The sequence below is a fragment of the Botryllus schlosseri genome, chromosome 11 (assembly GCF_051294905.1).
Source record: "Botryllus schlosseri isolate E-star chromosome 11, Bs_hap1, whole genome shotgun sequence".
In the NCBI taxonomy this organism is placed as follows: domain Eukaryota; kingdom Metazoa; phylum Chordata; class Ascidiacea; order Stolidobranchia; family Styelidae; genus Botryllus; species Botryllus schlosseri.
Window position 1 is genome coordinate 19,824,433 of NC_137246.1, and position 244,350 is coordinate 20,068,782.

Consider the following 244,350-nt stretch of genomic DNA (forward strand, 5'->3'; position numbering starts at 1 on the left):
CGATGACCGTTTCGAAATGTCGCCGGACGAGCTAGACCCTTACGAAAGTGTGTTTTATGATTGCGTGTGAAATCACGAGGTAGTGTTCTATTGTGGTGTACGATTGCAGTCTTCATTCCACAGAAACATACCTTATTGGATCACAATATCAGTCCGACATTTGCACGATATTTATCTGGAGTCGTTATGTGGGAGTAGCGACATCCATTGATCGTGACTGAAAGACTGATCGCAATCATTTCGAGCACCGTACTTCGATAGTTCACCTAGATCAAACGCTGTAGTCTCAGCAGAAAACTTCGGTGTCGACAACACGACGGATATTGACCGATGTATCCAATTGGTCTGGGTGATCTGTCCGGAGATAGGGCCATGACTATCTTGTAATGTTACAACACGATAACACCATCGAGTAAATCAGTGAACGGTGTCGAAATATCGATGTCATAGCGCGGACTCAGAGTCATTGCAATGTGGCTTATTGGTATACCGTTGTTATCGAGTGACATTCGATCTACATCAAAATTACCGGCTATGATAATGTCTGTGGATCGATGTTTGTATACCAACACATTGCATGCAATGTCACACACCTCCATTTACGCGTATACTGGTGTGGGCAAACAAGCGCGACGTATGTCTGGATGGTATTTTGTCGTGGAAACACAGGGTGTAACATGTTTACTTTGAATATTGTTCATTGGTTTATCGATTCACAGTTGATATCCGGATCCGGTTACGTACTTTATCAGGGTTTCCGATTTCAAACTGAATGTCGAGACATACATTGACCAATAAAGACACAATATAGTAAACATGTGGGAGGAAAACTCGACCTGGAGTTGTTATCGCGATGGGCGACATAAATCCAACCGTTTTCCGAACACCGTTATCCACATACCAACCATCGTCAAGGAGGTGTTTTATTCAGACATTTTGACTCTGGAAAATCCAAAGCACGAACCCGGACATCACGGACATATCAGAAACCCCTTTATTCGCCAATTCCGAAAACATACATGTCGATGTACAACAGCACATTGTTATTGTATGTGAGTAACCAATGATTTTGATGGGATGCATCAGAGCAAGTGAATATTTGATTACACAAATGTATCGGAGTCGTTGTTGGTGTATATTTTGTCACTGTCTGCTGTAACAATATACAAAAAATATCAAATTGACCGGTGTAGTTGTCAGTTTTCAAAACGAAAATGGTATTGGTACTCAGGTAAATGATAGTTTTCCAAACGAAAAGGGTTTGTTGCCTGGGGAGAAAAGGGTTTGTTGCTCAGGGAAAATGGTTTGTTGCTCGGGGAAAAAATATATTCCCAAGTGAAAAAGGTTTGTTACCCAGAGAAAAAATATATTTCCAAGTGAAAAAGGTTTGTTACCAAGAGAAAAAATATATTTCCAAGTGAAAAAGGTTTGTTATCCAGGACAAAAATATATTTCCAAGTGAAAAGGGGTTTGTTACCCAGGGAAAAAATATATTTCCAAGTGAAAAAGGATTGTTGTTGAGGGAAAACATATATTTCCAAGTGAAAATGGTTTTGTTACACTGGGGTAAACGATAAATCTCCAAAGGGAAATGGTAATTGTACACAAGTAACGGCTGACCTCCTGGTGAAAATGATATTTTTACTTGGGTAGGTATCGTATGTTCAGTGTCAGTGATGTTGTTAAACGTTGTTGCTTGACGTCGGTATCCCGTTAGTGTATTGTTATGAGTGTGAAAAGGATTTACACATCTTGTGTAGAGTATCAGAGTGTTGCGACAGTAAAGATATTTTTCGCGTGACGAACCAAGATCGTTGTTTAAATGTTAATGCATTTCGATTACCGAGTTGCTGTACAATAGAGATGAATCTACATTAGACCGTGCTGTGTACTTCGATTAAAACCACATGTAAATCTATTCGCACAACTCGATGATGTTGATGTAGTGTTACTAAAATAACTTATTACCTATTTACACAACATAAAAATAACAATTCATGTCGTAGTAAGTAAGCTTCTTGAACTCGTGCTTGATGAAAACGATTGGCGACAAGTATGCTTTTGTGTTTGAGTGAAAAATAATTATTTAGAGTAGTGACAGTTTGTGACCAACGAATGCAAATCGATCATGGTATTACAATATACGCTTTCGTCAACATAACGACTTGGTGCAGGAGAAACACTTTAACGTTTTTCAATAACCAGAATCTTGAAACATGTTGCTTGTGTGATTTACAGCTGGTGCACAAAGGTTAGCGACGTTTTTTAATATAGTTCCACTTTCTAGTTGTTTTGATGTGAGGCTCGGTGCTTCTCGTTAGTAAAGTAAATTGTTTTGTGCGTTAGATTTGTGGTAAGTAAGTCGAATACATACTCTTTTGTGGAAGTAACTGTAATACTGCAATTTCATTGGTAGGTCTCTGAAGCAGTCACCGTGGTTTTAATTTTGAAAGATGTCGCGATGTCGGTATAATGTTTTCTAAAAGTCAAACTCGGACGGATATCATGGCTATGTAGGACTTACGATAAACATTATACTTAGACAACTTTGTTACAAGAACTATGATATTTCTGTAAGTGCTATAGTCGTGTGTTGGATTATTTGAATATTTAGATACGTATCCATTCGTATGAAAAAGTTCTTGTGACATCAGAACAGTTTGTAGAGTCAAACCATAACCATTCAGTTTCGTAGTGTGAGGATATCGAGTAAAGTCGATTACTTTGTGTGATGTAAATATCCTTCGTACTTTTGTAAGAGTTGTGAGGATGATCATTCGTATCCTACGAAGTAGCTAGTTGATACTACAAAATATTGAATGATCGCTAACACACTGAGTTCATAACCCAAGATAGTGAAAATTGTGTACTCTTAGACTAACATAATTCGTATCCAGCAAAACGATAGACACCAAAGGTTCGATGGAGTTTAAATCTAGTTTGTATTAAGCGAAGTGATGAGTATCTCCAGTAATAAAGTCGAAACGACCAAAACAAATTTCTGTGTCTTGTAAATAACTATTTGGTATGATATTACTTGAGTGTGTGACAATTCGTATCCGTCGAGGTTGAATGTTTAGCCATATCGAAATGAATCCAGATCACATGAAGTATACATTAATCACAATAGAATCGACGAGAATGTTAACCACGTAGAGTGTGTTTGTTTAAAAGTTATCTCCAATACGGTTACTTCGATCGGTATTGATTCCATGTCATAAAAAAGCATGTAACCTTTGTACAGTTTCGTAGTACGGGAATATCGAGTGAAGTTGATTATTTTTGTGTGACGAAAATATCTTGTATTGATATTGGACACTGGTTTCGTTACCCAAGTGAGTGAAAATTGTTCTTGGCTGGACAGATATGATTAGTATTTAGAAATAACGACTCACACCGATTAAGCGACGCTGTTTCCTATCCAATGACTGAGTGAAATTTCTCAGGGGTTTGATTTACCGAGTTAATTGTCGGCGATTCAATCACATACAAGTATATGGTCTTTTAGTGACTGATTATTGTGACGACATTTACTTTGACGAATGGCAATGGAAAAATGTCCAATTTCTCTGATCGTGTGCGCTGCACAAATAGTTCTAGTATGTAATCAGTGAACGTCATGTAAATTGACAACGACTCTCAGTAGTTTGGTTAGATGATGGAGGTTCAAATCGATATCGCTACTACGAACAGCAATACAAACACATTTTGTAGATTTCAGTGTAGCGCACATTTCGATTTTATTAATGCTGAGAGGTTTCTGTATTACTCAAGTATAGTTGAATAGGTGGTGCCTAGCAAACATATTCCAATTTACTTTTGTAATGATCAAAGTGAGTGTGAAATGATGCGAACGGATTAAGCATTAATCAAATGGTGGTATGTCAATTCACCTAGTGTGATATCTTGACACCAGGTAATGCGCGAAAGTGTTTCAATTCTCACCGACAATAAAGTATTGCCCCGGTTATTGTTCAACAAAGGAAATTGTTGTTTCATCTTTAGTCTTGTTTAATGCAGACATTTGTAAAATATTTCCTGATATCCACAATACTCTGCGTGGTTTGTACCAAGGCTGAATAATTTTCCAATCGAGAACATTTTAGACACACATAGTTTACAACTCAATATGTTAATAACAATGGTACTGAAAAGTTTGTTGCTGTCACAATAATCTTTACCACAACGCCGGGTCTAATTAACGCAAATAATTTAATAGTCAAGTCATGATCAACTATTACATATGTCAAATCAATGTGTCAATCCTTATGTTTACATCATGATAATTTTCAATATAACACCTGCGTTCGATTGTGAGAAATGAATTCTCAACATGTTGGGCAGACTTTCAAATCTCGCATACTCAAACATATTATGTTAATCTCAAGTCGCGGGCACCGAGAAGTAATTACTTTTATCTTACAAAATATACTGCATAGTAATTACTTTGTCTTACAGAATAGTAACGACTTTTCAAGTTGAATAAAAAAGACATGTAGGGATATGAATACAACCAGGCTTGTTATGGATTTTAGGTTTTAGTGCTTGTATGGATTCGTGTATGTTTGGCTGTTTTTCATATTGATACTGTTGAGTTGGTCGGTTAACGGATTTACTTGACAATGTTTTCGTGGTTGATTCTTTTAATATGGTAAGATGGTCAGATGTCGAGACGTAATACTATTTCCGTGAACTCAATTACAACAAAACATAACCAGCATTCAAATAATCCGTAAGCTACAAGTGGATTTAAAACTTGATGCTGTTTTGTGGTTAACTCAAGTCAGTGGTCATATTTGTGTTGATTTCAGGAATGATCATGACGAGTTGGTCGGGTAAATTAGTGGTAGTAACTATGACCGTACAGAGTTGCTGACATTCAAACATCTTTTACGCTGTAATATACGGATTTTATTGTGATAAATTATTTCTCAGTTATTGTTCAGACATTCAAATCTCGTATACTCAAAATATAATATGTTTATGTCAAGTCATTTATGTGTCGATTAGTAAATAGCTTACTTTGTCTTCAGAATAGTAACGACCTTTACAATTGAATAAAAAAGACCGATCATACGAATACAACCAGGATGAATTAATTCAAATTTGTGGGTTGCAGCGATATAATCAAGTAAGTGAAAACTAGATTTTGAACACTTGTTAATGTTGTAAATAATTCTTTTGAGTATGGTAAGATGTTAAAATGTCGCTTTGACAAACGAAAAGTCGGATCGCGAATAGAGTTGCAATGTTCCATTACTTGTTTCAAATCAATGTGCGTATAATATCAATATGGGACTGTGGGAAAGTTGATAGTCATGTTTGTCAATCCTATTTCAATTCACACTACACCAAAGTCAAAATATTTCGTTTCGGATTATCTCAATTTACCTATAGAACATCTCGCGAATGGATTCCGACACCGTACTATAATTAGATCGCTATGTCTGATGCATTATCGCGTCACCGACGTAGGATTTTACAATTATTTCACACCTTTTCGAATAAGCGTCAACTTCGCAAAGGATTAGGGTGGGATCAGAAATAAGTGAGAATTTGTCGGTATTCGAATCATAGTCTGTGACGGCTCTGTTATTCGTTACTTATTAAATCTTACGAGTGAAATCAAGCTCTGTCCCAAACTGCTTACGAAAATTTCACCGCGTGAGTGATCGATATGCCTGTAACATCAAGTCGCGTATGTCTGAGACATTATCTTGTCAGCGATCGCAGGGTTTGCAAACTATTTCACACCTATTTGGAGTGTTAATATGTGAACGCGGCTATTGTTGGTATTGGAATCGCCGTCTACGCCGGCTCCGTGGTAAACTAATTACCAAGCGACTGATTCCTAGATTTAGCAAACTATTTCACACCCTTTTTGGTGAAAGTACGACATACCGCTAGCATTCTATCAACGAAAGTACGAATCATCGCCGCGCCCATAAGAATAACGATATATCGAAGTCGCATTCACCGCAAACGTTGGGATTAACTCGAATCGGTCATATTTAATAATTTGTAATATACACATTAACTAAGAATCCATCACGTGACTATTTACTATTCCTGATACTTCTTCAACACAGCGCGAGAGTTGACTATACCCGAAAGGGCGAATCACGGCCGCACCCATAAGAACACATGGCGAATCACCAGAGAACACGTAAGAATGCATGACAGGCGAATCACCGCCACAGCCTATATCCACAACGTTAGTTCACTACCAAACAATCCATGGCAGGTCATCGCCGCGGCGTATACCCGAAAGGGTGGTGTCACCAGAGATCCCTATACCCGTAACGTTATCAGACAGGTCATCGACACAACGTATACCTGAAAGAGTGGTATCACCAACGATACGACAGGTCATCAGCGATAGGGACTCGAAAAGGGTGGAGTCACCAACACGAGTTTTCACGGCAGGTCATGAGCGAGCCCTATACCCGAAAGGGTGGGGTCACCAGAGATCCCATAAGAACACATGGCAGGTCACCAGCGGAAGGGGGGGGTCAAAAGGGTGGGGTCACCAACACGAGTTTCGCGGCAGGTCACCAGCGGGCCCATAAGAACCCCATAGCCCGTCACGACCGATCTACTATACTACTGTGGCTGGAACCCTTGAAATCGTCGTTTTGGCTCGACTGTTATCTTATATAGGTATATAGATAGGCTAATTGGAATGAAATGTGGGTACTTTGATGATGACCGCCGACCGTAAAATTCTGCAAAGCGATGTAGTCCTGGTTAAAGATATTTTTAGACTGTTTATGACAGTGGTTGGAAGCCATTTTCGTCGAAAGAAGCCATATTTACGCTATATTTTCAATAGTTAATGTCAGTCCATTGTGACGTCACAATTAAAGATTCGTGATACCGTAGCTAGATAAAACTAAAAAACAACATGAATAAAAATATGTTTAAACAAGGGCCATGTTTTGAACAGGTTTGTTTTAAATAGATTTTTGTTTCAAATACAACCTATTCCTATGCATGCCGATTGTTTTTCTCAGATGCCCCAGGTAAATTCCGCACGAGAAAATGTATCGTTCAGAAGCCAAACGATTAGAAAAGACTGTCGAAGTGAGAGCGTATACTCGCCCGTGGCCATGACTTGCTCTGTTCCGCTTCTAACTTATAATGCGTATGATACTGCAACTCGCAACAAAGTTTAACAATTTCAACTTTCTCGGCGAGTTGCGCACCTCCGTGAACGAACTGTGTTGTGAGGTCTCACGACTCGTATATCATGGTTGCTAACTGCGAAAGGTTATTTGTGCCGAATTTTCGTAAAATAGTGCCAAATTGACTTGAATATATTTCTAGATTATCTTTAATATTCGAAATTTCCTTCTGTGAAAAGAGTTTGAACAATCCAATCAAGCTTAAATTAGGCTGCAGAAGGAATATCGTGTGTGTAATCTTGGTGGAGCTCATCTTTCTCTGAGCAGATGTGGTAACGACGAAGTACTCAAGTCGTTTTCCTCTACTTGCAGGCGTTGCAGCACTTACCTAAGTAAATCTAATTTTTGCAACTTCTACTTCGCAATCTTTTGTGATTGACTTACTTACTTTTCGAAATAGTCATACAGTTTGTCAAGTAAAAGTATTATATTCTTCCAACCGAAATACATAACAAACAGACGGCAATGATTGTGGTACAAACAATACGCATGCACACTGCACAGTAATCGTTATCAGATAGGAATCATCGATACGACCTTGGAGTTCAACAAGTCTGATGAGCTCACCAGCTCAGGGGCTGTTTTCAGGGACCACACACATTTCAATTCAATTTAATTTTCACAAAAGTTAAGTCAAGTCTAGCATTTTCGTCGTGCTTCGCGCTAACAGATGCGCCAAAACAGATGAGAAACAATCATTGTGGCTTAGATTAAGTATCATATCAATTTACAACGTTTGTAAAGGGCAGAGATGAGAGGATATGAAATTTCTATGTCCTAATCCAATCCAAATCCTAAGCTCCAATTCCTAATCCTAAACCTAATCCATAAATTTTGTGTATTTTGATCCTAATCCTGATCCTAATCCGATTCAGAGAGAGAGAGAGAGAGAGAGAGATGATATTCTTTTTTTCCTGCACCATCGAGATGCTTTGACGACGGAGTTGTGATACGGCCGAGAGGTCATCTAGTCTGCGCCCTCGTTTTTTTCTCCTCCATGCTATCCTTGATCGCTGAGCGCCTAGCAGGATAGCTGCGGATACCAATTTTCGAGTCTTTGGTATGACCCGGTCGGGGATCGAACCCACGACCTACCGATCGAGAAGCCGTACGCATAGCCATTACACTCTCTCGCTCGCTCAAACCTGGAATATCACTTAGAAAGCGTCTACATCTGATGCATATAATTCAGTAAAAAGAAATGAAACGCTTAATGAGTGTCAAAATACATGAAGTAACTTTGGTAGGTCGAGAAACGTTGTCGACATTCGCCACAGGACATCAATCTTCCGAAAATCGATCTCCAATCCTTATCCTAATCCATTAATATAAAAATCTCAAATCCTAATCCAATCCAAATCCACAAAAAATTCACAAATCCGGTTTTTCCAAATCCTAATCCATCCTCTTTTCTGGTGGGTAAAGGCCACGATAGTATCTTAGGGTTACCACATTTTGGATATCTGAAAACGGACACTTTTTCAAAATTTTCGGACTTACAAAAAATGGGAAATTGTCTCCGAGTTTTGGGTGGTTGACTAAAAAATAAGTCCTTTTCTGGCTCAAAAGTCTCGAAAAAGCCGACGGACCGTTATTCGAGCATGATTTTCTATATCTCAGTACAATTTCCACGTAGGCTACATTCAACCTACACTTTCAAAAAAGTGGACAAATTCTCGAAAAAGAGGACGTATGGTAACCCTATAGCTTATATTAAGAAAAAACTCTAGTAGCCTATGATATCTTGAATCGAAAAAAATATGTTGATGAAATAAGTACGTATTATATACAATTTGGCAGCGATTGATTCTTGGTTCTTGGTTTTCTTGATCTAAGGCTCATCGGTATTCTTCTTGCGTTGTCCTTCATTATTTTAGTCTGTCGATAGCGTCGGTCTCGTCGGTTACGTCGCTTGTGTCGCCGTCACAATCGGCATTCCGCACACGTCGTTCACGTTGTTAACACAGTCTTCGTCGATACCTTAGTCCAGTGCTTTTCAACCTGTGTGACGGTTCGCACTGGTGCGAATGAAAAAAATTGCAGTGCGAATGACGAAGGTGGTGCGAATAGTGCGAATGAAAATCCTGGTCAAGTGCGAATAACGAAGGTGGTGCGAATGGAGCGAATGAAAATTCGGATCAATTGCGAATGAAAATCGTGATTAATTGTTAACTTTTCTGACGAGGAATAATTCAAATAAACTTAATATGAAATTTAGAATCAGTGTAACTTTTGTAGTTGCGACGCAATTGTAAAAACTTAACACGACGCACCACTAATCGTAACTCTTACAAGCCGTAGTGAATTAATATTCCCACACTATAATTATTACGTCACCAAAAGTCTGGTTTGGAAGCTGGTGTAGTGGCAGTGTAGAGATCTCTACAATTTCTATAGTGGCAGAAATACAGTATATCAGCCAGTCCGACCCTGCGGCAGGCTCGAAAAATGATGTCAAATTGACTTTCTGCATTCTTTCGCTAAATAATCATCATATTTTCGTAATAACTGTTCGATTAGCGCGAGGTACGAGGATGGTAGTAAATACCATCATTACAGCGACTCACATTTGCAAGTTTACTGTAACGTAAATTTGTACCCCTTCATGGTTATTAAAGTATAGGGACCGAAAAGGGTATAATTTTAGGTCGACACGGTGCCAGAGTTATCTGTTAATATGGATGTAATATTTATTGAATTGATTGCCAAAAAATCCTGCGATCGTTTCTACATATCCAAGGTCACTGTGTTGGGTACTGTAGCCAATAAGCGAGACTCGCAGCAAATATGGCATATGGCATGGATTTGGCAGATTTGTCCTTTTTTTTCTTTCTGGAAATCATGGTCGAAGACCGTTGGGATGAACTAGTGTATGGGAGTGCAACGAGCGAGTTCAGGCCTATCAGACTCATTCATTTCGAGGTCAAACCCTTCTGCGTCGGGGCACATGAAGACGTAAAGTTTTGGCGAATAAACCGCTGATAAAATGCGGTGCCAAAAACATGAGCGGCGACAAAACCTCGGTAAAAAAATGACCGATGCTGGATTGCCAAACCTTTCGAGATGGATTGGATATGCTCCATTGTCGGCACGGAATTGTCGCGTTCTTGCAATCTGAGTAGACAGTATAGTACAACTGTGATACGCAGAGGAATTTAATTCGCCCTAATTTGAAATCGCGTACGTTGGACATGTGTTGTGGAGCTGTGTTGGTTAGAATTGTGATGTGCGCGTTCTGTCTGTCATACATGCCCGTAACATCGGGGCATGCAACTGTAATATTAGATATAAATTCCTCTTCATGGGTGAGGCTCGGGTCGCGAGATGCCACAAATACTCAGATTTTGATGGTAGTCTAAAAGTTGGTTTACTGTTATTAAACTGTTATGAATTCTCAAGTCAGATTGAGGTGAAGAGTAGAACACGCAGTACCATGAGTTATTTGGTCTTCTATTAAACTTGCGAGACAGAACTTGAAGCAACGTATCATAAGGTAACGAGCTCTAATGTGCCTACTCTCCTTGATCGTTATGCACCTTATGTTCCAAGACATAAGGCAAAAGCCTCAACACAAACATGTGGGTTTTCACACCTTTTCGACAAACTGGAGCCTACGGGACCTTTGCGTCAGCTCTCAACAACGATTTCCGCCCTCAAGCATTTTTCACTCGCGACAAATACGCTGTATTTTGGATAGGAGTGCAGAACAGATTTTAAGACTTGGCCATCCAAGGACTAGTTCTTGTACAAAAACCAAGAACTTGTTTTGCCGAGAAGGGTTTTACTGAAATAGTTGAAATCAAAACTAGCGAAAAAGTTGCCCTTTTAATGATACATTTAATAGATTAAGCTACATAGTAGCCAATTTGTTGCACATCTCAATAAAATGTTGATAAGTATCTTCAACTTCTTTTTGTATAACAATTTTCAATTAGTTTGTGCGAATGAAATTTATTTTACAAAAAAAGTGCGAATGGAGCTCAAAAAGGTTGAAAAGCACTGCCTTAGTCCTTTATGCATGCCGTTAGGATTGTGTTGTTTTACGCAGCAATTGGTCTGGTACTGGTACTCTGGTTGCCCGTTCCTGTTTCTTGCCTAGGCTAGGAGTCCTAGGACTGCAGCCACGAAATGTCCAGTCAACAAGAATCGAATTGGCCGTCATGGAAAATCGCCCTTGCTGTCGGTGTTCCAATAGCAGTAGGAGGTGTTGGGTATTACCTTTATAAAAAGTCCAACCGCCCGATACAGGACTCCAGTAACGGCGAGCCACTGACTGCACGAAAGGAGCCAGAAGGCAGGCCTTCTACTGGAAGATCTCAAGATGAAACCCAGGTAATATAATGCATTCACTAATGTTTCACTTATTAATGATACTGTCTGCATAGGACCCCTTTACAGCTGCCACCAAGAAAAAGAATGAAGGGAACGCTGCATTTAAAAAGGGAAAATACACTGAAGCAATTGAGAAATACGCAGAAGCAATTTCCTTATGTCCGGTTGATTATAAGCAAGAGCTTTCAACATTCCACCAGAACAAGGCTGCTGCGTATGAAAAGCTGGTATGATGCATTCAAGTTTTTTAATTTATTTTAATGGTGTAGACTGCCAGAGCTGTAACTTCAGTTTGGGTTGTTACCGTATACTATTTTATTGTTGTCTTCCGGTAAATGTATATACTGGTCTCAATATTTTGTTTATTGATGTGCTTGTTGAGTCATCGCTATGTGTTACATTAAGATTACGGGCTATATATAAGCCATATTTCATTGACAAATGACAGTGAAGATATTGGTGCATTGAGTGTGATGTGGCCTTCTTTCTTATGTTGCAGCCTGTGTTATCAATTTTTTCAAACTGAATATAACATTTGTGTTTTCTATTTATTCGATTATCAATGACTTATTGTTAGATTGCCTGATAAAACTCTGCACACAGAGTTTGATTCCATCTCACTTTGCCATGACCGAAATTAATTATGTTTCAGTCATTCTTGAACAGAGAGAGGGCGGTTTTATTCGTGTGTTTTCAACCCACAAGCTTTGTTCTGATTCCGTAAAATCAACATCGATATGACAAAATGATACTTTCAAATTTATTGACTTCTTATATAGCCTATCACTTCGGAAATATATTTTCCTGTATTTTACATGCTTGTCAGCTAGTTTCCTCTTCGTGGCGTCCGGTTTCAATGTGCTAATTATTTTATGTGAGAAATATCACCGTTATTGTGGTCTAGATATCTCAATTAAGTTGACCAGTTTCAGCATCATAAACAGCAGCAGCAGCGATACAGTTGAATCTGCTGGATTCCTTGGCCCAGAATTGGTTAGTTATACATTTTTACTGGTTTTCTACCATAACTGTAGCGCAGAATATTGGTTTTGAAGGTTTTTTTGCCATGCGGCACCACGTAGGGACAAGAAAATTTCAAGTCTCATCGTCTTTTGAACTAGTGGAAATTTTGCAAAATTTTTTATTTTCATTTTTTTCAGACGACCTAACAATTTAGTAACTAGTCCGTGAAATTTAGAAAAAAAAATTCAAGCAATATTATTCTACATAAATGCACCCGCCCGGCGCCCATGATTTATCCATTGAATTTAGGGTAATAATGAAGCTGTGATTGAAGAATGTTCAAAAGCCATCGAATACAATCCAAAGTACGTGAAAGCATTGTTTCGAAGGTCTCGAGCATTGGAAATTATGGGAAGAAAGAGCGAATGTCTTGAAGGTGACAATTTTCTCCTCAGTAATGAGATGGAGGCGTATGCAGTAAATCTGGTATGGATTGAATTCTCTTACAGACATGACCGCCGTGTGTATAATGGAACAGTTCCAAAACGCAACTAGCATGGTGTTTGCTGACAGAGTGTTGAAGGAAATGGGCAAAGAAATGGCTGCCGAACGATACAAGGTATGCTTTTCTTGAGTCTTTGCGCGAGTTATGCAACCTAAAATATCTCACTGCAAAAGGAAAATACATGGCTAAAGTTTTCTTAATAGTACACCGCCTAGATCAGGGGTCGCCAACTCAAAATGGGTCGCGGGCCACTTTTCCAAATTCCTAGAGGCCACGGGCCGCATGACATCAATATCGAGATAAAAGTAGGCAACGCAGTTCAACAACCACGTATGATAACTCTACGTTATTACAACGCTGTGCTTTCTAACATGGGCGACGGTTGTAGTCACCACAAAAGGAATAATATTTTATTGAACAAACACAAATACAACACAAAGTATCATGATCATCTATTTGATTATATTTTGAACTATGAGCTGTACACGATACCTGACAGCAGGGGCGTAGACAGGGGGGTAGAATTGAAGAACGTTCTACCCCCTTCCAGGCTCGATTCTATCCCGAAAATCCCAAGTCAACGCTATTGCTATAACAACATTTCTTCACGTTATCGCCTAATTTCAATTTGCTACGCGCGACGCCGATCGCCGACGCTGATTACATGCCTTTTTCTCGTCGATCTCTCGTCTATGGAAGCGCGTCTATGCAAGCGTGAAACGGGCATTGTTAGATTTTTCTCTTGGCGAGGGTTAGCGATCAGCTTAATCCCTTTATTCTGAATGCAGTCGTCGCGCAATAATAACATTTGTCTCGTCGTTCACGCGTTGTTTTCTCATCAACAGTTCATTGTAAACGATAACGAACATTAATAACATGAAAATAACAACTTATAGCTGAATGAAATCATGTTTTAAAGCAATCGCATCTGATTCGTGCTTTGCCGAACTCAAGCCTGTTCCCCAACACAGCGTGAAGACACAATACATTCCCTTCGCATTTTATATTTGACGCCATTGTTGCGCATTTTCTTGACCTCAATGACCATGTATACGTCATACTAGACCATGCCTTTCGTGATCGGTATCCCACCAGGACGCATTCACCCTTCAATAATCGCGCCGAAACTTGTTTGAGATTCCCTCGCTTTGCGAATAAGTCGTTATTCACACGCTGGTACAATTAGTATATGCGCCATGTTCGAAATGAATGGAATTGAAACGCCGAGAAGACGTTACTCTTACACGCGAATTGAATCATGTCAAAATTCATGAAGATATAACAGATAGATTGTTCGTCGTGAAATGTTGTTCTGGTATTGTTTCAAGGTCGATTACTTATTTGAATACAAATAAGATCTCCTGCACTGTCACGGGATGAGCGCCTTGTGCGCATGGTAACATGATCCCCGTTCAAGTTGTTGATTGCTAACACGATCCCCGTGCAAGCTGTTGATTGCTAACTCGCTTTCAGTAATTAGATCCGCCAATTAGTTACGCTTTCAAAAGTGTACGGAATACAGAAGTCGCTATCGTTAAGGTATGACGCATAGAGGCTCATTCTGCCCCCTTTATTCAGTTCTACCCCCTTTTTATCTCGGCTGGCTACGCCCCTGCCTGACAGCACTCTGTAGCCGCTAAAACAGGGGTGGCCAACATTTTTGCTATTCACGGCCGCGTTTCGACTACTCATGTAGCCTGCGGCCGCATAGCGGTGGTTAGTCGTGGTAAACCAGCTGGGGCCAAATACCCACGTTAAAATGTCCATGTCCATTGCCGGTACACTCCGAACTAATCTATATACGCATATCGGCTTACTATGCGCACCGAAGTCGTCAGTAGTTATGTTGCAAAGAGCCACATGAAACCGTTCTGCAGTCGCGCGAAGCCCGAAAAAATTTTCATGTTCATGAGTGAATTTCGTCAATAAATATTAGTATAGTTTCACATATTAGTATAAAATATTTATCCTTTCTCGGCCAATGTGATCAGATTCACCGATACAGCTGATGCAGGGGGTATCTTCGAAAACTTAGGGTAGTTATTAAAAGTGTCGACAGCCGCATAATTTCCCTTCTACTGCCGCAGATTGGCCAGCCTTGGATTGAAGAATCAATATTGGGGTTAGCTAGACACGGTAGGCCTACTTGCTAGACAACTATCTCCTCGTAAAGCATGGTCTTTTGGAGAGCCCGAAGTCGTTTTTCAAGCGTCTCGGTCTTGGCAGTGGTGGGCCATTGCACGTCAAGGCAATATGCCCATTCATACCAGCAAATTCTTCATCCATGGCATGACATTACCATGCCGAAGCCGTATCAACTAGTGAGTAATAGTGATATTGGGCACATAGAATGGCTTACTTTGAAAAACAACAACATTATGTTTCAACTGAAATCAATTTCAGCGTTTCAACATGATTTACTAAGTGTTTTTCTGAATTTTTTTCAAATCAGGTCACGGGCCCCAAAATGGGACCTCGCGGGCCGTGTGTTGGTGACCCCTGGCCTAGATCCTTTTAATTCCTATTCCTCTGATGGCAATACTCTTGCTCTTATCTTTCGTATGATACCTTACTTAATCAATTCCAAGTATAGCTTTTTTCAATATAGAGCATTGAAAATTTTGCTACGCTTGACTGATTTTACTCATGCCTGACATCTGAATCCCTAGTTTACCCCTGACCTCTAGGTTTTTGACAGCTTTAAAATATGCATCACACTATATACTTTCTAAAAATGCACTTCAGATATAGCTAAAAGCTAAGACTAATTTACAATAAGGTTCTAAAATTCTTGCTCTGTAAAATCATCATTTTCAAAAGCCACAAGAAGTGCACTTTTTCAAACTCCAATATATCTCAAACCTGTGAATCGATTTTCATGAAATAAAGTTTGTTTGGTTTGAAGTTGACCAACAATGATTGTCAACTACAAATTATGGACATTCTAAACATATGGTTAACCGCCTTGGGGCTTGGTTGATTTGGCATGGAATGACCCCTATCTGAAACATTTGTGTTCTCTGAAAATTATACATTTGTTACACTCTTGTCGCATCTACATAGACTACATTGGTGCAGTACTGTTCACGACACGACATGGGCCTTCTCACTGACTATGAAACTAATGCATCGAATATAATGTTATAGCTGGGGATTAAATACAAAATGCCAAGAGTTGCTACTAAATAAATATTAGCCTATCTCAGCCAAAGCTTACTTACTGGGATCTCTCACTCGCGTGTTATTTCGGCGAGTGCGTCTCTGAAACAAGTCGCATACATCTATCAGACGCTATCCATATTTCTGTATGTGATTCGAACAGTTTTTTTTCTAGTCTTTTTTTCTCCGACTAATTTTGTCTGAAAAAATTTGAAATTCTGTACAACTCTGATATAATGTCGGTGTGCTTGTTTCTATTACAGAATAGAGGACCAATAATGCCTTCAGTCCTATTTGTCAATCAATACTTTGCCAGTTTCACCGAGGACATCGTTTCTCGGCCGCTAACGGACGTGGAAAGGGCGAATACCGAAAGGTGATTTGGTTTTGATTATAGTGACATTCCCGGTGCAATTCCTGAACATTGTCCTTGGATTTTAGCGGGTACATCTGCGGAAGGCTAGCTCTCGAAAGCGGTGATCTTGAACGGGTCATTCCTGAATGCACACGAGAAATAGAAGCGGCTACCAGCTCGGAGCAATGTCAAACTCGTGAGTTAGCACGATGCTTGCATGTCTGTGTACGAAAACACGGCTAAGATTCTTCTACTGTATCATGCGCTTCCATCGTTCGAGAATCCTCGGACTACTGCTGATTTTTGGAATTGAAAGAGTACTTTGCAATTTCTTTCAACTGTCATTCCCCGTGTTGAGAGTGCAATAGTTAATTGGTACTCGGGTTTATGGCAGCATTCCGTAGATGCCTTCATGTCGTTCAGATCTATTGCGACTGATGTCATTGATTTTTTTTCATCAAAATAATACAGGTAATGTGGTCTGCTAAATTCGGGGTCAGTCGATGATGCCAAAGTAACTGATTTCATACCTTGTGGGTGACAATGGGCCAAAAAATCGAAGAGGGTAATGTGGGGGAATCAAGCTTAGTGGTAATAGGGGTTGGAAAGCCTTCAGGCTTTTATTTTCAGTTTCTTGCAAAGTTGCGATCAAGATATATCATCATTGGTTAGGGGGCGGTGAGTCGGGTTAAAGAACCACTGTGCCATCATACGATATGTTGTTGAATATTTTCGGGGGATTGGCAACCAGCCACGGAATAACACGAGCCCGTCTCGCATGTTTAATTACACGGAACTACCCCCACCGCTTGTAACGGTTTCATTGTTGCGAGTTTTTTTGCAGAAAAAACGGAAACCGTCGCATCACCTATCAGCGACGTACCGCCAAACTATCTCTCCGCCGCGTATCTTCTCAGAGGCAGCCTGCATCTCCTCCAGGGCAAAGCCGCGTCGGCTCGACCGGATCTCGACAAGGTCATTGAAATGGACATTGCCGACGTAAAGGTGAATTACCGACCGTGTAGACCAGGCGTGTTTTCACTGCAGTCACCATTATGAACAAGCGATTCCAAAAGGCAAAACAGATATGCGCACTCAGTTTCATAGGCGCCGACTTACGAGGTTATTGCGGAGTTATTGCCGTCGAAAAATTTGGATTTGAATAAAATAGTATTTACGGTGAGCAGAACTATAATAAATAAACAAAGAATCGGTCACCGTAAATACTATTTTATTCAAATCCAAATTTTTCGACGGCAATAACTCCGCTTCCACTGGTTGGAATTGAACCAAATTTGGTGAGCATCGTTTCTATAGACACCCTAACACTTTCATGGGGTAAACAGAAAATTTTCAAATTTTTCATTATTTATTTTTATATAATAAATAGAAACTTTCTTCTCCTGTAGCAAAGCGGTTACTGGCTGGAATTTAACCAAATTTTGTGTGTAGGCTTAAATTAGGTAACCTAACAATTTTATCAAGTAGCCAGTACGATTTGAGAAAAAAAGTCATTTTTGAAGAGCCCTAATGTGTTGGCGGCCCGTCGACATGCAGATTGAATTTACGAATTGACCGATGTACTCCCGAAATGCTACGCGAATTTAAATCGGGGAAAATGCACCAATGTTTTAATCATCAAACAATTGCCGCGATGCGAGTTGGTCAACGTGAAGCAAGAAACCGCAAGAGACAATGACTGATTGGCTGCGCGATTTCGCGTTTGTAATCATCATTATTGTATCATTGCATCATTATTGTAGGGGAGAGTGGGTAGGTATGGGCCACTAAATCTTACAAAGCTATAACTTGGCCAAACTTTGTCTAATATTCCTAAATTTCGGTATAGACGATCATTAGTTATCTGGCTAACTATTACTGGTAGAATTAAGCTAAAATACCCATGTATTTGGAAGTGACATCAAATTTTGTAACAATACATCATTTTTGTACATAAAAAATACGCTCCGAGGTATGGGCCGGGGGGTAGTGAGGTATGGGCCGCTGTCTGTATTGAATCAATAAATGCCATTCATATCCTGCAAACCTCAACTCTTGTCACAGTTACCAACAGTTTGTATATACTGATATAAAGCTGGGCTGGAAGTGGACAATTCATATATTTCAATTGCCGGATTGATTGAAAGCCATAACGAATAACGAAACAAGATAACTAAAGATATGTAACATGAAAATCACTATCAAATCATGCTTCTTTCGCCCCAACTACCCCATCAAATCCAAATGTCACAGCTCTATCTCTTATTTAAGTGGAAGTGACAAACCATGATACGTATTTGAGCATATGATGACATACTGTGCCAACAAACTTTTCTCCGCGTCATTAAAGACAGTATTGTAAAACGATTTTGGAATCTTTTTCATGCGAGACTCATCCCCTGGTTTTCCATATACCTGTTTAATGTAGCTCTACCAATTTTGTACTGACGGCATTCTTCTCTCCCTCCCATGCTTAAACGTTTCATATTGCCAAGCTCAGATCTGATTCTGAAAACTGGCTTTTTATGGGTTTCATGATTTACTTTCAAGTGATTGTATATGGGAGGGATAAGACCAACACCTTCTGTATTCTAGAGATAAATATATTTAATAGGATCATTCAAATATTGATTTCAGGTATATGTTATGCTGTCCCATACCCAAGCCTATTGAGGTATGGGCCGGCCCATATCCCAACCTGCTAAAAGGCCCATACCTCAAACACTCCATCTTGGGGATTCTTACCATAATTTCAAGATCCGAGAGATTGACAAAGCAATAAAACTATACTCTATAGACAGCATATCTCTATAGCTTTCACACTATATACAAGTCTTATCCAAACATGCACATATGTGAACTCAAACCCAAATTCCCTATTTTCAAATAAATTTACTTTATGCCGAAAAAATTATATATCTCTAGCTGAGTCAAAAACTCCGCTGGCCTCATGGCTGTGAGTAACATGGGTGAGTCTGGAGCCTTTTACTAACAATCACAGAGCTTGGCAACCATATGCGACGTCACAGTCACCAGATATGGCAGTGGCCCACACCTCAACAGTGGCCCATACCTACCCACTCTCCCCTATATAAGTATTCGAGAGCTGTCGTCTGGTACTTGCAAGGCCAGTGCGTAGTGTTATTTCGTTAGTCACACTGGGCATTTCGCGTGAATAACATTGATGCAACTGCAGATTCCGTCGAACGGACTGGTAGCGCAGGCTGCAGTTACACTTCAAATGATCGTACCGTTTTAAGATACCATTTAATAAACTCGACGGCATGGTTTTATATTAATGAGTGCAAGGCCGATAATAAAACGTCACGCGAATGGTTTAACTCTGCACCTACACCAGCGGCATGCAGTAAAGTGCGTTTTCGTGCGACGATGACGTCTTCGATATGGAACAATTATGACGTCACAAGACTTCGCCACCTCGTAAAAAAATAAAAGTCGGCGCCTATGCTCAGTTTAGAATTTTCTGTGTCAATGGATCATAGCTACTCACAACAGAGGCTTAAACGCCAGTGTGAAACCGTTGTGTGTAAGTTGAATGGAGAATATAATAGTTACACAAAGAATATAATTAAAATATCTGTGGTCGCACCCGTACCGCTGTAAACTTGTGAGTCGAAAGGTCACTGACCTCCAGAGAAATCCGAACATTGTTTTTATAATAACGAACCAATTTCCAACATTCGTGTTTTTCGATAAATCAAACACCCGATAAATCAGGGCCAAAGCCGCATCACAACCAAAACAATGGGGCATAGAAATTTGCCATCTTATACCATCGTTAGAACCACCGTTTTAAGCGGTTTATAACTATCCTCAATCGGCCAGTCATCGTAGTTTGGGCAAATATGTTGATTCTGAATAAATGCGTTGCAAATTTGAGCCCACGTGATTCGCATTATAATGCATAAGACTATTATATATAGTCTTGACGATATAGTGTTGTCAAGAACAGTGTCCCTCTAAGCTGTGTGCGTACTTTTACTGCTTACTCAGTTGGATTTTGTAGTAGTCTAGGTATGGCAACTGGGAGGAAGATCCCATGGAAACCGATTACATTTTCGGAATACTGGTAGTGACGTCGGTCATTTTCCGTTAGTCACGAGTAGGCACCTGCAACAGGGTTGTAACCAAGTCACAAGGTTCCGAGTCACAAGTCAATCTAACTTTTATAGTTTTTACTCGAGGCTCGCATTCTTAATATCGTAATTTTCCTCAGTCCTAACAGTTTCTGGCCCTATTTTCCAAGTATCAGTACTGTAGACGAAATACCAATAATGTGGTGACTTTACTTATCTTCAAAGTTACAATGAAATGTCTGTCTGGGCCATACTAGTCTCGAGTCATATGACTTAGTTCGAGTCATGCGAGGCAATACACAAATTGACTCGAGTCATTTTATGAGTTTGAACAAAGACTCGAGTCCAGTCGAGTCACCAAAAAATCATGACTCGAGTCATCACAACCCCGACTATCAAACTAACTGATAAAAGAATGTGACTCGTCGACCAAATCTACTTTTTAAACATACTTGCGTGAGTACTTTTCTACTTCCTCTTGAAGTAGGTTTGACATGTTTTCGAGATTGCTACTTCTACCTGTAATTGAGAAGAAATTTATAGCGTCGCTTCTTATTTTACTCCAGTAGCAAAGCTGACTAGTGTGACCACCTCTGCTGGTACTCTCCAGACGGATTATATATATTGATATTGTTTGCGTTTCAGTTGCGCGTTAACGCTTTGATCAAGAGAGGCAGTCTACACATGCAAGAGCAGCGCGCCGACGAGGCGCAGGCAGACTTTGACTACGCGGTTAAGTTAGACCCTCAAAACACCGACGTCCTTCACCACCGCGGTCAAGTGAGATTCTGCCTTGCCGGAAACGGGTGCAGACAGATTTTCTTACGTCGCGTATTTACAGCTGTACATTCTGTTGGACAAGACCGACGACGCCTTGAAAGACTTCAAGGAATGTATGAGGATCAAACCAGATTTCGCCCTGGCGCATGCGCAATATTGTTATTCGGTTTACAGGTGAGAGATCGCTAGACCTGCGTTGGCTTCATAGTACCTGTTTTGCTCCTATCGTGGCCACCTAAAAAAGGGATCGAATATCTCGAACGTAAACAGGTCCGCCAGCACAGGCAAACATTAAAATCCGAAAGATTCAAATTGGTTTGATCAGTGCTCTACAATGCTACCACTCGGCAGGCATACTTAGTAACAGTGTTGGGATCAAGTCACTACCTTCGAGTCACGAGTCATTTCGAGTCATTGCACATTTTGACTCGAGTCAAGTCAAGTCAATCGATTTTCGAAGGTGACTCGAGTCAAGTCAAGTCACTCGATTTTTGGAGGTGACTCGAGTCAAGTCGAGTCAAGTCAAGTCAAGTCACGAGTCAAGTCACAATTCAAGTCAAATTGCCTTTTCGAGGTATGAGGCGTGATTACGTCATTGTATTTTGCTAGCTGTCTAAAATAGAGACTGAGTGATTTTGAACTGCACGCACGGAAGTAACACGCAAGTAAGGCGCTGGATCGCTCACATAAAAGTAGAACTAATAAACTACGTATAAGTGATGGCACAGCCTCAGTTTATAGTTACCAGCAAAAATAGAGATAAGGTGCAATACATTAACCTTTTGCAAATTGATATGATACAATTCGAGACTGCACCAATGCTTGAGAACTATATAAACTATTTTCGAATTCTATTTCAATAAAACAAGAGGTTTGGTTAAATTAAGAACACAGAACAGAAATGTATATTTTGCTACTATACTATATTGTGCGACAACGTAGGCTGTAAGCTTCGATCACTTCGTTTGCGATCAATATATTTGTGAGAGAACATTGGAGGCTCTGTAGAACGCACGATCATTGAATGATTGGTCGCTCTCACCGGTTACACCAGCCTTGCGCGAGCAATCCGAACATATGCAAGATACAGTGATTTTTATCGACACCGATTACTTGATGACTTGAAATTGACTCGTGAATTTTGCTCCGAGTCACGAGTCAAACCACATTTCTGATACGCCGAGTCAAGTCAAGTCAAGTCATTTTAGCAAAGTGACTCGAGTCAAGTCAAGTCATACGAAAAAGTGACTCAAGTCTGACTCGAGTCAAGTCATGACTCGAGTCATCCCAACACTGCTTAGTAATGTTTGTTGAAATCTATATTCAACAAGTTTTCTTAGATTTTGTTAATAGTATTGATAATGTATTTAGTAGAAAGATCTGAATTGCTTCAATCTGTGACTCGAGGTTGATGGGATAGCGTAAATGTTACTCTAGTAGAGTGGATGATTTATGACAAAAAGTAATCTTGACATCAAAGCGTCATATTTGGCGCTAAGTCTCTAGTCATCGCTTGAAGTATTGTGGATCTCCAAATTCAAATCTTCAATCTCAAATGTGTTATGTTACTTTACTATACTCTCTCACTTCCAATCACTTTAATTTTCATCGACAGACAAGCTTTCAGTAGACGCGATGCTATAGAAACAAGACGCGCTATGGCGAAGTTTGAGGAGCTCATCAAGGAAACTCCCAACTGTTCGGAGAGCTTCGGACTATACGCTCAGGTACCTGATATATTAGCCGCCATATTTTCCAATGATTGTTCCCACATTTTACCCGCTACTGTTTTCAGGCTCTGAGCGATCAGGGTGACTTTGACAGAGCGGACGAAATGTTTCAGAATGCCATTGAAGTCGAGCCTGACAACGCAACACAATACGTCCACAGGGGGTAAAATTTAGTGTGCTAAAAAGTGAGGTACGGTGCTTATATTGCTCAATATTCCAGGCTTTTGTGTTTGCAAGCGAAGCAAGATATCGAAGAAAGCGTGAAATTGGTTCGGAAAGCAATTGAAATCGATGCGAAATGTGATTTTGCTCATGAGACAATGGGGACCATCGAAGTTCAGAGGTTTGTACACCAACATTTTGCTAGATTGCTCGGTTTTGTATCGCCCATATGCCCATATGTCGTGTACAATGAGTTCCCCGGCGTAACGAATTTTGGAACTGGATATGCTAGGCATGTGGGGGGTGCTTTTTATTTATAGAGTTTGTCGAGTAGAAAGTGCAGCTGGGCAATTTAGTATAAGACTATTATTTATAAAATAGCACCTATTTGTATTAGTTATGTTACATTTGTCACAAATATGTGTCTTCAATTTTGAAATCTGATCGACTAACACTGCGACGCTTCAGCTCAAACTACTTACCAAGGCCATTGTCTTACTACCACTATTTTTCCTTCTATTTGTGTAGTTTTCGGGTGCAAATTTAATTTATGACGAAACTTCGAAATAGCATCAAAGGCTACTCAGACCATGCATGTACTTGCTCGTATAATTATTTTCGTTGCCCTTAGCGGGCTCACGCTCAATGCTAATTCCTGGGAAACCGGAATTATGCAATCAACTTTGATCAGTTCCTTCACAGTTCACACCGCTTTTCACGAAAAGCATCATTTGAAAACCAACTTTTTGCAATTGAAATTCAACCGTACGTTTCCGCTTAGGGGCAATTTGGTCAAGGCAACAGAACATTTTGAGATTGCCATTAATCTCGCCAAGTCTGAAATGGAAATGGCTCACCTATTCTCGCTGAAAGTCGCCGCCATCGCCCAAGCCAATCTAGTGAAGAAATACGGAATTACAACGCCTACCTTTGGCCCCGCGTCATGAGTGGAGAATTTTTGTTGCTACCGACACATTTTCAAGTCGCAGACGTGGACACCCGGGAGTAGCATCGTTTTGATACAATTGTTATTACAATTATTTTCACTTGATGATGAATTATAGACAGGAAATGCCTTGTTTTCGTTCTGAACGACTTGAGTCTATTTGTTTACGTTTGTTGCTCGACGAGTCAGGACTTCGGATGGTTCGTCCTGCGAAGTTATGTCTTTTTATGGTATGTTTGCCTTCGTGTGCAAGCATGGGCATTTAAAGTATTGTTCGCTGTGACTCTACTAGCTACGTAGCTAGATGTTGTCGTAATCAGGATCCATTCTGAATTGTACGTCGTGTCAGAGTGACAAGAATTGCTGCCAGGTAGTAGCACCCTGCGACGTCGATAGCGAATAGGCCATATTAGTAAAGTCAGTGAAGGCCGTTATGAGAGAGGGTTGGGAAAGGAGTAAAACCTCATAGGCTTATATTTGTTTCGACAGTACTCGAAGTCGACAGATGGTTAATGTGTTTACTTGCAGCCGATACATACCTGAACGTTGCCGCACCCAAACACGTAATATTGCATATTCGGTTTAGTAAAAGTATATCCACGGATACTTGAGCGGGCATTGTTCAGTGGGAACGCAGCAGGGGCCCATGCGATATACGGAGGCTTATTGAAAATGTATAGTTATGGTAAAGGGCAATCGCGGCGCTTTCTTTATGATCAAGATTTAATCACGTTATCAACAATGTTATGATTACCAGTGTTGGGATCAAGTCACTACCTTCGAGTCACGAGTCATTTCGAGTCATTGCACATTTTGACTCGAGTCAAGTGAAGTCAATTGATTTTCAAAGGTGACTCGAGTCAAGTCAAGTCACTCGATTTTTGGAGGTGACTCGAGTCAAGTCAAGTCAAGTCACAATTCAAGTCAAGTTGCCTTTTCGAAGTATGAGGCATGATTACGTCATTGCATTTTGCTATCTGTCTGAAATACATATGGAGTGGTCATTGATTATGAACCGCTAAACGAATATAGAGTTGAATATACACGCAAGAAGGCGCTGTGTCGCTCACATATATGTAGAAATGGTAAACTACGTAAATAATTATATAGCCTCAGTTGATAGTTACCAGCCAAAATAGAGAATATAGAATTGATTGAGAACGAATTGATAAGACGCAATACATTACCCATTTACAAATTGATATGATACAATTCGAGCTTGGTTAGGGACTATATAAACTATATTCTAATTCAATTTCAATAAAACAAGAGGTTTGGTTAACAGGAGAACAGAAATAGACATTTTGCCATTCAATTACTTTACAACTAGTTTACGACAACCTAAGTCATAAGCTTCGATCCCTTCGTTTGCGGTCAATTTATTTGTGAGAGAACAATTGAGGCTCAGTAAAACGCACGATCAATAAATCATTGGTCGCTCGCATGGGTTACGCCAGCGTTTCTCGAAAATCCAAACATACGCAAGTTACATATTTTTATCGACACCGATTACTTAATGACTTGAAATTGACTCGTGAAATTTTGCTCCGAGTCACGAGTCAATCCACATTTTTGATACGCCGAGTCAAGTCAAGTCAAGTCATTTTAGCAAAGTGACTCGAGTCAAGTCAAGTCATACGAAAAAGGTGACTCGAGTCTGACTCGAGTCAAGTCATGACTCGAGTCATCCCAACACTGCCTAACAGTAGGGTTACTATGCGTCCACGCGGGAGTCAGATCCGAAAATGACTTTTTTTTTAGACGACACCAGACAAGTATTTGTTTTTAGTCAACACAGCAAGATTTCCAGTAAATATTTCAAAATCAGCTGTAAACTAACTTCTACATATCTACTATCTACATGTCGCTAGATGTCCCGACAAATTACCCGACGTAAGGTTACGCATTCGTGCGTCACAGACGACGCAAATTTGTCGGGCAAAATTGTCTCGCGAGATTATCCGATAAAACAGCAGGGGAAATCGCGTATATCGGGTAACGGAAACGTTCGTCCTGAGATTTTAGTTTGGTTTAGGTATTTCCATGGCTGTATAATTGATTTTAAGTCAGTTTTATAACATTATAAGTGACTTTAAGCACCTGTGGGTATAATTATATCGTCGAATGGCGATATGTCTAAAGTACCGTACGAAACGAATCTGATATGGAAGAGCCAATTTAGCTTCCGATACAAAACAACCTGCTTTGCCAAACATATTATAATTTAGGCTGTAAAAATGTTTGTTGTAGCATATTTGTGAACTTCAAGTGTTCACTAAGGTTATTCACGTTGAGAACCGGTCCTATTCGGAATATACATGGCACATCAATAGGCTGCCTAAAGTTTCACAGTTCCAGTTCCAGTTCCAAACAACTCCTTTTGCAGTGATATGCGTTCTTATTTGCCTCTGACAACTATGCAATGGAAAACATCACATGGATGAATATTAATAAACTAATTATAAACTATCGAATGTAATGCTATGTGTAGTTTCGATAGATAAACCTGTGACATGTAAAACGGCGAATCTGTCGGGTTAGCTGTCGCCATTCGGCGAGTCCCCCTACGTAATAATCACTGTCGGGTAAATATAATGGACATGTAGATAGCTAAGAAGTGTACGTCCTTTCCCGATTCCAACATATGGTAACCCTACCTAACATAGCATATGAATATTCGAACCAAAAGTATTCTTCATAAATAGAGTTTCATTATCGAATACAAACGATTCATTTATTTCTAAAGCAATGATATATCATTGCTATTGATTCAGCCATGGTTGCCAGAATTTTATCCTCATGATTTTATGTTTCCCCCTAGTGGTATCTATAGTAAACTTCTCGGTTACGCTCCACTGTTTACGAAACCAGTAGAAAATTCTAATTTGTTATGAAGCTTGAAATTCCTGTTAACTTTGATGATGCTATTTTAGCTAGTCAATGTATCTAAGCCAGTGGACGTATCGTAGAAGCTTTGCGTGTTACCACTAAATAACGTTAAGGTCTTAGTTTTGCTTCCAACTATCGTATTCACGTATGTTGTCATTGGGCAGGAAATGGAGGTAATTCGTAGATTCTTACCATTTTTGATATTTTTCCAATCAATAATTCCGAGGACACATTGTCAAGTTGGTGAGTTGTTGTAGGACTGTCCAATCGCTGTCTTGAATCCTCGTGATTTTTTACGTTTCACAGCTGTTACATGCTCGTGTGATTTGACGGGAAATGCGTGCGATGCGAACTGCTGCTGTGATCCAGACTGCTCCCAAGCTTCAATCGCTATATTCGAGTGTTCGACTGCCACATACAAGTACTACTTTTCAGTTCCATATATTATTTTAATGATGATTTCCATGCTGTCTATTTCAGTGAGGACTCTAAACTGTGCGTTAATGAACTTGTATATGTAAACAACGCCCCTTCATCAGTGCAGCAATCTACAACCGGAGTATTTTGCATAACTACGCAAAGAGGTTGGACCAAGTATATTTGAAGCATTATAAGAAACTTGAGTGAAGCTGCTATACTAGCAGATTATATATTGTTTTATAATACCTAAAATAATTTGCCATTTAGATTTGTTGAAGTTATGCCAGTGTAATGTTCATTATTGCCAAGTGATATAGTTCATTTATAACAGGTTTACCCACTGTGCTGTCTAAATACGTTGTAAAATAATTTCTCAATACACTCATCAACTCGTGATTTTTATTAAAATTGTCTCCTCCAAACCATATACAACCGGTAGCCGACATATTTTAATTTAGACACTTCGTGGAACTTCTACATTGACCCTCAATACACCATAACCACCAGTGCAGCCTTCGATAGTTTACAACAAGAATATGGATCATACAGTTATGATGTGGCATATGCTACAACTACAACTTCAACCACTTATCAGGTAGATGCATTTTGATACAGCATTTAAATTCTGACTGGCCGTTACAGTCTCTGCACTATTATACTTGTTCTGTGTCCAATGGACGGTTACATTCATATTGTAATGTATTTCAGAGTGGTGACACAATTGATATTCGGTACACATCAAACAATTTAACGAGCACACTTAGTTTACCTGCTGCGGGTCCTACTGGAAATTGCTTGGATTACAATCCTGCTTCATATTTAACCGATCGGACTTCTTCATGCGCAAGACGCATCTCAGATTTGTCGACTGCTTGTGCCACTGGCTCGGTACTGGACCCTGATACCTACTTCAATATCTTTGAAGTTGCTACAGTGAGTAGGTCTACACAGTTTTTGTCGCTCCACCTTACACTATTTGTTACAATTTCAGTCTCCAGTGAATACATCTGATTCTACTGCTAGCACATGTAAGTTGAATCCTCGCATTACTATCCTGTTACTGCCATTGTTGAATTTGGTAACATTCTTTCTAATTTGTCAATATATACAGAAAATTAAGCTGTTGAAATGTATATTATTAATAAATGGAGAAGTTCTTCACCTCTGTGCTTTGCTCATCTGATCAGGCATACCGATGTTTCTGTATGCGTCTTACTTATGCAACCTTGTCAAATTTATTATGTAGGCTGAATTTAACAGCCCATGATCTACTGGAAAACTATCACAGTCAAGTAATATTCCTATTGTCTGATTTATGTTGATGTAATGAACAATTTGATATAACCTAATTATATGACTTGAGTGTATTTAATTTGATTTCTGTTCTCTATTGCAGACATCACTGTGACTACATGTGACGGTAAGTTGTTGTAGTAGTAGTAGTAGTAGTAGAATTCCAATTGCTGGCCAGCTATCACTTATGTGACTTGAAAAAATAGCTTATACCTTCCGCATGAAATCTAGGTTGTACAAAATGTTGATATTATATACCAGGGGGAGTTTTAAATATACACTTATTGGATATTGATTACCATGACTTTCTCTTATTTTTCCGCCATGTCCTATTTGCCTTTTTGTTACAGGATCAACCCCAGCAGCGATAGCTTATGTAAGTACCACTTGCCAAAATGTCCCTACCAGCATTTCTTACACTGTGCGATATGATGGAAATGGAATAACGTCAGGTGGGTGAAGATTTTATATGCAAAATTCTGACATGAAATGCTTGGTTTCTGTTTGGCCCACTTTTAAAAATTATACGAACCTCGCTTTGTATCGGCAATGCTGACTTCCTAGTCTCATGGTCCTATTCCTCTCTACAGTTCAATAATCCTGCTGTTTCATTATTTCCTTAAAACCCATCATCTCTGTGTGATCTTTGCAAATTTTTAAAAAAGAGCTATCTTTTCGCTGTAAGTGCCCAGACGGTGTCGATGGAATATAACTATAACCTCGCTCTATTTCATGAATACATAGTTCTAAAATTAACAGATTTTAGCTATAAATTGATCATCAATAACTCATAATTTCAGGATGTGTATCATTTCTCACGGTCAGTGACATTACCGGACCTTCAGCGGAACTGCTCCAAACATTTTCGATAGTTTTTATTGAATCTACAACCGTTGTCAATTCAACCGAGGCAAGAAGTGGTAACCCAGGCTATGTAACCGGATACCCGTTAAGAAGTGGAATCATGTAAGTTAAGAAAAGTATGAAGGATATAGAATATAGTCTATTATAATTCAATTCCAATTAATAATCGCACACTGTGCAGTGCACACTGACTTCAACAGCATTGACCTTGTCATCAATTTTTCGACCTGATTTGAAAGTACAAAGGATATATCTCATAAATGGCGATTGATCCTGCATGGATAAATATATATTTCCATTCTGTACAGGGGCACAGATGCTATAACTTTGGATAGCAGTCTCTTCACGTTGTTGTCATCCAACACCGATGGCTCCTGTCCGACCGCAGTTAGTACAAGCCAGATTAAATTTAAGGAAGACTCCAGAACTGGTTGTACCATTTCGTAAGATTTGCCATTCGCAATTGCTCCGCGACGGTTTCATGCTTTATGATACCATCTCAGGTTCAACAGCAGCCAGGATTGTACTGAACTGGACACCACCGTAAGAAGCATTCTAAATATTCCGAGTGCGACTGCGAGAGTCGCAAGTTACGGGAACACCAATACGACTGATTCATCTTGGGTGCAAGTGGTGGTTAACAGCAACACGAATGTACGTAATATGACTTTTGCTATTCGTTTGAGCTCATGATTTCTGTTGCATTACAGGCAGTGTCTGGGAATAGCACTAGCTCACCGTGTCAGAACGTAGTCGTAGGCATTGATTACGCGGTTTTGTATGCGAACACCGGTAGCCTGTCGAATCCGCAGCCTCAGGTGGTGTCCATCCAATACTCGCTGGTTACAAAGTCGGTGCAGTTTGAGGTAAGGATTTCTCCTGCGTTTGCTCATTGATTATACATACATATTGTCACGTCTCATGTTTGGTGACCTATTCACCATTGACCCAAAAAGTTTTCATTTTTAGAATATAGTTTCAACTACACCAACAGGAAATTCTACTTGTAAAATGTGATATTGGCAGCTGATTCAATCTGTAAAATCCATTTGTTCCAAGCCGTCTAAAATTCGGCTTGGAACCAACTAGACATGAAACCACTCTGGCATTCTCCCAAGTGAAATCAAGGAAACTACCCATTTCTTAATTTAAACCAATGATAAATTTTATAACGGCACTTTCTTATGGCACTATCAGTGCTGGGATCAAGTCAAGTCCCTTGGGCACAATTCAATTCGAGTCACTGCAAATTTTGACTTTAATCAACTTAAATCATGTCAAATCATCTGATTTGAAGTCAATGTCAAGTCATCAAATATCTTCAGTTTGTGTCGTTTTATTTTTTATGTTCAACCGCACGCATATATATATAGGATACACCAGTGGTTCCAATCTCATTCTCAAGGTGACCCATTCAAAAGAATATTTCATATCGGTAGAATCTTGCAACCCAAACAAATACTCGTACTATTTCTACTGATCAAAGTGTTACGCGAAATGAGTTTAAGCATTGAGTAAGCCGTGGTGCATATATTTTCTAGTTTTGTGATCTCTTAACATCTTCAATTATATTTATTGTTATTTTGGGCGACAATTGACAACCCATGCGTTGGGAACCACTGGGCTAGACCTCGCCGAACTTCTCAGATTCGGTACCATACCCTTTCTAAACTAGGTACTAAAGTCACCGCTGTAATACATGTTGTATATTGATAAGAATGCTTCTTTGTCTGTGATGTCACTGCTGATGGAACTAACCATATTGAAAACAATCATGGATGTGGAATCCAGTATATTAATATTTATCAAATGGCTTTGCGAACTAGAATATTTGATGATCTGAAAATTTACTCAAAATTTGTCTCCTAGTCACGAGTTATTCCATATTCCTCATTTGCCGAGTTCAGTCTAGTTAATGAAACAAATCATTCCAAGTTCCAACACTTGGTAGTTGGTACTATTAACTGTTGTCAATAAGTTACCTTACAGAGATGATTAGATGCAAGTACAAAGTCTGGAATACTAAACCTGATTAGTGCCTTCGTATCATAGATATTCTCCCCATATACCAAATAGTTCTAGCCTGCCTTAAAGGTAAGGTTACCATGTTTTGGAAATGTGAAATTATGACACTTTTTAAAAGAATTTTCCGACCCACAATTCTGGAGTAAAATCCGTAAAAAATGGTAAATTTTCCTCGATTTTGTGGTTAGTTGACTAAAAAATAGCCTCCGGAGCGTTAGTTCAGTGCTGGTTTACTGTATCTCACTCAAATTTTACCCTATATTTCAACAAAATTCTCAAAAAAGAGGACATTTGGGCGTCCTCTGAGGACACCTTCAAAAAAGTGGATAAATCCTCATAAAAGGGGATGTATGAATACTTCTACGAGTGACCTCTTTCACCGATAGCAACTTGGTCTTGAACAGGTAACTTAAATGTGTGCGTATTTTTCAGTGCATTGGGAATGACTGTTCTACTGCTGGAGCTACACAATCTTTGGAGATATCCTCATCCGTGACTTTCACTGATGTTTCGTCTCTGCCTGAACCAGTACTACGAGTGCGACCTACCATTGATGCTAGATTGGCAGCAGACTTCTTTTATCCTTTTACTGTGGTTTGAACTCCTCATAATAAGCTGTTGTAGGAAACTATATATGCAATTGAGTATCGCCTACCAAATTTTGTCATAGTGGATGGACAACTTGACAGTTGAGCACATCGGGATTTGGTTTGATGCACATGTGATCGGCGCTGGCGGCATCATCTACAAATGGTCCAATAAAGTCATCTTCGCTCATACAGCGCTGAGTTCACAGAGTCAATCCTGATGCTTAGAGCTATGGGGCTAATCACTGTTATAAAGCATGGTCTGCAGTTTTGGATGTGAAATGCTATGATACCTACTTTATTTCATGAGAAAAATATCGTATTTTCCTTGCACAAATTTCAATGTGTTTTATGTTTTCTAGAAAGAGTAAATGATTAAATTTGTAAGGGCCTGGTTTGATGATAGTATTTTATCAGAAGTGAGATTCACACTATAGATTACTAACCTACCGTGGTTAGTAATCTTATTCATACTGGAAGTTTCTACTGTAGTTTCGTTTGAACTAGAGGCGCTAAAGCGATGAGAATAGTGCGCGGTTGAGTGAGCGGGAAGCGCGAGGTTTATGGTCAGCTGATGTTTTGTTTTTGCCGAAATTAGCTCATATTTCGACATTGGTCACAACTCGCAAGTGTATTGTGTTTATGCGCTTTACGGCGTTACATTCCGGAGTGAAAAGGTTGTCAAATGTACATGAACAGATACGTTAACTTCGCTATTTATAGGTTAATTATATCTTCCATGTTTATAGTTTGTAGACGCCATCTCCACTAAGGAAGTTATCTACAATCTGCTGCCTCATAACGGCATCTAACATTGACATTGATAACATTGAAAAAGGCTGACGGTTTTAATCTATTACTTATTGAAGCGATTTGGGGCATAGTTGGAGCTGCAATTTGAAGTTACAAGGAGTTTTGAGTATGTGATGGAAATCACAATTTTTTAATTTTAAGAGTCGCGACTGCATACTTCCGCATAGAAATTTGTGTGACTCTACAGTCCCGGCCCTAGTCGTTTGATTTTAGACTGAAATTCTATGCTATACAAGTTCCAAATAATTTCTGTAGGCTGCAGCTATATATTGCCTATTGTTAAACTCAAATGTTGTTTCTCCATCGGTATATCTATACAGTAATCAATATTATAGCAACAATGGAAAACGTGACTGACATTGACAGCATTGTTGGTCATATCAAGAAAAATGCGCGTAAAGGCGACCCAGAGAGTGTTTTAAAAGTCGCAGATGACTTTTGCAGCAAGAATGCAAGACAATCGATGCACATTGGTCCTGAAAAAGGATCGATTGTGGATGATATCTTTCGTGAACACAAGCCCAAAATTGCGTTAGAACTTGGAGCATACTGGGGATACAGCGCCGTACGGTATGGAAGGTTGATGGAACCTGGCACCAAATACTTCTCAATCGAGTTCAGCCCTCGTTTTCTGCAAGTCGCCAAAGACCTTGTTGAGTTTGCTGGATTAAGTGATGTAGTTACTTTCATCGAAGGGTCATCGGAAGATGTAATACCACGGTTGAAGAAGGATTACAATATTGACAGTGTTGATCTTGTCTTTATTGATCATGACAAAACCTTGTACAAGCCAGATGTTATCAGACTGGATGAATGTGGATTGCTGAAAAAGGGCTCTGTTATGGCAGCTGATAATGTTCTGTGTCCGGGTGCTCCTGACTATCTTGAATATGTGCGCAGCTCTCCAAAGTTTATCTCTACTTTTTATGAGTCGAGTTTGAATTACCGTCCAGAAATTAAAGATGGGATCGAAAAATCGGTCTATCTTTAGATGATGCCCTATATCATGATGTAATGTAGATCGTTCCAAGCATAATCAAGACGTATTTGCTCCTCAATTCCTCTTTCCAGATTACGAAGCTGTTAGTTTTTTGCAATATAAGGCCTACATAAATTTATAGAAATGAGTTACGTTTATGTACACTGGGATGCAATACATGAGATCCATCATGTTATAATATCCTATTCATTCTCTGGAGAGTTTTTAAGATGGGTCTAATTAGGCTTCAATGTTAAAGCACTAAATTTTTGTTGGTTGAATCCCTCATGTCCCCCTGTGTTATTTATAGAGAACTTTTGTCTCAAATCCAATTATCTAAAATAGGCCAGTAAATTTATCGTTTCCGATCCCTTTGGAAACAAAGCTGAAACTAATGTGTTAGATAATGTGAATATTCATGTAACTTGTCACACTGCATTTTCTTTTGACCTAAGACCATCTTACATTACTAAATAATTACCAAAGTGTTGAATCTGGCAAATTGCTCAAAGTTTCAACATTTTGATAATGATTTCCTTCCAATCGATTTCAAATTTCTTGACAGTTCATATTTCTTCATTTTCTGATAGTGATATCCAGCTCTGTATTTAAGCCGACTGTAATCTTTTGCTGATATGACAAGTACCTGTAGATGTTGAACATAGTGAATATAATCACCTAATCAGTAATACCACATTGAAATTTGAATGCTCTAACCTGTTCGTCAGTCATGAATGTATGACTCAATAGGCCTAACTGTTTTCATTGTTGATATTTACATGTTTACAAACATGCATATATGTGTGCAGTGTGCATACTGTATTTTCCATGATTTCGTATACGCAATAATCAGGCAAGATAGCTTTATTTATAATTCCTATTTGATCAGCTATCGAATATACTTCATCTCGTTATTCAGTCATTATGGTAGTTGCAAACGGTAGCAGACGGGATGATTTGCTGCATAGTGTGGAAGGATTCGTGGAATGCTCGGAATACTTGAGAAAATTGAAATCTGATTGCGGTTGGAGTAATCAGCACATTGATTCTGGTCCAGGGAAGAGTGCTGTTGCAAACGTATGCGAAATCATCCAGGTACGTCTTTCATGCGTCGTTATATGTCTTGTTGCAGTATTCCAACAGGCTCATAAATTGTCATTGGCGGCGGAATTCTTGATTTCTTTTGCCAAGAAGGAATATGCTTTCCAAAATTGAAAAACATAGTATCGGTATGTGGAATCCAATCGGTAAGAGAGCCTATATATGATTAAGGTGAACATATCAGATCAAATATTATGATATCTTAGTCAATCACGATTTCGAAAATTAAAAGATTCGGCTTATAGCAAATTTTTTCTCGCCTTGATAAACGAGAATTATTTTTCAGCTTAATTCCACTGGGCTGCAGAATTAAATTTCACTCCTACCTTACCTTTTAACATTGAGATTTCTCTCCAGGAATTGGACACTCCGCAGTTGAACAAGCTATGGAACAATTCGTTTCAGTGTTGTCTGCTAGCTTTGCAGAAGGTATCAGAATGTTTAGCAAACGGACAAGAAAAAGCTATGTCGAATCAGGTTAGATCGATTTGTTACAATGTGTTTATCTGGACATATCAATCAATGTTAATGCACAGGTCGAATCCAATGAATCATATGCATATCAGACACTGGAACTTGTGTCAATATTGCTGCTCGGTTCGCTCCAAATGAAGAGTCCATTGGTTGTTGACGGAATGATGCAATGTGCCGAAGTGCTTCACGGTTGGTGTCGCCACGATATCCGTTTGATATTTGAGGCAATCTCGATGTCTTTTGCAGGTTCTCTGCTTGATATTCATGCAGTCAGGCCATTTTTAGGAGGTGTGATCACAAAACTTTGTGTGAAGTGGTATAAACAGAAATTGATAAACCATGAAAAGATATGTTTGAATGCAATCACTATACTGCTGAGAATGGCTTCTGCAAATCAAAAGGTGATTATTTGAGGCCTATTCACCTTTGTGCCATATGGCACTCATCTCTTTCTATAAATTCCACAGCTCTGTATAACGGATATAGATGACTTGTGAATACTTTTTCTCCATTCCACCAATTCTAATTAGCTGGCATTGCAGAAATCAAAATTGTGTACTTTCTCTTCATTTTCAATTGCGATGTGTAATTGGGATCAATTTAGAAAACGATTCTCGCCGATATATGTAGCATGCAGGAATGCATCTCGCTCTTTGACTTCAAAAGACCATCTGCGCCGATTTCAGACCAAGCTGACAAGCCACAACTTGAGGAGAATTTATACGCCGCGGAAACTATTCAGGTAACAACATACCTATTATGTCAATTTATTGGTCGCTCTAATCTCGGTGTTTCTTTGTTCAAACAAGTCCGTACAAACCTAATACCGTTATTTCGATTTTCAATTGAGTTTGTAATGCTTGTCGATATCCAAGCAGCAAATGACGCTTCAGTAATAGAATGGTTGCTCTTGTATACAGCTACGTCATTAACTAGCTTATAATCAATAATCAATGCTAACAAACATGTTCTATCGTGTTGATCGTTGACTGCTTTGTGAATGCCTATAATCCTACGTAATATGCTAGGAGCTGCGAACTTTGATCCTGGAAAGCTTTCATCGATTGCAGCTACTCGATAAGGCCATCGGGAGAAAGTTCTTGTGTCATGCAATGTTGCTGCAAGAGGTAGAAAGGTTGTTTCTTGTTTGATTCATTTCTTACGAAATACGGTTCGGCAATTATTAAGAAATGATGCTGTGAAATTATAATTTTACCTCGGTATCAAAAGAGCATAAGTACAACACACGCGCGTCCACCAACTATCATCTGGTCAACTTGAAAGATCATCTCTCTATCAAATATGGTGGAAGTGTGGAACAGTATATCGCCGGCATGTGGAGTTGTAGACATTCAAGTCGAAATACAATTAATTTCTACTGTATCAATGCTAGTCGCCACTCAAGTTTATCGGACCACGATATGACATATCGATCTCGCCTTCCGTCACATGCCACCTCATTTTGTCGCTTACAAGTCCTTTTATATTATCTTTTATTTTTCATTCAGTGTATATGCCTCCTCTTTACACCGCCTAGGCCCAGGTTGGTGTCTGATTTCAAAGACTACTAGTCGTTAGGGTGGACTGAAAAACAGAAAATTTTTAATTTCAGAATCCCAATTATAAACATCAAGGCCAAATCATTTCATCAAATTGTCAACTTGAATCTAAAAGATATGGAACAGCCACCAGCAATCAAAAACTTGTCAGATCTCGAGTTGAAAAATCATTCCAAGGTCATCACTATTAAGGCTCCTTGCCACAACCAGGCAGTGGAAAAACGCGTTGAAGTGGTGACCGAAGCATCTTCCCATGTGTCGGGATTTAAACGTAGAGATGGTCTCATCAGACAAAAACTGAAGTATCAAATGCGAATGAAATCTTGAATGCGAAACAAGATTTAAAAGTCTGTGCAGACCAATACTGTGGTAGGGAAACCATCTTCGAAATATTTTTTCAATAGAGAATTGATGTTTTTGTGTTTTAAATATGGATTTGCAAGTTATGTGCTTTCAATATGGAGTTGAACAGCTTCTTGGAGGTACAGAAATCTTCAATATACAATTGAATAGTATATTCATATTGAAATGAACCCGAATATTTTCGGCTGACACTCGTCAGGGGTAATCGTCAGCAACTAGTAAAGAATTCAAAAGAACATCGTACATCAACAATCGTTGTAACTCATAAGATCAATCACTACACGCTTTTGACATCGTAACCACTGTTTCAGTGCCTAATTTTATCCAAAAACGGTATAAAAATCAATAATTTGCTTGTAACTATTTTCTGTTTATTTTCAAGACAAAGTTCTGTGGAAGAGAGATAGAAACTTGTTGCTTCTGCATCTTTTAAGCCCAAAATCAGCTTTCTAGTGTAAGCTGTTATCAATATATAGCGAGATTAGCTATTTTTGGCTCGTTCGGTGAAATTGCATGACCACTAGAGGGTGCACGAGCCCAAAACTATTATAAAATTTTTTTTTTTCATATTTGGCACCACATATCAAGTGTCCGTTTTGTAATTCAAAATTTTTCGTTTTTCACTCCACCACCCTACTAGTCGTTTCGACACCTTCCTATCTTTTCATTGTATCGCAGTCTTGTGGTGTTTTGAAATGGTGAAATTATTGATAAACTGACACTGATAATTCAGTACAAGTAAAAATAGCTTTCTGAGATAGCCTAAAGAGTTAAGAAAAGGACTATCGGGATGATGTGATATGGAACTGTGTTTGTGAATTGCCCTTGACAACTTTCAAAATCGTAATCGCTCAAGAATGCTAATCACAAGTATGCTGATTCTCTCTCTGTTTGACAAGCAGAACATTGTCAATATTCTCGTATTCGATTCTAAGCTATTGTTTAGGACTTCATGAAAGAGATCCATCTTGACATCATGAGCAGGATATGCCACAAATATTCTCACGTGAAAGCAGAGGCGGTCGGCCATCTGTATTATCAGTGCTGGAGGTCTTATGCCGAAAATATGAAGGAACCTTTCGAAGAATCATGTGTGCAAGATTTGATGTTCAGGTGGGTGGATATACTTTGAAAATCCCAGTGGAGGAAACCCGACTGAGCAGACTTTGTCACAATGCACAAACAACATTGAAAGTAGCACACGAATTTGGGTCAGAGGCTGTTTAATGAAACTCCACGGAATGTGATTAGTCACCATGATTCACTCAACAGTATCAGTTTGTTTTTGAAGGCTATTCTTCTCTGTTTGCTTTGTGCATGTCGCTAGGTACTAGTTTAAAATCGGTGAATTGTCGTTTTTATTTGCTGACCAATTGTTTAAACATAGCGATGACATCAGAAATGCGCTTTTCTCTTGATCGTCAGGACCGTGCACGCTCCATGTAACGCAAACCAAGATTTGTTCACCCCGTCGCGTACCATTCTCCGGGCTTTCTCGACACACAAAGGCAGTGCGGAAGTCCGGCACTTGTTATCAAGACTTTACGGGCCGATAATGTGGCGTTCGCTCAAGGTAACGGTGTTATGCTGAGGTTTTTATCTAAAAAGGTCTTCTCGAATTGGCTGTGATGAATGCTCTTTCTACCAATATATAACCTGATGCACTCGTAGAGCATTGATGTAGTCTGTAAAAACACGGTCTGAACCGATCCAGCAGAAATTTCCCGTTGCACAAGTAATGGTTAACTTCATGATTGGAACGTAATATTGTAGCAAAATGTATGAAATCACTGGTACTAAGTAATTAACGGACAGAAACAGACAATGTATATTCGAATTTTCGGTTCAAAGTGGGTTGATTAAAAAATGCACTCAACTAGAATCTCATATCTCATCCATATGGTCACAGTGCTTTGTGACAATACTGGTCATAGAGATGTTTTCTCCATGAACATTTGAACTTGCATCTTTGTGCTAGAAGTTTTGGATGTTACGGTAGCACCGATTAAGGTTTGAAGGATTCCACTGTGGGAATAATGTGTCGAAATGCATTTTTAAAGACCTTCTTGGAGGTACAGAACTTCAATATACAATTGAATAGTGTATTAATATTGAAATGAACCCGAATATTCTCGGTTGACACTCGTCAGGGGTGTCAGCCGACGAGTGTCAGCCAAAAATATTTGGGTTCATTTCAATACGAATATACTATTCAAATGCATTTTTGTTGACAAAATAACTTTTAAAGACATGAAGCCTATAATTTCATACTCGAATGTCATCTCTCACCACTTGACTCAGGTCATTACAATTTATACCCGTTTCGGATATGAATACTCGAATTGTACTTATTACTGATATCTGTGACCCTTTTATACATGCTGTCAAACAAGTGTTATCAGCAGTGTAGCTCGATTAGCAGTGAACCTTGTGGCTGTGGTCCCGGCTTAATAACCGCTGCGATTAGTGCCGATAGAAAATATCTTCTTCCAGGCGACAAACTCGATGGTGCGCGCCAACGCTGCACGGCTGTTATTAGACGCCTTTCCGATGGAAGAAATAACGATGAACCGGTCGAAAGCCGCCGAGGGGGAGAGATTCTTAGGACAACAATACGAGGCTTTGTATAATCTCTTGCTGGATGATTGTTCGAAAATCCGGGCCATGGGTGAGATTGCTTTTAAGGAATTCTAGTACTTTCTTGGATTGCTCTATTTCATGTGTCGTAGGGTTGTTGAAAAATAACAAATTTGACGCAATTCCAACCAGTAAAAGCGAAGTTCATTAAGTTTTTCATTAATAATTCTGGGATTACCCACCGTCAATGCTATTTTTGCAAATCCAAAACTTTCAAAAATTTTTATGCATCGTTCTTTTAGGCAACTTAACAATTTCGTGGGGTCGACAGTAAAATTTGAAAAATAGTTCGGATTTTTTTTATGAAATTCAAAAATTTCAAGTGGCTCTGTGTCGGCTTCTACTGGCTGGAATTGAGCCAAATTTGGTGTACAACACTTCTTTAGGCAACCTAATAATTCAATCGGTGAATCCCCGGAAGCCGGAAAAAAGTTATTTTGGAGCAACCATGTACATTTGGGTTGTTCAAAAATAACATTTTTTCTTGTTCGTTAAGGCCGAAATTTTTGGTGTATCGATTGCACTATTTTCTAGTATTGCTATGTTAGGGGTTGGGATGATAGTCTTGTCTGATAGATATAACGCACAGATTAGTATACGTCTTAAGGTATTAACGCATGAATATTGAGATGCAGATTGGCCTGGTTTTATAATAGTCTTCTAATTATTTTATTTTCCGCAAAACTTCACGTGGAAGAGTCAGTTACTAGGGCCAAATATGGACCCCGATAATATTCTGACCTAGTCCTAGATCAAGTAAAAGTCTCTGAGTTTGTAAAGATGAGCACAGATATGAAATAACACATATGATTTTCTTGCACTCGGTCAGGTTGCATGATCGTGGCGGAAGTGTTGCATTCGTACTGGGAGGCGTTACCGGCACATATAATCAACACGATGCTCCAGACCATGTACAACGACCTCGCTTTTGATTGTGTCGTCGAAGTGCGGCAAGCCGTCTTCAAGGTTACTCGAAATTTAAGTTTTCTGTTGTTTGTTCTTTCTCATTGATTCATCGAAAAATTAAATTCCTCAGTAATATGAAATTCAACAATGAGACTACAATATTCAGGTCGAGATCTGATTGTCAGCTTCAAATACATAATTACTAATGCACGGTGCTATGTGTTTACTTAACATGAAATATCTAGTACTTAATACCGTCAGTCTTGACCGAGACTTGGTTATTACAAGAGCTGTGAAGTCGAAGTTTCAGTAAATTTTGAACCGCCCTTCGAAGTAGGACTTGGGTAAACACATGATGGCTGGAGTCGGTGTCTGTCAAAATGCTCTGTTTCCAACCCCCTAAAAATTGAACCCAATTTTCTGCTTTGAATATTACAGCATTGCACAGCTACGGCTTTTGCCATAAGCATGCTTTGTCATTTTTGCCTTAAGCTTCGTTCCTTTGTTCACAAAATAAGGTACTGGTGAAGAGAACCTTTACGACGCGACTGTCTGCACCGCCATATCTGTGTTGGTTGTGTTCTTAATACAAGATGAAGTGTGCATTGTTTATTGGTAGGCAACGATCATTCTTTTGGACACGAGCTTTGCGCATCCCTTGCTCGCCCAACTTCTTCCGCCTACCATGAGCAAGTCTTTGAACGACATCAACGAGAAAGTTCGAATCTCTGTAGCTGACGCTTTGCTTTCAGTCATGAACACCAATACGATTTCGGTAAAGTTCAATTTGTGTCGTCACGAGTATTTGCCGTGCCAGCATGAATTTTTTACAGTTCTACAACGTGTGCGCCGTCGACAGCATTATGGCTCGACTCGAAGTCGATTCGGCGACGATATGCCGTCGACTCGTCAAATTGCTTTCTCCTTCGTTTCTTCCCAAAGATAAACCCATGCAAGTTAGTCATAATCTCATATTTCCTGCCCGAACTATGTTGTGTTATAAGCGAGTGAGCGACTTGATAGGTGGAGTTTGTGTAGACTTATTAACACTCGTGATTTCGTGTTAATCGGCACCCGTGTATCTGCGCTATAAAATGTCGCTGTGGAACCAGAGTAGCTTATGTCCATATCTTGATGATGGTTATGTTCGTCACATTGTATTTACATAGCCATCGCCAGCGTATGGCCGTCCTAGCTTACCAAACAGTTGTTTTTCGCATTACGTCCGTATACCCGCGATTAGGGCTGGGCAAAATCGAGTACCTGAGTGATTCGATTCTGAATCACGTAATATGCTTCGAGTCGAGTCGAGTAGTCGAGTATCACTCGATATGACGTCATAAAAGAATGTAATACGTCAAAGTTCAAATATGTACCGTTTATGCCCCCACAAAGAATATAATGCCTTTTATCCATCTCATAAATGATACTTTGGTATTTTTTCGGCCATACCGATTTCATTCCACTTGGTGACAATGTTGTGGGATAATCATGACTTCGGAAATGTGCTACGTCCAGTAACAATCGTAGCTTGGTACCATATTTTTCGTATGCTACGATACCTCCAATCATGGTTTCAAGGCTTCAGCAGTGAAAATTAGTAACGAAACTATAATTCTCGTTGATAAATTAACTTTCAGTGGCGAGAAGCGTATAATTTCAGTACTCTAAAAATCGTATTTTAGTACTCGACTCGAATCATTAAAATTAATACTCGATTCAGATTCGAGTACTCGAATCATTGTGCCCAGCCCTACCCGCGATATTGTTATCTGAAGCATCAGAGTCCGATATTACAACCTATCGCAACTGCAATGCCATTTTGATTAGGCAATATCACTAAAACAGTGCATGATGATTTATGACTATCTCACGGACATTTTCCCGCTATTTGTATGCCGTTTCAGGGGTGTGTAAAATCCTGTCTTTCCCAAGATGATAAAAATGGCCACTGGCCACTCTGATTCCACTGCAACGAAATGCGGTCTCAAGTCAAAGATGACAGTGTGGAAAACATTTTGGCAACTTCCATTAGCCTTGGAAAGCCGCCGTATTCGAATTGCACCAAAATATTCCGCTCCAAATATGATGAGGTCTAAAATTAAAGATGATGGTCTGAAAAACATTTTGGCAGGGGTCATTAGCATTGGAAAGCCACCATGTTCGAACTGCGGCTAAAAGATTTTCACAAAAAGTACCGTGAAAATATTTTGGCTGCAGCTTGCTGAGGTTAATGGCTAATGCCAAATGTTTTTCACGCTTTCAACTTTAACAAATTGACATCCTGCAGTGACCTCAGTACCCCAATGACTTGAAAGGCAGTGTTCCTATTACACTGGCCAACACATAGTTTTAGGCAGACAAAGTGAGAGTGGTTTTAGGGGTTCTGAAGGGCGCTGATTCCGAATATGACCTTAATTTTTTCAAATTGGCTCTTGTTGTGGAGATAACCCATGGGGCTATTTTGACCAAAATCTCTCATTTTCGCGGCAATGACTTAATATAAAATCGGCTCAGTCATACTATAAAGTTTAGAAATTCAATCTACTTGTTATTTTTACACACAGAAGACTGTTTTAAATCAAAATACAGCGACAGCACTATATTTAGGAGTAGTAGATTTATCATAGTTGCATACTTTCACGGATATCGTATACATAAATAAACTCCAGTCATGTACCAGTGTTGGGATCAAGTCACTACCTTCGAGTCACGAGTCATCTCGAGTCATTGCACATTTTGACTCGAGTCAAGTCAAGTCAATCGATTTTCAAAGGTGACTCGAGTCAAGTCAAGTCACTTGTTTTTTGGAGGTGACTCGAGTCAAGTCGAGTCAAGTCAAGTCAAGTCACGAGTCAAGTCAGAATTCAAGTCAGATTGAATTTTCCCAGCATGAGTAATGATGCAAAGTCATTACATTTTGCTAACAGGGTGAAGGACAGAATAATTGGCCATTTATCTTTAATCAAATAACGAATATAAAGTTAAATATATATGTAAAAAGGTGTTGTATCGCTCACGCAAACGAAGAACTGCTAATAGAATACGTGAGTACCTGTAAAGCTACATACTACAGTCTGTTATTATCAGCCAATATAACGGATCGAATACGAAGCCTCGAGGAGTTGAACAAATTGATATGGTACAATACAATATCATGGTACCCATCTACACATCCGTGAGAATAGAAACGCATAAACTATATATATTCGTTTGATTTAAATCATACAAGAGTGTAGGTAAAGGTGAGCACTGCACAATGTAAGCAATGAGCCGTCTAATAAACAACGATACGTTTCTATTTGATTAATCTATTGCTACTACGACAACGTAAGCTGTGATCGTTTTGTCTGCGGTCAATTTATTTGTGATGTAACAATGAAGGATCAGTGAAACATGCAATCAGTGAATGACTGGTTGCTCTCACAAGTGAAGTGACACCGACATGGCGAAAATACATAAGATAGGGTGATTTAATCGACACCGTTTATTTAATGACTTGAAATTGACTCGTAAATTTTGCTCCGAGTCACGAGTCAATCCACATTTTTGAAGCACCGAGTCAAGTCAAGTCAAGTCATTTTTGCAAAGTGACTCGAGTCAAGTCAAGTCATACGAAAAAGTTGACTCGAGTCAAGTCATGACTCGAGTCATCCCAACACTGTCATGTACATAAGTATTTACCTAGATACTCAAATAACATGGTATTAATTCAATCAGTTTTAAGTCAATCACCTATTGTAAATTTGAAATAATCAGTTGGAATATAATATTAATTTATTTTGAAGCACAATTGTTTTTTGTACGATTTTTGCCTGTAACCTAATTAGTGCAGTTTCTCAAAAGGTTCCGGCAATGGTCTGCCATAATAATATGTTCAATTGTTCATGTCATCTGCCCTGATATCTGTCATTTGTTGTTCTGATGTCTTGGTAGAGCCTCTCCCTTTGCTAATCAACAAGATGATCAGGAAATATATCAATATGACGGAACAAAAAGTGAACTTTTATGCGCATGTTTGTGCTCAAGTTTTCAATATGCAGATATGAATTTTCGGACCAACTGTTTGTAGTGGGTGCTTTTTAATCATCTAAAAAGTTTTATTTACTACATCTTAGGAGAAATTACATGTAGTGAACTCCTTCCTAATGTGAAAATTGGAATCTTTCATCAGTATTCGAATATACCAGATACCAGATTTAAGCTTCTCGTTTGATAGGGTTACTATAGGTATCCCCACTTTGTTGACTCAGCGGAAAATTACACTGGTCAACAAAATGAAACAAATTTTTTTAGGCAGAATATCTGAGAGCCGTTTCTGGGGTTTTTGAGGTTGCTGATTACGAATAATACATTAGTTTTGTCAGATCGGCTCTCTGTCAGAAGATATTTATACCCCTAAAGAAGCCCAAAATTACTGTATTTACCCTTGACTATTTCACTCTGTAGTAAGAAAATCGTCGTTTTTTCTAGTTTTATACTGCGCATTAATAGCTACTTGACTATGAATAACCCTAATGTCATTCTCAGTCATTCTATCAATATTAACATGGCATGATGCGAGATATTTGTTTGTCAAAAAAGCAGTCGGTCAAGCCTAAAAATTGTACTTTTGCGCAACGGAAATTCATATTCTCCTGTATCAATTAGTCATTATACGAAGATTAGAGAGGAGTATAAAACTATAAAATTTGTCCTTGAAAGGCTTTACTACAATACTCATATGTGTCTCATTTCTTTTGACTGGTAAATGGATAATTTTCCACTGAGTCAACAAAGTGGGTATACCTAGTGGGTATACGAGAAGCTTAAATCTGGTATCTGGTATATTCGAATACCGATGAAAGATTCCAATTTCACATTAGGAAGAGTTCACAGCATGTCATTTCTCCTAAGATGTAGTAAATAAAACTTTTTAGATGATCACAAAGCACCCAACTACGAATAGTTGGCCCGAAAATCCGTATATGCATATCGAAAACTTGGAACAAACATGAACATAAAAGCTCACTTCCTGTTCAGTCATCTTTATATATTTCCCGATCATCTTGTTGATTTGCAAGGGGAGAGGTTCTACCAATACATCAGAACAACAAAAGAAATATACCAGGGCAGATGAGATGAACCATTGAACATATTATGTCAGACCGTTGCCGAAACCTTTCTAGAAACTACACTAAATAGCTGATAGGCGAAATTCGGACAAAAAACAATTTCGATTTAAAATATATCAATAATATTGTGTTCCAACTGATTGAATTAACGCCACGTTATTTGAGTATCCAGGTAAATACTGATATCTATGACTGGAGTTTATTTATGTACATGATATCCGTGAAAGTCTGTAACTATGATAAATCTATTACCCATAAATATAGTGCTGTTGCTGTATTTTTATAAGATAGTCTTCTGTGTGTACAAATAACAAGTAGATTGAATTTCTAAACTTTATAGTACGACTAAGCCGATTTTATATCTAGTCATTACTGCGAAAATGAGAGATTTTGGTCAAAATATCCCCAGGGGTTACCTCCACAACAAGAGCCAATTTGAAAAAACCAAGGTCATATTCGGAACCAGTGCCCTTCAGAACCCCTAAAACCACTCTTACTTTGTCTGCCGAAAAATATGTGTTGACCAGTGTTATCCATTTACCTGTCAAAAGAAATGAGACGCATACGAGTATTGTAGATAAGCTTTTCAAGGACATATTTTATAGCTTATACTCCTCTTAAATCTTGGTATAAAATTAGAAAAAACTACGATTTCCCTCCTACCAAGTGAAATATTTAAGGGTAAATACAGTAATTTTGGGATTTTTTAGGGGTATACATATCTTCCGACAAAGAGCCAATCTGACAAAACTAATGTGATATTCGTGATCAGCAACCTCAAAAACATCAGAAACGGCTCTCAGATGTTCTGCCAAAAAATTTTTTTCATTTTACATGTTATCACTTTTTCACAAAATATTGCACCTCCACTGTGTGACGGTTGAAGATTACGCGACGCGTATATAATATAATACGCGTTCCATGTCTCTTGTAGACTTGGGTCGAACGCTGCGTTAAGTTCTTCGAAAAGAACAGCCGGGCTGCTAGGAAGTTTTACGCGCTGATCAGCAGTAGCATGACAGAACAAGATATCGGTGAGTGATGGGTTTTGGTGTGTTCGTGCATTCGAGTATATTTAACTGATATTCACGGACGCAGGCGATTTCCTTTCTATGATCGGCAAGTTCACTTTGAATTGTGCGTCCTGCAGAGCTCGCAGAAACGGTGCTGCAAACTTGGACGATTCGGAACACCTTCCGCTTAACGATGTCAACAATGAGTCTACCGAGGTAAGTTACCGGTAAACAGTGTTACATTCAGTAGGACCCAGAAGTAGCAATTTAAATCGAGGCGTGATTATTCATTTCTTGACAATGTACAATCCCACAAGAACGTTACGTTCTTAGTCGAAGAAACTATGTCAGTGCAAAGAGTGTTGCATGCTCGTATGTCCATTGTCCACTAACCGTTTTGGCCGCGATTCTCTTTGCCAGGTACCTGACCATGCTGTCGACAACGGGGTACTATACGCCGTCCTGGACGTGTCCTGTATACTGTGGCGAGAATTTGAGGGCAGTAAAAACCGGGAGCTGATGAAAAACATGATGATCACCTTCTCGAGGTTGATTCACGTCTGCTTCAAAATCGCGGAAGACGAGAGAATGCTGAACGCCCTCATCTTGCTCTCTTCCTACCTTCCGCCGGCTAGTATTCCTGTATTCAGGTTTGTGTTCTGTTTTTGGGGAGCATTTTACGATACGAATTGCTACCTTCACTTTGTAAGTAAAGGTGGTATTTTACAGCGCTCGAGATTACGACCTGAAATATCGATCTCATCTCCCGACACATGCCACCTCATTTTTGTCGCTCACCCTTTTTATGTTATCTCCTAATACTTTTCATTCATTGTGCATGCCTCTTCTTTACATCGCCTAGGCCAGGGGGTCTCAAACACGCGCCCCGCTAGTAGCTTTTGTATGGCCCGTGATGAAATTTTGGATTTTCAAGAATTTGACAATATTGAAGTGCCACATATCTTTTAGATTTGAAAACTTGAAATTCACTCTAAAATTGCTCCAAAAACCTTAATGCAAATCATCAAACTTCAGTATCACATCTCTTTCAAACGCTACAGTGCTTGGGAACATCCGCTATTACGTGAGTACCCATATTATGCTGCAGCCTGCGGCGTCATCAAAAACTAGGAAATTGGCCTGTGGGCCCATTTGACTTTGAGACCCCCGTGAGCTAGGCCAAGGTGGCTGTCTGATTTCAGAGACTACTCCAAGTCGTTTTGACACCTTCCTATCTTTTCCCCGTATCGCAATCTTATGGTGTATTGATGAGACAATTCCTAATAATAAACTGAACGGTAGTACCGCTGTCAATTTCAACTGTATAACAAATGGAAGTTGCGATTCACAGGACATGTCAACACCATTTGACCCCTTGACTAAATATGCCCTTTGAGACTACTTACTTGACTTGATGCTTCTCATACCTTCATTTTCAACCGCTACTAAAGCTCGAGAAATTTTGACCACGGCGGTTCACCCGTGGAGCCGGTGAAGATTTGAATTCAGATATGAAATTTTCAGTAGGCAGAATTGATTCAGATGGTATATTCCTCAATGACAGGATATTTATCGCAGACCTTTCTTTCAGCAAAAGCGTCATTCCGAAACTGCGTTCGCTGCCTGATAACTCGCTTGACTCATACTGCGAGATTCTGATCAAGTGCGTTTGCCGTTGGGGATGGAAAACTCAGTTTTTGAACATGCTGAACGAGTGGGTGACGGACGCCGTGTCTGCGTTTACGGACCCCCACGTCAACGAAGCCGCTAGCAAAGCGCAGAAGGTGAGCGGGCACCGTACAAGACCTGTCTGTAGTCAGGGACTGTGGAAAAAGTAGTCATCGTTGGTTGTCAAGTAGAAGTAGCGATTTAAGTAAAAATATGAATATTCTTGCCTAGAAAACTAAAAACAGTGAAAAAGTAGTCTAAAATATAACTACTTGGGTATGTAGTTCAAGTATGCGAAATCTAAATGTAGTAGAAGTACTTTGTTACTGACCACCTGTCAGTCGTATCATTCACGAGCTTCCGTCCCCAGAAAAACAACCCGGCGGTCGGCCCGCGTCGTTCCATGCGGCAATCGGCGAGCAAAGAAAACCAGACCGTAACGTTGGAAACCAAGAGCAAAAAGAAGAGAAAGGCCGTGACGTTCACAGAAACGGTCGAGCTGCGGCCCGGAAAGTCTTTGAAGTACCTGGCGATGTTCCTGCGCGTGGAGAGCGAATGTTTCTTGAAGACCGATGGCAAGCAGTATCTGAACAAGATTTTGGTGTCGATAGCCAAGAATTTGGAACGCTGTCAGGTGTGGTAGAGGTTGTCGGTGACAAACAGGGTTGTAACCAAGTCACGAGTCAATCTCACTTTTATAGTTTTGACTAGAGTCAAGTCGAGTCATTTTGCATTCACCACCAAGTCAAGTCCGAGTCAGCGAGCAGAAGGTCGAGTCCGAGTCATGGTATTATGACTCGAGTCCGAGTCCAAGTCATTGTGTTGACTGCTCGGTTCCCAATTGAAGTCTTGTTAATCCCCACTTCTTATAACTCTGTTTGGTGATATCGAATGGTTCGCATCTAATTTCCTTACTTTTAGCAGCTTCTTGTCGCGTTTTCAAGCACCAGTACCAATAGACAAAATCCCGATAGTGTGGTTACTTTACTATTTTTCGAAATTACAATGAAATGTCGGTCTTGGCCGTCTGAGTCTCGAGTCATATGACTTGGTTCGAGTCATGCGCAATGACTCGAGTCCAAGGTGAGTCAATACACAAATTGACTTGAGTCGAGTCATTTCCGTATTTTGATAAAATTACTCGAGTCAAGTCGAGTCATCAGAAAATCGTGACTTGAGTCTGACTGCAACACTTGCAACACTGGTGACAAATCACCTTTGCTACTCACTCGTGTTTTTATGCTTGTAGAATACTTCCACTTTTATTATTACTCTGAGTTTATCATTCACCAAGTACCTCTACTGTTATGGGGTACTCGTGGGGAAAAGTTGAATATGATGGTACCGGCAATTCTTTATTTGCTTTCATAACCGCTGTCGAGTAAACGTTGCTTGATTTCGTAGGAAGAAGTATCGAGAAGACTCGCACGAAAACGCAAGCAAGCAAGCGACGTGTGGACGGATGAACTTCTCGTCAAGGCTATCTCTATACGCTGTCAGATCATGGTGATCCTACACCACATAGCGAAAAATTGTGACAAAGGTAAAGGACCTTTTTCCGTGGCATAGTGCACTAGTGCAGTTGTCGGCAACCTTTCGTATGCAACGTGCCAAATGTCAAGATGCCGACAACTCTCGTGCCAAACGTTTTTATATATTTGGTCTTGCACCGGCCACTGTGTTTGCAGACTTGCTGTAAAACGCATCGTTAAAATGATCTTCATAAATATGTTGTACCATAATATTTTTTCAACCTTACTGGTCGATCTGATTGTCATCAACAGACAGCCAGGTAAAGTGACATTTTGTCGATTCCTCCATTCCTATCTCATCTGTCAAGTTTTTTGGGAGAAATATATATTGAAAACAGTTTTTAATGCTAGCATGCACTGTTTTGAAATAGAAGTAAAATATTTGCATGTGGACTGTATTTGTCTAATTTTTCCTATTCAGATACTGACTCGGGTGATATCGTCGACATATCGGAATTCAAATCCGTCATATCCTGGATGTCTGATCTTGTACAGGGACAGAGTTCAACAAATAAGGTAGCACCGGTTTTACCGTTTGCTGCCTTATAGCAAGTCTATTTTTTCCATCGGATTGATATTGCATCCGCAATTAGCGTTGGAAATATCAGATAATGTCTCGCGTTCATTTGCAAGTTTAGAGATGACATTGATCTCAAGCGGTAAACAATGAATTTGACCTCTTTCGCAATTTCTCAACCTCTCCCTTGAGTAAAGTATTCTGCTGGCTGTGTTATGTTGTAAGTCAATGGTTCTCAAAGTGGGCAATTTCACACATCGGAACGATTTCACGATATGGGGTGAAAAGGCCCACTCATTGCCCTTGTATGTTCAGTTCGGTTTCTTGTGAAGTTGAATTTTCGATCGATGGCCAATTGACATTGATGCTGAAGCGATAGGCTGCAGTGCATTTTCACCAGAGCAAATTTGGTCTTCACATCGTGGTGTTTCAACAAGATAGTGTTTCTTAAACTCTTTAGAGCTCATACCCCTTGGGCTGTCCATAAAATTTTTTTCGGTACATTTCTGGTAATACCTATATTAAAATAAAAAAGACCATTGCCATGAAATCGTGCGGAGAAGATTTTTTGAGTTGAGTAAATTGGGCCAGGAAATATTCCACTTTTTGTTCATCTACAAATTTATTTTGGGCTCAAGATAGCGTGTCGGCTACGCCTAATTCCACAATTCATCTCATGCCCCTGATTTGGTGCTTCTTACCCAAAGGGCTCCATCGGCCTCTGGTCAAGAACTCCTCGTGTCATATAAACTACCTAGGCCTGGGCCAATCTACGATTCATTCTTTCTTAAAAGTGATTCATGTGTGCCCAAAAACTACGGTTCACTTGATAAAATTGAATGTGTCAAAGTCAGTATTCTTCCATCAAAACTGATGAAGTTGGAGTATGCAAAGAAAACTATCTGAGTAAGTGTTACAAGTAGATTAAAACTACTTGAGTACTCTGGCCTCTGGGTCTTTAGGTGAGCGACACGTACAGATCTCCTCTACGCTGCAATTTTGTCATACATCTTTTTTCATTCTTTATGTGACGAATAAAATCCATGATGAGTCAAAAACGTTCGAGAACCACTGTTCTAGAGGTGAGTTATATTGATTGGCGAAGAATTATCACAAGCATTCATGGACGGTGTTCCACAACATCGCAATTAGGATTAACTTCACATCATAATATCAAATTCTTTCAGTGTCTTCGAGATTTGAACACGTCTGTCGTGTCCGACGAGGCAGCGTCGACAAACTTACTTTCGCGTCTGTCTCTGTATCGTCAAGTCTTTTCTACATGTCTCGGGTCTATGCTGGAATTGCTGTCTTGCGGCGTGGAAGTGTTTGACGAAGTCGAAGACGCTGTCGCTCGCTTTTGTCAATCGGGTAAGCGTAATGACTCGAGTCACAATTTGTGTATTGACTCGAATTGTACTTGAGTCATCGCGGCTGGCTCGACCAAGTCCTATGACTCGAAAGATTCGAGATCACTTGATTTAAGTCTCGTGTATCAAGACCGATACTGGGAAAAGAGACTTGTAAACTGTCTTTTATATGTTTGAATACACGTATTACGTGTTTGATATCACCCTCGAGTTTCACAAAAAGTTAGTTCAACCTGACTTGAAAACTCGGTGACTTGGACTCATACTCGGATTTTTGTCGGTGGTGAATTGAAAATGACTCAACTTGACTGAGTCAAAATTATCAAAGTAAAATTAACTTGTGACTTAGTTACAACTTGAGCGAAACATACCACGAAATCGGTAAACTCTGGCTAAAAAATAGTCTACACTATTGCTCAGCCCTATAGTAGGCTGCTTGTCGCCTATTTGGTAAGCTGACGTCCTAATCGCAGCCTCATTGCTGCAAATAAGCACAATATTGCAACCCCTGCATTATAGGTCTTCAGTCAGATTTCATTTGAATTTGTCAGACACTTGGGGTCAGCAGACAACTCTGCTAAGTGATGACCAACTATCAACCTAGTCTACTGGTTGCAGCCATTCTTGGCCTTTTTTTTCTCTTGCACGTAGGAAGAGGCATAGATTGAGTGGGGCGCTACGTCGTGTAAGGACAGAAAATGCTCCAAGGAACACAGTTAATTTGCTCGATTGCGTCGGTGGATCGTTTTGACTTGTTCGTATCGTATGTTGCTGGCATGCTACAAGTTGTGAGCACAGCATATCCTAAACCAGAGGTCGCCAGCTCAAAATGGGCTGCGGGCCACTTTAAATTTCATAGTCCACCGGCCGCAAGAATTCAATAGAGCGATCACGTTTTGAAACTTTACGTTAGTACAACGCTGTGTACTCTAGCATGGGCGACGGGCATATTTACCACAAAGAAAACACTATTTTATCGATGAAATACAAATATCATGATCAAAAACTTCATTTTACTTTTGAACTATGAGTTGCGGACGATACCTGACAACGCTTTTCAACGACAAAGGAATCGATACTGCTACTAGCGACACATGGTACTAGCTTCAAGGCTATCTCCTCGTAAAGCTTGGTCTTGTGGGGAAGCCCTAAGCCGTTTACTAAGCCTGTTGGTCTTGTCAGTGTCTGGGCCATTGCACGTCAAGGCAATATTGACCAATTGCCTATTCATATCAGCTGATTCTACATCGATGGAATGCTGTTGCCATTGCCGAAGCCGTTTCATCCAGTGAGGAATAGTGATGTTGGGCACAGGCGTATGCCTTATTGTGAAACAACAACAATATTTTGAAACTCAAATCCGATCGCGGGGCGCAAAGTTTGACGTCGCGGGCTGGTAACCCCCTGCCCTGGACACTCTGGAATCGAATTACAGTATGAAACAGAAACAATCGTCCAGCTAAATGAAATTTTCGAAAGCGTATCAGTTGCATTGGTTCGGCGTGTAGGTCATGTCTTTTTATCAGAACAGAAGGTTTCATGAAAAAGTGTGTCGTGTATGGCTGGTATTAAACTCTCCGATTTGGATGACTAATACTGTCCAATTGGTTAAAAACCACCGATAGTGGCACCTATATTTTGTATTAAAGGGATTTTAGTGATCTGAAATCATTGTAAATTCAAGTAGTGAATAACGCAAAAAATTTCCAGTGTGGCCAACAGAAATATAGGCACTGATCCACCTATACATTCTCTGCTGATAACAATATTAAGTCACTCATACTCCCTTTGCTTGCAGACATGAATCTGGCTGATTACTCTGGCGCTCTGATGCAGATCATACTTCAACTTCAAGAACACGCCGCCTTTGAATTATACAACTCTCGATTAAACGAAGCGAGCAACAGCTCTTGTAAGTTTGTTTTCATTTCCTGCCGTTATCGAATGGTGTGAGATTTTTCTGTTTAGCCGCCGAGGTAAAACCGATGTTGAAGCTCGTCGATATCATCGATTGCTGGATATGCACGTTGCTGCAACGTTCCAGGCAGGAGCCGGAGTGTTTTGTTCAGGTATTTTGGAGACCTGTGTTCGGTACTAATCGTCAATAGTCATATTGAGTTCGTCTATTGGTCTTGGCCTTCGACGGAGTCATGTGAGATACGTTGAGCCTATTGCATTAGCCAGTATAGATAATTAAGATCTTGATAGCTTGTCATAGAAGTCCAGTCTTGTGTGCTGTAATCAATCCATTTATTTGCGATGAGACGTGGTTGTAATTGGTCACCGTAAATACTATTATTTCAAAAATGACCGAAATTTCAATTTGACTGACCTCATCATCTACGGGTTGGATTTGAGTCAAATTTGGTGTGCAACGATTTTTCAGGTAACCTGACGATTTGACAACTAAGCCAATGAAATTTGAAAAAAAAGTTTTTTTTAACATCTCTTCCGCTCTAGTCTCGAGTCTTATGACTTGGTTCGAGTCATGCACAATGACTCGAGTACAAGTCAAGTCGAGTCATTACAACCCAGCGATGATACAATAAATTCTTTGCGGAATACTGATCTTTGCTTTCCATCATTCCATCTATATATATATCAGTTGACATCTTTTCTTTCGCTTGAGATGTTGCATACTCGCCAAGTCATATTTCGTGTTTTCGATGTGTGATTGGTTTACAGTGCTACTGCACCCGTCTCTCTCTCGTGGATTCAGTAATGGCCGATTTACATTGGGACCACGAACACTGTTTAGTCGCAGATGGCTCATGATTTAGATTTTGTATCATCAGACTGATGTTTGCGCTATGGTTGTAACGTTTCCGTTGCAGTTATATCGTCGAGATTTGCGCTCACACCTAAAGAAGCTTCTAAAAGACCAGCGTCTCGTCTTGGCCGCCTTTCCCGACATGAACCTGTACGACGTCGTGGTCGAAAAGCTGCTGTCTGCTGTACTCGCAGACTTGACCAACGAAATCAAGTAATGCATTTTGTCTCGCAAGTAGAGCTATTATCCACCATGAAAGGCGGTAGAGTGTAGACTATGATTGGTTGTATAGTAGCATACGAAACATCTAGTACAAAGTTAATGCATCTAAGTGGAAGTGACATACTTGGGAAGTCGTCATCAACCCCCCCCCTCCATCATTGCCACAAAGCAACGTGAAATAGGTATGGCTGGAAAAATACCATATAATCTGGAATGTGATGTAGAGCTGTGAGTAGAGATTTTACGATCGCATAAAAGCTACATATTTAAACTTTTCATGGGATTTATACGGTCGTGACGTGATAATAAGTGATACTCGACACTTTTTAAAACTTGATTCTTAATTCATAATCAAATCACTCAATTGAAAAGTATATTTATATTGAAATACCCCGGATATTTTCGGCTGACACTTGTTAGGGGTAATCGTCAGCAATTAGTATGTTTAAGTTCTGTACCTCCATGAAGCTCTTCAAATCACTCGATTATGTCCATCCCAGCGCACATGGCAGATGTAAAACGACATACGCTTGATTAATTATTATCCATTTGCAGGTCGCGTCAGCATTTTTGGGTGGCGAATCGTATTTCAGAGCTCCCCGCTTTTTCCTCGTCCGTAGTACCGACGGTATTCTCCACACCGGTGGAATCGGTGTATGTCTGCGAAAGCGTCGTGCCACGTCTCGTAAGAAAAGTGATGGCAGACAACGAAGAGGCGGAGGCATCTCGCGCGGTCGCCGTGCTATTTCGTGCCATCAAAGGTATCGTTCGGTCGTTCTATGGTGCTCATGGCGTGTGGCATTATTTCTGTTTTTTTTCTGATTTGCAGATGGAAAAAGCAAATCCGACCTGGAATCGTGCTACTCTACGTTGTCCAAAGTATGTTCAAAAGTTGTTTTTCCTGAAAACTGGCTACTGAACCTTGTCGCCTGGGTTTTAATGACTCGAGTCGCGATTTTTGGTGACTCGTCCTGACTCGAGTTATTTTCGTTAAGTACGTAAAACGACTCCCAAGTTATTTTCTTGAAATACGGAAAATGACTCGACTTCAGTAAATTTGTGTATTGACTCGACTTGACTTGAGACTCGGACGGCGAAGACAGTCTTTTCATGTAACATCGCAGAATAGTAAAGTTACCAAATTATTCGTATTTTGTCTATCGGTACTGGTACTTGTACAAACTGTTAAAATTGATGAAATCAGTATATTATGAATGCGAGGCATTTGATGTCACCAAAGCAGAGTTGTAAAAAAGTGTATTGAACATGACATGAACTCGAAACTGAACGGCAAACATAATGATTTCCCCTCAGGTCTCAATACTATAACTCGGACTAGGCCCTCTGTGTTCCCGACTTGGACTCTTCTTGACTCGGTGGTGAAGTGAAAATGACTTTACTTGACTCGAGTCAAACCGATAACGATCGAATTGACTTGAGACTCGGAACCTTGTGACAACCCTGTTTTTTTTTTGAAAACTGTCGCCTAGACCTTGTGGCCGACTGGTTACAGAGCAGGTGACTGAAATGCAGATAAACCAGTGGTCGGATTCAGCTGGTTCGCAGAAGTCACGTAGAACTGTCTCACGAAATTTTATGAGATCGGTGAACTTGCTAGCATTACTGGTTAGTATCAATCACTTTTTGTAATAGAACTGACTGAAAAATTTGACTTTTGAGATAAGAATCTCCAGCACTAAAAATTGAACTTAACACCACTGAACTTAATTGCTCGTTTGGCGGTTGTAATTGAAGCTAATTCGCTTCTGGACTTCTGCTTTCGCTTGACCAGCATCATAAACAGTAACTGCTCGTATATTATGAGTGTCGGCGAATTTCAAGCTCCAGATAATATTTCCCATGCACCTAGCAGTGGCACATTGACACTATTATAGATGATATGAAAACTTTGACGATTTGCATCTGACTTCATTGCCCGCCTCTGCAATATATTCGGTATGTCTATACCTTGCAGACGAATAATTTTTTTCTCGATTTCCAGGACTTCCCCTCGTTGATTAGTGCCATGAACGATCTTGAGGCAGACGACAGATCCTGCCTAGTTAAAGGCGAAACCGTGGCAGACGTGCAGGAAAAGGGTGCCGCTGAAGATATAGTGGTTTTGGAAAACCCGGATGCGCCGAATGTGTTCGAAGATGACGATGATCTCTTCTTGTGAACATGGCAGTTTAAGCTGATCTACTATCACTGCCAACAGTAGTTGAGCTTTTTGCAACAATGCACATTTTTTCGTGTTTGGTTTATGCGACTTTGTGATCGGTAAACTATTTGCAATGGATTTTGAAGTTCAAGCGTTTAAACAAGTTTGGGTATTGGTAACAACACAAAGACGGCGAGTCCCAGATCATGGCACATTGGAGATGAGTCTTGAACCACTGTTCAGACGCTGCTCAAATTTGATACGCCTCGGTGCATGCATCTCTATAAATATATATAAAGCACTGCCAATACCATAGTAAATATGGCACAGCATGCCAATATTCGAACATTACTTTCATCAAAGTTACCAATCACTTCTTTTCCGGTTCTGATTACAACAGCATCTTGGAAATTGTTCTGAATTGTTACTCATGCCGGGAATAGTAGCACAGTAATTTTCGGTTAAGATTCCTCATATTGAATAATTGCTTCATGGTTCTCGCGGCATGATAACGAGTATTGTTGACTGCTGTCCAGATTGTAACCAAATGACAACGCTCAACCTTGATGTAGAAAAAGGCTGTAGCAAAACACACCTTGTGGGGAAGCCTCAATATTGACAGAGGTGGTAAAAGTAGTCAAGAAATCTGCTCAAGTACGAGTAGAAGTACTTCTCGCATAAGGAACCTAAAACTACTTGAAGTAGAATTGACTGACTTGAAATCTACTAAAGTAAGTAGTTATTTCATGTCTTTTGTGCAGAAAGTTTCAACGGTGGTTTGCTAAAACGCGTCTAACGTTAAAAAAGTCCACTTTTCCAGATTAGGACACGTCATGGGCTGCTAGGTATAATAGGTAATTGTTAGATTGCGAAACGGTAGTTTCAAACGTTATGACGGCCATAATTACTGTGATGAAATATTTGGTATAGGCGACAATGCGGTGTGAACGGAACAACGCAATCCGGTATCTAAATTATATTCAGCGATACTTTCGTTAAAACATATTTGCCACTCCATATCTACTATGCGCGAAGCGCAACGAAAACTCTGGGTATTACATTACTACGTCAAAACAGCCCCAAAATTCCTTCGGCTATCTTTCTTATTGGGGGATCAAACTACTTCTACTTGGCAAACTGGAAATAGCGAAAAGGAAGTATGTAGTTCACAAAATATTACGAAGTAGAAGTAGCGAAAAAATATCTACTTGGGTAAGTACCGGAAGTGGAGGATCTCTACTTGAGTACTTCGTTACTGACGACTCTGACATAGTTAAGGTATTAAACATTGTTGTTCCTTACGCCAATATCGTGGGATTCTGCCCGAAAATCCTATCTGCACTGATAAAACACGAAGTTGAATATTTGTCATTGCGTCGACTGGCGGCATCAAACTTTTAGGTAGAAAGTTTGTCGTATCGAAAAGGATTGTGGAACTAGAACTACATGCAGTATAAATTGTTGCTTCAAAGGAAGTGCATTTTATTGGTTTGAGTCAGGATAGAGATCGAAAGATATAGATTCATAATATGTCGTCTGTATAATGACGCGAGTCTAGCGTGGCAGTGTGCAGGCTTATGCAGCGTGACGGTGTAGGTTTTCACAAATCCAGTCCGGTCGTTTCCCTGATCCAATTCCGGTAGAGCGCAACGTTTGCGTATACTCCCGGCGCTTTGGGCCTGGCGCAGCCATTTCCCCAACTCACGATACCCCATACGTAGTAGCGATCTGAATTTTGAAAAGCTGAGTTAGAAATTTATACTCTCAAGGCAAAGGTATCACTGGACCGAATCGTGATGGGAAAATTGAAAAAGTTGATGGTCACAGATCAGCTGGGGTCAATATGACTCTGTAAACTATACCTTCACGTAGAACTGGATCCAACCACGGGGAAGTCAGGATAAAAATTTGGGAGGGTAATTTCTCTAAATACCAATGATGTAGTGAACAAGGATGAAGTTATAAGACGCAAGCCGCATAGAGTGAGTGAGTCTTAAATTTCATCCAACCGGAATAAATAAGCATCCAGCAAAAATGATGATACAGAAGAAAAAAAGCAACACCGTATTCGGTATCGGATGGGAATGATCGATACGACCTTAAAGGACACCTAGTTTAATCGCACCCGCATAAGTAAGCCTATTCCTTCTCTGAAATATCTGGCTGTAAAATTTCAATCAAACAAATTTGATGTTAGTAGCAGACATCATTCTCAAATACAAATCCTGAATTCAGCGAAATCATATCTTCAAAGCCAAAATTAGAGTTGGAACACACTGGAAATAGATGTAAAAAGTCCTGATTCTTCGAAGATATGCGTATTGCATGAGCCTGTCAAGTCAGTCGGTATAGCCCTATATTATAATCTAAATTTCAAATGATTTATTGATCATGCCCACTGGAAATCATATTTAGCTGCTGGTTCTGTTTCCCGAACAAATGCGAGATTACCACATATGGGTGCTGAAAACGCTCCGCCATCATGTAGGCTAAGATAAGGCTATTACACGCTACACTACAGCTATTAGGCTATTTATTTACGGTCTTCGTCGTCTTGGCAAGCTAACGGTCCACCGGAGTCGCCTTGACAGCTGTCTATTCCACCGTTCAGGTAACCCGCGCAGAACATCGACGGTTTGATTTCACCGTATTCGCTTTGCTTGCCACATTTTTTCGACGGAATCAGGGGAACTGTAGCTTCTTGCAGTATGTAATTGTATTCGAGTTCAGCTAAACGAAAATAATGAGGACCACGTAAGAAGGAGCTCAGCTCTGTGTTCAAGATACTTGCATGATGATGAGAGCTTTCCCCAGCCGGTTATGGTGCAGTTTTTCGGAGCTTTGAATTGCTTTTTGGTTCTTGGTATGCACACTGGTTTTATTGCATCGGTTAGCGTCGCGCATTCTCCGCTTTCTGACACAATCTTTGGCGAATAGCGAAATAAGGGTACATTTGTTAATTAAGGCAATTCATTGTATTGTGGTGTAAATCCCATTTACATCGCATTGTGCCTAGTATATCGCATTGTGTTGGATGTGTGTGTCTTGGGCAAATGAAAATAAAATCTGAGGATTATTAAGAAAAAAATCGAAATGTATGATACAGTGGGAATTATGTTTATCAGTTTATGTATAAATGTATTTTAATCCACGCGGTGCTATAGCAAATAAATTGCAATGTCGATACCGGAAACTAATTGCTACCGAATTCTCAGTGCGCCCCGAACCCTGATTGTTAGTGTACAGGACATATCTCCCGCAGATGTATGTATTTCCAGAGGTGGTCAGTAACGAAGTACTTCTACTTTTTCGAAGTACTCAAGTAGTTTTCCGCTACTTGCGGTACTTACTCATGAAAATCTGATTTCCGCTACTTCTACCTCTACTTCGGAAAATTTTGTTATCTAATTACTTACATCTCGCTATTTTCGGTTTTTCAAGTAGAAGTAGTGTAATCCTCCAATCAGAAAGATAGCCTGACGAATTTAGGGGCTGTTCCCGCAGAGTAACAACATTTAATTCTCATAGAAAATAAGTAAAGAGCAGAATTTTCGTCGCGCTTCGCGCACAGTACATATATGGTGTGACAAAATATGTTTTCACGAAAGTATCGGTGAATATACTTAAGGTAGTGGGTCGTGTTGTTCCATTCACGCCACATTGTCGCCAATATGAAATATTTCATCACAGTAAATATTACCCATACGTTTGAAACTACCGTTTCGCAATCTAGCAATTACCTATCATATCATAATCTAGCAGCCCATGGCGTATGTCCTAATATGGATATAATCTATTTTTATTAACGTATATTAATTGCTCAAAGTATTAACACCGTATTCGATACATCATCATCATCATCATCATCATTGGTTTATTAGCAATTTTATCAGTTCAATACACCACAAAAATGCGATACAATGACGAGAAAGGAAGATGTCGAAGCGACTAGGAGTTGTCTATGGAATCGGACACCCACCTTGGCCTAGGCGATGTAAAGAGGAGGCATGCACACTGAATGAAAGTAAAGAAGATAGTATAGAAAAAGAAAGCGACAAGAAATAGGGCGGCATATCATGGGAAGCGAGATCGATAGGTCAGTCGTGGTCCGGTAATCTTGAGGATGGACTGTATTTATTTAGTAGTAATTGCTTGTATTTCGACTTGAATGTGGACATGCTCGTCGACTGTCGGATGGCCGGCGGGATACTGTTCCACACATCAGGTCCGGCATATTTGATAGAGCGATGATCTTTTCGGTCGATCATATGATATTTGGACGACGTGGACGCGCGTGTGTTGTACTTGTGCGCTTTTGATTCAGAGGTAAAGAAGTCATTGAAATATTCGGGGCAACGACCGCAGTGAAACTGATACATAAACTTGGCGATTTCCAGTTTCCGCATATCTTCTATGTTTAGGACGCCGAATCTCTTCAGCAGCGACTTATTGGATGGGCAGCCAGGCCCCTTTGGGGCCCTAGCTATGATTCGGAGTACTTTATGCTGTAGTTTCTGCAGTGGCTTGAGTGCAGTTTTACTGGCAGCCCCCCAACAGAGGATGCCATAATGTAACTTCGATTGGATTAAGGATTTAAAGAGTATCAGAAGAACCCATGCTGGCATGAAGCGCCCAACTTCTCCGTAATGCTCTTCGACTAAACTACGGGACTTATAATATGGCGGAGGGCGTCATGCCATGATATGTTCGGATAAAAAATGGGTTATAGTATCGCATTTCCATATCAACACTATCATTCGCATCACATGATGCGGAAGAATGGATATGCTGTCAAAAATTGATACCTCCTGGGATGCTTCAATATGAATCAAGCTCTCTACAGTCAACACCTTCCGCATTGCTCAATTTGCAGCTTTTGACAGTCCATGCGAACGAATTACTACCGTTTTCACAACTACTTACTTACTTTAGTAGATTTAAAGTCAGTCAATTCTACTTCTACTTCAAGTAGTTTTAGGTTGCCTTTAAAATAAGTACTTCTATTCGTACTTGCGTTGATTTTTGCATCACTACTTCTACTTCCACTTGAATAGCTTTATTGACTACTTTGACCACCTCTGTGTATTTCTGTCGCCTACTTGATCCGAATGGAATGGAAATTAACAGGGAGAAGAAATGGAAGTCACAGACACGCTGTTATTACATACATGCGTTGCGTATATGTTGCGTTCTTTGCTATTGACTCGCACCCGTACCTGTATAAGCGCTATATCATTCTCCTTGCTAGTTGCGTTGTAGTCGTGTTTTATCAGACGCGCAATTTTCATTTCTTGTTCAGTATTTTCCTGGTGCTCCGTCAAGTGGTCACCCAAGCGTATTGTGTAATCGGACATGGGATATCGCCGCCTGCATAAAGGCATATATATTACGTCATTGACGTAATCGTCGTGAAGTACAGACGCTTGCATTATTATAACTTGAATGTCTTACATGAAGCAGTGTGCGGCAGTCAATACCCAACACGGGTGAATGAGTGAACCTCCACACCAATATGTCCAGGGCAGCCAAATGCCGACCTGCAGGAAATACATGAAAATATGGCACATTGATGAACTTTATACTTCGTCGGACCGATGTGGGGGAAGTGTCGCAAAGATACATCTTGCAATATTGTAGGTATAGGCATTAGACATAGATAGTTGTCGACGATTGGCTAACAAAAGTCTGCGAAGGCTTGTCTCAATATAATTCACTTAATAATTATACTGGTATGAATGGTTGTATTTAAAATAAAACTCGATTTAAAACAAACACGTTTCAAACACGCATTTTTTAGCAATGAAGTCACGTATTTCCAATTGTGACAGCCCAGTGGATTGACATTGGTATATATGAAAATATAGGGTCAATATGTATCCTTTGGCGAAAAAGGCTTCCAACTCGTCTTAAGCTGGCCAAAAATATCTTTGACCAGAACTGCGTCCTCATGCAGCATTTTTACGGTCGACCTTTATCATCATCAGAACACCCTTTCCCTTTGTTGAAACGACGACGATTCAAAGGTTCGAACATTTCCATGTCGTATGCGTCGACTATATCTAGTGTAAGTCGCCCAAAGTCTCATTCTACATGTTTTTTTTAAGAATTTGCACACTTATTATACAGAATTATACAAATTTTGAAAAATATATTTCTTTAAGATGATATTAGTTTAAAATATGTAGCTTTAAAACACTTCTTGTTTTAAATACAATCCTACTTGTATGTGAATACCAACAATGATTACTCGAGATATCTTAGTGGAAGTACACATAAACCTATTTGAGTACTTCGAATAAGTAGTACTTCGTTACTGACCACACCTGCTTGCCAGCAACTATACTCGCATATACATTCATGCTTGACGTTTAGACAATAAAAGAACGGAGGTTTATAGTATGCTTCGTAAATCCACCAGTTCCAAAATCTACAAGTTTAATCCGTACTTGCCAAGGCCATTCATTCGGCTCCACCCCTCTCCCTCCCACTATTCTTGCCATCGGGCCTATCGGTAAAACGGCTGGTTTAACTCCACACTGAAAGTCGGCTGGTGCACTAGTGGATGGTGATCTCGTAGTTCGAGCAGGTGTGGTGGTCGCTCTTGTAGTCGTCGTGGGAGATGACTCAGCCGTCACCACTTCTGCGAATGCATTACCCAAAAGTTAACTTATCGATAATGCATACACTCACCCGGCATACCGTCGTTTATGCAAACTACTCCGACTTCACTATCAATTTTGCAGTTCGTATTCATCCATCCGTCATGACTGCAATCTTCCAGGTTAGACTCGTCTCCGCGACACCGTACGTTATCCAAAACGTATTTCCTACTGCTGCGCTGGAAAGCACCTCCCTTCAGCGCTTGAATGGCTCCCCTTGAAACGAATTAGATTTCCAGATTATAAAATATTTGTTCTGACGAGTAGGCTACCTCACAGTATGTGAGGTTGGCAGTCGTCTCAGATTTCCGTCTGTACCTCGAATAATTCAACTGGCGACAAACGACGTTCGCTTCTTGCAGCGTCCAGTGAGTGTCGCAAATTTGTCCGTATTTTGTTCCTTTGGCGGCTTCAACTCTGCCCTCGTGAGGCCCGGAACCTCCTCGAAGTCTCAGTTTCAGTGGTTCTAAGTAAACAGAATTACTCACTGATACACCTCGTTCTTGCATAATGAGGTCAAGTGTGCATCTAATTCGAGCCAAGATTTATTGCACAAGCATAGCCGAATTCCGAATTCATATTATTTTTGGTTCAAACAAAATGTGCAAATATGTTGTAGCCCAATCCGGATAAAATAAGCCACAATACATGACAGTAAAATCTATACTCGATGCAGTTTTATAAAGAACCTAAGTATACTGTTTTTCTACTTCAGGTTTTTGATTCCACGATTCCATTGTGACGTTATACGCGTGACAACATCGCAAGGTTAACAGTTGGTCCCACCATGGTGTCCTATAAGGTGTGGACACCAGCAAATCTCACGGCTCAGTGAAATTGGTCAACGTCACACTTGCCATTTGGCTAAAGGCAATTTGACGGTAATTTTTGCCGAGCTTGCCGAGCGTGAAATATGATAAAACGGGTATCAATCGAAAGCCTGTGACGCAGCGATGCCGTCTGAGCAGCTCAGCAGGAACAAGTGCGCACGAGAGTGAGAGCGTGAATGCCCAATCGGTTGTGCAACAATAGCCAATACGCTTGCGGTTTGTGCTTATTCTCACCTGCTCCCAGACGGCATCGTTCCCCCGTCACAATACCAAACTCCGTTACAATGCGACATTCGAGGCTGATTTTTGGGGGTTCCGGGACCACGAGCACAATAAAATTTATATTTCAGCAATCAGTAACACGGTAGCTTTCGATTGATACCCGTTTTATCAAATTTCGCGCTCGGCAAGCCGGTCAAAAATTACCGTCAAATTGCCTCTAGCCAAATGGAAAGTGTGACCCAAACTAATTGCACCGAACCGTGAGATTTGCCTGTTTCCACATCACATAGGACACTATGGTGACACATTCAAACTCATATCTAGACCGGAAAGAATGAACTTACCACATTCCTTTTCATCTTCCCCGTTAGGACAATCATCTCTGAAATTGCAAACTTGTTGTTTTCGTATGCAGCTACCATCATCACACCGATGCTTGTTCATAGCGATACAGTCTTTATGAAATGCGTGCAGATCAGTTTCACGACCGTTACTGTTACACGAATATCTCATTTCAAACATTCACCTTCGACACCTTGTCTTTCATAGTAATCCCAATTCTTCGATTTTCGCAACCGGCTTGGTGACTTCGGCGAATATAATCGGCAGCGTTGAAATTTCTATGTGATTTTAAATTCTCGGTTAGTGCAGGCTACGAAACCAAAACCGACATTATACACGTCATGGAGTATGGAGAAGGGCGACAGTGACTATATAACTCAATAGCCTACGCTCCTACACATTACCATTTCCAGTTATTCAGATGAGCTCATGTGGCCGAAATTTTGAATATCAGGTGTATTTCAATTCTAAACGTTGAAACGATCAAAATTGATGATGGAATTCGTCTCCCAGGTTACTGTTTTAGGACTTTTAGCACATTGATTCCCATATTTCTATATCATTCTAGTGCGTTGTGTGGCAGATAATGCTGTCCTGTGTCTGTCAATGCTACGTGATAGATAAGTTTAGTGGTGCCATTCCACTCTTTATACTTGCATCATCCCTATAGATAAACTGTCACAACTCTATTGTCCCGTGAATATTATATCATCGCATTACTAAATGATGGTCACACCAGTGTTGGGATGACCCGAGTCAGACTCGTGTCACTTTTTTCGTATGACTTGACTTGACTCGAGTCACTTGGCCAAAATGACTTGACTTGACTCGGCGTATCAAAAATGTGGATTGACTCGTGACTCGAAGCAAAATTCACGCGTCAATTTCAAGTCGTCAAGTAATTGGTGTCGATAAAAATCACTGTATCTTGCATATGGTCGGATTGTTCGCGAAACGCTGGTGTAACCCGTGATTCAGTGATCGTGCGTTTTACTGAGCCTCCATTGTTCTGTCACAAATAAATTGACCGATATACGATGTGATTGAAGCTTATAGCTGGCGTCGTAACTCGTAAGCTAGTAGTAAAGTAATTTAGAAGCAAAATGTCTATTTCTGTTCCCCGTTCTTAGCTTTAACCAAACCTCATGTTTTATTGGAATTGAATTCGAATAGTGTATTATATACTCCTCAACCATTGGCGCAGGCTCGAATTATATCATATCAATTTGTAAATGGGTAATGTATTGCATCTTATCAATTCGTTTGTCGATTCTCTGTTCTCTGCTTTGGCTGGTAACTATAAACTGAGGCTATGCAATTACTTACGCAGTTTAACAGTTCCACGCATATGCTATGCGAGCGATACAGCGCCTTCTTGCGTGTATACTCAACTATATATTCCTTCGGAATCAATGACCACTTAATCTGTATTCCATACAGCTCGCAAGATGGAATGACGTAATCATACCTCTTACTTCGAAAAGGCAACTTTACTCGAATTGTGACTTGACTCGAGACTTGACTTGACTTGACTCGACTTCACTCGAGTCACCTTCAAAAATCGAGTGACTTGACTTGACTCGAGTCAAAATGTTGAATGACTCGAAATGACTCGTGACTCGAAGGTAGTGACTTGATCCCAACACTGGGTCACACTCAATGAATATGTGAGCGATAATGTTTTGAGGGTAGGGTTGCATTTAAAACAAATGGTTGTTTTAAACAGTATTTTAAACAAAGGCCGTTTATAAAAACCAGAGTTTATTTTCAAGTTGTAGAGTTATGCCATAATTGTGTAAATACTTTCCAAATAACATGTGCTATGAACCTACGGACGATTAACACCCGATATATAGCAAGTGTATACGATGTGGGATGGCCAGAACCCACGAAAATGGTTCAAAAGCTATAGTATACGTAGATATAGATGAATGAATGTTCTGATGATGATGACCGCCGACCGTAGAAATGCTGCATGACGATGTAGCTCTGGTTAAAGAGATTTTTGGTCCGTATATGACAGGGGCTGGAAGCCTATTTCGTCAAAGGCGCTATATTTACCCTATATTTTCAATTGTCAATCCGCTATGACTTCACAATTGAATGCTCGTGATGTCATTGCTTAAAAAATAATACTATAATAAACATGTTTTAAACCAGGGCATTGTTTTAGACATGTTTGTTTTAAATTGGTTTTTGTTTTAAATGCAACACTAGATCAGGGATCGTGTTTCGAACCCGCCGTTACTCGATAAACGGCGTAAGGGACGCAATGAGATTGTTATTTCATTTACCCGAAAATAATCAAATGCTGTGCAAACGAACGCCGTTTCGTCCTTGCATTTCTGAGCGCATAAATAAGGAGTAACTGGCTCCCACTGAAGTTCGTATCGCTTTGTCTTTCTTCTAAATCCAGTCGATTTTTCGAAAAGATTTAGACACTGCTCTGGAGAAAAATAAAATTAATATTTCTCAGTCTTACGCATCTTTACACATACGCGCTCCCTGGCGTCACGTCGCTGCCTCATCGTAGCAGTGCAGTTATATTCACCTCGATTCGCAGGCATAATTTACAAGTCATGTTGTCACTGATGTATTCCCAATTATACACACCGATGCTAAAATTGCTAATAAATCAATGATGATGATTGAGCTTTTGACCACGTTATTTTCGTCGCCGCCATCACTGTCAGTAGTCGATGGACGGATAATGTCACAAATGACAATCTAGTTTTGCTCTAAATTAAGACTACGCGAAGTGGCGTGCTGACTACTAGAGCGGGACGAGGACCTAATCCGGATTGGATATCTGAACGGAACAGATAATTCATCGATCCAGCCCGCATGACAATACGCGAAAGCTGAGCAGTGATCACAAAACAATTGATCGGATGGATCGAATATGTAGTAGAAGGCACCGGGAATGTTGGTTGTACTCAAGTGTCGCAGGTAGCAATATCAATACCGTATAAATGTGTTTCTGCACTTTATAACGTTCATAGCGGACGGATATCTGTGTCGCAGCAATGACAACATCGTATCTGCGGCAAGCATCGGGTCTGCAGCCAAAGGTTTATTCACATGCATGATGTACGCCTAATACCCACGGTGCGCACATAACGACTTCTGCAGATCAGACTAAGTCTACATTTTGGTGTGTCCAACTTCAAGCGCGCAATAAACTAATTTCGATGCGTGCACAAAGTTTAGTCGTAGTGTTAGGATGTTGGACTAATGCAGGGGTGGCCACGGCCGACTTGCGGCCGTGGACACGTAATTCAATTAGTTTGTGTTGGCGGCCGTCGACAACGTGCAATTTGAATTTACGAATTGACTCCCGATTTCTTGATTGATTTTAACAAATCTTAAAATTTTCTTCGCGATGCGCACGATTCAATGTGGCTTCATTTTTCGATTTTAATATAGTAAGGCCCTTTGCAATTAGAGCCCCACATTACAGATTCGAACTGCAGAGGAAAATGATGCGCCCCATATAGAATTACCAACTCAGAATCGTGTACTCCTCACTGTACCGACAATCCTGATGGGAGGCAAAAATAACAGCATGCAAAAAAGTTACTAATAACAATTGACCCTTCCGAAGATGCATCATCATTTATAACTTGCCTTAAATTTTCGAAAACACCCCCTCCATCAATTTTACTGATAAATCTGATCACATCCATGGGCTGAGAAAGATAAATGTTTCATAGTAATATGGAAAACTACTAATATTAATCACGAAATTCATTAGTCAATCTGAATTTTTTTTTAACAATCCAGACCCAGAACATGACCAGACCACTCGGGATTTTGGTGCGTTTAGCGTGCCAATATGATTAAATAGATTAGTTCGGAGTTCACCAGAAATGAATAAATATAGGCATGCTCTAACATAGGCATTTGGCGTCCAGTTAGTTTATTACGACTATGCCCTGGAATGCAGCCGTAGACTACATGAGTAGTCGAAATGCGGCCGAGAATGGCAAAAAGGTTGGCCACCCTTGGACTAATGAGTAGGCTATCTTTGAGGGCAATTATTGGTTATAGCAAATACGCGCATCATTTTACCACAATCTCTCTCGTCGTTTCCGTCAATACAGTCTTTTTCGCCGTCACAAAGATACTCGTTCGAAATGCATCCTCCCCCTTTCGGACCGCACCAATACTCGCTGTTTTTGCAATTGGCTAAAATCCAAGCACACATATAAGTTATAGTGTTCACACGACAATCGGTACTATAACTACTTCGAGTAGGCTACTATTTGGAAGAATTGTGACCAATATTCCCTCTCTCGGGCTCAATAGAAATCAACTGGAACATGAATACCTCCTGTGCATCCAATTTCATCTGTACCCCAAGGACAGTCTGCCATGCCGTCGCAGATGTACTCCGGATCAACGCATCTATCCCCATCTTTGCATTGAGTTTCGGATTTCTGACATGACCTACCACTCTCCAGTAGAGAACCTGAATGCAGAGGGCAGCAATCTGTTGAAGAAGTTTACGCTTGGGGCTAAAGTGCCTGGTATAGTCGTGAGCCACCATTTCGTTCAGACGGGGATCGTGGATACTATAAGTGTTAGGAGTATTGCTAACAAAATCATCGTTATTTGCGAAATCGTAACTCGGGCTGGTCAAACTTGCACCAGATGACTTGAACAGTTCATATGCAGGTCTGCCTGCCATGCGACCACGAAGTACACAACACCAGTTGAATCAAATTTAGGCCTACTATTTGTTTCCTCAAATACGAGATGGCGCTCTGATGAGGTAATATCTCATGTCGGTCAGTACAAGTTTCACGTATCTTTTCCGTGAGCGTGAGTATAGTGCACTATATGTCTTGAAGTATGATACGGCAAACGAGCTCTCAAGACTCCCGACATGGGGTAGAAAATATCAAAACGATAATTATCCACTATTACAATATTTATATATGATTTGCATTTAAGATCATTATTAGTTCAAGTTCAACTATCCTCGCAGGGAGTATTAGATTGCTGTCAGAACTGATGGAAAAAATGCAATAACCCACCAGTACATTTGACACCAGCCAGTTTGTCTGTTCTGCATGTATAGTTTGTCTTTAGTGCGTCTCCAGTGCAATCAGTCAGCGTCCATTCGCCGCCGTTGCAATCGACATTTTTTAGAAAAGTGGACAGGCTGCTTATGGCTGGCGGCTGTTTCCCTGGACCTATTCTGAGTGCTTTTCCTGTCCTGTGAATAAATAACCTTGAGTTGATGGAAAGGCCGGCGGTTACTTTCTGGTATACCATGAACGTGACATCCGTAATTATTGTAATTAATGGTTAGCCCTCAAAATTACCGGACCACGATCTGACCTATCGACATCGCCTACTGACACATTCATTTCCAGCCACATATTAATAGGAATAGGAATATGTATCTCCTTTACATTTTTAATTTTGCACTTAGCTAGCATCGTATATCAATTAATTTCCATGACGACAGCAATCATTTCTTGTGGTAGGTGAGACAAATCTCTGTAAGACTAAGGCAGTGGTGAATCCATGGGCATTTAGGAGCTCAGAACACATTTTTTTACTGTCCCAAAATTTATTTCTAATATTTGGCGCTGATAAATAATTGTTTACACATCAGTGCAATATATAGTAGTTCTTTTTCTAGAATAGGGCAAATTCGCTACCTGTTCATTTTCAAGACTGAATATATATATGGCGCTTACGACGAATCCTATGTAGTGAGCTTCGATTTCGTGTCACCGAAACGTCACGAATCGTCAATTGTGATACTGCAATCAATTGTCTACGTTGTATATATCGTTATGAATTAAAATGGATAGTCTGCGGTCAATATGACAATTTTTACAAAAAAGGTTCCCGACCCCAAGGGCGTCTAGGCCAAAGACGATGTCTGATAAGAAGAACACTCCAAGTTGTTTAAACACCTTCCTATATTTTTACTATATAGTAATCACGTGGTTTTTGCATCTGATAAGAATTTCAATAAATGACTTTGACTGACTTATGGTGACCGTGGTTACACATCACCGACGTGACTTGTGTTCCTGTTCGTACTCACCATAAACGCTAATATATTTTAGATATACACTCTTGAAGAAATTTTCCATAGTCTTATACTTACCTGACGCGGCGGTAAACCGAGATCACGAAGTCGGATTCGCCCGGGCGAGGCCCTGCCATCGCACATGGGCAAGGTTGACCTCGGCGATTACCCCAAATGGGGGTAACTCGATCGTGTAATTTCTGTCAGTGGGGTCTGCGTTCGCGCTAACCCCTTTCTGTGCTAATTGATCTTTCTTGAGTAAATTGGGCGACGCGATGTTGTCGTAATACAACCTGCTGGGATTCATTGTGGTTTAAGCAAAAGCCGCTTCTTGTGATATATGGCCTACCGTGCGAAATCGCCGAAATCCACTAAGAGACCCCAACTATTCGAGAACTATCCAAGCATTGGTCACTATGTGAGTGGAGTGCATTCAGAGGATTAAGATAATAAGGGAACGAAATTTTCTAACGACACGCCGCCTCGTACTCACTATGGAACCAATTACATGACGTTATGCCGTAAAAAAGATATTGATGAATGTATAAGCTACGTCTCCCAAGCAACTGACGGAGCCATTACCTGAATATTATTTGTGGAAACGAGATGCTATGTTAGAATCTCCTAGGTTTTCGGACTTAATCTTTATAATTAAAAAAATAGGTTTGGAGGCGATGATTGCACAACATGCTTTATAAACAAATGAGTGCTTTCCTCATTTATACGCAAATTCCAACTATTTCACAGCACATTATTGCTATCAACAAATTTTTCTCACCGAAAACCGAGAAAATTGCAGACTACTTCTGCATCTCCAGCGTGCCAGTTATCTCCGCATATAGTGCCCCACTGTTCCAGTTCTCTGTGGTACACCAGTACAATACCAACCGAACATGCCCTGTCTGCTCGGTTTTGAAGACAATGGAGTTTCAAATCACCCTGAAATACGTGCTTGTTACGTAAAGTATAAATTATTGATATTTCGCGTCCGTGTGCGGTCAAGTCGAACTTCAAATCAAGATTTTGATGCAAAATGTGAATAGCAAAAAGCTATAAATAGCCTATATATGAATTGTTTTGATACTATCGGCCTCTCAGTGTTATAAAAACGCGCGGTGTACCGTCCAACAGGGTTGAGAACTATATGACATATCGACTCCGTCTATACCGTCACATATGTCACTTCATTTTTAATGTTATATTCTCTTACTTTTCATTCTGTGTGCATGCCTCGTATTTAAATGTTCCGGGCCAATTGGATGCCCGACAGACTTACACACGAAGTTGCTTCTACACATTTCTAACTCTTCATTTAATCTCATTTTTGCGGTGTTTGGATTTGATGAAAATACAAACAAAACGGACCGGAAACCATGTTGTTGTTGTTTGTGGTATTCATGGTGTTTGTCGACTACTATGGTCATTTACACCAGGTCGATATTCCTTATTTTTGATTCCGTATCTGCCGACTTCTAGCACGGCCCACTTCTAGGCTTTTTGTCAGACACCGCTTCCGCGGATAATATGGCGAGGAGGAGACTAGATAAACCTCCCCGACTTGGGCAGGAATTCTGCCGGAAACCATGTCTTCCAAGGCCTAAACCACTCGCTGTTCCTACACGACTTAAATCCAACCCGATCTGTAGCGTGTTGAATTTCCACAAACTCTGACATTAAAGTTCTCTATGCACGAGATCGGTAACGTGCTTTCACTGTTCGCCAAGGAATGCAAATACGAGAAGGTGCCAAGGTGGTTTATAAAACACAAACGATACACAGGCTGCCAATGGTCAAATATCCCATTTTGAAAAATGAAACCTAATATCATATTTATCAAGTACGCCTATAGGCCTGCGTCCAGAATATACAACGTGACCAAGCCGCTTATTTCGACATGCTGCGAGTTTCAGAAATCATCATTAATTTACCGTGAAGCTGCCCTCTCCCTTCCAAGGACGGGTATCACTTCCATTATTCAAAGAAGCCTCCACGACTGTAACATGATATTCATCCTCGTCACTCTGAGAATGCCAACCGAATTCTCGCGACCACACCATGTCGTTGTGACTCGTCAGAATTTGAAGGTATGGATTGAAGTGACCTGAAAGTATAGTCACCAAGGAACATGTCATTTGTACTAAATATCGCTGATGCAATCAAACATAATGTCAGTTGAAGAATACTTTTTGAAGGGAAGCCGCCATCCTATATTTCCAGACATGTCTCTTTTCTTGCGCGTGACAAGTCATTCAGCTTAGTTGAGGATTTGGAGCCTAATGCGTTGCAAAATGCGTCATACCTTTGCCGCGGTGTCCTTCCAGTCCTGAATTCCACCATGCCTTCAGATGGGCGTTGAATAAAGATTTGGTTGTGTGTGGAAATCCGTGAAGTCTACGAGATTGTACTTTCCCGCGACCTGGCCTGAATCGATTGCTTTCGTGTGTGTGATGAGATCCTGACTTTCGACTCGGAGCATGTCCGCGTCGTCTCCCTGATCGACGACTAGCAACTAATGCAGGCGGTGTTATAAATCCCAGTATCAGAAATGTTAATATCCATTTATACCGCATTGTATGTGGAGTATTATTTGTCGTAGTAGGCCGCCAAATCTGATTCGAAAACGATAGAGCAGGTTATGATATGATCTATGATGCCGTGATGAACAGACTTCGTATTCTCAAATCCAAATCCACTTCCGCATGTCTACTTCCAACTCCGATTTCGATATGTGACTACATAAGTCCATTGAAAGTAGTGTGACAGCCATTAATATTCCCGATCTCATGTCTGAATCCAAATACGCCCTATATCACAAAAACCACAAATCCTATTCAATGGGAAAATCTGTTTCACGTTCTGATCAAATGCATCTCAGCCATTTATCGCATAGACGCAACCTGCTTATTTCTTTGACATTTTGCTTTTAGATTTATTCGAAATCGGAAGTGACTTTTCAGAATATAATTCCTGAACTGTCACACAAATATACTCTATATAGTTCGCACAACAGCTTCGGGTTTATACCCTTGAAACCTTATTTAAACCTACCCGAACGAAATGATATCGTGCGAAAGAATTGTTGATATTTTCTGCTACGGTTTAGTGCTCTTTGAACCCAAAGAGGAGTTAAATACGAAGGTTTTGCTTTGCTTCAATGAGCGTCACGACCCAGAGCATTTATGCACATGTCATGATTGACCCATGACCCTGTTGTTGTATAGTATTATTACGAAATCGCAACAAGTGGGATTATGTCCGCCTCACATTTTGCGAAGACGGAAACCTTGATTTCTCAGATTGCCATTTCTCCAAACAATTCTAAACTATACGCTAAATGACCAACTGATTGTATGTTCCTTTGCTCAGCTGTATCCTACCTTTGGAAAGACCATTCAGCCTATCTCTGCGTAACTGTATTTTCAACTCCATTTCTTCAAATACTAACGCACGTACTCGCTCTGCGTACAAGTATGCTTACCAATCGCAGGAAAACTGTTCACTGTTCATTACTGACACGCGGTATTCAAACTTGACGAAAATGAACTCATTCAACACGTTCAGGACGAATGAATGCAGATTCAGACACAGGAAGTATATTCCCCTTTCTATACAATCGGCAATACTGATTAACACGTACTGGGTGGCAGTATCAATCTAAGCACTCGGCAAAAAGTCATAATTTCTTATCTTCCTGATATCGAACGATTCCACGATTCTCGTGATCCTTCTAGTTCACTGACACAAATTGATCACAGAGACAACATATAGAAGTTCCTCTGATTGAGGAACCAATTTATCGAGTTTATTTCGCTCTATAATCTGAAGATTAGATTTAATCGAATTTATTTCACGAAGCTACAAAAAAGATAAAGCAGACTGCGTAAGGTTGAGGCCTGGCAAAATTCACAATAATTTCGTAGTTCGCGTTCATAATAGAACTTCACTCCGGCTCTTAAACGAACATTTCAACCTTGAATCTAACTTTCGGTGAATTTTGCGACTTGGTGAAACATGCGGTATACGAAGACTACAGACATAATCGTTTAAGGCAGGGATGTCAAACTCAAATTGCGTCGCGGGTCGGATTCAAACCTTCAAATCGCTCACAGGACTGACCAATCAACTGATTCCAAAATATTATCTCACGTCCTTGCTTTTCACTCGAATACATTATTATTTTATAAAGATAATATTAAATTACATTGTGCCACGAATCATAGGTTTTTTTACTCTATCAGCTCCTATCAAGGCCTATATTCGCGAACGATGAAATTGGTCAGAATGCGACCATTGGCAGGTCGAATTCAGTCATGAACGGCTAAAATAATGGCGCCAATTATGGAGTTATCCTTGGATTTCAGCTCTACCACGATCGATGACAGCAAAGGAAATTCAACACAACTAACAGGAACCTTGTGTGTCGGGTTGGTTTTACTTTGTGACGTAATAAATTACATTGTGTATAGAGAATGTTACTTCACATATCACACTATTTTAGTAGTTAATATTAACTGGACTCGCTTCCGTCATTGCTGCGGGCTTGGCCTATAGGCCTATATATTATCGTGTAGTGGCAGATTAATCTATAGCCTATGCCCGATGAGATGGAAATCGTACATATGGTATATTGAAACTATCGTGGTGACGTCACATTGCGCCATAAGTTCGTGTTCGTATTTGATGTTCATATTCACACGAACTACAACCTCTCTCAGGTGCTCGCACCATTCCTATAGTTGGGTTCTTTGTGGTACATAATTTGAATATTGCAACGAAAAACATATTCATATTCTCAATTTATTCACACTAAGCTTTTCAACTGACACTCATCAGTAAATACGGAGATTGCAATTCGAAATATAAAGATGGAATAGATAGTGTGACGTAAGAATGGTATAAAACAAGAATGAGAGAATTCGCAAAACAAGAGCGTTAAGCAAAAATGCAATTAGCGCAATACGAAATGCCAGAAACACAACAGTAATGAAATAAACGAAGAGAATAAAGCCGGTCCTTTTGTCGACAAAGAATCAGTTGCTCGAGTTTAATTATGGTCGATTCGAGAACCTTTAAATCAGAGTATTCAGAGCAAATTAACATTCCACAAAACATGTCGAATCCCGAAATTGTTGGTTGCGCTACGCAACGATGTTTGCTGCATATGGTTTCATAAATGTAGTGGAATATTATAATTCATGTAAAACGAATTGCGCGTACTTTTAGATCGTCAATTTCCCGTTAAAACAATGCCGTCACGCTTGCTAGGGATATTTTCAACAAAATGTTTCGAAGTAGGTATTATATCCCGCAGCTTACAGCGTGCGAACATCGAAGAAGGAGGCACTGTCTATCACTGTTGAGAGTGAGAACCCCTTGTACATAAAATAAGTTTTGAAGCTTTTTTGTGTATGAAATGAATAACTAAATATACTTGTATTTGAGAGTTATAAAATTAAATCGTCAAAATATTTCTTCATTGTATCATAAAGGATGATACTATCTAGTGTTATGGTTCACAACCTCACATAAACGCTATGCAATATGAGTTGCTTTGTTTGGAATACATTCATGGTAAAATTAATAACTGGGTACAGTACTAAATTCAATGTGAGCAGATATATGCATCCCATTCTCAGTTGACTTACTTATAGCTATACACAAAGCACTAAGACAAAATCCAATACCATTAATTTCCCCGTATTGCCAATCGCAGGTGTGCATTCGGGATGGTTCGAACCACAGGGTATGGGACCGTACCCGATTGTTGTCATAACAACCTTGATTTGACCCTGATTATACCACACACAATTATTATATGGTTTATTATAGTCGAATGGTCCTCGAGCGCGATTAAAGCGCGAAATATATAAATGTAAATGTATATATACTGGACATTTACTTGGTCCAATGAATTTGTTTGCTCTAAAACAGACCTGGGCAAAGTGCGGCCCGCGGGCCAAATGCGGCCCGCGAAGCTATTCTGTGCGGCCCGCGAAAGTTTTCTTCGAATTCAAAACATAAAACTTGCTTTTTGAATGACGAAAACCGTAGGCTGTATCAAATGAACAGGAAATTCGTTTACTTTGAAGCCTGTTCATTAATATGCCACGATTACGCTGCCTACGTACCTGGCATGCGTAATCCAGATTAAAAATAAAGGCAATGTGGCAAACTATGAGTAGCAATTGAAGTCATAAAAAATTACTATTTCCATATAGTTTAGTTCAAACCTTCCTCGTTGCCATTGTCACATTACGGGTTATACGGTATGTGTTTCAATTTGTTACGAATTCTCGTAAGACAAGTCGATCAATGCTCGCGGTTACTATGACTCTGTCATATCTATCACACATAAAAGATTAACGGGCATGCCAAAAAAGAAAGCCGAAAACTGAAGGTTTAGAATTTAAAGCACTAAATATTCGCATACTGGAGTCAGCGGTAAACGCATCATTTCCGTTTTTGCCGAGCATGTCGCCGAGATTAGGAATTTTAATTAAAGTCGTTCTTATGATGACAAAACACGAAACAGTCGGTCAAGAGAGGGCGAAGTTCAAAAAAACTGCAAGCTTTCTCTCAACATAAAAGCTATTTAAGCTGCACACTGGTCGGATGGCAGCGACCAAGAAAATATAAGCTTTGTACTATTACATATTCATTTCATCAGTGCAGTGGTTCTCGAACGGGGAGACGTGGAAGCATCAGAAGGGTGGCGCGAAGCCCAATTTAATCGAATTTTTTTTCCCGCTCCGCGCGATATACTAGATCTTATAGCTGTTGCGCTGTGTATTGTCCGATTTTGATATTTCATAATTCGCTCATCAATAGCCATAATATACAATGCCATCAAACTATCCGTTGGGATTGCTAGCATTCTGGTTGCATTTTGTGATATCGTGATAAGGGGGCTCAAAATTGTTCACTATCATAAAGGGAGACGTGCCTAAAAAGGTTTGAGAACCACTGCTTTAGAGTCTTAATAGAAGAACGTGAATAGGGGTTGAAAGAGAGCTAAAATGTATCATGTTTAACATTGTTTCGAATCATGACAGCAAATAGATATTTTTTAATTAACCGTCACTTTCTCATTCCCTAGTATCAACACATTCAAGGATCAGCATTTATTACCAATGTGATTTAGGAATAAAATTAAAATACGCTGGAGAATATAGCTAAAAATTTTCACTCGGCCCGCCAACGTATGTATTTTTCTCATTTGGCCCGCGGAGGAAAATAATTGCCCACCCCTGCTCTAAAATCATCAAGTATTTTTTGTCCATGGTGGACTTCACAATGTAATCTGGATATCCGTTGAGCTGAAAGATTTTCCGTAAGCAATATAATTCAGATTCAAGCTCGGACTTATTGCAAATCATGAGAGCCCTGTGAACAAGCGTTCTTATCAGATTAGTTTGCGCTTAGTCGGACAAACTGATTTCCAACCGATATATTGGCCAGTGAAAGTGGCTTTCCGAAAGACTGACGTTAAAAACTTCTTCCAACCGATATCAGGATTACATTGTGAAGTCCACCATGGACAAAAGATTAAATGATTTCAGAGCAAACAAATTCATTGGACCAAGTAAATGTCCAGTATGTTTACATTTACCATGGATTGGTAAAGTCTCTGGTGGATTTGAGAAGGAAATCGTGTCGTGTATTGGTCAATACTTCATGTGGGTACAACCTAGGGTACTTTGCAACACAGAAGGATGCACTACCTGTCACAACTTCTAGCGGAACTTCGAGCTATATCTCCGGACAGAATAGGGGAAGAAGAAAATCAATCTTTGATCGCAGGGTGGCGCGCTTGGGTTCGAATAACGCACGAACTCTTGCAATCGTGAGTTCGCATCATCAAACCCAGAGTTTTTGAGTCAGTACCTGTAAATTCCAATAGTGACTGGATATAGACATCCTTGATTAATTCAAATAGGTAAATCCGCTCGCACGCACTTGCTGATCGGCCAAAATTGCATAATTCTCAGTCTCTGCTCCGGGACACAAATAGTTCCACGAAGAAATAATGTTTGGATCTTCCAATCAAGAAGTGAAAATACATTCGTAAGCAAGTTACTACGAGAATAGAAAAGCATGCGCATTTGTGTAATGAAAATCCGTCGTCACGTCACAATTAGGCACCTTTTGACGAAATCCTGCATCTGCACATGACATGAGTTCACCAAACCTATTATATCATTTATCACACATTTGCCTACGGGGTCATGCGACTGTAAGACTGTTTTCGGCTTACTCTACTCTACACGCAATTGGCAACAATTGGACATCGTAATATTGACCAATACCGAGAATTTTGCTGCTACTTCAAACTTTGTTCGTAGTGACTTTATATGCGGATGCAGAAATAGGTCGCATATATCAAATTTACTAAGTAACCATTGAATGTTTATGCTTTTGCACAAGTATAGTAAAACAAGGCTACGTTAAGCTACGCAATTAATAACACCTTTCTCAGATAACTAGGAATATTCAGATGAACGATAGCAAGTTAGCAGTCGGGTCTCCAGACGGATGGGATGCCTGGTATAATTTACGTAACAAAAATTGTCGCATAAAAATCATATGTACCTTTGAAAGAGCGAGATGGACGCGTGTATGTGCACGCAATACAGCAGGCAACGTCACACGGATCACATATGCATTGCGCATGCATGTCACGTGGTTTTATGGCGACATGGCACGGCCCAATGCGATTGCGTTTCGTTGTGTTACAATACTGACAAAATGGCGTCTCTTAAATTCATCGGTGTCCTGGGAAGTGATAAAATTACATTTTTTTTTATCTGAGCGCAGTCAGGAAATTTTGCTTAGCCGATCAACCCTGCTAGCGGGTATAAGTAATTTGAATGCACAAATACTCAGAATGGCGGTTGTTTATAGTATTAATGTTGGCCGTGAATAATTGGAGAACATATTGTTCGAATACGAATCGAGGGAGGACACTTATTATAGTTCAATCAGCAGCTCAATATTTCAGAGAAGAAACCATCCCAGCATAGTACCCAGAGAGAAGTTGCAGAATTTAGCTTCGATTCGGAAACAGTAGGAGAATGAAGTGCCTTCGGCAATCGACTACGACACATTTGATTCAGAACAGCATCGAAAAGTACAAATTCGGACGAGCGATAACAGTGGTTGACCGGCCATGTCTTGAATGTTGGTTAGGCTTCTGGGAAATTTCGGGATGCGTCACGCGCGTTCGTCCAAGCTAACTTGAATATGCTGTGGATTTGCGTTACTTCCGCGATGCATCTCCCCGCTAGGTCATCTACATCATTTCCAATGATACTGCGTATAGGAAGACATCGGGTATCCGTATTGGTTGCTTCATTGTCGCTCAGCTGTTAAATGTAGCCTATGAAGGAATCACCGGTTTTCAAAAGCTTGCATCACGTTTTTTCGGGCCCAAACAAAACACTTTCATGATCAATTGATCATGCACCATTTTCCCAGGACGGCTTGCACCACTTCACAGCAGCTCCGGCCCTCTTTAGTTATTCGAATCCTGACATAATATTGGTAATCGGAGAAACTTCGGAAAATGTGACTTTTAACTATCTAATTTATTTAATATTTCAACCAGCAGGCCTACTAGTCAAATAAATGTGATTGGGGTAAGCCTAATTGAAATAAAATATTTCGCTTTGGGAATTGCCGGCATCTTTTTCATATGTAGAGACTCATTGCTTCTATAAGCAGCACTCTTGATTTCTGACAATTCGCAAATCAAAATTATTCCTGGTTGTGTAACGATCAGCTAATAACGTACCATACAACTATTCATATATTGTGATCTCAGACGTGCAAAAGCTTAGCCTATGTTACCGCGGTAACTCTAGAATTAGGTTCACACTGCACACGTGCGCAGTTTATCGATCTGTTCAATATTCCGACAGCAATGAATTCATGCTACATTTGCAACTACCATGATAGTAGCTGCAGAATTTCGTAAAATTGAGACTGAAATATTTTGTGAGTAGCGTTCACTAATGTACACTGTATACAGTCGTTTACAATGACGTCTGTGTATTTTTTATTATCATATATAAAAGTTATTAACCTACTGTAACATGCTGTATCTTGAGCCACGCCGGGTGTGAGAGGGATTATTATGCGAGGCACCGTGTTCCATGGATTAAAGAGAGGCAGATGCTGTCTGTAGCGATGCTATAGCACAGGCACACACAGTAGAAAAAAGGAAATCGAGAAGCACCACCATAAATCCTCATCCACCCGTTGTTAAATTAATATACACGGATAAAGTAGTGGTAGCGGAAGACAATTTCAGCTGTGGATAGTATGTTTTGATTTGAAGGAAGTTGCGTTCTCTTAGATTCCTGTTTTGTTGTAGCAGAATTTGAATTGAGTATTTTAGGCAATACCGGAAAATTCTATGTTTCCTTCTAGTCAATGAATGCGGAAAGTAGTCGTCTAGACTAGAAAGCAACTCACTTTGCATCTCCAACTGGATTCAACTCATCTTCGGACCGTTCATCACATATTTCACTCAGCAAAGATACCAAAAAAGGTGAGATTAACTGCACAAATATATCACCTGTCATTACTATGTCTCCAGCAAGATGATAGGAGCGAAGCAAGAAGACGTGGGTTGAACCGAGGGTCGTCAAAATATTTCTGTAATACATAATTCACTGTATTATCCTAACGGTGTACTCGGTTAAAATGTCGCTTTCATTCAAATTATTTAGGGATTGAGCAAGAGCGAGTGTTACCCCTGCTTCCTGCAGTCACGTTTACAGCAGCCTATATGGTAAAGCGGCAAGGATTTACCATAAAAACATTTAATTTGCTCATGATTGTGGTTGTTTTAGTATTCATGATGTTTCGACTACGTTGGTTTATTGTATATGAGCGTTAAATTTAATCGTTCAGGAAAAGTACTTTTAGATAAATGATATCTTCGACCATCAACGCTTCATATAATTGGTTGGGTTAATAGTTATCCTGCATATGCCCTGGGTAATATATATAATATATATAAAACAGCCGTGTGGAATATTTTAAATAACGATGTGACGTCATTAATATAAATTAGGACGTTGTGAAAACGAATGACGTCACGATGTAAATGCAGAGAGATTAAAGCGGACATTGGTTTCTTTGGTAGGCTCGCTGCACCCCCGCATGAGTGGCAAAGTAAAGTCTTGTTCACTGCTGGAGTTCGTGACAGTCAATGTGATGATTTCATTATAAATCCATCTTTTTGACTTGATTAATAGAGATGGAAACGGCAGGGAAATGGAGAGCAATTTCCTGTGGCACATGAGTGTAATTTCATGTTTAAAATATTATAGAACTCAGTCAGCGACAATTCGTTGAATCAAAATCATATCTCGGCGTCAAACATCAAGCTTCGGATGCGTAGGCATTAGGCATTCTGAATTGTGCAAGCACTATATATGCTCAGAATAGATCGCGTCTCCACGCGCAGTTCTGGAGTTGAACTTCCTTCCCTTGTCCGTATTAGTGAAAAGCTGAGAGCGATGATTTACTTGGTGCAATGTGTGGTTAATCCTTCTTCTTGGTAAGCATTTCTTAACATGGAGTCACTCTTCAGTCGAAAGAGAGCTATAAGTATTTTCAATCGTCAGTGCCGCATTTGAATATTACGGTGCTGCCGTATTAGTAAACACCTTTCGCATTGTATCTTGCAAACACTGAGTAATGTTGCGTGTTCTGCTACTACTTACATATGTTCTGCTATGCCGAACAATCCAATGTCGTTACCAGTGGTGGATATCCAAGAAAATGGCTGACAACATGTATGGAAATCGAACCCCTCTTTTACCAACTCACTCTTGCTCAAATCCGTAGCTGTAATAAGGATGCTTTCCTACAGTTTGAACGTAACATTTGAAAATATTGTAAATTGCAAATATATACTTTTAATTAGCCAGTACACCGCAAAAGGAGCAGAATCCGCAAATTGTGTTTGTGGCCTTTGAAAAATATTGCATATAATATATGGGATTAACTGTCCGATGACACGCATGAGTAGCGTGGGTTTTTGCAGCCATTTTCCAGTATTACGTCACAATTTTAAATAATAGTAAATACTCCTATTATCAGCAGACATGACCTGCAGACACAGAAGTATCTTGTTTGAGTTGGCGGGAAGGGGCTCGTGGGTATTTGTAAGTTAGCTTCTAGCCTCAACGCGTTGTTCTCGGGGATCCCGGTGTCATTAAGATGTTTTGTCATGGTTGCTTAAGATAGTACCATATCATATTATTGGGGTAGATGAAATAACAGTGTTGGATTATGGAAATCAAACTGCCATAAGCGCCAAAATGGAGATACAGAATTATACAATGCGAAATTGTTCAATCCAGTAGAATGTAAAAATATCAGAAATCTTGATTGAAATGCATCAATGACAACTTATAATCACACGATAGAGGGATAAATCGTAACGCTTCCAATGACTGCATCAATAGCTGATGAATTGTGAATAGGGCGAGTTGTCCATATGGTTGGTTTTGTGCATTCACAATTTTAGTGAAAACAAGTGAACGTCTACAGCTGATGTCGACATTTCCATTTAACTTGATTGTTTATGAGATCGTCTTGGGCTGGTATAGTTATTTAGCTTCATTTTCATAACAAAATACATTCTTATGGCAGCGACAGCTATATACAATATTGACGGGAAATTAGTAGTATAATGAACTATTGTACGGCACTACTTTATGGATCTTTGAGTGGTCATTTTTGGATTATACACCCCATATTTCTGGTTTAATTTTGTTGCAAATGACACATCGAAACCAAGCAAAATATCACAAGTCGTAGAGTTTGGTTGTGAGCACGTTATGTCGTCGGTGACGTGCGCTGCGGCGTGTGAGAACGGGGATCTCGAATCCAGTGCATGAAGCCTGTACCGATAACAATGGATAATGTCAGGATTCAGGAAGTTCCGCGTTGAAAGGTACACCGTATACTCGAGCCTTCCTGAGCGCTTCGTGCTGTGCATCGTTAAAGGGCATCTATGGTCATGTTTTACTTATTTTCAATAGTCAGGTATTGCACTTCCTCTCAATTGTCTTTCAGCTCTTCAGCTGTAGTAACTCGGCCAGGAAGCGCCGTCATCAGTAATCTATACCGGAATGCACAGGATTGCCTGTTTAATTTCGCCTTCCACAATGCATTTGTTAAAGAAAATACGCTCACACTGCGCAGTGTGGCAATGGTTAAACTTATATCTCGTGTAGAAAATTGTGATGTTGTTTTACTCCAAATAGTTCCAAATAGTACCGTTATGAGGAAGAGTTATCCGGTCTAAAGTACTGCAGGGTATATTTGCCACTGGCGGGGCCATCTGTAAAAACAGACTAACTGTTTCACGGTTTTATCACGCGAACACTACATTGGTTGGCTGAAGTGCATGCATATTGTACAAACTGCATACTGTGCGTACAACGCGCGAGTTGAAGAAGGCCATCGCTGCCGAGCTGTAGTAATCCGCCGATGCAGGAAACCGCGTCATATCCTGAATCGGTAACGAACAATCCAGCTTCTAGCTGTCGGGTGCGCTGGCAAGCTATGATTTTTTACTCGGTATTTTACTGTGCATCGACCTATACGAAAACACTGAACTGTGCGATGCTATTCATAAATAGGTGATTGGCCTACACCGTATGGTCGATGACGCATAATGCTAAATTCAAAGAGTGGATTGCGTACAAAACAACAAGACATATTTTTCGCAATCAAACCGAAACCTACGCTTTACATTGCGCTGAAGTCGTGACTTATATGAAATCGGGACGTCCCTGCACCCATCATTCCATCGTTATTTATCGATATTGAGATCAGCCTGATCGATATAATTTGTACCAGGAACAAAATGGCGTATTAGCGAATAGGACTGAGTCAACGGAAAGCGTCGTCGCGTTCTTGGGTCAAGGAATATGGAGCATATTGCACTGGAAAACCCTACAATAAACGACTATATAATTTATGCGTGGTATTTCAACGGCATTTTCTATTTCAGCGCTCAAAATTTAAACCAAAGAAGCGCGGAGCCGGTCGAAAGTCTTCCCAGCACAACAAGCGCAATATAGGAATAAATATGTTGAGGTGAGCATAGAAGTTTTGCATTCTGTAATATTCAATGGGAGTTGCCACGCTTCAGTCATAATCAAGGTTACACCGAGTACTGCGAACCAATCACCTGCGAAAATACCACGAAGAATGATTGCTGATTACGGCACGAAAATCATAATTCGATTAACATCCACGGAACGAATAGGATAAATCAATGATGCCGCTGTGCGTAGAAGCATTTGATACCCGCGATTTTAGGAGACGGAATCAAGTCCTGCTATTCGACAGGATTTTCCTACTGTGCTTGAACTAAATCTGAATATCTGCGCCACGTCTGTCGATCAGCTTTGCATGACATTGAAATCAGCCGAACATTTTGAGTCCATCATATTTTTTGGTGAGACGTATTGCATTTCATAGTTCTCTGCGTTCTATATTGCGCCATCAGCCAGCGACATCAAACGTCGAGTTATTTCTTCTTGATTGACACTGCAGACTATTTGCTAGATGTTTGGTGTATGGGGAAATGGGAATGGCTTCCCCATAAGCTAACTTTCAGATCTGAAGGAAATCAGCTGCTCAGCTGAGAGGCTACAAATTGCTAAAGCAAATCAAGTCGAAATCTAGCGAAAATCAAATAGTATAGCGTTCGAATAAAACTATCGCAATCTTCCTACACGGGTTAAAGAAACGTCAATAGCCCAAGCTCAAGATACAGTCAGGAATATCAGAAGAACACGACGTTGCATTTTGTCAAACATAAAAAACTAAACTGCAAGAAGGCGCCAACATTCTTGTCCAAATGTCCATGAATGAGAGTGATGTTGATGCATAAGTATCTACGTGGCGTCTGCGTGGCGGCATATTAACAATAGGTTTGAGGTTGACATGAAGGTTTCAGTATATACTGTCCTTCCAGTTTCAGTGCAGGATACCCGTTCTTGAGTCGTTATACTATTATAAGTTGGAAATGTAAGTAATGTGCAGTACAATTGCTACTGCTTGTAAGCAGTAGCTAATGACTTCATATTCAAACTCATATTTGATGTCGGACATGCCTATCGCAACACAACACACACTGACGATGCTTATAATTAGGTATTTTATAAAATAGCGAATCTCTTTAGTTGATGTAATTGATTTCATAAATACTCAGTCCTGTCTTGATAGTCAAGCTGTAGGTCAAGTAAGTTATTGCTCTGCAAAAATGTGATGGAAAATGTATTATGCTGTTCCTTTTCAGATATGACCCAGCGAATCGTCAGAGATGGTCCTTTGGTCAAAGTAGTCAGCGTTGGTACTCAAGTGGAAGTAACATCATACATTTCTACTTAATTACTAGTAGAAGTAACCATTTGCAAAACACGTCAAACCTACTTCAAGTAGAGGTAGAAAATGAAAGGTCTGGTATGTGCTAATGTAAGTAATTCCGAAAAGTAGATTTGGGCGAGGGCTCGCCTGCCTTTAGCAGTGCATCTGACGTGGGTACTTTTCGAAATAGCAATACGCATTTTCGTGACTGACTCAAAGCGACTACACTGATGCTACAAATAGGCGAAATGAATTATTCCTTAATACATATGATACAGGGGCCATTTCAAACTGTTTTATGAAAGTTCGACTCAAAAAAGTGATAAAAAAATCTACATTCCACTTTCCAAAATTTAAAGTGTAAAAACGTTGTAGTATTGCCCAACTAACTGATCAAGAAAAAGAAGGTAATCTGCAAATATGACCAATTGAGTAAGCAGTGCAAGTATGCATAATATAGATGAGTAGGCTACTCCGAAAAAGTACAAACATTTCGTCGTACTTGCCTTCTGCGAATAACCAACTCCGCTTCACTCTATTCAGCATGAGCACAATTCCTGAAGACTTTTCCGTAAAGTCAAGGAGAAACAACGAACTGCCGACCAACCTCGTGGCGCCAGCGCCCGGGCGCAAAACCGACCCTAACTTGTGCGTCCCGGAAACCTACGACCTCCCCAGCAACCACTCCCCGGAGGAAGCAACCGATTTACGATTCAGCGCGTTTAGTCACACAGAAAACAAGCGCGCCCACACCCCGCAAAAGTACCGCACCACCGACCCTTTTCTCGGCAACAGCCACAAGCCAGACGCATTCGCCGGCAGCAACAACAACAATCACCACAACAGCAACGGTGCCAGCGGTAAGAAGTCTCCGGTCGTTCAAAGAGATTTCGGACTGCGTCAGGATAAGTATACTGCCAACAGCGCAGACGGGCAAGGCCTAGGTCAACATTCGTTCATCAATCAATCGGTGATAGGCGGCGACGCACCCAGAGCGGGTTCCGCCAACAAAGCACCCAGCCCGTCTTTTTCATCATTCCTCAACGACCAGGAGAGTCACATCGGAATTCCCTTGTCTAACGGTATGTCATCAGCTAGCGCAGCTTCTGACACAGAAAACCACGCTTCTTCGTTGTACGGAGACCAAGTTTACATCAAGGAAGAAAGCAGAAATCCGCTCAGTCCCGAAAGTCTAGACATGGGCGCTTCAAACCAACCAGCAGGTACTGCAGCTAGTCGCCCGACTAGTATCACAACGATGTCAACTTATCAGTCACCATCGTCACTGTCTCCGACTTCTTTGGACTACACAAATTCGTCTTCCGCGTTCCGTCCGGCCCAGACTTCATCATCATACAACTACTATCAAAATCAGATAGGCGGGTCTCTATACGCGGGCTCCCCAAGCGCGTACAAGCGGATGAATTCCACGTCTTCTAGAGGCGAACCCATGCCCTCCCCTGATGGTACTTCGAGAAGTGATTCAAGAGGTGGCGCTACGATACCTCCGTCTTTGCCTATCACCGACGCTTTGGCAGCGGCTGCTAGCGGTATCGCATCCCCCACCTTTATAGCCTCTCAAATCCCATCGCCGTATTACCACGGGGCGCAAAGATCGAATACTGATAGAAGCACGCCATCCGGGGCGATGGTGCCTTATCATCCGCCTTACCAAGGAGACGCGGGATCAAATTCGTCGGCAAAGTCAGGGGGTAATACCAACTCCTTGCAAGGTTACGGGCAAGGAGGGTACGCGGACGGCCCGCCTCCATTAGTGCAAACTCCCGATGGATCGCACCACCCGCCGCCCAGAGGAAACTCTAATGATGTGGAGCCGTTGAAAAGGGTGATAGTACCGGCAGGTCAGTATATACGCGAAATTCGTAGCAATGTGTAACAATGGTGGAAGATTGAACGATATATTCATATTTATATTCATATAAACCCAAATATTAACGGCTGACAATAGTTAGGGGTTATCGTCAGCAACTAGCGGAGGTTTCAAAAAAGCTATTGTATATCAACAGTTCCATCCCCGAAATATGACGTCACGGGCATAAATAATCCAATAATATTCGAGGCGAACGGCTGGCTAAGGCTCCTCCTGATATTACAGAATATAGAAGATACGACAGTTGTTTTCTGAGAGACTTTATTGTCTACCTCACACTTTTAGTTGCAAAGATAGACAGAGGTGGCCAGTAACGAAGTACTCCTGCTTTTTCGAAGTGCCCTCATGTACCTTTTCCAGTATGACCTTCATGTGAGACTATACTCCCACTTCCATTTAATAGTTTCCAAGTTTTTTGGGCAAATTAGACTTTTTACACTTACTTTTTACGGGAGGTGGGAGATGAAGTCATCGTTGACCCTCATGTAGGAGTAGAAGTAATAAAGAAAAATTGTACTCAAGTAAAAATAGAAGTAGCGATCTGCAAGTATAAGTGAAAAAATAAGTATTATGGGCATAGTGTTGCCAAAAAGATTGAAAACTGTTTAGCAGAAGTGCAAACAGTTCAAATCATATTCACTTGAGAAAGTATTTCAATTAGGGCAAGTATAGGGAGAACCTACTTGAGTACTTCAGAAAGTAGCAGTACTTCTTTACTGACCAGATCTACCTTTTTTTGCTACTTGGAAATATCTTCTTCTTGTACATCAGTAGAAATTTACGAAGTTACTTCTATAGTTCTGCTTGAGCACAACCTGGTGCTGGGCGGATCGACAAATTCTCTGTTCCTAATCTGATCCTGTTTTTTAAAGCTCTGGTTCGACTCCGGTCCGACTCCTAGGCCGGATTTTAGACATGACCGTGATCCGGTCCGTAAAACTCCGATAATAATTATTTACTCACAGGATAGTATTGAATATTGATTGAAACAATGCAAACAGGAATTTAAAAACCCAAAGATCAAACCCAACCCTTACCTGAAGTAATTAACCCAGCTTGGGCTAGGCATGTGGTTTATTTCCGTGAACGTTTCACTTTAACTATATTGATTCTAGGGTGGAAGAGGGTAAGGATGTCCTATTCTCAGTGACAAGTATACTGATCCGGCTCCGAATAGGCTCCGGCCAAAAGTGAGAAACTCCGGCCGGATATCCAATCCGGCTCCGGTCCATGCCCAACTCTACTAGAAAACTTGATGACTTTGTCGACCTCTGTCGATAGGAAGGGACACGCGTTGTCTTGTGCCCACCAACTGTCCATTCACCGCACAGCAAAGTACACTTGATGGTCGTAAGAAAATAAATATAAATGCACATATAATGTGTGGGTTGTCACTTGTCACATTATGATGTTCAACAATGTAATATTTTCCTATGTGTGTATTCAGATCCAATGGTTTGGACGCGAGAACACGTACAAGAATGGCTCGGCTGGGCGATCACGGAGTATAACCTGCAAGGAGTGAATACCGACGCGTTCGCTTCGTTCGATGGACGTTGCCTTTGTCAGCTGACCAAGGAGCAATTTTACAATCTTACCAGACCAAACAACGCCGACGTGTTGCTGGGGCATTTAAACTATTTACGAAGTAAGGCTCGAGGTATACACTATTAGTTGTGCCGTATCTTGTAAATATTCGCCAGTTGGCCGGAATATGTACGAATTGAGTCACGTGACCAGTTTTGTAAGGAGATAATGTTTGAGCTTCCACATGGAAAGATACTCTCAACCAATGTTGCCTCTAAGCTGCGCACGTGCGCAAATGCGCAGTGCTAACACGGTCTCTGCGCACAGAAAATCTAAGCTGTGCACAAAAAATCTGAAGTGATGACCATTTTTTAGTCGTCACGCACTGTTGTCCACGGGTCTGCGCAGTGAGTTGTTGAGTGTCCGCAGACTCGTCAAAAATTAGTGGGAACATTGCTCTCAACTACATACCAGTAACTATAAGCTGTTGATTTCGCGTAAATATTTATATCCAGAGGTGGTTGGCATGGAAGTACTTCTATTTTATCAATAGTTCAAGTCGGTTTGGTCCACTTACACTCCTTCCTCAAATGGTTATAGTTTAAAACTGCTGTCACTTCCACTTGAACAGTTTTGTTAGGTAAAACCACTTACTTTTAGCACTTTCGATTGTGAAGTGTAGAAAACAGCTTTGTGGAAATTATTTTCCTCGCTTTTTATGAGTTAAATCGAGATGAAAACCGCTTGTAATAGTCATCGAAGTAACTTCTGATTATATTGTCGAAGATTGTTCCCATTCATCAGTAGTCTTAAGTTGGCCACAAAGTTGCATCTTGCAATTTCGAAAGAGGCCACAGCCGATTGATTGACAAATCTGTGCGACGCCTTGACTAAATCTGCTTTTAGACACTAGGCGTTTACTTGAATACTATCAGATCCTTCAATTTCTACTTTCAATTGAAGTAGTTTTCACACACGTTTGAAATCTTAACCTTTTGTTTTAATTCAGTAGAAATATAGATGAGTTAATTTTACTTCTAATAGAGTATAGCAACACTGACATACCTTGGTGACATCTGTTTATATCCGTAAAATGTAGGAAGGCAAAACATGAAATCGAATACACCACGACATTTAGGGCCAAACCTGCCAAATCTCAGTTCTGATGACGTAGAAGATGTGATTCACGGAGGGGGTGCATTCCGTTATCCAGGCTCGTCGAGGAGTTCTTCGTTTGATTACGAGGCCGGCATGGGACCATCCAGGTCCCCGCGCTATACCATCACAGGAGAAAAAGGTAATATATAGGCTATTCTGCCTGTTTTGTTGATGTTAAACATCTGATACAAATACTCCTAACGCATTACAGTGGATCCGTACCAGTTATTTGGACCTACCAGCGCCAGGCTATCCAACCCCGGGAGTGGTCAGATACAGCTTTGGCAGTTTCTCTTGGAGCTCCTCAGCGACCCGGCCAATTCGACCTGTATCACTTGGGAAGGGACAAACGGGGAGTTTAAGATGGTCGACCCCGACGAGGTAGCGAGAAGGTGGGGCGAAAGGAAAAGCAAGCCAAACATGAACTACGACAAGCTTAGTAGAGCTTTAAGGTGGGGTTTGATTTAATATCGGTAACAGGATAAATAATGCGGCTAATCTGAATAGTTGTGGGCAGGTATAAATTTGTGTTACAAAAAGGTTGCTGTCCGTATTTAACGGTACGTAATCAGAGCTGGTCGCAGCACTCAAGTAGAAGTTGAAATAACGTATTTTCTAGTTAACTACGAGTAGAAGTAGCCGTTGCTATGAAATTCCAAAACTATCGCAAGTTGAAGTCAAGTATGGTCTAAAAACACAACCACTATAGAGTAAATAAAGCAATTCGAAATATCTATTTGATAACTCCTAAAAAATAGAACTATACCCCTATTCGTAATGCGTAGGTAGACACTTCTATCTCGGAATATTTCATTTCTTTAAATCTTCGATGTGTTGATCGAACTTATGTAGGGTTACCATACGTCCTCTTTTAAGAGGATTTATCCTCTTTTTTCAATAAATTGAAAGTGTCTTCGGAGGACGAATTTGTCCTCTTTTTGCTAGAAAAAGTCATAAAATGCGCCAAAAAACGCGACACCGACGCAGCGAACGCCATAGTTTCGTAAAAAGAACGTGTAAATCGGGATCGGAGTCAAAGTGCTGACCTTTTGTTAGTCAGCACAACACATGATCGTAAAAAAGTGGGTAATTCGGGAGTCACGCCGAAGTGATGACATTTTTTTAGTCAACACAGTACTAACGGTCAAATTTTTTTCAAATTCCCAGTTTTCTTGTCCGGTGCTGGAGCTTTCAAAATTTCTGAAAACTGTCCACTTTTTCGGTTCACAAAATATGGTAACCCCAACTTATGGCACGAACACTATTTCCGCAATGAAGCCATGCAACAAACACGATTGAGACGTGGCTACAAGCGTGCTTTAATCTTCTTGGCTATACCAGTGCTGCACTGCAGTCATCTGGTGTGCTATAGTATCTTCAAGTGTCAGGTCATTTATATCGTACGCCTGAAATAATAGGTTTCATTTTCGGCAAGTTCGGCATCGGGTCATACAATGTGTGTATTATTTGCCGGCTGTCTCGCGGGAGCGTTACAAAAAACCTTGACTTACGGTGGCGCATATGCTTCAGAGAAAAAGCAGGAAACGCATTAATCGCGTCAGTCGCGAACACGCTCTGGTAAGCCGCAATACTGCGCAATTTAGCGCGGCGAGAGCGAGTGGCAATAATAGAGCCGCATCCGCTAGAAACATACATGTCAGGCTCATTTACGCGCGGCTGTTCTGATGACTTGTACGCGTCCTTTGTTGGTCATTATGAGAATATCACGAAATAATGAATCCACGTAATGGACGGAGTACGACCAGTGATTACAGTGTACAGCGTAGCAGTGTTGGGATGACTCGAGTCATGACTTGACTCGAGTCAGACTCGAGTCACATTTTCGTATGACTTGACTTGACTCGAGTCACTTTGCTAAAATGACTTGACTTGACTTGACTCGGCGTATCAAAAATGTGGATTGACTCGTGACTCGGAGCAAAATTCACGAGTCAATTTCAAGTCATCAAGTAATCGCTGTCGATAAAAATCACTTTATCTTGCATATGTTCGGATTGTTCGCGAAACGCTGATGTAACCCGTGAGAGCGAACGACCAATAATTCAATGACCGTACGTTTTACTGATCCTCCATTGCTCTCTCACAAATAAATTGACCGCCAACGAACTGATCAAAGCTTACAGCTAATGCTATTGCTAACTAGTAAAGTAAAGTAATTTATAGCAAAATGTCTATTTCTGTTCTATGTTCTTACCAAACAAAACCTCTTATTTTATTGAAATTGAATTAGAATATAGTTTATATAGTCGATCTTCAACCATTGGCGCAGGCTCGAATTGTATCATGTAAATGGGTAATGTATTGCATCTTATCAATTCCTTTCTCTATTATCTATTTTGGCTGGTAACTATAAACTGAGACTACGCAATTACTTACTTACTTGGCAGTGAACAATACAGCGTCTTCTTCCGTACAACTCTATATTCGTTGATCGCTTCAAAATCAATTACCACTTAATCTGTATTTCAGACAGCTAGCAAAATGCAATGACTTAATCATGCCTCATACTTCGAAAAGACTACTTGACTTGAATTGTGACTTGACTCGTGACTCGACTTGACTTGACTCGACTTGACTCGAGTCACCTCCAAAAATCGAGTGACTTGACTTGACTCGAGTCACCTTCGAAAATCGATTGACTTGACTTGACTCGAGTCAAAATGTGCAATGACTCGAAATGACTCGTGACTCGAAGGTAGTGACTTGATCCCAACACTGCAGCGTAGACTACGGCTGTTACTGCGGCACGAAGAATCTGAAGCGTTGTGAACTATACAGCAGCGTGGCGAGGTAGCGCAGTGGTATAGTCCGCGGCTGCAACACCATTGAGTGCGGGTTCGAGTCCGACCGAGGTCGACTTCAGAATATCTATACTAAAGTGTTGGAGGTTTATGTAGGCTCCTCCACGTCAACTCGTCCGCGTAAGCGGTGTCCTACTAAAGCCTAGAAGTGGGCCGTGCTATATTTCGGCAGTTACGGGAACAAATGAAGAATATCGGCCTGGTGTAATGACCATAGTAGTCGACAAACACCATGAATACCACAAAACAACAACAACTAAAGGGGTGGACAACCTGCGGCTGTAAAATGAACTTTGTGCTGCCGTCGACGACACGTAACTCAATTGGTATATGTTGGCGGCCGTCGACATTGACTCTAGAATGTCGGAGAGATTTTAATTGATATTGAAATTTCCTTTGAACCGGGCGCGATTCAATGTGACTACCTACATCTTTCAATTTTGAATCTTTCAATTTTGATATAGTATAGTGCCCTTTGCAATCGGAGCAGTACACAGTACAGATGTGAACAGCAGAAGAAAATGATGCGCTTCATATAGAAATACCATTTTTGAATCGTGCGCTCCTCACGAAAGAAATTTGTTATCTGGTAGGTTTGGGAGATTCCAATATCTTTCCACTATACCGAAAATCCTGACAGGAGGTCAAGAAATAACAGCATGCATCAAAGTGACTAAAAACAATTGTCCCGCCCGAAGATCTATCATTAATAACTTGCACTAAATTTTCGAAAACATATCCTCTATATCAACTCCACCGGTGAATCTGATCGCATGGACTGAGACAGGATATATGTTTGACAGTAATATGTGAAACTTCCTAAGATTATTAACGAAATTCTTTCGTGAATCTGGCGAAATTTTCGCACTTCGTGCGGCCATAACGAGTCCCGAAAACTGCTCATAACATGACCAGTCGCGATTTCCGTGCGTATAGTAAGCTAATATGAATGAATAGATTAGTCTGGAGTTTACCGGAAATGGGGTTCAGTTAGTTCATTACGAATATATGCCCTGGAATGTGGCCCGCAGGCTACATGAGTAATCGGAATGCGGTCGTGAATAGCAAAAAGGTTGGCCCTGAACTAGAGTGAATTGGTTGGAACATTAATCGCATACGAGACCATCGCTCTGAAAGCATTTGTGTGCAGTAATGAATAATAAGCATACACAGGCTACGCGAAATTGACCGTTAGGCTTGTACAAACTACTGGATTTTCAAAATGCGCGACCATAACCAGAACTATATACTCACTCAAGAAAACTCGAAACTACAATTAGAACTAGAACTAACGCCTTTTCAAAATCCGAAGATTAGATTAGATTAGATTAGATGGAGCAAAACTATAGATTCAATTCCGAAGCAACTCATAATTTTTTGTTTTCGGAATCGGATTGCCTTTCCACATGAACTTCAGTACAAGTTCGAAATAGGATGAATGTTGAGCCCCCTCCCAACCCATCCCCTGTCAAAGCCACTGTTACACGACGATACGTGTCTTCTAGTTGTTTGCCTACTAACTTTTTTAATACGCAACTAGAACTAAAACTAAAACTATACTCAAGAATTGAGTGTAGTTAGTTAGTTGTCCGTCAATTAACTAGATTGCTAGTTTGTGCAAGTCTGCTGACCGTTCTTCAATTCGTTGATATACTTTATCTCTCAAGGCCTCACAGTTGAAATATAATGGAAATACCGAGCTATAATGAAACCTCCACCCTTGACCGCAAACGCAGTTTCAGTTTTTCAATGTGCTCTTATTTCAGGTACTACTACGATAAAAATATCATGACAAAAGTACACGGAAAAAGGTACGCGTACAAGTTCGACTTTCAAGGACTCGCAGCCTCCCTGCAACCTCAGCCCGATCACGCCCCGTTCACGTATCCCAGAGATATGCACTACATGGGCGCCGCCGGGTACGCTTTCCACCCCTTGCCGCCGCCCATTCACCCGTCCCGCGGCCTTTCAAACAAAGCGTATCGCCCACACCCGCCCGGCGCACTGGCCTATGCACCACACGCGCACGGGTTAGGCTCTGACCCACAGCACTACCCGGGATGGCCTTCAGCCACAGGACACTCGATGGGGTACACAAGTGGACCAGTCAATCCTCATTCGAACCAGCCACTACCGCAGACTTCGTACTACAACTAGGCCTGATGCGATTGTATACGATGGCGGATTCCGTGCCTGGTTATCGAATGACTCTCATCCGGCCATAGATTTCTTTGTTGTTTACAGCAACATTGGTGCTGCTTCTGTCTATTGCTGAGTCGAATTTGGCGACAGCGATATTTGTCGGTACTCGTGCCTAGGCGCGAACAGGCCGATCGTGTTAGCGCGCTGGCCTGCCCCAGCTCTCTCCAAAAAGGTGGATATGATTCATGATGGTGCATTACTTTGTTTTTATTGTATTATTTGCTACGCAACGTGCACAAGTCTTTCCAGCTCTCTCTATATTAGATACATCGTTTTAAAACTGAATGGTTCCGTCGATTCTGATTGCTTACGAAGCAGACACTGGTTACGAGTAGCCTTAGGCTTTGTCCTCTACTGGTATACTGTATTGGGGCCAAACGCATTTTTTATATTCTTGACACACCGCGACAGCCAGCGAGTTCGTCGTGTCGCGGTTGTGCGAGGAATTTATGCAAGGTCTCGTGAGTTAGGGACACATTCCTGTTTTGTTGTTGGTGCCTTGTTTTATAATCAGTTTTCGAGGTGGTCTTATTATAGTTTTCTTTCTCTCTTTTCGGCGAAAAACCATACTGCCTGTGTGCTGTCGTTGTGCGTGAGGAACTATAGGGAATGGCGTCTACGCCGCCTGTACTGACCTGACAGTTTTGACTCGGGTTCGGGTGTGTTTCAAACTGTTGTCCGCTTGACTTTGCATTTTTCCAATTCAACATCATCGTGCTAAGTGCTAACATTTTGACACCACTTGAGTTGTCGCACAATTTATACGGTGTATTTGCGTGTTTAAAGTTTTTTAATACTTTTGCCATTTGACCTGTCTTGCCCCCGATATTTGGCTTCAATTTCTCTCTCTCTTCACCCTCAGTTTCCCCCGACCCGTATTTCAGCCTTGCTATCGCCCTCTCGAAATTTACAGATGGGTTCGAGCTTGCGGGTATTTACAAGATGTTTATATCTTTGATTGCTATCCGAACCCTGAATCAGAGAATATTATACGTTCGTTTTGAATGCCTATTACACAAGAATGTTGTTTATACGATAATACGTTGCTATGATTGTGGGTCGCTTGGATGCTTTTTTCTATCAGCGAGCACGCGCATCGCGATGCTTGTATAATTGTCATAACACTGTAGAGACCTTCCACGGTATATCAGTGCGACCGTATAATTCACTCGATTCGTAACTTTCAAATTGGGCACTGTGTGTTGGCGACAGCTTGTATAAAATGATTCACGAACCAAAATTATAGGGCCTTGACCGAAAGGAGTGATCATAGACGTACTATCATTGCTATTTACGTTTCACTTTTTGTTTTACGCCAAAGAGAATAAAAGAATAAAAATTTTCCAACAAGAAACTGTGGGCTTTTTGTATACCTGTGAATTATGGGTTGACGTAGATTAGTAGATTGTTTCGCCGTCTATTGCATTATATCATGGCCAAGCACCAATAATATGCTAGCATGGATAGATGGATACCTCCGCACATAAGGAAATTTCAAAATATGAAGAAGCACAATCATTACGTGATATATGCATAATGTATATGTAGCCTAAGTGTCTACGCTACGCCCGTAGCATTGTCGTTGACAAAATTCGCAAAATGCTTACATCACAACAATTACCTTTTGGAGCCTCGTTGCTTTGTATTTTCTGGTATTCGATTGCACAGTGAGTTGCCTTTTCAATATATTACTCCTAAAGAATTGACCAAAACACTGACGGATAGAAGTTGCCTCGTATCGTGAAAGGCGGAACATGCAAAAAACAGGCTTATGCAGTGCATGTGCATATAGTCTATAGTAGGGTTACCATATTTTGGATATCTGTAAAGAGGACACTTTTTCAAAATTTTCAGACTTGCAATACCGAAGGAAAGTCCTAAAAATATGGTAAATTTTTTGCACTTCGTGGTCGGTTGACTAAATTCAACTTTCTGGTCAGCTTCCAAAATACAGTTTTTCTTTATCATTATTATCATACCTTATCAGTTAATTGACTAAAAAAAGAATTACTTTAGAGCTGATTTACTGTATCTCAGTCGAATTTTGCCCTATATTTAACCAAATTCTCAAAAAAGAGTACAAAATCTCAAAAACGAGGACATTTGGGCGTCCTCCTAGGACCTAGGACATTTTTAAAAAAGTCGAAAAAGAGGACAAGTCCTCTAAAAAGAGGACGCATGGTAACCCTGGTCTATAGGACTCACTTACGTGGTGTCTTACAAAGTCTGTGAAAGTCGACAGCTCTGGAATCGCAATAAGGAATATAGGTCTAGTGTAAATTGACCTGACCATAGATGCGGAAGTAGGCTACCATGAATGCCAGACAACAGCCACCATCGATAGGAATATTCACGAAAAAATTAGACCATGTGATGACTATTTAATAGTATCACATTTAGTCGTTGCCGGACGTGTTTTGACCGAACAGCACAAAAGGCATTGTGCAACCTTTTGCAACTACAGGCAGTGGGGCACATTGCATTATCAGCTTACAGCGTGTAACCTCAATTTTTAGTCATAATGATTACTTGATATATTCTGATGACTGATGAGCCCATTGTACCAAAGGCACGAAGATAATCTCATCATTTGGAGGTATCCCTTGTTAAGTTTCAATTTGAAAAGCTACTCTTTAATTAAAATAGGAATATATTTAAGTGCATTCGGATATTGTCAGGCCGTGTTATTTTTGGCATATGCCAAAACTGCCAAAAATAGCTTATTTTTGGCATTTTTCAATTTTTATTTTTGGCAATTTTGGCATCGTCCTCTAAATAGATAGTTTCAGACTCGAATTAGTCATAGAAACGCTTTATTTGGGTCAGTTTATCAAAAGAAACCACAAAATGTACAGCATAGGCCTGCACTTATAATCAGTGCCAACAAACAATAAGAAGAAGAAAAAACCTAGCGATTTCATAGGTTAATCATATCAAACGAAAACACAAAATTTGCAGTATCATCTCGGAATCGGTACCAATAGGCAAAAAGAAAGAGAAGCCTAACAAACACGCTCAACACCTGATTGCTATAGCTGTTGAATAGACTCATATTGTTTGCACTGTAACAGTGCTTCCATACGCAGGTCGAATCTGGGAAATATCGGCTTCAACAGTAGCCGTTCAGGGAAAGAATGTAGCCAGTCCTCCTAACAGGTTTTCAGAGCTTCAAAATTTTCGGAGAGCCGAACCGGCTTCCAAGCATCATGAAAAGAAATCACTTCGCTAGTGCCATCGATCTCATCGCGGAAAGAATTTTCTTCACAATACTTTTCCGGGAGTTTCCTGTGTTGTCTCTCAACACATTCTATTTTGTAGCCCGACCATCCCATCTCCTTCAGTCTATCGAGATATTTTCGGAGGACTTTTGTCACTTCAGGTGGCTTTAGTATTACCAAGTCACATGGAAGAGTCCTGGGAGTGTTAGCTTGTTTAAGAACATTGACGCAACAAGACAGAAGACACTATCCGGCAAAACGAGACTGCAGCTCAGAATAGCCAGACAGTTTGTTGCGTCACAATGTTCAACTCGATCACAATGCAAAAATCGTGGTTGATTTTGGAGGTTCCAGATCCATGAGTAGCAGAGATGAGCATGGATTAGGATTTGAAAAAACAGGATTTGTGAAATTTTGTCGGATTTGACATTTTTTTCAGAACGGATTAGGATTGACCTATTTTCTGGGAGACTGAAATGTCGTGTGGCGAATGGCGACAAACTTTATTCAGATCAGTTATTAATGTACTTATGGTTACTAAGTTATCGTGAATCAAGTGAATCGTTGGTTGTGAAAGAAAATTTTCGAATCCCTCCATTGCATAAATTAGTATTTTTTCTGAATTTCCAGTTGGAATCGGATTAGGATTGGACATGGACTTGAATATGTAAAAGTTATGGATTAGGATTTGGATTTGGATTTGAAGGTTCGGATTTGGATTAGGACATAGAAATTTCAAATCCGCTCATCTGAATACAATTAATATTTTAGTAATCAGTACAGCGGCAGCTTTCCATTGATACCCGTTTTATCAATTTTAGCGCTCGGCAAGCGGGTCAAAAATCGTCGTAAAATTGCCTTTGGACAAATGGAAAGTATGATGAAAACCAAATGCAGTCAGCCGCTCAATCTCGCTGTGCCCACATCATTTAGGACACCATGCTTTCACCCCTAATGAGTGGGCTGGACCGAAACCTGCCCTGCAGACACGCTCTTCTCGCTTGTATCGCGGTCCCGTTAACATAACACCATGAACGAACTACGCTATTGGCAGGCCGTGTTGCTTTTGGCATATGCCAAAAATTGCCTATTTTTGGCATTTTCAAATTTTAATTTTGGCAGAGAGAGAGAGAGAGATATGACATTCTTTCTCGCCTGCACCATCGAGATGCTTTGGCGACGGAGTTGCGATACGGCCCCATGAGGTCATCTAGTCTGCGCCCCCGTTTTTTTTCTCCTCCATGCTATCCGTGATTGCTGAGCGCCTAGCAGGATAGCTGCGGATACCATTTTTCTAGTCTTTGGTATGACCCGGCCGGGGATCGAACCCACGACCTACCGCTCGAGAACCGGACGCATAACACTATCTCGCTCGGTTTCGGTTTTTGGCAGTTTTGGCATCTGGCTCCTGAAATGCCAAAAATAACACGGCCTGTATATTGTTCTGTATGGGTTTCCCGTGCAGGTTATCTCGTTAGATGTCGCCATCTACAAACTTAAAAAAAGTTCGTTCTTTGTTTTTATTATACATGTTTATTTGTACAAAATTTCGCAAGATTGTGATGCTTATAGGAAACACGGTAATTACCTAAGGGAATTTTAATCAAGCGCTCATCTTTACCGACTAATTAAGAGAAGCGTGAAACCAGTACTATTTATGGGTAGGCTGTAGGTGCGTGTCATTGATGGGCCTACGGATGGAAACACTCGTGCTCACGACTGACCAGTAACCAACTACGAACTAAACCAAGGCTCTTGAACTACGATTAGCGGTTGGTTTTTTTAATTCATAAATAGCTAGTGGTCATAAGTGACGCTTGAGACCGTGGGCTAGACTCTCAGAAGAGTATTTGAAAATTCATTGTAAATACGCATCGTGAAGGGCGAATCTACACCACTGTAATGAATCTCGTATGAGATACCTGGAAGCAGAAAATCCTACCAAATGTTGCAACTATATAACCAAAGCGGAGCGGATCGACAAATTCTCTGGTCCGACTCCGGTCCCGTTTGCCCATTCTCTAGTCCGGCTCCGGCCACATCAGGAAAAAATGTACTGATCAGGCTCCGGCCAAAAATGAAAAAGTCCGGCCGGAAATCCGGCCCAACACGGTACAGTGGTTCCGTGAATTTAAAAATATGGCTCGTTTCTTTTCGCCCTGGCTTGGCGATTACTTGCATGTGGTTATGGTTGGTAGTTATTTAGTTACAAACGTCATGCGTATCCATAAAGATTCTGGCCTTATCGAAAAAGTACTGATTCGGCTCCGGCCGTATCAGAAAATGTACTGATCCGGCTCCGATCCAGCCAAAATTGAAAAATTCCGGCCGGATATCCAATCCGGCTCCGGCCCATGCTCCGCACTGGTATATATCTGCGGATATGCCCATTTTAGAGAGCAGGGTTCGGTAAAACCTCCGATCCGCGACCCAAATCTAACCAGCCCGGTTTGTTGGTCGCAATTTCTTGACCCACTCTCTCCACTTTTCCTGGTTGAAGAACGTTTCATATTGCGGTATTGCTGCGTTGCAGTTTACTTGATGGATCATTCTCTCTCTGAAGAGCAATCCGTTGTACCCAACAGTTCACGCCGGACGAAGTGCATAGAGCAACAACTGCTTGATCTTTCTCACGTGCCGTCAATGTTATCCATAAACAGGCCATCCTGTGTCATGGCAGGATTGACAAAATTGTCTGCTCTTAAATATGATTGAACATACTATCCACACGACTCAAAAGAGCGCGTAGGTTATTCATCATCGTTCATAATCCGAGAAACATATCCTTCACCTTCCTTGCCACTCTTTGCCTTCGTGCATACCGTCATAATCGGTCACGCAACCTTGCTGCTTTGGTTCTATTATCTTAAGCAGAGATGCCACTGAGATATTTTGAAAAAAAAACAGATTTGGACGTTAAAAACCCCCAGAAAAACCCAGATCCTTTATTTCACTCAAATTTCTATGATATAGCTCAGTGGCGGCTCGTGACAATATCGGGTGGTGGGGCAAGGGCCGCAAGCGACTTGTTATCAATATGACGTCACAGTAGCGTTTTTCAACGTTCATGATGGCCACATGAATTTCCCGTAAACAATGATTTTTAACGTAGGTGCCGCGAGAGGTTTGCCGGTGGCGTGACTTGAAGTGCGGTAACAAATGTTTTATTCATTGTAATGTCAGTTGTTTCGTCAGACTGAATAGATAGAAATTCAGCGTCAACAATCTCGGTAAACAAATGCTGTAGATAGATGTGATATATCGAATCAAGCACATCATTTTGAATAGTCTTTGAGGTACCCTTAGCTACTGTCGCGGTGTCGAGATGTTCGCGCAAAATGCTATCAATGGAAGCCGTGTATTTAATTAGATCCAAAAATACCCCCCTATTGAGAGAGCATTCCTTCTCATCGTGGCCTCGAAGGGGCAATTCATGAACTCCAATAAATTTAATGGCATCAATCACCCGAGAGAGAACATGCCTATTCTTATCTACAAGCTCATTGTGCTTGCAGACTGATACGCGATAACTTTCATTGAGCTGCGACATTACATTTACTCTGCCAAACAATTTATATTTAACTGCACTAGCCATGTGCACTTGGGATTTTTGGTGCGTTTTCAGACGCTCTGACAAATGCTTCAGATCGCGATAACCAATTTTGTTCCAACAAGAGCCACTGCTTCCGGTACCGGCACTGTCGAATAAAAGACAGTAAAAGCAAAACAAGGCGTTTTTATCCTCGCCATAAGTAAGCCATTCATTTTTATCGAAATGCGCTGAAGAAAAGGCACGAGTGCGTTTTCCTCCGGCGTACGATTGGATCAATGGGCAATTTCTAGGCTGATACGGACCTAGTCGCTTTACCTCTAATTTTTGCTCTAAAGGCAGCTGGCTAAACGGCGTACGGAGCAAAGATTCAACACGATTCATGTTCGCACTTGACCTGACTACTTATCTGCAGAAATGGAAATGACTATTAGGGTGGAGTGAAAATGACTTTTTTTTTCAAATCGAAAAAAGGCCTTCCTCAATCCTGACAAATGACCTAAAACTTCAATAAAAAGTGACTTCAGGGTAATGCCCCCATTTTCCAGCCGGCAACCCCCCAATTTCTGCGCGTGGGGGGGTAAAATGGCCCATCTCGGCAACCGCTGGTCGTAGAGTCATGATATATAGCTCAAAATCTGCGGAAGCATCATGTTTCTATCTGTCTTAAGAAGAAAGTTTTCTCTATTGTGAACACAAAATGAGTTATAGCCCAAAAACAATATATACGCACATTTTTGTTGAAATTCAGCATTTATTCAGACGAATTGTGATCTGTCATCAGTTTTGTTGAATGTAAAAGTAACGCACTGACAATACCGAATATTGGGCCCATAATACAAATATATTCACAACACAGTCCTTTTAAAATCGGTTCAAAACATCATAATGAAACACTCACATTTAACGACTTATTGAAAATGCATTTTTGTGTCAAATTTTTTCATCAGTTAACGGGACTTAATTTTTTGGCAATTGAGAGGCCATCTCGTCTTTGAAATCCCGAAACTTGTGCTGATGCTTCTGTTGCGAGCTTTACATGTCGTTCCACTGTTTGATTGTGGCATGGATGAAACAAAATCAGAGGCTTCTCGCGGCATTCGTCCAACTCTGCATCAGTTATGTGCTCAATCGCTGGAGGAAGTTGTTGATAAGGTTCAATATCAACCAAATCGTGGTTTGCCTTTGCTTCCAAGTTGACAACTTTGGGACACAGAATAAACGAATAGGACCGCAGTTCAATTGGTTGGAACTGCTATGACTCCCAATGTCCATAAGTGAATTTTGTTCAGCGGCATGTTTTCGAATCGCCAGCCCCTTGGTCACACCCAATTGGAAAAAAACTACGTGGAAGTGTATCTTGTTGGCCAGTTACTCAATTCAAAAAGCTCTCGCCACCACTTATGGCCTTTCCAAAGCTCCCATCGGAAATTGTGAATGACTTAAGTAAGGACCAGTTATATGCTTATAAATGTGCTGGGCAATTATTCAGGGAAATGCTGATGATGATCTGGCTTAGGCCTATTTGGAGGTTGGACCAGTTGTGCATTCAAGATGGCTAACTTTAGGATGCAGTGCAGAGTTTTACGGTATTATGTGACAGTTGATGAACCGCCTTTGAACCTGGAGGTTCTGGTTCGTTTTCGCCTTGAAGTATATTTTCCGACTTGGTTTGAGATCAAGCGAAACAGACATATAACACATGGATCCAGAAACTTCTTCAACTTGATTCAACAGGTTTTGAATTTCTCTGACCGAAACGTTCGGAAAATTGCTTTGAATGTGGTGATAAGAAACGGTTATTTCGCACACCCCGAAAATATTATGATTGCAATGCTGGTAGATGATAATGAAGACATACGAAATAAGGGTGTGACCAATAGGTGCTTGCGTTTCGAAAACATGCCGCTGAATAAAATTCAATTGTAGACATTGAGAGTCATAGCAGTTCTAACCAATTGAACTGCGGTCCTATTCGTTTATTCTGTGTCCCAAAGTTCAACTTGGAAGCAAAGGCAAACCACGAGTTGGTTGATATTGAACCTTATCAACAACTTCCTCCAGCGATTGAGCACATAACTGATGCAGAGTTAGACGAATGCCGCGAGAAGCCTCTGATTTTGTTTCATCCATGCCACAATCAAACAGTGGAACGACATGTAAAGCTCGTAACAGAAGCATCAGCACAAGTTTCGGGATTTCAAAGACGAGATGGCCTCTCAATTGCCAAAAAATTAAGTCTCGTTAACTGATAAAAAAATTTGACACAAAAATGCATTTTCAATAAGTCGTTAAATGTGATTGTTTCATTATGATGTTTTGAACCGATTTTAAAAGGACTGTGTTGTGAATATATTTGTATTATGAGCCCAATATTCGGTATTGTCAGTGTGTTACTTTTAGATTAAAAAAAACTGATGACAGATCACAATTCGTCAGAATAAATGCTGAATTTCAACAAAAATGTGCGTATATATTGTTTTTTGGCTATAACTCATTTTGTGTTCACAATAGAGAAAACTTTCTTCTTAAGACAGATTGAAACATGATGCTTCCGCAGATTTTGAGCTATATATTATGACTCTACGACCAGCGGTTGCTGAGATGGGGCATTTTACCCCCCACGCGCAGAAATTGGGGGGTTGCCGGCTGGAAAATGGGGGCAATACCCTGAAGTCACTTTTTATTGAAGTTTTAGATCATTTGTCAGGATTGAGGAAGGCCTTTTTTCGATTTGAAAAAAAAAGTCATTTTCACTCCACCCTAATGACTATAAATCGAGAGATTGCGTATGCCTATAGAGACTGTAGGTCTCTACTACAGTCTCTATAGTATGCCTAACTGGAAAGGTCAACGAGTTCGGACACATACGCAATTGTTATCTCATAGATTGGACAAGGAAATGTCATATTGAATCCAAAACATCATTCTGAAGAACTACGGATAGCAGCCTCGGAAATTCGGTCCCGGTACAGCTTGGGAGATTCTGGCCTTGAGGCTGGAGACTGTCACACGACACATACGGCTTACGGTCTATAGTGTCTATATGTCTGCTGCAAAATCGCCTTCGGAAAATATATTACCGAATAAATACGTGGATGAAAGCCGAAAACTTGGTACACTGTTACATGAAATCATCGAGAAGTATAGCCTCATGACCGTTTTCGGTATGGTACACTGTCAAAATTAATACGAACAGATCAACGCCGAATTTTGCGTAATATTTACTGAGGAATCGGCTGATCAAGCGATCAGCTGTTAGCCGCCATCGAAAACGAAACAGCTATCACGCTTGACAGGGGTTGTAATTCTGAGCAAATGGCCCGAAGGCCACCATTCCACGGTGAAATTGACATTGGAGAATATACAATAAAACTAAATATTTGAATGCAAACCGAGGATGTTAGTAAACTGTTTCATGATATCATCATCTCATCACCTATCTCAGTATGGAACACAGATACACCGGCTTTTGCGTGAAATCCGCAATGCGTTAGGTAGGCTAAGTGTCAGATCAGCGCACATCTCTACCATACTCGAACTTAATAACGAAATTGCTGCCCTAATCATTGAGTGTCAACCTTGAGACTTGGCACAGCGTTCGATACTAAAATCAAGACATACCATGTAAAAGTTCATGACGGATCTAGCTAAGGAGCATCGTTAAAATCAATGGAGACCAATACCGGCTTTGCGTGAAATATGTTTACGATACATGACCGATCAGCACACACTCGACTTTGGAAACGGAATTACTACCCTAAACTTTGAGTAGAAACCCTGAAACTTAGGACAGTGTTAAATACCACCATCACGACATGACATACCAAGTTTCAAGAATTATCATGGTGTGAAACACCATCAAAATCGACCTGTACCAGCAACGGTCGACTCAACGCATATCACGGTATCCGAGTTCAGATATAGATACGATTGTTACATCACACCTTAGGGGCGAGCAAGCATATTTGCCCCGGTTGCTCGGCCATTTTACGAATAGGAGAGAGTAAAGCAACGTTTCTTAATTGTGCGCAGCTTTGAGAGAATAGATAGTGAAAGCTTGTTATGAGCGCTACCGGGGCAAGCCCCGGCTAGGCATTCACAAAGCGAAAACACAGAAGAGAATTCGATTTTCGCGGAGACTTCGCTATGTATGGGCATTTGCAAGCGAAAGCACAAGAAGAACGCGGGTTTCGCTGTGATCTCGATATATATTGAGCGCTGTGCGTCTATAAATGGTTAAATTGTTATTGAACAGAATTTTAGGTGGGGCAATGCCCCAGTTGCCCTATAGGACGAGCCGCCACTGATATAGCTGTAAAACAGAGACTGAGAGTCATCAATGACAGTTATACGGACATATAAAAAGTTTTAGCTCTTGATATTGAAATCCCAACGGTTTATTTCCATACTATAATATGCATGTTGCTCAGTTAAATGAGCAAATCCATCGAAATATGATATTTTCCTCTTGACACATTGCTATCAGGCATTCGGTATGGGGGGTCAATACGTAGTGTATTGTATATTCGTAATGTTAGTAACAATGCTAATCCCCATCTATCGTGAGGATGATTGTACTCATTGTAGGGTACCGGTAGTTTTAGTGACTGCGATCTGACCAGATGGATCGAAAATAGCTGTCGATTTATTAAACCTGGGACAAACACTTTTATCTGGGATGTTTAGTCGAAAAAGAAACTGCCAAATCATGAAATTAAGAGTACGTTTGCATTTAACAAACCCCTCTCACTCCGAATAACTTGCCCGGTTGCCCAAACTGTCTCTCTTTGAGTGTCCCTGTTGTAAGTGAATATACTCTGATGTCAACATGGTAAATTAGTTAGATCAACAATTGGTTTTTCCCTGTGAATAAATTGCATACTTTACATCAGTTAAATACTATTTAATGACACAAAACGAATTTGTTGCAGCGCTACCGGTAGCATTTAAGTCCTAAATCAGAGTTGCCCTGTGAGCATGACTTTCTGCGACCTAGTAGTCACTTAGTCAGTATTCAATGAAGCTCTATCGCATCACGCCAAGACCTCTCATTTTAATAGTAAATGGGTCTCTTTGGACTCTACCGTTTGAATAACAGTGGAATCCGTCGACATTAGAAGATCTTACTAATCTATTAATCAATTTTGCGCCGTAAAATTGACCTGACAAACATGATGTTGAAAAAACCCAGATTTCAAGCACAAAAACCCAGAAACCCAGATCTGGGGGAAAAAACCCAGGAGTGGCATCTCTGATATTTCTGTGGCTCAAATTCCGGTGACTCTTTACCGCCGCGGGTTTTACAATGAAGTATGAACTCATTCACTATAAATAAGACGTCACAATTGCAAAGCTTTGCCTATCAACTATATACTAGAGGTCGACCGATTATCGACCTAGCCGATTATCGAGGCCGATATCTGGAACTTTCTCGATTACCGATATTTTATACTTAAAAAATTCAAAAATATTGGAAATTCGTGTTGTCAATCTCAAGAAATCGACGACGCAAAGAGCGATACGTGATAGATTCACCCTTGCAGGACAGGTTTAACTGAGTGAGCAATGAGCATGCCGAGAAACTATACTTCCCGCATTACAATCTATCTCTACTGGACTGATCTGCATTCGGTATCACGTTTTATTTTTTGGGTTACCCCAAATTTCAATTAATGTGCACAATTAAGCAATCAGTCTCTTTAATTTCAGTTTTTTTGTTTGTTGTTCGGCTTTCTGTGGCATGAGCAAGTGCCATCTTGCCTAATATATAATATTTTTGGCGAAATGGTTCTCTGCTCCTTCCATATTAATATCGGCATATGATATCGGTTATCGGCCTTGTGAGTGTGTCGATAATCAGTATCAATATCGGCCTGCAAAAATCGATATCGGTCGATCTCTATTATATACATGAGTGGAGTGAGACAGGTTCCGAATTGGGCCATGTGAGCTCTGGTGAAGATTTCTTCATGAGACTGAAACAACATTTTTTCAGCCCCCGACTGATCTTGGGCCCACCATAAGGTAATCGATGCAATTTCTTGGGGATTACTATACGCTCAATTTTTTGAAATAATTAGAACTGTCATTGGTTCTTCCATATATATAACTATAATATGCACCAGCACATCCGGTGGTTTCCAACCTTTTATGGTCGCGATCTCATTTCCAATTTGAAAATGCTCCGTGGCATAACTCAAAAATTGGTAAGCAGATTACTAAAAAAGGTCAGCTTGCCCAGACTTACTCACGGCCTATTCCGGAAGCTGATTATGTTCAACATCTTTGCGATTCCCAGAATAAAGGCAAACGACCCCCAGGTTTAGAACCACTGTCTTTGACTAACGCATCCAAACGGCCTTAACCATCTCTTGGAATATACCGTTATCTTATAACTGTGATTACAATTAGACATATTTCAGTAAATTATGGTCATTTATTTTCATTTATTTTTTTATTGCATTTTTGCGCGGGCGGTGGTGCCTATATTAAAATCAAAATATGTTACCCTAAATCGCGCGCGGCGCGGAGACAAATTTCAAGTAGCATAAATTTGCTCAATATTTAAAATTGTTTATGTTGATTTACGAACCATTTTTGAGCCTACTACAAGGCTTCAAAATTCCGGACAATTAGGCATATTTTGTAATTTCGGACGCAGTTTTTACCGTGAAATTCCGGACATGTCAGGGAATATCCGGATGTATGGCAACCCTATATATCTACATGTACAGTCAAACACTTTTTAGATTAAAAAAAGTTCTACACCCTACACTTCGCTTCTCCGATATTGTGGAAATGTTCAGCCAGATGAGGTGACGGGAAATGATATGTCAAGGAATGAGGATAGGCGTTAGGCGAGAAATAATCTGCTCGCAAGATTGACAGCAATTCGTGAAGGGAAACAAATTACCACGAAAGTGAGAAAAGAGATCGATTTTCTGGTAATTGTCGTTTCTAATTTTAACAGCTTCTCAACTAGGCTTGCATTTAAAACAAAAATCAATTAAAAACAAACATGTTTAAAACAAGGCCCTGACTTAAAAAATGTTTTTTAAAGCCCTGACGTCACGACTATTCAAGTGTGACGTCGTAATGGATTGACATCGACAATTAGAAATATAGGGTACATATAGCTCCTTTGATGAAGTATAATATTTGTACTCTAACTGTTGAACCGACTATTTTGACGGTTTCAACCATCCCATATCGCTACGTGGGAAGAACGTCAAGACGTCTGCAGGACCGCATAAACCAACATGTCCCCAGATTTATCAGAACACGTGCGTCACGCGATGTGAAAAGCTCACCCCTAACTCATCCACTTAAGATTGATGCTGATCGATCAAAGGCCATTAATTCTGCCATCGGCAAACATCTGTTGGATAATCCGATTTGTGCGAATAATTATCGAGACGACCGATTGCGAATCGTAGGGCGAGGCCGTTCACAATTCCATTTGTGTGCCTTGGAATCAACTTTTATCAAAATACACCAACCAAAACTCTGTCAACAAAAGGAGTTCGTGTACCACCTAAAAATAGTACATTGAACGCTCTCTCTTTCATGCTGGTGACGTCATATTTTGTGATACGATTGTCGATATACAATGTTCTTTCCAATTCTCTACTAGTTGCTGACGATTACCCCTGACGAGTGTCAGCCGAAAATATTCGGGTTCATTTCAATATGAATATACTATTTAATTGTACATCGATATAAGTCGGCATAATTTTACCACTTAAACAATTTTTTTGAAGGCCTTTGTTTAAAAACATGTTTTAAACTAAGTGTTTTAAAAGACCGTTTGTTTTGAATGCAACCCTATTCTCAACACTATTTCTGTGTATAACTATTGTAGTTTCGTATCTAAAATCAGAGGTATTCACGTTGTAGGCTGATTCGTTGCTGGTACTCAAATACCGTTTGCCGACTTAGCACGGTCTACTTTCGTACTATAGGCATTTGTAAGAAACCGCTGGGAGAGATAGACAATCTTCAACACTTATGACGGAATTCTGTAGTAGAACTCGAACCCGCGACCTGTTGGTGTTGAAGCGTCCTCGCATATCACTACACTACTCACCACCTAGTCAATATGTATATTTTAGGATAACCGAACACGCGCATGGTGGCTATCATACCGAGCATATTCATCGATCAATGGTTATAGTCTTCCGTCCTTTCTTGCTTCCTTCCTTCCTTCCTTCCATATACTGTCTGGCAATCTGGCTTGTTACGAATAATCGCGGGTGATCTGACCTCGACCATTTTACATCGGAAACAAGATAGTTAATCACCTCTTCGCTGTATATCTGCGCCAATCAACATTTCCGTGATAGGAGGTAACAAATCAACCGGAATCGAGTGTATTAACCTGCAATTTCTGTCTGTCTATGAGTATGTAGGATAGTGGTTCTCAACCCTCTTGTCTTCGCGAACGCCCGTTGAGTCATCACGGAACCCTGTGGACCCCCAAGCTTTAGTTCAAATTGAGCACTATTATGCATTCAGCTATATCCCTAACGATGCTTCGCGGACCCCCGGTTGCGAACCACTGATGTAGGATATTCTCAAGCTCAGTACCACGAATGGTTTGTTCATTTCAAAGTGATATATTATCTTCATCAAAATGAAGCACGTCGCGCCGCTGTATATAGGACTGGAATGATATTCAATGCGCATGTAATTGTAATATATGTGACGAACCAATAGACATGATTATGTCAACCGGAAAGTCAAAATGTTTCTGTCATTTGATACAGTGAAACCAGTTTGCATACCCATAGCAATACCAATGACGCAAGAAGATCAATCTCAATAAATATTAATCAACGAATAAAGCCCCACGCTCTCACGAACTTTATATGGATAACACGTGCCTCGCTGAATTAGACTCTCCCAATACGTTCGAGTTAGGATAGACAATGAAGTCGACAATATCGCGCTCAGTCTTCCAGTCCTTTGGGGTTTTTTCGTACAATGTTTCTCGTTGAGGAATTCGTATTTTGCCTCGATACCCTGCAATAACAATTCCTCAATGTTCAATTGTTCATGTATCGTGTTCTGTGAATCAGTGCAATATTATCATCAGCTCGGGTATATGAAGAACCAGAATTTCGATGGGGATATGGCAGCATAATTGTATTAGGAATAGGACCTTACATATTTTTGTCCTTGATGTCTGTTCTGAAGATCACGTATAGCTGCAGTGTTGATTGCGATGGGACGGATGCGATGATTTTTTTCTCAGTATAATGTGAGATCATAAGTGTCCTACACTATATGGTGAGATAGATTCAAGCCTTTCATGCCTTTCTCCCGAATGATGCCAATGATATAATTACAGGACTGGTACAATTCGTATAGTTACATACGATATACGGGTTACAGCAGTGCTTTTCAACCTGTGTGACGGTTCGTACTTGTGCGAAGGAAAACAAATTGCAGTGCGAATGACGAAGCTGGTGAGAATAGCGCCAATGAAAAATACGGAGGAGTGCGAATGAAAATCGTGAATAATTGTTAATTTTTCTAATCTGGAATAATTCAAATAAACCTAACAGGAAATTCAAGGGTAGTGTAACTGTTGTAGTTGAGACTCAATTGCAGTAAATAGTAGTAAATACCATCATTACAGACTCAATTTGCAAGTTACTGTACCGCAAATTTTTACCCCTTCAAGGTTTATTAAAGTATGGACCGCAAAGGGTCGACACGGTGCCAGAGGTATATGTTAATATGTATGTAATATTTGTTCAATTTATTGCAAAAAATCCTTCGATAGCTTTTAGATCCAAGGTCACACTCACTGTCTTGGGTACTGTAGCCAATAATTGAGACACGCAGAAAATATGACTTTATCATGACAATTGATGATAAGATTTGTCCGTCTGTTTTTTCTGGAAAACATGGTCGAAGACCGGTGGGATGAACTAGTGTAGGGGTGAGCAACGAGCGAGTTCAGGCCTATGAGACTCAATCATTTCAAGGCCAACCAGTTCTGCGTCGGGGCACATGAAGATGTAAAGTTTTGGCCAACAAACCGCTGATAAAATGCCGTCCCAAAACATAAGCGGCGGCAAAACCTTGCCCAAAAAATGACCGATGCTGGATGGCAAAACCTTTCCATATAGATATGCTCCGTTGTCGGCACGGAATAGTCCCGTTCTCGCAATCTGAGGAGACAGGAGTTAGTAGTACAACTGAGACAGGCAGAGGATTTGATCCACCATAATTTGAAATCGCGTGCGTCAGACATGTTTTGTAGAGATGTGTTGGGAATAGAATTGTGGTGTGCGCGCCCTGTATGTCATACATGTCCGCAAAATTGTAGCATACTACTGGAATATTGAAAATGAATTCCTTTACTTGGGTGGGACTCGGGTCGCGAGATGCCACAAAAACTTCGATTTTGGTGGTAGTCTAAAAAGCTGCTTTATCGTTATTAGACTGTCATGAATTCTCAAGTTAGATAGAGCTAAAGAGCTGAATACACGGTATCGTCAGATTATTTGCTCTTCTCATTTACTCACAAGACAGAAAATGGGAAATCGAAAAAAAATCGGAGCAACTAATCACAAGGTAGCGACTAGCGGGCTCTAATGTTCCTACTCTCCTTGATTGTTTTGAGCCTTATTTTCCAAGACATAAGGCAAAAGCCTCAACACAAACATGCGAGTTTTTTCACTCTTCCGACAAACTGGAACCTCCGGGACCTTTGTGTCAGCTCTCAAAAACGATTTCAGCCAGCAAGCAATATTCACTCGCGAAAAATACGCTGTATTTTGGATAGGAGTGGAGAACAGATTTTAAGACCTGGCCATCCAAGCGCTGGTAGACGTTCTTGTAAAACCCAATAACTTGTTTGGCCGAGAAGAGTTTTAGTGAAATAGTTGAAATAAAAACGAGCGAAAAAAGTTGCATTTTTAATGAGACACTTGATAGCTCAAGATACATAGCACCCAATTTGTTGAACACCTGAACAAAATGTTGTCAAGTATCTTCATCTTCTTTTGTATAACAATTTTAAGTTAGTTTGCGCGAATGAATTTTTTTTTTTTTAAAGTGCGAATGGCGCCCAAAAAGATTGAAAAGCACTTGGCTACAGTAATCTAATGTTGCTGTGAACTATCGAATATCAGTAAGGTATCGATTGAAGCTATAACATGTCCAATTGTCCTTTGTCCAAACGAACACATAGCCTACTCGTTATTGCAATAGCTATTGATGAATAATCGAAAGTTACCCAATCAATAACGCACGAATTCGCGTTTCATGCCTTCGACATTCAATCGACTGATCTACTAATAAAACTTGCCTTTTATGCATTATCCACAGGCCTAGTCCCAGACCGAATGCTGCAACAATCAAAATTGCAATGACCACAACGAACGCAATGAGTTTGCCGTCAGTCCAGCAATCGTCAGCTTGTACTTTTCTTTCGAATTGGAAGGGAGCCACAGTCGTGGTGGCGTTATTCAGTGATTCTGAAACAATGAGACGAGAATCGATGCAAATTTGGTCGTGATTCGCAATATATATATCATAGTATACCCCCATCTGCACTGCAGTCTATTGCTTTGATCCTAAACGCGAACGACTTTTTACGTTGGCTGAGTGCTTTGTATTTTACGCTCATCCTCGAGAGCTTCGCTTCCTTGAACAATACATCCCGTTTCACAGCAGAAAGTTGCATTCGGGAAATAATATCGGATGTTTTGCATGTCGACTGCGGTGTGACGTAGACCTTGAATATTCTGGGGAATTCGCATCCGTTGCCAACAAATCCTATGAAGTGCAATATTACAGATGAAGAGTAATACGGACAATGTTGTCTGGCATATGAAAAAGGCATACCGGGCAAAGAGAGTTGTCCCGTGCAACTTTTGATGTTATTCTCTGTGAAAGACATTGTCAGCTCCGTTAGGCCGTAGCCTATAGCCGTGTGATCGTTTAACCTCCCGATGTCCCACGTGCATTCGTCTTGTGAGGTGCTGGAGTATTCGAAATTTTTAAATCCATTTCCCGCTTCCGTTTCCGTGTATTCACATTTTCCTTTCCTCGATCGCAATTCAATTCCTTGCAAAAAATATCACTCTGAACACCGGACACGGTAGACATTGCCGTGACCATGAAAAGAGAAGCTTTATTTGCCACTCAAATAATTCTCTACCAGGACATTGGGCGTCGTATTTGTTCATTATGTCGCCATGATTGTGTGATGTCATATCGGTGTTAAATAATTTCCTATTTTAATGAATCCCTACCTAATTTTCACCCTGGGTGCACCTATAAATCTGTTCGCCTTTCGGCTGTCATGCAAATTCGTGCGTGCCACAAGGCTTACGAGCAGCAAATGAAAATAATCGTAAGAAAAACTATTGTAGAATCGGATATTCGCATATCTCAATTCAAACATCCGTGCGTTAAGAGGCCCAGATGGTGCGATTGGGGATCAATGCGGATCTTGATTCTATACCTGAAAAATAATAACTAGCCATACTCTGGTTTTAAGTGGTGTGATACCATTCCGAATCAATTTCAACTCAAATGTGTCCCACAAATTTCCCACAAATCGTTATTATAATTACAAACAATCCCGCTGCAGATCACAAGTTCAGATAAGGAGGAGTCTATTTGGATTTGGATTATGACTAGGCCTACATACTGCTTAGTTAGTCATATGACAGAGCGAAAACTGTAAAGATTGCATGTTCGTGTAACGATCTCCATACTACCTCCTATGGAATGGCAAATATGACACTTGAATATATAGAGAAATAGTCTTTCGGAGATCCCATAAACTCATTCTGACAGTCAATGCATTAGTGTATATACTCACCAGCAGCAAGATGACAAATGAACAACCCCAAAATAACGTTCCCTATAGCGTATACCATTGTACTGCTTGCCTCAAAAATCTAATTAGAATGGTAAGTATCGGGATATATAGTCACAGAAAAACGTGACAAGACAGCATAGTATGTCTAGGCTGGCATATAGATTAATGCAATTGACGTATTTCTTCAATGTGTGCCAAAATTTGATTTTCTGGGAAATGACATGTTTGATTAGGAGGCTGCGTTGCGATGATGAATTTATAGCTGCCAAACTTATGAAACACCAATCTGACTTATCTAGCACCAGGGATATCTAGAAGTTCTAGATATCCCTGTCTAGCACTACTGGTTCATGTCTTGGATGTGAACTTAAAAGCTGAAATACACGGTAGCCATGGTGCTAATTTTATTTCCCATTAATACTTATTCGTCCGTCACATTGTGCTCGTTGGCGAACAATGTATAGAATATTCCAATGAGAAAAATCTATAACAGACGGCTTTTCCGGTGTAGAGATGTTCAGTGTGTGTTTAGCTGTACCAGAATTTAAAATTCAAAATGAATTTACGAGCGAGTTTAATCATCTATGGACTGATACAATTTATGAATGTATTCCAGACGGATGGGTCGACCGAAAAGGTTTTATTGAGGATTGGTGAGTTGTGTTTGTTGTAAGACGCCGATGATCCTAATGTGTAAATTATGTAGGTCTTTTACACGACACAAAAAACGAATACATTGCTGCTGGCATTGAGGGCGAAATCAATGATTACACGATGAGATATAATATTTCGGAGCTATACGAAATCGTGGCCATCAAATTCAATTATGCCACAACCGAGCCAGGTAACTCGCGCGGGCAGCGTTACTTTCGAATTCATCAAATTTCCATAATTTATCGCGTAATCACACGAACAGGAAGTCTGACCGAGTCCAACTTGAGCGCGGTTTTCGTTGCTTCAAGCAACTTCAGTTGTAACGATTACGAAACGGTCTTCAGTGTGATGCCGCTTTTCTACGTTACCGGATCGTCTGGTTCCTGCGACACAAATCATGCTTACAACAGGTAATATATCCGCGGTACGCGCGGACGTTACACCTTTTCACATGAGTAGACTTACTTACCGAACCGAGTGAACTTTTGCACCTTGACTTGTCTGATTATCATACCACATGCCGTTAGAAGACGTGATATCACTTGTAGCATCTATTATTGTGATTCCAATTTGGCACGGATCTGTCATTTGGTTAATTTTGGATCAGAAGGTGATGCAACCAACAGGCAGCGTTCCTTACGTGATACGATTTCAAGTCGAATTGGAATTCATTCATTTATTTATTAATATTTTCAGCTTTTCAAAATACCACGAAGTAAAATGAAAAGATAGGACGGAGTCAAAACGACTGGTCGTAACAATTGAATCACACATAGAGGCGATTTCATGATTGATGTCCGTCTAATTTCAAGGAGCAATAGGCCCGTTGTTGCATTTCACTCCTGAGTCAAGCGTTCATGAACTGAGACAGTACTCAAAAACCAACGCGTCACGGGATAGAATTGATGAAGACAGACTGATATGATTCCTACCAGTGGTGATTCGGGCCTTCGCGGCATCTGTCATAAACCGAAGTTTACACTGTGCTCGAGTCGGTGTGGTGTGTCACTACTAGGAATGCATCTAAAAAAATATCAATTTAAAACAAACATGTTTAAAACTAGGCCCTTATTGTTTAAAACATGTTTTTATTGTGCTTTTGCTTGCCATGATGTCACGAATCCTTAATGGGGACGTTACAGTGGATTGACATTGACGATTGTAAATATAGGGTAACTATGGCTCCTTTGACGAAAAAGGCTTCCGACCACTGTCATAAACAGACCAAAAATATCTTTAACCGGGACTACATCGTTATGTAGCATTTTTACGGTCGGCTGTCATCATACTCAGAACACCCATTCCGTACCAATGATTTATATCTACTTGCTATAACTGTGGAACCGACAACGAGTTCGAGGGTTCCGGCCACTCCGCGACGTATACGTCGACTATATTGGGTGCAAATCGTCCGTAGGATCATACTACATGCTTTTTCGAATGAATCTACACATTTGCACATCGGAGTAGTCTTTTAATCAGACACCCACCTTGGCCTACACGCAGCCTGTAAATAAGAGACATGCCCACTGGATTTAACAATGGATAACATAAACGGAAGCGACAAAAATGAATGCTGCATGTATCGGTAGGCGAGGTCGATATGTCATATTGTGGTCCAGTAATATTGAGGGCTGACTAGTACACAATTATGGCATAATTATGCAACGTTTGATAAAAACTATTTTGATTTTTCCAAGGCACTTTTATTAAACATTGTTTAAAACATATTTTTTTTAAAGTGCTTTAAAACACCAATAACCCTGTTCACTATATAGATCGTTGCGCACTAATGGCATAGTGATTCCATATGGACGAGCCTTTTTGTTCACAATGACTGAGTATGCCGGGTTGATCAAGACGTAAAATTCCATTCGAAATACCCAATATTATTTTAAATGGGACTGGGTGCATTCATATATGCTGCAACGATATTTACTTTCAGGATAATTTACATGTATCCAAGTCATTCCATGGTGAACTCAGCGATGCTGGAAACTATGCTTCAATACAATTGGAAATCTGCCACAGTACTGTACCAAAGCAATGACGGTAAGAAAAGTGCCAAGTGCCTGAATAAATAACGAATATTTTCCATCGACATCGAAGTCAACCCGTTTCCTGACTCGGCTGATTCTCGATCGCTATATAGCAATGTGCCATTACTATGGATCGATAATATCGAAGCACAGCTTATTCTAATCAGATACCGAAAATTGGGCTACAAATCCAGCAACCGAATCATCAATATTATTGTATGCATCGAAATTCACAGCGGGACATTAGTCATTCGAAACAAAATTCGGAGCGAGAGAGAATCTTTATTTGTGACCCACCAGTAGCCTACATTCCGTTAGCAATTATAACTGTTGTTGGGAGCGGTAATATTAAAACCACTTTACCAACAATATGGTTATTCCTGTTGGTTCGATTCAACATACAGCCTGTTCTGATTCAAACGGCATGAAAATTGATTCGATTCCATTTATTCGTTCCGCCGGTCCCTAATCAGATACTCTTTATAGACTACAGAAAACTTGTTTCAGAATATCCAAGCATTCCCACATTACTTCGTTAATTCATTTCAAAAGCATATATTTGTGATTATGACGGTATCATAGATACATCGTTGCTTGCAGTCGTAACAGTTAAGTATGCAGATTACACACCGTTAGAGAAATTAAGATAGGGACCGCTAACATGGGTGAGTGGAATCCATTCTGTAATGTGAAGATGTATACTACACATATACACAGTACACTCATTCATACTGGGTACGCAGATTTAGGTCTAAATTTTAGAATATGTACAATCCAGTGCATTGTACATCGGTATATATGCAAATGCATTGTACATATACGATTTCATATATGACATTCAACGAGCCATTCTAGGCGGGAGAGTCACCACTACAACAGGCATTCAATTTTCGATGAGTTTATGAGCCGTTATGTTTCGTTCCAGAGATACAGTTTTCCTTTAAAGACATGCAGGATGCTGGAGCCCGAGGAATTGACGTATCTGCATACGTGGTTGTAGGGAATGACGATGAGATCAAACAAAAACTTATTGGCGCTCGGAAGAAAGGTTACAGGTATGGGCCAAGTTGAGATTGAGTTATAAATGTTGTACTCCGATTGTTTTCATCCCAAGATGCAACCACCAACGAGTGAGCGCAGCCTATAGGTTGCGGATATATACACAGTGGGCCTATATGCAGCTTGCTCAACAAGAATATAGAATTGAATGTCATATCTCTTGCTATAGGACCTTCGTATTTGTCTGCTCGTACACAAGTCTGGTAAGCCTCATGCGAATCGCCAGAGAGCTACGTCTGTCATCAAGTAACAATCATTGGTTCATTCCTAATGTGGTAAGTCACGAAATGACTACTGAAGTTCGTCTCCACCTCCATCGCAATGTCACTCTAATCAGATGGTGAACCCGCAAGATTTAGAAGAATTTCTGGAAGACGGAGTGAAGATCACCTCTCTACACAGCCCGTTGGTAACGAACCTGGCTACAAAGGTGGTCCAAAGTAACTCAAGTCTTGTCCATGATGCCCAAGGCCTCTATAAAGTGGGCGAGAAATTCATCAGAAGTAAATTTCCAGAGTTACACTCTTAATCTTTGCGATAGAGCGTTATCATGGCTTTGTCGCGGATAGCAATTCGAGCACTCGTAGAATCCTGCGATAAAACCAAAGCCGACCATGAATTCTATAATGCGGAGGACGGGAAATGCCTATCCCCGATGGCATTCGGTGATAACTTGGTACGAAATACGTCGATTAGGAATAGCAATGTGTGTATATGCTTCGAATATATTCCCTCTTTTCTCAGGTTTCTTCGGGTATATTCACATGTTAGACCTCTAAACTTTTTGCAGGCTCACAGCCTGTGGGGATAACCACGATAAGCCTAAGCACATAGTTCAAGACCGTTCAAAAATGAATTCATAGCTATTTATAGGATTCTGGTTTGAATCAGGCTGATTTAAATCGGTGTGATTTATATCAGGTTTTTTCGTTGATTTTTGATTTTAATTTTACCATTTTGATTTTATTGATTATTTTGGTTTTTTCAAGTTTTCGGACGAGATGCGTGAATGTGGTTTATTATCGGACAATCATGTGCAATTGTGCATTTTATATAAACCGGAGATAGCATCTCGTCACCGGCACCGGTATAGTTCAGCTATTTGACAGACAGACGGGCAAAGAGCAAAGAGCGAAAGTCAATCAATATGTTAGCGTTTTGCTGTGGATACTAGTTAGTTGTCTGTTACATGCTGCTGCTATTTCCAAGGCACTGGTGGGATACCGCAAACGCAGCGCAATCCGGAGTCTCTATCGAATTCGAAAGATTCCCTCATCTCTGATCCAGTTTGCTGGCAGAAACCACTCCATCGATCAAGATGAAGATGCAACTATTATGGATGGTCCCGATTTGACTCAACATGTTTCCTCGCTACTAGAACAGATCAGTAATGTTTCGGGCGACCCATCATTAACGCATATAGGTTAAACGTTTTCAGCTATCATTACCACATAGGTTGAACGTTTTCAGCTATCAGGATGATGATTCACAGCCCCACATTATTAAAGTTTGAGCGTTATCCTTCATCACCTTGATTGACATGGTAGTCATTCATCTCATTTTCTATTATTCGTGTTGCTGTTATTATGAGTACAAAAAACCAAAAAAAATCATGATTTGAATTATTTAATTGATTAAAAGCGATTTTAATCAAGGGCAAAATGATTTAAACGAGAACTCTAGCTATTTATAAGTGCGAGACATGGAGCCGGAGCCGTACTATATGGTGGCGGGATTTTTGAATTATAGACAGGGTCTGGATTTATACTTATTCTGATGCGACCGGAGCCGGATTCGTACATTTTCAGATACGACCGGAGTACTATCACGTATGGTATACACTATACATGATAAAACTAGAGATGGGGTGGATTTTGCCCGGATTTATTTTATATTTCCGGAATCCGAACGGAGCAGGATTCATACTTTTTCCGATACGGCCGGAGTCGGAGCGGAGTCAGATTCCATTTTGAGGAAACAGTCGGGCAAGAAAATTTGTTCATCCCTCACGCACTAATATATAGCAATTTTCATATTCCGTTCGTCAGATCAAGAATCACTTCATATTTCTACTTGTTAAAATATATGTTTACTGTTTTTTATCCCTAGTATGCATTCTGTGGACCGGATTCCCTCCAAAATTTAACTGCTGTGAATGACACTGGTATGGACACAACGAGTCAGTACAATGCCTCCTCCGGAACGGATTCAAACAACCAGATTGAAGTGAGTTTCTGCTTTTAGATCGAATCCTTTCGTTCGGATACTAAGCATACCATGACAAAGTTGTTCCTTTTACTTTTCTCCCAACATTTACACGAAAAATAAAGTCGTGACACGTGAGGTTGTAGTCACGGCATCATAAATAATTCCGTTTATAAAATTTTGTCAAATCTCATTACTCGATATCGTTCCGAAAAATCAATTTGAAAAAATCCTACTATAAGAAGACAGCCGTGAAAAGGTCAGTCGCTTGGTCTAATCATGATCGCTTACAGAATGAGGCTCATGGTATTCGCGGTTTCAGTCACGCGACGTGAAAACCATATGCGTGACAGACTATTGCTATTTCCGGTCCAAATATTGTTCAGAGAGTTGAATTTCAAGAGAGTTGCATTGTCTACAAGATTAACGACACTGACGTTCCGGCGTCGCTGATCAATAACTCAACCAACGGTACGGTAGCTGCGACCTCCGGTCAGACTCGTGCGGTGGAGAGGTATTCATCACAATATTCCAAGCGGTTTAAAATAGTTTTGTTGATAGTTTTGTTTCGTCGACGTTACTTATGCTAAAATCAAATTATCTGGGATCATTTATATACAAAATAATCCTTATTTCAATATTGTGGAATCGTGGCAACATTACGTGCCGTAATCTTTTCGGTTAAATGCTGAATAGCACGTCGTGAACACTGTTGATCAAGGACGGGGATGTGAATTAGACTCAGAATTTTCAATTTTGCATGGAATACTGTGTCAGAGAAGACTGGCACTGATTTGTATTTGAATATATAGCTAAGCTAGCTATACAAACGAATCCGTCTTGGAATTTTGGCACCATTGTGTAACAGTATTCGATATTGAATATCTTGCTTTTGGACAGGACAGCTTTAATTTTGTACTGGCCTGAATTCGTGTAAATAACTTATATGTATGCATAATACAAAAACCCGATGTTTCATATCCTTCAACATATACAGAGCTACCTCGAAAATAGGAGCACATAATCAGCATCAGCTCACATTCGCCGCCGTTTTCGATCCATGCGTTTACTCTTCAGTCTATAAATGGGTGAGATGCTGACATTTATCGAGACAGTTTTGTCGGTGCTGTTTACGGAAGTCATCTTCCTTTTTGTAGCTTTATGTAAACAACACTTGTTCGGAAACCTTTTTCAATTCCTGGAGTCTCGTGGATTCGAATCCGATATTCGTAATCGAACATTTTCAAACGACCGAAGACAATGTGAGATTTCACTGAATCATTCTTCGTATCGATTTATCTTTTGGGCTGGGGCCAACGAATGAAGTATACTCAAATCCCAGCTGAGTATCGACTTTTATATTTGTGTCGAGTATATAGAGACGAAACTTTTGCGCCTGAAATTACAAAACAGACAAACATACACGCATACACACAGACACACACGAACTCGCATGCGCACGCCCACACACAGCCTGGATTGCGGAATATACTTGTAACCAGCAGGATATCGATCAAAATGTTTTGCGATCTCATAATACGGAATGTCATATATTGATAACGCAAAAATTCACTATACTTGTGAGACTGGATAATGACAACGTCCCTCACGAACTGCATTTGACGCAGGGCTTGTATATACTTTATCGAACACCATGTGTGAGAGCTCCACCGGGTTGTAATGACAAGAGTCATGACTCGACTCGAGTCCCACTCGAGTCACGATTTTTTGGTGACTCGACTTGACTCGAGTCATTTTTTCAAACGCGTAAAATGACTCGACTCGAATCCTTCCAATAAACCCATCGGATTTCTGAACTTACAGACTCACTACCACGAAATGCTTGCCGTCGGCGGATATAACGGCGGACGGCATCAGCTATCGGTCGTCTACCCTCCATTCAAAAGTTGGTACATCCAACTTCCACAGAGGGACTTCGACGTCTGTGTCATATGGGTATGTAGACGTGGGCATTTCGGTGCGAATATTCGAATTGAAATCCGATCGATACGTACCGCGTCTCAGAATCCGCCATGGTTGTCGTGGGATTACGATCCAGTCAGTCGGGAACCAGTACCAAATTCATACAAGGGATTCCTGTTAGATGTGCTCGTGCAATTATCGAAGTCGATGGGATTCGGATACGTCATGAATAACGCATCGGCCGTGGAGTTTGCGGAAGGTTTTAATCACACGACGGAGCTGATGGAAGCTAGAATGAGCACATTGTTTGATTCGGATGTGGTAAATTCAAGTTTGCGTAATGCCGTGTGTTTTGAAGGATGAATTCGATCTTAACCCGGTTATATTGTACCGATGTCAGAGATATGATTTGTTTCCTGTACAACTCCAACGCAGCACATCGCGCCCATTTCCATCAAGAGTTCCACCATAATAAGCCTTACAACTATCATTTATTAGTTGCCCTATCTTGTAATCGACAGGGAAACTTTTCTGTCAATACTCAACTCAACAGTCATCACCGTAGCTTTTTATAACCGATCTAAAGATGATGATTCCGGTTTGTGCTGTGCGCACAATGATGGCAATCCTCGTATCCAAAACCATCTAGTTTCGATGTGCAGAATGTGCACTCGAAGAGTTGCATTTGACCGATCACTATATAACAAAAAGAGCATCATGTAAATCAGTGAGGTCGACTGTATCATATTTCTGTCGGTTCGATGTGTTCAAGCTAAATATGACCTCAATTGACTTTGACTTGACTTGAGCCTTACAGACACCGAGATTCGTTCCCACTCTACCATACGCCAGTACACATCACTTAAATGTTGACTGAAATACGTTTTGATCAAGGGATATCTAAATATCTCATGTTTTGATGAAATATACAGTACCATGATATTGTTTCACCAGTGTGACATTTTTCTGGCCGCGAAACGGATTCACGGAGGTAGATTGATGACCGACGATGGGATGGGTTTATCCAAAGGGTTTCAACAACCTAAATTGTATTTGATGACAAAGAGAACGGAAAAAAATGAAAATGTCAGCATTTGGCAATTTCTCACCCCTTTCAAGGTTGAGAGTTGGGTAATCCTGTACGCTTCGCTATTACTGGTGAGAGACTTCAAATATACATTAAAGTCCATGGCGTATAAAGGTCTTGGATAATCCACTGATTGAATACGATCCAACCCGAATCCGTTGGCTTAAAGGGGCACTGCGCTCTAAAAATGATGTGGTCTCAAATTGAAGGTAAAAACGAACAAAAATTTTTGGCCGCAGCCATTTCCCTCAGGACGCCACCATAATGGAGCTGCAATTTATTGAAATTTCTACAAGACCAGCTGCCGCGGCTGCTTAACCCGTTACACGGCACGATGTCTTCATCGTCGCACTTGCTCGACGCGATTAGGCAGTCACGCAGAGAACGAAACTTAGACACATTTCCTTCATAAGATCGGCTGACAGCTATCTAAAATTCGTTCTCTGCGTGACTGCCTAATCGTGTCAAGCAAGTGCGACGGTGAAGATATCGTGCCATGTAACGGGTTAAGCAGCCGCGGCAGCTGGTCTTGCAGAAATTTCAATAAATTGCAGCTCCATTACGGTGGCGTTCTGAAGGAAATGGCCGCGGCCAGAAATTTTTGTTCGTTTTTACCTTCAATTTGAGACCACATCATTTTTTGAGCGCAGTGCCCCTTTAAAAAGGGCAGAGGTAAAAGCGAATTTGAACGCACGCACATATATGAGAGAGAGAGAGAGAGAGAGAGAGAGAGCGGATGGAGCAATATATGTTCATGTGATGAAGCGATAAGCCCTACAGTCATTGTCAAAGTTATAATTGCATTAATTACGGCAAACGCAACATGATATTTGAAATGGTCCATTTATAGTGTTGAAATTATTTTATACGCAGACTTGAATTGATTCGAACATTACGATCGTAATCAATGTCTCAAAATTTCCTTTTCACATATATTTCCAATATGTACACGTAGTTTTCAGAACTTTGAAATGAATTCAATGCGTAACCCAGACTCGCGATACGAAATTTCGACATGTGTCGAAATCAGTCGCGACCGTCTTACTTTTGAACATTCATATATAGCTCAAAATAGAATATGTTCGTAATGATCATGCTCACTACTCACAGTATTATTGATTGAAGGTATCGCTCTACATGACGTATCTCAACAAGAAAAACCCCAACGAATTCCGACGGGCGGCGAGGGAACTCCGCGAAGGCGCGGAACACTCGGAACACATGGGAATCATGAACAGCTTGTGGTTTAACTACGCTGTACTCGTACAACAGGGCTCACAACTGTTGCCAAAGTATGATGAACAGTGAAATTGACGTAATTGCATTTTGTTACGTTACAATGCTGTATTCAGATCGCTTTCCATGAAGGTTGTCAGCGGGACGTGGTGGTTCTTCGTGTTACTGGTCGTGTCTGCCTACACTGCTAGCATGATTTGTAAGTCATGGGCCATAGCCCTTCTTGCAGGACCTTGGTCTATATAGTCATGACTTCGCATGGGAGGTCCGAAATAATTATATGGGCGGGGCAAGGGATGTCTCATGTCATTGACACGCCATGTCGTCATTAAGATGTTCATTAAAATGTTTCCGGCCTTTTGCCTGTCATTCGTCATTACTAGAGCGGTTTTTTACCTAAAAAAGAAAAATTTTGACCTAAAAAATGAAAATTTTGACTTTTTTTACCTAAACAAACTGAATTTTGACCAAATTTTAACCTAACGTATGCAAATTAGGTGTTTTTCCACATATTGTTTAAATTGTACCAATTTTCTTCATTTCTGGTTGGGACTGGGTGTCCTAACGAAGTAGTTTGGCCTGAAAAAATATTTTACAATAAAAAAAACAATTTTTAACTAAATCTGGCGCTATGAAGAATTCCAAGGGTTGCAATACGTATTATGGTAGAGATAATTAAAAAAAATTGTAGTACGAGAGATACTTTCCTACATTCTTGGGTAGAAAGTGCATGCCATTACTAAGAAGCTTGCCAAGGTCGTTCAACAGCAGCAGTTGTTGGCTGACAACACTAAAGTTGTGCGTACACTGCTGGTGACACATCGTGTTGATTCATTCTGACAATGTTATCTACATCACAATTTTTCATCATGCGCTTCCTAATATAAGAATGATGCAATGCCCAAGAAGTCTGTCTTCAGTTAGGATATTGCGGTACGCTGACCATAACACCATGTCCACCTATTTGTTTGATTTGACCGTTTATGATTCACAATGAGCAGACAATTAGCCGTTTACAACGGTAGGCCTATAAAGTAGGCTACAAGCTGTAAAATATCAAATGATAAGTTCACCAACAGTGCGAAATCTACGATACAAACGAAATGCAGACGTCAAAAAAATTTTGAATTTATGAACAATTTTGACAAATTTTGACCTAACGCTACAATTTTGACAAAAGTTTGCCAAATTTTGACATGTCAAAAAAAAGCCCTGGTCATGACCATCGGCCATCGCACGTAGACTACTGCAATCACTGATTGCTTTTTTCAGCATTCATGACACAGGCAGATAACGAAGGAATAACAACCGTCGACGAACTTGTCGGCCAACAGGAATTCGACTATGGGATGGTTGAAACTAATCCATTACTCACCAAGCTGCTTCCGCAGGCCAGGAACGCCCCTTACAGGTGTCAACGAGACTTAGAGAATACACTGTATTTATTACGAACAGTCGGACATGTAGGGGAGATGTGGTACCGATGGATCACTGGGACCGAAAATACTTTGAAAATTCTCTATGATAATTCCATGATTATTGATTACACTCCGTGAACTTGTCTACAGTTGCATACTGGCAAAATCTTTCCTCACATACAAAAAAATTCGACGTGCGCGAGCTATGGGGTCTCTCACAGATGTTTTTTGTTTTGGGGGGTGTAAACTAAATTTAAATCGGCATATACATTTTTCTTTGTAACCTTCAACACGAAAAAACCAGCAATCATTTTTATTGTGAAGTGTAAGGCTTGTATCAGGCTATATAATGGCACCTATGATTTTATTCAGTACCTTCCTTGCGTGGAATTTTTTCGATTCATGTATAAAATTCGTAGGGTGGGGACCGATGATACAATAGCCAAATCAAGCAAAATAATTAAGCATACTAATCATGAAACAAGTGAAACATGCCTACGTACAGAAAATCGTTATGTAATAATTGCATATGATGTTTTATCGCTATAACGAGGTATTTGGAAGTCACACTGTCGATTTTCGGGCAATATGTATGTACCCTCAAATTTATAAGTTCGAGCTTAAATCGAAACGTGATTTTATTACAACATTTGAGTTAATATTCATTCTAATTTTTGACGGTTGCGACCAAACATTCTTCTTTGGCTTGGTGTAGCTTAGATTACAATACTGAGCAAGAAAAGTTGTCACGTTTGAGTTTTTTAGGGTATATGTGTCATAGGTCCCCGGGTCGTGTGCCATTGGACCCACCCGGTGGGGACCGATGATACGTTCGAGCATCAAATTTTGAACGTCCATAAATATTTTTTGAAAAGACGGATATTCATGTATATGTGCGCGATAGGTAGAGCTTGTATCAAAGTGCTGAGCCAGCAAAAGATCTGATGTTTTCGGCTGAACATTTTGGGGCTAGCGACCATTTTCCAATTTTTGATCCATCGGTACCACATCTCCCCTACGATACATTTGTGAGCTGAACTGTCAAATTTCTTCTGGGGCCATGTGGTCGTGGACCCATTTTAAGCACGATTGATAGGTGTATGAAAGAGTACACCGCATGAAAAAGTAGTGGCTCTTAATCGGCAATTTCGTAGAATTAGTTAGGTTGAACATCGCGATTTAACCGTTATCAAACCAGCTATTCAGTCATAGCCATAATTTAATGGTTAACTGGTAGATACAAGGGATATGTCTACTCGAGCTTAGAATCAATTCACTTTATGGTCGCTGAAACCGCCACAGTTGGCCATAGTAGTCCGCATTGATACTCATATTAGTGAAGTATAAGTACAAGCACAAGTAATACCATAAATCTGTATACTAGTAGTACTAGTATAAGTATTTCCTAGACATACCAAAGCTACTTTAAGTTATAGAAGTATAAATATGGTAACTTGAAACGTATTCAAGTATATAGTTATAAAATGTAAATTTGTTCGCAGGTGCCGCATACTTTTAGTAGGGATGGGATATCTTCGAAATTGCGAAGTCCATTTCGTAGACAACTGAAAATGACCGATGACGCTACAAATAGAGCAATTGTTATACTTTGCTATTTCGTCATGCTGATATCGTCATTCCACTTACCAAAGGTGGTACTCACCAACTCCAAAATTACGTTCTACTTTACAAAAGTCAAATTGTAAAAGTATGTAAGTTTAGCGTTAACAACTGTGAAGTAGAAGAGGTAGTTTGAAACCATAAGCACTTGAAAAAAGTGGAGTGAAAGCAGGCACAACCTTCTTGAGTACTCCAAAAAAGAAGTTTTCGTTACCGACCACATCTGGAAAGCAGATACGCTAACTCTTACATACTATTTTCCAGCACAATGTGGGAGCAACTCAAAAGGAAATACGATTCAAGTATTTTCCCTGACATCGCGTCTGGCTTAGACAAGGTCACGGGCGAAGATCTGATACTGATTGCCACGTTTCAAGAAACTGTCCGGTCAATCGCTGAGAGCTGCGACTACGATCGAGTAAAGTCACTTATTTCCGTATTTTGAAGTATAGGCCCTACGCATTATTCCGTCGTACAGTAATTTTATATTTTGACTTCTACCGTTTAGATTAGATCAAGGGTCACCAGCCTTTTTGAAACCAAGAGCTAATTCTTGGGTAGGCCTACTGATTTATGCAACGGAATACCAGTTACTCTAGCTCAGTGGTTCTTAACTTTTTTTCCTCCAGCACCCCCTTTCAAAAATTATCGTGCGCCAGCGCCCCCCGCATCATATTGTAACGACTGTAATAAAGACAATGGGTAAGAGGGAGTGCCGTAACAGCACTTCGTCAGCCCCCTAAAAAATGATTGACTTGCGCACCCATAGCGTGATAAATCCAACTTCTGAGGGCTTTGCCCTCCAGAACCCTGACGCGTGATTTCGATGGTGAGCAAAGTTTGTGTGACCTGGTCGCCCTAGGCGCCAAATTTTTCTATAATGCATGAATGAATCGGTGGTTATTGCATATATATGTCACTAAACTTTTTATCCTATCAAGGTCCATCGCACTCAAGGTCCATTCGACTATAATAAATCATACACTAAGTGTGTGTGATATATTCAGGATCAAATCAAAGTTGTTATAACAACAATCGGGTACGGTCTCGTACTCTGTGGTTCGAGCCATCCCGAGTTCATATCTGCGATTAGCAATACGGGGAAATTAATGGTATTGGATTTTGTCTTAGTGTTTGTGTAACAATAAGTAAGTCAACTGAGAATGGGATGCATATATCTGCTCACATTGAATTTAGTACTGTACCCAGTTATTAATTTTAACATGAATGTATTCCAAACTAGGCAAACTCATATTATGTAACGTTCCTGTGTGGCTGTGAACCGTAACACTAGATAGTATCATCCTTTATGATACGATGAAGAAATATTCTGACGACTTGATTTTGTAGCTCTCAAATACAAGTACATTTAGTTATTCATTTCGTGCACAAAGCTCCAAAACTTATTTTTTGTACAGAGGCCTCCTTCTTCCATTTCCACACGCTGTGCGCTGCGGGATGTAATACCTAATTCGAAACATTTTGTTGAAAATAACCCTAGCAACCGTGACGGCAGTATTTTAAAGGGAAATTGGCGACCTAAAAGTGCGCGCAATTCGTTTTACATGAATTGTAATAACCCACTACATTTATCAAAAGATATGTAGCAAACATCGTCGCGTAGCGCAACCAAAAATTTCGAGATTTGACATGTTTTGTGGAATATTAATTTGCTCTGAATACTCATTAAGGATATGTCGTACTACCACATCATCTACTGCGAAGCCATTTTTCTTCAGCGCCCCCCATATCGCCCGCCTGAGCCCAGCGCCCCCCATATCGCCCCGTGAGCGTTTCCGTCCCTTTCAAAATCGCCAGCGCCCCTTGAGGACGCTGGAGGCAAGGTTAAGAACCACTTCTTTAGCTGTTTATCCTCGCTCAATTGAAATCCATTCATTTCTTCACTTAACCATTCAGAGCGCTGGGTGTAGGCTTTCCGCCCCTTATCAACAACAGATAACTCTCACCCCCCGGGACTCACACCAGCGGCTCCGGGCTCCATTGCTTGCCGCCCAGCGTGCCGAAGCTCTAAACTCCGCGTCGAGACTCGGGATTATTTACTAGATTCCTTTTAGGCCTCCGCGTATGGGCGAAGACGTGCAGCGCCCCGATCGAAAACTGCGTTCATCATGTTCCTTGGGGTCGACTGACCAATGTTCAACTCCTGTTCATATATGAAACCATTCTCCACTTCGACTTTCAGATCTCTCATTTGAATATTTGCTACTGCGACCGCGGGCGACACATTTGGTTCTCGCAGGAGCACCGCCTTGATGACCCCTGGTTTAGTGTGTGAGGTCCTACAGCTTTAACATTTCTCCGTCGGAAATCGTTTTTTCAAGTTAAAAAGCAAACAAAGCTTCCGTTTACCAGGTTGGCGACGGGTTTTATGAATATGAATACGGTCTTCCCGTTCGTCAGGGATGGCAATACATGACAATGCTGAATGACCATATATCTACTATTTACGACGATGGGATATTGGCTGATTTGGAAGAAAAATGGTGAGAGTTATTATAGCGTGAACCTAGAATAAGAAAATATCTGAAAATTCAATCAAGGTTTGGAAATTTGGAGTCGGCCTGTGAAAAGACAGAAGAAGGGGTCACGGTTGCGGGACAGCTTGATTTGAAGGTAACATTCATTTCAGCGAAGTTTCTCTGACCGTAGTCTCTAGGCGTAGCCAAGACGAAATTCGGAAAATTCGAGGTGAACACAGTCAGGGGTTCATTGCAGCGAGGTGAGCACTCGTGGCGTCAAAATGCTCAAGTCAAACATGTAAGGCGCAAATCCTCCCATCTGTCCTGCTTTTGGTTATCTATATCAGTACAGCGTGTTTACAAGACAATCATTATTGCGAAACATGCATTGACTTGACTGTCGAAATAACGGGGAATTAATTATGTCATGTTGCAAATCTGGAGAGATAGGTTATACAATGTGACATAGGCTACTGGCCTAGGCTTTATTGTGATAATTTACAGGCTTTTATCGGGATGTACGTTTTTCTGTCACTGGGTGTCACTGGTGGGATTGTCGTTTGTATATTTGAGACAGTTTATGTCAAATATGGTGGATTTGGTGGCATCACTGGCCGTGCGAAAAAGTACGAGTTTCGGGTAAGTATCGATAACATAAGCGTAAAAGTTTTATGTCGTTAATTTTTATTGAAATCGTCGCGCAGCAAGATCATATTGAACACCAGCGGCCGGAGAAAATGATGATAAAAGAATTTGAGAACTGGCCTGGAGGCTGGGAGGTCATCAAACACCGGCCCTTCGTCAGTACCATTTCAGAACTAATTGGTGCGCAAAGTCATTTACCGTTCAAAGCCTGTACTTACCGGGAATAATTCTGATAGGTTCAAGCGTCCGAAGCCAGTCGACGTCAGTACCGCCGAGTCGTGCGGCAAGTTCAACGATGCTTATTAACCGAAGATCGCGAGGTAGTAGGACCATCGCAAACCACCGATTCAATTTAGAATCCATATTGAAACGAGTTCGAGCATTATTATATTACAGGAGACAATGCTGGATGTTGTCCTGGTTGCGGTCAGTAGATGGTTATCGGAAGAGCGGCAAATTCATATCGACGTTCACACAGTCTACGTAAAGCTGTCAAAAGTTGAATAAAGTTGCCACGTTTTGTATGTAATAAAATGCAATTATGACGCTTCCTGGATCGAAAGATAGTCTACTTAACCAAACCAAAGAGAATTGTTATGATATCATTGCTCTACCATCATCTGGCGTAAGCGGTGTCTATGCCTATATGTCTAAAGCCTAAGACGAAAGTGGGGCGTACGAAAAATCGACAGTTCAGTAATCATAGGAGCAATATTCCCTCTAATTTTCACGAGTCTGCGCAAACACACCAACTCTCTGCGTTGTCCCTTGGACAACAGTGCATGACTCCAGAAGTGCGTGTATCCATTCAAGGCACATGATTTATTGATAGAAACAAATTACAGTATTTACATTTCGTTATATTACACGACCCTAGATAATCACATTATGAGTGAAAAAGGGGAACTGCGCTCTAAACATGATGTGGTCTCAACTTGAAGTGAGGCCATTGAAGCCATTTTCTCCAGAAAACCACCACATTCGAACTGCAGCTAAAAGATTTTCAAAATATGCATCATATCACACGTTCGACTCCGTGGTGTCACAAGGGGTTAAGAAGCAATGACGCGCGATGATGATAAACCTCAACATTAGAGATGGTGTGGACGTGAAGTTTACGTTCGGGTTCTGTGTGTGAACCAATGTTCCCTCTAATTCTTGAAGAGTCTGCGCAGACTCACCAACTCACTGCGCAGACCCTTGGACAACAGTTCGTAACGATTAAAAAAGTCATCACTTCGGACTTTTTGTGCGCCACTTAGATTTTCTGTGCGCAGAGACCGTGTCCTCACTGCACATGCGCAGCTCAGAGACATTGGTGTGAACCCCAGAAATTTAGATGTTCACGTTCGCAAACGAACCTTGGTAGGTTCTGCACTGTGAACCTTTTCCATATATTACAATTTTTCACGTCATTATAATACATCATCTTCGGTGGAAATTTATTGCATTTCATCTGCGGGCCACTCTATGCATGGCGCTAGCAGCATAAAAAATCAACACTAAGAGACCATGCACCTTGGCAATCTCAAATATTTTACTTGTTTCGTTAGAAAAGTTTGCTCGAAATATCCAACTTTCTGTTTGTGAATATTTAGTGACTCTCAATGACCCGCAATCACACAACATCAATAGTGAAATACGCTACATGTAGGTAGTCATAGTCAATGAATGACGCCTATTCAATCAATCAATGAAATTGATATCGTTGTCTAATGTTAAAATACCTCGCAGGCGTAACGGGGTCCATCTTGATTTGATATGTTTATTAGGGCTCTTCAAAAATGACTTTTTTTCTCAAATCGTACTGGCTACTTGATAAAATTGTTAGGTTACCTAATTTAAGCCAACACACAAAATTTGGTTCAATTTCAGCCAGTAACCGCTTTGCTACAGGAGGAAAAAGTTTCTATTTATTATATAAAAATAAATACTAAAAAATTTGAAATTTTTCTGTTCCCCCCATGAAAGTGTTAGGCTGTCTATAGAAACGAAGCTCACCAAATGGGGTTCAATTCCAACCAGTGGAAGCAGAGTTATTGCCGTCGAAAAATTTGAATTTGAATAAAATAATATTTACGGTGAGCACAACTATAATAAATAAACAAAGAATCGGTCACCGTAAATACTATTTTATTCAAATCCAAATTTTTCGACGACAATAACTCCGCTTCCACTGGTTGGAATTGAACCACATTTGGTGAGCATCGTTTCTATAGACAGCCTAACACTTTCATGGGGTGAACAGAAAATTTTCAAATATTTTATCATTTATTTTTATATAATAAATAGAAACTTTCTTCTCCTATAGCAAAGCGGTTACTGGCTGGAATTGAACCAAATTTTGTGTGTAGGCTTAAATTAGGTAACCTAACAATTTTATCAAGTAGCCAGTAAGATTTGAGAAAAAAGTCGTTTTTGAAGAGCCCTAATGTTTATTGTATCATAAAAGCCAAATCCGTGCGATTGGGGTGTTGGGTACTGCTGTATAACTTGTTTGTGGGGTAATACCGGTAGCAAGTATAGAAAACCTTTTTACACCCTGCTCAATATCAACGTATAGCCATACTCAGACGTACGTCGAATACATTGTCCGGTCTGGCCTAGACCGTTAAGATCTAAGCTTATATTCCCTTGCAAGTCCTCGCCAAAATTGTTGGCAAAGCGATGGAAGATATTGATTTTACGGGATTATTATATCATTTGATTGTCCCAGTTGATACATTTGGCGACGTTTAAAAAGTCAGTAGGCCTATGTACTTGTGGCATAATGTGGCCCGAGTGGTCGCTAGGAATCGTGTCTGTACATTAATATATCACTTCACTGAAACGTAGGGTTGGTATTAGCAATATGACGTCACGTGACGTCATGAGGTTCACGTTCGAGTTCACACAGAACCTTTCAAAAAAGGTCGCGTTCACACGAACCTGAACCTTTCATCCCAACTCAACATTACGGATATTGCACTTGTGCTATGGTGCATATTTTGAAAATCCTTCAAGTGCAGTTCGAATACAGTGACATTCTGAAGAAAATGACTGTGGCCAAAAATGTGTCACTTTGTTGCATGCTGTGATTTCTTTACCTCCCATCAGGATTGTCGGTATAGTGGAAATTAGTCATTGGAATCGGCCAAACGTACCAGAAACAAATTTCTTTCGTGAGGAGCACACGATTACAAGTTGGTATTTCTATATAGGGCGCATTATTTTACTTTGCTGTTCGCATCTGTTGTTGTTGTGTTTCATATTCATGGTGTTTCGACTACATTAGTCATTTTACACCAGGCCGATATTCTCCATTATCATTCCGTATTTACCGACTTGTATCACGGCGCATTTCTAGGCTTTTCAAGACACTGCTTACGCGGATCAGATCAGGAGGAGCCTAGATTGACCTCCAACATTTAGGTAGGAATTCTGAAGTCGACCTCGGTGTGACTCGAACCCGCAACCCATTTATGTTGCAGCTATGGAACGTACCACTACGTTATCTCACTACCGTTCTCGTCTGTACTGTGGGGCTCAGATTGCAGAGGGCGCTACTATATTAAAATCAATTTGAACTATGTTAAAAAATCAATTTAAAACAAACATGTTAAAACATGGCTCTTGTTCATAACATGTTTTTCATTCTTTTCTAGCCATGACGTCACGGATCTTTAATTGTGACGGCGCAGTGGATTGGAATTGACAATTGAAGATATAGTGTAAATATGGCTCGTTCGACGAAAAATGCTTGCGACCACAGTCATAAATAGACCAAAAATATCTTGAACGAGGATCACGTCGTTATGCAGCATTTTTACAGTCGGCTGTTATCATAATCAGAACCAGTGGCGGCTCGTCCTATAGGGCAACTGGGGCATTGCCCCACCTAAAATTCTGTTCAATAACAATTTAACCGTTTATAGACGCACAGCGCTCAATATATATCGAGATCACAGCGAAACCCGCGTTCTTCTTGTGCTTTCGCTTGCAAATGCCCATACATAGCGAAGTCTCCGCGAAAATCGAATTCTCTTCTGTGTTTTCGCTTTGTGAATGCCTAGCCGGGGCTTGCCCCGGTAGCGCTCATAACAAGCTTTCACTATCTATTCTCTCAAAGCTGCGCACAATTAAGAAACGTTGCTTTACTCTCTCCTATTCGTAAAATGGCCGAGCAACCAGGGCAAATATGCTTGCTCACCCCTAAGGTGTGATGTAACAATCGTATCTATATCTGAACTCGGATACCGTGATATGCGTTGAGTCGACCGTTGCTGGTACAGGTCGATTTTGATGGTGTTTCACACCATGATAATTCTTGAAACTTGGTATGTCATGTCGTGATGGTGGTATTTAACACTGTCCTAAGTTTCAGGGTTTCTACTCAAAGTTTGGGGTAGTAATTCCGTTTCCAAAGTCGAGTGTGTGCTGATCGGTCATGTATCGCAAACATATTTCACGCAAAGCCGGTATTGGTCTCCATTGATTTTAACGATGCTCCTTAGCTAGATCCGTCATGAACTTTTACATGGTATGTCTTGATTTTAGTATCGAACGCTGTGCCAAGTCTCAAGGTTGACACTCAATGATTAGGGCAGCAATTTCGTTATTAAGTTCGAGTATGGTAGAGATGTGCGCTGATCTGACACTTAGGGTGGAGGCCAAAAATATAGATCAAATAAAAGATCTGGGGATTTTGCACGTTGCTGGATTTTCTGCGGACCAGAAAGGTAGATTAGTAAGATTCTGCCAGGACCGACTGAGTATAGACTGCTGCTTCTTGATCCTGGTCGCCACCAGGATTAAAGTCTAGATTAAGGTACACAAGCATATAAATTTGGCGAGGTTTGTAATAGTTATGTCATTGTAGATTGAAATTGCTTATCTGAGGCTCATTATAAAGATAGTGAATATTGCATGTTAGCGATATTTTGTTACCGGTACTCAATTGTGCTTCTCCTTATTGACTGATGATCATGTTATTACAGAATGTTTAATGATAATTGCATACAAACTATGTAATAAACGAGTTCTGCCGTTGTCTTGCATTGGAAACAATCAACCAAGCCGTGAAATGCCACATCACCAAACATGGCAAAAAACAGAACAGCAATTGAAGGTTGCTTCAAAACAAGAGAAAGTCTCAAAACTGAAAATGACAGAAGGCCTTCAGAACATTCAATAGTATCTGACCCGGTGACGGTGCTATTTATTGCAAGGTAAGTTTGTAGACATTAATTATATCCATAATATGGCGCATATCAGTAAATTAATGGTTAAAGCTGTCATGCCAGCAGAGGTTCAGCCATTTGAACATCATTTTGAAAGTGATTCCACCATATTGTCTGTAGTTACTGCAGAAAATCAATCATGTAAGTTATGTTGCGAGAGAGTAATGAGAACTTGTTCGATACATTGACCACATCGAGAAATGTTCCCCATGATGAAGATCGGTTCGTGTCAGAGGCAACTCTTCTCGTTATTTTCATCACTACTTTTTGCTAACAAATCAATTACAAGTGTAGATGTATATTATATCAATTTCTTACCCGGTGGTGTATTGAAGGGAACGCATTCACAATATCAAACGTTCTTGTCATACATTCAGCGATTTTTAATGAGATTTTTTGCTCGTCGTCAAATGATCGGTTTCAGTATTTTTCACCATCACTAGCAAATATGCATGTGCAATTGTGCATTGTACATGTGTAAACATGCGTAGGCCTATAGCCTCAAATCCTTCTGAAACATTCACATTTTTTTTCAGAAACAAGCTATATGGAATCGCAGTCAACATACGTGACAAAGACGTGTGATCTGCCACCTGGTATGTAGCTTCTACTCATTTGGATTTCAAGTCGAGTTGATATTTTAAAATATACAATCTTTCAGTTTCGGAGGGTTTGGCAAACTTTTGCTCCACTGCCCCAACCATTGTTATGTAAAAATTCTCCACTTTGTACTTGGTTTTCTAGTGAAGTGTATTTGCGAACGATAGAGTTGGAAATGGTGTTTGACTGCTCGAAAGATTGCTGATTACCAGTGCAATGCACATAGTTACAATCCTGTAACAATTGATATAAGATGGTGTACAATGGAGCCTGACCGATTATATCGCTTTGCCGATAATATAGACTCGATATCACTCTTTGAAAGAATTATTGGTATCGGCCATTGGAAATGAATATATATGGGCAGTTTTCGTGAGGTCATAGCATGGTGATAGGAACTCCATAAACTATAATCTTTTACCACTAGATTGAGAATATTGATATATTTCACATATATTACACTCTACAGGTGTCCTGATACAGCCTTTCTAGTTTATTTCCTGTCCAAGTATCGCATCGGCTGTAAAGCTATTCAAATAGATGCCCTGAAGTTTTTCAAATGCGCATTTTAAGGTATTCCACACCATTTGAATATGGCTATAGTGGTTATCGGTGAAGGAGTTAGATATTGGTTTTATCGGTATCGGCCCAAAACTCCAATATCAGTCGGGCTCTAGTATACAAATACAATACAATGAAAACTACCAATTCTGCACTTTGTGATCAGCTGGTTGCAGAATACAAGTTTTTAATGACTAGAGACTGACCGATTATTGGTTCACCGCTCATATCGAATGGATACCACACTTGGAAACAGATATTGATATCAGGCAGTAGAGGAAAAAAATATCAGCCAACAAGGCAAAGAGAATTTCCAAATGATTTCTTTGTGATTGGCTTCCTAATACATGTTTTAGTTTAATCATAGGTTACTACCTCATCGCAGAGTCAATATGAACTTCTTTTAATTCAGAAAAACAATGAGCTGAGAATTAAACTGAAGGTGTCCAATATTGAGGACCTCAAAGAAAGAAAAGAGATGAGAGACGAAGAATGATATTTCAGAAAGCAAGAATTCGAAATGCGTATTGAAGAACATGCGATAAAAATGGAAAAATATAGATTAGAACTTGGACAATTGAGGAATTAGTGACATATTTAATGCAATATTTCTTCGTTCAATTATGTCAAGTTATCTAAATAGCCGAATACGCATTTTCTGAAAAGCAACATTTCTTTATAATATTTCATTGTGCCTGCCTGCCAAGTGTTCCTCGCCTTATAGGCAACTTGGATTTTCTGTGCGCAGACACCATGTCAGCATTGCGCATTTGCGCACGTGAGTAGCTTAGAGGGAACATTGCTTATAGGTATTATCGACGGTGCACATTTTTTGAAATGCAACATTTCTTTATAATATTTCATTGTGCCTGCCAAGTGTTCCTCGCCTTATAGGTATTGTCGACGGTGCAAATATTTCGGTACATTTTTTGAATTCATATTTGTCAATTTGAATACAAATAATGGGACACCTGCTCTTTGTTTATTATCTACAGTGCAATTGTAGTTGAATCTTTCATTCCACGAAGTCATGCACATTTCATTCTCTTTATTATTTTTATACCAGCACGGTTTACTGTGTTCGTTAAAATTTTAAAATAAACATAATTAGTAGAAAGATGTGTTGATCTTATTTTCAAGATAGGCTATTGCGTCATTGTATCCAACTTCAGATGTTATATCCGTAGCTTCCTCGGGAGTAACTGCAATATCAGGAACTGGCTCATTGGTTTTTGTAGCAAAATTGTGCAAACATATTGTTGCAATGATTGCCAGGATGGTGTTTTCGATTTGCATTCGCATAGGATTTAGCAACATCTGGAAACGCTGTTTGAGAACGCCGAAGCATTGCTCGATCAGCACGCGTGTCTTTGAGTGCATATAGCTGTATTTTTTTTTCTTGTGCAGCCTGTGGATTTGTTAATGAAGTCATCGGGTACATTTTTAGAGCATAGAGCCTCTGTCTCCCAGCAAAATCCCATTGTATTTTTTCTGGCCGAGCTTGTATTTTAATCTGGAATTTGAAAAAGTTCTTGAGTCATGAGTACTCCCTGGCCATCTCACAACAGCATTAGTCACTACCGGTATTCTCTTGGCATTGCAGTCCATTTGACAGTTCGAAGAAAAATATCCTTTCCTGCAACGATAAGCTTTTCTGGTACAGAGTCACCCGGGGACTTTATTGGGATGTGGGTACCATCAATGCAACCGATGACATTTGAAACTCCACCTATGTCAAAGAAATCACTCTTTGTTTGTAACAAATCATCCAATCGTGGGATAAATTTTCTCTATTCTCTGATAACGCCCGAGAAATGCAGTGGATGATTTGGCGTGCAGTTGTCCGGTTGCCACCAATCAAGTCAGCATCTGTTTGTTGAAAATGACAGTAGCAAAAAATCGGAGAGCACAGAGTAATTGCATCATGGAGTGCAAAGCTTGGCACCGTACATCCAACCATGGGCTGTCCAATAAGAATTACCGTAGCTCCCTTGTAAAATCTGTAGCGGTCAACGAATTCATTTTCTGGGTATTTTACAAATGAGTCCGATATGTTTGCCAAGTAATGCCTGGGCATGACAATTGTATTCTAGTCGTCCGAACTGCATGCCATCTACGTTGTCCAAAATATCTATACTACAGACAGTAATAACAACAGTACCAGTTTGCAATGCCGTCTTTAGAACTTATAACTGTGAATAAACTACAGAGTAATATGCATTAAAGCTGCAAAGTGGCTTCAAATCAATTTCATAAGTCTACCTAGGAAACGATGGCATTCATAGCACATGACCAAAATCGACGACATTTCCAATCAGCATGGCCAAAGCATAATATTTACTACGAAGTCGATGGGTCGACATGGCAACCTTCCACGGATCACTACATTTTGCGTCATTTTGACGCAATAGCGTCATACATCCTGGATTTGTAGATCTACTAACTTCGCACGAACATCCAATGTTTTGGCGTGCGGATCATCTACTTCTAAATCGGGAGATCTTGGAACTCGCAGATTAAGCGAAAATCCAGGATGTTTTTACTCAGCTTTTTGGCCTCCACCCTTAGCCTACCTAACGCATTGCGGATTTCACGCAAAAGCCGGTGTATCTGTGTTCCATACTGAGATAGGTGATGAGATGATGATATCATGAAACAGTTTACTAACATCCTCGGTTTGCATTCAAATATTTAGTTTTATTTTATATTCTCCAATGTCAATTTCACCGTGGAATGGTGGCCTTCGGGCCATTTGCTCACAATTACAACCCCTGTCAAGCGCGATAGCTGTTTCGTTTTCGATGGCGGCTAACAGCTGATCGCTTGATCAGCCGATTCCTCAGTAAATATTACGCAAAATTCGGCGTTGATCTGTTCGTATTAATTTTGACAGTGTACCATACCGAAAACGGTCATGAGGCTATACTTCTCGATGATTTCATGTAACAGTGTACCAAGTTTTCGGCTTTCATCCACGTATTTATTCGGTAATATATTTTCCGAAGGCGATTTTGCAGCAGACATATAGACACTATAGACCGTAAGCCGTATGTGTCGTGTGACAGTCTCCAGCCTCAAGGCCAGAATCTCCCAAGCTGTACCGGGACCGAATTTCCGAGGCTGCTATCCGTAGTTCTTCAGAATGATGTTTTGGATTCAATATGACATTTCCTTGTCCAATCTATGAGATAACAATTGCGTATGTGTCCGAACTCGTTGACCTTTCCAGTTAGGCATACGCAATCTCTCGATTTATAGTCATTTCCATTTCTGCAGATAAGTAGTCAGGTCAAGTGCGAACATGAATCGTGTTGAATCTTTGCTCCGTACGCCGTTTAGCCAGCTGCCTTTAGAGCAAAAATTAGAGGTAAAGCGACTAGGTCCGTATCAGCCTAGAAATTGCCCATTGATCCAATCGTACGCCGGAGGAAAACGCACTCGTGCCTTTTCTTCAGCGCATTTCGATAAAAATGAATGGCTTACTTATGGCGAGGATAAAAACGCCTTGTTTTGCTTTTACTGTCTTTTATTCGACAGTGCCGGTACCGGAAGCAGTGGCTCTTGTTGGAACAAAATTGGTTATCGCGATCTGAAACATTTGTCAGAGCGTCTGAAAACGCACCAAAAATCCCAAGTGCACATGGCTAGTGCAGTTAAATATAAATTGTTTGGCAGAGTAAATGTAATGTCGCAGCTCAATGAAAGTTATCGCGTATCAGTCTGCAAGCACAATGAGCTTGTAGATAAGAATAGGCATGTTCTCTCTCGGGTGATTGATGCCATTAAATTTATTGGAGTTCATGAATTGCCCCTTCGAGGCCACGATGAGAAGGAATGCTCTCTCAATAGGGGGGTATTTTTGGATCTAATTAAATACACGGCTTCCATTGATAGCATTTTGCGCGAACATCTCGACACCGCGACAGTAGCTAAGGGTACCTCAAAGACTATTCAAAATGATGTGCTTGATTCGATATATCACATCTATCTACAGCATTTGTTTACCGAGATTGTTGACGCTGAATTTCTATCTATTCAGTCTGACGAAACAACTGACATTACAATGAATAAAACATTTGTTACCGCACTTCAAGTCACGCCACCGGCAAACCTCTCGCGGCACCTACGTTAAAAATCATTGTTTACGGGAAATTCATGTGGCCATCATGAACGTTGAAAAACGCTACTGTGACGTCATATTGATAACAAGTCGCTTGCGGCCCTTGCCCCACCACCCGATATTGTCACGAGCCGCCACTGATCAGAACACCCATTCCGTACCAATTATCTATATCTACGTGCTATAACTGTCGAACCAGCGACGATTTCGAGGGTTCCAGCCACTCCATATTATCGTATACGTCGACTATATTGGGTGCAAATCGTCCGTAGGCTCATACTACATGTTTGCGAAAGTATTTCCACAAGTATGGTATAATTATACAACATTTGAAAAAATAACAATTTTTTTTCTTCAAAAAGGCATTTGTTTAAAACACGTTTTAATGACGGTGTTCCGAAACACCGTTTATTTTAAATGCAACCCTATGCTCAAATTGTAAAGGGCGTTACGATATTAAAATCGAAAAATTCAGTCGCATTGAATTGCGCCAAGCGCGAAGAAAATTTCAAGATTAATTAAAATCGGGATTCAATTCGTAAATTCAGTTTGTATGTCGACGGCCGCTAACACAAACTAATGGAATTACATGTCGACAGCCGCACAAATTTTCTTCTACGGCCACAGGCTGGCCACTCCTGGTGTAGGCCTATTGCGTTAAAACACTGATTATGCGCAGCATGAATTGCAATTCGCAGGCATACACAATAATGCGCTGTCCAATTTCGAACTCCAATTACAGAGACTAACACGAAAATTACTCACGAATTATTTTGAACACGGGAATGCGACGCTCATGGGTGCAAATACAATATAATTTAGAGAAGAGGAACGTGAACTTGCTCGTCCGATATTAAGAGTAGATGGTGTTTCTCAGAGCACTCGCGTTGAAAACGACGTTTCAACCGAGATGACGACACTTCGGCCCGTATTCAAGAATCCTCAATCAGTGCTCAAACTCATTTTGCGTTAAAACTGCGTAACAATCGGTTACCGGTTACAAATTATCGATGTACATTTGTACACCTAAAATGGCCGTCAGTTTGGTCAGATGAGCATCAGTGCCTTCTGCGAAAGACAAAGTGATAATTTTTTTTCGAACCACAGGTGAATTTTTTTTTGTGCGCGGCACAGATTTGGCGGTACGCGCGCGGATTGGAGGGAATATTGCATAGGAGTGTTGAGGTTTATTGAGGCTATATAACCGACCGTGAAAGTAAGTATTTTGTCCGTTAAAATGGAGAAAGTATCATTGCAGTTGCGGGGTAAGCCTTGTGATATAGTATACATTAGCCGAATGGTGGCACCAAAATGCTGCGAAAGTAGCGACGAATAAACAAAATAACGTCAGTAACTTCGAAGCGGCCTGACGTTTGTGAATCGATATGGCTGCATCCGATATTTCTTGCGACTCATGAACTATAACATACACAAGAGACTATATATATTCAATACGTTCCTCTGATCTATCTGCAGAGTGAACATTCCCGTGTCGCAAAACTGATGTCGATGAGAAATTTTTACATCTACGCAGTCGCGACTGCAATTATCATCGGATCCAAATATTGCTTGTTTGCTTTGAAAAGTACCGTTCAAGTGAAAGGCGGTATCGGGCCGATTTCAATGGTACTGTATCATGCTGGTGCCCTCGTGAGTGGACTCGTATATCCATTTGTTGTGCGAACAATCGGAATCAGGCGTTTTCTGCTCCTGGGGGATTTTGTATGCACCATCTTCATCATCGGAAGCCTGTATACCGGATGGCAAAGTGTTTTTACGACCACCCTATTCCTAGGACTGGTCGATTCGTCGTTCTGGGCTGGTGCGTTTTCATTGGCTGCCTCCTTTCCAACCGACAGCGAAAGCACGTCAACGAAAGACGGAGAACGAAAAGTTAGTCGGTTTCTCACAATTATAACGCTAGGACAGGGTTTAGCGAATCTCCTGCCAGAAGCCGTTCTTCGGAATTCAGTCGACGATTTAACTGCATTAAACGAAACGGACTTTATGCAATGCGCGGCTCGAGATTGTTCGATGAAGTACGAGTATAAAAGCAGTGCGTCGATATTCGGAAGACTGACTCCTACTAGGCTAAGCTACAACATCCTGATTGGTATATTTACTGCGCTGGCTGCATGTGGGATGTTTATCCATTATTTCGTAATTCCAAGAGATCAAAGTTCCGTATTCGAAGAAGGTCAACATCTGATGGAGGACAATGTAGATAATAATCGAAGTCGCGCAACACTTCAAACTGGAAAATTTCGTGACGTGCTCTCAAAATCATTCACTGCAATGCGCGGTGTATTCGCGAATTCGATGAATATTTTTTTGTTGCCGAGTGGTCTGTGGCTTGGAATGTTTCTAGGCTTCGTTTGGTCCACTTTTTCTCGATCGTACGTGGCATGCACTTTGGGAGTTCGAAGCGTAGGTCCTATGATAGCTATCTTTGATTTCATGTCGTGCTTAACTTGTTTCATAATTGCCTGGCGTCACGAATTTATATCAGTCTGGCAGCTTTCTATTGTCGGCTCACTCCTTGATTCCGTTGGTCTTGCGCTAGCGCTGACATGGATGCCTACTTTTGCAACGTTGTACATGCCATACGTGATTGCACTTTTGTTAGGGGTATCTCATGCTGTGGCCCGAACGATTCTATTTACCATTCCCGTGGTATATTACTCTGACAAAGATTCAGCCTTTTCCATGTATGCGTTGTCTTCAAACTCCGGGTGCATAATTTCTCAGGTGATGTCCATAGGAGCGTGTGCATTTTGGGGCATATATTTGCTAATGGCATCTTCCCTTTTGTGCACAATCCTTCTGCTGGTTGGTCATTTCAAAATGCACAAATCGCGATAATCATGAATCTCGTGAATATGCATCTTGCCCGAACTTAGGCAAAATATGTAACGGATAAGATTATTTTGATTCATTACTTCGGCACTTCGATGTTTTTTAAGTTTCATCAGTTGTCGGTTACATCGCTTTTATAACTTTTTTGTCTCATCGGTAGGACTTGCGTGCTCGAGCAGAGTTTATCTGACATTAAAAAATTAGGTACATTTTGTGACAACGATGTGATTATAAGATTTGGGAGTGTCTACGACTTGTCTTGTCTGTATAATGTATTAACGGAACAGTATAGTCATTAGAGTTCGTTCGATGTCATTCGGAAGACCTCACTCATGACGACGTTACTGGTGCGAAATGTCCCATCATCATGGTCCTTTAACAAGTTGTTAGTTAAATTTTAATCGATTCGGAGTCGGTCTTTGGTCCACAAAGACCCCTTATTCGTGTCTGGCGAGATACCGCAGTGGTGTAATCCGCGGCTGCAACACCAATGGGTGCGGGTTCGAGTCCGACCGAGGTCGACTTCCTAGTTCCGATAGCTAAGTGTTGGAGGTTTACCTAGGCTTCCCCTCGCCAACTCATCCGCGTCAGCGGGGTCTTACAAAAGCCTGGAGGTAGGCCGTGCTATAAGTCGGCAGTTACGGAAAATAAGAAGAATATCGGCCTGGTGTAAATGACCATAGTATTCGACAAACACCCCAAAACAAGCACGCGGAGAAACGTCTCTCCCTGGCACTGTGCGCCCGTGCGGGATTTCATGATCTTGCTCTAGTCCGTTTACGTTTACTGAGGCGAGTCATTATGGTATTTAAAACCGCAATAGTGTGATATTTCGAAAACAACTTTGGAAAATTAATATAAAAGTTTTGACTATCGTTTATCTTAATTTTGTGTTCATGTGCATTTCTTGCAAGTCCTGATGTACGTATTAAAATTTATAAGCCAATTATGTTTCGTTCTGATTCATTTATGTTATATAACGGATATATCTACATCCTGTGCACATGTGTGCACAGCGCATCTCGCACTATGTGGCATTGCTGATTTGATTTTGTTGACATCATGGATACCTGCATACTTCCTGCCTTGAATGAGATGGAATATAATCAATTGATTCGGTTGATGTGTTGCATTTATTATGATGTCATGCCATTTCAAAACTAATTTACGATATGCAGGACTGAAACAGCACTCCGCTAGCCCCCTCAACAAGAAATTAAATAAACGTTGGTCTTGGACCCCGCATAGGGTGGATGAACAATTAAGCTCCCCAGACCCCCAATCCAAGCTATCCGATTTTGCCACTACTTATCAGCGAGATATACGTTGTACTGTTTAGTGAGTAAGCTTGTATCGCCTAACCGCGCCAATCACGAATATTTTCTATAATTCATGATCGAATCGGTCAATATGGTCGGAAATTGCAAATATATTGCTATAAATTTTTATCCTCTCTCTGCTCACGTAATCAGATTTACCGGTAGAGCTGAGTGAGGTGTCTTGGAAAATGTAGGGCACGTACAAAATAATTAAACTTCGTTACATGATGGTATTTCGTGACCTCCTGTCTGATATGTCAAAAGATATTGAAATCGCCCAAACGTACTAAACTAAAAGACGCACACGATTTCAAATTGGTATTCCTTCACTGACAAATAATTTTTTCTCTGCGGGATCGCATTTGTGTTGTGGGGTTCAGATTGCCATGAGAGGAACATTCGGCGCCAGCCATTTAGCCGCCTTTGGACAGCTAAACATCGAAGTTTACGGTCAGCATAAGGGCAGTCCTTTTCAGCTAAGGCTTTTCCGCTGCCGATCGTTTTGGCACCCTTCTCGGAGTCGCATGTTATACATCGTCTAGACCTTCAGATGTCTTGGTGTATCGTGGCGTGGTAATGGCCGACGCCGAAATGCCCATTTCTAAAAATTATGCGATATTTTCTTGAGGGAAGGGTACCCAATAATCAAGATATTAGGCAACATTAAATCGCGCCCGACGCTAAAAATATTTGAAGTAGTTGCATAAATTTTCAAAATAATACTCTGTAGCGGTCGGTACAACGACTTGTTGCAAGACACGCTGGTATATAGTGCTTGATTGGAGTCGACGCTACGGCTACAGTTCCTGTTGTACGCACTAGTCCACTGACTAATGAACGCTCTGAGTTCTCTCGCAATCCTGATCACACACGCAGATCCAAGGAGCTTTTTTTAATAGCACAGAACAACCAAATAGTAGTAATTAGTGGTCAGAAACTTGTAGATTTACCAGGATCAAATCACACTGCAATATAATAACAAATATAGAAAGAACAAAGTGAAATGAATCTAATTGTCTTTTGTCTATATACGATACTGTGACTGAAGCGCGAGCACTCCCGCTACACTTGGCGACTCTCAAAGCTACACTCTCAAAGCATGTGCTCGTAGATTACTTCACAATAAGATTAGGGTCGGGAGAAACGAGGTAGGGTGCAGGTGTGCGTGAGAAGATTATTGGCACCCTGCTGGGAAGACGGGGTTAAACCCGCTAGACGCCAACCCGCCACACGCCAAACGCCACCCTGCGGCTGGGTCTTTACGTGGCGTCTGGCGTCTGAACGGGTTGAAAGAAACGCAGACTGGCGACTGAATTGCTACATGGCGTCTGGCGTGTGAAAGGGTTGAAACGCAGACTGGCGGATGAAGTGGTATATGGCGTCTGGCGTCCAAGATTTTAGGACGCCTTACTGCGACATGGCGTTCGGCGTCTGGCAATTTTGAGACCGCCGTGCCATGTGTAGGTAGCCAGTTGAACAGCGTCTGATGTATAGGATCTGATTTATAGGCAAAGTGGATAAAAGTGTTTGATCGCTGCATTATTATATTCGTCGATAGAGGAATAATGTCTGCTACAGTTTTTTGTTGGATTGCTGCTCTAGTTTTCTTGTAGCATTGGCAGCAATGACTTGAGCTGAGGACTTTACGCACCTTATTAAAATCGTTACTGCTGAAGAAGATAGTTGCAATATATGCGAAATCAGTTTTTAAATTTGTATGATCATGTTGGGCTAGTACACTGGAATAACCTTGTTGAACACAACGTCAGCCCAGAATTACAAGTTTTTTTTATACAGACTACTTACGTTCTGTCCTTCAGACTTCTTGGAAATAGCCTATTCATTCATCCTCGTATAACATAGCTAGCTAGCGCTTGCTGCCTATCAACTAAATTCCACGTATTTACGGCATAGCCCTCACATGCGACAACCGTCGACATGTAGGCTACAAATGACATGCAGCCCGTGGCGTCTGGATAGTTGATGTATCAGACTCCAAACGCCGGCATGTACAAATTAGATGCATTCGGTGGCGTCTTGATAGTCGATATATCCGTCCAGACGCCAAACAGCGACAATCGACATGCACAAATCAAATGCGGTCCGTGGCATCTTGACAGTTGATATATCCGACGCCACACGTAGGCATATACAAGTTAAGTGCACCCCGTCGCGTCTGGATAGTTGATATATCAGACAGCAAACGACGGCATGTACAAATTAGATGCATTCTGTGGCGTCTTGATAGTCGATATATCCGTTCAGACGCCAAACGGCGACAATCGACATGCATAAATTAGATGCAGCCCGTGGCGTCTTGATATCTGATATATCCGACGCCAAACGGCGACATATACAAATTAGATACACCCGTGCTATCCTGATATCCATCATCTAGTACAGGGGCGGGCAACTTCTCGAGTCGGCGGGCCGGACATAGGAAAATTAAGTACTTGGCGGGCCGGATTGCTGAATCGATACAATATTCGCCCATTTATCCACATTCCACATATACAAGGAATAAATCGCATTTAATGAATACATTTTAACGGCAGTAATGTCACTTCAATGCCATTTCTCGCCGATAATGACGAAGACAATGTGGATTTGAGAATAGCATTGTCATACAGGCGCCGCCATGTCTGTTTCTATCTGATCAATCAACACACGGTGCAATCCTCAATTAAGATTTCAAGTAGTTCGATAACCCCGGTACCTCTAATTTACCAACACATATATTCGTTAGGGTTGAGTAGGTGACGAGATAGCATCGTTGTTCAACTGCGTGGCCTGAGAAATCTCGATAATGAATTCATGCGGTCCGCGACCTCTACGAAATTTGAAAAGTGGCCACGACCCGTTTTGAGTTGGCGACCCCTGGTATAAGCAGTGTTTTCGTCTTACAAAAGCCTAGAAGTGTGCCGTGCTACAAGTCGGCGGTTACAGAATGAAAAATAAGAAATATCAGCCTGGTGTAATTGACCATTGTAGTCGACAAACACCATGATTACCACAAACGACATTAGGGTTGAGTACATCGCAAATGTCGATAATGCAAGTCTTCTCGCTTCGACGAAATTACGCGTAAGATCCACTCTAGCGCGCTGCGCATATACGTATATAATAACATGCACTATGCAGTCACTAAAATTTGACGTTATAAGCAAGTGGTGGGAAATCTCGGCAGACTAGGGCCGCGGGCCACATTATCATGTAAAACGGAAAACTGTTCGCGGGCCGGACAAAATCCCTTCGCCGGGCCGGATCCGGCCCGCGGGCCGTATGTTGCCCACCCCTGATCTAGTATCCAATCCACTATACCAGTGGTTCTTATCTCAACCTCCGGTCCGTGGCAAGTTTCCTGCTGGTCCACCAAATATTTTCGAATTTTATATCTCAATTACAAAATGCAATTTATTCAATACGCCGTTTAAAATCCATCGTCTTAAGATACTTGTAAATGTATTCGCATCACGATGCCTGAGTCACTAAGTGAAGTACATGAATTCAGGGGCACCTTCGCCCTCTCAATTTTCGAGTTTGACATTGTTATATTATAGAATTACATTTTCATATGCATGTATATGAAATTGTCAGTCCGAGAAGTGTTGTTTGACGATATAGCTGTATTATTTTAGGACTGCTGGGGACATATTGTAAGGTTTCTGAACCAAGTTCCCATTGCTCAAAGCTCATGCATGTTTCTGTTTTCTAGGCTACATTCTACCATGTCGATTAAAGTGTAGGCTATGCAACGCGTGGCAAAACACAGAAGTCACTACCATTGCGCTAAACTTCTTGGGCGGCGCGGATCATTTCAGTATTATTTAGCTAATGTCTGTGGCAATACGCCACCGCGCAAGAAGAGAAAGACTTCTAATTTCAATGTGTCGGCGGAGAGAACAAGTAAAAAGCAATGCAAACAAGGGCGTAGCCAGAGAATTTTTTTTTCAGTTGACCGCAGCTTCGCGCCCCCTTCAGATGCTTTCACGCCCCCCCCCCCAGTTTGAGAATCCCTGTCTAGAGGGTGGGCGCAGGGCGGGAGAGTTAATTGTCATTTATTGCTGTTACTTCATGTCTTACGGAGAAAGCTGTCACCACCCAAAAGATCGCTCACATGCAAGGTCGTAGCCAGAAAACATTTATTTGAGGGGGGCAGTTTAGTGAAGCTCCCCGTGGGAACACCTCGCAGAACCGTATATAATTCCATGGGCAATTTCATCACTATACCCTTTATACATACGATTATTAGACGCGCGCTCACACACACACACACACACCCTATGGAAGCTCCCAGTTGCCAACTAAAGCTTGTATTGGGCGATCGTTTCACGGACGAGCCCAAATCGCTGGCATTAAGTGATGAACAATCAGTGCGAATTTTGGGCCTAGTTGCGCGGAGCGGAATTTTTTTTTTTTTAATAATTGGAAGAATTTGATCAATAATATTGGATCGTGCGTGTATATGAGCAAGTGGTGTCCATTCTTATCACTTTACTTCGTTGAAGCACGGTTATTTAGTAATCTCTGGTATTAATTGGCGCTACTTTCAAGATTGGAATCGCAGATACATACCAGACCAAATAAATAAAAAAAATTCATTGATCAGACTCGTGCGATTTCGAATTAGCACTTTTTAACGGGGGCTGGGGGGGCGATATTTTCTTGTGCCAGTCGCATTAATGTCGGAGGGGTCTAATTGCAGGGACAGGATCATTAGGCGGCAGCTATTTAAGCACCCGGAAATATATATCTTAAGCTTCTGAATACATGTGTCGGTTTATGGCCGTCAATCATTTAGGGAGCGCACTTTGCGGAGTCGCGTGTGGCCTACTTTATATGTTTTCGTGTGTCCCGGAACGGAAATTGCCGGAACTAACAGTCCCCAACCCCTATACAGAACTGACACCCCTAGACTTAATCAACCCAACGACCTCGGGCTACTCTAGTGTATCTGCTGGTACTGTTGTATTCTCATAATTGAAAATGCAGCTAAATTCAATTATGGGTATTGGGTGTTTGCAGAAGAAATTTCTCTCGAGATAACGACAATAAAATCAACATATATGTACGGACACTGAATTGCGCGAAGAAAATTTTAGGTTGCATTCATCTGCCCCAAAATACTGTAATATTTATTGATTTTACGAACATTTTTTTGGGGGGGGGGGGTGATGGATCTGGGCGATCGCCCTTTCCGCCCCTCCCTGGCTACGCCAGTGAATGCAAATAATGCCAGAAAACATATTCCAGATCTCATTGCTTAACTATAGATGCCCACAAACTTCTAGCAACCCTTCCTATGCAGTCTGCATTGACCCAACAGATAAATGGTATTTTGATATGGTTTCTCAGGGATCATCGGGCTCGGTTGCTCCATAACATGTTACAAAAAAATTGATAAAAGGGATTATTGTGTGTGTGTACAAAGATTGCATATTTATTCTCGCAAACCCATGTGTATATGCATGGTATGGTGCATAGGTATGAGATAGATGCGAGTGTAAAGAGAGGCAGGAGAGACTAGACGCCGATACTAGCCAGGGGTAATCGTCAGCAATTGGAGCAATCGAAATAACTTCGTCCAAATTAGAATGATGTACGCAGTTTTTTAATTATCTGAGAATATGAGATAGGTATGAGATAGATGCGAGTGTAAAGAGAGGCAGGAGAGACTAGACGCCGATACTAGTCAGGGGTAATCGTCAGCAATTGGAGCAATCGAAATAACTTCGTCCAAATTAGAATGATGTACGCAGTTTTTTAATTATCTGAGAATTACTGATTTAGCAAAACCCGGGAAATTGAATTAAATCACGAATCAGAAAGAAATACAAAATTCTGGTTCAGTTCATGCGCACGATATTTTACACGGCGTCTCAAAATTACAGACGCCGAACGCCATGTAGCAAATCACCCGCCATGCACTCTGCGTTTCTATCAATTCACACGCCAGACGCCATGTAGCAATTCTGCCGCCGTTCTGCGTTTCAATTCGTTCACACGCCAGACGCCACGTAGAGATTCAGCCGCAGGGTGGCGTTTGGCGTGTGGCGGGCTGGCGTCTGAGCGGGTTTAACCCCTTTTGCTGCTGGGACAGCTCTTACATACTCTATATTTTATGTAAATTCACGAAAGAATTTTGGGCCCCCTTCGAGCTCGCTCGCCCCCCCCCTCCTCAATTTGGGATGTGGCTACGGTCCTGACGATATGAGTTATACGTTATTTAAAGTTACAAGTAAGTCACAAGGTATGTACTCCATGCTATACAAATTGTACTACACCTGTCACTCTTAGGCAGCCCCACTCTTAGGCAGCCCCACTCTTCATTAACTCTGTTCTGCGCTACATTTTGTTTATTACGTTGTTATGGTATGTTAAATTCCACAATGGAAAGCGCATAGCGGTAAGAAGGCGCAACACTCAAATTTCATAAACTCAATAATTTCGAATTTCAATTTCGCTTCATCGGATGGTGCACCTCATTATGTTGTTCTTTATGTTCGAGATGATGTTTTCTAACTGCGGGTCTTGCGGGATCGGTTTCCTCATCGTTATATTCTCCGCTTGAAGGAATTCAGCAGCCACATGGCGATCTATCTTGCGCGTCTCGTGTAGCTTCTTGTTTCTTCCAGTCCATATCGCCTGTTTGTACATGTACATAGAGATTAGGACCATCTGATTGGTCGTTTGGGTGCCATATGAAGTATGGTCTGCATGTTCGCTCTTTGTTCGGTATTTGCCGTGACTTGTTCCCACGCTCCTAAAATGAGGTTTAGACAGGGTTGTGACCAAGTCACAAGGCTCCGAGTCACAAGTCAATCTCACTTTTATAGTTTTGACTAGAGTCAAGTCGAGTCATTTTCAATTTGCCCCGAGTCAAGTCCGAGTCCAAGTAATCGAGCAGAGGTTCGAGTCCGAGTCATGGGATAATGACTCGAGTCCGAGTCCACGGCATTGTGTTGACCGCTCAGTTTCCAGTTAAAGTCTTGTTAAACCCACTGTTATAACCCTATTCGGTAATATCGAATGGTTCGCATTTATAATATACTAATTTTCCTCACTTTTAATAGTTTCTGGTCGCATTTTCAAGTACCAGTACCAATAGACGAAGCCCCAATAGGGTGGTTGCTTTACTATTCTTCGAAATTACAATGAAATGTCGATCTTGGCCGTCTGAGTCTCGAGTCATATGACTTGGTTCGAGTCATGCGCAATGACTCGAGTCCAAGTCGAGTCAATACACATATTGACTCGAGTCGAGTCGAGTCATTTCCGTATTTTGAGAAAATGACTCGAGTCAAGTCGAGTCATCAGAAAATCGTGACTCGAGTCTGACTCGAGTCGAGTCATGACTCGAGTCATTATAACCCTGGGTTTAGAACTGGTGTAATGGTATCACACTGGGTAAAAATATGGACATGAGATTCAGTTCGAATTTCGCAGAGTACACACTTATCAGTTGGTTCGACCAGGCGTGCGTTCAACTTATCCATGGTGTGAAGTAGGCCTATTTGATGCGCCGCATCCCAGTTGAAGTCTCTTTACTTTCACGTGGGGTATTTTGCCCGTATGATTTCTCTTCTGTGTTGCATTGCGATTGTCGCCAGGTATATGTCCTTCGACCTTCCTTTTTTCGTAGTCTGCGTCCAGAATTCCCAGTTCCCTCATTGTTTCGTTCACTTCCACCCAGTGTGTTTGCGGCTGAGATGCATGAGGTATGTTATTAGGTAATTTGATATTTCTGTACCTGTCGAGGATGATTGCCAGCCGGTGCGCCAATCTTCCTTCCCATTCTGTATCCGTGTTTTCCCCGAGTTTTTTTAAATACTGGATTGCAGGCTTGATGAAGATGAGATCCGTGATTCTTGGTATGTCGGTCAAGCCGAGCCCTCCGATCTCCTCCTTTTGAATTGTTTTGTTGTAATCCACCTTCTTGTTCATGCCGAACAGGAATGACATAATGAGTCCTCTCAGTTTGGTCTTCAGGTCCTTCGGCATTCTCGATGTGGTGACGTGATATGCGAACACAGGAAGAATATTGGTCCGTATTAGTTATATTTTTTCATACCTTTGAAATTTCATCTTTTTCAGTTCTTGGATGCGTCGCTCTGTTTTGCCAATTGCCGCTTGCCATTGCTGTTCTGTTACTTGCAATTTGTGGCCTATTGTTTTTCCTGCTAACCTCATCGGCCCATTGGATCGCCGTTGTTGTATTGTACTGGCCTTCTGCTTCAACTTTTATTCCTTTTTTTTTCAATTAATTTGTAGTCCGCTGCTTTTCTGAATTGGGTGATGATGCGCACGGCCTTTTCGCAATCTTGTACTTTCGCCAGCGTTATTGTCACATCATCGGCGTACGCCAGGGTGGTGATTCTGTTCTTGAGTCCGGTCAGTCTGTACCCGGCTAGGTTATGGTTGAGGCTCTGTAACAAAGGGTGAACAGATACATCGAAATAGGGTCGCCTTGTTTAATTCCCGTCTGAATTTCTATTTCGTTGCCAATTCTCCCCCAACTGAGACTCGCGATGTGCTCTTTTCGTATACTTGCAGGCAGAATTCACGAAAGGGTGGCCCGAAGCCTGCCGCTTGTAGTGCTTCCTGTAGGTCAGTGGTTCCCAACGTGGGCGATATCGTCCCCCAGGGGGCGATTTGGCGGTCTAGGGGGGCGAAAATAACGAAGGGGGCGACAGGGGGCGAAAATGGACAAAGGGGGCGACGGGGGCGAAAATAGCGAAGGGGCGATAGGGGGGCGATGACGCGTCAAAACGGCTGACCTTTTTTTTTTTAGTCAACCCACGGTAACTTAGTTACAAAAGTATGTCAAATTAGACATCGAGCCGAAAATTTGACCTTTTTTTTGTCAACCCGCCGGTGATTACAGTTTGTATGCCCAATTTTCGGTACACAAAATTTGGGGGCGATGATCGGTGTTGACCTTGAAAAGGGGGCGATGGGTCGAAAAAGGTTGGGAACCACTGCTGTAGGTAGTTGTGATCTACAGTGTCGTATGCCTTTTTGAAATCGATAGATATTATCGCGTCTTGTTCTTTGGAACTCATTTCTGATGCTGCTTCCCTGATCAAGAGGTTCAGCTGCCCGATGGTGTTGGGCGGGTTTACGAATTGGTGCCGATGCGTGATGTTCGGCAGCGCCGCCTTTATTTACTCTGTTGGAAAGAATTTTGCTTAGTATTTTATAGTCACAGTTCAAAAGTGTTAATGGTCTGTAATTTTCTATATTTTTTGCATCACCCTTTTTGTAAATGATTTTAAGAATTCCTCTTGCGAGGCCGCTCGATACTTCCTGCGTAGTGTAAATTTCATTGAACACTTCGGTCAAATCTTCGGCTATCGTGTCCCTGTTCTCAATGTAAAATTCCGCGCTGATCCCATCCTACCCAGGGGTTCGATTCCGTTTCTTCGATGTTCACCGCCTCCTTCCTCTTCCTTATTGTCTGACAAAAGAAGTATGGATTGTTGTCCAGGATCGTTTCTCGCTTGGCCTTTGCTTCTGCCTAAAGCTTGGATAGCTCTCCCGTTTTCCTCTTCTATATTTTCTTCTTTATTTTTCTGTATTCTACTTCAGAGATGTTATTTCGTAGAAAATTTTGTCTTACCTCTTCGAGCTCTTTCTCCTCCTTCAATTTGATGTACCGCTTCTCTATTAGAGTTTCCAGGTGGTGTCTCACAGCGAGGTGCTTTAGTTTTCTCTTGACGGCTTCCCATCATTCGATTTTGGTTTCGTATATGGCTGGATGCAGCGTCTTCCATCTTCGCTATTTTACTTGGAAGTCATTTTGGAACACCAAGTCTTGTTATGTTAGGCGGTTCGCGGTCGAGTTCGCAGCTGTCAACCCCATTAAAGTCCCCCGCTACCACGCGCCGTTCTTTCCTGCTCATTCTTGTTGCCATAGTTGACGCAAGAGTGCTCTTCTTTTTGTTCTGTTACTGTGACCGTATACGTTAGTGATAGTGAGATTGATTTTACCTGACTTGATTCGGATTTGTAGTGTTAACTCTGTTCTGCGCGTCTCTATTCGGGTCGCTGCAGCATGCCGACGTTATTCGAGCTAGACTAACCCATCCTTCAGTCTTTTCAAGACGTTGTACCTGTCGCATATTATGCAATGATGAGCCGAGATAAAAACCCTCGACATGCAGATGCCTGGCGCAGCCAAAGCTCGAACCAGCTAGCGTTGGTGTCGCTTACGCGCCGTAGGCCTACTCGACATTCCAATGCACTATTTCGTTTTACACACAGCGCAGCACTCGCCTCAATATTCGGGCCCTGATTATAAATACGCTTAGTGCGTCCAGCATATAGATTCAGATTATGAATCGGCCTCCCCTATAAAAATACTACCCATCCCTGTTCCAAAGTGATAGAATTACCACAAGAAAAACGCACAGTATTGTCGACATATTTATTCGACTGCTGAAGCGATTTGAGCATATCCGACACTTCAAATCCGCCTAAGCTAAAAGGAAAAATTTTACGTCAATGATAAAATACGTAGCATAGTAACGAAAAATGGCACACACACGATCACACCCCTAACAAGAAAGCCTGCCTCGCCGTTGGTGTTCGATCATTATCAACAACAGGAGCGATCGGATTGTGCAGCGTTGCGTTGAATGTGCCTTTCAAAACGGTATTCGCGATCAGCGGGCTAAGTTCATAAGCTCCGGGACCGGGAACGTCTTCTCTTCTCGTTTCCTTAAACCGATGGTCCTTGCTGACGATAAGAGCCAGCGCTACGTTCTTTTTCATTTCGCTCCCATTGTAAGTGCCAGGACCTGGGATATCAGCCTCGGGTCGTTCCACCACAATGTCTCTCGGCGGCGCAAAACGATCCGACGACGTCATGAACGCTCTATTACGCAACAGAGCCTCTTTAGTTCGCGGGTTCATGGATATTCGCTTCTCCTGCGTCCTGCTGAAAGAGTTGGCAACTTCGTAAGAGCCGGGCGGCGGGTTTTCCTTCAACGTTTGCGCTACTGGAGAGTGCAGCCGATCTGTTAAGGATGAGAAAGCGGAGGTCAATTGTTTTTTGTAGCGTTCCTCTGGCTTATTTTTAGGCTGGTAATGCGACGGCCCGGGGCCTGCGACTTGATGCCGTTTTACTACAGGCATGCTCCTCGATGACGTAGTTCCGAACGCACCCCTTCGCGTGCTCTCCAAGTAGGCTTTTTTCAGACTTTCCTGTGCCATGCCGTGGCTGAAAACGTTGTAAGACCCCGGGCCCGGATTTTGCTTGCTTTTACCCTCCGAGTGGAACCGGACAGCTGTTTGACCGAACGGACTGTGCTTCATTCCAGTTACCTTTTTCAAGGCTTCGAGTGCGTTCCGGGGATCATTATACGCCCCCGGAGCCGGAGTTATCTTCGAACCGCTGTCAAATCGTTTTGCCTGCGACATGAACGGGGGATGCTCAACTTCCAAGCCTTCTGTATTGATAGGTACTGGCTTCTTGGAAAATTGCCCGGGCACTTCGTATTTTCCCGGACCGGGAACTGCCTTTTTCTCTTCCTCTGCCACAACGATCTCGTGATATCTCGGCAATCTAGACTCGAATTTTTTACCGTCGGGGTTGACGAGTTGAATGATACTCCTGTCATTTTCGGCAGTGTCTTTGTATGGGTTGTATTCTCCAGGTCCCGGACCGTTTTTCCCAGAGAATTTGATACGACTGGATCGCAAGGCCCCAAAATGGATTCCCTTGTATTTTTGCGTCGGAGCGGTGTCTTTGATCGTAGGTTTATAAAAAGCAGGTCCCAGTGTTGCGTCTCTCTGGGGTGGTGCTTGTTTTTGTAATGTTCCGTCATCCGTTTCTTCGTAGCCATATGCTTGACCAGGGCTAGGTATTGAAGGTGCATCTGGCTGCCTCAGATACCTGACTTTACTCGTGATTATTACTTTATGCTGCTTTTGAGGTTCTTCATTGAAAGTAGGCATTTGAGCTGGTGCTGGCTTGATCCAATCTTGTTTTTTAGACAGATTATAGCTTCCGGGACCCGGGGTCATTCGGTGCTCCGTTCCAACGCTTGTAAATCTTTTCTCTTGATTGGCAAGGGTTCTTCCACCTTTAACATTGAGATTTGGTCTCTTTGGGTCATACGCTCCAGGTCCCGGAGCAGCTATAACGGAGTCGCCGACTTGAAACATAGTCTCTCTTCCTGACATTGAAAGGAATGGAGCGTACCCGTCCGATTTCATCCATTTTGCACTAGGAACCCTGGGATCATACGAACCCGGCCCGACGTTATCAGTGGTACTACCATCCGGATAATTAGCCGTCGGTCTAGGAGCTCGGTCGTACATCTTTATCGATTTACTGCACTGTTATATTATCAACGTAACATCAACTAGCACCTGACGTACCCGAGGCACCTGTGGCTTGTTTTGGACACCAACACGTCACATTTACGCGGGGAGACGGATGAAAACGATGATCTATTATACCTATTCAATACGCAGTGCACGAATGGCCCACACACAGATTGCCCTTATCGTTGCTAGGCGACGGCACTTGATCTCTAGCGCCTCTTGTTGGTACTAGTATTCCTGATGACATGAGTATTCAATATAGATATTTGAACGAAATTTATGAAATGCAAGTTTAATTCATTCATGACCTCAGTTCATCAATTTTCCTCGTAACTTTGACCTGGAAATAAAAAAAAATACTTCCCAGTCCGGTGATGAAATGAGACAAATTTTGCGGTGTCACCGTAGTCGTTTACAGCTGTAGAGTTGATTGTAAAGTATAATGACCGTATGCTACTGCTATTTGAATGATTGGAAAAGTAGATGGACAAGTCTTATGGTACAATTTATTACAAAAGCGATTAATATGACCGTATGACCTGTTGCTGTCCTGCCATAGCCGTTGATTGCATCGTTAGTTGGTCTGCACTTTGCAGTGAAATCGTAATATTATCGAAGGACATTCGAGAATAATATCCTCAATGATTCTACATGTTTATCATCTGGTGAAATATAGCTCAGTTGAATTCAGTTTTCCATGGTTGGGTGAAATTCATCATGCGTGGTTGATTGCTATTGCGCAATAATCATACAACAGCAAATTGCAAAGGCTCATCTCATCAAATTATGAAAAAATTCAGTTTTCCTTTATCGCATACTTGTCGTTTGGCGTCAGAGCGGTTTTAACCCTTGTTGTGACTGAGTTGCTTATGATTTTTGCGGTGTCACCGTTGCGTTTTAGAATTCGACGGCTATCAGTATGATATTATGGTATCATTTGCCATGTGCGTCCAGTCCAGTGCGTGAACAACTTATTTTTGTAATCAGTACCAGGATGGAGAATCTAGATCTAGTGCGACATGTTATAATTGTACTGTCTGGCAAAGGAGGTGTTGGGAAGAGTACTGTTGCATCGCAATTAGCTTTGGCTTTGTCATATGCGGGGAAAAAAGTTGGGATACTCGATGTAGACTTGTGTGGACCAAGCATACCTCACATGCTTGGTATGCAGGATGCCACAGTGCACCAATGTGATGATGGCTGGGTCCCGATTTACGTTGATCAGTCACAAAATCTATCGTTGATGTCAATTGGATTTCTACTGAGTCACAAGGACGATCCTGTTGTGTGGCGAGGTCCAAAGAAAAATGGAATGATAAAGCAATTTGTAAATGATGTGGTGTGGGATGAACTGGACTATTTGGTAGTTGACACTCCGCCTGGTACCAGTGATGAGCATCTAGCCATTTTGGAAAATTTGAAAGGGAAAATTGATGGTGCAATACTTGTTACTACTCCTCAGGTAATCTATTAAATTACGTTTCACAGGCCGACTACCATTGGAAATTACAATTATTCGTATGATATATCAGAATATACATCATTTGGTAGATGTTGACCATATACCGGTGTATTTATAGGTTTTACTGCAGTCCAAAAACATGATACGGTAGGTATGTTTAGGTTCGGCTAACACTAGAGCGGCCAATATATGACATGATATGTTACCCACCGTCATATGAAGTATGGTAATTCAATTATAGGTTACATTAGTGGTGGGCCATGGACCCCTAGGGGCTACGAGCCCTTTTCTTGGTAAGCATTATAAAATACATCATCTCTAAGAGTCCAAGTCTACTTCATCTATAACAAAAGAAACGAAATTTAATAAAAATACTAGTACAGCAATAAGCTACTGCTTGATCTTGAGTTTGCATTCTTCCCTCCACCACCAAACCAGCAATTGAGACCGCGAAAACAAGCTCAACACTCAACTATGGGTAATTCCAGCCCAAATCAACGGATTTTTTTTCAAAAGATAACCCTATGGTCATGGATTTTCTTCAAATCGCACACAAAGGGAGACATTGATCGCCTGATCAGAAAAAACTTGATTTTATCAAAATCGGACAAGCCTTCGAGATTTTATCGCAATAAGAAAAATACCACTTTTTGCGTTCGTTGAACCATGTCAAAATGGCCTTTCTGAACAACTTATTTTGCAGCTATGTTTACACATAATGGGCTTGAGTTTTCGCGGGTGAATCAATGTTTTTGTGACCTCTGTTAACTGAACTTTAAATGTAAATAATAATTTACTGCATATTCCAAAAGGTTATGGGTCAAATGAGCAGTGACAGTTGAACCCCCCAAGAAATCAGTCATGCGTGACACAATTTTCTGGGTCGAATTGTGATAAAAGGTACACTCCAAATTTATTGAGCAAGGTATCATATGAAAGCTGAGAATAAATACAATGCAGTAAAAGGAATCCCAATAGTGATTTCAAGGATATAAGCAGTTTTGTAGCCTGAAAACTATGATCATGCTATTTCCCCAGTGTCTAAAGGTATTTTGGGTTTCATTGCATGGTGCAACAGATATCAATCAGACATTTCATCATACTATTATTCAATCAAAAATATGAATACAGAGACAGCCGACTGAGTGCCTAGTTCTATACTTTACATAACATTTCACTCTGACATCTCTGAGTAACTGATATACATAGATAGTCATGGTCAAATGATCAGTAAAAGGACAGCCTTCGTGCTACACTCTGATTCCCAGGCACTGGTTATGTCCTAGTACAGTGGTTCTCAACCTTTTTGTCTTCGCGGACCCCTTTTTGGGCCGTCACGGACCCGGGGACCATCTCAAGTTTTAGTACAAATGTATCTCAATTATCCTGCAACAGTAATCTGTCTTGAGCAAATAACAATTGTACGCTAGTGATAAACACCAACAAAATGACTTGTCCTGAAAACAACATTTTACTATATGTAGAAATTGGGTAGACTTTTATCATTTCAAAGCAAAGTCTGCAGCGGCATTTCTTGAAATACGTGGTCGTGTCTTGAAAATCCGTGCCTTTGATTTGATAAAAAGATAGGAGTTGGTAGAGGTAATATAATTTTGTGTAACGCTTCCGACAACACCTTTCGGTATATAATCACAGCATATAAGGCACCAAAGGAAAAAAATGGATTTCGTGACGAGGTTTCAATTTTAAACGACTCTTCACTAATTTGCTGCCTGACAACCTCAAATCCAAAATGTTTCGAAACCTGATTGATGTCAACCTGATTGACCCCCCAAAAATGCTTCACGGACCCCCGGTCGAGAACCAGTGACTTAGTAGTTGAAGTATTGTTGTCATCACAATATTTTGGGATATTCTCAAAAATATTTTCTCAAGCAGAGAACTGTTCATACACTTACAAAGAATAACTCCTATGGAACCAAATCATATGTGCCTAGTGTAGTTATCAAAATTATATTTTTCAACCATATTATCGCCTCAACAATCAGTCAAATCTCATACAGGTAAATTACATAGCATACTGGTAGAGCAATCATTCTCTCATTTGGCCAGTCAACACTTGCAAAACATCAAAATTTGGAAATTGATTTCACAGAATTGTGAAAACGCCCAATGAGCAAGTTTACTCAAATCTGTTCACAGATTCTCAATACAATTCTTTCGGGAACAGCTACATTTCCTGTACAACACCAGGGTTGTAACCAAGTCACAAGCTTCCGAATCACTAGTCACTCTCACTTATATAGTTTTGACTCCACTCGAGTCATTTTCAATTCCTACCGTGTCAAGTAGCCCGAGTTTCAAGTCAGTGAGTAGAGTAGAGGGTTGATGACTCGAGTCAGATTTGATTTCAATCCGGTTCAACCTACTTTTCCCAACTCTGCTAAAGTGATATAAAATGGCTCGGATTCATAAGATTGTAATTTTCCTCAGTCCTAACATTTTCTGGCCCTATTTTCCAAGTATCAAGACAAATAGACGAAATACCAATAATTTGGTGAATTTACGATTCTTCAAAGTTACAATGAATTGTCTTTCTTGGCCGTCCAAGTCTCGAGTCATGAATAATGACTCGAATACAAGTCGGGTCAATACACAAATTGACTTGAGTCAGGTCATTTTAAACGTTTAAAAAAAAATTACTCGAGTCAAGTTGAGTGACTATAGTCATTACAACCCTGTACAGCACTTCCGTTGTTACACGAATTCTTAGCTTATCACTTGCAGGTACGCTGATATTTTTTGTTAATTTGAATAGATCACAAGATTTCAGTTGCAGTTTTGTAGCTTTGTGATGATAACAAGTGGTTTGTAATTGATGCTTGTCTCTGTTGATCAAGCTTATAGGCCCTACTAAATAAAGTATTGCTGCAAATGTAACCCTGACATTCTTCTGTACTAAATTACTAGTCAGAATGCCTACACAGCAAAAGTTTAAAATATGTAATGATATAGTTCTCATTAAAAAGTTCACATAAGCATTCCATCCTTATGCCGGGTCAGAGTCTTCAAATCCCATGTTTTTAAATCACAGATGTGACATTGAGCTTTCAAGTTTGCAAGATAAATCTTTGCCACTTACAAAGAATAACTCATATGGAACCAAATCATGTGTGCCTAGTGTAGTTATCAAAATTATATTTTTCAACCATGCACAGCTGCTATACCGCCAGACTGTTTGAAGATTTCATTTATAGAAATGATGGTATGTAGCTAAATAATCTATGCACGACTCACTTTATATTCCTGCTTTTTATATTTCATATTTTAGTAAACCCTGCCCCAAGCTATTTAATATGCTTAATGAAGCATTAATCAATCATACATGTCAGTGTATGAAAGTTTATGAACCTCTGCTTTACATGGACATTGTTGTGGCAACTAGTTGCTTGAGTCACCTGGAAATTCACCTCTTGGCAATCAATAGCGGAAAACATTCCATAGGGGTAGTGGACCATGACTCTACAGTAATTCCAGATCTTTCTTTTTGTTATTTGTAATTGACCCGTGTATTTTGCAGGCTGTTGCGATTGCCGACGTCCGCAGAGAACTCACATTTTGTCGCAAGACCAAGCTCCCTGTGATTGGAATCATTGAAAATATGTCTGGATATGTTTGTCCACACTGTTCCGAATGCTCCCTTATATTTTCTCAAGGAGGTGGTGAAATGTTGGCAAAAGATGAGAATGTACCCTTTCTTGGACGAGTACCTTTAGATCCTCAACTGACGCGATGCTTGGAAAAAGGGGAAAGCTTTGTGAAAAGTTTTCCAAAATCAGCTACTCTCGATGCAATTCAGAGCATTGTTGAAAAAATCGTATCCGAATCCTAGCAAAATGACGTGCCTTTGTTTATATGCCTTGAAAATTGGTTCACTTGGAATGCAATTTGATAAATGCTGCATTTTTCATGTTTTCTGCAGCCTACACTATCTTGTTTCATTTGGTAGGAATAATTGGAAAATGTGTATTGTATTTCTCTATCAAAACAACAAAGGAGATTCCCAGTACAAACTAATTTTGGCAGCAAACAGAGATGAATATATGCATCGTCGAACACATCCCGCAGAATTTTTACCGTCACAACAGGATGTTTTATGCGGGCTTGATATAGAAGCGGGGAATAACGGAACCTGGCTGGGTGTTAGCAAAGCAGGAAAGTTTGCCGCATTAACCAATGTTCTTGTTTCCCACAACCAAGACCAAAGCAAGCTTTCAAGAGGGCATATCGTCATGGACTTTTTAAAAAATGCAGGGAGCCCGATTGGCTACCTGAAATCGATTGCGACAAAGGATTTTCGAGAGTACAATGTACTAGTGGGAGATGTGAATGAATCTGGTAAAGTGACGACTGCTTTCTACAGCAACTGTGATAACAAGTCTCCAAGGGTCATAACCAATGATGTAGTCACTGTTGCGTGTACTTCCCTTGATGGAAATTGGAAGAAAATGAATCGTGGCGAAGAAATTTTCCGAAATATGTTAACAGAATTGGTCCATGACACGGACAAAGCCCATGTGTCCACTGTTTTATTCCATTCACTCTTATCTGACACAACTTGTCTGTACCCTGATCCAAATGTAAAGAAGCAAGCCCAAGACAAATTAAGTGACCCTATTCTGGAGAAATATTGTTCTATTAAAATAGCAAACTTACCGGGTTATGGAACCCGAATGCAAACTGTAGTTCTTATTGACCAAAGCAATGAGGTTTATTTTGTCGAAAGGTCATTGACGCAATTGGTACATGGAGAAGAGTGGTCAGAAAAATCGTATACTTTCAAAATTAATCAGTCTGAGTAGCAGTGCTCGATTTGAAATCCAGTCGACTGAATATTGTTCTTGTCATTGTATAATGGACATTTTTGTCAAAATTTATGCTTGTTTGCATGTGAAATCCTGCAGAATATAAACCATCATAATAATATCAGAAGTTTTCTCTTGTCTTTATCAACTGTGTATTCCAACTTAAAATATATGTTTATGTTCATACAATTCCCTTTTTCAAATGTATTGTTTCCATTCACAAATTTTCCATTGTCAAGAACGAATTCATGAGCTACCTGTATATTAAGTGTGCCATACTCCAATACCAACTCTTCGTCACAATTTCAGGAATAATGAATTTATGTCAGATTGGGAGTGTGTTTTACTGTGATGTCTTGACCAATGTTCAAAGACTCCAATTCTCCTGATATTTTTGTGGTATTTCAATCTCGGCATTGACTGCCTGCTACGTAATGGTAATTGCAATATTGTCTTCAAATGTTTGTCTGTATATTATTTTAAGATATCTAAGCTATGAATAATCATGTTTCAATTTTGTTATTGTAATTTTCAGTAACGATGGTACAATGACTCAAAGTAGAGATATCACCCTCATAGCTTCATCAGTCTCCTGCTTTTTTGTTGGATTTCTGGCAGGTTATCAACTCTGCTACTGGAGAAGGCGTTGGTTGGAGTGGAGGCACGATACTTTGAAAAGAAAATTGGCAACTGCCAAGAAAAAGCTCGATACATCATGATTCAGCGCACTTTACTTGTATACGCGACTGGATTAAAAAGACGATACGTCGAGAAATTTATTTGTTCATCTGTTTGTCGATATTCATCACGCAAGCGAATTGAAACTCCTAAAATGCTGAGTGATATTGAAGATTACGTTGCCAAGGATTTTACCTTGTCCGATTTGAAACAAAAATTGAATTCAGATTTGGCACCAACAAAAGCCAAGCAATCGACGCTAAGTAGCATTCCCACGAATCACGGTGTACTCGAGGATTTTGAAGAAACTTACACATCGGGCACGCTCCTTCCAGAAGAGATAAGATTATACTTTGCGGCTTTGATCAAGAAGAGTGATCGCAGCGTTCAATATGAAAACGAAGATTCACACTATGAAACTACAGATGAATGGAGCCCAGACACTGTGGGTGGCTTGCACAGTAACGTGTGTTTTCAAATACTGCTGAAAGAAGCTATAGTAGCATCTTCCACATTGTCTACGTATTATCTTTCTCAGTTTTTCGCTGCTTTTGTGAAGCTGGGAATACCGCCACTGAGCAACACAATGTTGCTTTTGACGTCACGTATCGAGGAAAGGGTTAACGAAATGTTTCCGAGCGAAGTTCTAACTTGTTTGCGCGGTATACGTAACCTTGAAAAATCGGGATTCTCGCGCATGGATCATCTTCGCGAGGGCCTTCTCATGCACCTGGAAAATCAATTATTGGACCCGCCTACTTTCGAAAGGGTATTAAAATCGACTCCCATATCCGAGAGAATGTCGTTAGTGTTTTATAACCTTTCCGATGATCTCGCATCATTCATATACACAACGGTGAGAGACACAGCTTTAAGTAATCCCGGAAAGGCCCTAAGAGACAAACGGGATGCGGAGTCGCTTCTTCGCATACTGTCAACTAAGCAGAATCCTAAACAGTACTTGCTAAGAATAATTCAAATCTATTTCTCGAAAAACCCACATGAATTAACGGAGGAAGGCCGGACAATGATACTTGATGTAAAAAATGTTATCGGTAGTAGATGGGAGGAGTCGTCTTCGGAAGCACACTCATAGCTGTTACTGCATCCCATTGTCGTTGCCAATTTTTTTTCGCATATGTATCATTGATTGCTGCTAATGATCAAGGCTACCTGAAATGTATGGAAGGTGCGATAGATTTAGTATCGGTATCTATTACCAAATAAATTTTTCATTTTCATGATAGAAGTCTGTCGTCTGCCAACGATTCTATCCAAAATTGTACTTCAGATTCTGCTTGCAGTGATGATGGTTTCCTGTCACTCTGTTCCGTTTATAAAGTTTGTTACACGTTTCTTGATCTCGGACGATTAATGCACACTGCACCATGTTAACCTGAATCACCAATTCCAAATTTATTCGTAATTAGGAGTTATCTTGTTGGTCTATGGTAGCTGATTTCTCCTTTATTATGAAACACTTTTTCGCTGTGATCGTCATTTTCGACACTTAATCAACATTATGTGTTATGTTTGTATCACCAAATTGCAGCAATACAATTCTTTGTCACGGCGTAAGTTACTCCATAACTGTAATAGTAGTCATCAATTAATGCTGCAGTTTCTGGTGGTTATGGATCTTGGATATTTGAAGAGCTTCTTGGAGGTACAGAACTTCAATATACAATTAAATAGTATATTCATATTGAAATGAACCTGAATATTTTCGGCTGACACTCGTCAGGGGTAATCGTCAGCAACTAGTAGAGAATTGGAAAGAACATTGTATATCAACAATCGTATCACAAAATATGACGTCACCAGCATGAAATGTCGTGAATGAGAGAGCGTTCAATGTACTATTTTTAGGTGGTACACGAACTCCTTTTGTTGACAGAGTTTTGGTTGGTGTATTTTGATAAAAGTTGATTCCAAGGCACACAAATGGAATTGTGAGCAGCCTCGCCCTACGATTTGAAATCGGTCGTCTCGATAATTATTCGCACAAATCGGATTATCCAACAGATGTTTGACGATGGCAGAATTAATGGCCTTTGATCGATCAGCATCAATCTTAAGTGGATGAGTTAAGGGTGAGCTTTTCACTGAGCGTGTTCTGATAAATCTGGGGACATGTTGGTTTATGCGGTCCTGCAGACGTCTTGACGTTCTTCCCACGTAGCCACAATCACAGTGGCACCTATATTCGTACACTACATTACTTTGTTGAAGTGCAGGAAGCATGTCTTTGCGTGTTGAAGGAAGCAGTTGTGTTGTTGTATAAATCACATTGGTTTTGACTGTGTCGTAACACTGACTGACAGCAGAAATCAATTGTTTTTCAAAGCGGGTGGAAATGGGGCCAATCCAAGGTAGATGGATATAAACATCTTTTATTGTTCGTGCGGTGGGCTCTGTTCGTTTTTCTGCGTTGAATTGCTTTAATTTCCTCTCCATGCCGCGGCTGATGACGTGTTCAGTGTAACCGTTATCCAGTAAGATTTTTCGGATGTAGTCAAGTTCTAAACTCAGTTTGTTACCCGAACATATCATCAACGCTCTATGCACGAGTGTGCCTATGAGGTTAATTTTTCTGCGCCGAGGACTAAATGAATTCCAGCGAAGGTATTGGCCTGTGAATGTCGGTTTCCTGAAAACAGACGTTTCAAATTTGTTGGTATTGCGCTTTTCAACTAATACGTCCAGAAATGATAATGAGTTATTGCGTTCTTTTTCTATTGTGAATTGCAAGGCCGGGTGAAGCGAGTTTAAGCGAATGAGAAATTGGTCACACTCCGATTCATTCCTGAAAATGACAAATGTATCATCTACGTATCGGCGGTACAATAGTGGTTTGGCGGACTCACGCTGGGAGAGAAGCTCGCCCTCGTAATACCCTACGAAAATGTTGGCCAAAATAGGTCCCAGGGGACTACCCATGGCTAAGCCGTCTATTTGGCGAAACATGACCTCGTTAAAGCTAAATTCCACGGAGCAAGTTGCCGCTTGTAAAAGTTCAACAAAGACGTTACGCGGGATTGATGGTGGTGGTAACTTACCACCGTACAGCGCGTTTGCACAAATATCAATAGTCTCATGCAGCGGAACGTTCGTAAACAGACTAGAGATATCAAATGAGCTCAGAAACACGTCTGGATTCGGCAAATCCAGGTTTCGTATTTCACCAGCGAACGTGAACGAATCGCGAACACATTCCGTGCCGTACAATTCCCGAACCGGTTCCAAAATGTCAATAAGCCATTTTGCCAGCTGATGGTGAGCAGACCCGATCATGGAAAGTATAGGTCTCACTGGGACATTGTCTTTGTGAGTTTTTGGCAGTCCGTACATGCGTGGTCTTTGCGATCCCGTTGGTCTGATGGCGCTGTATGTTTCTGCCGTTAGGACACCGTTTTTCTTCAAGGTCAGCAAACACGCAACACGCAAAGACATGCTTCCTGCACTTCAGCAAAGTAATGTAGTGTACGAATATAGGTGCCACTGTGATTGTGGCTACGTGGGAAGAACGTCAAGACGTCTGCAGGACCGCATAAACCAACATGTCCCCAGATTTATCAGAACACGCTCAGTGAAAAGCTCACCCTTAACTCATCCACTTAAGATTGATGCTGATCGATCAAAGGCCATTAATTCTGCCATCGGCAAACATCTGTTGGATAATCCGATTTGTGCGAATAATTATCGAGACGACCGATTTCGAATCGTAGGGCGAGGCCGCTCACAATTCCATTTGTGTGCCTTGGAATCAACTTTTATCAAAATACACCAACCAAAACTCTGTCAACAAAAGGAGTTCGTGTACCTAAAAATAGTACATTGAACGCTCTCTCATTCACGACATTTCATGCTGGTGACGTCATATTTTGTGATACGATTGTTGATATACAATGTTCTTTCCAATTCTCTACTAGTTGCTGACGATTACCCCTGACGAGTGTCAGCCGAAAATATTCGGGTTCATTTCAATATGAATATACTATTTAATTGGATCTTGGATATACTCGCCTCTCACCGAGTTCGAGCGACGATTTGGTCGTAGCGGAAACGAATTCTCTCCTAAGGTGACTCCATCATCTCATGATCCGTGTTTGCAGAGCGGCGTTGCTGAACAAACATAAATGATAGTATAATGCGGCAGTAGGTACGCTGCTGACTAGAAACTCTTGGCAAGTCAAGTTATCGGTGCAAGCTATATAATGGGAAAGAATAGTAAAAGCAATAGCCAGGCGCGCCGGCGTCGTCAAAATCGCTCCGACGCAGCAGGAAGGGAAGAAAAACGAGATGCGCGCGTGGATGAGGAGAAATCCAGTAGCTGCTGGACGAGTCTAATCTTTGCTGTTGTAGCAGTAACATCTGCGCTCTTTGCTGCTATTGCCTTCGCGCATGCCACGTCACCGATATCCGCTATCGTTGCACTTGACAGTCACGATGCCGCAGGTATGGGGTTGAACCAGAAATACAATTCGAACCTACAGACTGGTAAAAGAGTGCTCGCCGAATTACCCGGACCAGAATCTATCGTCGTAGATGATCAGGGCAATTGGTACACTGGACTAAGCGATGGGAGACTAGTGAAAATCACAAACCCCGGTAGTCCTTCTGAAAGTATAGTTGATTTGTCGCGCGACGCAGACTATACGGTTGGTAGCGGTAGGTCTGCGAGACGACCCCTCGGAATGAGGTTATTTCAGCAGCAACTATTCTTCGCCGACGCTTATCAAGGAATATTTTCGATGAATCTTAAGACGATGGCTTGGAGGAAAATTATTGGTTTCGACGATGTGTCGCCCGCGATGCAGTTTGCGAACGATTTGACAATAGCTGCGAATGGAGATATCTACTTCACCGACGCATGCGCGCGATGGCAGTATTCGGATACTATTTACAGTGTCCTGGAATCGAGATGCACCGGGCGTGTCTTCAGAGTTTCATATAACACAACGACTGCAACGTTGATAAAGGATAACCTTTGCTTCGCAAACGGAATCGAACTTATGCGCGACGAAACAAAGTTACTCATTTCCGAAAATATGCGACAACGGATAAGCGTCGTCAATGTAGAATCCGGCATGACCGAGAAAGTCATTCGCTTGCATGGATCACCGGACAATGTACGTAGATCGCCTAGTGGCGGATATTGGGTGCCACTGCCCGCTATATCTGAATGGACCGACAAATATATAGCGCGATATCCCTTTGTACGCAACGCGGCGGCAAAAATTATAGGGCCGAGGGCGTTGAAATACGCTAACTTGTGGAAAGGGACCATTGTAAAACTGAATGAGGAACTGAACGTCCAGGAAATTCATCAAGACCTAGATGGCATAGCAGCGCGCGCTATAACCCAAGTTCAGGAATACAGACCTGGTAAATTCCTGTTAGGCTCATTCATTGAGAATGGCATCCTTATACTCGATGGACTCCATCTCGATAAGGATAGTATACCGAGGTCATAGCAAAGTAATCTTCATCGTCGACAGCAAATAAAGAAGTATTTTAAATTAAAACGAATTACAAGAAATATGTTTAAAACTTCTTATTTGTTTAATTAAATCATGCATGTAATTTTTTTCAAATATGTCGTGTCATTAGAGGTGATTTCGTTTATATTCTCGTATTCAACTACTTGCTACATTTTTGAGGAGTGTTCGCGTTGAAATCCAGTTGACTCTTATTGAATACCGTATACTCACTTTTGTATAACGGTTATTTTCTTATGAGATCCTGCTTAAATGAAATGATCATAACTGCAAAGGTAACGGAAGTTGTCTTCAGTGCCTACGCACTGCAACAAACAATACATGTTCATTGTTCGTACAATACAGATGTATTGTTTGTTTGTTTATTTGTTTCTATTCCCGAATTTTGCAGTGTCAAGCAAGAACCGATTCATGAATGTGTATAATTTGTGTAACACTCAATTGTCAACTCTGCCTTCTTGACGAACCGATGAATTTATATCAAATGGAGACTATGTGACTGTGACATACTAACCATAGTTCAAAGTCTCGACATTCTTGTAATATTTCTGTGGTATTCTACATTTGAAATAGACTGGCAATTATTTCATGGTAATTGCAATATTGTGATCACATATTTATTTTATTTCAAGATATCCACCCTTTGACAAATGTTTCAGTTAAATAATGTTAGCAATTTTCGGTAATTATGGTGCAATGACTTGAAGTAGAGATAGCATCGGAGAGAGGACACTTTTTCAAAATTTTCAGACTTACAATACTGGAGTGAAATCAAGAAAAAATGGTAAATTTTTCCCGACTTTGTGGTTGGTTGACTAAAAAAATGGTCAACTTTCCGGCTCAGCTCACGAAATAGCCGCCGGAGCGTTACATCATTGATGATTTACTGTATCTCAGTCGAATTTTATCCTATATTTAACCAAAATTCTTAAAGAAGAGTCAAAATAGTCAAAAAATAGGACAATTGGGCGTCATCCGAGGACACTTTCAAAAGAGAAAGAGCACGCGTATGGTAACCCTACATCAGTGGTTACCAACCAATTTTTTATTATTTATTTTTATATAATAAATAGAAACTTACTTCTGTAGCAAAGCAGTTACTGGCTGGAATTGAACCAAATTTTGTGTGTAGGCTTAAATTAGGTATCCTAACAATTTTATCAAATAGCCAGTACGATTTGAGAAAAAAGTGATTTTTGAAGAGCCCTACTGGACAAGGAAGTGCAGATATAGCCTTTACGGATTTCTAAGTCATGCACCACCCCTCCATGCTATCCCAGTAATGTATGAGCGCCAAGCAGGGAAGTCATGGATACCAGAGTTACTAATCAGGTCTTTGGTCTGACCCGGCCGGAGATCGAACCCACGACCTACCGATCAAGCAGCCGGACGCTTCACCATTACGCTATCTTGTTGGTGGGGTTGATTTTGAGATTTTCTGAAGTCTTCCTCGTCGTGTGAAGTTTCCCGTGAAATCATTGATCATCTCTTCCTGCTCAATGCTGAGTTGAGGCATTACTTTCCGGAGGTGACATGTTGTGCCTATATGACGGGTCCATTCTCTGTTGATCCAGCCGACCTGCCTGTAGGGACTGGGAAGCAAGAGGAGCTCATAGATATCCATGATGACCAGACAGCAAAGACGAAACACAAAGATTGTTCTCTAATAAACTTCTGGGTTAGCATGGCCTCCTCGTACTCGATGCTAGCTTCTCACGCTATTCCCCAGCTGATAAGTAGAAACTTCTACGTGGGAGTGGGAGAAAGGATTTTCATCCCGATGACTATCAAGTCGAAGAAACGAAACCGACTTGTTGCATCCCTGCATGACTTTCGATGCGCTGTGAGCAAACGTGCGCCACGCATCGACCAGCTAGTGGAAAACAAACAAATGCAGCCATCGAATTAAATCAATTGACTTTTGTTGTTATTTCATTATGTTGTTCTTCTTGGGACTGGCGGTGAAAAGACAATTTCATGCATCCCATCAACCCTGGCTAAAAACGCCTAGTTTAATAGAATTTGTTATTGCTAGGGCGATTTTTTGACATGTCGAAAAAGTTCGTCAAAATTGTAGCGTTAGGTCAAAAAATTTCAAAATTGTTTCCAAAGTTAAAATTTTCTTGCAACCTGCATTTTGTTTTTATCTTAGATTTTGCACTGTCGGTGAACTTATCATTTGACATTTTACAGCTTGTAGCCTACTCTATAGGCAAGTGGTCAGGAACCTTTTTAGTCCGAAGAGCTATATTGGCCCAATATTTTCCATTTTAACTCCCAAAGAGCCATGCATTTCAATCAACTGTTACGTCACAATTGAACATTCGTGACGTCATGGTAGCACATGAGATTCGTCGTGTGCGCCTCATTTTCTCTGCAAAAACTCGTACTAATCATGCTGGTAAACGTATTCGAGCATGCAAAATTTCAGTTACGAGAACGTAGCTTCGTCGTGATGCTGGCACGACAGCCCATGATCACATTCGTAAGTGGCCCAAACATGATCACTACAGCAGTATACTCAGGTGTGATACATCAGTGACATGTGGTCATGGTCAGGGGAGGCAAGCGAGGCAGTTCGTCCACCTGTCGCCAGGATGAGTGAACGAAAATTGGGAAAATTTCAATTACTATTGGTATTTTCTATCGCTGCTAATGAATGACTGAATTTTGAACATTTTCCTCCCAAAATTTGGCGACTTGCATGTTTATCATTCGATAATGCAGCCCGATGCGATAGGTAAGGCATAGACGGGCCAAAATTCGCCATTGATACCGCAATTCATCGTAAATAGCTTAAAATTTATAATAACTGATGTGGACTGAATGTAACCGTTGCACTGATTCCGAAAATCTAAATACTGATCGACTTCTCAATTTCCAAAGTTTCGGCGAAAACATATAGGCCTAACGTTGCGCTACGCGCCTGCATTTTATCGCTAGTATTACAAAGCGACTTACCAATCAAGAACGTGGATATGGCGTTGTTTGTAGCCTAATTGTGAATGTCACTTCCACGGCAGTTCATTTCGCGCCGTAGATCAGGAAGACGGTGCGTAGGCTATATATTTGGTAACTGCGTTGTCATTCATGGGCAATGGACATCGCCATGTCTGCTCTCCTCTTTGATCAATCAACGTATAGTGCAATCGAAGATTTCAAGTCGGGTACATCGAATTCGCGAGTGATATTGGTCTCCGGCGCGACAGTAACTTAAATTTGGGGATTTTGAAAAGGGCCGCCCGAGCCCCTAACCCTGAAGACGGTACTGTATTTACCTCTCAAAGACATGTTCATTGTTCATACGGTCACGAAAATAATTATTCTGCTCAAGTGCTCATAGCCATAGGTTCCCGACCGTTGTAGACGGCCCATTGTCTGCTCAAGTGCTCCTTGTGAATCATAAACATTCAAATTAAACAAATAGGTTGACATGGTGTTATGCTCAACGTACCTAGGGCTGGGCAAAATCGAGTACCTGAGTGATTCGATTCTGAATCACGTAATATGCTTCGAGTCGAGTCGAGTATCACTCATTATGACGTCATAACAGAATGTAATACGTCAAAGTTCAAATATGTACCGTTTATGCCACCACAAAGAATATAATGCCTGTTATCCTTCTCATAAATGATACTTTGGTATTTTTCGACCATACCGATTTCATTCCACTTGGTGACAATGTTGTGGGATAATCATTACTTCGGAAATGTGCTACGTCTAGTAACCTTCGTAGCTTTGTACGACATGTTTCGTATGCTACGATACCGCCAATCAAGGTTTCAAGGCTTCAACAGTGGATGATAGTATCAAAACTATAATTCTAGATGATAAATTAACTTTCAGTGGCGATAAGCATATAATTTCAGTACTCGAAAAAATCGACTTTTGCTACTCGACTCGAATCATTAAAATTAATACTCGATTCAGATTCGAGTACTCGAATCATTGTGCCCAGCCCTAAACGTACCGCAATATCCTAACTGAAGCAAGACTGCGTCGGCATTTCATGGTTCTTATATCAAGAAGCGCATGATGAAAAATTGTGATATAGACCAGTGGTTCTCAACCGCCGGTCCGCGGACCGGTGCCGGTCCGCGACGACATTCCTGCCGGTCCGCTAGGTATTTTACAATTATATACCTTAATTTCAGAACTTCGTGAGGTGAAATTAGGGCTGGAAACATGTTGGATTCGACCTAGAGTTCAAGACGTGTCATTTGACGACATGCGAGCGACAAGTACAGAACGGATACGAGCTGACTCATCGCTAAACAGCGCAGTTAGCGTGATCATTCGTTCTCGATTCCTTCATTTTGTGCAAGATTGAAACTTTTCCCAACATTTTTCCAGTTTCTATTCGCGCTTTGCGAGATTTAGTGTCACTATATGTGTCGCTTATTAGGTGCCCTTCTCCGATAAATACGCCTGATTTATAAAAATCGGGATTTTGGCGTCAGCCATTACCGCGCCACGACGTATCACCACATAATGAAGTTCAGGCTAACATGGGACTCCGAAAGGTGCGCCAAAAATTCGGCAGCGAGAAAACCGATTCAGTCATGAATGATCGAAGTTTTCGCTATTGGCGCGAATAAGCTACATAATCGGGATGGTGTGAACGTGAGATTCACGTTCGCGTTCCGTGTGTGAACCTCATAAATTTAGAGGTTCACCGTCACAAACGAAACTTGGAAGGTTCTTCACTGTGAACCTTCTTCATATATTACAATTTTCACTTCATCATAACATCTTTGATTGAAATTTATTGCATTTCAACTGCGGGCCCCTCTATGTATGGCGCTGGAAGCATAAAAAATCAACACGAAATGAGGAATGAGCATTGAGCATGCATATTGACAATTTCAAAAAAAATTTCTTGCTATGTTACAAAAGTTTGTTCGAAATATCCAGCTTTCCGTTTGTGAATGTTTAATGATTCTCTATGCTATGAGCTTGAGCCTAAATGACACAGCATCAAGAACGAAATACACTACATGTTTGTTTCCATGTATTCATAGTGTGTGTCAACTACGATGGTCATTTACTCCAGGGCAATTTTCCTCATTTTTATTTAGTAGCTGCCGACTTGTAGCACGGCCCAATTTTATACTTTTTTAGGACACCGCTTAGGCGCTTACACGGATGAAATGCAGGGTTGTAATGACTCGAGTCATGACTCGACTCGAGTCAGACTCGAGTCACGATATTCGGATGACTCGACTCGACTCGAGTCATTTTCTCAAAATACCGAAATGACTCGACTCGACTCGAGTCAATCTGTGTATTGACTCGACTTGGACTCGAGTCATTGCGCATGACTCGAGATTCAGACGGCCAAGACCGACATTTTATTGTAATTTCGAAGCCAACACACTATTGGGATTTCGTTTGTTGGTACTGGTGCTTGAAAATGCGACCAAAAACTGCTAAAAGTGAGGAAAATTGATATATTATAAATGCGAACCATTCAATATCACCAAACAGAGTTAAAAAAGTGGGTTTAGGAAGACTTTAACTGGAAACTGAGCAGTCAACACAATGACTTGGACTCGGACTCGAGTCAGAATACCATGACTCGGACTCTATCCTCTGTTCGCTGACTTGGACTCGGACTTGACTCGGTGGGAATTGAAAATGACTCGACTTGACTCGAGTCAAAAATATAAAAATGAGATTGACTTGTGACTCGGAGCCTTCTGACTTGGTTACAACCCTGATGAAATGACGTGGAAGAGCCTAGATAAATCTCTAACACTTGGGCGGAAATTTTGGAGTCGACCTTGGTCGGACTCGAACCCACAACCCATTGGTGCCGTTGCCGCCGTGGATTATACCACTATGCTATCTCGCCGCAATACACTATTTGTAGTCAACGAATGATGCTTTGTCTGGTGTAAAAAATCTAGCATGTGTACGGGTCAATCTTGACTTCATATGTTTATTGTAGCCTATCATAAAAACAAAATCGGTGCGATCGGGGTGTTGGCTACTACTGCATAACTAGCTGATTGGGTATTGAGTAATATCGGTAGTATAGAAACCCATCTTATACTCTGCGCAATATCAACGTCGCAATGCCGAGAAACCGAATACATAGTCCGGTCTGGCCAAGACTTTAAGGCGTAAGCTGATATTCCCTTGCAAGTCCTTGTCGAAATTGTAGGCAATACGACGAAAAATATTGATTTTGTAGGATTATTATATCATTTGAGTGCCCCAGTTAATACATTTGGCGACTTTTCAAACGTCAATATGTACTTCAGCATAGCGCAAATATGTTACCCGAGTCGTCGCTAGGTATCGCGTACATTAATATAGGCTTTCGCTTAACTGAAATGAAGGTTTGGAACTGGCAATATGACGTCATGAGGTTCACGTTAGCACACAGAACCTTTCAAAAAGGTTCGGGTTCACACAAACCTGAACCTTTCAGAGGTTCACACCATCCCTACCACATAAACTTTCTGCTTACACTGAGTAGAATGAATGTGCTCACAAGTACAAGTGAAAACATCCACCCAACTGTAGGGTCTGCGGGCAAAGCCCCCGGAAATTTAGCTTATCGCCCTGTGGGGGCCCAAAACCAACGTTTTGGGGGGTGGGTTGACGAAGTGCTTTTCGGCCAGGATTTGCGAATGGCCCATATAGCTGCTGTAACGTGTTTTCTTGCGGCAAGCATTGTGTTCGTAGTTGTCAGAGTAGCCTGCGTCTGGTGGCAGTGGACAGTGAGCAAGGTAACACGACAAGGTACTTGGTTCGACTCCGAAATGCTTCTTCTCTCAATAGTGTAAAAGAGAAGAATTATATTCGAGTTAGCGTGGTCGGTTAAACCCACGGCCTTCGGCGCAAAAAACTCTAAACGACTCTCGGCGGTAGCACGTTTATCTGGACAAGGCAATGTTACCTCGTCTCGGCAGACTGGCTCTCATAAAACCACGTGAAGATAATTAATTACGATCAAAACCCTCTAAATGTCACTCTCTAACACCATATAATTGCAAAACAAGCGGTTGCCCGCTTTACATTTTGGCTTCATTTTAATTCTGACAATTCACCGGTCCGACAGACATTTTTTGAAATTTTACCGGTCCGCGAGGCGAAAAAGGTTGAGAACCATCTGATATAGACAACATTGTCAGAATGTAGGAACACGGTGTGTCACCTGCTGTGTACGCACATTCGCACAACTTCAGTGTTGCCGGCCAACAACTGCTGCCGTCGAAGGTTCTTTCTCCATTCTTGGCTAGCTACTTAGTAAGGACAGACACTTTCTACCCGAGAATGCAAGAAAGTATCTTATCCGTTGTTGTACTACAACAAATTTTAATGATTTATACCATAATACGTGATGTAACTACTGGAAGTCTTCATAGGGCCAGATTTCGTTAGTCAGTTTTTGAGTCAAATACGTTTTTTCAGGCCAAATTACTTCGTAAGGTCAGACAGCTCCAACCAGAAATGAAGATAAGTAGTGCAATTCTAAGATTATGTGGGAAAACCTAATTTGCATACGTTAGGTCAAAGTTTGGTCAAAATTAAGTTACCTAAGGTTAAAAAATGCCAAAATTTTGATCTTTTAGGTCAAAAAAATCGCCCTAGTCATTACACCTCGCATAGGTCGAATACGTGATTATGACGTCATAAATGGTGGAAACATTTCTGACCGCCTTCGGCGCGTGTAATTTATGTAGGTGGTACGCGAGCACTGCATAAAACCTCGAAATGGTGATGTTGGAAAAAGGTTGGGAACCACTGCCCTACATGAATGTTTCTTGTTGATCTAAAAATTTCATCGTGCTGCCGTCGTTTGCCACAAGCGTTAACGCACAAGCGATCATGGAGTGCTGAGCGATAATGAAGATTATGTTGCGAAATATTTTACCTTATCCGACGTGAAACTATAGAATTAAATTGAGTTTGGCGCCAACACAAGCGAAGCGATCGACGCTAAGATCAGCACCGTAACTGCCGCACCCCAAACCCCCCAATTGGGGGCCCGAGCTCGAAGGGGGCCCAAAATTATTTCGTGAATTAGCATAAATCATAGAGTCTTTTTTGAAAATTTAAGCAATTTTTTCACAATTTTTCGCGCTGCGCGCGAATTCAAGTGGCCATTTGTCTTTATTATTGGATATTGGGCCATTACCGCGCCATGACCCACCAAGACATGCAATCAAGTTTTAGGCCATATAGCATGCGACTCCAAGAAGTGTGCCAGAACGATCGGCAGCGAGAAAACCTTGGCCTTTATGCTGACCGAAGACTTCGTTATACATACAAAACACATATAGGTTTAATTGTTCATAGGCGCCTAAATGACTGACGCCGAATGTTACTGTCTTTACAATCTGAACCTCACAAGACAAATACCATCTCGCTGGGAAAAATATTATGGCAGTGAAGAAATACCAATTTGAAATCGTGTGCGTCTCTTAGTTTAGAAGCCTATGTTTGGGAGATTCTATATTTTTTGATATAGCTGTCTGGAAGTCACGAAATAACATCATGTAACGAAGTCATATCAACGGGTCCGCCCGCCCGAAGATGTTTAATTATTATTTACGGGCCCTCCCGTTTTCAAGACACTTCACTCAGCTCTACCGGTAAATCAATTTACGTGAGTGGAGAGGACAATAAATTGATAGCATAATATATATGCAATCGCCGATCTGATTGACCGATTTTATCATAAATTATCGAAAATTTTCGCGCTGCCTCACAATTCAGTACGAATGATTTTGTGACAAACGCGAACAACGTGATGGGGGGTCGTTTTACACCATATGGGAGCCCAAGACCCACGATTTTGGGGGCCTGGCGAGGTACTGTTTCGTTCCTGCCAACGGGTATACGCCCGAAGATGTTTAATTATTATTGAGTGGTCCTACCTTTTCAAACACACCTCACTCAGCTCTACCGGCAAATCTGATTACGTGAGCATAGAGAAGATAAAAATTGATAACAATATGTATGCAATTCCCGATCATACTGACCGATTCGATCATTAATTCTATTAATTTTCCGCGCTTCGCGCGCTTGGGCGTCAAAAGGTGATTGACTAAAGAAACTCCCAATTAATATGATAAATAGCGGTAAACAGTGTATCGCTGTAGAGGGGTCTGGGGGTGAACCCCCCAGAAGTTTGGCCTATAACCCTAAAGTTTTGGGGGGGGGCCTGACGAAGTGCTGTTACGACCCTGGCTAGAGAGAGAGATCAGATTTATTTTCGCCGGCACCATCGAGATGCTTTGACGATGAAGATGCGATACGACCTTTAAGCAACGTCATGTAGTCTGCACCACCGTCTTTTTCTCCTCCCCGTGATCCATGGATGTTGAGCGCCTAGCTGGATAGCCGCGGATACCAGTTTTAGAGTCTTTGGTCTGACCAGGCCGGGGATTGAACCCACGACCTACCGATCGAGAAGCTGGACGCATAACCATTACACTATCCCGCTCGGTCGGCTAAGATGCGTTGTTGCGATTCATTCTCAAAGAGATACCATATTTTTCTGCTTTGATCAGGAAGAGTGAATGCATGGGGTTATATTTGAAAACGAAGATTTACACTGTGAATCTACGAACAAATGGAGCCGACACATAATCGGTGGTTCGTTAATTGCGAGGGAGAGACGTCGGATTTTTGAAGGCCGCTGCTCATTATTCGTCACATGTATCAGCTTCGGTCGTGATTGCGTAACAATTTATCCGCACGTAGTAAATAGGTTTCAATGCACATTGTACAATTGTACTTGTACAGTGTACTCTACAACTGTACATGTAGTATTGTGATTGTAAGAACACCCGCTATGCCTTATATCAGGTTATCAATACACTCCTGAGTCCAGGCGCCTCTGCCTCGCAGGATAATAATCAACGCTCTGCCTAGTTTCAATTTCAAATAGTAACGTATTGTGTTGATGTTTAGTTATACTTCGAACGTTGCGGCTTGGCTATCAATTGGCCTATTTACGTACACCGGACTAAGATTTGAAATTTTGTACTCGTCAAATTTAACATGAAGATTTCTACATCAAAGCATTAAAACCAATGGCTGCTGATAAAAAAGTCATAACCGAGCTGTGATTTGCCGTTACTTGTATAAAATAAATGTAATCGTGAATAATCATGATTACTTTCCCAAAGTAATCGTAATCGACTATTTGCTGATTTTGCGGTAATCGTAATCACGTGATTCTGAAGTAATCGTAATCGCAATCGATTACATTTCATGAAGTAATCACTCCATGTCTGACAACCATATTCTTCCATGCCATCAAACTATCCGTTGGGATTGCTAGCATTCTGGTTGCGTTTTCTTGATATTTTGTGATATCATGATAAAGGGGGCGCGAAAGTTTTCACCATCATAGAGGGAGGCGTCCCTAAAAAGTTTCAGAACCACTGTTTTAGAGTCCTAATAGAAGAACGTGGATAGGGATTTAAAGAGAGGTAAAATGTGTCATGTTTAACATTGTTTCGAATCATGACGGCAAATAGATATTTTTTAATTAACCGTCACCTTCTCATTACCAACATCAACACATTCACTGGTCACTGGTCAGCATTCATCATCAATGTAATTTAGAAATAAAATTAAAACACGCTGAAGAATATAGCTAAACTTTTTCACTCGGCCCGCCAACGTATTTTATATTTCCTATTTGGCACGCGGAGAAAATTAAGTGCCCACCCCTGCACTATAGGCAGTAGTAGTAGATTAATCTTATACGGGGTCACCAACACGCGGCCGCGAGGGCATATTTTTCGGCCCGCGACTGGATTTGGGATTTCGGAAGAAAGCTAAGAAAACTATTTCCAAATGCAGAAATTGACTACGCAGTTTCAACATATTGTTGTTGTTGTTTCAAAATATGCTATTCTTCTGTGCCCAACATCAGTATTCGTCACTAGCTAAAACGGCTTTAGCATTTCCTTGACGGGCAGTGGCCCAAACACTGTCAAGACCGAGACGCTTAAAAACGGCTTAGGGCTTCTCCACAGGATCAGATAGTAACGCCTCTCGCTAGCCCCAATATCAATTACTTAGTCGCAGAAAAGCGTTGCCAGGTATCGTGCACAGCGCAGAGTTCAACATAAAATGAAATTGATGATCATGATTTATTTGTTGTATTTGTGGTCCTTTAATAAAATATTACTTCTTTTGTGGTCAATATCCCCATCGCCTATGTTAGAGGTCACAGTACTGACGTAAAGTTGTAAAATGTGGTTGCTAAACTGTGTGGCCTATTCGATATCGATATTGATATCATGCGGCCCGCGGCCGCAACGAACTTCGAAAAGGGCCCGCGACGTGTTTCGAGTTGGCGACTCCTGATCTAACAACAACGCGTGTCTGTTTATTAGGCGGCTATGTCCTTACATTCCACAGCGCTCACCTTTACCAACCCTCTCGTATGATTTAAATCGAACGAATATAGTTCATGCGTTTATATTCTCGCGGATGTGTGGATGATTGGTTAGTGTATTGCACGGTATCAATTTCTTTCAACTTCTCGAGGCTTCTAATTCGATCCTCTATTTTGGCTTATAATAACAGAATGTAGCATGTAGTTCTGAGTTGCCAAACTCACCTAATGTCGCGGGACGGATTCAAATATTGAAATCACTCGATGACCGCACCAGTCAAATGATTCTAAAACATTATCTCGAAATCCATAGATTCCATAAATTGGAATATTTATATGCTGACTTTGTTTTAGTTGCATACTGGCGTCAACTCTGCGTATGCTTTGTGAGGAATACAACAGATTTAACTGCAAACGGGGGCGTTGGAATTTGGTTAATTATTATCATATGATTCGGGTTCCTCTCGACATTTTGCGTCATAACTAATGCAGCAATGCGACCCTGCGTAACGTAACTATTTTATACTCCAAGTAACATGTATATAAGGGCTTTTAGCATTGGCGTTTACGCTTCAGTGAATAACTAGTTTTTGGTCAATTTTTCCAACTCTTAACTCAATATATGCACTTTTGGCCTTCTCGGAATCGGGTGTCAACGTCAGCTACTTGCTCCTGAAGATGACTATAGAAATCACAACCCCGCTGTCGATAGTGGCTATAATGTGGCCTATGAACAAATACTCGACATTTGCTATCCTTAGGGAATATTTATTAGAAGCATATCTAACTATAAATTCGAGAGATGTGCTGGATAAAATACATGCATTTTTCAATCTATACCCAGAATTGCTTCGCGGGGCGGATGAAATAATTGGCGGGCCGTATGTTTGACACCTCTGATGTAGCTATACAGTATACAGTTACTGACGTGTTTTATTAGCAGTTCTACGTATGCGTGAGAGATACAACGCATTTTTGCATTCGTATTTAACTTTATATTCGTTATTTGATGCAAGAGAAATGACCAATAATCTGTCTTTACCACAGCTTGCAAAATGTGATGACTATGAATGTTCGGGACCACTCATACTTCGAAAATTTAATTCGACTTGAATTGTGACTTGACTCGTGACTTGACTTGTTGAGTCACCTCTAAAAACTAGTGACTTGACTCAAGTCACCTTCGATAAGAGATTGACTTGACTTATTGACTCGAAGGTAATGACTTGATCCAAACACTGCTTCAAAGTAAACGCATATCCAGATCAGTTTATTCAGCGAATGGTGTTAAATCCGCGCATTACGTTCAAAAGTAGGTTTATGTTCTAAATTCCAAGCAACTTTTCGCGGGCCGGTTAGAACCACGTCGCGATCCAGATATTGCCCGGGGCCGTGAAATATCCAGGCCTGTTCTATTGTCATCGACACCCCATCCGCGTAACCGGTGTCTTACGGAGGCCTATAAGCTAGAACCCTGGTTTCACGTGACAATTGATGACAAAACACGGTATGATAGGCCTATTTCTCGAACTATACATTTCGATGACTTTCAATCACTACTGTTAATAGTGATGCGAGATTCGAATCCAGTGAATATGAATATTGAATATAGCCTACGTAACGTAGGCTACGTTACATAGGCTTACGCTTCAATCGTTATTATGAAATATTTACCAAGCCTAGACAATAAACAAACTCGTTGCATGATGATAAATATTCGGATGCGGGTAATCGCGATATTACTTCGTCTCACTAGTTGAGCTAATCCGCATAAGATACGCAATGGGGAAAAGTAGCAATACGGTTCGGCTGAGACGCAAACCCGGGCTTGGTGAAAAAGGAAAAAAAGCTCAGATCGATATCAGAAAAGAAGATGTAAATAAATCAACAAATTGTCTACAAAATCTGTGTTTCGTGCTTACCGCATTAATATGCGTCGGTTCAGCATTTCTTGGCTACGCATATGCCTCGTCACCGATATCATCTGTAATTGTACTGGATAGCCATGATGCCACCGACATCATATGGAACCGGAAATACAATTCCAACTTACAAAATGGCCGAAAGGTACTCACTGAATTACTAGGACCGGAATCAATTGCTGTCGACCAACAGGGCAACTGGTACGCAGGACTCAGTGATGGCAGACTAATTAAGGTAACTAATCCTGGCAGCCCTTCCGAAGCTGTCGTCGACATGACTCATGGCGTGGCTTATACAGCAGATGCAGGTAGATCGTTAAAAAGACCACTAGGACTGAGGATATTTCAACAGAAGTTGTACGTCGCCGACGCCTATCAAGGGATATTTTCCGTTGACTTGAAGACGCAAGCCTGGGAAAAAGTTATCGGTTTTAATGAAGTATCGCCTGAGTTGCAGTTCGTCAATGATTTGACAATATCCGAAGGCGGGGATATCTACTTCACCGACGTCTGCGCACGATGGCAATATTCGCAGATGGCGTATACTGTCTTGGAAGGAAGATGTACCGGACGCGTTTACAGAATTTCGCGCAATACTACCACCATTAAATTGATCAAAGATAACCTATGCTCTCCCAACGGAATCGAAATTACCCGCGACGAAGCGAAGTTGCTAGTTTCCGAAGTTGCAAGGCGAAGGATTAGTGTAATTGACATTGCATCCACGATGATAGAGAAGAAAATTCTATTGCACGGCGGAGCTGATAACATACGGCGGTCACCGAGCGGCGGTTATTGGGTACCGATTCCGACACTATCACACTGGGCGGAGAGATACCTGGAGCGGTATCCCATTATCAGGGATATAGCAGGAAAGATACTTGGGTCTAACGCGATGTCTCTCGTTAACATCATGCATCAGGGAACTATAATAAAACTAAACGAAGAACTCGAAATACAGGAAATTCACCAAGACAGCAGCGGTAAAGTCGCGCGAACTATCACTCAAGTGCAAGAGTACGAACCCGGAAAACTGCTACTAGGATCCTTCACGGAAGCCGGTATCGTGAAGATTGATAAACTCCTCCCGCCTTATAGAGGAGACACACCGAGTCCCCCTGGTCATTAACAGTGGCGTACACCAATCAGCGATACGAAAACGACTCGCCTCCTGCACCATTACTCGTTTTTCGTTTCAAATATTTGCGAAATTAACCTCGTTCAATGTTCTATCACCGTGGTTCCCCAACATTTTTGGACACCCCCCCTTTATAACAGTGAAAAATTTCACGTCTCCTAATCGTCATATCACAAAATGCAACCAGAATGCTAGCAATCCCAGGGGATAGGTTGATGGCATGGAAGATTATGGCTGTTGATGAGATAACTATCCAATCTGAAATTCAGACTATAGAGTAGAGGTGTCAAACTCAACTTGCGTCGCGGGCCGGATTCAAACCTTCAAATCGCTCGCGGGCCGGACTAGTCAAATGATTCTAAAACAGTGCGTTTCAACCTTTTCGAGCTCCGTTCGCACTTTTTTTGTAAAATAAATTTCATTCGCACAAACTAATCGAAAATTATTATACAATAGATAGGCCTACAACAACATTTTGTTCAGGTGTGCAACAAATTGGCAACAGTGTAGCTTAAGCTATCAAGTGTCTCATTAAAAGGGCAACTTTTTTCGCTCGTTTTGCTTTCAATTATTTTACTAATACCCTTCTCGGCCAAACAATGTCGTTGGGAATTTGTATAAAATCGTCTACTTAGGGCTTGAAGGGTCAGGTCTTGGAATCTGTTCTGCACTCCTATCAAAAATACAGCGTATTTTTCGCGAGCTGACACAAAGGTCCCGCGAGGCTCCAGTTTGTCGGAAGGATGAAAAACCCACATGTTTGTGTTGAGGCCTTTTCTTTATTTATTTGGACCATAAGGTACAACATGATCAAGGAGAGTAGGCACATTGGAGCTCGCTACCTGATGATACGTCGCTCCAACTTCTGTCTCGCAAGTTTATATGAAGAGCAAATTAACTCACGATACTCTGTGTTCTACTCTTACGCTCAATCTAACTTGAGAATTCATGAAAGTTTGATAACGATAAAGCAGCCTTCAGACTACCACCAAAATCTGAGTTTTTATGGCATCTCACGACCCGAGCCTCACCCATGAAAAGGAATCTATTTTCATTATTACGGTTGTATGCTACGATTTCACGGGCATGTATGACATACAAACCGCGCACACCACAATACTACTTAACACAGCTTTACAAAACATGTCTGACGCACGCGATTTCAAACTAGGGCGAATTAAATTCCTCTGCGTATCGCATTTGTACTACTGTCTACTCAGATTGCAAGAACGGGACTATTCCGTGCCGACAACGGGGCATTTCCAATCCATCTCGAAAGGTTTGGCCATCCAGCATCGGTCATTTTGAGACCGAGATTTTGTCGCCGCTTATGTTTTTGGCACCGCATTTTATCAGCGGTTTGTTCGCCAAAACTTTACGTCTTCATGTGCACCGACGCAGAAGGGGCTGGCCTCGATATGAATGAGTCTCATATGCCTGAACTCGCTCGTTGCACACCCCTACACTATCGTTCATCCCAAATGTCTTTGACCATGTTTTCCAGAAAAAACAGTCGGACAAATCTTATCATCAATTCTTATGATGAAGCCATATTTAATGCGTGTCTCGCTCATTGGCTACAGTATCCAACACAGTGATCTTGGATATATAAAAACGATCGCAAGATTTTTTGCAATAAATAATACAGACATATTAACAGATGAGATAGCTCTGGAGCCGTGTCGACCCAAAATTATACCCTTTGCGGTCCATACTTTAATAACCCTTAAAGGGGTAAAAATTTGCGTTACAGTGACTTGCGAATTTGAGTCTGTAATGATGGTATTTACCATAGTGTCCTATATGGTATCGACACAAGCAAATCTCACGGCTCAGTGAAATTGTATCACGTCACAATTTCTATTTGGCTACAGGCAATTTAACGGTCATCTGTGACCGGCTTGCCGAGCATTAAATTGGGTAAAACGGGTATCAATCGAAAGCTGACTCAGCACTGATTACGAAAATATAAATTTTATTCCGCTCGTGGCCCTGAAACCAGGCCCTGAAACTCCCACAATCAGCCTCGAATTTTTCATTGTTATGGAGATTGGCATTGGGACGCAACAATGCTGTCGGGCGAAACGAGAGAGAAGCTCATGACGCAGCAATGCTGTCTGGCGAAACGAGAGTGTAGCTCAAGAGAAAAAGGTTCAAAAGGCATTGTTGCGTCCCAATGCCAACCTCCATAACAATGAAAAATCCGAGGCTGATTGTGGGAGTTCCAGGGCCGCAAGCGGAATAAAATTTATATTTTCGTCATCAGTGCAGAGTCAGCTTTCGATTGATACCCGTTTTACCGAATTTAATGCTCGGCAAGCCGGTCAAAAATGACCGTCAAATTGTCCGTAGCCAAATGGAAATTGTGACGTGATACAATTTCACTGAGCCGTGAGATTTGCTTGTGTCGACAACTCGACACCATATAGGACACTGTGGTATTTACTACTATCATTGTGCCTCGCGCAAATCGGACAGTTAGTACGAAAATATGGTGATTGTTTAGCGAAAGAAAGCAGAAAGTCAAATTGACGTCATTTTCCCAGCCTGTCGCAGGTTCAGACGGGCTGATATACTGTATGTCTGCCACTATAGAGATTGTAGAGATCTCTATTCTGCCACTACACCAGCTTCAAAACCAGGCTTTTGGTTGCGTAATAATGAGAGTGCGGGAATATTAATTACCTACGGCTTAATTGTGAGAGCTACGATTAGTGGTACGTCGTATTAAGTTTTTACAATTGCGTAGCCACGACAAACGTTACACTGATCTTAAATTTCCTATTAGGTTTATTTGAATTATTCCACGTCAGAAAATGTAACAATTCATCACGATTTTCATTCGCACTACCTTCGTCATTCGCACTTGATCCGGATTTTCATTCGCACTATTCGCACCACCTTCGTCATCGCACTGCAATTTTTTCATTCGCATAAGTGCGAACCGTCACACAGGTTGAAAAGCACTGTTCTAAAATATTGGGCCTACCTCAAAATCCATGCCCTTGTTTCTTTCACTTGAATACCTTATTAACAAGCCTATACACGTGAACGTGATAATTACATTATATTATCATCAAGGGGCTCTATTCTAGCAACACCTTTATTCACACATAATGAAATTGACAAAAATAGGATGATTTGCCAGTTGAATACAGTTAGACCCGTGAAACAGTGGCTCTACCGATGATGTAAGTTTACACATTTCTATGCTCGCTTTGTTTTAGTCGGAATCTGGCGTTAGCCCGGGATATGCGTTGTGATGAAAGCAAGCGATTCAACTATAAACGCGGACGTTGGATATTTTTTCATCAGAATTAAATCGAGTTTCTCGAAAGGCTGGGGAGTGGGGACCCTTTCAGTCAAACCCAGGCCGTGTTATTTTTGGCATATGCCAAAACTGCCAAAAATAGCTTATTTTTGGCATTTTTCAATTTTTATTTTTGGCAGTTTTGGCATCGACCTCTAAATAGATATTTTCAGACTCGAATTAGTCATAAAAACGCATTATTTGGGTCAGTTTATCAAATGAGACCAAAAAATGTGCAGCATCCACTTATAATCAGTACCAACAAACAATAAGAAAACCTAACGATTACATAGGTTAATAATATCAAACGAAACCACAAAATGTGCCATTTCCACTTGGAATCGGTGCCAATAAGCAAAAAGAATGAGAAGCCTAGCAAACACGCTCAACACCTGATTGTTACAGCTGTTGAATAGACTTAAATTGTTTGAACTGTAACAGTGCTTCCAAACTCGGGTCAGCAAAGTTTCTCCTGAATTCATTTTTCGCCTAACGAATCTGGGAAATATCGGCTTCAACATTGAGGGAAAGAATGTTGCCAGTCCAGCACAAAAGATTTTCAGAGCTTCAAAATTTTCGGAGGGCCGAACCGGCTTCCAAGCATCATGAAAAGAAATCACTGTGCCAGTGCCATCCATCTCACCGCGGAAAGAATTTTCTTTCCGATACTTTTCCAGGAGTTCCATGACTCCATTGTCTCTCAAACACATTCTTTTTTTTTTAGGAAAGGACGTAGTTTATTTTTGTCCTTGATGTTTTTGCGGCATATACACCGACTCATGATACACATACACGCGATCTGCGCATATGCATACCATGAGTACATGATGTGCATATGCCGCTGGACATTGGACAAGGAAGTGCAGATATAGCCTTTACAGCTTTCTAAGTCATGCACCACCCCTCCATGCTATCCCATTAATGCATGAGCGCCAAGCAGGGAAGCCATGGATACCAGTGTTACTAATCAGGTCTTTGGTCTGACCCCGGCCGGGAATCGAACCCACGACCTACCGATCAAGAAGCAGGACGCTTAACCATTACGCTGTCTTGTCGGCTTCTATTTTGTAGCCCGACCATCCCATCTCCATCTGTCTACCCATATATTTTAGGAGGACTATTGCACGTCAGATGGCTTTAATATTCCCAACTCGCATGGAAGAGTCCTGGGAAGGTTAGCTTGTTTAAGAACATTAACGCAACAAGACTGTCTGGTAAAACGAGACTGCGGTTCAGAATTAGCCAGAATGTTTGTTGCGTCACAATGTGCAACTGGATCACAATGCAAAAATCGTGGGTGAATTTGGGGGTTCAAGATCCATGAGCAGAATCCAATTTATATTTTAGTAATCAGTACAGCGGCAGCTTTTCATTGATACTCGTTTAATCAAATTTAGCGCTTGGCAAGCCGGTCAAGAATGGCCGTATGCCTTTGGACAAATGAAAAGTGTGGCGTGAACCAAATGCAGTCACCAGTTCAATCTCGCTGTGCCCACACCATTTAGGACACAATGCTTCCACCCCTAATGGGTGGGCTGGACCCAGAGTAAGAAACGTGCCCTTCACACACGCTCTTCTTGCTTGTAATGCAGTCCTGTTAACACAACACCATGAACAAAATACACTATTGGTTATTTTTGGCATTTTCAAATTTTTATTTTTGGCAGTTTTGGCATCTGGCTCGTGAAATGCCAAAAATAACACGGCCTGGTCAAACCAGATACAGCTGTGTGACATCAAATATTTGAATTTTATTTCGTGACTATCTTATTCTCCTTGTAAAATGCGTATAACGGTTTCACATTGGTGTGTTCGTTTCTGTGAAGTAGTTAATACTTTTTAGTCAATTTTTTCAAAAACATTTGACCTCAGTGCCTTTATGGAATTGGGCGTCAACGCCAGCGACATGGTTCCTAATGGTGACTAGAGGGAAACTATAACACCCCTGTCGGTTGGTTATAATGTGGCATATGAACATATTCGACATTTGTCTAGAGGGAATAATTGATGGAAGTATTTCTTCCTAAATAGATATGTGCTGGATAAACACAAGCATATTTTGTTTTCCCGAAATCGTCTGGCAGGCCGTATGTTTGACATCCCTGATATAGAGAACAAATACCATTGGAGGACAATGGAAGAAATCTTTTTTCAGTTAACTGCAGCTTTGCACCCCCCCAGTTTGAAAACCACTGTTCCATCACAATAATATATTGCACTCTACCCTAATAAAATCAGTCATCTTCCACGAGTGTTTATTGTCCGACCCCGTTTCTTGACCAGGCGTGATGACAACACATTTTAGCAACATACCCCAAAATTAACTACATCACCATTTACCACGATGGACATCACATCGAAATCACAAAGCAACACCCTGTAAAGCCCACCCACAACCACAGACAAACTTCAACGTCATCTCAGAAGTACTGATGCATTATATGTTTCGAGTTTATTGAAGCGAAAGAAAACGCATCTCAAGGAGCTCCTCGGCCTCTTCCGAATCCTCCTCTCTGCAAAATAAAGGACAGAAAATTGAGTGAAAAGATCAACAACCACTAGATTGAAACCAGACATAATGGATTTTCTGTACCGTACCCAAGTCTACGTGAGTGTTCGAATGATGATACCAATCTGAAGAAGCTAATCTCACACTATTCAATATTCTTTTGAACATGTCATGAAATCGTGAATGAACGAACAGGTCCAAATCGTAGAGTATAATCCTTTGCGGACTCGAGACTGTGCATTGCACAACAAGAGGAAACAGAAATATAGTATCTCGAATGCAACAATCACGACACGTACAGCTTAAATTCAGACACGAATCAAAGAAATCACTCAATCCTAATCGTATCACCAGTATCAATCAATTCAGAATGTCTTCATTGTATTCCTGATCATCAATTAGAATCAGGTTGACTACCATTTGTATCTAATCATCATGGAACAATGTTGTATTGATGGGGTTCGACGACGACGGACTTTGCAGCTTCGCCGAGGCTGGAGTGGAGAATTGTTTTGCGTAAGCGACTGTAGGATTTCTGGCAATCCAAACGCTATCTTCCAGAGCGCAGAAATTATTGAATCTGGTCTTGATCGAAAGCTACTGTTGCACCGATTCCGAAAATATAAATTAAAGCAATGATCAGGCACTGATCCGACTAGAATCTATCCTCCAAGTCTGAAATATCAGCATTGTTCAGAACAATTGGGTAACCGCAACACAATGGCCATAACTATAACCCGTTGCGACTCTCCGATTGTTCGAACAATGCCAATATTTCAGACTTGGATGACGGATTCTAGGTGGATCAGTGCCTGATCATGATTTTAATTTATATATACGGAATCGGTGCGACAGTAGCTTTCGACCAAGACCAAACACAGTAATTTCTGTGCTCAGAAAGATAGCTTTTGGATCGCCACAAATCCTACAGTCGCTTACGCAAAACAATTCTCCACTCCAGCCTCGATGAAACGAAGCTGCAAAATCGGTCGTTGCCGTTCCATGTTTAATTTCTATACCTAAACTTTATTGAAGCATGCAACTGATACAAGGTTCGAGGGGCAAAGAAATCAGATATACCACCTGTTTAAATAACTGATGAAACCTTATTAGAATCTCAAATAGGAGTAATTGAGAATTTCGATATAACATGGGACACCCGGTCCAGTGGAGTAATTTTCACACAACCAATTGATTCGTACAGCCAATAAATATATATCCATGGGATGAAACGAAGTAAGAACAAAGCAGTAAAAAGTCGAGAATAAGTAAGCATCACTTATGTGAGAATGACAACAAGAAATAACATTAAAAGCACAGCTACCATCCACTGACAACGCGTGCCTAGAGTGACTATTTGACCAGAAGAAGCCTGTCGATCAGGTAGACTCTACACCAGTGGTCGGGAACCTATGGCTCTTTTGGGTATAGATATGGCTCTTTGCCAAATATTTATTTTTGTAGTGAATTGATCAATATTGCAGCGACTTGTTCGTAAATTTTCATCACGGCCAGAATAATTATTCTCGTGGCAGTATGAACGTCTTTGAGAGGGAAGACAATGGGTTAGGAGCTTAAGGTTTAGCTCGGATTCTCTCTTTTCAAAATCATTAAATTCAAGGGACTGTCACGCCGGCGGCCAATATCACTCGCGAATTATATGTACCCGACTCGAAATCTTGAATTGTGCGAAACGTTGCTTAATCAAAGAGAATAGCAGACATGGCGACGCCCATTTCAAATACACATTGTCTTCCTGAGCTCCGGTGCGAAATGAACTGTTGTGGATGTGACATTCACAATTACGAACTCAATTACAAACAACGCCATAGCTATCCACCTTCTTCATTGGTAAGTATATAGCTCTGTGTAGTACCGGCGGTAAAATGTATGCGTGTAGGGCAACATTAGTTACCGCCGAATACTTAGAGAAGTCGATAAGTATTTAGAATTTCGGAATCAGTGTGAGTCACATTCGAACAATATCAGTTATAATAAATTCCAAGCAACTTACGATGAATTGCGTTATCAGTGGTGAGGCTTGGGTTGGCCCGTCTGTGCCTTATTACCTCTCGTTTCGAGCTTTATTTTCGAACAATGAATACCAGTTTTTACAGAGAAAATACGGCGCACACGAGGAATCCCACGTAGTGAGTTCGAACTAGTGCTACCATGACGCCATGAATTCTCAATTGTGACGTTCACTTGATTGGCATGTATGGCTCTTCATGAGTTGAGATGGAAAAAATAGGACCAATATGGCTCTTCGGACAAAAAGTTCCCGACCACTGCTTTACACAAATTGAATCATGCCGATACACCAGCTAATGCTCAATGAAAATTAAACAACCATTCACTGGTACAGATTGATCAAACGCATGACTTACAAATTCAAAGGTAGCAGTTCCGGCACCAGCATCTGCTTTCTTATCTGGACCTCTGTCTCCACCGGCTTGGCCGCCTGCACGCCTGTAGGACTCACGATCCCCAGCGCCACTATAAGCGCGTCTTGGTTCATCAACTAGAAATACAAAAAAGAAATGAACTGGTGGCTTATAATGTTAGGCTTTTTTGTCATGACAAAGGATCAGAGTGGACCTATTTCAATGTTTCCGACCGAATTTGAGTGATATTCATCAGTGTTGCGTGCGGCTAATTAGCGAGATTTGTCAATGCACAATGTAACGCGACGCTGGATCTCAAGCTGATATGATTGCGAAGTTAGCTCATTGACTGTCGCGCGCTCGGCAATCGTAGCCGGCCCGATTCATCGCGTCTGCAACAAGCCTAGTTTCGCTGGCTTGAAGAATCGCATCTGCAATTGGCCCGGCAGCATACCATCGATGGCCTTCACAATCGCATCTGCATTGGTCTGGTGCGCACGATAAAATCGCTAGCCTACCCAATCACATCTGCAATAGTAATAGTATGAAAGAATTCATCGCTGGTTCAACTTCCGCGTCTCGGGCCTAGCAGGCTTCGGCTGCTGTCTCCCAATGGCTTGGACACAACATGCCGGTAAGTATATGATGATTAGGATTTGTGATCAAAGAGCGACATCGCGAAACTGAATGACATCGAATGTCCGCAAATATGTGCGACGCGTGCGTTCATGCGTAATTGGTTTCTGCTAATACTTAAACATGATCATTGATCATCAGAAGATGTGTGTCAAGGCTTGAGTTCTAAAAGAGGAAAGGTGGGAACCACCTGGAATCGGCGTCATTATAGCACATATTCCATAAAAACTCGAACATTTTGACTCGCGCAAATCGTCCCCGATCAATTGTTCGACGCGTTGATAGGCGCTAATCAACAGCACTTCCGGTCACGTCGACAAGCTCATCATACGCGTACAATCATCAACACGAGGAGATTGTATAATCGTCATTTACGTATGTAATTAACCCTAATGAATTAATGCAATATTAGTAAATTTGCAAAAATGGAAACCCCTCCCTTCCATTATAAAACCACCTGCTTATTTTTCGGCTGGCCATGCACCGCGGGGGGGGGGGGGGGGGGGGGGTATGAGGAAGCAGTCACTGATGCAAAGATGACAAGCCAAGATACAGCGGATTATCAACAAGACTTCGACTAATGCAATCGGAATGCTATCGAAATGTGCGCAAATGCACAACAAATAAGAAGTCCAGGCTCGCATCTAGTCTGAGAAGCAATGCCGTACCTAATGCAATGAATGATGAGTCCAAAACAGACTTGGCTATTGTCAAAATAATTCCTGAAACTTTGGTTTATTAGCCGACGCCGAAGATGCGTATTCGTTTGTTCTCGAGACGGAGTGATCGAATTCCCCCGATTGTCGGTGCGTATATTGGCGAATATCTTATGTATTGACGAGAGATTGTGAGATGGCTGCTAATTGACTGCAGTCGACTCTTAAACAATGCTGTGTTAGCGAGACCTGTCGTATATATATATATATACAGGCGCGCATCCAGCCGAAAAATAAGGGGGGGTTTCGATATTTTTTCGAATTTAGTAATATAGCATTTCATTAGGGTTAAGTACATGCGTAAATGACTATTATACAACATCCTTGTGTTGACGATTATACATGTATGATAAGCTTGTCGACGAGTCCGGAAGTGCTGTTAATTAGCGATTCCATCATCTGTCGTGAACAATCGAATGACGATTGCCGCAAGTCAAATTGTACGAGTTTATATGGAATATGTGCTATAATGATGCCCATTTCAGGTGGTTCAAACCTTACCTCTTTTATCACTCAAGCTTTGACACACAGCTTCTAACATTGATTATGTTCAAGTATTAGCAGAAATCAATCACGCATGTTTGCGAACATACGATGTCATTCAGTTTCGAGATGTCACTCTCACCATCACTTATCAGCATATACTCAAAGGCATTTTGTCCAAGCCATCAGGAAATAGGAGCCAAAGCATGGTAGGCCGGAGATGCGGTAGTTAAGCTAGCGATGTCATTCGTACCAGGCCTATTGTAGATGCGATTGTGTAACCCAGCGATGATATCGTGGGCACAGGGCCTATATGGCAGATGCGATTATTCAAGCCAGCGGAACTATAAGCTTGTCGGAGACGCGATAAATCAGGCTAGCAACGATTGCCGAGCGCGCGGCAATGAATGACCCAGTTTCGCAATTATCTCAGCGGGAGATCGTGTCACGTTACATTGTGCAGTGCAATGCACTTGCACACGGACGAATCTTGCTAATTGGCAGCACGCCTTTCGTTGATTGGTTGAAATAATTGGTGATATTTAACACTTGCGAGCCAGAGCGGAATTGGTGGCAAACGTCACGCGCCACTTTCCATTTAATTCCCTAATTTTTCTATGGAAGAAACCTTTCGTCACGCGCAACTTGTTGCCGGAAAAAACCACTAATTCCAGTCTGGCTTGCGAGTCACCTTGTTTGTCAATTCTGACGTCACCGTCGTCACCCATTCGTGACGTCATCAATCCCTACAGAAAATCAAGAGTTCAGCGCCTGTATTTAGTTATTCTTACACCATCGAGTGACATGATTGAAATCAGTAATTTTGATCAGTGCATCAAACATATGAATGAAATGACAGAGAAGAGACAAAGACACGCATGGAGCTAATTGTTTAATTTCAAATTAGATACCGGTACAATAGATAAGTATAAAGTTTGTACATACCTTTAGGTCTGGCTCTACTTTCCATTGTTCGATTCTGTCGTTTGAGAGTGGCTGGGACGATCTCTGGGGGCAAGTTAAGTCTTTCCCTCAAGTATTGAATACCCTCATTCGTCAAAGTGTAGTAGTAATGGCGCCAGATAAAGCTTTCACGGACGTATCCACAAGAACGCAGTGACTGAAAGTCAAGGATAGTTTCAGACAATTGACTTGAGCTGCATATCATTCGAATGTCAGAGGTTTTTCAGACTGCATATAAAATTACGTTTCCATTACCAGTGTAATATATTATTTTACCTGGCAGGCCTTCACAACTTTAAGGTTAGACACGTCGATTTCTGGATGCTTGTCCAGCGTGAAGTTTTTCTCCGCAACCAGTACACCTTCCTTGAAAAGGTACTCAAACACCTTGACACGCTCCTTCTTTGGGATCAACATCCTGAAATACAAACAAAACCGATGCAATTGACCAACAAAAGTTTACAGTAGAATAATAAGATTTCACGTATCCATGTAAATTATACGAAAGATTTCAGCAAAGTAAATCTACGCAATAACGAGGATTACCCAAGATAAAACAGTAGACGATAATAACCTGTAGCACGTCCACTCGCAGCCACAATCGAAAAGACCGAGATCGGCTATTTTACAAAATCATTCAACCACGACACAGAACGCATTCAAGCTAATCGCAGTATGTTCCGTGGCTATCATTCCAGGCCCCGGTAACCCGATATGTTGATATACGCTAGACATATTTGAATTCATAAATCTATACGAAATAATTTTATTTCACGAATTATCAACAATGCATATATTTTTTATCATTCGATGGTAGACTACAATCGACGATGTGCTTTTATTAACTTGCTATAGCGAAAGACCTGTCAATCACACGAAAAACGTGCGGAGATCGCTTTGCCACTTTTCCAAAGCGCTGATTTCACTTTATATTGACTACTGCGACTCCGGCTGTGTTGCGTTTGCATGATCGGTTGATTCGTATCGGAACTGCCTCAGTGAAACAGTGAGCCACCATAGTTGAGTTGGTGAGTGGAGAGGAAACTTCGCAAATATGACGAACGACGATGTTAATCCCAAGGCGTACCCGATGGCCGACCCAGCGATGACGAAGACCATTTTGGAACTTGTTCAACAGGCGACCAACTACAAACAGCTGAGAAAAGGCGCCAACGAGGCCACGAAGACTTTGAACAGGGGTTTGTCGCAGTTGATAGTACTGGCTGGAGACACGGAGCCATTGGAAATCCTTCTCCATTTGCCTCTGTTGTGTGAAGACAAGAATGTGCCATACGTTTTCGTCAGATCAAAACAAGCACTCGGGCGTGCGTGTGGAGTGTCAAGACCGGTGATAGCGTGTTCTGTCACTGAAAAGTATGGATCTCAACTGAAATCGCAAATCGAGAGCCTACAAAGGAGTGTCGAGCAATTGCTCATAATGTGATATTTCACTGCCAATAAATTTTTTTGATACTCATCAATATCTTTTGTCTGATCTCGTGGTATGGTGGGTGTGGTGGGCTGGATGTCAATCAGATTGCAGAGTGCAATTGAAATATTGGAAATTAAAAAGTGGTTTCTCCTCTCCGTATTATGCTCCCATACCCACATACACAGCTGCAGAATTTGTCCTGAGGTTCGGGCAGGGTTGAATACAATTCACGTCAAATGTTGCTGGACAACAGTGGCTAAGGCTAGCACGATATAATGATTCATTGAACGCCGAATATAGCTATATATCATCCCTAAACAACGCAATGAAGTTGAACATTATCTAAAATAGCGGTGTTTTTGCAGCTTGGAAAGGATGAACACAATTGTAGTTAGAACTTGAAATGCACGTATGATTGACAGCAGCCTTGCAATGTGGATGAGCGAGGATTACTGGGTAAATTGTGTGCTCACGCACTAAAAACAACAGTGGAGATACTGCAACACAATATTTACACATGTAATAAAGGATTACTCCAGGCACCCTCCTATGTTTTCAATATATCGCGAGCTGGATCTGATGAAATCTCAAACAAAATGACTCTGGAATTATGCAAGCTAGGCTTCAATCAGTTTATTAAAATTTTCATCATTTCAAAACATCACAAGACTGCGATACAATGAGAAGATATGAAGCTGTCGAAACAACTTGGAGTAGCCTTCAAGATCAGACACCCAGCTTAGCCTAGGCAGAGTAAATAAGAGGCATGCACACAGAATGAAAAGTAATGCAGAGAATATAAGACGCAAGCGACAAAATGAGGTGGCATGCGGCGGAGCTCGATGTTAGGTCGGGGTCCGGTAACCCTGAAGGCTGGCTCGTATTCATTTAAAAGAAATTGCTTGTATTTCGACTTGAATGCGGACATGCTCGACGACTGTCGGATGGCCGCCGAGATTCTGTTCCACAATTGAGGTCCGTCATACTTGAATGAGTTTTCTTGTATTCAGTCCGGATCATATGGTAGTTGTTCTTCGTTGACGTGCGTGAGCTCTACTTATGCTTCCTAAATAACACGCCTAGACTGGCCTGTTTAGGACAGGTAACTCGTCCCTGACTGGACTTTACGACATGAATGCTCACCATTACCTACAACGTTCCAAGTTCAAGAACAGCACTGAAAAATTGAGGATCAATACCATAAGCTTCCAATATATTTACGGATCGGCACGGAGATTTCGTGTAAACAGGAATCATTGCACTTATTACAGACAGGAACTAACAAATTCAACTAATCAATTGATGATTCTGGGCACAAGGTTTGACGAAAATCGACGACGGTATATGCTCGCGGAGATACGAACATGAGAGCGACTCGTCGTTTTCCGGTTTCGAAGCGTCGCGACCTTCCGAAGGAATTTCTCGGATTCGGAAACTCGGGAGTGACTGGGGTCCGGCGGCCAACGGGTACAGTGCATAAGTCAGGGACTCTTCCGAGCCCGGTAATAGTCGGCATCGCTGCAGCTTCACGCCGGAAAACATGAAATTTTCCGCAACCTCGCATATCAGTTCGATCTCGCACGGTTCATCCGAACAGTTCCGCATCGTGTACGTGACTGGCATCTGCTCCAACATAACTCCGCTCGGAGGCATCCTGACGTCGATCTTCAATGGGAATGATCTATAAAAATAAAAAAGCACTTCTACTTTCTCGAAGTACCCAGGTAGGTATAGACTACTGGCCTTACTTACTTGAGTGATTATCATTTTAGACTACTTACACTTCTACGCAACAGATTTCAGTTTTTAGGCAAAACTGGGCCTAGACTGCTTCCGGTTTAACATATTTGGTAATCGTTACTTGTACCACTTGAGTAGTAACTTACCTTACTTCTACATGTGTACGAACGACAACTAATTTAATAATTGATCACCACATGATGACTCAAAAGTAGGCCTATGTTATTGAAATCAAGTTCAAAAGTCCTGCGCAATGCGCTTGCCTTTGACACGAGTCACTTAGTCACAATCATCAAAGATTTTCACAAGTCATTTTTGACAATACTGCTAGGTAAATACACATCCCATTCAGAATACAGCCTACAATAGCAGTGTTCTGTATTGTGAAGCTGCAATGAAACACACACAATGTCAGTATGGCGCAAGACAACATACTGGTAAAATTGCGTGGAGTCATGCGACAAAATATAGCTTTCGTCCAAGTCGGTGGTTCCCAACGTGGGCGAAATCGCCCCACAGAGGGCGATTCGGCGTTCTAGGGGGGCGAAAATAGCGACGCGTAAAAACAGCTGACCTTTTTTTTTAGTCAAACCACGGAAATTTAGTTACAAAAGTGTCAAATTAGGCTTCGAGCCGTAAAGTTGACTTTTTTTTTTTTTTAGTCAACCCGCCGGTGATTACAGTTTGTATGCCCAATTTTCGGTACACAAAATTTGGGGGGGGCGATGATCGGTGTTGAGCTTGAAAAGGGGGCGATGGGTCGAAAAAAGTTGGGAACCACTGGTCTAAGTTCATGATAGTATAATTTAAGAATGTTATAAATTGATTGCGTTACTTCAAGTGATAATTATCTGTTTGGCATTTGGTTAATTCAAATTTTTCAGATGGATATTTGACAACCAGGGCCGTTCTAGCCTAGGACTGACCATTCATACGACTTCTCAAAAAACCCTGTCAAAAAAAAACGATGCACACCAAAATTTTATAAGTTCAACTAGTAGAATTTTATAAAATAATAGTATTTCAGGTGGAAAATTTCGTCACTTCGTCATGACCAAACATCATGTTGCAGGCATGCCTGAAGGGAACTAGTAAAAGATAACTCGGAACAACTTCCCGTCTACCGGTTGTAATTGAGCGGATTTTGGTACGCAGTGTTTTTTAATCAAATTTACAATATATTCAGGTATCAAGTGAACAGCCCTACTGACCAAGGAATCATGCGGGAAAACAAATCGCGAACAACCGACTAGCAGTACCTGATCGCGGCGCTCGCGATTTCGACGGAACTCGTCACGAACGGCGACACATTCTCCGAGTCTTCGTGTCGCCGCCAAGACAAAGAATACCGACCGACAGGCACGTTGTTTCGATCTGTCAAATTGATTGTCGGAAACAGTTATAAAAAAGATTAGCAGTGAATTCGGCATTAAAAATGTAGTAACTAATATTATATAATCAAAGCAATGCATCAATGTTGCACGGATCAATTCGAAAACAGACGTTTCCCTGAATATGAGCGTTAATTGTGCTACAGGACACTTGGCGGATTCAGCATGTCAAACCTGGCACTGGATAGGTATGTAATAAGGCAGTGCTTTTCAATATTTTACAGTTCGCGATCCACTTCTAAGGCGTGTTTCATTGTGTGATCTACCATGGGATGGGATGTGCAAAGAGTCATGTGAGTAACGACTTAAAAACTAGAAGCCCACAAGTGAAATTGCGCGATAATTCGAGAATACGAGTGTATGAGGCAGACAAGAACACACGTAGGCCTAACAGATGATTACAAACGAGAAAGTGCGTAATCAAGCAGTAATTCGTCTTTTACGTTGAACGCAAAGGAGTTTTCGGTATAGCTTGCATCGCCGCAAATGCGTGCTTATTAATCGGGCTGGATTGCATTTTCCAATCAATGTTAGCAAAGCCTTTGGAGGAAGGCACGATTTTCAATATTAAGGCATCGACGAAATCACAATGTCCAATTTTGCGCACCAATCAAAATGACTGTCAGATGTCAGACCTGGCTCACGAAGCACGATAAGTGGCTTACAGCACTTATGAGCGTAAAAACAATATATTTTAAAGGAGAACGGGTATTTGCCCGTCTAATCGTGAGAAGATAAGGTGTTTGGTTAACCTGGAAAATTGAATAGAAAACTACTATTTATCAATTCTTAGCGAGCCATCGGTTGATAAGCACTGTATTAATGTATTAGGGTAGGGAGGGGTAGGTGGTTAGGGGCCTCAAGCACCAAATTCACTGGTAACCATAACAAAACGGCATGAAAATCTCAAAGATACCGACCTGGGAAATTAACTTCCTCCTCACACATCAAACAAACAGCGTCTTTCGCCGTCTCGCCTCGCTTCAACACCACACCCGCCAACATATCGAAACACGTCCCATTGACGACGGACACCGCCCGTTCGGCCAAGCTCACGGCGCCAGATTTCAGCTCGACCGGCCAAGGCGAACAGCAATCCACGGTAACCACCGCGATAAACCGCCCGCCCGGGACCACGTGCTTGAAACTCTCGAAATCCTTGTTCCGCAAAACCGAAGACAGTCGAAACGCGGACACCGCGTCCACTGCGACCGCGTGGTCCGAGACGCACAGACACTTTACGTCTTTCCGGTCGTCTTCGCCAGGCACACAGACTTTGTCCAACGCCTTGTACGACACACTGGCTGAAAAATTCCTGACACCGGCCTCTGTGAAACGTAGATACACGCTTTTTTCGCATACCTCGCCAGGAGACAACTCTTTCACACAGAATTCGATTTTTTTCAACGCAGACACACTCAACACCGAGTCTACATCCATTCCCAAGTACGTGTTCACAGACCATTCTTCTGACTTATCGTCTGTCAACGTGAAAGTCCCTTTTAAGTTCTCTATCTTCTGCGTCTCCTCAGACTCCATGACAAACGTAATCTTGTACACCTCGTGAATCAAAGCAGGCGGATGATGCATGATAGTAACATTCACTAACGGTTTCCGAGTGAGAATACGACATTTAAGTATCGGGTCAATGTCAGACCACTTCTTTACTCTGGCCGGCGCGTCATTTTGCATCATCTGTTTCGTGCTGAGTCTTGTCACTGTCGGTCGCGTCGTAAGCATGTTCCACGATAACATCACCGTGTTTGCTTCGGCGCCTAGCTGCAGCGTAACGGTAGACACTTGAACCGTGTCGCCGACATCTTTCGGATCGGGGCAAAACGAGAAAGTCAGATGCTTCAACTTGTTCGGTTCCAGATATAATGCGCCGGATTTTTCGTCAGTGACAACGCAACGTTCGTCGTACAGACGGTTGCCGGTATTGACCGTCAGACGCGCGAATCGTATCGGAAACGTACAACTGGTTTGAAGATAAACGTGAAGAACGATAGCCTCGTTGGCGTGCACCTTCTGCGATTGGAAGCTCGTCCTGCATTCCACAAACGGTACCAGTTTGTTCATGTCGATTTCATAGGCTGTCGAGTCGGCCGTTTTTTCACGCCAGAACTCCCCAGATTTATCCAGCGCTTCCCCGTGATCGCTTTCAGCTCCCGCGCCGAAATCTCCGTCCAAGGGCGTCAACGGCTCGGGCTCCGGCGCCTCTCCCGAAACCACCCGTATCAGATTCATTTGAATCCTGGTCTTGTCCTCGTCGGAGACCTTCGAGTGCTTCCCCATGAGTTCGATGGCGGTCGTCACGTATTGCTGCACGTTAGCGACAAGGTACGCGCATCTGTCATAAAAACAAAATGCTACAACCAAGGCATGCCAAAACCTAGTATATGAGTGATTCAGTTTTGAGTAAAGTAGAATTCGATTCGACTGCATGGAAGATGTGTAATATGTACCTTTATGCTACCACAAAGAATAGCCTCTATCGCCAGTCGTACATCACATTAAAGATAAGCTTACCATATTTTGGAATCGGGAAGGGAGGACATTTTACCAAATCAGAAAAGTTAGTTGAACAAAACTGAAATCGGTCGATTACGCTATTTTTACTGAAAAATTTAACCAAAAAAAGGTTGTCGCTTTCGATCGAACGAATTTCCTATTTAGCGTCAGTTATGCTCAAAGAACATTTTCACTCGAATCTACCCGTTATCTTAGCTGCAAAGGAAGAAGAGTTGCCAAAAAAGACAACATTTAGGCGTCCTCTAAGGACATTTTCAAAAAACCTAAAAAGGAGGGCATACGGGTAACCCTAATTAAAGATAAGTCGGTCTTTTTTCGACCATGCAATTTCATTGTGACAATGCTGTGGGGGTTGATCACTACTTCATAGATATGTCATTTACACTGATGTGCATAATTTTGTACTACATTTTCCGCATGCTGTGATACAACCAATCAAGGTTTCTAGGCTACAGTGGAAAAAACTATGGAAAATATAATTTTAGTTGATAAATTAAATCTTATTACCAGGAGAGAGAATCTTTATTCGTATACATTACATATCAACATAACACTACAAAAATGTAACAGTGAAATGAGACATGTAAGGTAGACGGGAGGCTCGATATGACATAGTCTTCAGAGCCGAGCCACCCGGGACAGGAGCAATTTTCACAGTCGATAACTAATGAAAAAATAAAAAATAAACTAACGAACGAAAGGAAAAATAAGACACAGTATCATGGACCAATTTGAAATACAACGCAAATACAATTTACCGGTAGAGATAAGAGAATGAAAACATTGTTTTTTAAAAGCATAAGAGGGAGTGCATACTTTCAGTACTTACTACTCGACTCAAATCAGTAACAATAGTCTCGATGTCACATAGGCGTATGATAAGCTTGTCGACAAGTCAGGAAGTGCTGTTAATTAGCGACTCCCTGATCTGTCGTGAACAATGAAATACGCACGCGTCTAACATTTGAATACGCGCGGTTATCAACACGTCCAACAATTAAATACGCCCGCTTATCAATGCGTCTTGCGTCTTACGTAGCCTCGGCGTCGATTTGCGCAAGTCAAAATGTACGAGTTTCTATGGAATATGTGCTATAGTGACGCCGATTTCAGGTGGTTCAAACCTTACCTTTTATAACTCAAGCCTACTGGACTATAACTCAAGACTAGTGGAAATCAATTACGCATGTACATTGTACGCACGCGTCGCACATGATTGCGGACATTCGCTGTCATTCAGTTACGAGATGCCACTCTTTAATCACAATCGCCAATCAGCATAATGCTTAATAGCATTTTATCCAAGCCATCGAGAAAAAGGAGCCAAAGCATGGTAGGCCCAAGACACGGTAGTTAGGCTAGCGATATCCTGAGTACTAGGCCTATTGCAGATGCGATTGTGTAGGCCAGCGACGATATCGTGCGCACCAAGCCAATGCGATTCTTCAAGCCAGCGGAATTAGGCTTATTGAAGATGCGGTAAATCAGGCTAGCAACGATTGCGAACGCGACAATGAATGACCTGATTTCGCAATCATCTTAGCGGGAGATCGTGTTTCCTTACATTGTGCAGTGCAATGTGCATGGGACGAATCTCGCTAATTGGCAACACGCCTTTCGTTAATTGGCCGCGCGCAATACTGATAACAGGACTTATTGAATTGCAACCGAGTATTAGCGTCAGAGCGGTCATTTGAAAAAGTTGGGGTTTCGCGTTTCTAAAGGAGGGGTGTCGACCCCCCGAAACCCCCCCTGGCCCCTAGCTACGCGCCTGCTCGCAATTGTCAATTAAAAAAAAATCCCTCCAGAATCTCACCGGAACGCGATCACTTGTATCCTGTTGAAAACGTCCCACCACTTGTTGTCCCGATAATCCCAAGCGGTGTGACCAAACAGCGTCAACGCCTTCACGTAATCCTTCGCGTGATAATACTCCTCCGCCATATGCACAGTCAGACACCGCTTCATCCTGGGGCACTTGTACTTCTTGAACTGCGCCACCGCGGCGCTGAGCAGCGGCACGATCTGTCGCGACTGGTCCACGTTGGCTTCGCGCAATTTCAAAGCCAGGATACCGTCCCGTTCTTTGTTAGGGTCGGGCGGGTCTATGCTTTGGTGTCCTTGCCGCCACTGTCTCTGCCCGTAGAAATCCAGCGGACCGTCCGTGTGCAACGGATCAGGGGTTGGGTACGCGCTGCCAGCCACAGCGGAACAGATTTCTCGAGCTTGCGTGCGACGATCGCGTGCGTAGTTTGCAGCCTGCTGAAAATAAAACCCAGGGTGCTGGGTTTGTATCGCAGCCAGCCCGGCCTTGATGGCCTCGTCAAATAGCCCGCCGAAGACTTCGAACTGCATGCTCATCCAGGCGCTGTGCTCGAACGCCAGCTCGGAGACGCCGCGTTTTGGTTTGAAGAGGTCGACGTGCCGCCGGAACTGCTTGATGGCCTCGAGCGGCTCGTCGAGGCGCAGGAAGTAGAGCCGACAGATCTTGTAGTTGACGAAGCCTCCGATCACCTGGTGTGTTGCAATTGGACGTTATTAATACTTGAATAATTCATATCGAAATGCATCCGTGTATTTTCAGCTCACACTCGCCAGGGATGATCATCAGCAACCAGTAGAGCGTTAAAAGAAATTTGTATATTAGCAGTCGTACAACCGAATATCACATCGTCGCCGGCATGAAAATTGGAATAATCTAGGCCGGTGGTTCCCAACCTTTTTCGACATATCGCCCCTTTATCAATCTTGACACAAATTTTCGCCCCCCATATTTAGGGTTCAGAAAAAGAGGAAATATAATCGGGAAATTCATTCACCTGACTCTGATCGCTGGTGAATTTACTAAGAAAGACCATTTTTCCAATCTGGTAGGTGCTCGGCTTCCGCGTCTACTTTCTGTTTTTCGCGTCATATGCAAAATAAGCCGTAGTCACATGCATTTTTGACAGTGGTAATTAAATATATCTCACAGGAAATTTAAACATTTTCACCCCCAATTGCCTGCTTTGGTATTTTCGCCCACTTGTTTCTCAAAATTGGCCTCTGGGGGACGATATCGCCCACGTTGGGAACCACATATCTAGGCAAATACGGACTCCGACAACTTCGAACACACCGACTTCTAATATTTTCTCAACAGAATTGTGACTCAACATTCCTGTTAATCTACTCGGAAAATCATATGAATATTACGTTTCAGTAATCATTATTACCAGATGAATGAACATATTGATTTTGAATTGTGCTCGCAGAGAGAAATTACGTTTGTGAGGATACGCCGACCTGAAAACTTGATAACTTCTAAAACTGTGACATTCGAGAACATTTGGTTCAATTTTAAAGCAGGCGAAGTCGGAATCAGAGCAATCTAACAAACTCTGACGGTCATTATGTGTTTCCCCAACTCCAATATAAATGAGTGCCACAAAATCAAGAGAAAATTCAACGAAACACCGACTCCACAGCACTGGTTCAATAAACTCTTGGGTTATTACATTACATCACCTTCACTTCCAGGTTGTTGGTGTCGTGCGAGCGCAGCTCGTGGACGTGGTTGTAGGCCTGGACGTAGTGCTTCAGCGCCGTGGTGTGGTCCTGCATGAGCTCGCCAAAGAAGGCGATTTTGAACTGGTGCCGGACAAACAGCAGCTGATGGGTGGTCTTGTTCAGGAACTCCTTGTGGGCACGGACGCGACGGGCTTCCGTGTGGTAGTAGCTGTTTGCAAGCTCATAAAACGCATTTTCGAGTCTGAAAACCGAAGGCATTCAAAGTGATCGCTGACATTACTCGAGTACAAGCATAACTAACGCCGTGTCGAAACAATAACTCTTGGTGATAAAATTTGTATTCACTACAATAAAATAAACTCATTCATTCATTCAAGTAGTGCTTGACTACTGCAAAAAGCAGAAGTAATACGTTACTGAGTCAAGAGTATCCTTATCACAAAATTAAACAATGTATACCTGATAATATATCCGAGTATGTGGTCACTTAGCGGCAATATGAAGAGAGATTTTGACGATAAACCGCAGGCACTGCACAGAGCAGAAGCTCGATCTTGAGCGCCCATGTCCTCCCCGGCTGGTAAGAGAGAGCTTTTTTGAATGAGTACGACAGCCACTTTAGTGTTTCTTCCTGAGAGTGAATGCATTGATGGGAGATAATATTTGATTTCATGAATCACAAACCAAACCTTTCAAACTGGCTCGGACTACTTCGACTCTGGAAACACACTCCAGTTGTTTCTCATCCCAGAGCGGTTCATCCCAATCCAGCTCGTAGAATATAACAACAACCCCCGGGACTTTGCACAGATGTTTGTCCATCCATTTCGTTTTGAGTATACCCTTAGAATATTGCACCAATTACAAGACCATGAAAGCAACAAGTTGAATCAAGCAACAATTACAACTGCACATCTGTACAATATACATAAGAAAATGAACATAAACATTGCCGATACATCGATTAGTCCATAACCAACAACCAGACTAATGGTTTCAACTCAAATCCCACTGCAACTGCTGGAGAAGGAATTAGCATTTAACAGTATAGAATTAGAAGTATATTTACCTGGATGCAAGAGGTGGCTACTACCATTTAATTTGTGTGAAATATTTTCGTCATCCCAAAGGGATATTTATATGGAACATCTCAAATGCAAAATATAGGATAAAACTATGGATATGAACTGTGCTCAAACCGAAATGATAAAAGTATCTGCATGGGAAGGGAATATGATGACATTTTATGAGAATTAACTTTTACTCACTTTGGGAATGTACCATTCATATGAGGTCCTTCTATCTTTGGCTCTTGGATAAGCATGATCTCCCAGGAGACATTCGAAGGATATTGGAACTCTGTCACTTTTTCTAAAGGAGGAAAAATATATTGTTAGGATCAATCTCAGGAAGCGCCATACCAAGTCATGTTGAGAATTGAGATGAGAGTGACACATTTATTTTCATTCAACCAAAATATATAGCAAACAAACAATCATGATAAATATAGTCCTTCAGTAGTATAACAAAAGCGAGCTTATTCACGGTTGGTCAATTTTAACGAAGTGTTTTGAAAACAGAACTGTTGGAATTTGGCAACGTTGCAGGGTATATATATTGTTACCGTAGCTGAACAATGCATAGATGGCTGTGGTGTCACCTCAGATCAGATATATATTAAATGAAACTGACTTAACGTTAGGTATGATACTAAAATGATTGAGATAGATTAGGTATACAAGAATTCCATTTACAAGTTGGCTACTAACTACACAATTTATCAAATAGTCACATCTATTCCAGATTACAAGAACAAGAATTGGTAAGAAATTTAGAACATTCAAGATTAGTTATCATAGCAGGTGTAGAAAATTTTTTAGAACTAATTTCACGAGCTCACTCGTGATTTGCACATTCAGCATGACAGCATTCAGGCGAGTCGAGTTCTCATTTCTCAATGTTTCCTCTTAGAGTTTTTTTAAACTTTATTCTGCTGATTAATGCTTGGGGCTTGAATCTTAACATACATAGCGAGATTTTCCGATCAATCAAATGTGTATAGTGACACGGCTGACTATAACCGTATGATATCCGAAATCTCACCTGTTATTGCTGAATGCGTCCCAGATTGATTTATGCACAGCATTGTAGGTAACATCCAATCCAGTTAGCACAACAAACGAGGTTGGATCACAGCACAAATCTTCTGGCAATTCTGTAGCGGACACCATCGTCTATATAGTATATATTAATACTGAAGTAACTACACCTCAGCCGTTAACAAAAATATCATGCAAAACACCACCGCTCCCCGGCTCCTTCAAATACCTGTACCCCAATCGAGGGTGTTGCTACGTATAGGGACTGTGCAAATATCGTCTGTATCGTGGTTATTAGTGATTTCTGGGTATGTTTCGGGTTATCAACAGTTGACATTTGGTTCTAAAATGGCCGATTTATCAACTACATGTGTTTGTTTAGCCATCCATTCATATTTCAGCTGGTTGAAAACGTGATTGGTAATGACATTGATGCTAATGGCGAAGGAATAAACTGCATTCAAGGACTCTCGGTTGCTTTATACACAACAGACGCTCCAGAATCAATCGCACCCGTTAAGGAGTCAATTGATATGCCCTACGTTCGATCAACTAACATAACGTGGACCACAAAAATCGTGCTTTCAAGTCATTTGTAATGAAGATGCATTAAATAACAAATGGGATATCCCAACATCAGCGTGAACGCACAGAAAAATAACAAAACAGTTTCAACCTTAATTCTTTTTTTGCTGAAAGTAAAGAATTCGTTTTTAGTGTCTATACTTCGCACGCGACTCGTGCCTAACCTTTCTTCGTAGTCTGTCGGGTATCGCGAACAATAAGAAGGGGGCTTGACGGCATCATCTTTGCATTCATTGTACAGAAATTCATCCCTAATTTTCCTTGCTTTCGTGGGATCTACTAACTTGAAAGCACAGGTACGACCAGGAGATGCGTCGAAGCTGAAAGCCCTAATCACTGTATCGAGTCCAAACCAAACTATTCCTTCTGCACCGACGTTTTCATTGGTTTTCATCCGCAAGGTTTTACCATCATGTTTACCTTCCGCCTTGATTCCTTCAAGTTTTTCTTCAACTACCTTTTGATGGTCAGTAATGGAACTATTTTCAGTACTCAGCTCATCCATAGGTTTATTTGTGATGAAATCAACCCTATCACCGTCATCTTCTATTGTTGTCTCCTTCAATGCTTGTCTCGGACTGCGCTCATATCCATCCGCTTTCTTAGTTGCGATCTCAGCTTCAGTCATGTTGATGGGCCCGCTATCTCCGACTTCAAATACCCCATCGTTGTCGCAGTGATTTTCCGCTGTGGTTTTTGCTTGTTTCATAAACTCTTCCAAAATTTTGCTATTGGTGCCGGAGACACCATCTGCTTTATTTTTAGTATCATCTTTCAGCGCTTCCAGGCCCACGATAGGATCCACACCTTTTCTAAGGGAGTCAAATATTTTGGCATTGGTATTCCCCTCGCCCTTGCCCTCTTCGTTCGCCCGAAATAATCGCCTCTTTCGTAAACTCATTTTTCGAAATGACTGATCAACATCTGACATTACGCAAACTCAATGGAAGTCCAGTACATTGGAATGATAAAATCGAAATCTTTCTTATTATGTTAAGTTATAGGTTTTGTGACGTAAACAATGACCAACGATGGAATGCAGCAAACGTGTTTGCAAGTGAAGCGTGACGGTGGAGAATGGTTATTCCCCCAGACTAATGAAAACGAGTTTGTGGTAATCTTCGCGACAGGTAAGGTTTTCGACAAACAACACTTGTTCGTGGTCGTTTGGTTAGTACTGTAGCTTCCCTGCACAGCTGACACATCCTACTGAAATGCACAATGGATTGTGAAAGAAGCTATATTGGTTCTGTTGATCAAGGAACAAGCAGTTCCAGATTTTTGGTGAGTTCATTTGTCATCTTATGTTCGAAAACGACACTTGTCATCACAAATATTAAATCATCTAACCAGTGGTTCTCAACCTTTTTAGCTTACGGACTGATAAAATTTCAAAACAAATTTTGCGGACTGGTAAGCGTTCTGTAAGGCGAAAACCTATTGAGAACCACTGACTTGATTTTAATTGATAGATTTCTTTTGAAAGAACTGCGACTTTTCTGTTTGCTAGCCTCTTTGATAGTGCGAAATATCGCTGGATCGCTGGTCATACTGTCGAATTCTGTGAAATTTTGTTTCGAAACGTCTTTAGCTTTCACTCAGAACTGGTCTTAAACAAGTTGTACGGTTTTCGTAGGAGTTTGGTGCAACATTTGCAGCACTACTGAGTGCTGTTTACTACGCATTGTGTCTTCAAGTCAAAATACAACCAATTTCCACTGAATGAATACTAGTCAGCCCGCACCATTTACCGGACCATGATATGACCTATCGATCTCGCCTTTTGTTACTTGCCACCTGATTTTGTCGCTTGTCGTTTTATATTATCTTCTACTTTCTTTCAGTGTGCATGCTTCCTCTTTACACCGCCTAGGCCCAGGTGGGTGTCTGATCTCAAGGACTACTCCAAGTCGTTTCGACATTGTATTGCAGTTTTGGGGTGTTTTGAAATGATGAAAATATTAATAAACTGATACTGTCATGCGTATTGCATTGTACACTGTGTGTGTATTGATCGGATGAAAATATATAATCTGACGATTGTTGCAGTGATAAAGGCTAAGTCCAAAGTAGACCATGTACTCTGTCTTACGACACGGTGCAGGAAAATTGTTCCATAATTCGAAATCATTGATGTTTTATTAATGGAAAAGTGATTGACTTCTTGCGTTGTGCTATTGAGATATAAATTTGAATGTATTTGGCCAACCGGCGGGAAATTTGACGTTGATCGGCACTATTGTAAAGATTAAAGTATCACGTTAACTATTAATGCAAATACATTTTTAGTATTACTAGACGACCAAGACTAGTCCTTACATCTATCGCATAGATAAGCACAAGATAAATATACGAACAGTTTCTAAGTTGATCACATTATTGTATATTTACAGATATTTGATGTGCACAGTGGTACTGTCGTATGCCATCATCAAGTCGAGATTGAACAGCGTTTTCCATCAGAAGGGTACATAAAATATTGCATGACTGTTGTGAAATTATTTCGCAATGTGCAAATTTCTTCTCAGCTGGGTAGAGCAAGATGCAGTTGAATTGTTGGAATCAGTGAAAGAATGTATGGAGAAATGTACAGAAAAACTGGAAAGAATGGGAATTTCGAAGTCATGCATTAAAGGTTTTATTGAGTTTGTATTCTTTCATTTGTAGTGGCACTTGTGATTTTGACCTGAAATCAGACTTTAATTCGCAGGTAGCTGTCATTTCAGTTACTTTTTGCTCCTCGTGATATAAATTTAATTCTTGATGAACTTTCGGTTGAAACTAATTACTTATATAGATATATGTTCCGTCCAACAGGAATTTAATCTCTGAAGTATTTCAATTTGATTAATCATGTTGCAGGCATTGGAATCACTAATCAGCGCGAGACCACAATAGTATGGGATAAAGCTACCGGAAAGCCATTATGCCCTGCAATAGGTCGGTTGTTATTATGTTTAGTCAGCAATTTTTCATGCAACAGTTTGATTTTTCTTGCTGTCAGTTTGGTGTGATAATCGTACTGAAGACACTGTCAAAAAACTGATTGAAAGTACGCCAACCAAAGCACAAGACCATTTCCAGGTAAAGAATACCAAAATTCTGTAATTTTTGTCGGTTTGACTTGACAGTGTTAATACAAGAGACCCATCTTGAAAATTCCCTAGTCTGCTTTTTAATTTCGCTTTGTTTGTCAAATTTTAATTATCAAAATATGTACACTACTAACGCTGAGCATTGCTCTAATGCTCGGGCAGCTCTACACATCAGCAAATATTTGCCTAATGTACACTTTTGCCTGGGGACATTACAAGACTGGCATCGTCGTTGTTTTCTTATTTTAACCCTTCCAAATTGTGTATGGATATTAATTATTGGTTGTATATGTTGCAATAAATTCTACTCTGTAGAGTGTGTGTGGCCTGCCCATAAGCACCTACTTCTCCGCTGTGAAACTGCGATGGATTATGGACAACATTCCAGGCTCTGCGGATGAGCTGCATAAAGGGAGGGCTGTGTTTGGTACTGTAGACTCTTGGCTTATTTGGGTGAGTCTATTTATAGTTGAGTATCGGGGATTGCTGTGTTTCAAACCATTTGTAGGCAAATTTGATACTTAGAGGGATTATTATTTTCATGCAGAGTTTGTTCAGAATTCAACCACTTTCAGTTTCAGTCTTTTCCGATACACAGTAGTACTGGACCAGTACTTTCTTATCTCTCTCTCTTTTTTTCTGTCTCTCTCTCTCTTCGCTCTCTCTCTTTCTTTCTGTATCTCTCTCTTTTTTTCTCTCTCTCTTCTCTCTCTCTCTCTCTTCTCTCTCACACACACAACAATTTCATTTCTTACTCTGTATGGTAACATTTTAACTGCTTATACTTTTACTTCAACATTTTCTCAGTTTAACAGCTTTTTACATTTTCCAATTAGACCAGCAGGAAAGTGCTGTTTGAATGAATTTACTTCACTTCTTACAAGTGAGGTTGTCGTATCTACTGATTGATGTGGCCCCTGTAACATGGTAACAATATATTATTACGGAAACTGCAACTTGCATCTTGCACTTTTAGCAGCTGTCTTTGGCTATTGATGTACAAAAGTCTGTCTCGTACCCATCTAGTTCTTCAAGATGCTTACTGTAGTAATCTTCAGCCCTTATCTGTTCTTCTCTAAGTAGTAGTCGCACTGCTTCTACCTGAAAATGCACTTTTGGTTAAGTACTATGAATGGTTGCTTTGGCCGCCTCCGAGTACACGTCCTTATCGCAATGAAACGCCATCATATGTTAACATTATTATCCAGGATAATTCGTAAAATGTAGGATTTTCCTGATGTTGCAATGGCCTGGTGGTAATGATTTGCCCGCCAAGTTCTATCAAAATGTAAGTAAGGTCATGGATGGGGATATATCTTGTCTCAGCTACGGAGTCAATTCGCGTGACAATACTGTCCTGTGATTTTGCAACATAAATTCAGACTGAACATTTCGCAATTCTCAGTTGTGGCAAAATGTAACATAAGTATAATCAAACAACCTCGTATTTGAATGTATCTTACAGATATGGATTCATTTCAGAATCTCACTGGTGGAATCAACGGCGGGAAGCATGTCACCGATATCACTAACGCATCGAGGACAATGCTTTTCAATATCCACACCGAACAGTGGGATGACAATCTGTGCGAATTCTTCGGCGTACCAAAATCCATTCTGCCTACAGTAAAAAGCAGTTCAGAGACTTACGGATTATTGGTACGATGCGGGCGATTTAACGTTATGTGCTAAGTTCGATGAATAGGCATTTAAATTATGTTCGATTTTAGACTGAGGGCTGTTTAAAGAATGTTCCTCTATGCGGGGTGAGATGTCTTTGTTGATAAAGTGATATAGATGTACGAATTAAGGTAAAATATTGCTATCAGTGCCTCGGAGACCAACAAGCTGCGCTGATGGGTCAGTTGTGCTTCCAGCCCGGGGACGCGAAAAATACATACGGTGTGAAAAGGAGTTGAAGAGATAGGCGACCTAATTTCGAGATTCTGTCGTCTATTGCGCAGGTACGGGATGTTTTCTACTGCAAAATACTGGCAAAACGCCGGTTGTGTCGACCCACGGACTTCTGACCACTGTGGCATACAAACTCGGTCCCGACGAACCTACTCACTACGCTCTTGAGGTGATGACGGCGTCGTTTCTGTTGATCTTTGATCGGTGTACTTCAATAGTGTATTGCAGGGATCTATAGCTGTGTCTGGAGGTATCGTTCGGTGGCTGAGGGATAACTTGAATATTATTGAGGAGAGCAGCGACATTGGTAAGTATCGGTGTGCATCGGAATGAAGACTCAAGTTCTATTTGTCACTCAGAATAAGTTTATTGATGCTTTTTGATATCATGGATGCACAATTGCGCACTGTGTTGTAAAATCTCTCCTATATTAAGAAACCATAGAAACGCCTTCAATATTTTATGCTTTATTAAAATCCTTATTAACGATTATAACTCTGTTGAAAATACTGAGTTGCATTGTACTACCATGTTACATATATACTTACAAATGATTAAGTGATACCAGAAATGTTCAATAACGAAATCTCCTTATACTTTTTCAGAGCATTCAATTTTTTTCAGGTGAAGATAGGCCTACAATAATTAAGATTTTACTTGGACACCGTTAAGTACCTATACCTGTAATTGGATTGAAATTGACAACCTTACTTAACCATGGCTACTTTAGCATCCGCGTTTCCCTTTTCAGAGGCATTGGCCAGGACAGCGGGGTCGTCGGGAGACGTGTATTTCGTGCCCGCGTTTTCAGGGCTTTACGCGCCCTATTGGCGAAGTGACGCTCGTGGCATCATATGCGGTTTGACGCAATTTACAACTAAAGCACACCTCGCCTACGCGGCCCTAGAAGCCGTCTGCTATCAAACGAAGGAGGTAGCCTATACCCTCTGCTTATAACATAGTAGAAGTACGATGATTTCATATTTTTTCTGGACCATTACTTAGTAGTGCTTTGTGAACATCGTAAGGGTCAATCAGTACTTCGCATAAATAGCCGAGTCGTTTTTCGATGCTGCGACACCGCTAACGGAGGTTTCGAGGCTCTAACGGTGGAAATAAAGTATTGCGTTGTATATGTTTGTGCTGCTTATGAGCTTTTGTGCTTGTCCCGAGAAGGGAGATGTAGGGGTAGCTCTATGGCGCCACTAGGGTGTGACGACATTGCAGGTGCTTCGGGCATAGTGTCCTATATGGTGTCGACACAGGCAAATCTCACGCCTCAGTGAAATTGTATCACGTCACAATTTCCATTTGGCTACAGGCAATTTGACGGTCATTTTGGACCGGTTTGCCGAGCATTAAATTTGGTAAAACAGGTATCAATCGAAAGCTGACTCTGCACTGATTACGAAAATATAAATTTTATTCCGCTCGTGTCCCTGGAACTCCCACAATCAGCCTCGAATTTTTCATTGTTATAGAGATTGGCATTGAGACGCAACAATTGTGTCTGGCTCTTTTTCTCTTGAGCTACACTGTCGTTTCGCCAGACAGCATTGTTACGTCCTGAGCTACTCTCTCGTTTCGCCAGACAGCATTGTTGCGTCCCAATGCCAATCTCCATAACAATGAAAAATTCGAGGCTGATTGTGGGAGTTCCAGGGACACGGGCGGAATAAAATTTATATTTTCGTAATCAGTGCAGAGTCAGCTTTCGATTGATACCTGTTTTACCAAATTTAATGCTCGGCAAGCCGGTCAAAAATGACCGTCAAATTGCCTGTAGCCAAATGGAAATTGTGACGTGATACAATTTCACTGAGGCGTGAGACTAGCCTGTGTCGACACCATATAGGACACTATGCTCCGGGGCTTGGTCATCACTGAATACATGGCTGCTTCAGTACTACACGTCTCGTATATTAAACAGACCGTCGGATTGCGTATGTTTTCGTTGCTGAAACAATCAACCTTGACTACTGGAATCAAATCATTGCTATTGATCCTTGAATCGTTGAGCCCAGCCTTAATGGTTATCGTTGCTCACACGGTGTGCTATGCTATGGATGTGAATTTGATGTTTTGCTGCACCCATTAATATTTCCCTATTCTTTCACGATGGCTGCTTGAGATACGGGTAAGCCGTCATTGCGTTCTTGGTTTAGACACGACTGCGGATAATTTCATAATACAAACTCTCTGCCACGTTATTTAGATTTTAGAGGCTATGACGAAGGATTCCACCAGTACCGGCTCCGACTCGCAAGGAGTCACGACCCTGCAAGTCGACGGGGGAATGACTGTCAACAATCTTCTGATGCAGCGGCAAGCGGATATCCTCGGCGTGACAGTTCGTGCGTGTTCCGTTTTCCTTGTTCGCGTAGTGTCACTTTCATGTCCTGGTTCGCTCTTTAGTGAAATCCGCCATCACCGAAGTGACCGCCTTAGGCGCGGCGTTTGCCGCCGCTAAAGCGTGCGGGATTTGGAAAATGGGGGAGAACAAGCATCTTGAATTTACGGAGTTTAATCCTAAGGGGGACCTCCACGGTAAATATATATTATATAGCCTTCGCATGATGTTGTGTTAGCTGAAATCGTTGTAAATCACCATTTCTTCGTAGTGTAATTGTGCGTTTTCCTTTGCTCACATACGACCACACCCTAGCGGATGTAGCACCGTAAAGTTAAGAAGATTATGTATGAATTAGAGTCCGTGTAATTAGTCAACGTTGCAACTCGAGTGGAAGTAGGAATGAATGGTCTGTAAAGAACCGAAGTAAGTAGTATCAAGAGTAGATTTGGTCGAGTGCTGGCGTACCACATCTTCGCGACTAATGCAAATTGATCAGTGATACTACGAATAAGGACTGTTTACGAAAATTTATTCAGTTACTCCGATACAGAGGCTATTTCTCCCGGTTCCTGTGACGATTGCACGCACAAAAGTGATGCGAACTTATCTCAAAACGTATTACTACTTTTCAATACCAGAGTGTAAAAAGTCAGTAGTTTAGCCTAAAAAAATCGGCTTAAAAGGGAAATTAGTCTGAAACGTAACTGCTGGAGTAAGTAGTACAGATAGGTAAAATCTATGAGTACTTCGAAAAAGTTGGAATATAATATTTTTTTTGTCAAATTTTACTGTCAACCCCATAAAATTGCATAATTGCCCACAAAAACGATGCAAAACGAATTTAACTCAATTGCAACAGTTACAAGCGAAATCATTGCAGTTGAAAATTTTGGATTCGCTAAAATAGCCTGGACGGTGAATAATTGTAGAATTATTAATGAAAAATTCCAAATAACTTCGCTTCCACGCGTTGGAATTGCGTCAATTTTTTTTCAATACAACATCCATTGCAGTAAAATATTTGTTCAACTCGAAGACTTTTCGGGTTCCTCTTTTCAAGAGTTAACGGCACACTGAAGGCATTTAAACAGAATGAAAAGCAAAACCAGAAAGGCAAAGTGTGACGCAACAATCAGAAATTACATACCATGAAGTCCGCAAATTTGTTTTGCATCGCTTTTGTGGACAACTAAACAATTTCATGGTGCTGAATTTGAAAACAAAATTATATTAAATTCAAAATTTTCAAATTCCTGTGCCTTCACATCTACCAGTTGGAATCGACCCAAATTGGGTGTGCAGCGTTTTTTTAGGCAACCTAACAATTTACTCAGTGAATCCCCGTCTTTTATAGGCAGTTTAAACGCGGTCGCATCCCGACAAGTGGGTCTGAGTTCAGAAGTTTTGAAACTGAGTCCATGGTCTTTTAGTGACCATCACCTAAAAAATCGCACTTAATTTACGCCGCGGTTTCTCAAACGCATTTCTATCCGCAGACGAGAAAGCCCGCTTCGCCAAGTGGAAGCTTGCTGTCGAAAAATCGATGGGGTGGCACAAATAGAGGGAATGCGATACGGAGATTTAATCGTGGAAATCTTCATTTTTTATTTCGGTACTAATCATGGCAATTTTCCTATGTTTAATTCTTCAACCTACGACGTTCGATACAATGAAATATATATGCAGAAATCAGTCGGCAGACATTTCCGTAATCGCAGATATATGATTGACTTGCGCTAGACAGTAGACACCAGGCACAGGCGGGGCCTATCACAAAATATTTGACTTCGATTTCTCTATCTTCGCATTGGGAGTAGGTTTCATTCAAATTATTCAAAACACCTAAAATCACTTTAGGTAATTTGATGCGGTTTGAACACCCAAGCGTCGGACAACCAAGATTTCCCTATATTCTCTCCGAAATAAAATACACGATTGTTTAACTTGTTAGCGCTATAGCTCCGAAAAAAGTCAAGTGCTATGAATTTGATACATCGAAGACGGGTACAAAGTGTAGCGAGAAGTAATAATGAAAGAGAAGGTCCGACTGTACCATGGTCGCATGAAAGTCTCGATTAAGTTCTTTCATATCCCTATTGCGATACTAAACTCGCTTTGCAGTGACATCATGGAAGATACGCGTAAAGTGCTGTCACTGATTTGCGACAGATATCTTGGCAACAGGGTGATGCCGTAGCGCGTAATCCCCTCGAAAGAGGTTCGTTCTGTGTCGGAGTTCGTGATGCCTATTGTGAAATTAGTGCTTCTCGATGCCACGAAGCGTCTTCTTCAATAACCCGATGGTTAATCTAATTACACCGTTCTATTGAGGGAGATACAATATTGAGTCACATTTATTTATATGCCAGACTAACGATGGTGTCGGTGATGCACTTAGAGGTATGGAATGCGTTACGTACATGCGATTATACTGCGAAGTAGATAAACTCTAAACAGCATTAAGACATCTGCGAATATTCCCTCAACTCTCGCATCTAATCACACACAGACATTCAGAGAACAGCGTTTCATTTTTTGTTCATTTCGCGATGTCTAGATCAGCGGTTCTCAACCGGGGGTCCGCGGACCCCTAGGGGTCCGTGAAGCATCTCCAGGGGGTCCGCGAAGCCTCAAAATATTTGATAACCTAGTTTGTATTTTTTTTTAATTCGGAAAATCACGAGGCAGTTTCGCTTCATTACTAGTAAAACTTCAGAACTCACATACACAGAATGACCGTCTGAGATGAAATATTCTACTGTAGACTCATTTTAATTGCTAAATTGCCAATAGCCCACTGATTTAAACATTTTGCTATTTAGAGATGTTTTGTTGGGGATTATGGGAGGGAAAAGTTGGATAAGTAAGGTCAATCACCGCGACTTCAAAATATTTACAAAAATCCACTTTCTCCTGTGATACAGAACCATTTTTTCATATTAACTCCAAGATAAGCTGCTCGATAAAAATGACCAGACTTGACGTTATATGATCATTAAAAAATTGTTTGCCAATCTTGGTGCCATATTTGTTGCGATCATACCCAAATGTGTCGTCGGAAGCGTTCCGCATTATTATTACATTCGTCACTATCTATATTTGTGGAAATGGATTTTTGGCACTCGTTCATGTCAAATCGAAGTCGCGGACTTTCAAGACACGACCACTTATTACAAGAAATGCAGTTGCAGAACTCGCTTAGAAATGATAGAAGTCAACCCCGTTTCTAAATGAATAGTATGATCTCATTTTCAAGAAAAGTCATTTTGTTGATGTTTATCACTAAGGGTATACAGATTACAGATGACGATTGCACGATAATTGAGCTAAATTTGGACTTAAACTTCGTGGGGGTCCGCGGGGTCCGTGACGGTCCGAATGGGGTCCGCGACCACAAAAAGGTTGAGAACCACTGGTCTAGATACTCTAGTCTAGATCTAGAACTAGTTGAATCATTGAGATTGAAAGTCGATGTTTCTGGTATGTCGTCTCAATCGGTTCGATTATTAATTTCATCGCAATTACAGGTATTTGATTTTGAATCTATGAATGAGCCGAGTTGAAGCAAAGTGAACGTATTCATATATGCACTCAAATACCATATTTGCTTCAATTCAGATATCTGTTTTGATCGGATCCATATATATCAGGGGTGACCAACCTTTTCGGCCAAAGGACCACATGTGATTTACGAACCATTGCGCTGGGCCACTTGAATGTTGATGACCTTTTTTATGTCGTCTGATAGGAGCGAACCGAATTATGTAACGCGGAAAACAAGATGTATCCCACTACGCTTTGAAAATGACAACAATTATGTCATAAAAACTCTGTTTGCAACTGTGTAGTGTACAACTGTGGATCCATGTCCCGGTCGCGCGAGGCGCGAATTTCTCTTTAATGGTAATGAATGAATTCGATCAATGAGTATGTTACTTGCATATATTGGGGGTAGCCTTTGTATACCACTGGGCTGATTTGGCAAGGACAGGATTAGTCGGCGCTTATCGAAGGTTTCGGTGAACATTCCTATCATTTTGTGCAAGTGTTTCATCGCCGACGATATCGGTGCAAGTGCACAAGCGAAGTCGCATGTGGGACGACACGTTGTCTCTCAATTGGGAATATAGTTTGACTCAATTCTGTAAATTACGTGGAGGGTGCTCCAATACTAAATGCAAGAAATCGAGTGACAATAAATCATGCGAACTGCTAAGAAAAATTTCAATTAAAATAAATCTCCTGCCAAATATTATACTTTATGGTCCTGTACGAAGACCTGCGATGAATGTGGCTGGCCCCTGGTTACGACAAAGAGTCGGAACTGCTGTTTTAGTCATCATAAAATTTCGCGATCTGGCTAATCAAAGTTTGGCTGTGGAAAATCAGGGTTAATAGATTCATGATCGGGGATGCAGATTCCCTTGAAATATGATTCCTAAATATATATAAAACCTAGAAGATTAACTGGTTGAGTTGGCGACCTATTTCTTATCACATTATATAGCCATCTTCACACGCTGGTTATATCTTAGCTCCTCGACATATGATCCGCGTAAGCGGTGTCTTACAAAAGTCTAGAAGTGCTACAGGTCGGCAGATATATGGAATGATAATGTAGGATATCGGCCTATGGCGTAAATGACCATTGCAGTCGAAAAACATCATATAAATGCCACAAATAACAACAGCAGCGCATGCTATTTAAGTATAGCTATTATATACCACAATTATCTATCAGGTATGGATGGAAAATACATAGCAGCCACGTCAGTAAGGGGATGCATTTGCTCCGTATTACGTAACCCTACTAGGCATCGCAACTCCAGGATTCATACAAAACTGAAATCGATAACGCGTTTCACCGTGCTGCGATTGTCTGATTGCTAGAGAATAGTGAGTGGGGCAGATTCATCTGTGCCTCACCTGGCAATTGTTTCTCTGAGCTGTCATGGTACGTAATGAAGCCGAATTTCAGACTCCTTGGCGATTTTGAGGGGGTTCCAGTGGTCTGAGACTGTCAATATTCGGATTTCCGGAATATGTGCGACAATACTAATTGATTGACACCGGTCATCATGAATTCTGAGCTGTTTATGATAAATTGCATTGTCTCAGGTGAGGCACGACCCGCCTGTGCCTCACCTCTCCTTTCGCGCTGTATTTTTGAAACAATGAAAATTGGTGATGCTGGATTAAAAAATGTTCAAATTTAGTTATTCATGAACATAAGCGGTAAATATCAATATTTATCATTGAAGATTTTCAGTTTTCGTTTACTCATCCTGGCGACAGGTGACGGGGCACTGCGCCTCACTTGCCCCCCCCCCCCCCACGATCGCACGACATCACTGGATGTAATGATGCATTTGTGCGCTCGTATGGTGTCTATAACTAATTCTTTTGACAAACTATGGCAAGTACAACAATGATTTCATCCAAATATTTTAAAATGTGATTTTTCCATGCCAGGCACGAATTCACAATAATAAATCACATTCTCACCATGTGTGTAAAATGTCAGTCTGCAAGGTCCTGTCAAATAAGGCCTACTTGGAAATACATTTAATATACCCCTATTATTGGTGCTGCGGCCCGCGGCGCCATAAAAAAAACAGGAAATTGGTCCGCGAGCACATTTGAGTTTTAGACCCCTGATCTCTAGAACAGATGCAATATGACCTACCCATCCTCTTCGGTCCGCCGACTTCGCTACCTGTTGGCGACTCCGTACAAGTTATCCCGAAAACAAAAGCATTTATAGTTATCGACGTAATTGACTAAACGTTTCTGCACCCTTTGGCTGTTGACGGCTTAAAAAGAGATAATAATACACAAAGTCGCTCAGAAACAACTCGAATGTTTTCGATCAGCGCGACCATTGCCACCGAGATCATGGCACGCGACAGACATCTTCTACACAAAACAATGATGGATGTTGGTCCACATCGTGAGTTCGTGGAAGCGTAGGGGCGACGAACAATCCTCAATCATACGGCAATAGCTAGTTTTGAGGACTTCCAATTAACGGATTAAGTTGTCTGCGACTACCGGCCGATATGTACCGCCTTTCATATATATCAGGTTTATCGCTGGATTAGCAAAGTAAAGGTTTTCTGAGAAGCAAAGACCATATACTCGGGGAATTTGGCGAGTGATAGCACGAGCCGGCTCGCGCGTATTATTTCGTTTAGAAATCCAAGACCCAACAAGGATGAGGGTGCTGTAAGTTATTTTCATGTCGGATGAAATATCTGTCGGGCCAAATCCCTGAGGGAAAGATTTTTTAAACAATGAAGTGACGTCACGGATGCGTTGTGACGCAGTGAACACGAATGACGTCACGATATCCGAGTCGAAGCTGAAAGATCTGCGTGGAACATTGGTTGTGTGGTGCCCACTGATACTGTGACAGTGGCAGTGCGTTGTATCTTAAAATTTATCACCTTTTTAGGAGCGACGGCTTAACTTGTTTGATCGTTTCGAGTCGCTATAAAAACACTATAAGCGAGAAAGGAAAATTGCAACTTCAAACGGAATTTTATGCGTGCAGAGCATGCAATAAAGACAGGCATATATCACACTTCCACGGGTTATATTTGTCACGTGATTGACGGTTGTTATTTCTAATTTATACCGCTTCAACTGCTCGCTGTCGTTCCGCGCTTGATTCATCTCATACGTTCGCATCACTGATACGATCCCCATTTCTTCGGACTGAGTAGGCCTATACAGGCTGCCCGGGATCTTGTATAACCGCGAATTTTTTTGCCGGACTCGTGTCAACTCTACCAAGCTACACTCAAGTTCGCTATCCTTCCGATAATGAGTAGCCTATGGCCCCAATATTACATTTGTTTATATTGACGCCACCAGACAATGTGAACGATACAATAGCTTCTCTTCAAGAGTTCGTTTAGTTTTAGATAGAGATGCGTTTTCTCGTGAGACTTATTTATTAATACAAATCAACGAAGTATCCACCACAGGAACAAAATAATACAGCAGATCGATATAATATGACACATTTCAACTAGTGCAAGATAGGGTACGATAACAGCATCGACTGATCATCAGTGATCGCTGATCTGACCTATGGCGACGAATTGTTATAGAGCACATGATGCAAATGGTTCGTATTAGTAGGCTAGGCAGCATCATTTCCACGATTTGTATAATTTTGTTTTGTATATACATTATACACGCATCATACAATATGTTTCAACGCCACTTTCCGCATAATACCACATGCGACGCGATTGCATAAACATTGATGATATCATCACGTAAAATGTCTGATAATCACAAAACCTTCACCTTAAATTCTCAAGGAAATCACAATGAGGTCAACATTTTGACTGAAAATCCAAGAATTGCCCAGGAATGTGGCGAAGTTTATGACGCCCATTCGCAATATGCTTAATGCTCACGGCACTCAAACGTTGTGCCATTTATTCTTCAACTTATAGAATTATTCTAGAACTTATAGAATTTAGCCTATTACCTTCAACCTTACTCCCCTACGGGGATGATGAATGAAAAAATGGAAACGTTAGCAGTTTCGCGGAAAACTAAATGGTCGTTTGTGTGTTTATAGCTGTGAGGGAGAGGGGAGACAGCTCGCGTGTCGTGTAAGTAGTGATAATTTGAATATGAATACTATAATGGTGTAGTTATTAGTCGCCGTAAGAGGATGGCACAGGTTGAACGTGGCTGGCAGCTGAATTTACTAGTTGTACACGATAAAGAGCAATATAGCGCCGTAGGTCTCTCACGCATTCTTTTGTAATTTTTCCACGCCAGATTCAGTTATCTCGCGCCGTCTTCGTAGCCTTTACAGTGGTCACAGCGGAGTAGTTGCATCTTCGGTGGTACATGATGGGGATTCTACGCGTGTTAGTAATTGTTACCGCAATCAGCAGAGGTTCGTAAAAAGATAGGGGAAATTACCAATATATCGATTGCTATTTGGGTTGTTTTCAGGGATGTGTACGCTTGGTGAAGGGGAAGTATTCCCCGTGAGGCAAACAATCAGCCCCATCCATTCAACTAATGACAAATGCAACCCGCGAAATCAGCGAACGGTGGTCTGTGGATGGACGGATATAGGGAGTCAGGAATGCACAAGAATAGGTATCACTGTGGGCGGAGTGTACGTTCAATACTGATTTGGTATTCCGCAATTTATTTAAACGTGGCTGATCGTGATTCCGGTAGGCTATCAGATCTGAAATTCTATATCCACTATCCACTTATCCAGGTGTGTTAGCTAATTAGATTTACAAATCAAGTAAGCTTTGGACCATACGCGGCCCCGGTATTAATCTAAATTACCATTAATTTATGACTTATCAATCAGAACGCTAAGTTGAGTTATTATTATCTGAACTGGAATGGTGTATTGCCCGAAGGCATTCTATCAGGCAAAAGTTAAGGTCACATAATTTGCTAGCGCTAATTCACACAATCGTATAACGGTACTTAGGGTTATATTTAAAATGAAAATACATTCAGAACATATGTTTAAAACACCGCCTAGGTTTAAAACGAGCTAAATTGACGGATGTGATTAGAGACGCATCTAATGACGAACTCGGTTTGTAGTTTTGTATTCTCTACGTCAACTCAAAACACATTAATGTCGTCACGTCATTGTTGAAAAATATTTTACGCAGTGCTTGTTGATTTACTGATACAATCTGCTCGATGGACCTGCTGATATGCAGTATGCATCAGGGTGTCATATCGCTATAGCACTATTTTAGTGCAAATAGATCTTACGGTGATCTTTCGAAAATTGTTATTCCATTGACATATAATTATACTGGTTTCTAAAAACATTAAGTGTTTTATAAAAGACCTTTGTTTAACAAATTGTTTAAAACAGTGGTTCTCAACCGCCGGTCCGCGACGCGACGACTTTTCTGCCGGTATTTTAAAATTTTATACTTTAATTTCAAGATGTAAAATGTTGAAGGCTTGTCGACTGAATAAATAAAGAAAACATCATATTTAGGCATATTCCGAAATTTGTGAGGTAATATTAGGCCTGGAAGCATGTTCGATTTAACTCTGACCTGGGAAAAGTGCGGCCCGCGACGCGAATCTGACTGGACCACGAAAATTAGCCTGGAATTTTGAACATAAAACCTAGTTTTAAATAATAATGTGTGAACTAAAACCAACGGCTGCATAAACTGAACCAGAAATGCGTTTACGTTTAAGCCTGCTTGTTCATATGTGTACACTGTTGTACAGCGATTACGCAGCTTACGTCTAGGTCGTATAATCTGGATTCAAAATATACTGCAAATATAACAAAGTATATCGTAACAATTGAAGTCAAACGGTTTTCAGATAGTTCAAAACTTTTTTGTTACCATTGTTACATAACGAATTGCCTGGTCTGTGATTTAAACTGTCATTGTCATGCGTTTCCAAGCCATAATTCGTAAACAAGTCAATCAGTGCACGTGAGCAGCGGTCACCCAAAACCATGAACACTGAACAGACATGGTCCAAAATAGAGGTGAAGGCTGAAGGCAGGCATTTAAAGAAGATTTGAAGCACTAAATATTTGTTGACTTGAGTGAGAGGGAAACCCGTCACTTTCATTGTGGTGAGCAGAAGGCGGTGTTTCGAGATTTCAGGGCATTTGCCAGCGAAACTCTTAAAATAACGAAGCTAAATGCCACGCTACACACAGCTCGTGACCGAGACCAGCATTGTAATATCCTAAATACATTTTGACGTCTCCATAGAAAAAAGGGAATGCGGAAATGTGATCTAAGTGAATGTCTCGTGTTTAGCCTTGTTTTGAATATTGTCATTGAATGAATCAATACAATTTTTTGTAAATTAACCCTCACTTTCTTATAGCCTAAATTTAACACATCAACTTAGCTAGCAGCTTGTGTTATCAATGCAATTCACTGTTTTTTATTTAGAAATAAAATACGCCACGGAATGTAGTTTGAACTTTTGGTCCGGCCCGCAAACCTATATTTGCTGCTCATTTCGCACGCCTAGAAAATAATTGCCCACCCCTGATCAACCTAAAGTTCAAGCTGTCTCCGGTGACGACATGCGAGCGACTACTACGAGCTGACTCGCTAAACCACGCAGTTTGCATGTTCATTCGTATTCGATTCATTCATTTTGTGGATGACCCCGCATCGCTGTTGTCGGGAGTTTTCGTACAGCGTATTGCATTCATAGCTGTGGGGAAAAAGCGAGGTAGCACGACAAGGTGCTTGGTCCGACTCCTAACGCTTCTTCTGTAGATATCGTGCAAAAGAAGAAAATTATTCGAGTTGGCGTAGTGCCGCAGTCGGGTAACCCATGGCCTGCGGCGCGAAAGACTGTAATCGACTCTCGGCCCTATAGCACGTTTATCTGGGCAAAATAATTTTACCTCGACTCAGCTGACTAACTGCCGTAAAATAACATGAATACGATCGTGAACATATTTAATTACGAACAAAACTCTCAAAACGTCACTCTCTAGTACCATAACGTGGAAAAACGGTTTTAACTTGACATTTTGGGTCGATTTCAATTTTTGATGTTTCACCGGTCCGCCAAATATTTTTTGAAATTTTACCGGCCTGCGAGGTGAAAAGGTTGAGATCCACTGGTTTAAAACATTATAAACAGGCGTGTTAAAAACGGGATTTGTTTAAATTCAAATGTATTTATGGTCACAAGATATAAATTTCAACCCTGCAATCGTACGTTTTTGCACGGACTGTATAGGATGTTGCTGGAACAGATTGCGCATGAACACCCCGTGCTTCCGCTACATTGGTACAATCCTGCCACCGGGTGCCCGTTACGTAGCCCCAAGACCGACGAACGTCACTTCGGCGCAGCAACGTGGAGCAGTCAATCAGGGTTCGGAATATTCTTCGGTCAACGACCGATGGCTGTTTCACCAACGTATTGATGTTTTACAGCACCGCAAATCCCTGTCTCGAGACCTGTTGTGGATCTTTCGCAGCTACATACGAATCGAGAAGTGAGGTTGTCCACCGTTTCGTCGGACGTTAGTGAGTATAGCGCATCAGAGACCTCGTAACGTAGCAGTTGCGTCAGAAACTCTTTTCTCTAACAATTCTCTTACCAGTTATGCTATTGTCTATTGTGGATACTTTCTTCGATACTCGCCTTAGCTCTGCCTGCAGATATTCATTTATTCAAGTATCATGCATTATAACGTCACAGCGGTACGAATAATGTGGAAAGTTCGAATACAGTAGGTTTTATGTAAGGTTGCTTTTACCAAAACATAAGTTGGTTGATCGAAACTGAAAACAGCCGGTTTTACAGTATTTACTGGAATTTTGTTCAGTTGACTACAAAAAAGGTCATCACATCACTTTCATTCGACTCCCGAATGACCCAATCGAACGTACGTCCGTATTACCTACTTCACGTCATTTATGCAGATTTTCAGTCCACTCTACCCATTATCTAAGCTGTAAAAGCTGTAAAGTAGGACGAATTGCCAAAAAGGAGGGCATTTAGGTTTTCAATTTTCTCAAAAAGGAGGACAGATCATCCTAAAGGAGGGCGTATGGTAACCCTAGTTTTATGCGACCAGTGAGCAGTGACCACAAAGAATATAACGCGAGTTCTTCATCACATTTATGATTATTTGGTATTGTTTCGGCCATAACTACTTCATTGCACGTGACAAGCAGACTTGGACAACTAGATAATTCTAGTTGTCTAATTTCACTAAATTAGAGCGAAATGTCAGTAATCTAATTTTAATCTAATTTGTGAAATGCTTCCATGCTCTAATTCTAATTCTAATCTAATTTGTGAAATGTTCGTATGCTCTAATTCTAATTCTAATCTAATTTGTGAAATGTCCGTATTCTCTAATTCTAGTTCTAATCTAATTATTGTTTTCCTGAAAATGCCTCTTTGTCCGAGGCATATTGCACTATTGCAGTGAGCTAAAAAGAATAGCCCGCTTGCGCAGGGAAATCCAGTGCCAAGCCGCCATCGCATTACTTACACCGTGCAGTCATAGTATAGATATTATGACGAATATAGCCTGCTAGAGTAGCTTGTAGTCTGCGAACAGCATTCTAGTTTCTAAAACTTTACGTTAGTACATTGCCATTCTGACTAACATGGGCGATGCCAATGGATACCATAAAAGAAGTAATATTTTATTAAAGTATAGTAAAAATCGAGCCAAGCGTGGTGTACAGAAGTTAACCATTCTCATGTTAATGGGAATGCACTATTGTGTTGTTTATTAAACAAAAATATGTGGCGCCTATCGCCTCACGGCGTTTTGCACCACGCACAGTGATTTGATGTGAACTGCATTTTGCTGTAGCCTATTCATTTCCCATATACAATTTCATTCCATTTCCAAGTTTTTGCGAACTAAGTATAGCTCTAATTCTAATTCTAATCTAATCTGGAAAAGGCTTAGTAGCTATAATTCTAATTCTAATTCTAATCTAATCTGGAAAAGGCTTAGTAGCTCTAATTCTAATTCTAATCTCATTTGAAAAAAGCTGTGGAGCTCTAATTCTAATTCTAATCTAATTTGGAAAAACTGCGCAGCTCTAATTCTAATTCTAATCTAGTTTGAAAAAAACTGTGGAGCTTTAATTCTAATTCTAATCTAATTCAGAAAAGCTGAAAATTTTCTAGTTGTCCAAGTCTGGTGACAAGGCCGTGGCAATTTCCAATCTTATTCTACCGTAGTTGTCTAGTTGATATGCTGTGCAATTATTATATAGGTTACAACGGGTGTTTGCTTCATTGCACTTCGCTACCGACGGAAAAGCGACGAACTTGCCTGTTCAACGTCGCGAAAGACGTGTGCACTAATATAGGCTGCTGTTATGACGAAAAGACAAATCACTGCTTCCACTCCAACTGTAAGTCGAGCCGGTTCTGACTTTTCGAGTTTGTATCATACTGTGTTTATTCTATATTCACTTTTTTTGCTATACAAGGGATAAAAGATGACTGCCCGAAATCTGACGAATGCCAAGTTACGTTGAGTCCAGTGCCCGTTTGCGGCAACGGAAATTACCCGAAACGTATGTGCGAAGCGATTGGATGCTGTCATAATAACATATCCGGCGTGCCGACATGCTATAGGCAGTTAGGTATACTGTACATCATTTTTGATTCAGATTTAGACCCAGGGCGAACGTTTTGACGATGCGCTCCAATTTTCAGCGGTTGGTAGACAGGAAACTCCGTCGACGACGGCGCCACCAGCACCAGCGACCACAACACTGGATTTTGCCGCACAGTTGGCAGAACTGCAAAACCTGTTCGAGACAGGACAGTTGTCATCACTGCTACCTCCAAATTTGTTGCCTAATGCTTCAGTGCCGTAAGTGAATTTCTACCGGTAGCCGTAGATCGCAGTAGAGTATTAGGGAGAAATTGTTACCCGATTTAGTGAAAATCCCCAAGAAACAACCAACGTTTGTTCTGACACCTAAACACCTAACTGAATAATGAATATACATTTTTACGTACGTTTGTTAATTGTAATGATGTTATAGTAACAAACAAGGCAATTATGATGGCAGTCAAAGGCATGTCGAAGCTATTTTATCTTTGATATCGCTGGTGATGGCACAATAACGATATCTAAAAAACAAACGGAGACGAAATCCAATGAATATAGGATTGGTATTGTTCAAGGGTTTTTGTGAAATAGAATATTCGATGACTTGAAAATGACTCGAAAATTTGTATTCGATATTTGCCATATACGTCGAGTCCGAGTCAAGTCGAGTCAAGTCGAGTCATTTTAGATCAGTGACTCGAGTCGAGTCAGTTCATTTAAAAAATATGAATCGAGTCCTCCCAACAGTGGGTCGCAGTATCAGTTTATTAATATGGACCGATTGTAAAAACACTAGGATGAGCCGTACCGATCCGGCAGCAGATCTCCATGCTGTGTTTTGGAAAGTTGCCCGAACTGTCGTTCGTAATAATATCATGACATCAATGTAATGTATTATTGTCAATCATGAGTGACCTTGAAATAATAGAGTCTATAAGGGATATAAGTTTTACATATTTGAATATATGGAAGATATATATCACAGACCGCCGGTGAACCCAGCACCAACTGCTGCAACGACACCATTGCCTCCGACCAGACCGCCAGGGTCCGGCACGACCGATACTCTGGACCAATTGAAAGAAATTCAGTCACTACTTGAAGCTGGTTTGCTACCAACACTCCTACCAACAACTGATAAGCCAGCTGTAACGAAGTAAATATATCATTCTGCTTTTTTAAAGAACGTAATGCATGCAAAGAATTGGTAGGGTACTGCTAGGTATTCGGCACGTGACGATTTGATTTCTGCGAAAAGTACGGTACGAAATCGCAGTAAGATATTTTTCGCCAAGTATTGCGATATTTCTATCATACTGTAGCACAGCGGTTCTCAACCGGGGGTCCGCGAAACATTTTCAGGGGGTCCGCGAAGCCTAAAAATATTTGATGACCTAGTTTGTATTTTTTTAATGCGCAAAATAGCGAGGCAGTTTCGCTTCATTACTAGTAAAACTCTAGAGCTCACATCAACAGAATGGCCGTTTGAGATGAAATATCCTAATGTGCAGATTCGTTTAAATTGCTAAATTGCCCAATAATACAAACATTTTGCTATTTGGAGTTTTTTTGTTGGGGATTGTGGGAAAGAAAAGTTGGATGGGTAGGGTCAATCACGGTGACTTCGAAATGTTTACAAAAATCCTTTTTCTCCTATGATACATAACCATTTTTTTCATTATAACTTAACATTATAACATAACAATTTCTACATGAATAGTATGATCTTATTTTCAAGAAAAGTCATTGTGTTGACACTATAAAAGGCTAAAGTTTTTATTTGCACAAGACAGATGACGATTGCACGATAATTGAGCTAAATTCGAACTAAAACTTTGTGGGGTCCGCGGGAGTCGGTGACGGTCCGAAAGGGGTCCGCGAAGACAAAAAGCCCGAGAACCACTGCTGTAGCATTGCGTACTTCTTACTGGGGATTTCGAAATGTCGATCAGTAATATGACTCGGAGACAGATGTGTCGCATGACGTAACAATGTCGTCTGCTGCGTTGCGAATTGCTACAGCATAGTGTCCGATATGGTGTCGACACAGGCAAATCTCACGCATCAATGAAATTGTATCACGTCACAATTTCCATTTGACTACATGCAATTTGACGGTCATTTTTGACCGGCTTGCCGAGCATTAAATTTTGTAAAACGGGAATCAATCGAAAGCTTATTCTGCACCGATTACGAAAATATAAATTTTATTCCTCTCGTGGCCCTGGAACTCCCACAATCAGCCTCGAATTTTTCAGTGTTATGGAGATTGGCATTGAGACGCAACAATGCTGTCTGGCGAAACGTGAGAGTAGCTCTAGAGAAAAAGAGCTAGACAGCATTGTTGTGTCCCAATGCCAATTTCCGTAACAATGAAAAATTCGAGACTGATTGTGGGAGTTCCGGGGCCACGAGAGGAATAAAATTTATATTTTCGTAATCAGTGCAGAATCTGCTTTCGATTGATACCCGTTTTACCAAATTCAATGCTCGGCAAGCCGGTCAAAAATGACCGTCAAATTGCCTGTAGCCAAATGGAAATTGTGACGTGATACAATTTGACTGAGGCGTGAGATTTGCCTGTGTCGACACCATATAGGACACTATGGCTATAGATTACTAACACGCATTACGCAGGTGAGAAATCTGTAGAATTGCTGAGCTCCACCCGGGGCCTGACGCACCGGACCAGACCGATAACCGCGCTAAGGACATCTTCGTTCGAAGTTTGATCAAGCCCTCTGTATCGTATATTCGACTTGCGTATATGAGTTTAAATTGAACGGTTGATTTAACCGTGTTTCCATGTTCATTTCCGCAAAAGAATAATAATATGGAACTATGAAATTTCCTTACTAAAAGAAATCGGGATATGGATGGCATTAATGAGGATACAGTTCACCCTGTGCTTCTAGAATGAAGCAGTGATCTCCTATACGAGATTAGTGCTATTTGCTTATACCATAAATTCATAGGCGTAGCCGTGAAAAAATATGTTTGTTGTTGAGGGGTTTTGGTCTTGGAACTTTATTAATAACGTGACGCCATGAATATACGATGCGACATGCTGAAAACGTAATGCATTGGACACGTAAATATACATTCTTTATTTTATGCCACCCTGCTACAACACAATGGACAATGTGCTAGGTCAGCCCAAATGTAATGCATTGCGTGGTACGTTCGAAAAGATTTCGCCATATACGAATTATGATCAATGTCCTTCAGTTCAACATGACACCCTCGGTCTCTTCTCAGACCCGCTGTTACGACACAAGCCACAACAACAACGCCCCCCAAAACAGCGGCAGGGGTACAAAGATGGCAGCCCCAAACGCAATACGAATGGCGATGTGACGGGACTGGACCATGTAAGTACATTTGTAGAATCATCTCCGATAGTATGCATCCCAAATTTCGACTTACGCAACGATAGTACTAATAGTATAATAATACTATCGCAGTTCGTTCCCGAAGTCACAAAATGAAGCGAGTGAAAAAATGACTTTCAAGCTACTGACTCTAGCTTCCGTATGACCGTATCTCTGCAGCACATCTATACCAGCAAAAAGTAATATCAGCTCGACAGCTCCAATGATAAGAAACTGAATCGAATGTATTGTTGTATTCCAGACAAGTAACGCACTCTAATCTGACCGTCGTAAGACATATTTGTCAATTCTGATAATACTCTACTAGTTGCTGACGATTACCCCTGACGAACGTTAGGCGCGAATATTCAATATTATTCACTTATTTGTCGCCGAATCAGTGTTGGTGAACATAGCGTTGATTTTCTCAGGCAGATACGTGGTAAAGTCATGCTTGCCCAGAACATGCGGGGACCCACCGCACAATCCCACGACGGTTCGAAACAATTACGACCCGAGGAAAATAGTGGGAGGATCCAGGTAAATTAACTCTGCATATTATATAGGTATATGTCGATATCAGTCGATTTACAATTGGTGGAAACAAAATTCAATTTCATATTTGTATTCTCATTCCACAGGGCTTTTGAATTCAGTCATCCATGGACGGTTATGATACAAAAAGTGGAGGGAAACAAAACCTATGTTTGCGGCGGTACGATCATATGCGCGCAGTGGGTCGTGACAGCCGCCCATTGCCTTGACAAGCAAGGAGATAGCACGAACGAACCCGAGTAGGAAATTAAGATTTATATTAATGACCCCAAAGGCTAGCGACGCATGTTTATGATGTAACAGTGCTCGGTTTTACCCGTGACGTTGTGGGATCAAAGCGACCGTAAAGCCGTAATGAGAAACTGGTCTTGCCTGAGGCTGAGATTCGGGAGCTATCGTATCAATGTGGCGCTAATATCCCCATCCGTACCAATCTGCCTTATTCAGTTTACCTGTGCTGATTCGTATGAATCATAACTCCGGTTGTTGTAGTATCGGATGTTGATTTATTGGTCAAATAACGAGCTTACCATACCGTCCGTCGATCTGCGGGGAAATATCAGATTTCCTGTTAGCCACAGTCAAGCCACAGGGTTTCGTATAGTGGTTAACGCAAAACTATACTTATAATTAAGCTTCGACCGCATTCTTCAAACGAAATATGATGCTAAATTTTAGTGCTCTTTATCTATTTATTTTAAGTGCAATCTGTCTGGGATTATTTCCGATGTCTAGCGCATTAGAGGTCTGTTTGATTATTATAAATGCCAAGAAGACCATCAGAAGGAAATCTTCATCGGCGTGTCCCATAACTTCGCTCACTTTGGTAGAATACATGGATTTATGGACCGCTCGACCTGACATATCGATCTCGCCTTCCGTCACTTGCCACTTTATATTATCTTCGTTTACCTTCATTCAGTGTGCATTAACATTGTGCCTCCTCTTTACAACGCCTAGGCCCAGGTGGGTGTCTGATCTTAAGACTATACTTCTAGTCGTTTCGGCATCTTCCTATCATTCATTGTATATTGCAGTCTTGTGATGTTTTGAAGTGCCGAAGTTTTATGAATAAACTTGAACTTGGTACTTAATCCAGAGGTCTATAGATTCTACCTATGTTTGTAACTGCGGGATTACTCAACGGCGCCGGTCAATATATAACTTCTTGAGAAGTTTCATTAGATCCATCTGTGTTTGACAGTCTCAGCCCGGAAAAGTACAAGCTATATTTTGGAAGATACAATGGTATACGGTCCTTTTATGGATATCAAGTTCAAGTGTTCAAAGGGACTAGAGGTGAGTTTCTTCTTCTTACGTTATATTTCAACAAACTTTTGCTATTTTTGTTGCGAACGCATCGCTACTGTCCGTGAGTAGTGGGAAGGGACGATTCGACTATAGTTTGGTGAATTTTAATGTATTTAGCCGCTATGACTGCCATTTTCACCCACACTTGTCCGAACCTAATCCGACAATTGATTGAATTCTTTTAGTTTCTGTAAGCTCAATTTAAATTTGAAACGAAATTTGGGGCTGTGACGGCATTGCTTTAAATTGCATGCGTAGCTCGTCAGTAACGAAGTACATCTACTTTTTCGCACTACTCAAGTAGGTTTGCTTACTTGCATAATTCACCCGAGTGATTATGTTTTTAGATCGCTTCTACTTCTGTTCGAATAATTTTTAGACAATCTACTTTTACAATTTTTACTTTGAAAAGTAGAAAGGAATTTGGGGATAAGAACCACATGATTTGAAAATACGAAGAAATAACGAAAGCACAGCCGATCGAAAAACGTACCCTTTTCGTCCCATTGCGTCCGCTAGGCAGGACACAATGGGACTGAGGAAAATGAGACAGTATTAAAAAAGAATTAACACCGCATCAGTTGCAAGAAACTGAGAACTGTTGAAGAAAGGGGTTGATCTTGCGCGATACTAGGGATGATTGTACAGTACATGGAGTGTTGGTGACGATCTTGCTTCTGCGCACTCTTATGTTGATTTTTTATATTTATGTAAAATCTGCCTTTGGATGTCGTCGGACCTTTGTGCGCCTTTCAAATTGTCCCAGTGTACCCCACTCACTTCTTCAGAACAAACAAAAAACAAAAACTCTAAAATCGCAATCCTGCACATAAAATAGCATACAGTACGACTAGTAACTGCTCTGAATAAGTTGTGTACTAATTTCAAGCACAGCAAACGAGATAGACCCAGCAAAAACAAGATCGAAACACGATGTAATTTTACATAGGTTATCAATATAAGAAACTCGTCATTTTCTCACAAAGGCTGCGACCCTGGCGGAATCAACCCCGTCAGGATTACGTCTGATGTGACACAACTAACTCGCCGAAGCGATGTATAATTCTTCCTTTCGGGTTTTTAAAATATTCACGATGTACCATCGTGCCACTGTATCCATTGTGTCCCAACTTCTCCTAGTCATTTTGCGTTCGTCACAAAGACGCAATGTTTATACTGACCACCTCCGCTGAACTTCTAAAGCAGGGGCGGGCAACTTCTCCAGTCGGCGGGCCGGATTTAGGAAAATTAAGTACTTGGCGGGCCGGATTGCTGAATCGATACATTATTCGCTCATTTATCCACATATACAAGGAATAAATCGTATTTGTGAATATATTGTAACGACAGCAATGTCACTTCAAAACCATTTCTCGCCGATAATGGCGAAGACAATGTGCATTTGACAATAACATTGTCATACAGGCGCCACCATGTCTGCTTCTCTCTGATCAATCAACACATGGTGCAATCCTTAATTAAGATTTCAAGGCGTTCGATAAGCCCGGTAACCCTAATTTACCAAGATATCAATTCATTAGGGTTGAGTAGGTGACGAGATAGCGTCGTTGTTCAACTGTATGGCCTAATTAATCTCGATATTGAATTCACTCGGCTCGCGTCCTCTACGAAATTTGAAAAGTGGCCTGCGACCCGTGTTGAGTTGGCGACCCCTGGCATAAGCGGAGCCTTACAAAAGCCTGGAAGTGTGCCATGCTACAAGTCCGCGGTTACGGAATCAAAAATAAGAAATATCAGCCTGGTGTAAATTACCAGTGTAGTCGACAAAAATCATGATTACCACACCACAGACGACATTGGGGTTGAGTGCATCGTAAATGCCGATAATGCAAGTCTTCTCGCTTTGACGAAGTTACGCGTAAGCTCCACTCTCGAAACGCTGCGCATACGCGTATATAATAACATACAGTCACTAAAATTTGACGTAGTAAGCAAGTAGTGCGGAATCCCGACAGACTGGGGCCGCGGGCCACATTATCATGTAAGACGGAAATCTGTCCGCGGGCCGTATGTTGCCCGCCCCTGTTCTAAAGGTACGCGAACACTCGACTCAATCTATTTTTGAAACTACATACTTGAAACTTGAGTACTTTTCATATCTACGTTTTCTACTTCTACTTGGAGTTGTTATAATGTCTGCTACTTGTGATTGAGAAGAAATTCAAGGCATAACTTACATTTGTGTAGTAACTACTTTGGCAACCTCTGCATATATGAATCATAACCATGAAGATATATAGCACTTTTCATCAACCCAATATATACCTTAAAATTGCTCAGTGCATATTTCGTATCGTGGACTGGATAAATTATTATCGAACGTCTCGTCTCAAACCATTCTTTGAGACCGCGGGATCTATTACTTATCAAATCTCTCACACCTACTCGCCCGTTCTCATTTTGTAATGATTTCTAACGTTGTACAAATTGATGTGTGCAATGGTGTTTTGTATGTCATTATTTTTTTAGATATTGAAGCGCTGGTCCAGCACGAAAACTTCATTCCCGGCAAGCATCGCGGGGTTATTACCCACGACATAGCGTTGATAAAACTCAAGCGGCCGGTTATATTCAACCGATACGTGCATCCGATTTGTCTGCCCCGTGAACAGGCGAAACCAGGAGAAATCATGTTTGCAACTGGTTGGGGCATCAGCAGAAGTATGCCTTACACATTTGATTTGTAACTATATATACTCGGAAAGTTTTCTCGAAAAAGTATAATATGAAATTCGTATTCAATTTTAAATTTTAAATTTTCAAAAATGATTGTTTGTATATAAGGTAACAGAAACATGACGTCATTTGATTGTTGAAAAGTTTTTTCGACCCCGTCCCTCACACTTATTATCTCTAATGGCTTCCGCATGAGTGTGCCTTAGTAAATTATGCTAATTATATATATATCTGCATAGTTTAGTGACCGTATCATGGCGTAAAACTAATTCTGCTGTCACTTTTCAAGACATAGGTCCAGATCCGACCACGTTGAAACAACTCGGCGTGGAAATCAAATCGCGAATCAACTGCAGAAATCGAGTTCCCGGCTTTCGAGATCCCGTCGGGGTGTTATGCGCTGGAGGGGAACCGAATCAGGATACGTGCACGGTAAACAGTCCTGCTGTTCCTCTCACACTGTCACTGTTGCGCCTACTTTTTTATTCGTGAATGATATCTAATCCACGTCTAGTACTGTTTTAACTACACCGACAAGTTATCTACAACTAGGGTGTTTTAAACAGTGTTTTAAACAAATGCCTTCCAAAAAATTGTTTTCTTTTAGACATTGTATAATTATGACATAATTGTTTAGATACCTAAAAAACAGGTTATATGAGCCTACCGACGATTTACACCCAATGTAGTCGGCGTATACGATTTGAAGTGGCTAGAACCCTCGAAATTGTCGTCGGTTCATAAGCTATAGCGCGTAGATGACTAGATATAGATCATTGACACGGAATTAGTGTTCTGATGATGATGACCGCCGAACGTAAAATGCTGCATAAGTGCATAACGATGTATAGTCCTCGTTAAATATATTTTGGTCTGTCTATGACAGTGGTCGGAAGCCCTTTTTCGTCGAAGGATCCCTATTTACCCTATATTTTCAATTGTCAATACAAATCCACTGTATTGTCACAATTAAAGATTCGTGGCGTAATGGATAAAAATAGCAACAATAAAAACATGCTTTAAATAAGGACCTTGTCTTGAACACGTTTGTTTTATAACGATTTTTGTTTTAAATGCAAACCTATCCACGCCTGCATTATAGCCTTTTTGCTCAGGGGGTGTCGTTAAGGTTTAATTAGAGCAAATTTGAAGCCCAAACACTAACTTGCTGCTTTTTCCCTTAATTTTTCTGGACTGTAGTAGGGTTGGGACTTCGGGATTAAATTTGAAATCCCGGGATAGGGATTTTCGCTCCTCGATCCCGGGATTAGAAAAGTAATAAAATACACATACAAGCTATACACAAACAACAATTATTCCTTGTAATATTGACGCATTAACATGGAAGCATCACGAGTATCATCGTTTAGACCAGGAGTCTCAAACTCAAATTTGCTCGCGGGACAATTTCGTAGTTTCTGATGACGCGGCGGGCCGCAGCATCAAATAGAGGTAGCCTACAATATCTATTTCCAAGTTGGCCTTATTTGACGGACCTTGCAGACTGGCATTCCATACACATTGTGAAAATGTGATTCCCCATAGTAATATTCACGTTTGCCACGAAAAAGTCATATTTTTAAATATTTTATTAAAAATATTGCTGTGCTTGGCACAATTTGGGGAAATAATTAGTTATAGACAATTACCCAGCATGCTAGACGACAAATGCATCATGTCATCGTGAATGCTGTAGCGTTATAATTTCGCAGCTAGTGGACATTTGACATGTGATAGCGATTCAAGTTTTGGAGTGGTTTTAGAATGAAATTTAAGTTATCAAATCCGAAATAAGATATTTACCATTTAAATATTGTCGAATACTTGAAAATTCAAAATGTCAACGCGGGCCGCGTGTTTGAAGCCACTGTTTAAGACAATCAGCCGAGTTTGTGACACTGCTTTATTACCAAAATAAGAGATATGGCGCTACATAAGCATTGGTAGATGCTGTTTTCATATCCCGGGATTTCATTGGGATTAATCCCGGGATCGGGATTGCTCCAAATCCCGGGATCCCGGGAACGGGATTTCCCGGGATCCCAACGCTAGACTGTAGATGGATTACAATTACGAATACAGCAAAAGTATATTCACTAATGGATTAAAACATTTAAATGTATTACGTCTCTCGATAAGCGTGATATAGTTTCACGGTATTTGTTGCTGAGTCAGATCTATACGCATTCCTTACTTTCCAATTTTTCGATTTTTCCTATACTTATGTCGTTTTTGGTATTCCTTTGGAATTTACTACAAGCACTATACCTATACCTACACCTACAGTCCTACATGTAGAGTATAGGCTACTTGGTTAGAATCTTGCAGCAACCCTTGCTTCTCTAGTTATCGATTACGATGCTGACTGCCTCTGACCATCAATTCACAGGGAGATTCAGGTGGCCCACTCGTTGGATCCAAGTTAGCACCGGTCGGACAAATGTCGTTCAAAGGAAAACCGATTTACTACTTCTACGGTCTCACGAGCATCGGCTCCCCGAGCTGCAACACTCGTCAATTTGACAGGCAACCAGCTTTGTACACTGATGTGCATTATTATCTGCCTTGGATCAGAAAGAACACAGCCGATTGCTGCTCATGACGTGAATGACCGGAAACTTTGGAACACCATAAAAATATTTTGAGAAAATGCCATGAAATCAAACTGGGGAGGAAGCGATTTTAGAATTACAGGTTACTGAACCCTTAGTTATGATATATTCAGGCATCATTGTGCTCAACATGTACTTAAATTGATTGCGATTATTTCACAACAATAAATTATATGTAGGCCTATATGCGAAGTAAAGATACCCATGACTTATTGATATTGATTGATTAGCAAATCAGGGAATATGTCGCAGAAATTATGACTCATCGTACTGAGGGCCGCCGATCCCAGAGTTTTAGAGAGGTTTGTGTAGCGCAGGATTTAGTGATATCAGTGGGTATCGAGAAATGACATTATTTCCAGCCACGGGCGTAGCCAGATTTTTTTTGTTTGGAGGGGCATCAAAAACTGACAAATGTTATATGAAAAAACTTTATTTTAACGAAATCTGTCCCTATGAAGAATTCCAGTAGTTACATTACGCATTATGGTGAAAATAATTTATAAAAAATTGTAGTACAACGAAAGATACTTTCTTACATTCTCGGGTAGAAAGTGTATGTCCTTACTAAGTAACTTACAGTAGTATAGTGCAAAGAATGGAGAGATAACGTTCAACAGCAGCAGTTGTTGGCTAAAAACACTGAAGTTGTGCGTGCACTGCTGGTGACAAACCGTGTTGCTTCATTCTGGCAATGGTTTCTACATTACAATTTTTCATCATGCGCTTCTTGATATAAGAACCTTGCAATGCCCACGCAGTCTTTCTTCAGTTGGGATATTGCGGTACGTTGAACATAACGCTATAGAGACTGTATAGGTCTCTATAATAACACCATGCCAACCTATTTGTTTCATTTGAATTTTTATGATTCACATATGAGGCAGACAATGGGCAGTCTACAACGGTAGGCCTAAAAGGTAGGCTACAAGCTGAAAAATGTCAAATGATAAGTTCACCGACAGTGCAAAATCCACGATACTAACGAAATGCGGGTTGCAAAAAAGTTTTGCCTTTGTAAAAAATTTGACATTTTTTGACCTAACGCTACAGTTTGAAATTTTTTTGACACGTTAAAGACATCGCCCTAAATATCACTAAACAGTATTACTCAAAGTGCGTTAAACAAGACTTCAACTCGAAACTGAGCAGTCAACGCAATGACTTGGACTCTACTCAAGTCATATTATCTGATTATCATGAGTCGGATTCGACCCGCTGCATGCTCGTTGACTCGGACATGACTCGGTAGTGAACTAAAAATGAGTGGACTTGACTCGAGTCAAAACTATAAAAGTGAGATTGACTTGTGTGGGTGTCCGATCTTATAAAAGACTAGCCTACTCCAAGTTGTTTCGACACCCTCCTATCTTTTCATTGTATCGCAGTTTTGTGCTGTTTTGAAACGATGAAAATAATAATAAAACTGGTTGATTGATTGACTCAGAGCCTTGTAACTTGATGGTTACAACCCTGTGTCGGAGTGACGAAATTTGCCACAGTAAACCATCATTCATCATTATCATTGGTTTATTTGCAATTTTATCAGTTCAATACACCACAAAAATGCGATACAATGAAAGATATGAAGGTGTCGAAGCGACTTGGAGTAGTCAATGAAATCGGACACCCACCTCGGCCTAGGCGATGTAAAGAGGAGGCATGCACACTGAATGAAAAGTAAAGAAGATAGTATAGGAAAAAGCAAGCGACAAAAATGGGGTGGCATGTCATGGAAGGCGAGATCGATACGCCAGTCGTGGTCCGGTATAATCTTGAGGATGAACTAGTATTCATTTAGTAGTAATCGTTTGTATTTCGACTTGAATGTGGACATGCTCGTCGATTGACGGATGGCTTGCGGGATACTGTTCCACACGTCAGGTCCGGCATATTTGATAGAGCGATGATCTTTTCGGTCCATCATAATGTGATATTTGGACGACGTGGATGCGCGTGTGTTGTACTTGTGCGCTTTTGATTCCGAGGTAAAAAAGTCATTGAAATATTCGGGGCAATGACCGCAGTGGAACTGATACATAAACTTGGCGATTTCTCGTTTCCGCATATTTTCTGTTTAGGACACCGAATCTCTTCAGCAGCGACTTGTTGGATTGACAACCAGGACCCTTTTGGGCCCTAGCTATGATACGGAGTACGTTATGTTGTAGTTTTTGCAGTGGTTCGAGTGCAGTTTTATTGGCAGCCCCCCAACCAAGGATGTCATATTGTAACTTCGATTGGATTAAGGATTTAAGGAGTATCAGAACAACCCAGGCTGGCATGAAGCGTCCAAGGCTGTAGAACAGGCCGCACTTCGGTGATAATTTAGTGTCTAGGGACTGAATATGACTCTTCCAGGACATGTCCGAGTCCAATAAAACCCCGAGATATATGGCATTATCTGTGTTTGAAACGGGCTGACCAGTGATGTTAACGGTTAGGTTATTTTTTGAATTTACTGTACTACTCATTGGCTACGCCAAAATTTCCAGTCGTAGCCTAACTCCGGCAGGTGTGACGCGTTTCCGGTTCCTATGTTGAAGTTGCCTCTCTG

General features: G+C 41.0%; 21 protein-coding genes, 1 long non-coding RNA gene and 1 other non-coding gene across 25 annotated transcripts; 17 read left to right on the forward strand and 6 right to left on the reverse strand.

The window, feature by feature from the left end:
• Positions 1-9,148: 9,148 nt before the first annotated feature.
• Positions 9,149-24,359, forward strand: LOC145450536 (mitochondrial import receptor subunit TOM70-like). The gene is made up of 14 exons (XM_080329059.1): positions 9,149-9,164; positions 11,188-11,516; positions 11,570-11,743; positions 12,789-12,915; positions 12,989-13,098; positions 16,407-16,519; positions 16,585-16,694; positions 17,343-17,503; positions 21,241-21,375; positions 21,437-21,549; positions 22,991-23,102; positions 23,171-23,268; positions 23,326-23,448; positions 24,049-24,359. Exons 2-14 carry the CDS (start codon positions 11,313-11,315, stop codon positions 24,212-24,214), a joined length of 1,746 nt encoding a protein of 581 aa, XP_080185185.1. The 5' UTR covers positions 9,149-9,164; positions 11,188-11,312; the 3' UTR covers positions 24,215-24,359.
• A 2,733-nt stretch (positions 24,360-27,092) lies between these two features.
• On the forward strand, positions 27,093-32,678 carry LOC145450541 (tectonic-3-like). The gene is made up of 13 exons (XM_080329063.1): positions 27,093-27,345; positions 27,409-27,523; positions 27,583-27,686; positions 27,981-28,117; positions 28,231-28,455; positions 28,514-28,550; positions 28,919-28,942; positions 29,166-29,267; positions 29,616-29,781; positions 29,988-30,122; positions 30,183-30,333; positions 30,390-30,545; positions 32,137-32,678. The coding sequence occupies exons 1-13, from the start codon at positions 27,270-27,272 to the stop codon at positions 32,302-32,304; spliced, it is 1,596 nt and encodes a 531-aa protein (XP_080185189.1). The 5' UTR covers positions 27,093-27,269; the 3' UTR covers positions 32,305-32,678.
• Positions 32,679-33,424: 746 nt separating this feature from the next.
• Positions 33,425-35,003, forward strand: LOC145450547 (catechol O-methyltransferase-like). Its single transcript, XM_080329068.1, has one exon. It carries the CDS (start codon positions 33,445-33,447, stop codon positions 34,093-34,095), a length of 651 nt encoding a protein of 216 aa, XP_080185194.1. The 5' UTR covers positions 33,425-33,444; the 3' UTR covers positions 34,096-35,003.
• Positions 35,004-35,005: 2 nt separating this feature from the next.
• Positions 35,006-57,901, forward strand: LOC145450537 (condensin-2 complex subunit G2-like). The gene is made up of 26 exons (XM_080329060.1): positions 35,006-35,178; positions 35,542-35,661; positions 35,721-35,847; positions 35,905-36,059; positions 36,263-36,400; positions 36,687-36,785; positions 38,527-38,693; positions 39,006-39,153; positions 40,074-40,248; positions 41,047-41,183; positions 41,743-41,898; positions 41,957-42,079; positions 47,172-47,271; positions 47,336-47,466; positions 47,671-47,900; positions 48,842-49,034; positions 49,289-49,552; positions 50,323-50,461; positions 50,872-50,966; positions 52,155-52,338; positions 54,136-54,249; positions 54,306-54,406; positions 55,172-55,320; positions 55,885-56,090; positions 56,159-56,208; positions 57,332-57,901. Exons 1-26 carry the CDS (start codon positions 35,008-35,010, stop codon positions 57,506-57,508), a joined length of 3,849 nt encoding a protein of 1,282 aa, XP_080185186.1. The 5' UTR covers positions 35,006-35,007; the 3' UTR covers positions 57,509-57,901.
• A 1,047-nt stretch (positions 57,902-58,948) lies between these two features.
• On the reverse strand, positions 58,949-74,389 carry LOC145450539 (neurotrypsin-like). The gene is made up of 17 exons (XM_080329061.1): positions 73,895-74,389; positions 73,524-73,696; positions 72,374-72,534; positions 70,583-70,764; positions 69,874-70,014; positions 69,615-69,731; positions 67,838-67,989; positions 65,728-65,821; positions 65,546-65,656; positions 64,468-64,615; positions 64,190-64,365; positions 63,937-64,130; positions 62,942-63,027; positions 62,707-62,857; positions 60,282-60,414; positions 60,032-60,220; positions 58,949-59,218 (listed from the first exon to the last, which is right to left on the reverse strand). The coding sequence occupies exons 1-17, from the start codon at positions 74,163-74,165 to the stop codon at positions 59,091-59,093; spliced, it is 2,607 nt and encodes an 868-aa protein (XP_080185187.1). The 5' UTR covers positions 74,166-74,389; the 3' UTR covers positions 58,949-59,090.
• On the forward strand, positions 71,666-71,829 carry LOC145451394 (U1 spliceosomal RNA). Its single transcript, XR_013918893.1, has one exon. It is a non-coding gene; the product is annotated as a U1 spliceosomal RNA (small nuclear RNA).
• Positions 74,390-80,385: 5,996 nt separating the features above from the next.
• LOC145449424 (uncharacterized) lies at positions 80,386-97,948 on the forward strand. Of its 3 annotated transcripts, none has more exons than XM_080327784.1 (7): positions 80,386-82,144; positions 85,631-85,716; positions 87,538-88,856; positions 90,333-90,545; positions 91,626-91,709; positions 91,782-92,022; positions 96,159-97,948. In XM_080327784.1, the coding sequence occupies exons 2-7, from the start codon at positions 85,709-85,711 to the stop codon at positions 96,547-96,549; spliced, it is 2,256 nt and encodes a 751-aa protein (XP_080183910.1). In that variant the 5' UTR covers positions 80,386-82,144; positions 85,631-85,708; the 3' UTR covers positions 96,550-97,948. The 3 variants fall into 3 exon arrangements, with proteins under 3 accessions (XP_080183910.1, XP_080183911.1, XP_080183909.1); XM_080327785.1 differs by having other exon boundaries at positions 80,387-82,144; positions 90,333-90,533; XM_080327783.1 differs by having other exon boundaries at positions 80,390-82,144; positions 90,333-90,533; positions 91,551-91,709.
• Positions 97,949-111,960: 14,012 nt separating this feature from the next.
• LOC145450149 (uncharacterized) lies at positions 111,961-116,337 on the reverse strand. The gene is made up of 5 exons (XM_080328644.1): positions 116,210-116,337; positions 115,225-115,446; positions 114,922-115,155; positions 114,686-114,854; positions 111,961-112,386 (listed from the first exon to the last, which is right to left on the reverse strand). Exons 1-5 carry the CDS (start codon positions 116,265-116,267, stop codon positions 112,314-112,316), a joined length of 756 nt encoding a protein of 251 aa, XP_080184770.1. The 5' UTR covers positions 116,268-116,337; the 3' UTR covers positions 111,961-112,313.
• A 374-nt stretch (positions 116,338-116,711) lies between these two features.
• Positions 116,712-133,122, forward strand: LOC145450148 (uncharacterized). The gene is made up of 24 exons (XM_080328643.1): positions 116,712-116,862; positions 116,916-117,273; positions 118,809-118,915; positions 119,828-119,957; positions 120,131-120,236; positions 120,299-120,442; positions 120,503-120,637; positions 122,071-122,187; positions 122,553-122,680; positions 123,164-123,254; positions 123,324-123,428; positions 123,991-124,122; positions 124,192-124,410; positions 125,044-125,247; positions 126,302-126,468; positions 126,529-126,611; positions 127,685-127,823; positions 129,715-129,868; positions 131,824-131,954; positions 132,012-132,084; positions 132,435-132,569; positions 132,635-132,755; positions 132,812-132,895; positions 132,972-133,122. The coding sequence occupies exons 1-24, from the start codon at positions 116,766-116,768 to the stop codon at positions 133,007-133,009; spliced, it is 3,198 nt and encodes a 1,065-aa protein (XP_080184769.1). The 5' UTR covers positions 116,712-116,765; the 3' UTR covers positions 133,010-133,122.
• A 3,308-nt stretch (positions 133,123-136,430) lies between these two features.
• Positions 136,431-140,023, forward strand: LOC145450292 (uncharacterized). Its single transcript, XR_013918469.1, has 3 exons — positions 136,431-137,782; positions 138,331-138,390; positions 139,368-140,023. It is a non-coding gene; the product is annotated as an uncharacterized LOC145450292 (long non-coding RNA).
• Positions 140,024-143,513: 3,490 nt separating this feature from the next.
• LOC145450291 (protein unc-93 homolog A-like) lies at positions 143,514-147,067 on the forward strand. The gene has a single exon (XM_080328808.1). It carries the CDS (start codon positions 144,579-144,581, stop codon positions 145,935-145,937), a length of 1,359 nt encoding a protein of 452 aa, XP_080184934.1. The 5' UTR covers positions 143,514-144,578; the 3' UTR covers positions 145,938-147,067.
• A 10,595-nt stretch (positions 147,068-157,662) lies between these two features.
• Positions 157,663-159,774, reverse strand: LOC145450540 (sperm-tail PG-rich repeat-containing protein 2-like). Its single transcript, XM_080329062.1, has one exon. The coding sequence runs from the start codon at positions 159,572-159,574 to the stop codon at positions 157,799-157,801; it is 1,776 nt and encodes a 591-aa protein (XP_080185188.1). The 5' UTR covers positions 159,575-159,774; the 3' UTR covers positions 157,663-157,798.
• Positions 159,775-160,465: 691 nt separating this feature from the next.
• On the forward strand, positions 160,466-164,985 carry LOC145450546 (cytosolic Fe-S cluster assembly factor NUBP2-like). The gene is made up of 2 exons (XM_080329067.1): positions 160,466-161,042; positions 164,584-164,985. Exons 1-2 carry the CDS (start codon positions 160,500-160,502, stop codon positions 164,893-164,895), a joined length of 855 nt encoding a protein of 284 aa, XP_080185193.1. The 5' UTR covers positions 160,466-160,499; the 3' UTR covers positions 164,896-164,985.
• On the forward strand, positions 164,900-166,406 carry LOC145450544 (transport and Golgi organization 2 homolog). Its single transcript, XM_080329066.1, has one exon. It carries the CDS (start codon positions 164,900-164,902, stop codon positions 165,863-165,865), a length of 966 nt encoding a protein of 321 aa, XP_080185192.1. The 3' UTR covers positions 165,866-166,406.
• On the forward strand, positions 166,386-168,119 carry LOC145450543 (uncharacterized). Its single transcript, XM_080329065.1, has one exon. It carries the CDS (start codon positions 166,584-166,586, stop codon positions 167,640-167,642), a length of 1,059 nt encoding a protein of 352 aa, XP_080185191.1. The 5' UTR covers positions 166,386-166,583; the 3' UTR covers positions 167,643-168,119.
• A 2,460-nt stretch (positions 168,120-170,579) lies between these two features.
• Positions 170,580-172,698, forward strand: LOC145450542 (adipocyte plasma membrane-associated protein-like). Its single transcript, XM_080329064.1, has one exon. It carries the CDS (start codon positions 170,764-170,766, stop codon positions 172,021-172,023), a length of 1,260 nt encoding a protein of 419 aa, XP_080185190.1. The 5' UTR covers positions 170,580-170,763; the 3' UTR covers positions 172,024-172,698.
• A 12,120-nt stretch (positions 172,699-184,818) lies between these two features.
• Positions 184,819-188,135, forward strand: LOC145449782 (adipocyte plasma membrane-associated protein-like). Its single transcript, XM_080328207.1, has one exon. The coding sequence runs from the start codon at positions 185,201-185,203 to the stop codon at positions 186,467-186,469; it is 1,269 nt and encodes a 422-aa protein (XP_080184333.1). The 5' UTR covers positions 184,819-185,200; the 3' UTR covers positions 186,470-188,135.
• Positions 188,136-192,215: 4,080 nt separating this feature from the next.
• Positions 192,216-198,207, reverse strand: LOC145449791 (small ribosomal subunit protein eS10-like). The gene is made up of 5 exons (XM_080328223.1): positions 198,054-198,207; positions 197,756-197,897; positions 197,462-197,636; positions 194,685-194,818; positions 192,216-192,301 (listed from the first exon to the last, which is right to left on the reverse strand). Exons 2-5 carry the CDS (start codon positions 197,894-197,896, stop codon positions 192,266-192,268), a joined length of 486 nt encoding a protein of 161 aa, XP_080184349.1. The 5' UTR covers position 197,897; positions 198,054-198,207; the 3' UTR covers positions 192,216-192,265.
• Positions 198,208-198,362: 155 nt separating this feature from the next.
• On the forward strand, positions 198,363-198,956 carry LOC145449794 (NHP2-like protein 1). Its single transcript, XM_080328226.1, has one exon. It carries the CDS (start codon positions 198,534-198,536, stop codon positions 198,921-198,923), a length of 390 nt encoding a protein of 129 aa, XP_080184352.1. The 5' UTR covers positions 198,363-198,533; the 3' UTR covers positions 198,924-198,956.
• A 1,151-nt stretch (positions 198,957-200,107) lies between these two features.
• Positions 200,108-210,436, reverse strand: LOC145449763 (trafficking protein particle complex subunit 11-like). The gene is made up of 9 exons (XM_080328185.1): positions 210,188-210,436; positions 209,353-209,455; positions 208,774-208,927; positions 208,544-208,715; positions 208,082-208,325; positions 206,391-207,088; positions 202,963-204,392; positions 201,911-202,025; positions 200,108-200,592 (listed from the first exon to the last, which is right to left on the reverse strand). Exons 1-9 carry the CDS (start codon positions 210,313-210,315, stop codon positions 200,199-200,201), a joined length of 3,438 nt encoding a protein of 1,145 aa, XP_080184311.1. The 5' UTR covers positions 210,316-210,436; the 3' UTR covers positions 200,108-200,198.
• Positions 210,437-210,762: 326 nt separating this feature from the next.
• Positions 210,763-211,741, reverse strand: LOC145449785 (uncharacterized). The gene has a single exon (XM_080328214.1). The coding sequence runs from the start codon at positions 211,697-211,699 to the stop codon at positions 210,773-210,775; it is 927 nt and encodes a 308-aa protein (XP_080184340.1). The 5' UTR covers positions 211,700-211,741; the 3' UTR covers positions 210,763-210,772.
• A 121-nt stretch (positions 211,742-211,862) lies between these two features.
• LOC145449776 (glycerol kinase-like) lies at positions 211,863-219,822 on the forward strand. Its single transcript, XM_080328202.1, has 15 exons — positions 211,863-212,052; positions 213,162-213,235; positions 213,297-213,403; positions 213,631-213,708; positions 213,773-213,852; positions 214,179-214,316; positions 215,346-215,522; positions 215,594-215,629; positions 215,693-215,765; positions 215,828-215,946; positions 216,006-216,084; positions 216,529-216,710; positions 217,993-218,131; positions 218,193-218,324; positions 219,627-219,822. Exons 1-15 carry the CDS (start codon positions 211,990-211,992, stop codon positions 219,689-219,691), a joined length of 1,542 nt encoding a protein of 513 aa, XP_080184328.1. The 5' UTR covers positions 211,863-211,989; the 3' UTR covers positions 219,692-219,822.
• Positions 219,823-225,760: 5,938 nt separating this feature from the next.
• LOC145449772 (uncharacterized) lies at positions 225,761-241,994 on the forward strand. Its single transcript, XM_080328195.1, has 15 exons — positions 225,761-226,054; positions 226,114-226,263; positions 228,886-229,023; positions 229,086-229,178; positions 230,898-231,038; positions 231,117-231,272; positions 231,346-231,505; positions 232,233-232,403; positions 234,506-234,618; positions 235,050-235,158; positions 235,260-235,412; positions 236,378-236,472; positions 238,975-239,166; positions 239,471-239,613; positions 241,571-241,994. Exons 1-15 carry the CDS (start codon positions 226,006-226,008, stop codon positions 241,781-241,783), a joined length of 2,076 nt encoding a protein of 691 aa, XP_080184321.1. The 5' UTR covers positions 225,761-226,005; the 3' UTR covers positions 241,784-241,994.
• Positions 241,995-244,350: the final 2,356 nt, after the last annotated feature.

Bases quoted from the DNA above. Each gene is read 5' to 3' on its own strand.
- LOC145450536 (XM_080329059.1), top strand. From the start codon at position 11,313: ATGTCCAGTCAACAAGAATCGAATTGGCCGTCATGGAAAATCGCCCTT. The intron at 11,517-11,569 runs GTAATATAATGC...CTGTCTGCATAG, and splicing joins GATCTCAAGATGAAACCCAG to GACCCCTTTACAGCTGCCAC. The intron at 16,520-16,584 runs GTGATTTGGTTT...CTTGGATTTTAG, and splicing joins GAAAGGGCGAATACCGAAAG to CGGGTACATCTGCGGAAGGC.
- LOC145450541 (XM_080329063.1), top strand. From the start codon at position 27,270: ATGGAGGTAATTCGTAGATTCTTACCATTTTTGATATTTTTCCAATCA. The intron at 28,118-28,230 runs GTAGATGCATTT...AATGTATTTCAG, and splicing joins CAACTTCAACCACTTATCAG to AGTGGTGACACAATTGATAT. The intron at 29,268-29,615 runs GTGGGTGAAGAT...TCATAATTTCAG, and splicing joins TGGAAATGGAATAACGTCAG to GATGTGTATCATTTCTCACG.
- LOC145450547 (XM_080329068.1), top strand. From the start codon at position 33,445: ATGGAAAACGTGACTGACATTGACAGCATTGTTGGTCATATCAAGAAA.
- LOC145450537 (XM_080329060.1), top strand. From the start codon at position 35,008: ATGGTAGTTGCAAACGGTAGCAGACGGGATGATTTGCTGCATAGTGTG. The intron at 41,184-41,742 runs GTTACTCGAAAT...GTTTATTGGTAG, and splicing joins TGCGGCAAGCCGTCTTCAAG to GCAACGATCATTCTTTTGGA. The intron at 49,553-50,322 runs GTGTGGTAGAGG...TTGATTTCGTAG, and splicing joins AGAATTTGGAACGCTGTCAG to GAAGAAGTATCGAGAAGACT.
- LOC145450539 (XM_080329061.1), bottom strand. From the start codon at position 74,165: ATGCGGTATAAATGGATATTAACATTTCTGATACTGGGATTTATAACA. The intron at 69,732-69,873 runs GTATTCATGTTC...CTTGGATTTTAG, and splicing joins TGAAATTGGATGCACAGGAG to CCAATTGCAAAAACAGCGAG. The intron at 59,219-60,031 runs GTAAATAAATAG...TTCAAAATTCAG, and splicing joins TTGCCAAGACGACGAAGACC to ATCGCTACTACGTATGGGGT.
- LOC145449424 (XM_080327783.1), top strand. The intron at 88,857-90,332 runs GTCAGTATATAC...GTGTGTATTCAG, and splicing joins AAGGGTGATAGTACCGGCAG to ATCCAATGGTTTGGACGCGA. The intron at 92,023-96,158 runs GTGGGGTTTGAT...CTCTTATTTCAG, and splicing joins AAGCTTAGTAGAGCTTTAAG to GTACTACTACGATAAAAATA.
- LOC145450149 (XM_080328644.1), bottom strand. From the start codon at position 116,267: ATGGTATACGCTATAGGGAACGTTATTTTGGGGTTGTTCATTTGTCAT. The intron at 115,156-115,224 runs GTATGCCTTTTT...TGCACTTCATAG, and splicing joins GGGACAACTCTCTTTGCCCG to GATTTGTTGGCAACGGATGC. The intron at 112,387-114,685 runs GCAAGTTTTATT...TTGTTATTGCAG, and splicing joins CTGTGGATAATGCATAAAAG to GGTATCGAGGCAAAATACGA.
- LOC145450148 (XM_080328643.1), top strand. From the start codon at position 116,766: ATGAATTTACGAGCGAGTTTAATCATCTATGGACTGATACAATTTATG. The intron at 119,958-120,130 runs GTATGGGCCAAG...CTCTTGCTATAG, and splicing joins GCTCGGAAGAAAGGTTACAG to GACCTTCGTATTTGTCTGCT. The intron at 124,123-124,191 runs GTATGTAGACGT...ACCGCGTCTCAG, and splicing joins TCGACGTCTGTGTCATATGG to AATCCGCCATGGTTGTCGTG.
- LOC145450291 (XM_080328808.1), top strand. From the start codon at position 144,579: ATGTCGATGAGAAATTTTTACATCTACGCAGTCGCGACTGCAATTATC.
- LOC145450540 (XM_080329062.1), bottom strand. From the start codon at position 159,574: ATGTACGACCGAGCTCCTAGACCGACGGCTAATTATCCGGATGGTAGT.
- LOC145450546 (XM_080329067.1), top strand. From the start codon at position 160,500: ATGATATTATGGTATCATTTGCCATGTGCGTCCAGTCCAGTGCGTGAA. The intron at 161,043-164,583 runs GTAATCTATTAA...TGTATTTTGCAG, and splicing joins TACTTGTTACTACTCCTCAG to GCTGTTGCGATTGCCGACGT.
- LOC145450544 (XM_080329066.1), top strand. From the start codon at position 164,900: ATGACGTGCCTTTGTTTATATGCCTTGAAAATTGGTTCACTTGGAATG.
- LOC145450543 (XM_080329065.1), top strand. From the start codon at position 166,584: ATGATTCAGCGCACTTTACTTGTATACGCGACTGGATTAAAAAGACGA.
- LOC145450542 (XM_080329064.1), top strand. From the start codon at position 170,764: ATGGGAAAGAATAGTAAAAGCAATAGCCAGGCGCGCCGGCGTCGTCAA.
- LOC145449782 (XM_080328207.1), top strand. From the start codon at position 185,201: ATGGGGAAAAGTAGCAATACGGTTCGGCTGAGACGCAAACCCGGGCTT.
- LOC145449791 (XM_080328223.1), bottom strand. From the start codon at position 197,896: ATGTTGATCCCAAAGAAGGAGCGTGTCAAGGTGTTTGAGTACCTTTTC. The intron at 197,637-197,755 runs GTAAAATAATAT...CTTGACTTTCAG, and splicing joins AAGTTGTGAAGGCCTGCCAG to TCACTGCGTTCTTGTGGATA. The intron at 192,302-194,684 runs GTAAGTCATGCG...TTTATTTTGCAG, and splicing joins GAACTGCTACCTTTGAATTT to AGAGGAGGATTCGGAAGAGG.
- LOC145449794 (XM_080328226.1), top strand. From the start codon at position 198,534: ATGACGAACGACGATGTTAATCCCAAGGCGTACCCGATGGCCGACCCA.
- LOC145449763 (XM_080328185.1), bottom strand. From the start codon at position 210,315: ATGGTGTCCGCTACAGAATTGCCAGAAGATTTGTGCTGTGATCCAACC. The intron at 204,393-206,390 runs GTGAGATTCTGG...TTTTTATGACAG, and splicing joins ATACAAGTGATCGCGTTCCG to ATGCGCGTACCTTGTCGCTA. The intron at 202,026-202,962 runs GTCGGTATCTTT...TCAATTTGACAG, and splicing joins GGAGGAAGTTAATTTCCCAG to ATCGAAACAACGTGCCTGTC.
- LOC145449785 (XM_080328214.1), bottom strand. From the start codon at position 211,699: ATGTCAGATGTTGATCAGTCATTTCGAAAAATGAGTTTACGAAAGAGG.
- LOC145449776 (XM_080328202.1), top strand. From the start codon at position 211,990: ATGGATTGTGAAAGAAGCTATATTGGTTCTGTTGATCAAGGAACAAGC. The intron at 213,709-213,772 runs GTCGGTTGTTAT...TCTTGCTGTCAG, and splicing joins GCCATTATGCCCTGCAATAG to TTTGGTGTGATAATCGTACT. The intron at 213,853-214,178 runs GTAAAGAATACC...TCTACTCTGTAG, and splicing joins AAGCACAAGACCATTTCCAG to AGTGTGTGTGGCCTGCCCAT.
- LOC145449772 (XM_080328195.1), top strand. From the start codon at position 226,006: ATGATGGGGATTCTACGCGTGTTAGTAATTGTTACCGCAATCAGCAGA. The intron at 231,506-232,232 runs GTAAGTGAATTT...TATATATCACAG, and splicing joins TTGCCTAATGCTTCAGTGCC to ACCGCCGGTGAACCCAGCAC. The intron at 235,413-236,377 runs GTAGGAAATTAA...TGTGTTTGACAG, and splicing joins GATAGCACGAACGAACCCGA to TCTCAGCCCGGAAAAGTACA.